This window comes from Phodopus roborovskii, unplaced genomic scaffold (assembly GCF_943737965.1).
Source record: "Phodopus roborovskii unplaced genomic scaffold, PHOROB, whole genome shotgun sequence".
NCBI classification, from domain to species: domain Eukaryota; kingdom Metazoa; phylum Chordata; class Mammalia; order Rodentia; family Cricetidae; genus Phodopus; species Phodopus roborovskii.
Window position 1 is genome coordinate 24,589,067 of NW_026126416.1, and position 281,031 is coordinate 24,870,097.

Consider the following 281,031-nt stretch of genomic DNA (forward strand, 5'->3'; position numbering starts at 1 on the left):
CGAAGTGAAGGGGGTGGAACAATGGAGGGCAGCAACTTGAAGACCAGATGTTACCTCTGTTTCTACACCAAAACTTTTCCAGACTTACTTCAATAACGGTTGTGATTAAGATGCAGGACACAATGAGCCCAGTGGTCTGATAAGAATTATCTGTATTTAGATTTTCTTCCTATGTCTTGTTTAGCTAGACCCAGTGTTGACCTCTGGCTACCAGGCTCAGCTCAGTCCTTTGCAACACGAAGCTGTTCTTGCTTTCCCTTTTCATTTTCTGTTTTCCCTGCTGAGCCCCAGCACAGCTGGGAGGAAGGGCATAGGAAGACAAAGTGTTTTCTGCCAGCGCTTCCCCTGACACACCTGGGGTTGCAGACAGGTTGGCTGCAGAAAAACGCAGGATGGAGAACTTTGATTTCCTGCTTTGCAAACAGGGTGTGGCCTGTCTTCCTACATCTGCTTCTTAGCACTGACATTAGAGAGGAAAGAATAAAAACAACCAAAGGAGCAGCATATTCTCTCTCTCATAGGCAAAAACCTGTTTTCGACTATACATACATACATACAGAATGTTGTGTGTCTGCCTTTTCCTAGGTAGTTGCTGAGCCAGTCATTGGAAGGGGGCAAAGCAAATATCCATTACCAAGATGTAGTTACCAAAGGGTAACATCCGGAGACAAGAACTCCACAACTGTACTCCAGCCTCTCGTGGAGACTGGGAATTTTAAGAGGCCATTGGAAACATACATACATACATACACACACACACACACACACACACACACACACACATATATATATATATATACATACATACACTCTTCACTCTGTACCCCTCTACCCAAGCTCCCTTCTTGCTCTTAGTGAGTTCTGCTGTTTGGATTTCCCTCATCTATTTTTTTTTTCCCCCTCTACTTGTCTGAATCCTACTAACAAGGATTACCTGAAACCCCTTATCTTTCAGGAGGCCAACCCACAAAGAGCTCTCGGAATTGACAAAATCCTTATAGCACTGAAGTATTTATGGGCAATAAAAGGCATCATTCGTCCCCTTCTGTGTGCCCTCATAATGTTCTATGTTTGTCACGGAGCTCATGGATTCCTGGAATCTGGGGGACACTTAAGTTAGCCTCTGTGCCTGCTCCAGATGAGTATATAATAGGGTTTCAGAGCTGAGTCCTGACTGACAGAACACCTGGGCTCAGTTGTTGGGGACCTTTAGAAGGCTTTTAAATCACCACCATCCATCCCTGCCCTTGTCAAAGCACCAGTCCCTGAAGGAGATGACAGAGATTAATGAATTGTTTAATCGATTGTTTCATGCATAATAAAAGTTTAGTTATACTATAAAGTGATAAAATGGAGGTCAAAGGATGTTATTTTTTAAAATTTACTTCTGTTCTTTGATTTTAGGGCTCTCTGTCTCCTTCCAAATTTTGTTTCGTTTAAATTTTAATTTTGCAATGGCTCCTACAGTAGGTTAGAACAAAAGGCCCTGTTTACAGAAGTCCTGTTCCTGCTTCATCCGCTTTATCCTTTCCATCCTGTCGCTGCCATGTCCTGCAGGGTAGCTAATCTCATTAGTCTCCTTCCTCCTTCTTTCTATTTCTGTTCCTTCTTCCTTGAACGTAGGTACACGCTCTTGCTTCATCCTCTAGGAGGTATTCTTCAGGTAATTTCTTTCAAGGTGAGTTTTTCAGGACAACCGCACCACCACCACCACCACCACCACCACCACCACCACCACCACCACCCCTATGACCACATCCTGTGTCTGCTGGCTGGGCGGAGCTGGACGAGTAAGAGCCCATGGCAAAAAGTTTGTTATGTGTTAATCCCCACTGGAGTTAGTTAGTCATAGTGACAAGGAAATAACATTCTTCCCAGAGCCAGCTTTATTCCAAATACAGGCCCGAGACCTCGATCAGTCATGCCACCAGAGCCCAATCTTGGCTACTCAGGAGGCGAAGGCTAAGTAAGGAGACTGTTGTAATTTTAAAAAGTGGCCTTCCAACTCCAGGGTTGTTTGGAAACTCGGTGTGAGATTCCCTTCCCTGCCAAAACCATGCTGAGGTAGCCATGCTTTCTTCCTCTGGCCTAAATGGAACCAGGCAGCATCACAGTAAGCTCTGGGGACCATGTGGTCAGCTGCCATCCTGTTTGATTCCTTCCCATAGCCTCACAGGTGTTCTGGACATCCAGCCGTTCTCAGCTCAGAGCAGTTTTGAGATGTAATCTGGGAAATGGAGACCGGAACAGGAATATGTGAGAACTGAAATCAAGGAGAACAGAAATTTAAATTTCAGCTAACAGGTCATTTGAACCTGCAGAAGTTTCCTTTGAGAAACAGGGTATGAAGGAGAGGCCAAGAAGACACACACAGTGCAGGAAGCAGCCAGCCCTCCCTTGTCATTGCTCCAGACAGCAGTGAGCTCCTGGTGAGAACCGGCTTTTTCCTGTTTCTCTTCCTCTGGAGCCTAGCCCTGTTGTATTTGTATTAAAGATTTGTACACACTTGTATAAAAATCTGTAACTTGTGGTATTTGGTACTATTAGAGGAAGAACTTTGGATTCAGGCCTTCTTGTTGTGTTTAGATCATTGTTTTATTTTGTTTTTTAAACAAATCCTAGTGGTTTGATCCAAATCCTATTATAGTTGTATAAAAAACCAAAAATTTTGTACTTATATTAAAGATCTCATTTTTAATATTTGTAAAAAAAAAAAAAATAATGGCCTTCAAGAAAAAGTCACCATTCAACAGAATTTGGATGGAAGGGTTTTTTATTGGGGGGAAGTGAGCGGGAAAGTGGGGAAGGGGAGAGGGGAGAACTGTCTGGATGCAGGAGCAGCAGAAGAGAAGAGAGAGGGGGAGAAAAAGGAACAGGCAGACATAGAAACAGGCAGAGACACACAGAGAGAAATGGGAGGTGGGCAGGGCCCTTTTACAAGAGAATGTAGTGAATGTGCACAGGTGGTGCTCTTAGTGGCTGCAGCTGAGGGTATATCCTATCAGAACCCCAAGGACAGGGCAGTACAGACGCCTGAATTCTAAGGGAAACATCCACAGCCAGGCTCTGGCCTGCTCATTCTCCTGGAGGTGGACACAATGTCAATACACCCTGCTTTCTGAAAAACCACTTGTAAGACCTCCGCCAGCACATGCAGCATCCACGAGACCTGTGCACATGGCAGGAAAACCACTCTCTGTGCCTGTGCTGGATAGTTTTATGTCAGCTTGACACAAGCTAAAGTCATCTGAGAGGAGGAAACTTCAATTAAGAAAATGCCTCCACAAGTTCAGGCTGTAGGCCAGCCTGTGGGTCATTTTCTTAATTAGTGACTGATGGGGGAGGACCCAGTCTATTGTGGGTGGTGCCATCCCTGGGCTGGTGGTCCTGGGTTCTGTGAGAAAGCAGGCTGAGCAAGTCATGAGGAGCAAGCCAAAGCGGCACTCCTCCATGGCCCCCAGGTCCCTGCCGTGTGTGTGTGTGTGTGTGTGTGTGTGTGTGTGTGTGTGTGTGTGTGTGCGCGCGCGCGTGCGTGCGTGCGTGCGTGTGTGTGTGTGTGTGTGTGTGTGTGTGTGTGTTCCTGCTCTTGCTGCTTTTGATGATGAACTGTTCTATGGAACTGTGAGTGAAATAAAGCATTTCCTCCCCAAACTGCTTTGGTCATGGTGTTTCATCAGAGCAGTAGTAACCCTAAGACAGTGCCTCTACCCATTTTCCCTATGAGCTGCAGATGGGCAGTCCTCTGGATCCTTATGATCCCATTTCAAGGAGTATATGTAACATATCTAGGGAAGCTAGTTTGAATTATAGGATGTTGGCCAAAGGAGTGGAGTGCCACTGATGGAGGTGTCTGTGGAAAAAGCAGGAGCCAGAAGGATTCTTGCCTTGGAGTCATGCTGTCCACAGTGGATTCAGAGGTTGTGACTCACTAAGGAAAAGGAGTGCCCCGTGTCCTAGGAGAGGCTTCTTTCTCCAAATAAGAGTCCTTTGGCTGAGGAAGGAAATGAGGCAATCTAAGATTAATAATCAGCAGCCACCAAACAGACAGAGCTAGAAGTCCAAGCCATAGCCAGCTATTTCTGGTTACTATTCATCCTTTACCCCCAAGTCAGCAGGACACCAACATGCTGGGTTCTAGTGAGAAAGGGAATGAGCCCCTCTTGAGTAAGTGGCCCCTCTCTGGACCTTACGTTTCTCTTCTATTAAATAAGGAGATAATTAGTAACCAGTGATGCAACTCAGCCATTGCCACATTTCTTTCTTTTTTAAATTAAAAATTGTTGACACAATATATTTTGATTATATTCTTTCCCTCCACACTCTTCCAAATCTTCCCCAGTTTTTAAAAGTAGTTTTATAGTGTTTTTTTTTTTTTTTTTTTTTTTTTTTTTTTTTTGGGGGGGGTGTTGTTGTTTTGCCTATATGCATGTCTATGTACCTTATGTGTGCCTAGTATCCCAGTGGCCAGAAGAGGGCATCAGATCCCCGGCGCTAGAGTTATAGATGGTTGTGAGCTACCATGTGGGTGCTGGAAGTCAAACCTGGGTCCTCTGGAACAGCAGTCAGTGCTTTTAATCACTGATCCATCTATCCAGCAACTACCGAAGCCACTACCACCCCCCCACAGCCACATTTCTTGTCACTCAGAGTTAGAAGAACAATAGGGTTGAGATTATTTTTTTCACAAGACTCACCTCCCTCATTCAACATAGCTGCCACCATCGTACTCTAAGACAGCTTCACAATTTATGCCCCCTCACCTGCCCTTTGCAGTTATCTGAAAAGCCAGCTTGTAGACGGACAGCACCGGAGCCCCTCCCACCTCTGAGGCTCTAGGAGTCTATGCTGCGGAGAAACAGATGCTGAATTGTGAATGGAAACAGTGAGCAGCCTGCACTGGGATGAGGGGGAGATGAGCCTTCACTCCCAGATCCTAGATGGGAGAGTGTGGAGGGATGCCAGGGCCGGGCATCTGCCGGGCTCACGGAGAACTCAAAACAATCTTTTTACACAGCCTCCGTGTGCATCCTGTTTCTCTGGTGCTGCTGCTGCCAGCAAGTGGGCACCATACCGAAGTTTCAGTGGGCAGTGAGGGGACTAGGTGCCCATCTGCCCTGTTGACTAAACCAGTGGCCAGGGAAAATGGTACCTGAGCTCAGACTGCCCTCTGCTGGGGAGTTCTAAAATGAGGCACGGATGGAGCCTAGATGTGGAGCCCAGATGTGGGCTTCTGCTCTCATGCCACCTCCCAAGGAAGACAGCTCCTTGTGGTGTCAGATCCAGGCCCACAGGCCATGTGATAGGATGCGTAGTCAACACAGAGCCTCCCCCAAGTCTGTCTCAGGTGTCCCATGTCATTATACAACCGTTGATTTTTTTTTCCCTGTTTCTCTTCTTACGTCGTGTGTTGGTTAGCTTGTCAACTTGACCAATGCTTTAGTCATCTGGCATAAGGGAGGTCCAGTTGAGAGAAATGCCTTCATTCAGGTTGATGTGAAGGTGCCCCACTCGTGGGGGACGGTGCTAATCCTGGGCAGACGATCTTGAGGTATATCAGAAGGTAGGCTGAACAAGGCATGAGGAGTACACAGGCAAGCAGCATACCCCATGGCCTCTGCTTCAGTTCCTATCTCCAGGCTCCTGCCCTGACTTTCCTCAGTGGTAAAAGTGTGACCTGAGAGCTGTACCATGAAATTAACCATTTCTCCTCTGAGTTGATTTTGATCACGATGCGATAGGAATCCTAAGGCATGAGCTTTCCTAGTCAGTAGTGAGTGTGAGTGCTGTTTTTCATCATCAAATCCTGTAAATTTAGACTCACATGGAATCACACCTTTGGATGTATGTCTTACGAGGGTGTTTCCAGAAAAATTAAGCTGAGTGGGGAAGACTTGCACTGAAAGCGAGTTGCACCATCCCATGATCTGGGGTCCTGGACTGAGTAAAACAGAGAAAAACGATGACGCAAGCTTAGCGCCGGCTTCCCACCTGTGGCTGCATGAGCAGCTTCAGGTATGAGACTTAAAATCACAGCCAGGACACAACCATGAAGGGCTTTTATCACCTACAGGCAGGAGAGCATAGTGCTCACCTCAGACCAAGAAAGGGTGAAGAATTGTTAGAGAGGCACATATTCATATGTGGGAAGCATTTGGGAAGGGCATGTTCAGTTTACGATACATACATTTGAGCATGCTTAGTTAGGGCCGTAGTTCAAGAAGAACATATAGCAGAAAGGTACTCCCCTGTAATGTTAGAACAGTGTTGTAGAGGCATTTGTGGAGATGCTCAGCAGGACCTGGAACTTTCTGGTCACTTCCAGCTTCAAGCATCACTTATCAACAGCCATGGTGTGCTAGAAGAGAGAAGGCAAAACCAGAACTGTTTATTTTCTTCATCTAACTTATTCCTTACTGCACTCTACAATCACAGCTCCTGCTTCCCATCTGACTCCTATGTTCTACCTCCTTTTCCCTATTCTTTCCACTACTCTTCATTTCTTGGCTTTTTTTGTTTGTTGTTTTAGACAGGATCTCAGTTAGTAGCCCCAAATTCAATACGTAGAACAGGGTGGGAGGCTCACAGAGATCCACCTGCCTCTGCCTCTGCCTCTGCCTCCTGAGGGAATAAAAGATGTGTACTACTATGCTCAGCCTCTTTTTACTTCTTTTTAAAAACAATTTGTTAAATGGTTTCTTTAGTTCATGTTCATTAGTGTTTTGCCTGCATATATGTCTATGTGAGGGTCCTGGAGCCCCTGGAACTGGAGTTATAGACAGTATGAGCTGCCATGTGGGTGCTGAGAACCGCACCCAGGTCCTCTGGAAGAGTGGCCAGTGCTCTTAACTGCTGAGCCACATCTCCAGTCCTCCTCTTTTTACTTCTTAATGATAATCTTCCACCGCTTTAATAATCACCAAAATCTGTGGACCTGAACAGTATCCCAACCAATTTCCCTTCTCAGCTACTTTACCCACCTCAATACATTTTACTTATTTATCTCTATCCTCACCTACATTATTTTCTTCTCCATCCTAATCTTATTAACTAAAATCTGAGTATACACCATGCTATCCTTGGTTATTTCAATAGCTATTGAAGCTGCTGCTAATTGGCTAGTGTGACATTTGCATGATAGTAATACTGAGCATCTGTGGTGGCTCTCCTATTTAATGCCCTATTCAAGTAATAATGTAGAGCTTGCAGCAAGAACCCTGAATTCCTGGACTGAGGAACTGTTTTCTGAGCTATACATGTACTCAACTCTACCACATCCAAACTCCACATGAACATTGTAAATACTTCAACTGAAAAGAGTAGAGCTGATTAAAAATTGAACCAAAAAGAAAAGAAAAGAAAAGAAAAATAACACCAGATGCATAAATCTCAACCCAGTAACTTAAGAAACACACAGAAACCAAGACAGCATAACTCCTCAAATAATTACTACCCTTATAGTAATAGCACCTAGCAAGAATGAATTAGATGAAATCCCAGAGTACTCAATATTATAAGTATGTTCAAAGAACATAAGCTCTTGACTGAGAACACAAACAACTGAGAAAAGTGATTCAAAATGGAAGAGAACTTCAACAGAGAGATAGAAACACTGAGGGAAAACCAATCTGATATACTAGAAATAGAGAGCATAATAAATGAAACAAAAACAAAACAAAACAAACAAACAAACCCAAAAACCTCTGGGAAAGTCTCACCAAAAGAACCAAGGAGAGAACAGAACCCTGGAGTCTTTAAGCCTGGTAAAGAGACTGGTACAGTCAAACAAGGACAATGATAAACTAATGAGAATGTGAGTGAGAATTCCAAGTCACGTGCCTGCCGCACCATGGGGGGAAAAACAACAACAATGGCAAAAACAAAAACAAAAAAAAAAGTCTACTGATAAGGGGTAGAAAAAGGGAAACAGTGTATTTTCAAAGGCATAGAAAATGTTTTTAAAAAGAGAATCATTGCAGAGGCTAGAAAGATGGCTCAGTGGTTAAGAGCATTTATTGCTCTTGCAAAAGACCAGAGTTCAGGTCCCAGCACACACATAATCCTCATAACCATCTATAACTCTAGTTCAAGGGAATTTTCAATATCCTATTTGATTTCTGTGGGCTTCTGCACATGATTTTAACAATAACAGAAAATGTCCCAGAGTTGGTAAAGAAGATGGCAATCTAGATACAGGGGCATTTGAGTCACCAAATGAACAAGACCAAAACAGAATGTCCCATTTCATGTTGTAACTATTATTAAAACACTAAATATACAGAGCAAAGAAACCATATTGAAAGTAATAAGGTAGAAACATGAAGTCACATATAAAAGGAGACCCATCAAAACAGTAGCAGATTTGTCAACTCAGGACTTTAAAAACCAGGATGGCCTGGAAATATATATATTTCAAGATATATTTCTGAAAAGCAAAAACTGCCAACACGAGTCTATTATATCCAGTAAAACTAGCTGTTCAATATAGTTTCCATGATAAAAAAATTGGCCAAGGAATTTACTAAGACAGCATTATAGAAATATTTGAATGAACCCTTTGGACTGAAGAGAAATATCCATCCATGAGGTCACAGGAAAAAATAAACCACATCAGAATAATAGTTAAGTAAAAGAGGAAGAGGGGAAAAAACACTACTGTGGTGGTTTGAAAGGAAATGACCCCCAAAGGAGGTGACACTATTAGGAGGTGTGACCTTGTGGAGTAGGTGTGGTCTTCTTGGAGGAAGTGTCACTGTGAAGGTGGGCTTGAGAGCTCATATATGCTCAAGATACCACCCAGTGTCTCAGACTACTTCCTGTTGTAGCGGCTCCTTTTCCAGCATCATGTCTGTTTGCGTGCCTCCATGCTCCCTGCCATGATGATAATGGACTGTGAAGCCACTACCTCAATTAAATGTTTTCCTTTATAAGAATTGCTGTGGTTATGCATTAGAAACCCTAAGACAACTACCAAATAAACAAAATGAAAGGAATCCATATGCACCTTTCAATAATAAGACTATTAATGGTCCCAACTTCCCAATCAAAAGGCAGACTAACAGAGTGGATAAAAACACAAGAAGCGTTTATTTACTATCTCCAAGAAACACACCTCACCACAGAAGACAGCTACAACCCTAGCATCAAACCATGGGAAAAAAATGTAAGCCAATGCACCTAGGAAATAAGCAGGTGTCACTGTTCTAATAGCTGAAAAAGTAGACTTCAGACTGAAATAGCGAGGAAACAAAAAGTCACTTCATACTGAATAAGGGAATGACCTATCAGGGGGACATTACAAGGGCTAAGCATATGTGCTCCAGACACAGGCGCACCCAGTCTCAAACAGTAGATGCTATTAGTAAAGCCCAGACTGATTCTAGCACAAGGAAGTGTGTGATTCTGTGGAAAATGTAAACAAAATGTAACATATTTTCTATCAAAAGGCTAAATAGGTCAAAACCTCATTAAAATGTGTTGTAATGAAGCAGCTTGGCAGAAACACAAATTCCTTTGGGGACAGCACTTCCTGAAACCAGAAGATGTGCTCAGGGTAGCACTTTCTACTCGGGATCACATTCTGCTTGTCAGCTGCTTGTTGCTTTAAAGCAGACAAATCTAGGAATGTGAGGCCAAGCTCTGAACACTCAGAGTGGGGGACAGGGCTCCTTTGCTCCATTTGGCTATGCACCCTTTAAAAGAAATAAAACTTTTTGCCTTGCTGAAATGCTTTGGACTGTGTCATCACTCTCTTGAGACCCCAGACCCATTTCTTATGACTTCAAAATTCCATGGAACTTTCTCCAAAATAATCATGTATTTCCACTTATAGCAAGTCTCAACAAATATAGGAAAGTTAAAATAGCCCCTTGTGTTCTATCTGGCCACAGTGGGCTAGGACTGCAAGTCCACCACAACAGAAACCCTAGGACAGATGCAAGCTCATGGAGAGTGAACAGCATACTACTGAATGATAGATGAAGGGATTCACAAAGAAACCAAGAAGAAAAAAGAATCCTAAAATGAAATGTGTGGTGATATATTATTTATGATTTATTAAAGCTTGCCTGAGGATTCAGAAAGCAAAGCCAGCCTCAAGTTATACAGATCAAGCAGTGGTGACGTACATCTTTAATCCCAAGATTCAGGATTAAGGAGTAGACAGATCTCTGTTAGTTCAACTACACGAACTACACCAACTACACAAAATTGATCTACTCTTAAAAGAAACATCTCATGCATAGGTGATCTCAGCACTTGGCATCACATACATTTGATCTCGGCACTAGGGAGGTGGAGACAGAAGTGATATGGCTAGGCCAAGAGAGGAATAAAAGGCAGGAGGAGACAGGAACTGAGAGCATTTTGCCTCTGAGGATTTGTGGAGACAGGATTGCCATTTCAGCTGGGTGAGGTAAGATCTACTGGCTTGGCTTGCTTTGCGTTAATGACCTTCAGCTTGAAGTTTAAACCCCAATTATCAGTCTCTGGGTCTTTTATTTCTCAGGATACAGAAATGAAAATGAAAACAGAACAAACCCAAACCTATGAAGTACTATGAAGACAATAAAATGCCATGCTGATGGCTGGAGGTGCAGCTTGGTGACAGAGTGCTTACCTGTTATCTTTAAGACTCTGCATGAAGGAAGGAAGTGAAGAAAGGAAGGAAGGAAGGAAGGAAGGAAGGGAAAAAGGAAGGAATGAAGAGAAAGAAGGAAGAAAAAAGGAAGGAAGGGGGAAAGGAAGGAAAAGAAGGAAGGAAGGAAAGAAGGAAGGGAAGTAGAAACAAAGAGAAAAAGAAGAGAAAGAACCCTAGTATGGTGGCAGCGCCCCCCCCCCCCCATTTCCCTTAGCCACGGAAAACCTGCAGCAATTTTCTTAAGGCTCTTTCTAAGAAACAGTATTAGGAACTTGCAGACATATGATCACAGTGATCTTCTTCTCCTTCTCCTCCATCTCTTCCTCCTCCTCTTCCTCCTTCTTCTCCTTCTTTTCTGAGACAGGGTTTCTCTGTAGCTTTGGAGCCTGTCCCAGAAATCACTCTGTAGACCAAGCTGGCCTCAGACTCACAAAGATCCTCCTGTCTCTGCTTCTCAAGTGCTAGGAGTAAAGGCCAGTGGAGCTCCACCAATGCCTGGCTTACAGTGATACATTCTAACAGTACCTCTTGAGTACCATCTCTGATCCAAGCACTGTCCTTACAAACAACATAAAAAACCTTGCTGTAGATGTTTATGTGTAAGGAAATCAGATTGACCTAATTCTGAATTCTATGCTATTTTAAAAAAAATAATATGGCTGGACTGATACCTCGGCGTTCAAGAATTTAGTTGGCATCTAGGAGGCCCTGGGGTGGATCCCTGCACTGTCAATAATAAGAATGACAAAAAATGGAAATAAATGAAAGTAACTAAAAGTATACAATTGCAAATTACTAAGGAATGAATGATATTGTACTAATTTCTTTTCTTTTCTCTGAGTCAAAATACCTGAAGGGATCAACCTCAGAGGAAGAAAGGTTAATTTCAGCTCAGTTTGATGGGGGTTGGGATGGATAGGGCTCCATCTGTGGTGGTCAGAGCTGGTGTTACCTGCTCTGTTTTGTTTTGCTTTATTCTTCTCCATATCCCAGGAAGCAAGGAGATAAAGTCAGAAAGGTGAAGGTGGCTATAACCCTCCATGCCTTCCCCACAGCAACCCACTTCCTCTGCTTAGACTCCAACTCCTAAAGGCTCCTCAGCCTCTTGGAACAGCCCCCATCTGGAGACCAATTGAACACATACATGAGCCTATGGAGGATATTTTACGTTCAAACCATCACAAAAAGTAGTAGGTGTCTGTTCCTTTTTATCGTTTCCTGAAGATGCATCAGGTGGTCCTGTGGCCCTTGGGCTTAATCCCAGACAACTTACAACAGCCTGGATACATGTGCTCTGACTGTGTCAGCATGAATCACGATTCAAACAATATATTTGGTTTCAACTTGCAGATAAGCAAACAAGCTCTCACCTAGAGGATCTTTAATGCCTGTATGGGCTCATTTTACTGGAAATTGCATTTTAGATAATGGGGCTTCTCTGAGGCTAATCCCAGGAGTATCTGTTATCCAAAGGAGAGACTTAGGAGGCAAGATAAGACTTGGCCAGAGACCACCTTGCAGTGAAACCCATGGCTCTCTTTGTACTCTAGAAAAAGCAGGTCATGCTAAGGAACAGTGGTACCAAGCCTAGAACTTGCATCTCTCTCCTCCCAAGCAACCCCTGCCTGTGTCTTTGCCCAGGTTGAGCCTTCCCGGGAAAGGGGAGAATTTTTCTCAGAATCCCATTTTACTTAGAAGTCAGTTTCATAAGTAAACGTGCAAGCACAGGAAGATGTATGAAATTTTAAGTTCCCCTGAAGTTGGAAGGTTTTACTGGGGAAAGGGTGACAGCATTTTCTGTACATGCCCCTCTGGCTGAGAGTCCCCTGGAGCTAGTTTAAGTTGTTCCAGCTAGAGCTGTCCACTCCCACCTATTATTTGTGATGCCCTTAGTCACACACATATAGGGGCTACCAACACTGTCTCTATGACTCAGCTGGAGTTGAGCACAGTTAATTATTGTGCTCCGTGTCCTATTTTTTGAGGTACGTTAGTCCCTACCAGAGCTAACTTTCTGTCTAACAGTGTCAGCATGGGCTTGAATCTCTGACATTAGGGTACAAAGTGTACCTGTCCTACCCCCTAGAGTATTCCACCAGGACCAACACAGTTATTTTGTGAGCTGTTGGAGCATTGACTGCTAGTGACTCATAGTGAATCCCTTTCCAGAATGACTGTGTCCTAGGGAACAGTCATATCCAGAGTCATATGGGGATACACAGCCTGTCTTGAGCATGTGAGGTCCTACTTTTACCATAAGAAATATTCCTATTAGTAATGGGATCCACGTGTATCTGATGACCCACCCCACACTTGAAACGGTGCTATGTGGTATGGGTGGAGTAGTATTGTTTAGTGTGTGGGGGGGAGGTGTCATTTCACATGGATAAAAGGGCTAGCAGAAGCATCTTAAGAACACTGTCCAGAAGACTATAAGAAATGCCTTCCTTCTCAGCCCAGGTAACTGTAGTAAGTCTTTTAAGGTTCCAGTACCCTGGCTACCATGCAGAATGAAGTCAACAAGTGTTCAAGAAGTGTTACTGCATGAAAGGGTCATTTCCAGATCTCAGAGGAAAGTGTGCAAACACCTCCAGCTTCGTGGGACTTTTTCACAGAAATTCCACTCAGTAGACACGAATTGAGAACTGTGCTATTTTCTCTGAAAAGCTGCAAGATCCCTTCAAGATTCACCAATTATATTTCTGTTGATCTGTGGACATCGGCCAATAGGTCCTGTGGCCTGGCAACAAGACAAGCAGATAATCGAGTGGTAGAGAACACTGTAATATTAGGTTCACAAAACCCTCATCTTCTGCTTGTAACTAATGTGGACACCCTTAAACATAAACACGAGTGGAACTAAACACCTGATCAGACCTGTGCCACCTGGGTAAAAGTAACAGGATCCACCCTCATGACAATACAGAACTGGGATCCAAAGCAAGGCCTAAGCATCTCAGCATGAGAAGCTACAAACGCTGAGGGCGTGCAGCAGCACACACCTTTAATCCCAGCACTCAGGAGGCAGAGGCAGGTGGATCTCTATGAGTTCCAGGCCAGCCAGAGCTATATAGTGAGATTCTGTCCCAATAAACAAAGCAGGAGGAGGAAGAAGAGAATTAAAGAAGCCACAGCCAATGTCCCCACAAATTTAGGTCATTATGCCTGTCATTGGAGTGCCCAAAAAACACTGTATGTGTAAATCTGGAAAGGCAGACTCTGTGTAGTTCTGGGTAACAGATAATACTCCCATAGCATCCTCCTATGCTCCTCTGTAGCATCTGCTGAGGGTATCTGCTGGGACATCACCTGTAGCAGGTGTGTTTCCAGACATGACAGAGCAAACACATCCCATAAGCTGTGAGCATCTGCTGCAGGACACACAGAGGAGCTGTTCTGTATTCAGGTTCCCTGCACATATCCAATCAAGCAACAGTGCTGTATGTAGACAAGAAGACCCAGCAGTGAGCTCCACCCTGTCATGCCTGGGATATCATGGGCCACTATTACCCACATGTAGGTGGGAGATGCCTTTGAAAAAGAGAATGGATGCTAAAAATTTAGAGAAAAACTTTAAAAGATACACACACAACCAAACCTCACATTCCCAGTACACCTCTTAGGTATGACTAGATGTGAGAACTGTTCCACAAAAGGAAATTTGAGCCAAGTTTTATAAATATAGTCAAAACCCATGGCTGTGGAAGCCATGGGCCCCAGGGGAAAACCTAAAGCTGTAGTTTGCTAGATGGCCATGATGTCAAACTGTTTCTAAGTATTTATTTTATCACCATAGACTTGAGCTGAGTAGCTTCTTATTAAAGAGGGTGATAAGGATAAGCAACTGTGCATGCCCAGCTATAGATAATAGGACATCTGTGTCTTCAACCCAATGTGACCACAATGAGTAGGTCCCTTTTCCTACCTTTTCACTATTTTCTTGCTTTGATTGACCAGTTGGGGACAGATGGCCAGCGCTGGCTTTTTAGGACTACAAAGGCACAGGCTCAGACTCCAACACCTCCAGTAACCACCACCTACTTGCTACATCCAAGCTCACAGCATAACTGCCAGCCATAGAGACACTCAGCTACAGCAAGGCGTATCACACATGTTCTCATCTGGTCCATTTTGCTTTTTGTCACCCTGTGAAAAGGCCACGGTGATTGGACACAGACACGGCTATTCAAGATGGATCTGCCTATATGAAAACAGGGCTCAGCATCTCTTTCCTGGCCAAATGTATCAGCCAAGCATTTAGTAGCTGTCATACTTCTATCTGGACACTTACAAGATTCTCTATTTGCTAAGGAGAGAAATGGGGAAATCATACAGGAAAGGGACAGTGGGACATGGGCCGTGTTTCCAGTAGGCTCTGGGAGAGCCCAAAGTGTAAAGTTAGATAAAGGAGCATTTACCAGCACAAAGCATTGCCATGCTGCACAGGATTAACTCTGCAAGGACCTGAAGATGATGCCCACACTTGGTTGGCTCATAGAAGCTTGGAGAAGGCAGTGGCCAATACTAAGCTGCAGAAGTACCAGAACTGTCATAGACGGTTCAAGACACTGCCTTGGACAGAAACCCCTCAAGGTGATAGTGGTCCATGGGAACATTTAGGGAGCTTCTATTTACCCACGAAATAAAGAACCAGTGCTCTCTGCTATGGAACGCTACTCCTAACTCTAATGGGGTGACAGAACCTTGTGACACAGAGGCCACAGCACAGCATTCTCTCGACAGGAGCAAGGAAGATGAGGTTATCATAGTGAAAGACCATGCACAATCAGCCAGAGGAGTCTGTCCCCACACAGCATCACAGCCGCTAGCAGAAGAGAATATTCCTAGGGACAAATTGTGACTTGCTTTACACAGCCACAGGAAGCCAGCAAGGATGACAAAGGCTTATGGTAGTCACCACCAATGAAAAACTCCCACCCTTGCCCGCTTTATAGACCTGTGCCAGTGCTCTTGGCTTACAAGTGGGTAAGATCTCATAAAGAAAGATCCTGGGGCACCATGGCAAGCATGGACAGTCAGAATTTTTCTTTATGCTTTTCCAGAAGGCCTTGCAGTCAAATACTCAGGTAACTATATCCTGGGGGGGAAAGAAAATAGTGAGAACCTTCCAGGACTATTGGACACAGAGACTAATTAAGCTTGGAAATGAGAGTCTCAAACATTATAGGGGTTAGACAATAACTGGAGCCCTGGGCAGGACAGACTCATAACAAGTCCACTGTGCCCATGGATCCACCTGAAGGTGGCTGACTAATCTATGACCGTGCAATGGGAATGGCTGTGCTTGACACAAATGTGTGGTTCCATCCTGAAGTTTAGTATGTGATTTTTTTTTAAATGGACAGAACTACAAGGTGTGTGTGTGGGGGGAACCACAACACAGCTATTGTGGGGTCATTTCTACATTTTCTGTAGTGTTTTGCTCAAGTTGCCATTATGTTAATTGAACTCTGCAGCCTGTCAGCTTACCCTATAGGCAGTTACAGATCAGACATGGGAGCCTAATGTCCACATTGTTTTGAATTTCACATGACATATGTGAAGAAGAGTTTCAAAGAATATTTCACCCAAGTACTGATGTCATTCTCTGTAATTTAATTAAGTTAGACTATATCAGCCAAGAAAAATAGAAATTGCTATATTTGGAAAGCCATGACCTTCCTTCTAAATAACCCTATCAAAGATCCACAATGGAGCTCATTTAATATGCAAAAATAAAAACAATGACAAGTGATGGGAGATGTCATTCTGTAAATATGTTCCTCTTATTGGTTAATGAATAAAGCACTGTTGGCCAATAGGAAAGCAAGATTGGCGGGACTAGGAGACAAGGAGGTGAGAGGAAGATTCAAGATGGAGGACAGAGAGAGCACAATGCCAGTCTCTCTCTCCGGTAAGAGAAGACCACGTGGAAGTACTTAGATTAATAGAAAAGGGTTAATATTTCAGACAGAGCTAGCCAATAAGAAACACTAGTAACTGGCCAACAGAATTATATCAAATACAGAGTCTTTGTGTGTTATTTGGGGCTGGCGTGGCGGTGGGCCCGGGCCAGCAGGGAAAAACCTACTTGTAACAGACAAGAGTCACAAATACTCTCTGGATATTAATAATCTTAAATGCACATGTTGACAGAAAAAAATAAAATCTATAAATTCAATATTCATGTTAACATACAATTTAAGAAATTTTAAAAAATAAGGTCAACATAAATCCAAATAAATCTTTTAAAAGATGTTTTGGTTTGCTTTAAGACAGGGTTTCACTGTGAAGTCCACACTGGTCTCAAATCTCCTGCTTTAGCATTCCAAGGGCTGGGATTTACAGAAATGTACTACCACATATGGTTTAGAAAAAGATCTTATTTCTTTCATAGGTTCAAACATCATTTCTCTGCAAACCCAGACCTCAGATCTAGCAGAGCCTCAAATTACAAGGATGTGAAAATTAACATGGTCATGGTTTGCGAAAATGCACAAATACCTAATCCTTCCACTTTAGTTTGTGACGTGTGCACTCGACTGTTGGCGGAAGGCATAGATTGCAGCCCTGGAAGGAGAATATCCAAAATGTATTGTCCAGGGTGGTGCAAAAGTTTATGCAATTGGTCATTCCAAAGTTTGATCTGGATAGCTGCTCCAGCTAGTGTGACAGATGAGGTAGAACCAGAGACTCTGTTTCTAGGTACCCACTATTAAAGCTCATTCATACTCAAATAACCCTTATTGGCTGGGCAGTGGTGGTACACACCTTTAATCCCAGCTCTTGAGAGGCAGAGACAGGCAGATCTCTGTGAGTTTGAGGCCAGCCTGGTCTACAGAGTGAGTTTCAGGACAGGATCCAAAGATACACATAACCCTTATTTTGAGTTGATATAAGGACCCATGTTAGAAACCACACTGGATAAATCAAGCATTCTGTAAGCCTTCACAGGGGAGCCAGAAGAGACATTACAGGCAATGAAGTACATCTACTATGGAAAAGATGTCAATTTTGCTATGAAACATGTCCTTCCCTTGATAGAAGAGGCCAATATAATCAATTTGCCACCAAAAGACTGACTGGAAGCCTCATAGGAGTTCTAAAAGACAGAAGCCAACTGGTGTCTGTCAAGGAGTTCTCCTGTCCACAAGGCTGTTTACTGCATCTTCTAAGGTGAATGCCCTCTGGCAGGCAATGACTTGAGACACAAAGGTAATCACATCTTGTGCCAAGGCACGTAAGTTCATCCAAGTGCTTCTGACTCGGGCCTCTTTGTGCCCAGATTCCCTATGCTGCTCTTTGCACGTGGTTTTGATGTGTTATAACTAGAGATAGAATCATCCAAAAGTCCAGATGAGAAAGGCAGCATCCCTGGGGTGGTGCTATCAGGAGTAATGGGATCTATAAAAGCAGGTGCCTAGTTGGTGGCCATTGGGTCACTATGGCCATAATATTCAGGTTCTCTGAAGTTCCTGAGAAAGAGTTGCCATGAAAGAATCAAGTGTGCTCTCCCCCATCCCCTCCCCCACTGATGGCACAAGATGCAATTGCTTGTTCCTTTATATTCTCCACTAACTACCACTCCTCAGAAAAAACACTATGAAAGCCTTGAACCTCCAAGACATAAGCTGAAAACCTCTTTGCCTTTCTTTTTGTTTTTGTTGTTTGTTTGTTTTCAAGACAGCCCTGGCTGTCCTGGAACTCCCTCTGTAGATCAGTCTGGCCTCAAACCCAGAGATCTGCTGCTTCTGCCTCCCAAGTGCTAGAATTAAAGGCATGTGCCACCATCTAAGTAGCTCATCGAGTACTTCATTATGGCAATGAAAAGCTAACATAGCTACATCTTGCCCCTTCCTCTGTCGTATTGTTTTTCTCATCTCTGTGAACAAAGACCTGATGAGAAGCAACTAGAGGGAAGAAGTATTTATCATGACTCATAGTTCCATAGATAACAAGATGTGGTGGGTGGGGTTGTGTCCTGGCCAAAGCTTCAGCAACCTCTCTGTCTTGGAGGATCAAAAAGCAGAGATCTTAGTCTGGAATCAAGGTTGGCTGTAACCCCTACAGCTGTGTGACTTCCAATTAGACCCCACATCTAAAAGGTTCCACAACCTTGATACAGAGCCAAGAGTTGAAGCAGATGAACCTTTGGGTGGCATTTCACTCTCAAGCCACAACACCTATTCACAGATCTGGTCACTGACAAGATTTTCCCATACTACTGTTTGAGAGCCCATTCTGATGTAACTGTGGTTCCTTCTAGCTCACCCCAAGGCACAAGATTTCCCCCCTATCAGTTTATCATACAAAGGTAATGGCATGAGCTGAGAAACTGACTCTAATGCAGCAGAGGAGGAAGACACTGGGATCCTGGCCATGTGTTCACTTAATCGCCTTGTGTTCTTTGGACCTACTCCCAGTGACCACTTCCATCATACTTGTAAAGCAGCTCCAGCTTCAAAGTCATTTGCTGCCTCATGATCAATTCCACAATGTCCTTTAAATGACTTTTCTTTGAATGAATAGCTAATAGTAATTTGTTACAAAAGGATTACCCTTTGTACCAGGTTTCCATGGTTCTGTCCTGCAATTCTAATAACAAACATTCTGGAGACTCCACATGGCAGGCATCTTTATCTACCATGAATAATCTTTCTGCACACAGTGCACTTTGACCCACAGAATCGATCTGCTACAAAGCCTCTCCTCACTATGTATTATTGAACCACAAAATAGATGAATCAATGCTGTACAATGTGATGTGTTTTTCTCAGAAAAAAAATTGGGGTAGTTGGGATACAGCATCCTTCTTCAGACCAAAGGATTCCCCACAATATTTCCACCAATATGACAGAGCTCTAAATTTTAGGGGAAGGGAGCTTTATCTCTTATCTACCTTACTGGCTATATTTGTCCATATCCAATTAGAATCATGCACTGTAGAATGACAATGTGTTTAAGGACCCTGGACTGTATTGTGATAGAATTAGCACAATTCTGGGTAAGGCAAGAAATCTACATTGCAGTTTTCCCCATTTTTGAACAAAATAACTTTGAATTTCCTTACTGATAAGGAATTAATTTGGGAGTGGGGGACGTTGACACAAGGTCTCTCTATATAACCTTGCTGGTCTGGAACTGCCTATGTAGACTAGGCTGGCCTTGAACTCACAGAGATCCACCGGCCTCTGCATCCCAAGTACTAGAATTGAAGGTATTTGCCACATGAGCTAGGTAGTGGTGGTGGAGGCAGAGGCAGCAACACATGCCTTTAACCCTGACACTCAAGAGGCAGAGGCAGGTGGATTTCTGTGAGTTTAAGGCCAGCCTGGTCTACAGAGCAAGCTCCAGGACAGCTAGGGCTGTTACACAGAGAAACCCTGTCTCAAAACACCATAAAAAAGTGTGTGTCACCATACCTAGCCTGATTTAAAAGACTACTCACTAGTGCAATGCTGTACACCAAGTGTCAAAGGCTGTAATGTATTGGTCTGCTTTGGTAGAGACGGGCCCAGGTGCATTTGGAGCCATGGCTTAGCTAAACTGATGGAAAGCCACTGCCATCCATCTGTAGTTCCTTGTACCAATGAACCCAGTGGGCATGTAATAAGAAATGCCATTGTTGTGCCTTTAGTCTTTGGTGGAGGGGCTAATCTCTGCAATTCTTCACCCAACGTGGTTTTGCTTTTCATTTATTGTCTTAACTTCCATACTAGAACCTTCCTAGCATAATTGGTGGGATATCTGGCATGCCATTCTGCTAGCTGTCAGATATATTCATCCCAAATAGAAAACCCAGAAATAACTGCAAAATGAATCTGTGGGCCCATTAGACCCACTGTGAAAGAAATGTGAGGTGAGACTCTTCACCTTGTCTGTACTGGCCTGTTCTGGGCAGGGAGTCATGACAGTGTTTCAGATCCTCTGCCACGGGTTTCAGGTCAGAAGCCAGGAAACATCTATGGCCCTTGGAAGATCCAGACAATCCTTTCTCTGTGGTGAACACCTACTCTATAACATAGCCATGAGTCCCTAAAGGAAGATCCAGAAGGCTACGTGCATGTGTAAGCACACACTCTACACACACACACACATACCACACTCACCAGACACACACATACCACATACACACCACACACACACACATACTCACACACTACACACACATATATACACACCACACACACACACACACCACACATACACACACACTCAAGCACTGCATGCACACTAAACACCACACACACTCACACACACCACATACATACCACACACATTCACACACTACACACACATATACACACACCACACACACATACCACACATACATACACACTCAAGCACTGCATGCACACTAAACACCACACACACACATGCACACACACACCACACACACACACACACCACACACTCACACACACTGAGATGCCTCCCTCTTCACGGGATCCCAGAACTGACACAGATGTAGAAAGCACATGAGGACTTACGATTCTCACTGTGGTGGATGCCATCTGGCTTTGTTCTTCAGTTTTCCAGTTATACAATCAAATGCTACTTAGGCAGCTTCCTTCTTGCCTCTCCCCACAATGCTGTCTGTCACAACAGACAGCTCCGTGTCAGGGCACTGTGGCTTCCACTGCGGGAAGTATGACCCCTTAGCTCTGAGAAAGTGTCCCCACCCACCTCTGCAGTTCTGGAATCTTCATCCCCATTTCCAGTAGCAGGTCCTGTTCAATGGCATTCAGTGGCAGCATGCCTACTGTCACCCTCGGGCCATGTTAACCTCACCTCTCCCTTCTCAGTGACATCAGACTCCCTCACGAGGGCACTCTGCATTGCCTCCAGAGCAAAGGGTCACGATGCCCTCTACTTATTCTCAGGTAAAACAGAGGGGGAAAGCAGAGAGAGACAAAATGTCAAAAGTAGGAAAATCTGAAGCAAGTGTCTTTATCTGGTGAGCTATCTGCTACTTCAAATACTTTACTTTCTAATAATATTTTCTGCTGTCACTTTAGATGGAAAAATTTTAAGAGACATATTATTTATTTGTATTTGTATGTGTGTTTCTGTGTACACATGCTTCGAGTTTGCCGAGGCCAGAAGAAGGGCTTCAGGTTGCCTGGGCTGGAGTTCCAGGTGATTGCGAGCTACCTACCATGGGTGCCAGAAACACCCTCCTTAGGACTATGAGGGAGCACACTTCCAGACATGGCCTAACAGGTTTCACCACAGAAAACACAGGAGCCACACTACTATGGTTTGTTTCTTTAACATCAAATGTGAATTTACTAATTCTTTTTTTGTTGTTGTTGTTGCTTTTGTCTTTGGTTCTTTGAGATAGGATCTCCAAGTCTAGCAGCCCAGGATGATGGAAAACTCAAGATCCTCCTGCCTCAGCTGCCTGAATGCTGTGATCACAGGTGTGTGCCATCTGATTCTTTTCTATTGCACATTGTCCAGCACGGGCCCAGACTTGGGCCAGTCACAAGAAATTTTCTGCAATACATTTTGATTGTTATTTGCAGATCATATATATATATATATATATATATATATATATATATATATATATATATATCAATTAAACACTTGTGTAGTTACTGTCCAGTGTCTGGACTAGAAACAACAAAAATGTCTGGACCTTTAAAATCAAGGAATACTGACTTATCTGTTCCTTATGATATGCAGTTATACAACTCTTCTCAGTGTAACAACTTTGACTCAAACAAATAAAGAAGCAAACATATTTAGCCTTGGCTACATTTATACCTGGTAGAAGCATCCAATTTGTTTCCTTACAAAGGGTCTTTGCAATTTCACCTCTTTCCTTGTTCTGGGAGATCCTGCATTTAGCCTCAGTTCAGCTCTCCGGAGTTTGGGTTCTATGTGTTCACTTCATACAAATGTCATATAAATATAGTTGCTGCACTGCTATTTAGGGATTAATGACAAGAAAAAGACATCTGCATATGCTCAATAAACATTCCGAGTTTTTCTAAATATTTTTGCTTTATGACTGACGGAGTCCATGGATGTATAAGACCTATAAATATGTGGAACCAGCTGTAATATAGTTACTATCTTCCCACTGTCATGATTGTACTGTAGTCTACAGAGATGTATCCACACCTATTGAGCAAGTCCTATGTTTTAAAATAAAGCCATCGAGTCCTTTCTCTGCTGTTAACAGACCACAGTGCGCCAAAGCCTTTGTAGTAACATCTTTGCTGACTTAAAGGTAAGTGGTGGTACATGTCTGTAATCCTAGCATTTGTGAAGCTGAAGCAAGGGGACCATGAGTAGAAGGTGAGTCTGGGCCTATCAAGAAAGGGAAGAAGGGAAGGGGGAGGGGAGGGAGGATAGGGAAAGGAAGGAGAAGAGAAGGAAGTTTATTTCCTGATTGTGATTTTCTAGAATGAATAGCTGAGTTAAGATGCTAATATTTTCCCAGGTCTTTTAAACTTTACTGTTTCTTTCTACAGAATTGCTATTGTCTACACCTGCACAAATACTGAAACATAGTAATTTGCTAAATTAAGCACTACAGCATTATGTTCAAAATACAAGTTTATTTCTGCTGATCATCATTTGAAAATAAGGGGCAAGAAATTTATAGTCTCTGAGCTTTAGTATAAATAACCTCAGCCTACTTCCAAGAAATATTATGAATAATTTAATGATGTTGAACACTTGAAAGTATTTTTAGGAAAGTAAAGAGCAGTGCAGAATGCAAGTTCTTAAAATATTGATGAAGGGGTGGCAATTGCTAAGGTTTGTGATCCCTTTCCAAAAGAAAATAGATGGCTTGGATGGCTACTAGGTCATGTACCAGGCAGTGTGTGAAATGCTTGAGGTAGTCTAATAGCCCCACGATGGTCACATGAGTGTTTTAGCTTCGTTTGACAAATGAACAACCAGGCTTTGTGATATTAAAGAACCTCCCTCCTTTCAAAGGGGGGGAACCTCTTGAAAAAAATAGTAACAGGAATCAGGGGTCGTATTTTAAATTGTTGTTTTTTTTTTTTTTTTTTTTTTTGAGACTGGGGAGATGGCTCAGCAGGTAGGATCACACACTGCTCTTCCGGATGATCCAAGTCAAGTTCCTGAACTCAGAGGAGTCACTCAACACCCATTGTCTTAGTTAGGGTCTCTGTTGCTGTGATAAAACACCACGAGCAAAAAGCAAGTTGGGAAGGAAAGGGTTTATTCAGTTTACACTTCCATATCACTGTTCATCACTGAAGGAAGTCAGGATAGGAACCCAAACAGAGCCGGAACCTGGAGACAGGAGCTGATGCAGAGGCCATGAAGGAGTGCTGCTTACTGGCTTGTTCCCCATGGCTTGCTTAGCCTGATCACCCCCTTTTAAATTTAAGTTAGAAGCAAGCTTGTCAATCCCAGTTTCCTCTCCCTCCCCTCCTCCCCTGCCCCCCCCCAACTCTCTATCCCATCCCTTTTTGCTCCCCAGGGAGGGTGAGGCCTTCCATGGAGGATCTTCAAAGTCTGTCATATCGTTTGGAGGGCCCAGGACCTCCCCCATGTATCTGGGCTGAGAGAGTATCCCTCTATGTGGGATGGGCTCCCAAAGTCCATTCGTATACCAGGGATAAATACTGATCCATTACCAGAGGCCCCACAGACTGCCCAGTCCTCCTACTGGGCACATTCAAGGGTTCTGGGTGGGTCCTATGCTGGTTTCCCAGCTATCAGTCTGGGGTCCATGAGCTCCCCCTTGTTCAGGTCAGCTATTTCTATGGGTTTCTCCAGCATGGTCTTGACCCCTTTGCTCATCACTCCTCCCTCTCTGCAACTGGATTCCAGGAGTTCAGCTCAGTGTTTAGCTGTGGGTGTCTGCTTCTGCTTCCATCAGCTACTGAATGAAGGCTCTAAGATAGCATATAAAGTAGTCATTAATCTCATTATTGAGGAAGGGCATTTAAGGTAGCCTCTCTGCTATTGCTTAGATTGTTAGTTGGGTCATCCTTTTAGATCTCTGGACAATGTCTTAGTGCCAGATTTCTCTTTAAACCTATAATGGCTCCCTCTATTATGGTATCTCTTTTCTTTCTCTCCTCTATTCTTCCCCCAACTCAATCTTCCTGCTCCCTCAGGTCCTCCTCTCCCCTTCTCTTTCTCCTAACTCCCTCTCCCCTCCCCAATGCTCCCAATTTGCTCAGGAGATCTTGTCCCTTTCCCCTTTTCTGGGGAATCATGTATGTCTCTCTTAGGGTCCTCCTTGTTTCCTAGCTTCTCTGGTGGTGTGGATTGTAGGCTGGTGATCCTTTGCTCTATGTCTAAAATCAATATGTGAGTGAGTACATACTATGTTCCTCTTTTTGTGACTGGATATTACCTCCCTCAGGATGGTTTCTTCTAGTTCTATCCATGTGCCTGTGAATATCAAGATTCCATTGTTTTTTTTTTTCTACTGAGTAGTACTCCATTGTGTAAATGTACTGCATTTTCTTTTTCCATTCTTCAGTTCAGCCTGATTTCTTACAGAACCTAGGACTATCAACCCAGGGATGGCACCACCCACAATGGGCTGGGCTCTCCCCATCTATCACTAATTAAGCAATGCTTTATAGATGGATCTTCTGGGGGGGCATTTATCAATTGAGGTTCCCTCCTTTCAAATAATTCTGAAAATTTGTGACAAGTTGACCTCAGAGTAGCCAGCATACTCACATCAGGTGGCTCATAGTTCTATATCTCTAGCTCAGAGGAATCTGATGCCCTCTTGTGGCAATCCTAGGTACATGCATTCACATGCATATACCACACACAGATACAAGTACATACCCATTACTAAAAATAAATAAATAAATGAATGAATCAATAAATCTTAAAAACTCTTATTACATTTATTTATGTGTGTATGTGTTCAGGAGTCAGTTCTATCCATCCTCTAGGGCTCAGGGATTGAACTCAGGTTGTCAGGCTTGGCAGCAGGTACCCCAGTTGAACTGGTGGAGGTGAATAGACCTCAAAGTGGGTCGAGGGACCCCAGACTAGACCTGTGGGCATGTTGCAGCCACATCTTGAGACTGAAAATACGCCAAAACATTGCCTGGCTGGAAGACTCCTCCCACATCGTCTCTGTCCATGAATAAAAGCTGTTACGATGTGACAGGCCACATGTTCTGCCTGTTCCACTGAGACGCCAACACACAGTTATCCCTGTCCCTTTGGTGCTGCCATAGAAGATTTTAAAGATCCAGAGGTAAGATTCCAATCACATTGCTACTTAACTCTCACGCATGAACAAATACAAGGAGCCGTGGTTCAGTCAGAGGGTGATGGCAATGCTCACAAGTGGATAGAACATGTATGGAAAGGCCGTGTTAGAGATGACCTAGCCGTGGAGAAGCAATGGAATCTGTGCATGAGTTCAGGCAGATGACCTTCCTCCGGGCATGGTCCTGATGAATGTCCAACCTACTGACAACAGAGGCCAGTGACGAGCAATGGAATTCTCGGAAGTGCAGTTCAGTCCAGCCAAGACAAATGGCCAAGAGCAGAACTGATACCCTAAAAGATCAGCGGAGCATGTTTGTGCGTGCGCGGGCGCGCGCGCGCGCGCGCGTGTGTGTGTGTGTGTGTGTGTGTGTGTGTGTGTGAGTGTGCGTGTGTCGTGCTCATGCTCATGCTCTGTAGCCCCAACTGAGCACAAACTAAGTAGACCACTCTAGCCTCAAACTTGCAGTGATCCTCCTGCCTCTGCCTACGAGTGCGGGGATTACAGGTGTGTTAGATATCTCAACTCTCAGTGTATTGCTGGGCAGCCTCTGAGGCTTTATCACAAAAAATATACCACTGCAAAACTAGTGATGGTCCAGTAAGCAAGCATGTGATAGTTTAGTTGCAAGGGCCACAGTTGTGTGCTCAGAGTGGGTTGATAAGAACACGATAGCAACACTAGAACATGGAGAGAGGATGGCAAAGGTGAGGTACCATGGATGCCAACAAAGGGTGGCCAATGTGGCGAGTATGCCTGGAACTGATAGACAGTGCCCAAGTAGTGAGGCTCTCCCTTCCCTGCATGACACAGAGGAACTAGGTCTTGGCAGAAGTCAGAAGCCTGGCACTCAGTAGAGTCCTCTGCAACAGGGTCATACATTTTGTGCTCGGTGTGTGACGGGAGAGGCAGTGTCTGGCTCAGCAGGATGACAGACAGCGCAGCCTGCTCAGGGCTCGACTCCTGCCAGTCCTCGCTTTATCTTCCAACCCTTTGCCTCCACCAGGGTGGAGATTTTGTCTGTTTATGTAATTCCCAAACTTAAAATGGAAGAGCGTATGCTTTTGTTCATTTTCTTGTTTAACTTTATTTTTTAACTAACACACAAAAACATAAAATTTGTACATACTAAAGTTTTTATGCACGCGTACATTGCAGAATATTTTTAAAAGGTTAAAATATCTGTATCCCCAATGATTTTTGTATTGCTTTATTACAAAAACTCCTAAAATCCTCTGTCTGGCCTTTTGAAATATAGTACATTGTATTACCACACACGAGCACACCATTATGTCTTCTCCTGTCTAACTGGAGTTTAATATCCATTGATCAGCCTTTCCTCATCAGTCAGCTTGGTTTCCAAAGCAGCAGCACCATCTCCCATCCCCAACAGACAGATACATCACAAAGGCCATGGACTCTGCTATTTCCCAGTTCCCAACACTGCCAAACACCCACTTTCTGTTTCTTCACAAATTACATGAAGGTCGTGTAACTTAACTTTCTAAAAAGTTAAGTGGTTTTGTTGAAATGAAAGCAAAAACCCCTAATGAGATAAAGATCCATTGTAACTTCTATTATGTCTATTTTATTACTCGTTCAACCATCGCAAACCTCACAGATCTGAACAGCAAATGTTAAATGGAAACATTTTAATAAGTTGCCAATTTTCATCATATAAAAGCTGTAGCTGTATACATTTTTCAATTTCTTTCATGTGAAATTATATTTACCACGGCAGGAGGCTAGCACACATTTCACTTGGCAGCTTGTTAATGTATTACTTTTGAATATTGGATATGTTGATGTGAGGCCTCTGTTTGCACTGAGGAGTTGGATGCAAATGATGGGGCCCAGCTGGGAGCTTCTGTCTCTAGACAGTTAATCTCATATTTTCTTCCTTGCCAATATCCTGATAGATATTGAAAAGAATGTGCATGTGATAGAAAGATGAGGAACTAAAGTTAATATGGGCAAGGAGAGAGCAACTCTCCCAAAGGAAGCTAGTGGGACCAAGCCAGTATTTGACTGCCATGGGCTTTTGTTCTCTCCAGGGCTATTGGATAGTGCCAGGACAATGGCTTTAATGTGTTTTAAAGCAATAAGCCAGGGCTGGGGCTGAAGTTCAGTAGTGTGCTTGCCTAGATGCACAAAGCCTGTTTGATCCCCAGCACTGCATGAAACCAGGTGCTAACTAACATGTCAGCATTTCCAGACACTTGGGAGGTGGAGGTTGGATGATCAGAAGTTCAAGGTCATCCTAAGAATCATACTGTGTTGGAGGCCAGGCTAGGATTCATGAGACTCTCAAATCAAAAACAAAAGGCAGGCTTATGTAAGAAGTACGGTTTTTCCACCCGCCACCCGGTCTTGTCCCGCCGTCGCGCCAGCCCCAAACAATACACTGAGACTCTGTATTAGATATAATTCTGTTGGCCCGGTTACTTGTTTCTTATCGGCTAGCTCTGTCTTAAGTATTAACCCATTTCTGTTGATCTATGTATTTCTCTTACCGGGGAGCTGGCTGGCATACTGCTTTCTCCAGACTCTCCATCTTGGCTCCTCCTTACTACTTCCTATTTCCTCCTTGTCTCCTAGTCCCTCCTATCTTCCTTTCCTATTGGCCAACAGTGCTTTATTATTAACCAGTATGAGAAACATATATACATAATGGCATCTCCCATCATCTCCTCTTTTCTGTTTAAATAAAAAGAAGGGTTTTAACCTTAACATAGCAAAATATATAACACAACAGTTATCAAATAAGAATCACAGTTAACAATATTTAGTCCATTAACATTTAGTAAGATTTAAGAAAAGATTCCATCATCTATTCTATCTTTGTGAGTTTAAAGCCCTATATATAACTTATCTTTAATCCTAACTAAGGAAAACTATAACCATAACTATTTGTCTTCAACTCCTTCAAAGACCACAGAAGGATAATATATAAACTCTAGAAATGACAGAGACAACTCACTGCCTGGTCACCTGAAGTTCTTTTGTAATCTTCCATCTTCAGCCCATAGGCCATAGTGTGTCTGGCAGACTCTTCAGCAAAGCAGGAAACTTTAAACTGTCTTCTTGTATTGGCAGTTTGTCAGTCATTTTTCTCTGTGTCCTGTAGACTGTCTGGCAGATTCTTCCATGAAGCAGGAATTCTATAACAATGTCTATCTTGAATCCGCAGTCACTTTCCTGTGGGTCCTGCATGTCCAGTTTTTACAGCACAAAGTCAAACAGTCCAGACATGAGCAGTATCTTGTCCAAATGGCTAGTCTTGCCATATTGGAAGTAACTTCATAACACATTTCTTCGGTGTCCATCTTCCATCTTCCTTTCTGGTTCAGGTGGTGTTGCCAGGAGCATTTATGTCTCACTATCAAGAAAAACCCTAAACCATTTTAAATGCCATATTCTGTAGGTCTTTGAAAGGTTTGAAGAATGCCTATCTATCTCAAATACATCTCTGCATATCTAGAAAACCTAACTAACTTAAATATAAGTTTTGACTATTATAGGTTTTATAATCTGCACAAAATTATACATTACATTTCTAACTGAGCTATAAAAACACAATACCTAAACAAGAGAAATATAAATATCACAAAATTGACCTTAAATTGTATCAATAAATGAAAATCCATTTTCCAAAACAAAGTATTCATATCTATCCCATAATCCCCTTTTTACCTTTAAAAGGAGATTGGTTGTTGTCATTAACCATTTATAACCAAGACCATTTAAATAAAAACAAACACTTATAGACAATATTTGGGAATTTGGGCGTCGTTCTTTCCAAACTACTTCCTGCTGATAGGGGGCGCTGTCATGGGGATCCTAAGAAGATGCAGAAATCCTGGCTGTAGTCTGCAAGTCTGTCTTGTTCAAGCTGTTTTGAATGTTGGATCACCAGCGACTCTGTTTCAGGGGGGTCTGGCTTGATCAAACCACATTAGACTGCAAGGAATCCACAGCTTTTCATTTTCTGTGGGAACAAATTAGAAATCCTTTTCCCCAGTAACTTGTCCTTGAACTTAAATTTTTGAGTCAAAGCATTTTTAAAATATATAAATTGAATTAATTTAGCAGCATTTGTTTTAACAGTTGTTTCCTCAGCAGTCAAACAATACAAAGACAATATAATACCATACAGTAACTAGATTCTCTCTGAGCTTTTTATCTTTACATGGCTTTATTATTACTCCATTCTATTTTTTCATTTTTTGAGACAGGGTTTCACTGTGTAACTCTTATCTGTCTTGGAATTCACTCTGCATACCAGGTTTACTTGGAATCACAGAGATCTGCTTGCCTCTGTTTCCCGAGTGCTGGGATTAAAGGTATGTGCTACCACACCCAGCTGTTTTCTTTGTCATTTTAAAACCATTTTTTTTCTCTCCCAAGCCTATGTATTTTTTAAAACACACTGTAAACTTTTTATTAACCAGTATGAGAAACATATATACATAATGGCATCTCCCATCAGGCTTACTCTTGTGGGGATTTGTCATGTTGTAGAAACAGCACAAATCTTGTTTGGGGGTGATTTCATTTGGTGTCATTTATTAATACTTCCAAGAACAAACATTAAGAGAAAGTGTCCCCTCTATGAACCAAGAGTCCCTCAAGGATTCTGATCATAGGAAGAAGTGTATGGTGAAAAAGGGTCTGTCTGGAGTGCTGGGAACCATTCGAGAGGAACAGCAAGCAGCTCTGGAACTCACGGAATACAGCCCAGCACAAACAGGCTGGGTGAGAGGCAGAGCCCCAGAGGAATAGTATCCTGACGACCTCATACTGTTACTGAGCATAGCTCACTTATCCTCACAGTCACCATGTCCCTCATAACCTATGAGTTGTGTTGTATGAAAACTCTCAGAGGGGTTCTAGCCCCTCACTGGGCAATGTTATTGGTACTTAAAATAATAGTGATTGACTTTTCCCAAGCGTTGCTGCTGGAGCAGATTAATGATTCAACCACTACCCTTTGAAAGAATTTAGACATGTAGAATAGTTAGCAAGGTTAGGGTAAGGTGTTTTTGTTAATAGCTTTGAAGTAGAAAATCTTGGGGAACAGTTTGAAGTTTAGAAAGGCATACTTTTAATAGCTGAGCGAAGGACATGTTCAGGTCAAGAAACAAGAACAAAGATAGCCTAGTTATTACTAGCTGACAAGCCTTTCTTGCTAGGATGGGTTGGTGATCAAAGGTGCTGATTAATTCCTTGTACACATTTCTGCCCTCAGCTTCCTGATATGATTTAACAAAAAACTGTTGATGAATGGATATGCACACTGAGTTTTTAAGTAGAGATGACTGACTGTTTTTCATATACAAAAGTTTATATTTGTGATTCTTTTATGATTTTTTATGATTACCTTTTGAGATAAAATTTTTAAAAATCATTGATCCTTTTTTTGTAACCAAAAAATGCAAACTGCCAGTAAAATAACTGGCTGAGAAAATACCTTGCTTGCTTATACTTTGTTAATCTCTAACAAGCTGTTTAGATATGAATGTATGTGGGTCTTTGGGAATAATTTGGCTTTCACCTGTAATACATAAAATGCTTAATTGTGTAAGGGAAATGAGAACCACACTGGTTTTTATTTGTATACATTATAATTGTTCTCTTGAAAAATAGAATGTAACCACATTGTAATTTTAAATTTCCTGGAAGATTTTGCTGGGATATATGATCTGTAAGGAAAAAAAAAATAAAGTTTGTTAAAAGGAAGACATCAGAAAAGTGTCAGAGACCCTGGCATAGTGAAGGTGTGTGTGTATGTCTGTGTGTGTGTTTCCCTTTTTCCACCAGCCCAAGAGAATTAGTTTTACCCTCTAATAAAAAAAAAGTCAATTGAGTGATGAGATCACTAGCTCCATGACTCTCCTCCAGCTCCTGAGCTGCCGGAAGCTAGTCTTTCCAGCAGCACCAAGGCTCCCACTGCTGACATCTTCCCAGTGGTAGCCTTCGCGCCTAAGAAAGCCCAAGAAAATGCAGCTTGCTCTGGGAGGAGAGAGCAAGTCCAGAAAAGTCTGCTCTCTCCCAGGAAGGATAGCCACACAATTTTCTCCTGTGCCCAATACAGATTCATGCATCATTAAAGGAGGGGACACACCCTGAAGAAGGAGTCTTGACTTGCAGGACAATAACAGAAACAAGCAAAATGCATTGATAGTCTCCAGTTTCTCGAGGGAAATGTAAAAACCAAAATGCACATGCTCACTATTGAGTAGAAGACGAATGATCAGAAAAGTCAAAAGATGAGAAATTTTGTTTAGTAGGTAGAAAACCTTGACTTTGGTTTTCTCTTTTCATCACATCTTGCCTCAGTTCCTATCTGGTGGAAGCGAGTATCAAGCTCAGGGACTGCATAACTTAAGAGGTAAGAAGTAATTCTTTCAAAATAAAGATAACAGTGAAGAAAACTACAGGGCCAGCTGGTGTGTCCTGAGATGCACACTCGGAGGGCTTCCATTCATACAGGGTATGGGATGCAAGCTACAGGGGTCACCTGAGCAAATGGCTCAATCTATGGAATACAGGACTGGCATAAAGGAGATGGAAAGTGAAGATGACTTCACCAAGTCAGACGGACAGAAAGATTGACTGAGACCATCTCACTTCTGCTATAAAATGACAGGGTAACGTTATAGAGGGCCAGGCTCCAGATATGAATCAGAGAGCTTTAGGGGGGAAAAACTGCAACAACAATAATAATGACAAACCTTATTTTTATTTCATTTTTTTTTTTTTTTTTTGCATTCCATGGCTGACTCTGGGGTGTTTTCCCCCCTTAAAAGCACATGCTTTCGGTGGTGGCTCACGCCTTTAATTCCAACATTCAGGAGACAGAGACAGTCAGATCACTGTGAGTCTGAGCCCAGCCTGTTCCAGAACAGGCACCAAAGCTACAGAGAAACCCTGTCAAAAAAAAAAAAAAAAAAAAAAAAAAAAAAAAAAAACACAAACAAACAAAAAACAAGCTCTCTGGGAGCAGTATTATCCTCACACTCTGTTCAAACTCCTTCCCAAAGGAAAAGAATCATATACTTTTAATTAACTTACGGGTTTCCAAAAGGTTTTCCATGTGTCCTACACAGGGCTTTTCATACATCCTTAGTTTTTGTTAAGCCTCTCTCTGTCCCTTCCTTTCCTCCATCCCCTTTTGCCGTCCTTTCCACCCCAGCATTCGAAGCCTCTGGTTTCATGTGCTCACATTCTTGTGAGCAGAGCGACAATGGAAAAGGCTGGGCAAGTCTCTGCAGTAGGGAACAGACCCATTTGGACTATGCCCAATAGTGATATAGCTGTATCACATGGTCATTCTATTTTTAGATTTTCAAGAAATCGCCACATAGATATTCACAGTGGCTGTATCAGTTTGCACTCCCACCAGCAGTACATTAGGGTACCCCTTCCCCACATCCTTGCCAACATCCGTTGCCATTTGTTGTCTTGACAGCCATCCTGACTGGCATGAGATGGGGTCTCAAAGTCATTTTAACTTGCATTTCCTTGATGGCTAAGGATGTTGAACATTTTAAAAAAATGTTTATTGGCCAATTATGTTTTTTTCTTTGGGGAACTTTATTCAGTGTTGTCTTAGTCATTGTTCTATTGCTGCAGAAAGACACCATGCCCATGACAACTATTATAAGATAAAACATTTCATTGGGGCTGGCTTTCTGGTTAAGAGGTTTAGTTCATTATAATCATGGTGGGAACCCATAGTGGCATGCAGGCAGCCATGGTGCTGGAGAAGTAGCTGAGAGTTCTATACATCTGAATCGGCAGGCAGCAGGAAGAGAGGGTGACACAATGGGCCTGGCTTGAGCTTTTGAAACCTCAAAGCCCATCTCTAGAGACCACTTCCTCGGACAAGGACATACTACTTCAACAAGGACGCACCTGTAATGATGCCACTCCCTGTGAGCCTATGGGGGCCACTTTCATTCAAGCCACCACAAATGTCATATCTCATTCTTTCATTGAGTAGTTTTCTTCATGTGTAGTTTCTGAGTTCTTTCTGTATTCTAGGTACTGATCCTCTGCCAGATGTTTTCTTCCCCATTCTGTAGGCTGTCTCTTCAATTAACTGACAGGTCCTATTTGTCAATTACTGGCCTTATTCTGTGAGTGAGCAAGGAATCCTATTCAGAATGTCTTTACCTATGCCTAGATCTTAAAGTGGGCCCCTTTCCTCTAGCAGTTTCAGAGTTTCAGGACTTATGTTGATGTCCTTGATCCATGTGGAGTTGATTTTGTGCAGGGTAGGAAGGAAATAGTGAGTTGGAGTCATTCCTGTACATGTAGCCTTCCACTTTTCCCAGCATCATTTGTTGAAGATGCTTTTCTCTAATGTGTATCTTTGTCATCTTTGTTAAAAAAGAGAGGTTTGTGTTTGACCATCATGTACATGTACATACTGTGTTCATATAATGAATGCTAAGTATGGATGTCGTCCTCTCCACATCTCTTTTGTGTCTGTGTCCTTTCCTCTTGGTACAGAACTCTACAGACATAAGTACGCATTTTTCTTCTCTAAACTGTTTAAAAATAAATTACATTTTCTTATGAGGCTTTATTCCTAAACACTTCTATGTTGCTATGTAACATGAATAATAAAAACCTAGAGACAGATATTGGGGTTCAAGCTGAAGATCAGAAAAGCAAAGTAGCCAGCCAGTAGCTCTTACCTCTACCAATCTGAAATGGAGATCCTGTCTCTCCTGTGACTGGAAACTAAATCTCTTAAGAACCTTTGCTTACCTCTCTAGTTCTGGGATTAAAGGTGTGGGCTCAGTTACTCTTTTTTAAATTTATTTATTATTTGTGTTTTATGTACACTGGTGTTTTGTTCACATGTATGTCTGTGTGATGGTATTGGATCCCTTGGAACAGGAGTCACAGACAGTTGTGAGCTGTCATATGGGTGCTGGGAATTGAACCCAGGTCCTCTGGAAAAGCAGCAATTGCTTTTAACCCCTGAGCCATCTCTCCAGTCCCACTCTGTTACTCTTTTAGACTAATTCACTCTCATGTAGCCCAGGGTGATCTTGAACTCACAGAGATCCATCTGCCTCTGTCTCCTGAGTCCTGTCCAGCTTCTATAGCTTACTAGTGTGGCTGGCTTTGCATTCTTATCCCCAGGAAAGCTTTATTAAATAATAAACAATATATCACCACTGTTCCTCATTTTTGTCTAATACAAAAAGGAAGGATACAACAAACATAATAAAAACTACATACAGTAAATACAATAAGTATATAGAATATATACAAGCAATAAATACATCAGCAATGTCTAGTCCATTTGCATTTGACAAATTCAGAGAAAATACTCCATTATCTATCCTATCTTGATGAGTTCAAAGCCTTGTACCTAATTGATTTCCTAGTCTAATTATCTTTTAATGTCTCTCAAATGTTTATTCTTGACATTTCCTTTTTAGTGAGTTTTTTTTCTGATTATGGTAAACAAGGAAAACTAAATACACTATCTAGTCTTTGACTCCCTCAGAGACACAAGAAGGAAATATTAACTGGGAAAGCAGGGAGTGTAAACAAGTGACTACTAAAAAATATGAGATATGATAGAAATAGCTAGATGCCTAGACAGTCATCCAATGGTCTTCTGCAATGTTGAAGCATCCATCTTCAGCCTAGCATATCTGACAGACTTTCCTGTAAAGCAGGATTTTTGAAGGACTGTCCCATCTTGTCTTGGCAAGGTTTTGCAGTCACTCTCTTTTGTGTCCTACTTGTCCGATTTGGACAGCATACCATCAGCAGTTGAGGCAAGGGTAGTTTCTTGCCCAGTGGCTTATTTTTGCCACAAAGAAAGTAAACTTCATGTAGAGTTTCTTCAACGCCCACCATCTTCTCTGTAATAGATTGGTGCTGCCAGGAGCAGACATGTCTCATTGTCATTAAAAAAAAAAAAAAAAAAAAAAAAAAAAAAAAGAACCTATATTATTAAAACATCTTAAATGCCATATTCTGTAGATCTCTGAAGTATCTTTCTAAAATATATCTGTTTGACTAATTACTCACCTACATTTCCTTGTCTTATATAGTTAGTAACAAAAACTATCAAGGACTAGAAATTCGCATTACATTGTTAAATGAGTTGTATAGGTACAGTACCTAGAACAAGATTTAAAAATGTATATACAATTTGTTTTAACAAAATTAATCTAAAATTTTTATCAATATACAATATTGATATACAATACACAATACAATATACAAAAGTCCAATCTAATGTAAAATATTTAAAACTAGTAGTTCTTTTTCAAAAGTAGAGTTAATAATCTACCTTTTTACCTTACCATATCTATATCCTCCCTTTTTTCTTTTCAGAGTAGATTTAATAATCTACCCTTTTATCATATCCTATCTGTATCTGTTGTTCTTCGCTGCAGTTACTTCCTGTTGTCTGTGGGTGATGACATCTTTAAGGGATTCTGAAAAGAACAATTTTGGCTAACTGTCGAGTCCTGAGAGTGGTAGCTGTGTCTTGCTGTAGTTAATATTGACTGTCAGCTTGACAGGGTCTAGAATCATCTCAGAGATGAGGCTCTGCCTTTGTCTGTGAGGATTTGCTAGACTGGGTTGCGATGGGAAGACCTGCCCTAGGTGTGAATGGCAGCACTTGGAGGGCTGGTGTCTTTGTTGAGAGGGGAAACAGAGATGAGCACCAGTACTCTTCACTCAACAGAGATGAGCACCAGTACTCTTCACTCAACAGAGATGAGCACCAGTACTCTTCACTCAACAGAGATGAGCACCAGTACTCTTCACTCAACAGAGATGAGCACCAGTACTCTTCACTCAACAGAGATGAGCACCAGTACTCTTCACTCAACAGAGATGAGCACCAGTACTCTTCACTCTCTGCTTCCTGACTGCAAGTGCACTGTGTCCAGCCACCTCACACCCCAGCCACTGTGCCTTTCCCTCCATGAAGAAGAAAACCCCCAAACTGCGAGCCAAAATAAGCCTTTCATTCTTGTCAAATATTTTGTCAGAGCAACAAGAAAAGCAGCAAATGCAAACGTGAATCTCTTAAGAACAAAGGCATGCATTTAGATGAACAGAACAGCATTCTCAAACTGAAAACATTTAACACTGATACATGACTACTGTCTAACATACAGTCCATGCTATATATCTCCAGGAATCCTGGAACAGCCTGAGAGCCTCCTAGTGTCTCTTTTAATTGAGTACTTTTCCCTGAAGTTTTTCTGTCTTTCAAGACACCGACATTTTTTCAAGGACCCAGAACAGTCATTCGTAGCTGGTCTCAGTTTCCACATGGCGTTTCCTCATTCAAGTGGGGCGCAGTGAAGAGTTTACAACACTGTCATGAAATCGTGGAAGTGGAAGCTTGACCCCTGAGGTGGTCAGGACAGGGAAGGCTCTCAAGTGAGCTCTTGACTGATCTTGGGACTGAGAAATGAGTAGGACTTACCTGAGTACACTGTGTCATTGAGGGAAGGAGCATTGCAGGCAAAGATGCAGTGGTGAGAGACAACATAGCAGACAGAGAGGATGGTAGGATAGGAAGACAATGGCTTCCATTCTGCAAACTGTAGTGGGAATCTAGTAGAGTCACTGTATCTAGTGTAAACATTAGAATGTAACAGCTGTTTCTCACTGTATCTAGGGTAACAGTTGCATGTATTAGTGTTTGTTGAAGGTACCTGGACCTTGGAGAAATCATGTAGAGAACAGTGACTGTTTTCTATGGCTTACAGAGTGTCTTCCTGAAAGGGTTACCCATTCTGTTTCATATCTTGTGACTATCCAGACACACTTGGAAGCCTTGTATTATTGGGTACTGCAAACAGTATGCAATAGGATTCAAGGTTACAAGGGTGTGATGGTTCTCTCCAGACAACATACAGGATAAATCAAAGGGGCTTTGTTATATCCCAAACACAACCTTTGTGTACAGTCAATAAATACAGAGGTTTGAAGTTTAATTCTCAGAGACTGTCCCTCCCTGCTACCAAAGAGCCTGAATTACATTTTGTTTTGGGGTGACACTCTTTTGCCTTTTTTTTTTTTTTTTTTTTGAGACAGGGTTTCTCTGTGTAGTCCTAGCTTGTCCTGAAACTCTCTTGACCAGGCTGGCCTCTGCTGAAGGAGAGCACCACCACACTTGGCCTATTTATTTTATTTTATTTATTTATTTATTTTTGATGGAAGGGCCTTAGGTATCCCAGGCTGGTCTCCAACTCAGTCTGTGTCTCTGTATCTGTGATCTTGGTCTTTGTGTGGTGCTGGGGATTGAACCCAGGGACTCGTGCATCTTAGAAAATCTCTCTACCACCTGAGCCACAGTCTTAAGTGACACTCTTTCTTTAAATGGCCCATGCAATGCAGAACACCCAACAGAAAACTTCATTGCTCACTTCATACAGGTAACCTCATAGGCAAGTGGAGCACAAGACAGAGGCCCCGGGCTAGGGATGACCAGCCATGGGCCAATGATCAGTTGGAGAATTCTCCACGACAAGGACCACTACCCAGAGAAGGGTAAAAGAAAAGACTTCACTAAAGCCTTGGAAAAAATCTGCCACGTAATGTCGGGGTGGGAGGCAGTGGATGGAGGGGCCTAATGTGTAAGAAGACGTCTTCAGAGTGTATGTAAAAATAAGACTGGGGCAAGAAGAGTTTCAGGGAGCTAGAAGAGGTGTTAAAGACTGATTGCTCTGAAATAGTGAAGAAGACTATGCAGGATGATTGCAGTAGGGATATCATAGGAGGAGAAAGATGGGACTCAATTACAACAACCAATGGGCAGGGTGAAGGGTCAGCGAGTGGGAAAATCCTAAGAGGGCTTCAAAGGTAGGGTGATCCTAGCAAACTGACCTAGCAAGGCAGGTCAAGGCTGTAAACGTCAAAGGCAGGGGACGAGGAAGTTGATCAGATAGCTAGGGTTGGGGGTCACACTTAGCTAAGCCTGAGATGGGTGACCAAAGAATGCAGGCTATCTCAGAAGAAGGCACATGGCAGAAGTTTGGTCTATGGAGCGAGTGAGTCTTAGGCTGGTGAAGAGCTACAAAGATGAGAAAAGAAAAAAAAAATTCAGCCACATGGAGGTCACTGGTGATCTGAACAAAGCTCAGCATTTGAGGACAGTTTCCATACAGAACTGTGAATATACCAAAAGTACTCATTTTAAATATAACTCCTTTCCTGTAACTACATAAGGAAATATTATGTAGCCATAAAAAGAATTAGTAATTTATATATAATATGGAGTGATTGCAAGTTAAACATCTAGGTGAAGAAAAGGAGAGGACAGAACACTATATATAGTAAGGTAGCATTTTTGTAAAAAGGAGATTAAAAATATATATGTAGGAGTGTGTCTGTAAATGCATGCGTTTGCTGATATATGCATAAAGTGTTTCTAAAAGGATGCAAAAGCAACTGGTAACCTTGGTTACCCATGAGGAGAGGAACACAGACCCAGAGTAGTGGTGGAAGCATTCTTTTCAACACAAACTCTCAGCACCTTTTAAGTCTGTATTATGTGCAACTATTATTTTTTAAGTTAAAATACATATTTGACTCTTTCTGAGACCACACACTTATAATTTACATCTTATTGGACATCTATTCAAATGGTAATATAAGAGTTCTCATACTCTTTCAAATAGCCATATGCATCTCATTTTATAGACCAAACTTTATTTGTCCAGCATTCCCAGTTATTCATTCTTACAAACAATACTGCAAGACATGCTCTTGGACATTCCAGTTTGTGCCCAGTTAAATTTCTGTAGCATAACTTCCTACAAATTGGGCAAGATGCTCCTCACTGCTTTCCACAAAACGCTGTCCCGGGACACATAGCGTTGCCTCCCTCACACTAGAGCTCAAGGCATCCCTAACAGTCAGTCTCCTGCCCAGTTTGTGTAGGTGTTCTAGTTTCCTTTCTGTTGTGATAAAATACTCTAACCAAAAACAACCTGGGGCCAGGCGGTGGTGGTGCACACTTGTAATCCCACATTGGGGAGGCAGAGGCAGATGGATCTTTGTGAGTTCTAGGTCAGCCTGATCTACAGAGAGAGTTCCAGGACAGCCAGGACTACACAGAGAAACCCTGTCTCAAAAAACAAAATCAACAAAAGACCTGGGGAGAAAAGTGTTTATTTGACTTGTCCTCCCAGGTCACAGTGCATCACTGAGGGAAGACGGGGCAGGAACTACGGGGCTGCTGTTTGCTGGCCCATCCTCTTCCTGGTCACTCATTCTTGCTGAGCTAGCTTTTTAAAACACAGTCCAGGACGACCTGCCGAGGGGTGGTGATGCTCACAATGAGCTGGGCCCTCCTATATAATGAAGAACCATGGCAATCCCTCACAGATATGCCCACAGACCAACCTGATCTAGGCAATTCCGCAGTGCTATTTCTCCTTGATTGTCAGTTTGAAAATTAAAGTTAACCAGGACAGTGGGATATCTGTGATGACAAGAATGGTACCGAGTGCTCACCTGCTTTCCCTCCAAAAGATATTGGTAGCCTACATTTCCCAGCAAGATTAGCAATGGGGTAGGCCTGAGCTCTAATGAGAGCAACAATGATGGGCTTCTAGAAGCACATGTAGAATTATCCCCACTAAATGTCTCCCTGACCCTACAGCCTTACCCTTCCCTTTATCTGCTTGATGTTGAAGAAGGGGTGGTGGAGGACTCCAAACCCTCCAGTATTTCTGGGCAGAGTAAGAAGTGGTGAGATCCCCTCTGAAGCACATGGCTGGCTTATGCTTGGCAGAAACTCCCACTTCCTTTGAACCTTCCTGCCCCAGGCAATGAGTCCATCCTTGATGAACCTGCTGGTACCACTTACGACAGGAAGTGAGAGAAAGCAGCAGCTGACCACTAGGCCCCAGGCCCTCTGCCTACCACACCATCACTATCCCCGTGTTTTCTTGCCCTATCCCAAAGCAGACCATGTTCCATGTCGGGACCTGGAGAGGTCATAGTGATCACATCCTTCACTCTTTCAAAGTGTATTTTCTGTCAGTAGGCATGATGGCACACACCCGTAATCCAAGCACTCAGGAAAACAAAGCTGGAGAATGCAGAGCTCAAGGTCAACCTGGGTTACTTGACAATACATTATCTCCAAAAGCTAAAAGAAAAAATTCCAGACACTTACTGTGTGACATACACTATTTTAACTGCCTTTAAGACACCAGCAAACAAACCAACAAGAAAAAGATTCCTGCCCTTGTGTCTCCTGCTAGTAGGAAAGATGGGTATCTTAAAAGGCATGAGGCAGGTCAGCACCCAATGTGTTCTAAGAGTAGAAAAGGGTCACACGCCTAGGAGCTTGGGAGAACATGAGTAATGAGAAGTAATGAGAAGGAGGGCCCCCGTTGGGTTGGTCTGCTATAAGAACTTTTGGGTTCTGCTTTGAGATTTAAAGAAAGTTTTATTATTGTTATCATCATCGTCATTGTTGTTGTTAGTGTGTGGGGCAGAGGAGAGAGCTATTATCATCACTGTTGTTGTTAGTGTGTATGTGTGTGGAGGGGAGGAGGGAACTGTTATGGTCATCATTATTGTTGTTGTTAATGTGTATATGTATGTTGGGGGGAGAAGGGAGATTAAAGGACACCTTCTGGAGTCAGTTCTCTTCTTCCACAGTGGCTTCCAGGGATCTGGCTGAGGTTGTCAGGCTTGTGTCACAAGCTTTCACTCTCTGAGCCATGTCACTGACCCAACCAGTACAGGAGGTATTTGCCTTTGTGCACTATTAGAAAAGTAGTGCATAGTTCAACTGCTTTCTTTACCAAGCAGGCCTCTGGCTGCTACATCAAAGGCGTCTAGACAGGATGAAGCAAAGTAGAAACTGGGCAACCAGTATCTCGGCTGCTGCCGAAGCCACGAGACAATGGTGGTGGCTCATCTGGATCTGGTGACAAGGAAGTAGAGAGGAGTATGTAGATGACAGGTTTATTTTGTAGGTGGAACATTGCTGGTTAGTGAAAGAGGGAAAGGGGTCAGAGGACCCTGAGGTATTGGATCTGAGAAGCTGCCTCAAGGGAGGGTGAACATGGAGCCAGTTCAAGATCAAGGTCAAGAGGTCAGCCCTGGACACAAGACACTTTAAGACATCAGAAGGAATAGCATGATTGGCAGTTGCTATACAAGTTTGAGTGGAGGCTAAGTTCCAGAAAGTCACTACCTTCCATAAGTCACCACTGTGTATTTCTCTGTAGTCTACAATATTGAATCATTCATTGCTGTGCCATTTTGAATGCTGTGACACACTGTATGACTTACTACCTTTAAGTTCTGTGTCAACAGATCATCTCTGACTATGGGTAACTATTGCATTCTGTGTTGAGACAATGATGGCTCAATTGTTCAACACTGCAAATGTCATGACTTAAATAGTGAATTGAGAATGCTAACGAGACTGTGTCAGCATGACCCAGATACTACTGAAAACAAAGACTAAATGATGTTGTTTGTTTGACAAGTGGAAAGATTTATACAAAAGGAGAAAGACAGAGTAAATAAAGAACTCATTCGATTCAACATACAGAAAAACATGGAGTATGTACTCAAAATACTTAGAGCAGTGTGAATGGACGGAATTTCACAAATGCAAGACTTCTAAATCAATTGAAGTGGCATTTGAGCAAGTGTGGTGGTACATGCCTATGATCCCAGCCTGCTGATTTTACATCTTTAGGGACCTCAGACTCAGCCGACCCTCCTTTAGGACTATATTTCAAGGCAAGAGGGAAAATGCATATATAGAAATGAGAATGCGGTTTGGGTAAAGGCCCAAGATGGCTTCCCTTGCTGTCAGGCCCACGTGAGACCCGACTGAGATAAATTTCCTTTGTCTAGTCTTTGAAGTCCATGCCTGGCCCCCATTTTCCTGCTGGTTTGGTGCCCTGTTGAGGTGGACAGGCACTAGAATAATGGCAGGGAGTCTCCCTTGGGTGGCAAGTAGGAGACTATGGGGCTTGATGCCCTTGGCGTGCAGAAGCTTCTCTCGTGTTTCACTGCTGGCCTGTGTAAGACTTACTCTCCCACCCCCGAGAGAAGTTGATCCCTGTCACGAGAAGAGGGCTCTGTTTGATGTATATGACAACATCAGGATCCTGGGGAATTTCGAAAAGCACCCGAAAGAACCAATCAAGGCCCAGTATGGCTTCGAGGCTGGAGAGAAAATGAATTACAGTGTTGTATCTAAAGGAGAAAATGGTTGGAAGCAGAATGTTCCCAGAGGATCTGCACAACCTTAACAAACGGATCAACTCTCTACAAATACTTTAACTGTCACGGAAAGTACCGCTAGGACAGAGAACTGGGGACTCCAGAAGAGACACACTTGTCACCCTGGGGAAGGGGAACAGGCAGGACTTATCCTTTTGAGGAAAGAGCTCAGTGTAATAAAATGGGCTTTTTTGGAATGTGATATGCATAGTGTCTTCCTCACAATGCCACTTCTACTCATTCGTGAAGACTGAAGTCTGTCTCGTGCCTAAGTTGTATGGTCTTCTATTAGTACCTTGCTTATATACAGTTCAATTATACTTTTGCTCTTTAGAAGTACAACAATTAGAGATTCTGCCACCCCAAAATGAAATGGGAAAGTGAAATTACACTTTTGTACTGCTCTCATCAAGTTAGGGTAACTTCTCTGAGTGTAAAGTGTTTCAGAGGATAACCTTAAACCACATCCAGTTTTATGGAATGTTAGAGACCACACCAAGATGTAAGGAGTACAGTTTTTCCGCCTGCCGCTGGTCTTGTCCCGCCACTGCGCCAACCACAATTAACACACTGAGACTCTGTATTTGATATAATGCTGTTGGCCAGGTACTTGTTTCTTATCGGCTAGCTCTGTCTTAATTATTAACCCAATTCTTTTAATCTACATATTTCCACGTAGTCTTATCTTACGGGGGAGAGAGAACCCGCCGATGTTCTGCTCTCTCCATCTTCCATCTTGACTCCTCCTCTCTACTTCCTCTTTCCTCCCTGTCTCCTAGTCCCACCTGTCTTGCTTTCCTAGTGGCCAACAGTGCTTTATTCATTAACCAGTATGAGAAACATATTTACAGAATGACATCTCTCATCATCTCCCCTTTTCTGTCTAAAATAAAAAGGGTTTTAACCTTAACATAGCAAAATATATTACACAACAGTTATCAAATAAGATTCACAGTTAACAATATTTAGTCCATTAACATTTAGCAAGATTAAAAGAAACTATTCTATCATCTATCCTATATTTGTGAGTCTAAAGTCCTATATGTAACTTATCTTTAAGCTTAACTAAGGAAAACTATAACCATAACTGTCTTCAACTCCTTTAAAGACCACAGAAGGATAGTATATAAACTCTAGAAATAACAGAGACATCTTGCCTTGTCAGTCACCTGAAGTTCTTCTGTAATCTTCCATCTTCAGCCCATAGGCCATAGTGTGTCTGGCAGACTCTTCAGCAAAGCAGGAAACTTTAAATTGTCTTCTTATATTGGCAGTTTGTCAGTCACTTTCCTCTGTGTCCTGCAGACTGTCTGGCAGACTCTTCCATGAAGCAGGAATTCTGTAGCAATGTCCATTTTGAATCAGCAGTCACTTTTTTGTGGGTCCTGCATGTCCATTTTATACAGCATAAAGTCAAGCAATCCAGACAAGAGCAGTATCTTGCCCAAATGGCTAGTCTTGCCATATTGAAAGTAAACTTCATAATGACTTTTTTTCAATGTCCATCTTCCTTTCTGGTTCAGGTGGTGTTGCCAGGAGCAGTTATGTCTCACTGTCACGAAAAACCCTAAACCATTTTAAATGCCATATTCTGTAGGTCTTTGAAAGGTTTGAAGAATGCCTATCCATCTCAATTACATCTTGAAAACCTAAGTAACTTAACTCTAAGTTTTAACTACCATACGTAACTATCTAATATCTGTACTAATTTATACATTGCATTTATAAATGAGCTTTATAAACACAATACCTAAACAAGAGAAGAAATATACATGTTCCAGGCAAGCACTAGTTTCCTCCTCCCTCAAAACCAAGGTTTTTGGGTGGGAACAGGGTTTCACTAATTCTGGCCTGGATCTCACTATATATACCAGGCTGCCCTCTTGTAAATGGACTTTTGTCTGCCGCCCATCAGTTCCTCCTGCCTCTGCCTCTGAGTGCTGAGGTAGCTGTGTGTGCCACCACACCTGGCATTTCTCACCTTTTTAATGGATATCAAGTGCCATGTGTGAACACACAAGGAATGTGAGCCTGAATTACTCATCAAAAGCCTCATCCCAAGCTGCAAAACTCATCAGTAAATGTGAAATGAATCTTGTACTTCCATATTTGGTTTTAGTCTGGTATAAGGTCTCATATTGCTTAGGTTGGCCTGGAACTTACTGTGTAGCTGAGGCTAGTCTTGCATTCTAGGTCCTCCTGTCTCTACCTCCCAATGCTGGGCTGTGCTACCATGCTTTTTTGGGGAGAGCATTTAATAAAGATATTTTAATATAAAAAAAGAAATGAGAATGCTAAGGAATCTCTCTCTCTGTGTGTGTGTGTGTGTGTGTGTGTGTGTGTGTGTGTGTGTGTGTGTATTTCCAAAAATGAGGAATTTTATCAGTGTGGTAGTTCTCAGACTTGGCTGCATATTGAATCGATGTTTAAGCTTTTTAAAGTGTGGGTCTCATCCCAAGAGATTATGGCTTAATTGGCAAGAATATAGCCCCACTTTTAAAAAGCATCATACTGTGTGATAAAATCCAGCATACTTTCCTTCAAGATTGATTTTCCTTAGAGAATCTAGCTTCAATTTGCACACATTCCCTCCAAATGGCTTTTTGTTATTGCTTTGTTTTTGAGAAAAAGGTCTTGCTATGTTATCTCTGCTGGCCTGTCAGGTAGATCAGGCTGGTTTCAAATTTACTGTAATTCTCCTACCTTAGTCTGTCAAGTGCTGGCATTACAAGTGTGTATCACCTGCCTTCCCAAAAGTTTTGATGGAGCTAATTGGCTTATCCATTGGAGATGGATCATTATTATAATGATATTATCATTATTATATTGATTATGTTTTTCAACAAGATACATTCAGTAGCAGCACAAAATTCCATCTTGAAAGCCACCAAAAGTAAAATAAAGGATTTTGAAGACATACATTGCTTCCTGGTTGATATCTCCCACCTTTTAACAACCACAGCCCATTGACTGGCACATCTTGCCTCTTTAGAATTCTGAACAACCATCAGGTGTCTTAAAAAAACCACATCAGCTCCAGCATAACTCCCTCAACATTGTTACCTGTCTCCACCAATGTTTCCAATAATTCCCTCCCCATCCTTCATGACCAGCATATCTACTTGGCATTCTTGGTTAACTGTAGCCATTCTTTGTGAAGCAAGTCAGGTATTTTGTAAGATTTATCAAAATACTTTCACCAGTGGTGGCCATCGTTGGATAGGACAATTGGTGACAGCAATGATAGGCAGGAAGGGTAAGATGATGGTGGCCACCACTGTGGCAGCTATGACAGGCTAAGGCAATGGCAGTTGAAGTAATGCACAGTAGCCATAATGGTGGCTATCAAGAAAATAAATTTAGTGGATGATAGCAACTGAGAGAGTCGCATTTGACTGACAGCCTTCTCTCTCTGCCTACATGAATGTAGGCAGGAGATAGAAGGCAACAAAAACCAAAGCCCTCAAATAATTAGTTCCCAATGAAAGGGATGATGGAAGTCCGTGTCTCTCACCCCTTAAGTGTGAGTGTTCTGTCTCCCAGAGTTTGCCAGAGAACTAAGCTATTGCCCACTGTGACAGTTTGACGGGTGAGATCCTTCCTGTTGTGATCACACTCATTGTTCTACTACCATGACTTTCTGGGATCATCTCCTGATTCCATCTCACATCCCTAAGCTAAGACAGTGCATCATGAGGGAGATTATGACTCAAGAACATATGGCACATTAACAGAACGGAGTCTCTGCCAAGCCATAAAGCTGTGACAAATTTTAAAATACTGAAATGTAAAAGATGTTACCAAACCAATTTAATTAGGCAAGAAAACTAGAAAAATTCCCATATGGTTAGAAATTAAGAAATATAGCTCTAAATTTTTAAATAATGCAATACCAATAAAGAAACAATATTAGAATGAAATTGTAAAAATCAAATTTGTAAGCATATATTATCTCTTAGTAAAGGAGAAGCCTGAAACTTTCACCTCAAAAAGGTACAAGTTTTGTGTGGTGTGGTGGCACACACCTGTAATCCCAAGCCAAGAACATCAGGAGCTCAAGACCATTTTTTTTGCTACACAACAAATTCAGGTCATCCTGGCCTATGAGAGATCCTATCCCAAAACAAACAAACAAACAAACAAACACAAAACCAAAATAAAGACCAACAAGCTAAATGTAAGTTATGGGAAAAGATTAATAAACTTGATATACCCTTGTCCATTCTTATAAAGAAAGAAGGAAACAGATACAAGTACAGCATCTGAAGCTGGAGAGGCAATACTACAGATGCCACAGGCCTTGGGATAACATGGATATTGTGACCAGATTAATATAACCCCAAATCATAGACAATGTGATAAATTACCAGAAAAAAATACAACTAGACACACCCAGAGAAATAAAACACCATAAATTTGTTCTGTTAGCTTACACATAGGCACAGATTCTTTGCAGCCAAATGTCATTGGGAAGTGAAGTCTCCATTCTTGTAATGTGTGTGACCTCAAGAATGTTTGGGCCAATAGAAAGTAGTAACATGATGCCTTTAAGGATTCCTGTTTGACTCTGTTGGATCCTTTAGACCATACTAAAATGTTCTAAAATGTAGTCTGGATCTCACTCCATTTTTGTCTATTCTCATCACACTCTTAGGAGAAAGGAGCAGAATCCCACTCAAACAAAACAAGCTGCCTGAAAACACCCTCCAGAGTCTGAGTACTCAAACCAAAACCCTGGAAAAATGAGCTGGGAGTAGAAAGCTCCCAGAACCTAGGCATCACCCTCGTCTCACCACCTGTTTCCTCCAGTCTTGCAACTCACATAGCACCTGCTAGCTCCTCCAATTTTGACTATATAGGACTTTAACCTTGACTCCTGGAATTTTTTTTTTTAAACCAAAAAATTTCTTTTGTTTTGGAGGCAAATATTGAGAGGAAAGTCCCAATGGGTCAGGTTCAGTTTTCAAGTGGCTGACTACTTTTGGAGTAGCTTCAAGGGAAAAGAGACTTGTCTCAATGGTTAATCTGTATGAAGGTAATGTGCATTGTTGAACCAAAAATCCTAGAGATCAAGAGGGTTTAGCGAGCCATTACAAACACTAGCTAGAAAAGCAAAGGTTCAGGTCTAAAGACAAGCTTTCAGTATGGCCAACAGTGGGCTAGATAGCAGTTCAAAACTGCTTGCTGGACCAGAGCTAAACCTATTTTGTTGTTGTTGTTGTTGTATGTTTTGAGTCTTTTCAATAGCAGTGGCTGACTTCAAACCTGGCAAATTTTTAAGTTCCTCTAGAGATTACAGGTGGGACTCACTATGCTAGGTTAAGTACATTTTGAAAAAAAAAATTGGGGGAGAAGAGAGCAACAAAACCCATTTTGCCAGGGTAGGATAATGCAAAAAGCCTTGGGCTGTGAGGAAAGCCCACAGGAGTAGATGTTACTGATCTGGGGATATAGCTAGTTGGTAGTGTTCGCTTACTGTGCACAAAGCTCTGGGTTGGATCTTCAGTACCAAACATGGGGACACACGCTTCTATAATCCCAGCCCTTGGGAGGTAGAAACAGGAGGGACAAAAGTACAACGTCTTCCTTGGTTACATAAAAAATTCAAGGCCAGCCTGGGATACAAGACCCTGTCTCAGAATAACATTTTTAGAGATTGGCTGGTATTAATAATCTAGAAAATTCATGCATAAATAACAATTAGAATTAAGATTCTAATATCATTTTATCAACATAAAATGGCCTTTTCCTTCCATTTTATAACTTGTTCCTGATCAAGCTGCTCTCACTTACTCTGGCCTCCATTCCTTAACAATTAAGTTTAGGATAGATCATTTTTATCAGAATGCCACCCCTGGGCTTTCTTCCCTCTGGGTCCTGGACTGTTTCTTTATGACCTGATCATACTGAAGAGTCAGTAAACAACCAAACAGCTGTGCTGAGAACTAGGAAGGCAGTACTAATTCAGATCTACATGGGCCAGATCTCTACGATGCAGGCTTCTTGCTTGACCATCACTTTCTGTGTGCTGTCCTTGTCCTCTTTGGATGAGGAGCTGATTCACATGGATAGAGGTACAAAGAAGGTCAATGCCTGTGACAATGCCTCTCTTTGACAGACAGGGAGTTGGTAAATACACTAATTTTCTAGACACTGTAACTAAGTCCTATGCCATTCACAGAGGTCTCATTTCCCAAGGTGGTAACCAGCTTGATAGTGTACTTTTTAAAATTACATTTTGTTCATTTGCTTTACTGGGGTGGAAAGCAGGGGAATGTTATGGGACACTGTGGAGGTCAGAAGAAACAGAACTACTTGTATGAGTTAGTTCTACCATAACAGGTGGGTCTTGGGGATCAAACTCAAGCCATCAGGTTTGATGGCAAGCACCCTTACCCACGGATCCATCTTGCTACCCAGATAATGCACCTTTTATTGGCTGTCTTCTTGTCTCCCTTTTCCACTCCTTACCACTATTTCTGGATTCAGGTATTCTGAGAATACCCTACCAGTGCCCCATTCTCAGACCTGCCTTCTGGGAAATTGTCAATCAAGAAAAATCAGTGAAGGATGCTTCCAAGCCATATCCTCTCACGGTTTTCAATTTTTAAAATTTAACAAGACAGGGTCTCCGGTGACCCAGTTTGGCCTCAAACTATATATGATCTTGAACTTCTGATTCTCATGCCTTGCTTCTGCCTCCACACAACTGTTTTCAATAATAAGGACAATTTTTTTTTTGTTTGTTTGATTTGTTTTACTTTTTGAGACAGGCTTTCTCTGTGTAACAGTCCTGGCTGTCCTGGAACTTGCTTGGTAGATCGGGCCAGCCTCGAATTCACAGACACTCCCGAGTGCTGGGATTAAAGGCTTGTGCCACCACCTCCTGAAGGCCAGTATTTTTACATCCAGTGTCCAAGGCCTGTGTCTACTGCTCATTTGGCTCTGATTCGGCAGTGGAAAAGATGTGCTATTCATTGCTACTTGCACAAGCCTCAAGAAAACTGTAGAGAGGTAATGAATGCAGGCGAGGGCACAATGATAGGTAGAGCATATTGACTGGCATGTGTGAGGTCATGGGTTGTCTCTATTTCCAGAGGGAAGAAAGCTGGGCATGGTGGCTCACACCTGTAACCCTAGCTGTGAGTCTGAATCCAGTTTGGTATCCATAATGAGCTCCATGACTGCTTAGACTTTAAAAAAAAAAAAAAAAAAAAACAAAAACCAACCTGGTGAGAGTGAGTGGGAGGACAGCAGGGACAGGGAATGGCTGTTTGAGTCATCTTAAACTAAGCCTACAATAGGCACACCTTGGGCCTTCCCCAGCTCTTCTCCAGCTCTCCTAGTGCTTGCCCCCTTCAATGCTACAGGCTCGAACCAAAGCCCAGAACTCAGTCTTTATTTATTTAGAGTCCCAAAGTCCAGGAAAGCCAGACCCACACCAGAGCCCTCAAGACTCCAAAATGGTCACTCTTCTAGATGAGGACACCAAGTGGGTTAGTCAATCATGTCTAGTTTTCTCCAAGTCCAAGGGAATCTTCAGGAGGCAGGAAGTGGCTGTGCCTGTGGAGAAAACACACCAGCATTTACTTGAGACCAAGGTTGGGGTGATGATAGGTGATGAGGCTCCCCTCACATAGTCCAGTCTAGAGTGGAAAGGTGACAAGTGGCATGGCCATTTGCCACAAGAACAAGTTGTCCACAGGAAGCTAAAATCTGGAGCTGGGGGCACTATTCTCTTTGTTTGTTCATTTATTTCTGGAAGACAGACAGAGATAGGTTGGCTTGAGACTCACCAGCAGCCCAGGCTGGTCTAGAGCTCACTTATGGAAGTCAAACTGCTTTGAACTCATGGCAATCTTCCTACCTCGGCCTCCCTAGTACTAGAATTATAAGCACGTGCTAGCATTGTTACAAGTGCTGGGGACCCAGGAGACAAAAAATCTCTCATTCTAGGAAACTTCTTTCAAAATGGGAGGGAGATACACTCAAAGAATAAAACTAGTCACCTAGTAAGTAAAGAGCAAAAACTGTTGTGAGCAGGAACAGGGAGGCTTTTGGACTACCAGCAACATAAATATGAGCTCTCCCACTAAAGCCTTTCTATCACAGGGTATCATCATGCCTTTAATGTGAAGTTCAGAGAACAGAGGAGGCCCAAATCTCACCACCCCAGTGAGGAGAAGCTAAAGCTGTGATGCCATCACAAAGGAGCAGGACAGTGAAAGGAACCGGGTGTTACTCATTCCTAGGGCATTGGAGAGCCTTGAGCCATGAGGGGAGACAGGAGACTTAATTCTCACATTGTTTTCATTCTTACATTTATTAATTTGTCTAAGCAGTGTTTGTGTGTAGATGTGCGTGTATGTCAGAGGACAATCTGCAGGAGTCAGTGATAGAGCTCAAGTTATTAGGCCTGGCAGCAAATGCCTTAACCTGCTAAGCCACCTCCCTGCCCTAATTTCCATTTTTAAAAGCTCTTGTAGGGAAGAGGTCATAGCAGGAATGGCCAGAGAAGAGGATGGCTGCTTGTCCAGGAAGAACACCAACCAACCTTAAAGAGAGAGGGGCTGAAGAGATGGCTCAGCACTTGTTCCTCTTGCAGAGAACCTGGGCTCAGCTTCCAGCACCCACATGGTGGCTCACAACCACCCATAGCAACTCCAGCTCCAGAGGATTCCAGGAGATCTGACACCCTCTCTTGACTTCCATGGGCACTAGGCACACACATGGTCCACACACATTCAGGCATAACACCAATACACAGAAAATGAAAAATAAAAACTAAAAAGGAATGAAAGGGCGTCATTGTCCAGATGCCAGAGAAAGAAACATTCCTATGAGATATTAGAGTAACTGGTATGGACAATCTGTAATCATTCCTGAACATTCCCTGTGGAGAATTAAAGTCCTTCTGGGCAGTTTCTGCGTTTATAACCTAATTCTTTCAACTATCCCTGTCCTATTCAAAGAACCAGTGACTATCAGGCATAATTAGAGGGTAACCTTTAGCCAAGAACTCTCCTGAAGCACAGGATACAAGGGAAACAGTGGGGGTATGACCCACGATTGAGGGAGCTTACGAGCCAGGGAACAGGGAACAGGCACAGAGGACCCTGGGAGAAGGACCAAGTAAAGAGGGTAGGAATTAGACAGAGGGTGGACTGGGGAGGGTAGTCCAGGCAGAGCAAAAGAACAAGGAGCAAGGCAGAAGGCCCTTGAGTAAGTACACTGCTCACTGGGGATGGAGGTGAAGAGCAGAAGAGGTGAGACCAGAGTCAGCCAAGACCAGTCTGGGAAGGGAACCACGCAGAGAGCAAGGCTTCCTCTGAGACCACTCTGGGACCATCACAGGAGAAGGATTGGAAAGGACAAAATGGACCAACACAGAAGCCCAGAAGACGGTAAGAAAGAAAAAGCAGAGTTGCAGGGACAGAGGACCCCCACGAGGGATGTTCGGAGGAGGGTGGTTAAAGGTGTGAACTGTCTCTTTGCAGTGGTCCGGCAAGAGACATCCAAAGAGGTGCTTCTCACTCTGCCATTTCTGCCAAGCCCAGGGCATGTTAAGACTTTTCCTAATTGCCCCTTCAGTATCATTATGTATTGGGTACATTAAGATCTTTTTTTTTTTTTTTTTTTTTTTTTGTGAACCCCTCCACTCCACCCCTCACCCCAACTGGTACAGCTGAGAGCAATGAAAAGGACAAAATGGGCAAGAAAGGGAAGAATACAAGAGATCTAGTAGGAATTGGGGACCTTGTTCCCAGTGTGAATAGAAAGCCACTGGAGTTTTAAGCAAGGGCAATGCGACCCAGAATTTAGTTCATTATATGGAAACAAGAGTGAGTTCAGGCAAGCCAGGGAGAAGGCTGAACAGGTGCCTGGCAGGGGAAGTGTGTGAAAGATAGACTAAAGCAGAGGCTGCCTGCCACTTGAGGCAGAGAACCACGTTTTGGATTCTGGATTCATAGCCAAGGCACGTGTGAGAATCAGGTGAGGCTAGAACTTAAAAGAAAATGGAGGGCGTTGTGAGGGGAAAAGAGATGATCTAGCGAGCCTCCTTTACCTCTCCAGCTGTGGGTGAACTTGGCGGCTGCACCTGCTCAGCACACTGCAGGAAGCGGCGCATGTGTTCCGCACAATTGCCAACTGCTGCCTCATTCAAGCGAAGACACTCCTCAAAGGCTTCAAAAGGCTCAGCACAGGCCTGGCGGATCTGGCGGATGATGGGGCTGTGGGAGTAGGGCATTTCAGACCCGCAGCACTCACACCCCACTTCCGAGCACCCTCCAGCCCGTTTTACACTCACTGGGAGGATGTGCAGCGAGCAATGCTCATCTTAAGGTGGTGACAATCCCGATGCCAGGACTCAGGCTTGGCTGCCACACATTGGCCATACTGTTCCAGCTCCCGGCTGCAGTATCGAGCTGTGACTTCCAGGGCTGCCTGCCTGTGGGACAGGGAAAGCTGAAGACAATCTCAAGAGTAGACAAGGAAAAGTTCTGATTTGGGTCTGTGATTGGCCTAGGGATCCAGAATAGATTTGGAATTTTTAAGGATCCTATGATAGGGACAACCAACGAGGGGCAGAAGTAAGAGCTGAGCCCTGAGCGTTGTGGTACGGGGCGGGAGTGTTTGGAAAGACAGTGGAAGACATAAAACAAAGTCTGGTTATTGTGAGGACAGTCTTGAATGCAGTCGTTTCCCATTGAGGTTCATGCAGCCTGACAAGCATGATCTAGAGCTGTAGGGAGTTATAACTCACATCTCCAGGCGAGTTCAGGCGCCGATCAGTCAGGGAAAAGAGACCCGCCTTTTCCGGTATCAGGTTGACATGGCGCCGCCCAACCCATACCTCCCGGCCTCACTCTTCCGGTCGCCGAGGGTCCAGCCGCTCATCCCATCCAGGTTCAATCATCATGGCTGCGCTCTGCCTCCCCTTCCGGCTCACTGCTTGTCCGGGCCGGACCCAACGTAACTACTTCCGGTCCTCCAGCTATTTTGTTTCAGTTTAGTCTTTTTACTTCCGGATCGTAGTGCGGTCGCTTAGAGCTCACCGGAAGTGTGGGATCGGAAGTGCTGCTGCACCTCGGCACCAGAGCGAGTCGGGGCCCAAGTAGGTATCTGCAGTGTGCAGTCGCTGCCACTGTCCTGGCTGGAGTTAGAAGCCGAGCCCGCGTGGCTGGGGATGAGTCGGCAGCTGTGCCCGCCGCTGCTGGGCTCAGCAACAGGGGACTCGACTCTCAGCCGAGCTGCCACCATTGGCTAGACTTCGGTACACACTCCCCTCCTAATAGCCATATTGGGGCTCCCGCACAGTTATTGAGTTATGCGTGTCCTTTTCCTGGCATAGGTGGGCAAGACAGGATGAAAGTGGATTTTACTGCTTGCTCCTTGCAATCGTGGACAAATGACTTCCTTTGTGATTGCCCCTGGTGTGGTTTCCACCCTCCACGTATGCCTTCAGATTATAAGGCTAGACCTGGGAGACCGTGTCCTATTTAAAAGGCTAAATCCTCCTGGTCACCTAGCATGGACAGGTCTTCTAAGGCTAGACAAAATGTGCCCTGACCACGTCAGTATGCAGCTGTAAAATGGGGGATTGGTGACTACGGTGGTCTCCTTCATACCAATTGCAAGGGCAAGGCTGGGCGCCTGAACACAGCAGTTCCGGGTAAGCTAGGTGTTAGCTGGAGGTTGTGACTGAGTTCTACAACTGCTTCACTTGGCAAATGTAAGGCTAGCCACACCACACACGACACTTTCATTTTTGGGAAACAGGACACTCACCTCCACATTTGCCTTTTGTCTAGTGGCTCTGTCAAGAGTGTGGCTAAGAATCAAATGTAGAGAACCATTTTTGAAGTGAAGCAGATCTGAGAAACGAAGACCTCAGGATTGCTTGTTACTGGGGCTCCCTTTTGGAGAGCTCATTCATGGAAGACTTAATGTTTTAGGAAGCTTAAGGACAATTTTATTAGTCTGAGAGGAAACACCAGGGCAGGTGAGCTGTGAATGGTGGCAGCCGAGGAGAGCGAGCTGGGGAAAGGATGCTAGCCAGTCCGAGCATGGCAAACATGGCCTTGCACTTCTCCACCATTCTCCCCACCTTGCTAAGAACTGTCATATGACATTCCTAAAGCTAGGCACCAAGGTCTTTCCCCTCATGGCCACTTCCTCCCCCCTGAGGCTGACACAAGGTCCAACTTTCAAAGTATTGAAGTATTTGGCTCAAGGTCCAACTTTCAAAGTATTGAAGTATTTGGCTCAAGGTCCAACTTTCAAAGTATTGAAGTATTTGGCTCACCTAGTTAACATGCCCAACCAAAATTAAAGCACCTCACCCTAACTCAGGTTTCCCCTTTCCCTTTATAAACTGCCATTTGCCTATGGGCCACATCTGTCTCCTCTATCCAGAGGCAGTCCTCTGTCCCTCCAGAACAAATATCCCTTCCCTTTCTGTTGCTGACTGATGTTCCTTCCCCTTTGTCCTCTATCTCCTGTCTTTGTCTCTTATTCCCTGCTCTTTGTCCCTCTGGGACAAATAAATCTTTGTGCTGTGAACGTGGTCTTTGAGAGTCTTGTGCCAAATACCATTCAGTGTATACAGTGTATCTATGTGTGCAGGTGCATGACTGTGTGTGCAGGGTCAGTGGCAGGTGTATGTGTGCAGGTGCATGACTGTGTGTGCAGGGTCAGTGGCAGGTGTATGTGTGCAGGTGCATGACTGTGTGTGCAGGGTCAGTGGCAGGTGTGTGTGTGTATGCAGGCCAGAGGTCAGTGGCAGGTGTATATGTGTGCAGGTGCACAACTGTGTGTGCAGGCCAGAGGTCAGTGGCAGGTGCTCCATTGCTTTGCACTAAAGTGTTTGGAGACAGGGTATGTTACTGAACCTGGAGCCCAACAATGAGCTTGACTGGCAGGCCAGTGAACACCTGGGATCCTGACCCCACATCCCAGCACTGGTGTGTTCTGCTGTGGGTGATGGAGAGGCAAACCCAGGCCCTCAAGCTTGCGTAGCAAGCACTTTCCCCAGTCCCATGGCTATTTCTTATAAAACTATGATTCAGTAATTGTTCTCTTGAGCATTTGTCCCAGATAAAAAATTGTATCAACACACAAACATGTATGTGGCTTCCCACAGCAGCTTTACCTGCTAATGCCCCAACCAGAAACAATCAAATGTCCTTCACAGTGCAGTTTAACTAGTCCACCCATACTCTGAGTACTATATAACAATACAATGAATTAATACATACAACTTAGATGAATTTAAGGGGGATTCTGTTAAAAAAAAAAGTCTGAAACCATTTTATGATTCTATTTACATGTATTTCTTGAAATTATAGAGAAGGGTTGAAGGGTTAGAATTACTAACAGAAGGCACAAGTGTCCTATGTGTAACACCAGTCTACACAAAGGATAACATGCCATGCAAATATACGTAAGTACACACAAAATTGTAAAAATTTGAGTAAGCTCTTGGGCTGTTTTAGTGTCATCTCAGTTTACTGGTCAAGAATCTTCAATTTAAGATCAAAAGTTAATTTAAAAAAAAAAGTTAGCTGGTGCTGGGCAGTAGTGTCTCATGCCTTTAATCGTAACACTCGAGAGGCAGAGACAGGCAATCCCTGAGTTCAAAACCAGCCTGGTCTATAGAATGAGAACAGCCAGGATTGCAGAAAAACCTTATATCAAAACAAAACAAATTTAGCTGGGTATTGTGGTTATCTGTTGATATTTTAACTCTGGAGGCTTCATAGTGAATCCTATCCTCAGCAACAAGACCCTCAAAACCACGACTATTTGTGACAGTAGAGATTTGGAAAGTACCCCCAGCCACAGGACTGAGGCAGAGAATGGGGTAGCTGGGTCCAAAGCTGAGCTTCTTTTAATAGCAGGGGGAAGTATCAACCACTTCAAGGTGTTTTCCATGGAAGAAGTCAAACACCCATTGACAGGAAATATAGCCTTATAAGATATTATACACAAGCACACACACAAAAAGCACTCAAGAAACTCAAAGGTTAAAATAGAAAAAGGCAAAGGAGTATAGCTACTCACTAATCAGATACATCCAGCCTTAGAGGAGGAAGTCCTGCCACATTTGAGGACACCAAGGACAGGTGCTACATGATCCCACTGAGTTACCGAAAAAGGCGAACTCACAGATTCATAGGAGAATGGCTTTTGCTGGAGGCCAGGGAAACGCAGAGCTGCTTGTAGCTGACAACTGTGCTGTACTTGGAACTGTGAAAAGGACAGATCTCAAACACGCAAGTACACACACCACCCAAGGTGCACAGGAAACGTTGGAGATGACGTGTTTATTTACTTTGACCATGATGACATCATAGACTATATAATTCATTAAATTATATACATGAAATAGCTTTAGTTTACATGTATATAAAAATAAAAATACATTTATGGCTTTCATTTTCTGTCTATTTTCCTGCCCTTCTCTTGACAGATGACAACTCTGCCACTGAAAGCAGGGAAAGTGAACCTGGGCCTGGAAAGGAGATATCCCTGCATGATCTACTGTCAATAAATCATTTTTTAAAGAAGACACTTAAGAACTTTTTCTTTTTAAACTATTTATGCATGTACTCCAGAAGAGGGCACCAGATCTCATTTCACATGGTTGTGAACCACCATGTGGCTGCTGGGAATTGAACTCAGAATCTCTAGAAGAGCAGCCAGTGTTCTTAATTGCTGAGCCACCTCCCCAGCCTTAAGAACATTTTAAAACAAATATACCAAAACCAACTTCAGCAGCTCTGAGAGGCACAGAAGCCCTGAATTCTCAGCTGCCAGTTGTTGGCTTCAGTGAACCCATCACTGGATTAAAGTCATGTTTTGTTCTAATCGCCCTAACTCAGATGGCTAGGATCAAGTTAAATGACATCCAGTTTTACTTTGATGTTCATAGCCGCCAGCTCAGCTACAAAATACCGAAAAACATACGGCACAGAGACAGTGTCAATGGTATCACTGCGACCACAGACAGTGCAGTTGTATTTTCTGTTGCGCATAGCTGACCAAGAAGGAGGAGGCTTTTCAAGTAGCGGGGACAGCAAACTGCCACATTTCACACATACGTGGGCGACCGAGCGGTCTGAGCAGTTGAAGAGCCGATCATGAAGGAGAAAGGATGTACCGTGTGCCAATAGAGCATCCCGCTCCATTTCGCCAAAGCGGATTCCACCCTGGACATTCCTTCCCCCGATAGGCTGGTTGGTGACTTTGTCCCTGGCTCCAGTGGTTCTAACTTGAAACTTGTCTGACACCATGTGGCGTAAACGCTGGTAATAAACCACACCAATGAAAATATCTGCTTCCAACTCCATCCCGCTGATGCCACTGTATAATCTCTCGGTGCCATAGAAGTTGTAGCCGGCAGCCTTTAACATCTCCCCAAAGTGCCCTAAGGCCGAGTGCTCCTCGGAGAAGATGAAGGGTGTAGCGTCATGGCAGAGACCATGCAAAGCTGCAGACTTTCCAGCCATGCTTTCAATTAACATACCGATGGTCATACGGGAGGGAAATCCATGAGGATTAAACAGAATGTCTGGCACCATCCCACTCTCTGTAAAAGGCATGTCCTCAGCTGGCCACAGTCTGCTCAAAATGCCCTTCTGTCCGTGACGGCTGGCAAATTTATCTCCAATAGTTGGATTCCGAGGAACTCGTATTGTGATGCAGATACATTTGAATTTCCCACTGCCCGTGTCATTACTACACACTTTGATGTTGTCCACAATACAATTTTCTTTACTCCTGGTGGGGGAATCAAATAGAAAGTCAAGCTGTTAGTTCAGTTTGTTGAGTCTGCCTAGGCTAGCCCTGGCTGGCCTGTAACACAATGACCTAGAACTTGCAACGATCCTCTCACCTCTGTTTCCACTTGCTAGAATCAATCACAGGTATAGGACACAAAACCTACCCCAGCTTTGTTTAAACTTAAAAATATTTATGTTTTGTTGACATGACCAATGTTCCATAAAGTGTGCTCACCAATATAAATAGATGTTAGATAGTATTCATGACTGGGATTATTAGTTATCTTTATGTGAGAGGGTATCAGCAATGGGAAAAACTGCTAGGCAAGCCCACTGAAGCCATTTTTAATCACTGTAAAAACAGCTAAGATAATCACTGTTTTTAGAAAGAGGCATATTTTGGGTAGGAAACATCCTTAATGCAGTTCATGAAGACAACGATGACAGAAAACTACCACAAAGGCAAGGTGACAGACACAGATGGTGCTCACGTTGGCAAACTCATGGATGACATCATCTGATGTGTTTACCCCATCTCCTACTGTTATGGTATAAGGAGTCTGGCCTTTAGAAGGGGTTAGGTCCTGAGGATGAAGCCTCACCAACAGACAGTGGCTTACAGAAGGGGGCTGCGCTGTTCACTGCTGTTTGCCTTTCCTATTCCCCTCGTTGGGACACTGAAGCAGTACCTCCTCAAGCCCACCTCCATCCTGAATGGCCTAGCCCCCAGAACAGAGACTTTCTGCTCTGTTTCCCAGTCATACCTATTTTGTTTGAGCAGCAGAGATTTAAAAAGGCAGGGTTTCTCTGTATAACAGCTCTTGCTGTCCTGGAAGTAGCTCTTGTAGACCAGGCTGGCCTCAGACTCACTAAGATCCACCTGTATCTGCTTCCTGAGTGCTGGGACTAAAGGCGTATGCCACCACTGCCTGGCACGTCATTGACCTCCAGTAATTTCACCACAAAACAGCCTGTAAAAACCAGCTCAGGGGCCAGGTGTGGCAGCATAGACCTATAATCCCAGCATTTAAGAGGCAGGGGCAGGGGGATCACCTGTTACATTACAGCCAGGCTGATCTATGAAGTGCGCTTCAGATCTGTCAGGACTCCTGGCGACAAACTTCCCACTAACAAACCAACCAGCAGTTTACCATGTCCCCAAACTTACTTATAGTAAACCACGAAACCTTCCCCAGTGTTAAGGTTTAGGTAGCTGTAGTAGGGGTCACCAAATTGCAGCTTTGCTCCTATGAAAGGCAATCCATCATCATCCAACTTCTGCATAACCCTAGGGTCACCAGGTTTGACTCCGAAAACAAGGTTATTGTCCCCTTGCTTAAATTTTTCAGAGAGGTCTATGAACTCAGACTTGTAGACACTTCCATGAGCAAAGCCTCGCTCCCAAGAAGCCTTATTCACAATCTGTGGAGTCAAAGATTCAAATCAACTTATAAGACTGAGACAGGAAATTTCAAAATAGAACCAGTTAAGATTATACTAATACTTGGCTTAGGGTAACTGACATTTGATTTTGAAACTGCATTTCCAAATTACCAATGCTACCAAGACCCAGACTCATAAATGGCTTAAGACATAATCAAAGACAAGCCTAAAAGGCAGATATACCAAGAATTCACATTAACCTTTCCCCACAGTATGTACCCCTCAGACCAGAAATTAACTATCTAAAGAACAAATGTATTTGCTATTATGCCCTTGAGGACAGATTCCTTCAGTGCTCTCACAGTAAGAGTTCACAAACAGCAATGAAAAAAGATTAGAGTTACAGCTAGCAACACTTACCATAGCATCTTCCATATCATAGCCAGTGTAGGAGATTACAGCTACAATGGCATTTGTCCCAATCGGATAGTTGTCCATGTTGTAATAGTCATACATGCATGGCCTCACTAGAGGGCTTTGGGGTGTCTGAAGGCGGTAGAGTTTATTATCTGATCGCTCTTGATAAGTGAGCAGTGGGAAGCCCATGGTCTGCTTACCTATGGAGGAAAAAATTGTCTTTGCATCTTGTTTTCAATCCTCGATTCTCAATGTGCTTCATAAAACTGGAAACAACTAAACACACAGCACAGAGATGAACACACACCACCATGAAGCAAGAGTAACAGAGGACACCAGCTATCTTCCTTCCTCAGTTCTCACATGCACACGCATGTACATATAAACACCACACACACACACACACACAGGCACACTTAGTTACAGTTTCTTAGTTACAGTTTCTATTATTAAGAGACACCATGACTATGGCAACTCTTTTTTTTTCTTCTTCTCTTAATTCATTTATTTTATGTATTCATGAATGCTCTATCTGCATGTATGCCTTTACACCAGAAGAGGACATCAGATCTCATTATAGATGGTTGTGAGCCACCATGTGGTTGCTGGGAATTGAACTCAAGACCCCTGGAAGAGCAGTCAATGTTCTTAACTGCTGCACCATCCCTCTGGCCCTGCAGGAGGATACTGAATGCAAGACCAGCTCAAGGAAGGTTGTGGGTATAAAGAGCACATCAAATGCCAAAAGCTTTAATTTCAGACAGAAATCAAGAGCACTGGAAGTGATAACAAGTGAGTGATTGTGACGGCTTAAACCCTTCAAAAGTGAAGGCATAAGATCTCAGACAAACCCAAGACATTTTCCTGGAAAATGTAAAGGTCAAGAACGACACAAACAAGCTAAAGGGTTCTTCTGCATCAGAGACAAATGTACGCTCTAGCAGAACACAAGTCATCCTGGACCAGGCCTTTGATTCTCCACCTCCCTCCAAATGGAATAAGGACTAAAATATGGAGCGTGTGCTGCTCTTACAGAGGAACTAAATTCAGTTCCCAGCATCCATGTCACATGGCTAACAACTGACTATAACTCCAGGGGGTCTGAATGCCACTGGCTTCTGCAGACACCTGCACATACATGCAGTACTCACATTTCTGCTGAACTTCCTGACTTTGATAAAGACCCTGACCGAGAAGGCTCTTATGGTTGGGAATATGCACTCAAGTGTGGAGGGGGCACTGTGTCTATAATCTTCACGTGAAAAAGCAAAGTATGAACCTGGCAGAATGTTAACAGAACAGAGGACTGGTCTGTAGGCATTCTTTCTGCTGTTCTTGAAACTTCTCAAGTCTGAGTTGACTTGAGCTTAACTTACACAAGGTTTTTGTGTGTGCATGAACCAACCACCTCCTCCACACCCACCTTACCCATCTGGCACTGGTACATGTTCCGAGGACTCTGGTTATGATCAGAGAAGGGGATGAAGTTGGCGATCACGCTCAGCAGGCTGTGAGGGAACAGCTCCTGGTGTGTGGAAATCCCGGAAAAAACCTCATCCTCAAAAATGGCAACGTTCATGAAGAGCTGGAGCAGAACAAGGGTAGGGAAGGCAGAGGCATAAAATAACTGTGGCTGCCTTGCTGCTTCCTCACCCCAATCATGAATGCTGGCTGCTGCTGTGATGGAACTACTGCTGGGACTCAGGGTCTGCGTGTGCTAAACGCTCCAACACTTTTTCCCCTTAGACATTTCATCCTGTACCTACCCTCTCCAATTGTGAAGGGCCAAAGAAGAAGACAAATATTTATTTTGGACAGAGTTTCTCTGTATAGCCCTGGCTATCCCATAACTCACTCTGTAGACAAGTCTGTCCGGGAACTCAAGAGATCCACCTGCCTCTGCCTCGAGAGCACTGGGATTAAAATGCATCACCACATCCAGCTTCATTTTTTTTCCTTTTTGTTTGGCCATGGCAAAGTGTAGGTGACAACTGTGATGCCTCAGTCTTCACCAGCTAGGGCAGAGCCAGGTGCGAAGCAACCATGAATACTGGATGGGCAGTTACGTGAGCACCAAACCTCCCTCAGGGTCCCAACACATCAAAACTACTTAGTCCTGGGCAAAGGGGGTCAGAAAAATGAGCTGGATTTTCTGTCACATGCTTTTAAAAGTGAAAGCCAAGACCCTGTAAACTTGTGCATAAGCACAGGCTACAGTGGGGGCCCACCTGCTCCATAGTGCCAATGAGTTCTTCTTTGCCCAGTTCCAAGTTCTGCACAGGCCTCACCAGCCGGCAGGGAGTCGTGAAAAGGAACAACCCTGGGTAGAGGCTTGGTTTTCCTGTCATGGGAACCAGGGCCACCTCCATCCAGGGAGGAATTCTTTTTTCTCTCAACACCTGTTTCAACAGAACAGAGTTTAATGAAGAACAAATGCATGCTTTACCCCACCCTCCCTGCCACCAGAGCCAGGTAGAATGCGAAAGGAAAAGCACCTAAGAAATTGCATCATCCTAGTAATAAACCCAGAGCCCCAAGCCACAGCTGTCCATCCCAATCTCAGCCCGCGCACAAGGCCACTCAGCCCACCTGAGAAATGGCAAGAAAAAAAAAAGGACAAGTTTATTCTCTGATGTCTGAAATATGGATTAATGAATTCCTTTTCAAACGACTACATGAAGGGTCTCACATGTGAGTATTAAAAAACAAACAGAATGGGGTTGCTGTGATGACTGCATACTAAGAGGACATACAGCAGGCACAGTACTCACACGTGCATCCCCAAATACAGACATGAACGCATACACATAATCTTTTTTAAAAAATCATAAAACACAAAAAAAGAAACAGGATTGGAGAAATGGCTTGGTGGTCAAGAGCACTTCCTGCTCTCATAGAAGCCGGGGTTCAGTTCCCAGCACCCATGTCAGGTGGCTTATATTTGGGGAGAACTTGACTCCCAGGGATCCAGTGCCCTCCTCTGGCCTTCACAGGTACTACATGCATGCATGAAAATAAATCTTTAACACATTATAAGTAAAGATGGAAAGGGTGGGGAGGAACCAGAAAATGACAGAAGGGACAGCATTGCAGTCACAGCAGCACTGAGTCCTGACACCAGCTATGCAAGTTTTTAACCTCAGTTTACCCAACTATACCATGATATGTGTGAAGTGGGGGAAACTCACCACAGATACACCAAAAGATGGCCCAAAAAAAGGGAGAAAAGAATGAAAACCAAATTGATGATTATGGCTATTTTCCTGTCGATACCCCTCATTTGCTTGGGATTATAGGTGTAAGCCACCACGCCTGAATTCTTTGTTTGCTTAATTTGTTTTAGATTTATTTAATTTTATGTGTGTGTGTTTTGCCTGCATGTATGCATATGTACTCCATATGTGCCAGGCGCCCAGAGTTCAGAAGAAGGAATCCTATCCCCTGGAACTGGGGTTACAGATAGTTATGATACCATCATAGTGCTGGGAATTGAACCTAGGTCCTTTCAAAGAGCAGCAAGTGCTCTTAACCACTGAGCCATCCCCTTGGCTCTTGAATTAGTTGTTAATTGATTTATGCATGTGTACAGATCTGTAAGTGCAGAGTGTGGAGCAAAGGACAAGCCTCAGAAGTTAGCTCTTTCCTGTGACTTGAGCAATCTGGGGATTGAACAAGTCGCTAGGCCAGCAAGTGTCATACCTGACGAACCATCTCACCAGCCCCCAAATCAAATTAACATTCATACTGATGAAAGAAAACCAAAATAGAGGAAGAAAAATTTAAAGATCACTGGTTCATAAAACTAAGATAAAAACACTCAGCTCACCAAAAGAGACCCAAATAGAGGCAGCAAGCTTAGGAAGAGTAAGTAGAACAGAATTTTGACAGGGGCTGGAGAGATGGCTCAGAGGTTAAGAGTGCTGGCTGTTCTCTTCCAGAGGTCCTGAGTTCAATTCCCAGAAATCATCTATAATGAGATCTGGTGCCCTCTCCTGGCCTGTAGGCACATATGCAGGCAGAACACTGCATTAAAAAAAAAAAAAAAAAAAAAAAAAGAATTCTGACTGGGATAAGGTATAGGGTCCATAATCCTAGCTAAGCTGGGAAACTGATGCAGGAGGATGGTGGAGGCCTGTATGGACTGCAGAGTGAGTATAGGATAGCCACCATAGTCACAATCAACTTAGCAAAGCCAAGGGAACAGTAATAACTCAGCAAAGAATGATCAATCAGTGGGTGAAGTTAGTTTACAATTACCCCTAAAAACTGTAACTATGCAGTGACCAACCTAAGAGAGTCAGGTTAGCACCTCCCCAGGTGGCACTCCTAGAAAGTCAAACTGGATAGATGGACAAACAGGGACCTCAAAGAAAGGACTGATAAATGCTTATAGGCCACGAGTCTGCCACTGCCCCCATGTACCGGCACTTCTGCAATTAGCATCAACCCCGACTGCCTGACCACTCCAGACCATCCCCAGGACACCTCATCAACTAGGAAAGGACTGAAAAGCAAAGGTGAATGGATAAATAAGCAAGACAACCCACGGGGACTGAAGATCACCTTAAAGCGACGGAGAGTGTCTGCAACGTCAGGAGCAAGCTCCTTGTCCACCCAGCCCACCATGACACCGTCCAGCAGGACAGGGTAGCAGTCACTGTACGGTCGGCAAGGTGTGGCGTCAACAGGAGTGACTCCTGGGGAGGGGGAGGGGAGAAGCAGAATAATGACATCAGAAGGTTTCATCCAACACCTCCAGCTCCTGGGGACATCCAAGGACAGCTTTCTCAGTTCAGCTATCCAACTGATGTATCTGTACAACACAAATGCTTTCATATTGCTTGTGCTTCATCAAGGGAACACGAGAGTTTATCTCCTGTGAGAGGATGAGGGTCCCCAGGGAGGTTTAGCACAGAATACCTTTTCATGTGCTGACTCCTAAATCCTGTACCCTGAATACCCTTCCCAAGAAAAATCTAATTACCGCTGACCCTCCTCATCTGCAGATTTCACACTTGGACATTCGCTTGCTTGACAAAAATCATACCACGGGCACTTTCAAGGTCACAACAAAAAATGTGAGTTTCCTGGTGCACACACACTCTGCCTCTTGTAACTCCAACTGCAAGCAAACCTTTCAATGTCTGTTCAAAGCCATGCAAACACTTACTTAGTACTGAGTGCTGCCCAGTGTCCCTAAGCACAGAGTGGCAGCTGAGGCTGCTGGCACATAGTTCAAGGTTAGACCTAAGCAAGGGCTCAGTATGTGCTACCAGCACCGCAAGTTAATACAGGGCTAAAAACAATGAGAACCAACTCATTAAGTGAAAAACAACATGTACACACATCATAACTGCCATGTAAAACAGCCAGCATTTCCCCAAGTGTCAAAGGGTACCACTCAGGGCCCCACCTGTCACCCACCCACCCCGCTTCCTCAGAGCCATCTCTTCCTCCACAGGGGGATGATGTAATGTCTACCCTGCTAACGTTTTCTCTGTTTCCTACTGGACTTTGGCTCCAGTTCCAGGGTCTCCAGTGACCCAGGCTGATCTCAAACTTCCTATGTAGCTGAGGCTCATCTTGAACTCCTGATCCTCCTGCCTCCACCACCCAAGTGCTAGGGTTACGGGTGAATGCCACTAATGCTTGGCTTGACTTTAATTAATGACGGAACAAAAATATCCTTTGCCTGGCTGTCAGCAGATGGACAGATGGCTTGTATCTCCTAAATCTTGACTATTTCGTTATTGCTTTCTCTAATGGTCCCTTCTTCATGGTTCCTTTTCAGCTGGGTGAAACATTTTACATAACAGGTCAATGTCCTTCTGGTTGCTTGAAGCACCTATTATCTACCACATGACCCTTGGGAATCCTAAGTTGTATTTCATAAACCTCAGTCCACTGGTGACCTCACTCACACAAAAACAACGACACATACTGTTGTTTTAAAATCACAACTGGAAAAAGCCCAAGACTAAACCATTTGAAAATACTCAGACAAAAAGATGACATCCTAGCTGGGCGTTGGGGGCACACACCTTTAGCCTCAGCACTCGGGTGGCCGAGGAAGGTGGATCTCTGTGAGTGTGAGGCCAGCCTGGTCTACAGAGTGAGTTCCAGGACAGCCTCCAAAACAACATTGTGAAAATAAACTGAAACTAACTACCAAGCCTAGAAGGACAGTGACTGAGTTTCCCTCAAGCAGACACAGTGGCTGCAAGCTACCAGGAACAAAAGTCACTGATCTATGTACCAGCTATGCTGTGCGAGCTACTTTTTAACTGAAGTCCCCCAAACCAACAGTTTTCTCCTTAGAAATGCAAAGATCTACCAGGGGCATAGGAGAGTGACCCGGAAATTCACACAACAGCACCTAACTTTGAATACTAAGGCTGTTCTATCTCGCATCTTTCTCTTTTTGTTTTACAAAAGGGGACAACACCAATGACATTTAACTTATTTGAGCTCCAAAGAGCGCATGAGAAAGAAGCCAAGAAAGCCACCCAACTCATGCTTGGAGGACTGAAAGAATTCTCTGCTGAGTCCCAGAGAGTGACGCCACTGTCTGATGCTGCTCAGAGTCCTACCTAAGCCACAGAGCAAGGCTGGAACAGACGCTGTGTACACAAACTTCGTGACGACCTCGCATATGGCAGTCAGGTGGTTCAGCAGCCCACACGGTGCCCCGTCTGGGGTGTGCACAGGGCAGAGGAAGCCCCAGGACTCTGGCAGCAGCCTGCGCACTGTGGTGGTCCTCATCTTGGCAAAGTCGGCCCCTCTGTGCACACAGCGGAAATGGGAGAGATAGCGAATGAAGTTCAACTTGTCAGCCACAACACACAGGCCAGAATCTTGTAGGAAGCCGAGACCTTAATTAAAAAAAAAAAAAAAAAAAAAAAGTCACTCAAAACAAGTAAAGTCTTTTTTAAACCCCCAACTGTCTGTTTCTGATGTTTTGATAAAACAACAAAACTTCAGGGCTGGGGGTACAGCTTCGAGGTGAGAGTATTTGCCTAATACATGAGTGGACCCCAGGCTCAATTTCCCAGTACCAACACAAACACACAGGCTTGTAACACAGTATTAGTTCTGATAAATGGAAAAAACTGAAGTAGATTGGTCTGAGAGCTCTGCAGTTATGCAAGCACGTGCTGGCATGCTAACAAGAGAAATCAGGGGCATCTGCCCAAAAATGAAAGCAGACTCCTGGAACCCAGTTGTCCTTTTGTATTTGCCCAGTTGATTCCAATACAAGCGGTTTAGGGAGAGGCACTAATCCACACCCTTCCAGAGTGTAACTGTAACCTGGCCCAGACAGATGTGCTCATCTGCTTTCTAGGAGTCACAGAATGTATTTGTTCACTAGCACTGGATTTACAAAAACAAAACACATTGCCAAAAACTTCAGGTTGACAGACAGTCGAAATTTACGATAACATAAAATCTGACTTCAGTGAGGGTGAGCTTACTCTGGAATTCTGCAGCAACATATTTTTATTGTATTAGCACATAACCTAAAAAATATAAATATGGCCTATTTATTTAATTTTACCTGTTTTCGAACGCAGATTCCCAGTAGCAAGAAGATATTCAAATGGTCTTGTTAGCTCTGTTCCCATACTAAATATCTTCAGCAAATTTTCATTGTTTATCGATACATTGGTCTTCTGAGCTCTCTTGTCTAAAGCTATTTTAATAGACACTAGCCAATTTTCCATTTTTTCCTAAAAGAAGACAATGTTAAATTTAAAGAAGTGCATGCTTTAATTATGTCAAGTGCTGTATCTACCCCCACACAATCTACACAATCCAGAATCAAGGCAAATTGTTTATAAATGCAACAAAGGATGCATCCTTAACACAACCAGGATACTAAGACACAACTGAAGGTCAGGCATTGCTAAAGACAGACACAGGAAGTCTAGATCAGGGGCTTGTTGCAAGGTATTTGATTACTCTGTGTAAAGATATGCCACTGCAATTGGTTTAATAAAAAGCTAAACAGCCAATATCTAGGCAGGACTTCCAGCCAGAGAGCTCTGGGAGGAAAAGGGGAGTCACCAGCCAGACGTAGAGGGGGCAGGATATGCAGGAGGTGAGGTCAAAGTCATGAACCACATGACAGCATGTAGATTAATAGAAACAGATTAATTCAAGTTATGAGTTAATTAGAAACAAGCCTAAGCTAAAGCCAAGCTTTCATGATTAATAAGAAGTTTCTGCGTCATTATTTGGGGACTGGCTGGCAGGACAGAGGGAGACTCATTACTGGGGCTAGAGAGATTGCTCAGGGGTTAAGAGTGTACACTGCTCTTGCAGAAGCCACAAAATCCGTTCCCAACATCCATGTCCTTCCGCTGGGACATGGGATCTGGATAGTGGACCTGGCCCACCAGGAGCCAGCCTCACTCCCCATTTCACATTCCTGTACTACATCCAGAGACCTTTTCTCCACTGTGACAGATTATATCCCCAAAAGTATGAGCCCCAATAAATCCTCCCTGCCTTAAGTTAGCTTCTGTCAGGCATTTTGCCAAAGCAAAAAAAAAAAAAAAAAAAAAAAAAAAAAAAGTAACTAAAAGTATTACAAACTGATTTTAGCAAGTAGTTGAACTTGAAGACATGGAACAAAAAACCACAGATTAATTGTTATCAAAGGATGTACTTTTAGGCTTAGTCATCAGTGCTATGACCTAGATTTAATGTTACCTTGAGACTATATAAAAATATTAACAAGAACCACACAGGGGGATTTAAATTAGAGGCCAGCCTGAGCTGATAGAGGGAGACCCTGTCAAAACACTGAATAACAAGAAGTCAAACATTGGCCAAAGACTCGGTGAGTGACGTACTTGGCACCCATACAGAAAGCAGGGCATGGCAGCACCCTTCTGTAATCCCAGTGCTAATGAGGCAGAAACAGTCAGTGTCACCAGTCATTGGGGAAATGCACTAGAAACAACAGTGAGATTCTACTGCAACCCATCAGAATGGCAGTCATCAAGAAGATAGATAACATGATGGCGAGGACACAGACAGAAGGGCCCCCGGATGGACACACTGCTCGTGGGGATGTGAATTCGTTTGGCCACTGTGAAGGTCAGTATGATGGTTCCTCAAATATTAAAAACAGGCCCACCACTTCTGGGTGGTCCCAAAGGATTAAGACAATGTATCACAAAGATTCTCGCACACCAGTGTTAACACACCAACGCAGTACTGCTTACAACAGCTAAGCTATGAACCAGCCCAGGTGTTCAAGAACAGAGGAATGGATGAGGAAAATATGGTGCACATTGTTTGGAGGACAATGGATTCAACAGAAGAAATCCATTAACTGAAAGCATACTAAGAAAACTGAGTCAGCTGGGTGGTAGTAGTGCACACCATTAATCCCAGCACTCAGGAGGAAGAGGCAGGTGGGGTCAAGGCCAGCCTGGTCTACAGAGTGAGTTCCAGGACAGCCAGGGCTACACAGAGAAACCCTGTCTCAGAAAGAAAAAGAAAGGAAGGAAGGAAGGGAGGAAGGAAGAAAACTAAGTCCCAGAAAAACAAAAACAAAACACCCACTATCTTCTTTTATTTGGGAACCTTGGGTTTTAAATGGAAACATAAAATCACAGACATACAGGAAACATACAGAAATTTGGACCTGGTGTAAGCTAGAGTTTTGTCCCTTACTGCTAAACAAAAAGGAGATGATACAAAATGCCCAATCTAGGAATTATCAACATGCAGAAAACATGTGTGCCCAATCACACCACACAAGTGGCCCAATGACTGTAGTACACACTTACCTTCAGAAACATCAGGAAGAGCTGACCAGGGGTAAGGACTTCTTGGTTCACTAGACTATCAGGGTTGTCCTCCATGCACTCTCCTCTGGCTAAAGCAAAGAGCTTCCGGGTCATGAGGCAAAGCAGGTAAAACTTCTCAGTATCAGATTTCAAGTGGATACAGATGCACTCACTGCAAAAGAAACAACCTTAAAGTGACTCTGCCCCTTCTCCTATTTAGGTCCCCACTGACCAAAGTGCCTATCTAGTGTCTACTTAACATTTCTCACTCCCCAAACTGCTTTTCACCTTTACTGGCAACGTTAAGAGTATCGCCACCAAGTCTGGAGCTGTGTCCAACAATATGGTAGCAAATCTGTGGCTATTCCAGTTCAGTTCAAACAAACACTTCATTTTCTCAGCTGCACTGGCCATATTTCAAGTGCTCCGCTCCTGACAGGGTGGTCAGGAACCAAGTTCCTTTAATACAGTGGTTATGTAAGACAAAATTACTGCTCCAGGGAAACACAGCCTCATGTTGCCTGCAACTTTCAAAGATACAGAATGAAAATGTGTATCTATATCGTGATCACAGTGACTAACAAAATGTCAACATTAGTGACTCCCAGTGTCTACTCTCTTACTTGGACACTGTAGCAAATTTGAAATTAATGCAGAATAAAAGAAGCACAGCGACCCTTCTGGCTAGGACCAGCATCCTACCCAAACTCAAATCCTAGACATGAACTCACACCCACCCACCCCCTGCAACTCCCAAAGCATACATACGTGAACAGGAACTTGGCAGCTTCCTCATTCGGGTACCAGTCAGGAAGACTGAGCTTTACTCTGAAGCGTTCACCCAGATAGTTAAGGACCTGCTTCTGGGTAGAGCAACCCTCTTCCATCACAGACCTCAACATCTGAGAAACAGAATTCTTAAAAAAAGAGTCCTCCTCTTTGCCTTTGGTAAGTTCCTGGAAAATCTGATAATCTGAAAAGCTCACAAGTGCCTAGAATAGAAAACATATATAATATATGTATATGTACTTACATATTTAAAGCTTTCTTTTAAAAAAGTTAAAGGTGAAATTCACTTAGTCACAATCCTCCCTTCTAGTAATTTTCAATGCCCAAGAAAAACTAGCCCTTTAAAACAAAACATTCTTTTTACATCAACCAAATGTCAAAGTTCCAATGATTCTACCTCTGGGTATTCAAAAAATAGAATCGTCTCTTCCTGTTCTGAACTGTCATATATAGCAAAATGGAGAGGCCAAATTCCCAAGGCTAGGTCATAAACAGACAGCCCTCTATGTCATTCTCTGGGCTAACTCCCAAGGGGAAGAGGAATTGAGACCTCCTACCAAAAGCCACCAAGTGAGCCAGCAATTCAGCACTGGGCCCTGGAAGCCTGGTCAATTCAAGTGACCTTAACACTTTATTTAATTTAAACTTTTAAATTGTTTATTTGGGAGAGAGGGGTGTGTGTGTGTGTGTGAGAGAGAGAGAGAGAGAGAGAGAGAGAGAGCACAGGTATACAACCCACCGCACATATATAGAGGTAGAAGGACAAGTTTTGGGAAAACAGGTCTCCCTTCTGCTGGGGGTTCTGGGGGCTCTTTCAGGTTGTCAGTTTTGCATGGCAGGAGCTTTGCCCGTGGAGCCACCTCATCAGCCTAGGAGCATCTCCAAACCCTTCACTGTGACCTATCCAGGCAAGCTACTCTCAAATTTTACACCTGAAGACACTCTGAGAAAATGTTTATTGATACTGAAGCAACTATTTTAAGAATGGAGCAGGGACTAATAGCAAGTATGGTTTGGTTTTGTTTATGGTGAGGTTGGGGGAGGAGACAGGGTCTTCGTATGTTGCCCTAGCTGGCTTAGAACTTGCAACCTCTAGCCTCAGACTCCCCAAAAGCTTGGGTAATATGCATGCTCACGTACTTTAACAAAAAAAAAAAAAAAAAAACATCTACTTGGACACAGCTTCCATCTCATCTCACCTTAAGGGCAAATCCCAAAGGAAGGAAAAAGAGCTCTTTCCGGTAAATAAAGTTCAGCATAACTGTGCCGTTCTCCACATAGTGAAGGTTCATATTGACAGCGGAGTGTTCTTCTTTCACACAGTGCATTGAAACCCCTAGTCAAAGGAACAGCAAGGAGTCATGGCCTAGTTATTTCATTCTTCTGATCATTTTACTATCATAATCAAAACCAAATCTCTTGTAAAGATTAGCCAAGGCCCAGCATGATGGCACAGCCTTTAATCCCAGCACTTGGGAGGCAGAGGCAGATCAAGTTCTATGAGTTCTTAGACAGCCAGGGCTACACAGAGACCCTGTCTCAAATGAAACAAAACAACAAAAACCAAACCGAACAATCAAACAAATAAACAAAAAGATTAACCAAGGCTGACAATCAAAAATGTCTATAGACCTTGCCAAATGTTTTCTGGGGTACACTGTGAAATAGGTGAAGCTATGAATTTGGCCAAGTTTTCTATCAGCTCGGTCCTGTAACATCTTATACTTGGACCACCTTGCAGGGCGCACGTCCTATGCACACTGCCCTATGGGACTGGTCAAAGGATGGTCACTTACCTAACATCCCAGAGAATGGCAGAACTCGGACTTCACATCAACAAAGCAAAAGAACCAAAGACTACATGTTCTGACATTCTGAGATACCATTCTCCTAGGTGCTGTATCCATGGCAACTATTAAAAGTCTGATTTTATCTCAATTATATATGATACATTATATAATATTGCAGAAGTTAACAGAGAAGTCGTATGCTATCTCACAATGCCAGGCACTATCACAGGCAGTGGACACAGGCCAGTCCCCTGAGCCTGTGCCAAGGCAGTCTACACCAAGGGACCTTGCATGTCTTTGGACACAGATGCTAGGTCAAGCCATTCTTCATCCTCAAAAGCAATACCATAAACTCATGGAGTCATCCAGACTAAAACTAGACAAGGTTCTCACTATGAAATCGCTTTCTGGGTATATTCCCTTTCTTAGTTAATGAACTACACATATTAAAGTAACTCAGTACACACAAACAATGGCACCGACTTTCCCATGAACCCACTGGCAGTTTTTCGGCTTCACCATGGTGCACAAGCCATGTCCGTTCACTAGAAATTGTATGTCACTTTTTAAATTGAGACCTTTTCCTAGGCTAACAATGGTGTGTATTTTCTCATGATGGTGGGTAGCAGCAGTGAGCCACAGCTCCCAACCAGCGAGGAGATAAAAAGAAAACAAACAATAATCTTCAACGTCCTGGGATATTAATGTTTGTGAATAGTGTTTTCGTAGCTCATTATGTGTACAAAAAGTCAATCCCTGTATGAGCAGCATAAGATGATCAACACTTGCTTATAAAACAGGCTTTGTTTTAGGTGATTTTTCCAAAGTGCATGCTAATGTATTAAGTATTCTTTGTTTTGGGTTTGAGACAGGGTTTCTCTGTATTGCTTTGGAGCCTGTCCTGGAACTAGCTCTGTAGGCCAGGTTGGCCTTGAACTCATAAAGATCCACCTGCCTCTGCCTCCCGAGTGCTGGGATTAAAAGCATGCTCCAAGTGCTGAGATTAAAGGCGTGCGCCACCAACGCCTGGCTGTATTAAGTATTCTAAGCACATTTAGGCTTGCCAAACAAGGCTATTGTGTTCCCAGGTTAGCTCACTGAGTCCACTGTTACTTCTGTGGGTTCAAGCAGTGGCCCCAGAAACGTGTGCAGATTAGACAAGCACTGCTGCGGAGCAATCTTTGTACATTGTAAATAAGTAATGCTCTCATTGTCAGTAAGAAGCTGATTGGCCAATAGATGGACTGGAAGAGACTGGGCGAGTGAGCCTGAGACAGAGAGAATGCTGGGAGGAAGAAGGATGGAGTGAGAGGAGTCACCAGCCAGACACTGAGTCAGACACACAAAATGGGATAGAGGTAAAAGCCACGTGGCACAATGTAGATTAATAACAGAATGGGTTAATTTAAGTTCTAAGAGCTGGTTAGTAGTTATGGGCCCAGCAGTTATAATTAACATAAGCCTCAGTGTGTTTGAGAGTGGCTGCAAGACAGGAAAATCTACCTACAAATCACTCTACCACTAAAGCAGTCCCTGCCTCTAAGTAATTTTTCTTTTTTCTTTTTCTTTTCTTTTTTTGAGATAGGGTTTATTATGTCTTATACTGGAATTCACATGTAGAAAAGGCTGGCCTCAATCTCAAGAGATCCACCTGTCTCTGCTTCCTGAGTGGTGGGATTAAAGATGTGAAGCTTTATACCTGGCTTTAAGTGCATTTAAAAAAAAAAAAGTATTTATTTATTTTAAATTGTGTATACTTGTGTGTGTCCATGTGTTCCTATGTATTCAGATGAACCACAGAGGCCAGAGATCATATCCTCTGGAGCTGGAGCTACAGGCAGTTGGGGACTGAACTCAGGTTCTCTGGAAGACAAGTCTGTGCTTTTAAACTGCTGAACCATCTCTCCAGCTCCTCTAAGTGTATTTTTAATGTACAATACTCTCTATTTACTACAGGTTTATTAGGAAACATCTATGAATTGCATAACAATTATAATCAAATTGATTAAAACATCAGTTACCACATATAGTTTATCAACTGTGTATTCATGTGTGTGTGGGATCAAGACACTCCATTTTCAAATTTCAAATAAGCAACACAGTATTAATGATATCAGTGCTGTACACCAACATTAGATTGCATACATGTATGTGTGTTCACGCATGTGTGGTGGGAGTACTCTCTCCTTTGCAGGCACAGGTAGAATGGGCATGTGTGTGTGGGTGTCTAGGGGGGTTAGTCTCCCATGCAGGCACAGGTAGAGTGGGCATGTGCGCAACTCTCCCGTGTGTGTGTGCATGAGCATTTGTGTGCCGGTGCGTGTGTGTGTGACCCTTCCCATGCAGGCACAAGTAGAGGCCAGAGACTGGCATCCAACTATCTTACTCAATTGCTTCTCCACTTTGCTTCTTTTGAGACAGGGTCTCTCACTGAACCTTCAACTTCCTTCTTGGCTAAACTGGCTGGAACCCCTGTCTATCCAACCCCTCCCCTCCAGTGCTAGGAGAAAGAAAAGAAAAAAGATTGTGTGTAATTGTATCTACTTTAAAAAACAACATTCAGTGTTCACTAAAGCTTACCGAAATGAGTGTAGCCAAGCCCTCTGCTTTTCCACTTTGGTCTTATCATCGCAATTGGGAAATTTCTCCGAGGCATTATCAACATTCGGATGACTTTTTCAATGCCGTTGATTATAAAATAACCTCCCATTTCCTGCCAAAGACAGGGGTTAACATCTGTTAAACAAAGTATTCGACTAAGTAAACACAAAGCTATTTCTAGCCACATGAAGCGGTACACACTGGTGAAAGGGACACCTGGTCTCTAGAAACAGTACAGGTTCCAGAAAGTCTTGTCAGATACACAACTGGGGTACAAAAGACACAGAAGAGGACAGGGAAACAGGGGCATCCCTTCCAACTAGCCAGGCTCAGTCAAACTAGTCTTTCTGTCCCAAATTATTTCAATTAAACAAAACTTATTCCAAAATCTAAAGATAAAAAACGGTAAGCCTAAATAAATAAATAAATAAAAACAGTTTGCTGCATAGAAGCTTTGCTAACTAGGAATCTGGACTAGATAAATACAGGAAAATATGTTTAATAATAAAGAGTATATTGCTAACTGCCTGATATCAAATAGGCACATCCTCCCGGATGCTCTGCTAAGGGAGCACTTACTCCTAACCATGGGTCTGCCTGTTTTCACCAGAGCAAACCGAGGCTTGGGGTGACTGAAGACCCCAGAACTGATAAATGGAATGGCTGGGGTGTTACATCCTGATCTGACACCAAAACTCTCTTCCCAAGGCACAATGGTCTCTAAAAACAGGCCAGATCTGCACACCCTCACCACTTCAGCTCAGTAGCCCAGAGCCGCCTCACAGTGAAAAGGGGGACATGGGTCAGTCATTCAATAAGCTCACGGAATTTTACTGTGAGTAAAAACAGATAGTGCCTACCATATGTTAGTGAATAAGTATGCCTCTGAACATGCATAATCCAGAAAAATAGGGCCAGAAAGATCACTCAGTAGGGAAAGGTATTTGCTGTAGGACCTGAAGCTCTGAGTTCAAATCCCGACACCCACATGATAGAAGAAAACCAACTCCTCAGAAGTTGCCTGCTGAAAGAGTATACACCTTTAATCCCAGCACTGTGCGTGTGTGGGGGAGTGGGGGGAGCAGATTAAGATGGGTCTCTGGGAGTTGAAGGTCAGCCTGATTGATCTACACAATGAGTTACAGGCCAGCCAAGGCTACATAGGAAGATCCACCCTACCCCAACACCCAAAAAGAAAAGAAGGAAGGTAATAAAAGAGAAAAGGAAATTTGGATTGGGAGTGTAGCCTGGTGGCACACTTATGTTTCATATGAGCAAAGGCCCTAGGTTCAATGCTCAGGAAGAGGAAGTAGAAAGACGGAAAGGGGAAGAGGAAGAGGAGGGAAGGAAAGGGAAAAGAAAATGACTTCTAGGGGAAAAAACCCTCCCAGTACACTGCCCAAAACAACATTTAATGTATGGCTGCTTTCCACACTGCCCCAACAGACAGGAGGAAGAGTCACACACAGCACTCAGACACAGTATCAACGCTCCATGTGACATAGCCATAAATCAGAAGTCAGAAAAACTGATTTCCACCAGCAAGCTTCCTGTCTCCCCACGGCCTAGATCCCTGTACTTACCTCTGCCTCCTCATGGTGTTCAATGAGGGCTTGAGGAGGAAGGTTGTATAAGTTGCAAAGTTTAGACTTTACCATGATGGGAACATAGCCAAGAAACTGTTTAATGACACCTTTGGAGACTCCATTCACTGCCCAGCTGATGTCAGCCTACATGAAAACAAAAGAAAAAATAAACTGGACCTGTAAGAACAAATGAATTATTTTTTTTTAAATTTTCAGATGTATTTACTTTTATTTTATGTATATAAATGTTTGGCCTGCATGCATAGCTGTGTACCAGATGTGTGGAAACCAAACCCCAGTCCTCTGGAAAAAGTTAGTGCTTTTAACCACTGAGCCATTCTCCAGACCCACAATTGAGTGTTTTAAGAGAAGAAAGTGGGCCAGAGTGAATTGATTTTACATGTTAAGATTCAGAAGATACAATTTCTTAAGTTGCAACACTAAGAAAGCAGACTCAGGCATAGCCTGAGTCTCAAAATTGTGCAGGGACAACCACCTCAATCACTAATGCTCACCGTCAGCTTCCCACGGTAGGTGCTCCTTCGGCCCCGGCATTCCGCTGGATAGACATTGAGCTCTTTGCAGATGGTCCCTTTGGGCACTGAGGGTGGACTGATGACAGCATCCACAATAGTAAGAGATATGCGCTCATCTTTGAAAGCAAATTCAAAGGGAGGTATGGCCTGAAATACAATTCATGCTGCTAAATCACTTGCATTTTTTTCGCTAAGACTCTTCAAAATCACACATTTCTACACTCACTGATGTCTATTATGCCAATGTAGCACATCTAAAAGAGACAACTAAAGCTACAACTAACCAGTTACTTCGTCAACCACTTAACCATAACGCATTCACTAGGGGTCTTTTTGATGGTGTGCTATGCATTTGATATTGTGGCAGGTTCTACAGATTCAGAAAAAGGCTGTGCCAAGTCTACCTTCTCCGCACAGCAAGACAGAGATAACTGTTGCTCATGGGCAAAGGGTCTGCTCTTAGCGCCATTCTTCATGCTAAGCTTTTACATTTTACTCCCTCAGACTGAAGCCTGGCAATTCAAAGAATTCTAAATGGCTCCCATACTTTCAGCCTGGCAGTCAAAGCTCTCCAATGCATCTCCATCCCCATCTCTCACAACACAATTGCTCAAAACCTCAGGGTAGTGTCTACTACATACACGCTCTCCCTGTACCTAACCTCCCCCTTTAGGGAAGGGACCATCCTCTTCCCTTGAACTTGTCTAATGGTGAGCTTTCTAAACACCTGAATTAGTAGCACTCCCCCCCCCTGCCCCCCCCCCGACTCAGGAAACTACATTTTAGGGCAGTTCTCAAGAGTATTGACATTGATTGCCTGCTAGTATCTGCTACCTCTACACAATCAACAACCAAGGGGAGCACTCAAATCTGAGAGGTCTCTAACTGGGGAACTGGCATGATCTCAACTCTCAGAGACCAGTGGCAGGGGAGACTATGGACTAAGGATGATAACAAAAAGAGACACACACACCCCCAACCCCCAGTCGCCCTCACCTGAATTCTGCTATCATTGTTCGACTGATCCCTAGGACTTCTAATGTTCCTCGACATGCCTAACTCAGGGCTAACTCACTTTAAAACTCTAAAGGAAGGAAGCTGGGCACACGCCTTTGATCCCAACACTCCGGAAGCAGAGACAGCAGATCTGTGAGTTCGAAGCCAGCCAGCCTGATCTACAGAGTGAGTTCCAGGACAGGGGGGCTACACAGAGAAACCCGATCTCGGACAGCCCCACCCCCAACCCCCAAGAAAGCTTTAAGGAAAAGAAACTGAAGATGACCTTGCTGCAGTTTGCAGTCTGTCTGATGCAGCTTGGAACCTTCTCTGGTGGTTTTAGAACGCAAGAGTCCAGGTGAGAAAAAAGTGTGAGCGCTGTGAATGGGCGGAAAACACAGCTCTAAATAGATCACTTCCTCACTCATCTCACAGTACTCAGAAACAGTCCACACAAAACCAGGGTTCCTACTCACATATAAATCCAGCAATCACAAATACATCTTTTCCTACACTACTCGGCTACAAGTCGTAAAGAAGCGCTTTTCTCTCTGAGCTACCCAAAGCATGGCACGGTGAGTGAACCTCACTATTTAAAGCCGTACTGTGGCCTCCCAGCCACCTCCTCAACCGCTGGGTCCCCCCACCCCCGACCCCACTCAGGCCGCCGGGAGGGCTCAGGAGCCGAGGGCGCGCCGCTCACCTGCACCGCGTGGCTCAGCCCCTCCAGCACCGCGTAGTTGAAAGAGTCCACGTGCGCCCGCGTCAAGTCTTGCAACGCCGCCTTTTGCTGCTCCGGGAGAATTGCATACGAGGGGTCGGTCAAGTGCTTTAGGCTGGGCCCGCTGGGCAGGTTCCGCCACCGGCCTTCGAGATCCATGCTTCTGCCAACCACTCGCGGCCGGGACCCGAGACCAGAGCCGCAACTCCGCTCTCAGCCCCCAGGAATGGCCGGAATCCCAGACCCTACGGCCTGCTGGGAAATGTAGTTCCTCTTGTTCGGCCCGCCCCACCCTGGTCCCTCCTTTTTGCAGGGTCGACTAGGAACCAAAACCGTGGCGTGATTGGGCCGGTGAGAACTACACAAAAAGGCAGATTAGATTCTTCTCTCGACTGTATCCGGCTAACAGCGCTAAAACCCACTCCACTTTAGTGTGTGACCTCTGTGGCTCAATCACTCAATTAGGACGGATCGAACTGTCTTCAAAGAATCTCTTCCGTTCCTTTGGGCAGTTTTCCGATTACATCCCGATGCTAATGCTAAGAGACTCTGGAGGCTTGGCTTCAACCGAAATGTAGATTGGACACCAGCCTCTGTCCTCTCTACCCAACTCTTTGTTCTATCCTTCCATCCATCTGTCTGTCCGTCCGTCCGTCTATCCATCCATCCAATTATTGATCTTTTGATTCTGGGGCTCTTATGCCATCGGTTCTCTAGGGGTCCAGTGTGAAGAGCTGTAGCAATCCAGTCACAGCTATCCTACCCAACTCACTACACCAAAAGAAAAGAAGCCACCCCAAACCACTTGTAGAAATCCCAGGGTGAGAGGTGGGAAGGTGGTTGGGTGGTGTCAGGCCGCATTTTTCCTGTTCCCACTGTTTGACTTTTATGAATAATGCTGCTATGAACACCAGTTTTTGTATGGACATGTTTTCAATTCACTTAAGTATTGGAGCTAAGAACAGAATTTCTATGTCATTTACTCTATCCTTAACTTTGTTAAGTTCTGTGATACCATTCAAGTCAACTGTACAATTCACTGTACAATAACAATATCATTACTATCTTCTGATTATAATCGATCTTATCACTTGTACGATTGCATCTGTTTGTAGGTTTTTATTAGCATTTCCCTCGAGGCTAATAGTGTCAACATCATTTCATATATGTATTGGTTGATGGCATTCTGGAAGAAATGTCTGCTTAAATACATTGCTCATTTTAAAATCACTTGTCTTTCTACCATTGAGTTGTAACATACTGGCCATTCTTGGGCTTGTGATTTCAAAATATGTTTCCCTTTTTATAGGTTGTCTATTTCCTTTTTAAATATATTTGTGTAACTGGATGTGGTGACACACGCCTTTAATCCCAGCACTCAAAAGGCAGAAGCAGGCAGAACTCTGAGTTGCAGGCCAGTCTGGTCTGCATATTGAGTTCTAGGACAGCTAGGACCACATGGAAAGACATTGTTTTAAAGAAAAAAAAGAAAAGAAATTGTTTTGTACAAACGAATGTGTGCCAGGTGTGGTGGTGCACACCTTTAATCTCAGCACTGGGAGGCAGAGGCTGGTGGATCTCTTTAAGTTCTAGGATAGCCTTATCTAAATAGAGAGTTCCTAGACAGCCAGGACTATATAATAGAGAGACCCTGTCTCAAAACAACAACAAAGAGATCTATGTTCATTTCTAAGCCATTGTTTTTGCTATTGATAAAAGGAGAATTGCTTTCTGACTTCATTTTTTAATTGTTCATTTGTAGTGTTCAGAAATGCAATTGAGTTTTATATGTTGATATTGTACCTAGGAGTCTTGCTAACGGCTTTCTCTATGTAAGATATTGTCATCTGCAAAGAGACATACTTACACTTCTTTCCTTTCCAATCTGGATGTCCTTTCTTTCTTTTGGCTAATTGCCATGTCTAGGACCTTTAGTGCCTTTATTTTTATTTTTACTTACTTACTTATTTATTTATTTATTTATTTATTTATTTATTTTCGCAAAGAGCATGGCTGATACAAGGACTCTATATGAAGTTCAGGTTGGATTCACGTTTGTGATTCTCCTGCTTTAGCCTCAAAAATTCTGGGATTACAGGCTTACACAACCATATCAGCTTTACCTTTAAAGTGCTTTTGAAATAATTTTTATATGTATTCATTTACTTGTGGCAGAGACAAATGTATGTGCGAGGGTTCACACTTGCCACCATGAACATGTGGACGTCAGAGTCACTTTCGGGAATGGGGTCTAACAAGTTATCCATCGGATTTAGACAGTCTCTCTTTACACTCGGCATACTCTGCAATATCTGGCCCATGTGCTTCCAGATGATTCTCCTGTCTCTGCTTGACATCTCACTATGGAAGTGCTAGAACTGCATATGCAAGCCACCACATCTGTAGGTTCCTGGAATCAAACTCAGGGTTGTTGTGTTTGTGAGGCAAGCATTCTTACCTGCAGGAGAATAAACAAAGTTGTTAATTGGTTTCTAAGTTTACTCCATTGTGGTCGTAGAGCACATGTGTTTTGATTCCCTTACATCTACTGTGGCTTATTTGATAACTCAGCATATGAGCTATAGCACAGAACGATTCTTGTGCACTTTGGAAGAATTGGATGAGATGTATCACAAATATTTGTCCGTTCCAGTCACTTTAGTGTTGTTTCCTTGATGCTCTTCTCTATAGCTGTTCTAACCACCACTGAAAGTTCTATTCCAAAGTGTAATGTCCCAAGTCTTATTTCTGATTTGTCAAGTACATCTGGGTTTTGCTTTATGGACATTGGGCTCTCTAACTAGATGCTTACTGATTGCAGGACTTCAATACTTTGACAAATGGATCTTGCTAGTCAGCCCCAGAAGGAGGAAGAGGCCAATTAAGAGACCTTGGTGGCTAGCTTTAGGAAAGTAATCTAATAGGCAAGGCAGAGGGAATGGGAGAGAAGAAAAGGCCTGCCAGAGCCACGCTTGCCATGCTCAGGCTGGTTAGAGTCCCTTCAAAAAGTATGCACCACCAGGCTTGATTTCTTCCTTTTCTTTTCTCTTCTTTTCTTTCTTTCTTTTTAAAAGTGAATCCTGGGGATTAAATATGCCCCATGCTTGCAAGGCAAGTGCCTGATATACCCTCTTAGAAATGTTTTAATGGTGTTTGTTCATTTTAATAAAGCAAGATAGTTCTTGGTTGCTTTTTAAAAAGAAAATATTTTATTTTTTATTTATGGGTATGTGTGAGTACTTTTGTTTTGTTTTTCTAGAAAGGGTTTCTCTTGTAGCTTTGGAGGCTGTCCTGGAACTTGCTCTATAGACCAGGCCAGTCTTGAACTCACAGAGATTCACCTGCCTCTGCCTCCCAATTGCTGAGATTAAAGGCATGTGCCACCACCACCCGGCTATGTGTGAGTTTAAAGAGGCAGAAGAAGGTCTTAGATTCCTTAGAAACCAGAGTCACAAGCATTTTCAAACTATATAGCATGGGTACTGGGATGTGAGCTCCAGACCTCATAACTAAACAGCCAACACCTTTAACCACTGAATCCTCTCTCCAGCACCTTGGCCACTGTATCTTCCAATGTATGTCCTATCCCTTTGCTTCCCTCTCTCTTCAGCCATTCCTACTATGTGCCTCTTCTCTCTCAGCTATCCCTACCATACGCATTGGTATACTTCATTGTCTATGAAACAATGCTCATTTTTTAAAAAATGATTTTTCTGTTCCTCGGCAGACTGTAGAATCTTTGAGTTGACATTCACCAATTCCCTCCGTGGCCAGTTTGAACATGCCTGATAACCTGCAGCGAGTTTTTCACCGTGTTAGTGAACTTTTCAGCTCCAACATTTCCACTTGATTTTATTCCAAACGCGATCTGTCTCCGAAGTTGCTATTCTCGGGTCTCACATCATTCCCAGCCTCCTCCAGTTCTCTACACACACCAGACAAGGTGAATTAAAGTCTGTGTTTAGTGGGTCCAAAGCTGGGTTTCTTCAGGATAGCATCCATGTTCTACCCATCTCCCATCTAGGTCCATCTTGGCCAATCCCATAATTAGTATCAAAAATTAGGAAATCTTAACTTTGGAAACTGGATACTTGCTCTCTCTAGGATTTGTTGCTTGATGATTGCTCCGAAGCATATGCCATGTGTGTTTCTGCTCAATTAGCTAAATGCTCAACTAATGATTGAGCCGAGACTTCCTTGAGTACCTACACTCACACCTTTGCTGAGTGAGGGCACTGTTCCTGTTTGGTGGTGGTGGTGTCTTCAATATTTGTGCAGTTTACAATTCTGCCTTGATATCCATTTCCTACGATACAGAGCCTGAACATCAGAGATAAAAACAGGGCCTTTAAAGGGGTTCGCTGGTCATTCCCACAGCTCTATCCATGTACATGACCTTCTATGGTCTCATGAATATATTGGAGTCTTTAAAAGCCTCCTGTGGATATCTCATGCCTCAGCTTGTCCACCTGCAATTTTTTTTTTTTTTTTTTTTTTTTTTTGGTCAGTTGGTTCCAAGAGGTATTATTACCTTAGGAAGTTGAGATATATAATAATGGTTGCTATCACTTTTGACAAGTACATTGGGAGAAAAGGTTGTTCACACTGGGCAAACTCTATGTCATATTAAATAAATATAATCCCTGGGAGCATTGGCTTAACAGAAACACCAGGAGGTCTAATGAGCTAGATATGGTGGTGCATGCCTTTAATTCCAGCATATGGGAGGCAGAGATGGGCGGATTTCTTTAAGTTCAAGGACAGCCAGGGCTACACAAAGAGACACTTGCCAAAAAGAAGAGGAAGAGGCAGAGGAAGAAGAGAGAGGGAAAGGAAGGAAAGAGGGAATGAAGTAAGGAAGGAAGGAAAGAAAAAAACCAAACCAGAAAGTCAAATAACAACAACACACAGAGCCCATAGCAAAGGTGTCAGCACACAGGGTTCCACACAGATAGCTACTTAGCAGCTTCCCCTCCCCCAGGGGCATTGTTAAGGACACTGGAGACTTCTCTCACAAGCTGGGCTCATCTGCCACTAGCTCTCCTTTCCCCTGATGAAGTTTGAGGTTCATGCAGGGCATGTCAGGACACACCTGTACCCTACATACTCTCTTCTCTCTCTGAAGGACAGAGGTGACCCTCTGAAAACCCTCTGTGCCACAAAATCACCCAAGGACACCAGGAACATGGTCCAGATGTTAACCCTAGCCTTGCAGCAACCGAGAAAGTGCTAGCATCATTAACAATGGTAAGCTTTCTGACATTGTCCTGCTTCCATCCCTGCCTACCCAGCTCCATGTTAGTCCTAGAAACCAACAGCCATGAAACCATGGTAAAGTCTAGCAGCCATTGTAAGATACAGAAATGGGGTGAAAGCAGTCCCTGAAGGCAAGCCAGTTGTGCAGAGCAGTTCAAAGCAAATAGTCTCACAGCCCAAGAAATGACAAGTTTGCATCCACTCCAGCCAGGACTTCAGATAAGCTCTATGCTTTCCCATTACTCAGAGACTGGCAACAAATGATATAGCTAGCTCTCCCAGGACTTAACCATTGTTTTTGCGGGTCCCCTAGAGATGCCATTGCCCCCAGACAGCAGGAAGTAATTTTAAGAACATGACTCCACTTTATCAAGAGGTGGGGTGGATGGCTTTGGGCCTTTCTCAAGGTTATGGATAGTTGTTATCATGCAGGGGGGGGGGTTGGTTACACATTGTTATAGGGTAGGGGCTGAACAAAAGAGATTAGACTCAGGGATTTTGTTTGGAAAAGTAAAAGGGGGATATGTTACGATAAATCATGTAAGAAAATCATGATAAGATAAATCATAAATCTACTTTCAAACTAAAAAAGCAATTATCAGTTTTAAATAATTTACATTGGTATGGAGTCTTGTTATTGATATAAACTTAAGGTTTTTGCTATGCTGTATACATGTTTCTACTTCTATTCAAAATATTTTTGTATATTGATACAAGTTTTAGGTTACTTTTGTTACACTGCATATGTTTCTACTTCTGTTTAAGATATTTTTATACCTTGTTACAATTTTGAGGTTATTGTCCTTGTACTGTCCATCTGTTTCTAATTTTGCTTAAGGTATTACTTATACAGCTTGTTTATTTATATAATGTGAAGCCCTAATATAGGATAATAAAGAGATACAGGTTTATAGTCACCCATAAATATCAAACACATAGTCATGATAGTTAGATTTTTGTAGGTATTCCAAGATGTTTCAAACAGGTAGTCTTCAAACACTTGAAAGACCTGCAGAACATGGCATTTAGGATATTTTAATAACAGGATTTTTTTTTTTTGATATGAGACATGTGTGCTCCTGGCACCACCAATCTACTTCTAAATAAGATGATGGACACCACAGACACTCTATATGGAGTTTGCTTTCTTTGTGGCACAAACAGCCCTTTAGGGGAAGAAACTACCCTTGCCTCAACTGCTGACAGTAAGTACACTGTCTAATGTCCAATCTGGACAAGCAGGACACAAAGAAAAGTGACCACCAAACTTTGCCAAGACATGATTGGACAGTCCTTCATAATTTTCTGCTTTGGAAAAGTGTTTGTCAGATATATTAAGCCTGTAGGCTGAAGATGGATGCCCAACATTACGAACCTTGGGTGACTGTCCAGGCAGCCAGCTGTTTCTGTCATTTCTTACATTTTTTGGAAGTTGCTTTGCTTGCTTGCACTTCCTACTCAAGTGATATTATTTTCTTTCTCAGGTGTTTGGTGGGGGTTGAAGAATAGATTGTTAACAGTTGCAATCCTCCTAAATCTTAGCTAAACACATATTAGGCACAAGACTTTGGATTCGTCAGGAGAGGACTGCTATTGGAATAATCTCTATATATCCATCAAATACTTATGGTCTGGACATTTAGAATTATTAAATAATAAGTATTTCTTACTTAATAATTGTTTTGTTGTATGTATCTTCACTTTTGTTAAGGTTATTACCTTTTCTTCTGAACAATACTTGATAGAAGTTCTTATTGTATATAATTTTGTTATGTTAGGGTTGGAACCTTCCTTCTTAAGAAAGGGGGAAATGTTGCAAGGATTCTATAACTGTTCTGTGGGCCAACTGTGAGGAGAAGTTTGGCCCAAAGGGCAGAGTTGCATTGAGGCGTATGTGAACCGAATAAAGGGCATAGGCCCAAGGGTCATGTGTTCTCTTGAAAGGTAGATGAACTGGCAGCAAGCCACTCACAGCTTGCTTGAGGTTCCCCATCCCCCTTGAGAATGAGGAGGCAGCAGAGGTGTAGAAGCTTTGTTCTGTCTTAAGTACAGTGCACCAATTTCGCCTTTAAATAAATTGCTAACATGACCCCATTGGATTCCTTCAGTACTAAGTGCTATAGTGTCCAGACATCCTCCTGAGATTTACAGGTATCCAAAAGCCCAGCCTGAGCCAGATGATTGGCAAGGAGTTCTCAGCAAATAACATCATCTCAGAGGCTCCATCCAACTCTGCCCTGTACTGGAAACACACACGGCTATTCTTCACAATCACTGGCCTACTTGACCACAGTACCATAATTCAGATGATGCACAAGACACTGGAGAGGAGAGACTGGAGTCTGGCAGCTGGCTGTTGCCTGCTGACTTCTGTAATAAACAACATTTGTTTCGGAAACTATGGTCATATCTGGCCTGGCTCTGTATGGTAGGTGAGCTTAGAGTTATGTTCATCCATTTTCAGAGTTGAGGAAAGAACATAGACGATGTAACAGAGACCCCAGATGGCTCACAGGGGCCAGTCTATTTGCTGTCTTGCTGTTTACAGGAAAATCCTGCCTTCTTCTGGTGGTCATAGACTGAAATAATCAGTGATAGCCAAGACTAGTCAACACCCACAGTAAAATGATCAAACCCAAGGACACAAAAACACTTGAAATATCTATACTTTAATGCTCCAGGCATTTAAAACATTCATATATAGTTGCCTTATTTCAAAAATCATTTCCTCTTAGGTGCAATTCTATGTCCAGGATTGGATGCACATCCACCAACACTGAATCCTTATGAGAGCATCCACATGCCACATGCAACCTACTTTGGCACCTTGTCATTTTTGTTCATAGATCTCCTTTTGCCACATCCATGAACACAACCACAACTGTTCATAGAAACACTTTATAGCATCATTGACATTGGCTGGTTCTGTGGCTCACAGCCCATTTCCAGTGCTCCCCAATGTCCTGTGCATGTGAGTGTCATCCCAAAGAGCTACAGAAACCCCTGTCAGCTGGTGTGTACACCAGCTGCTGCTCTACTATAGCTCACAACACAGAGGCACTTAAATATCCTTGGCAAAATGGACTTTATAATTGCCATTGAAGTCAAGTGTCAGGGGAGGGGCTTTTCTCCCATAATTAATGAATAACTCTGATATAGATTTATAGGTTCATGTCTGTATACAGCTGCTATCAAAGACTTACTAAACTGCTTGTGTAAATTAAAGCATGTTTGATTTTCCAGGTGCTTGGATGAGATGCAAACTGAGAAACTGCTTGGCCAATACTTATACTACGAGTATTTATATTGATATTTGATTGTTCTTATAGAATTGCTTGCTTCAAAGAGTTTTTTTTTTTTTTCTTTTTGAGCCTTAATCCTTAAGTAATTCTTCCTAGGTAATAATGTGTTTGTCCTGCTTCCCAAAGTAATGGTTCAAGGCAACTCAAGACATATGGTTACCTGAGGTTCTGATTCAGTCGGCCACAGGTGGGAAGGGCCATCAACTTCTTTCGAACTTCATGGAGACTATAGCATGTAGTCAGCATTGAGAACCTTGGGACTAAAGGCTCTTGAGTCTTCTTCCTGTTCTCCTTTGTTCTCACAAAAAGCCCTTGAGGTAGTCCCTGGGCCAGCAGACATCTCCATGAGATAAGATGCTAAGGCACAACGAGATTATCTGGCTCGTGTGACATTGTGCAGTCAGATGACAGAGCCAGGAATGGAATCAATATCCAAATAAATAACCCCCCCCCCAGTGATGGGCAGCACTTACACCAGCTAACCGCGAAGACTGGCTGGGGAGCCAGGCATGACCATCTGTGCCAATGACATCATGGAACGGTACGAAATGGTACAGAACCAACCTTCCTACTCGGTGGGAAGTAAATGCATAAAATGGTTGAAGCTGTCTGAGGAATGAACCCAACCCTTCCCATTTCCCCTTATACAGATGTTATGGGTTTGTTCTAGTTTATTACAAAAACCTGTCAGGATTCATAAAGACTTATTAACATCTGCTTTGTCAACTCTGTCACCACAACAGCCAAACACTTTTGAATGCCCCTAGGATTTGGGTCCAAGAACATACATAGACCTTGCTGTCTCCATTACTGGCCCTCCTAAACTAACCAAGAATCCAGCACTTTCCACTGTCCTAGTGAGTACATCTTCCCAGGATGTGGCTCATCTCTCTGCCCCCTCAGACATTTCTCAGCACTAACCCATCAGCTGTGCTGGATCTCAAAGACTGACTTAATATCAAATGTTTTACTTTGCTCTGGTTGCCAACTTTGTTACCCATATTCTAGGCAATCATGGCACCTTTACCCTTTAATTCCAGATTCCCGTGAGTTGGGACAGTCTTTAATTCAGTGTAACACATTTGGTCACCCATGGACGAATGTAATAAATAATTTCATCATTCCATGCCTTGCTGCAAGTTCCCACCTCTCATTCTATCTTCTCTACCTCTTTTGAGAAAGCCCCATTTGACTGCAGAACATACCAAGTAGATGAGCATAAAGAAGCACTTGTACTCACCAGAAAGCACACACTATGATCTGGGAAGAAGGGCAGCTCTCCCTGTGGCTTCCAGGACACTCTAGAGAAGAGCCTATTTACTCAGCTCTTACTGAATACACACATCTTCTTCCCACTGCTTCAGGAGTGGGCTCCTGAGAAGCCCATAAAATACGAATGGACCCATGACATGGAAACCACATTTCATAGTGCACTTTTGTTGACATGGGAAGCTGTGCAAAGCTCCAAAAAATGCTTCTTTTTCACTCAGGCAGGACACACCCTCATTCTGAGGGTATCCCTCCTGTTACCTACATGCTTAATCAGACAGGGCCCTTTCTGGAATGAAACCAGTCTCTCCAGGCCCTTGGAGTCAAGGAGGACAGATATGGGGAGAGCTATGAGGTGAGGAAGAGGATGGGGAATGGCATTCTACCTTCCATGACTCCCAGAGAGGGTTATAACGAAGGTTTACGGGTGAGGAAGGGAAGAGGAACTGCCAAGCTGCATTCAGAACTCTGATTAAGTCAAAGATAACTGAGGCTCATGAGACTTCAGAGACTCCCGCCCACCCATACCGTTAAGTAAAGTGAGATACCACGTTTTAGTTTTTTCTTTCTTTCTCTCTCATGCTTATTTGATGCTTGCAGATTCATCAGGCTTGCTGCTTTTGTTTCTAAAACATGCAGTGAGCAAAATACACTGTTTGGTGCCCACAGGACCCCTGGCAAGTGTCTGCTCGCACACCACCAGGAAGGTGACAAGCAAGAAGCCTTCACTGACAGGCCAGTGCACAGCACGGGCTGTCCTGCAAGCTTGTCCAGAGTTTAGTGGGACATAGTGTCGCAGAGGGGATGTGCGGGGAACATGTGGCAACCTCCAAAATGCTCTAAGGTCCAATCTGTCCAGCGAGGCTGCACTGGACACAGAGCTAAGGCACTAACGCTGCAGCAGGTGGGGTAACGCCCCTCAGAGGTTTCTGGGCTACATCCTGGGAAGGAGGGAGCTCTGCTCCCTGTACCACCCAGGGCCAGAGACTGCTCAAGGGCTGAGATCCACCACAACCACACCCCTGGTTCCGGCCCTTTAGAAAAATGTTGGCTTCTCCCTCTCGGTGCCTTGCATCAGTCTCCTAAGGTCTCTGCAATACTGAAGGCAGCACCTCTTGCTCCCCCCCCGCAGCTGCCTTCTCTTCACACACTCTTCCCGCACATCCGTTCCCAGCATACCCCGATGGGGAGCAGTCCAGTCTTCTCATGCTCCTCTGGAGCAGGGTTCCATACATTTCCCAAGGTGGTTCTGCACCTTCCCACCCTTCACAGCTTGATGAACGCAGCTGGCTGCGGCACCTGCTCCACGTCCGGGGGTGGGAAGACGCTGGATATGGCTATGTCCACGATTCCTTGGCACAGTTCTGCATAGAGCTTCCTGAAATAAGTTTTGAAAGATATCACTGAGGGTATTCATCAAAGTGCAAGAGAAAAATCAAAGCTGGGTGTGTGTTGGGGGGAGTGAATTTCAGTGAGGATCTGCCCTAGAAATGTCATCATGTCCACCTCTGTAAAGCTTGTCTCTGAAGATAAAGTACCAACAAGAGGCTCTGCACCCAGATAAAATAGGTAAGGCAGTATTTGAGTTATTTTAAAGCAGCGTTGATGGGAACAAAACAAGCAATTCTGGTGACTAGCAGACAAGGTAATTTCAGTAGGAGTCTTGAGCCTGTGAGGGACTGCATGGAGGGGCAGGCATCACCCAGGAAAATCCCCACCTTCTAAGGGAGAAGGGGCACTAGTGAAGACTGTGGAACTGACAGTTAAGATGGGACCAAAGAGAAGAGAGCAAGAGAGTAGTCAGACAAAGAATGGATGACAACTCAGAAAAGCAGGGAAAGACAGAAATGAGGTAGCGTGTCTGGGAAGGACAAGATACTGAGTGAGTGTGCGTGCTGGGTGTGAGAGAAGGCACAGAGCCTAGACCAGCCAGACAGAAGAACTCAGGGTAATCGGGAGAAGGGGACGTGGAAAGCTGAGCAGTGTGCTCTAGTCTCTCCGAGGCGCCACCGCAGGGAGATTTAACCTTCTCCAATTTGCTGTGGTTCCAATCAGCACACTGGAGTCCCCCCCACGCCCTGTGCTGAGGACCAGTAACAACTACAACTACAAAGCAGGAGTATGAGGGAACCCCCCACCACCACATCCCTTCAGAACAGCAGGGGGCGCTCTGCCTGATCCCCTTCTGGGACTCTATGGGCAGCACCAGTCACCGGAGCCTGCTGCTTTGGATTGAAGCTTGGAGCAGGCAGAAGCCAGAGATGTGTGGTCCAAAGAGGAAACATGAAATGAGGCTTTGGCTACTGGGGCCCCCTACCCCAACTTGCTCAGGAAGTGTTGGGAATCCTAGTGGCCAAATCCAAGGACAGGAGTCCAGACCAGCCTGCTCTGGACAAAGTCTTAACCATTCTACTTCCCAGAAGATGCTGTGACCCACCAGCTAGGAGGAGGTCCTCTTATGCCATTCCCATCCCTGTTGCCCAATGACATGTCCACCCAGCAGCCTCCCCATCACAGAACTTGTCTCCCATCCCTATCCCCTAGGCTGCTAGATCTGCATTTCACCCTGTTATAAGACCTCTGGGAAGCCATGCTTCCTTCCATTTTCTCTTAGAAAACCCTTCATCTGTCCTTCTCTTTCCATTCCCAATCCCCAGTCCCCTCCCCTCTGTTAATACAATCAAGCCCCCATTTTCAACAATTTGGTGGCCAAATTATTCAAGCTTCCATTTCCGAAGGGATAGAGACATGGAAGCCCTACAGTGAACAGGTTAGTTTGCCAAGAACCACAAGGTATAAAAATATGCCATGCTGGAGCCAATAAATGATACACAGACCAGTTTCAAGGTGGCCAGACCAACTTGTAGATACATTGGTGACAAGGAAGATTTAGTGTGGCATGGGTATCTCACAGTCACCAGGCCCGCATCACTGGAAGCCCAACTCTAGGGGATCCACACATAAAATCATGTCCCTAGAAGAATTTGGGTTGGTATGTAAGGTTGAACATATTATAAAGAAATCGTTTGCATTTAAGCTTGCAGTTGTTAGCTAGTAGAAAGGCAATAGAAAGACATTTCTATTTTTTATATAAATCCAAGCAATTGTAAATCAGGTGAGGCCGGTGAGACACTCGGTTGGAAAAGACACAGGAGTGACAACCTGAGCTCAGTCCCCAGAACTCACGTAAAGGTGGAAGAGAGAACTGACTCTGCATGGTTGCCCTCTGACCTTCACACACACTCTGTGGCACATGTGTCCCTCACCCACTCTCACACACACACACACAATAATAATAAATAATAATATAATAATAATAATAATAAAGAAAGAGAAAAAATGGCAAGCGAGTGAAAAACACTATTAACCAGGAAGTATGGTTTGCTCATTCAAAGAATATAGACAGAGACCCATGTAGCAGGCACAGGGTCAGGCTCACAAACTCAAAAGCGACCAAGAGAAACAAGGCTGGAGACATCATAATGTGAACATTCCATAAAGAAAACAAAAACAAACAAACAACTAGGTGTTTGACAGCAATTAATGCAATAGAAGAAATACCGAGGCTCTGGAGAGAGCAAAGGGGAGCCTTGGTGAGGGAGAGCAGAGACTCCACAGAAAGCAAAGATCGCACACAGAGCTGGCAAGAGCTGTCACAGGGACTGGTATCTTTGGTTGAGCTGCAGAGGCAGGCGAGACAGAAGCCTCATGGGTGGAATCAGGAGTATGGCTTCTCCCTTCTCACTCAGGCTGCTCTGGGAAGGAAGGATTTTATGGGGGCAGTGCAGAAATAGAAATTCTGGTAAGGAGGCTCTTGGCAAAACATCCCCCCAGTGATGGGAGATGACTGAGGAACAGGAGGCTGGAGGCAGAGTCCACAGGATTCGTGGACTGAGGGGATGGCCAGAAAGCAAGCTCTCTGCCAGTTCCCAAGGAGGGAGATGGCAGCTCCTCCATTCCCTTAGCCATGGAAAAGTCTGGAGAGGAGGACAAGGGATGGGGCTGGCTTCCTAGTAGACCCACAGACATCCTCACAGGATCTAGGGAAGGCAGGTAAAGACATGGGTCCAGAAGTCAGGAGCTACATTAACTTGGTGGCTTAACCAAGTTTAACAAGAACAGGTACAGGGGAGGTGGAGCAGAGGGCCAAAGGCCACTCAGTGCCAGAACCTGATCCTTGGTGAGGAAGAGAGTCCAGCTTGCTTGCAGCCTCCCTACTCAGCCCCATCCGGCATAGAGGGACCAGAAGCCACAGAGAAGAAAGATTCGGCAAGAGGGATGCAGCTGCCATAGGGAAATGAGGACATAAAGGAACTGCCGGGTCTAAAGATAGGTTTGTCATTTCAAAGGATGCTTCCCGGAGGAAGATCAGGCAGCTCCTGAAAATGCTGTAGTCCAAAGACCGGTCCATGAAGAGGGCAGGCTGGGGGAGTGTGTGTACTTACTGGAGTAGGCTTCACGGAGAGGCAGCTGGAAAATGGATGCAGGCATGTGGTAATGGGAGCCCATAGGCACGAGAGAGAGGTAGCATGGGAAATGAAGAAGGTGGGAAGACATCAGGAGGGAGGAGTGGGCCTTTGATAGAGGGGGCAGGAGGAAACGCTGCACACAGGCTGTCCATGCTGACGGGAGACTTAAGAAGCACCTGCTCTCCTCCACCCTTAGCATCTCTTGCTGGTACTCCTGGCATCAGCTCCATCACCCCGAGAGGCCTTGTGTTAAGTCATAGCCCCTTTGACACTCTTCTCTACTACAACACTTGTCTCCGTCTGTAACCATATTCGCCCAGTCCTTTTCCTTCCCCACACCCACTGTGGGACCTGGACGCTTAGGCAGAGCCTAACAGGCACCTGTTGGCTGTGGGGACTGAAAAATGCAAGTGCATGATCTACTCCATCCCCCAAATGCTGGCCTTTAAATTATCATGTGTTCACACTGTCCCCTGTGGATAGAGCTTTCTCCCAAACCACAGGACAATCACGCCAGCTTCTCCAAGAGGCAGACATGAGATCCATGGTAGGCTCTGACATGATGAACACGCATCTTCAGAACATCAAACAACGAACGAAGAAGGTTATCCCCTCGTAGTTTGCCTGTACAAAAGATCCTCCACAAAAGTCCAGCTCCCTCTCCTACCACCCTTTCGTACTCTCTAATACACTATCACCAGGCAGGATAAGGATGATGTCACCCTGCTTCCTAGGTCAGGCTCTCCTCAGCTGAGCATCTAAACTTGCATACAGCCCAGCACAAAGCAAGGTCCCAGTGTCCCTCTGAACAGTCTCCCACTGTGCAGCTGAGCCCTGTTGCCTTACATCCTAGCTCAGGGATGCCCTGGGAAGCCCTTGAATTTCACTGTCTCTCTTATTCACAGGGTCCAGCTTATTCATCTTGTCACATGAACATCCCAGTGGCAGGTTTCTCTCACAGTTTGGGGTGGGGGGTTGTTTTTGCTGTTACTTGGAAGCAGGGTCTCACTCTATAGCTCAGGGCATCCTGGAATTTACTGTGTAACCCAGGTTGGCCTTGATCCCACAGCCTCTCTAGTGCTGAGGTTACAGGTCTAACCCAGCATAGCTAGCTTTGTCTTGTTTGAAACCCTGGTGGCATAAACACACAGGGAAATGGCTCAGCTAAGCCCTCCCGCCACCCAGGGTCTCCAAAGGACTCGCCTCACTGTGACAGCTATCCTGACAGCAGTCAAAGGGTCCATGCTTGAACCTGTCACACTACCCAAGGTGCACATGCAACTTCCAGTTGTTCAACACAGGTGGGTTCAGGCTTACTGAGCACATGCAGGGGCGCCGTTGACTTCAATGAGCCAGACCTTCAGCCCCTCGTCCACCATGAAGTCGAAGCCAAAGAGCTGGAAGCTCTGGTAAGGGAGGTACTTGGTGCTGATGGCAGGCTCCACACTCATGAGGCAGCTCCTGCGAGGTAAAAAGGGAGAGCTAACTGAGAATGGAGTGGTGGGGGCAGAAGGAACACACAGACCATACTTGGAAGATCTTATACCAAGTGTGCATAAAAGTCGGTTTCTACTTACTTATCTTTTTCAATGGATAAATTCACAAACCGATTACTCAAGAGAAGGCTACCTGTCAGACAACTTGTGAGGCACGAATGCATTGATCCTGTTCTTCCAGATCAAAGCTACTAGTTCAGAGCCCACCACAAGCAGCTCTTCAGCACCAAGTCACCACGCATCTCCATCAATGCAGATGTCACTAGCTGTTGCCATAGTTGTTTATGAGAATCGCCAGCTGGCCAGTGAGCCCCAGACACTTGCCTGCCTCCCCTGTGCTGGAGTTTCAAGTCACTATACCAGGCTTTAAACATAGGTGCCGGGATGGACCTCAGGTCCTCATGCTCGCACAGGGATGACATGGCCAACTGAGCCAGCTCCCCAGACCACATCCCTGGATTCTGCCTTGTGAAAAGTGGACTGATACTTGGTAAAGCAGGATGCAGAGGATCCAGGAAGCACTGATTCCTCTTGCTAGCTCTAGATTTACTGCCAACTACTGCTAATGGAACATCTAAGATTACAAGTATTCAAACTAGGCATTAAAATCTATCACAAAATTCTTATTAGCACCGACAGCTTTTTTGGAACTCACTCCGTAGACCAGGCTGGCCTCGAACTCACAAAGATCCACATTCCTCTTCCTCCTGAGTGCTGGTATTAAAGGTGTGCACCACCATGCCTGGCTAATGCCTGTGATCCTTCTGCCTTCACCTCTTTCGGCAAATCCTACCAGCATGCACCACCACAGCTGGCTCCAGGCATCCATTAATAAACACTGCTCTCACGAACCAGCATGCCTGGATTCTTTACCATTGATGCCAATAAACACACATATATTACTCAGGAATTAAAAAACAACATGACAAAAACTTTGGAAGACTAATAAGATAGGATAATGGAGACGGGTGAGTATGACCAAATTATGTTAAAAGCAGGCATGAAAGTGTCAATGTACAGGATGTGTGCCACCACCACCTAATGGAACACAGTGTAATCCTGCACGCAAGAGGCTGAGGCAGGGGGTTCTTGAATTCAAAAACAGTCTGGATTACATAAACTTTGTCTCAAAACAAACAATGGGCTGGAGAGTTGGCTTGGCAGGTAAGAGCACTGGCTTCTCCTCCACAGAACTCAGGTACAGTCCCAGCACCCACACTGGGGCAGCTTACAACCACCTATAACTCCAGATCCAAGAGACCTGATGCCCTATCCTGGCCTTAGCCAGCAACTGCACACACATGGCATACACATAAAGATAAAAGGATAGACACATTAAAAAAAAATCTTAAAACAGACAAGATAAAAACCCTGACAAACAAAACCAGGGAGGGAGGAGTGAAGAAAAAAGAAAAGAAAAAGGCACTCTATTAACATTTTAAAGCATTTTCTCTATGAAAGAATATCTTTGAGTGATTTTTTTTTTTTTTTTTTTTTGTCCTTGTTTTGGACACAGGATATCATTGTGTCTCCCTGATTGCCTGGAACTCTATGCAGACCAGCCTGGCTTCAAACTCATAGATATCTACCTGCCTCTGCTGGGATTAAAGACGTGCATCACTGTCAGAACACTATCCAAGAATGAAGTCATGTGAGAATTCTGAGTGCTTGTACGAAAACTCCAAAAAAACAAGAGTCCATGTCCTCAGTTTATTCGAAACACAGAATTATTCTTGGAATGTGTTTTCATGCTCCTCCCAGTTGTAACAGGTAGAGGTTAGTTTATTTCAGATTACTCGATTATAGCTGGCTCTTGTTATTTGTTTATATACCTTATGAAAAAGCATGTTTTTGCCACTTGTGGCTTGTCCTGTGAATGTACACTTTACTCAGGTGACTTGTCTTCACCCTCAGAATATAAATTGTCTGAATAAAGTTGGCTACTGTACGCGACATTTGTCTAGCTCCTCCCAAGCTCCACTGCCTCAAGAGTGGCAAACACACCACCATGCCTGGCTCACTTAAAAAGTGTTTTAATTACAGTGGAACCAGGATGTATCCCTGGTTCATGAAAGGACTTCGGGAGCCCATTCCCCATAGAGGGATACATACTCCCTTAGCATACAGACATGAGGGAGGGCCTAGGCCCTACTCCAAATGACTTGACAGATTTTGATGATCCTCCTGGAAGGCCTCACCCTCTCTGGGGAGTGGATAGGGGGATGGGACAGGGTGTGTGGGGGGGGTGGGCATGGGAGGCTGGAAGGGAGAGGGAACTGGGATCGATATGTAAAATAAGAAGAAAATATATAAAAATGTAAAAAAAGTGTTTTAATTAAAATATATTTAAAATATAATTAAGCAAAGGTTAGCAGTTTAATGAAAGAGGGGCAACAACAGAAAAGGATAAAAACACAGGCATTGCAATCAGACACACAAAACTGAACCTTTTATCTGCTGGGAGGTTAGGATGAATAATCCACAGGAAAGGGTTTTTCATCATTAGAGGCTGCAGGCAGTACACCTTTTTTTAGCTGGAGTAGGAGTCAACATGGGGGCTGGCTAGGGAAAGAAAAGCTGAGAGCCTTGAGCAGCATTCAGGAACAGCACCCCTGCAGGGCAGGGAAGACTGCAGGCAGTGGGGAAGCACCCAATAAACAGCGCCTGAAGTTGGGGTTCCTCCTCCGTGTAAAAATCCAGAGAACGTGACATGTAACAATTCCAGACAAAGGATAGGTCTAAAACATAAGAACTAAGAAAAAACAAAACTAACATATAAGGAATAAAACCCAGACGTCTGTCAACTGCTGAAGGGATAAACTTTGGAATATCACACAATGGAATAATACACAGTGACAAAAAAAAAAAAAAAAAAAAAAAAAAATACTACTGCTGTGTAGATAAATACAGTGTCGTGATGGGGACAGGAACCATTTCACTGTTTAAGACAAGCAGACATGACTCTGTAGCGATAAAGATGGAAAAGGAAGGCTACCTTGGTGGAGGACTCTTATTCTAAAGGAGTTAAAAGGAATCCCTGGGGATGCGAAATCTATTTTATTTCTTTTTATGTCTTTATTTGTTTATTTATTTTGGAGGCAGGGCCTCATTATATAGCCCAGACTAGCCTGGAGCCCCCAATCCCGCTGCCTCAGTCTGGCAGGTGCCAGGATCAAAGGAGTGTGCCCACTATCGATATTTTATATCATGATAGTATGGCCATGATTAGGTGACTATGAACTCACTGAACCACATCTTGGGGTACTATACTTCACTTTTTAAAATTACTAGGTTTTGTAACCTATAATAAAAAGTACTGACACTAAGAAAAAACACCTTCTAGGTGTACAAAGAAATGAATCGAGAGGGGAGAAAAGACATTAAAATAAATCAGGAGCAGTAAATACAGATACAATGTATACTATTAAATAAAAGATATGCAGACAGGATCCCTACAGCTAGCTAGAGCAGATGAAATCAGTGAGCTCTGAGTTCAATTGGGAGACCCTGCCTTCAATATGCCTCTACCTACACAAGCACACATGTGAACCCACACATGGACACAGGCACCTACACATATACATGTGAACACACATACAGACACACAAACCACACATATCTACACCTGCAAAAATAAAAATAGATAAAAAGTGAAACCACACAATGTCCCTATGGCTATTATAATGGGATTATGAAAAATCCACAAACAACAGGATAATAAGAAAAACTGCTGATATCACACAAGGCAGGGTGTAAGCAACAGGGAAAATAAAAAATTTTGATATGATAAAAATAAAAACACAACCTCATATAATTTCCGGAATGTAGAAGAAATAGAGACATTGAATAATTTATTGTTACAAATGTTTGTCTTTTTTAACAGAAACATCTCAAATCAATTATCTAGCCTTTTACCTTGAATAAAGAGTAAACAACAACAACAACAAAAATTAAATTTCCCAAAGAGCAGACAAGAGACAATAATAAAAATCATAAAAAAAAACCAGTTAATACGGCCTAAAATTGATTAAAAAAAGATTTAATCCAGCCAAGTAAAAAAAATTATCAATACCTTGAACAAAAGAAGTATCATCATCATAGAGTCTACAGATGATAAAAGGAAAATTATAAATGGTTTCTGCCCATCAATTAGACGGTGTGACAGAATCTCTTAAAAGGCATAAACACCCAATGTTCTGGCAAGAAGAAACAGATAAATCAAAAAGGGTCAGTGAACTTACCTTATTATGTGTTTGATTTGCGTCAAAATGCCACTTTCTAAGGTGATATTCAGAGCGCTGCTTAGGTACTGGTTGAACTCCTCGAAGAACATTTCATTCCCTTCTTCGTATTTCCCATAGTTCTTTGAGAACTCTTTCTGAATGCAGTGGTTGGTCAAATGGCAGGTCTTATCTTGGAAATTATCTACATGATATGGTTCTGAAGCTGTTCGGAGCACACCCTCTCTATAGAGGTAGATGTTATACTGATGGTCAACCAGGACCCAGCTTCTGCAAGCCAACAAACACACAGTTTTATTCAATCCCCACATCTTGATTTATTATTATTTTATTATTTATTTATTTATGTTTGAAACAGGGTCCTCTGTGAAGTCCTGGCTGGCCTGGAAACCTCCTTTTACGATATCTGCTTGCCTCCTTGCTGGGATTAAATGTGTATACAACCACCTGGCACACAGCTTGCATTTTTACAGGAATGGGACAGTGAAGAAAAGGAAAAGGTTCTAGAGTTATGTAAGGCAAATCGTGAGTTAGCCAAAATAGTGGATTAGCACCATAATGAGGCAAATGAAGTATGTCACCACAAGTAATGAGAGGATTGAGTTCCTTTTAGAAATAGACAATCTTGAAGGCTATGCATGTGTTTGAGGTTAACCAATACACATTTGCCTTTCTACATCTTGACTGGTACTACAATCTCAATAACATTTTCTACACAGAAGAACTCAAACAGAAGTAGCAACAAAGATGAGAGGCTCAGCTGTGCTGTGTGGCAACGCGCTGGATACAATGTTCCACTGAAGTCACATCACCTTCTCGACTGGCCCTAACACATTCTGAAAAGATGGCTGAGGCCAAGGCTGTGGGCAGCAAACATTACCGAATGTCAAACTTGCGGTGACCAGGCTCAAGGAGCAGAGGGCGCTCGAGGTATTTCTGGATCACGTGCACTTGACCCTGGTTGTCTATGAAATCCAGAAGTTCTGACGCCTCCGAGGAGATGAGGATGCCTTCACCTAACGAACAAAAGTGGCACAGACACCAGCTCATTCCAGAGGGAACCAAAAGATCCATAGAAGGGATTCACTGGCCTGCCTGATCCTGGATCACTCTCCTTACCTCTCCACTGTCCCTCACACTTTCCTCTCTCCCTGCCAAAAGCATCCAGGGTCATCCCATTAACTTTCTCTATATAGTGCTCTCAATACTAACTTGGCAGGCCATGAAATTTCAAGTTTTAAAACATATTACAGTTATTTATTTTTTTGTGCGTATATGTACATGCCATACTGCTTTTGTGGAGGTCAAAAGAATTGGCTTTTTCCTTCCACCTTGGGGGTTCTGGGGATTGAACTCAGGTTGTCAAGTTCGGCTAACCGTCTCTCTGACTCGAAATTTCAGTTTTATATAAACTGTCTCTGAGTCATTTAAGATATCACTGTCACCGGTTACTGGTTATAATAAGGATTATGGTCTGTGATCATCAGATTCACTTTGAAGATGATGCCCTATAGAAATGCCAAGAAGGCGAGGATACCAGAGCACAAAGGTTAGGGCACAGATGTAAGGCAGTGTGCCCTGCAGCACAATAGAGAAGATCAAGGGCATGGGAACCGTCTATCAATGGGAACAAGAGACACAGCCTTAAACAATTTACCGAAATACAATTCCCTAGAAAAGCCAACTTTGTAATTCAATGGTTTCTAGTATATCTAAGAGTTCAACAGTCATTAGAATCTATTTTTAGAACATTTTCATCATCTCTCCCTAGCCCCTCACCACTAGTAACCCACTGTCTCTATGGACCTGCATCCCTGCACATTCAGTATGAACTTCATCACACAGGACAAGGCCACTTGTGTGTTCTCAGTATAACAAGTTTTCAAAAAAAAAAAAATTTCACAGAGAAAGATTTATTTTGATGAGGTTTAATTTCTCAGTTCTTGACCTTATGGGTTAACACTATTGGTATCATGTTTAAAGATTCGTTGCCACTCTCTCACCCAATTTTAGTTTTACCTTTTACATGAACTATGAATTAGGTTTGACTTGATGGATTATGATGTTGAATGGTTTTTTTCCTGTGAATATGCACTGTATATAGCACCTCTTGTTGAAATGTTTATCCTTTTTTTTTTTTTTGCATGTTTATGAGTGTACATAATGCATGTGTGTGTTAACATTTCCATACATGGGGGTGCACATGTGCATGCCACTACACACACTATGTGCATGTGTGCAGGGACCCCAGGCTGATGCCAGTTATCTTTCTTAAACTGCTCTTTTCAACCTTAAATATTGAGACAGGATCTCTCGCTGAAAGCAGAGCTTGCCATTTCGGCTAGGCTGGCTAGCCAGCTTGCTCTGGTTCCCATTTCCATCTACACAGTCCAGAATCCCTGACCAGGGAGTGGGCCCACTCACAAGTGAGATGAGTCTTCTCACTTCAGATACCGTAGTCATGATAACCCCCCTGCACAGGGTGCCCAGAGGCTCCCAGGTGATTCTAGAGTTCATCAAATTGACAACAACTGTCAATAAAAGAAAGGTAGGACTGGGGATAGCACATGGTTTGCAAATATGAAGCCAGAGTGCAGATCCCTGGAATTCATGTAAAAAGCCAGGCAGGCATTGGCTGTTCTGTTGTAATCTTGGTACCTGGGAGGCAGCAGCATGGCTCCTCCCCGGGGAAAGCTCTCTTTTTCAGATTGCAGAGACAATATGACCAGCTGCTTCAAGCTCCTGTGCCCTCACTCCCTGGCCACAACGGATGGTGCCTTGGACTGGCTAAAACGGGCCCTTCCTCCCTCCCTCCCTTCCTTCCTTCCTTCTTTCCTTCCTTCCTTCCTTCCTTCCTTCCTTCCTTCCTTCCTTCCTTCCTTCCTTCCTTCAGGTGCACTGCTGGGATGTTTTCTCACAGCAACAGGAGAAGAAAGACAAATGCCTTTTGCATCTGTCAGAAATCGGGTGGACATATATGTTTGGGTCTACTTTCGAGTAACCAGTCCTGTTTTGTAGTTCAGGCTTCTGTCCCTCTGACACACTGCGGTCTCCTGGGCACTACAGGGATACAGTATGCCTTAATCTTACCTGCTGAGTAGAGTGAATGGCTCTACTTTATCTTTTTAGAGATCATTGAACATACTATATAGCCTGTGCCTTTTCTATGTGAATTTCAGACGCTATAGGAAAACCTTGCTGAGTTCTTAACTGGAGTCACAGTAACCCTGCAGACCAGGAACTGACACACTTCCTCCACTGAGTTCTATGGTTTCGGTCACAGCCTGTCTCCACTCTGCAGGTTTTTAAGCCTGAGATGATACTATGAGCCTTATCCCTTTCTAGGCATCCACTCCACACAGGTATTGAGTGCCTGTGTGGAGGGTACAGAAGCAAACAAGACATAAATCTGTGTCTACTGAGGCTTATAAAGTGTCAAGGAAATGGCTAGATGTGATACAGTCCCTAGAAGACATTAGTACATGCAGGCTAAAGACACAGAAAGCAGTGGGTGTAGAGGCCATTGCAGACCAGAAGAGCCTTCTCTGACAAGGCAATGTCTGAGCTGATGGAGACATATTCCAGGTGTAGAGGAAAAATTTATCTGTGTATTTGAGGGATCCAAGTCTTTGTGTCTACAGCACAGTGAGCAAGGCCAAGAATAGAGAATGACATCAGAGACACCAGGAAGTATCTGATGGGGTGGGCTCCCACCAGGACTCTGGAGCCATCCTAAATGCATTAGGAAGTAACATGATCAGATTTACATTTTTAAATCATCACTCTGTCTGGCAAGATAAGAGCTGGCTGAGGGTCACATTGCAGCAATTGGCTAGAGAACTTGGTGGCTTTGATTTTGAGTGGTAGTGGTAGATATTATAAGAACCTAATCCTGGATGTATTTTGAAGGTAGCCCCGGTGTGGCATTACTGCACTTGGTAGAGACTATCAAGAAAAGGAGGGATCTGGGATTTGGGACTTCAGAGACTGGGTGGGCAATGGAATCACACACTAAATAGGATGTGATGCAGCAGGCTAAGATGGACAAGCTGGGAAGGATATGAAAAGTTCTGTGTGTCAGTTTAAAAGGCTTCCTAAAGACATGAGGGAATGAGGGACGGTACCACTGAACCCAGAGCTTAAAGTGAGGACTCAGGCCGTCAGCATTCAGGAGGCTACAGAAATCTTTAAAGGGCTCTGGCCAAAGTTTGGAAGGTAGAGTATTTGCCCAGCATACATAAAGCTCCAGGTTCTACCCCCAGGACCCAATAAAACCAAGCATGAGAGTGCATGCCTATAATCCTAGCACTCAGAGTCAGGAGTTTCTGGTCATTTTTGGTCACTTTCAGAGTTTGAGGCCAGCCTAGGCTACATGAGGCCCTATCTCAAAAAAAATTTTTTTTCCAGAAACAAACTGGACACAGTCTTCTGATTGTGATGACTCTGAGTGGAGTCATTCATCTCAATATATCAATTAGGGCCTGTGGAATAGCCCAGTGGGTAAGGGTACTTCCTGTCAACCCTAACAATCCAAATTCAGTCCCTGGGACCCATATAGTAGAAGCAAAACCAGCTCCTGAAAGATCTGCTCTGACCTTCACATGTACACACTGGCATCCATGCCACTCTCAAAACAACAAAATGAATGCATCACTAATAGCCAGTGTGCCACTGAATGATGCTGAAGAGGATCCCACAAGTGACAGAAGGTGGCAATGTAACTTACCCTTGGCACCGGCTGATGACTTTGCAATCCAAACATTGCCTTCCCCATCCTCTTTCTTTCTGTTGTAAGAAGCCAGGAAGAATTCTCTCTCATCTGTCCTGGTGTTACTGACTGGAAGCTGGATGCCATTCTGGGCTGGAGCGACTGGCGTCTTGAGGTTAGTTGGATAAATCACATATGACTCTGGGAACCATGTGCTGGATTCAGACAGCTCAGGACTGGTCTTGACTAGCCTGGCAAATGACAGAGGGTCAGTCTCTGTTCCCAGGGAGTGGTCACCTTGCTCAGAAGGGCTGCTGCTTTCCTCCAAAGTTTTCCCAGAAGCCAACACCCAGTCTGGTTTCTTCTCTATTCACTCTTAGGCTGGAAGGACAGATTTCTAAGGACACACCTCCAATAATGCATCACACTATCTTGTGTGACTCCAAAGCCACATCCTGGCTAAAGTCTCATGGTGGCCTGGGAATGTGGGGCCCTCTGCACCACACACACCAGACTTAGTGGTGCTTGCCTATAATTATAGTATTTGAGGGGTGCAAAAAGGAAGGTCAGGCATTCAAGGTCTGAGACCATCATGAATTACAAGAGACCCTGGCTTGAGACAAATAAACAATAAAACCCCACAAGGCTCAGAAATGTATCTCTATAAAAGCTCAGTGCAATCCTAAACTGACACCTTTCAACCAATATGTTGTACTAGATAGATCCAAGTAAAAATGTAGGTCTTCAATCCTGGCATTCCAGGAAGATCTCTAGAACACAAGGCCAACCTCGTCTACATCGGGGAAAAAAAAAAAAAAGTGAGACAAGAGAAAAATGTTTGAATAACTAGCAAAAATACTATCTTGGTGCAGCTGGAGAAAAATCGAGGGGAGAAAAACTACACTATCTGCTTGATTACTCAGTCTAAATCATCCAAACACTATTTTTAAGTCCTTTATTTCTTGCCTTTAGCTTCGGCTGTTATCCTGACAGAATAAAGATGGAACCCTTCTGATGGGACACAGGTCAGGCGCAGGCGCAGACCTAAGGAAATGCCTTCTGCTTCCAGAACGACATCATACCACAGAAAATAGAGTCAGGCCCTGGGCGAGGCACATACGTGTGAGGGTTTCTCACCACACCAGCTCTCCTGTTGCTCGCAGAGCTGGGGCTTCAAGAACCTGCTTCACAAATGAAGAACGGAGTCACAGAGATGTAAAGTTCCTACATCACACTCGTGTGAGGTCCACCCAGGATGCACTAACTCTCTTGTTAAGCCTATCTCCAGGACCTGGAGTCACCAAGGTCTAGCCAGAACAAGCACGGGCCTCTCTGAAGCTACACACACTCTTGTGTCTAGAAAACTGCTCATGTGAGTTCTATATCAAGATTCGCCTACAAAACTCAGTCTGAGCAAACACCAAAAACACCATTTTAAATTAAGACTTAAAATGGAATGGCTGGGGAGATAGATAGCTCTGTGGGTAAAATGTTTGCTGTGTAGGCATGAAGACCTGACTTGATCTCCAGCCCCCGCAGAGAAGGCAGTGTGCTGTGACGTGCTCTTGTAATCCCTGGGAGTGGGAGACACACAGATCCCTGCGGCCTCTTGGCCGCCAGCTTATCCTACTGTCGCAAGACATTTTTTCCTGACAGGTTTTCTCTGTGTAGCCCGGACTATCTTGGAACTTGCTCTGTAGAGCAGGCTGGCCTTGAACACACAGAGATCTGCCTGCCTCTACCCCTCAAGTGCTGGGATTAAAGGCCTTTGCCACCTTGCCAGGCCAAAAACAAACAAATGAATAAGGTGGAAAGTATTTAGGAATGACACCTGAGGCCTGAGATTATTCTCTGGCCTCCATGGTTATTTAAACATTCCCCAAAACATGTGTGTACACACTCATACATACCACACCACACCCAGATTTTAAATAAAGCCACTTTAACAACAAACAGGATTTGAAAGTGTCTTCAACCCAAAGAGACTAAGAAATATAAACCAACAAACCTCTAGCTGCCCAGATGTTCAGCTCTGACCACTGTCCTAAACGGTCATCATGGGTCACATGCAAGCCGCAAGCATTTGAATGATGGCCAGTACGACTCAGGAAGTAAACCATAAACAATATATCAGAAGACTGATGCACTGTACTAGTATTTTTCCAGTAAGCATAACCTGATTGATTTAACAGGATGCATTTCCTTTATCACCCTGTTGCAGCGCTCGGGTCACACGTGGGTCACACGTGGGTGCTGTTTTTACCAGCGTACACAAAAGCATCGCTGTCCTATCCAGGGACAGCAGATTAATTCAGCTCAAGCAATGCTTATTTTCTGTTCTTGGATGAGATGTTACGTGTTTATTATACAGTAAGGGAAGCTAGCTATGCACACCATGAGTGGCATCTAAGGTGGAATGTGACTATTTTTCTGGTTTAAAAAAATAAATATTGGTGTTAAGAGATGCTTCAGTGGATAAGAGCACTGCTGCTCTTGCAGAAGACCTGGGTTTGGTTCTCAGCACTCACATGGTGGCTCACAACAGTTTCAGTGAAGGATATTTGATGAGCAATTTTCTCTCCACAGTCAAGAAAGAATCAATACTATTAGTGGTTGAGATCATATACCTAACCAAAACATTATTTTTTAAAAGACTTACTTTATTACATTTAAGTGTGTGTGTATGTGTATCTGTGTGTAAGTGCACTTGTGAGTGCGTGTGTCAGGAGCAAGCATAGGATCCCCTGGAGCTGTAGGGTAGACATGATTGTGAACTGCCCTATGGGTGCTGGCAACCAAACGTATATCCCCTGCAAGGCACTCTTAACCACTGAGCCGTCTCACCAATCCTTGAACAAAATCATTCTTAAACATTTCTTTGCCCCTTGCAGTGCTGAGGACAGAACCTAGGGGCTCCCACATCTAGGAAAGCCCTCTATAACTCTATAACACACACCCTGACCTGCCAATAACTTTTTAACAGGACCTAAACTTGGAACTTCAGTTGGCCACAAAATAGCTTCCTTTCTTACGCAAAAAGAAAACCATTGTATATGGACAGATGAAAAACATAAATTCTTTTAAGAAAAAAGCTCGAAAAGTATTATGCTGGCCAGTTTTAAGTCAACTGACACAAGCTAGAGTCATCTGAGAGGGAGCCTCACATGAAAAAACATACCCATGGTAAGACCTGGCTATAAAGCATTTTCTTAATTAGTGATTGATGGGGGAGAGCCCAGCCCATTGCAGGTTGGACTACTGGTCCTGAGTTCTATAAGAAAGCAGACTGAGCAAGCCATAAGGAGTAAGTCAGCAAGCAGCACTCTTCCATAGTCTCTGCCTTCAGGTCCCTGCCCTGTCCTGATTTCTTTCCGTGATGGACTACAAATGTGGGAGTGTAAGCCAAATAAACCCTTTCCTCCCAAGTTGCTTTATGTCATGGTGTTTCATCACAGCAATAGTAACCCTAACTAAGACAGATATTTCTCAAGTTGTATAGTTAATCCCCAAGTAGTCATTGGCTACAAACTCTAATATCAAAAATTAATTGAAAAATTTGAAAATATTGACGTTTTCCTTAGCCTTAAGAAGTTATGATATAAGCAGATGCTGCCCAATTAATGCTTTGGGTATGCTTATATGGAAAAATATTGTTGAAGTTCAGCCTAAATAAACAATGTTGAACTCATGATGTAGGCATCTTTTAATATTTTGTATCTGTCAAAGAATATCATCCACATGTAAAAAATTAGTTTGTCATGACAGACAGAACGGTTTACTGGGATGGTGATACATGTTTCCTTTTCTACTGCATTCCACCATATGGTACATATTGGAAGCACTTGCTTCTCTGCAACTGACTACACAAACTAGAAACATTTGCTTTCTCAGGCGTACTCTATAAAAAGTATCATGGCCACAGCTGCCCAAATGGCTCAGTATACACTTGTAAACATCATGTCACATGAATCACCAGTTCATGAAACTATTAAAAAATGCAACAGAAGACCAAGTCCTTGGGTTTTCTGCCAATACTCTGATAGAGAGGTAAAAACATCTTAACTTCAGTGCTTATGTTCTTGAAGTAGAAATACTTGCCAGGTCATCATTTTCACCCAGCAAGCCATCAGTTCATTCAAAATTTATAGATTTTTAAATGGCAGTGTTATACACAATCTCACATATATTCATATTACACACACATGAGCTAAATGTATACACCAAGGAAGAAACTGTACACATAACTTGTGCTCCAATTTCATATCATGTTAATAATAATGATTTTACATATTGTATTTGTGTTTTGAATGTTGGCTGAAAAACTAAAAAACTGAAAATATGTCAAAATTATACTAAAGTTACTTTTCAATATGTTCACTACCCCTTTAAATCTAATATTAACAAAATCTGCTGACATATAATTGGGATACAGTTAATGTGAACTTTTTTCAAATGTATGCTTTTACTTCGAACTCAAGTCAATCTTTCTTAAAATGAATCCATTTTGCCAATATATATATGAATATTAAAGGAAAGGTTTGCCTGATGATCCAGTTTCCAGTTACTTAAAACTTTTTTTTTTTTTTTTTTTGAAAGGGAAGGAACAATTTGTTGGAACAGAAAGTTCCAACCAAAAGTTGGAATAGTTTGGGTACAGAAATCTACTTTTTTGTTTGATGTGTGTGTGTATGTGTGTGTGTGTGGAGTCTCATGTAACCCAGGCTGACCTCCTTGGGACTTTGTTGTGTCTACTAAGTGAACACTCTACCAACAGAGCCACATCCTAACCCTAAATCTACTTTTTCTTTTTTTTTTTTTTCTAGAAAAGGGTTTCTCTGTTTAGCTTCGGAGCCTTTCCTGGAGCTTGCTCAGTAGACCAGGCCAGCCTTGAATTTACAGAGATCCACTTGCCTCTTCCTCCCAAGTGATAGTATCAAAGGCATGCGTCATCACTGCCCGGTTCTAAATCTACTTTTTCAACCATAGTTTAAGAAATTTAAATTTAGCTAAAGGGTTTCTAGTGAAAATGTGACCTCTGAACCAGGACATGCTACAAATTTAAAATATGTATCAGATTTCAAAGACAGAATGAAAAAAGTATAATTCATTTTTTATATTAATAACATCTTTAAAAGAATATAATTTAGGGTGTGGGTTTTTGTGGGGGCTAATTTTCATAAAGCTGGGGATCAAACCCAAAGCATTGCACATTAAAAGGAAGTGTTTCACCAATAAGCTACACTCTTACCCTCACTGACTTAGTTGAGGTTACTGTTGCTGTGATGAAACACCATGAACAAAATCAACTTGGGGATGAAAGGGCTTATTTCATTCACAGTTCCAAAGAACAGTTTATCAAAAGCAGTGAGGGCAGAATCCTGGAGGTGAGAGCTAATGCATTGGCCATGGAGGTGTGCTGCTTACTAGCTTGCTCCTCCTGGCTTGCTCAGCCTGCTTTCTTATAGCACCCAGTACCACCAGTCCTAGGATGGCCCCACCCACTATGGGCTGGGCCCTCCTCTATCAATTACTAATTAAGAAAATGCCTTACAGCCAGATCTTATGGGGGCATTTTCTCAGTTGAGGCTCCCTCCTCTTAGATGACTTTAGCTATGTTAAGTTGACATAAAACTATCCAGCACCTCCATAATCTGGATTTATTCACTTAAATAAAATAGATTGACTTGATGGCAAAGCCTTGCTGTTTTAGGTCTAAAATTGCACGTGACTAGCATCCTGTTTCTGTTGGGCAGTGCTGTTTTGTAAGGTGGTCTTGGTTTGGAATCCCTAACTTCCAGTACAGAGCCACGGCTAAGCTCTGCATGAAGACCTTTGCATTCTTCCCTTCCTTCAGCAGCCAGGTTAGAAAGCAATTGTGCAACTGCAAGTTAATCCACACCTACACAGGAGTAACACTCAAGAGAAAAAGCCTGCCACCCTGCCAGGAGATAAAAAAAAAAAAAAAAAGTCCTTCAAGGGCTCTAGGCTGTGGCCATAGGTTCTTCATGAATTTCTGATACTCCCTGAAGTGACAGGAAGAAGGAACAGGTAGTCTAAGATGCAGCATAGAACCCTATCAAGGCTCTGGGAAGCCCTCTCAGGCAAGCCTGGCCATACTGCCCTATTTGTACAGATTAGAACCCTCCTGGCTCAGTATAAACTGCTGTGGCCTCAAACCCACAGTTGATGCCCCCACTCCTCAGGTGCCATTCTATCCCACAAAATGAGAGATCACCTTCTAAGTGTCTAGTATCCCTTCAATCCATACAGTCACAACAGACACACTGCAAAAGGGAGCCAGTGTCTCCTGGAATTGCTATAGCCCCTGGCAGAAAAACTTAGATAACAAAGTAAGTTGATGATAATGGTGATTACAGATGACATATTATGTTACTCTGGGTCAGAGAATCGGTACTGCCACAGCCTTCTAAGACCATTTTGCATATAGGACACTGGGAGTCAGAGTGGTGCTGTCCAAGGTCATGAATTCTCTCTGCCTCATTACAGCTTTGAATATGCAAATATGCAAAGCACTATTATTTTTATAGCATCCTCTGCTTCCTACTTATGAAAGCAAAACTCTACTTTTGTCTTTATTTCTCTGTGTGGGTATGTTCACATTCCAAAGAGTGTAGGTGCCCGCAGTGGCCAGATGAGCTGGTCAGAGGCAGTTGTGAGCTGTGTATCGTGAGTGCCGGGATCTGAACACAAGTCCTCAGGAAGAGCGGTATGTGTGCTCTTAACTCCTGAGCCATCTCTCCAGTCCTGGTCTTTTACATTCTAAACACAAAAAGAATGTGTTGGCCGGGCAGTACTGGCCCACACCTTTAATCCCAGCATTTGAGAGGCAGAGGCAGGCAGAATCTCTGTGAATTCAAAGCTAGCTTGGTTTACAAAGCCAGTTGCAGGACAGTCAGAAATGCTGTCTGGAAAAACAAACAAACAAGCAAACAAATGAACAAACAAAATAAAATACAACATACAAAGACTTTAGGAAGCCTCACTCTTTTAGGAGTTGCTGCTAAATCAAGAAAATCCATTCCAGAGAAGAAAAATGGGAAACCAGAAGAACCACCACATCCAAAGAAAAATAGAGATGCTACCATATGCACCCAAGCTCTTAAGTTCAAAAGAAACAGCAGCAAGGAAAAAGACCATTTTGTATTGACTCCCATCTCCTAGTGTCTCTATGTGAATGCTATCTGACTATTCATATATGTTTATGAATTGCAGAGAAAGAGTTCAGGAGACCTACTATAGCCCTGATCTTAGGGACCAGACTGAGCTTCCATATGAAAATGACATTAATGATGAGGATGATGACAAGAGTCATTATTACCATCACACTTATAGAGAAGAAAGTTAAAGCCCAAATACCCTTGTGCTGCATCCACTCCCCTAGTTTAACCCTCATAATTGCTTTGTGAGGGAGCCACTCAGGCTTAGAGGGATGAGAAGATTTGCCCATTAATTAGATTCTTCAAAGAGCTGAGGTTAATCCCAAGCTGTCGACCCTGGATCTCAGTCACCATATACTGCTGAATTCCTCTACCTTATAATAGCATCCTTGTGATATCTGGCTACACTCCAATGGCTCAGAGATGGACAGTTGTTGCTCTCTGTCTGAATGTCTTCTGAGGTGCCTCTAGCTACTTGAGAGTCTTCTGAGGATGTCTGTGCACCCTTCTTCAGGGACCAGAAATGCTTTGCAACCAATCGCCACCCCACCCTTCCCCCTGCCCTTTCCCCACAAGAAGAGAGTATGGGAAAGTTTCTAGGTGAGCAAATGCCAAGAGAAAGTGGAACTGCTCCTGACTGACATGACAGCAGATGCTCAATCTCTCTTCAAGTGTGACGACTCTGAGATGTCATCCATGTCAGGACATTGGAGTAAGACTTCAGCTAAAATGACTCCCAACTCACCCTGCCCTACCCTGCCCCCTCGCCTGGAGATGGGTTTGCCTTGTATAACTTCCAAGAAATCACTTACACTAGAACACCCCCTTCCAGAGGCTCAGGCTCTGCTTCAAGAGCCTCACCTAGGAGACAGGCAGGGTTTAGTAAGGGATATACCGCAAGGCCTTAAACTGTAGTCAAAGCAACCTAGAGGAGGCCACAGCCCCAGTATCTGTTGACTTTTAAATCAGTGGTGGCTCACACCTTTAATCCCAGCACTTGAGAGACAAAAGCAGGTGGATCTCTTTGAGTTCAAGGCCTGCCTGATTTACAGAGATAGTTCCAGGCCAGCCAAAGCTATTACACAGAGAAACCTTGTCTTGGGGGAAAAAAAAAAGCGAAGTTTTTTTTTCCCACTCCTTAAAATAATCTCTTACATTGGCCTAACTGCTTCAGGATGAAAGCTAACACCATTTATATAAAACCCCGAAAATGGAGGTCTTCAGGAACACTTACTTCACTAAGGAAGCTTTTCGGCACAGTTTGTCCGCCCCCCTGTAGTAATTCACCAGCTGTACCAGCCCAGGCTCGTGACCTATAAGGAAAGAAGAGGCTCAGAATGGAAACAGAACAGGTGTGGAGTGACAATGTCAGCAGTAGCATGCAGAACAGATGTGTCAGACCCAGCTTTCCTGTGTCTGTTTCAGGCTGGTTGTCAAATGTGGGATACTTTTGCTTCTCTGTCCTCTCATTATCCCATTCTCAATACTGCAACACTGATACTGGCATGCAGGTCATCTGTGATGTGGCTGACTTCTGTCTTACTAGGAAAGTATTGGGTATTTTCTATTTCACTTCTCCTTGGTCCTGACATAGCCCTCTCTTAGCTCAACAAGCATAGGCGTGTAAATCTGCTGAGCAAGGTTACTTGCATACAGTCACACAGCCATCCCCAACCTCACTTTCCCCAAACATCACAGAAGGCAGCAGAGTATGGCACATGGACCTCAGGGAGCTTCTAGAAGCCACCAAATGAAAGAAGGTAATAGAAAGGCCCTGTGACAATATTTCCCACAAGGAAACATTTCAACAGTTCATATTACAAAAGCTTCCTAAAACCACAACAGTGGGCTTGGAGTGTGGCTCAGTGGGACAGTGCATCATCACATCAACACATATGAGGCCATGGGTTCAACCCCCAGCACCACAAAAGATGAAATGAAATAAATGAAAATAAAACTTGGAAATAAAATAACAAAAATACATTTTATTTACAAAATTTAACTCCTAAAAAAATGCTTTGCATTTCCGGTAACAAAAGGTAAAAACTTAAAAAGAGACTTTGAGTTGGTGTCAGGGGTTAACAATAATTAATCCAACAGATTACAGACCAGAGCTTTCAGGCAATATCTGAATTTCATGGCCTCCCTGGAGAGGACAGGTCCAGTTCACCGTCTTCCTGGCTCCATCTCACCCCATTGGCCCTGGCCTACCAGTGCCTGAACTGCTTTTTCCCTGGGTTTTATGCAGCCCACTTTAGACAAAATGTTGAGTACTCCCAACAGCGAGGGTGCAAAACCATAAAAATACATAAAAATAAGATGTCTGCTGGTCATCTGCAAAAGGTGCGGTGGCAGCTCAGCTACCCCACCCCAGCCTGAGTAGAGCCTTTTGGTGTGTTCTCAATACCAAGCTTCTACCTAGGCTCTTACCATCAGGCATTGTCACGTGCCAAGAGGAAGGGATGTGGTAAAGTGAGGAGGGCTGGTATTTGCTCCTGCACTCCTCAGGGAAGTTGGTTTTGTAAAACTTTCTTTGCTGAGCCCTTCCGGAGAAATCTGGTTACAAGCACATTTCTATTCTGAGATTCCTGAGACTTCCAACTGGCCACTCTACGGAGTCCCCCGACTATTTCAGTAAGGTTAAGCCATCACATCTTGATAGGGCTGTAATGTTACCCAAATGTCTTACGCAAGCTTGCCAAGTAGCTAGTTAATTCCGATCGACCTGCTTTCAATCTAGTCTCATCCATCAGTGGCCACACCTATTTCTGAAACACTCCTCTTTCCAAGCCATGGGACACTACTCTTCTGTCCTTGGAATACAACCAACCCCACACTCCCCAAGTAAATTTTTGCAAGGACCAGCTATCCAGAGAGAGGCAGGCCTTCCACGGACGACTGTGCAGTGAAGAGACAGTGAGACCAGGCTCAAGTCTGTGGGATGCTAGTTGAACCCATCTGGACAACTTCTAGATTACATCATTTAAAAGGAAGTTGTTGCCCCTTCCTACAGGAAAGTATGTGAATAAAGTGGTACCAAGCCAGCTTCCCCCATGTGGATGAGGATACCAAAGGGCAGTCAAACCCCTGTAAAAGCCATCATTAGACGCACAGTTGCGAAAGCACACTTGGTGCAGCTAAAAGGTCTGAAATGGGACACACACACACACACACACACACACACACACACACACACACACACACACACACACACACACACCACTCCCACCCACCGGCTTCCCTGGAAGCTCCCGCTTTGGGTAATTTAGTGAAATTTAGTGAATCCTTTCCAAATTCCCTGAGCCTACCGGTAGCACAAGCTTCTGGGGTTACAGCAACTCCCCCTCCACACCCACACCACACAATCCTCGGTAGCGGAAAGCTGCAAGATGACTGCAGCGGGCTCAGGGAAGCTCACGGACGAGGCCAACACTCCGGGTGCAGGGAGGGCTAGGTCACTGTCAGCAGACAGTGCAATCGCACCCAGGCTCCGTTCCGAATCCAGCTATGGGTTTAGATCTTGCTGGATCCATTTTAGATCTTCCCGAGCGAGCTACCGCCAGGAGAAGATTAATGACCTTAAAAACAAAAGCGCTGGCTCTCCGGGGCCGTTGCGAGCAGCGGCCACGAGGGGAAAGGCTCACCCAGTCTCCCAAAGGGCAGCCGGTTCCTCTCGCCCAGCATCAAGTTGAACCTGGGGTTGTCTCGCCGCAGCTTCTTCCAGTGGCCGGTGGCCAGCAGCAGTCGGGAGACCTCGGCGTAGACGCTGCTATTCTCGTCGCGCACCACGAAGGTGTACATGGCGAACGGCCGCGCGCCCCGCAGCAGCCTCACGAGTCCAAAGCACGGCTTCACCGGGTGGTCGCTGCCCCAGCCCCGCCGTCCGCCTAGCTTCGGGGCCGCGCCTCCAGGTCCCTTCAGTGCCCGCCCCGGGCGCCCGCGCCACAGCCCGAGTGGCGAGCGCCACCCGGACGCCGCGCCCACCGCCGGCGCCCCGCCCACGACCGTGATTACGCGCGTCGCTCGGGGCAGGTCTGCCGGCTGCTGCGGCTGGAGTTCTGGTGCAGGACCCGCCCTGGGCGGCCGCCCCTCCGGGAGGGACCAGTGGCACGGGGCGCAGATGTAGTCTCAGTACCCGCAAAGTGCGGTGGAGAGACAGAGTGAGATGATTCCAGCTGTGCCCAGCTAACAGCCCGCAAATACCCCTTTCTGCAGTCTGTGTGGGTCTCCCACCTAGTTCAAAATCAGATTTGATGGGTGAAAACAAAAGCTCCAAGCAGGGGTTGTCGCTCAGTTGATAGAGTGCTTGTTTAGCCAGCACCAGGCCCTGGTTCAATCTCCAGCCTTGTAAAATCGGGCACTCCTCTAAGGAGGTAGGGGAAGAAAGATCAGGTATTCAAGGTCATCCTCAGCTACTTAGGGAATTTGAGGCCAGCTGGGCACCATGCGACCCTGTCTCAAAATAAACGAACACTAAAATTCTAAGGTCCCATCCTGTATCCAAGTGTAGCTGTGTTTCCCTTCCGATCTGCTCGCTGTTGAGGAGGGCTCCTCTGGACTTTGCCTGTGGGTGAGTTCCAAACAGAACCGGGAAGCCCTGGACTCCTCACAGGTCCTGCAATTCACCAACGTTGAACCACTCTCCCTCCTCTGGACTCCAGCTTCCCCTTTTGAGTGGTGGCAGATTTGTCCTTGAAAGGATTCTTGTCCCTTGCCTGATAGCTGAGGAAACCAGCTTTGGTACTAGGAGCATCTCTATACTCACTCCTAAATGCCTCAGCAGACCGAAGCTTCACATTTTTAATTAGATTTCTGGGCGGGGGAGGGGGTTAGGGAAGAACACCACAAGGCCTCTCTCCACCCTGTTTTCCCTATCTACTGAGTACAATGTGTTCTTAGCATGATGTGCTGCTCTGCCACAGGCCCAAGAGCAACAGGGCCAATCAGTCACGGCCCCAAACTGAGACGCAGTTTGACTCGGTATGAGTTTATTATCTTGGCCATTTGTTATAAGGACAGAAAGCTGGCTAATTGCCAGTTTGTCAACTTGACATAAGCTAAAGTCATCTGGGAAGAGGGAACTTCAAGAGAGAAAATGCCTCCATCCGATTGTTCTGTGGGCAAGTCTGGGAGGGCATTCTTGATTTCTGATTGATGTAGGATGCCCCAGTCCACTGTGGGCGGTGCCGGCCCCAGGAAGGTGATCCTATGTTGTACTAAAAGCAAACCCAGCAAACCATGTGTCTTAGTTAGGATTTTATTGCTGTGAATAGACACCATGACCATGGCAACTCTTATAAAGGAAATATTTAATTGTGGCTTGGCTTACCGTTTCAGAGGTTTAGTCTGTTATCAGCATGCAGGGAGCATGGCCACACACAGAAGACATGGTGCTGGAGAAAGAGCTGAGTGTTCTACATCTGGATGGCAGAGAGCAAGAAGAGAGAGTGACACTGGGCCTGGCTTAGCTTCTGAAGCTTGAAAGCACACCTCCTTGTGACACTCTTTCACCAACAAGGCCTGACCTCCAATAATGCCAGCCCCTGTGAGTCAATGGGGGCCACTTTCATTCAAACCATCACACCATGAGGAGCAAGGCCTCTGCTTCTGTTCCTCCCTCCAGGTTCCTGCCCTGACCTCCTGGACCATGATTGGGATGTGTAGCAGAATAAACTCTTTTCTCCCCAAGTTGTTCTTAGTCAGAACCTTTTATCACAGCAACAGAAAGCATACTAAGCACATGTGGATGGTATGTTTTCTCTGTCCAGTTCACTCCGAGCTCTGGCTGTTGCCCCACAGAGGGTCTTAGCCCCTTAGTAATAACAACTTGAAATTGTTCAGCAGTGCAAAGACCCTTGAGGACACACCATGTCCACAGCAACTGTTATAGAGGAAAACATTTAATTGGGACTGGCTTACAGTTTCAGAGGTTCAATTCATTATCATCGTGGTAGGTAGCATGGCATCATGCAGGCAGACATGGTGCTGGAGAGGCAGCTGGGAGTTCTACATCCAAAACAGCAGGCAGCAGGAAGATGGAGTGACACTGGGCCTGGCTTGAACGTTTGAAACCACAGAGCCCACCCCAGGTGACACATGTTCTCCAATAAGACCACCTTCTAATCCCCACCAAGCATTGCCACTCCCTAGGGACCAAGCATTCAAATCTATAAGCCTATGGGGGGCCATTACTATTCAAACCACCATAGACTTCCAGTAAAATGTCAGCGAAGAAACACAACTGGGTGTTTGACAGTGGTTGTATAGAGTGTAAGTACACAGGAACACACACATCCAGAAAGAGGAACTGGTAACCTTGGATCCTCCATAAACACCAACAAGCACCTCTCCAAAGGCCCAGCATCATGGCAGATAGTACTCTAGCTCAAGATCTTGTCTCTTTCTTTATTCTCACTTAAAGTTAAATAGAATTCCTAGTGAATCCTCCAGGTCACCCAGAACTCAGCATACAGAAGGGCTTTGTGCTACAAAACCAGGATCTGGATTTTTGAATGACCCTATTTGAAAGTCTCGAGGACATTTTTATAAGGATGACAGAACTTGGAGCCACTCTCATCTGAAGGTAATAGCATCTGGTCTTGTGGTGCTACATAAATACTATCATAGAAAAATCTAAGACTCTGGGAGTTCCAAGGTCAGCCAGGGCTGAGCTAGTGTCCCAGCTCTAGAAATTATCCCCTATAACTCAACACAAGAATATGGATCAGTAACGTGTTAGTTGTGTGGGTCAAATGGCACATAAAACACAGCACATGCCTGGCATGTCATAAACCCCCCATAAATGGGAAATTATCACAGTTAGATGGTGCACTTACATAATTGACTAAAAATAATATTTTTGTTAGAGAGAAAGTAGTCTGTAAAGCAAAACTATCTTGTTGGTGAAAATGAACACATTTACTCCCTGCTCAAGGTCAGCCATCTCCAGACACATAGTTCAAGTTTGCAAATTTTATAATACACACATACTTACTAACATAGGGAAATGCCTATGTTGCTTCCTCCATGACCATGGGCTACTATTTACTTATAATGTATGAATTAGTTACTTTCCTGTTGCTGTGGTAAATCGCCTTGAGGGGGCAACCTATAGAAGGAATAGTTTATCTTAACTTATGGTCTCCAAAGCATAAGAGTCCACCATGGCTGGGAGGCATTGCAGCAATCAGCAGGCATAGTGGAAGAAAAGACCTGAGAGAGAAATCACATCTCCACCTGCAAGCAAGAAGCAAAGAGCAAACAGGAAATTCAAGACACTATGAGCACTTGAAGCCCACCCCTCCACCCCGCCATCCATCCCACCCCATCCACCCCCACCCACCCTCACACCCCCCACCCACCCCACTCCATCCACCCCCACTCACCCTCACACTCCCCCCCACATACTTCCTCCAATGAGACTCCACTTCCTAAAGTTTACACAACCTCCCTAAATAGCGCCACCTACTGGGGACTGAGTGTTCAAAAGCATGTGCTTCATTCAAACCATTTCAAGGTGTTAATTTTCAAGTGTTTAAGGCTTTGCAAACTTTCTTTTTGTTGTTTGTCCATAATTAAATTGATTGTGGTCTTAGAAAATACTTCATTCACATGCTTCCAGTCTTTTTATTTGTTGAGATTTGATGTGCAGCATAGCCTGTAGTCTATGGAGACATTTCAAGTGCTCTTAATGAGAATTCTATTCTCTACCTACTAGGTGAGGTGTTCTGTATATGCTAAGTGGAGTGCCTTTTTGGACAGTCAGTTCAGATTTTGTTAGTTTTATGACTAATAATTCTACTAATTATTTACACAAGCTTTTGAAGCCTGCAACGGCAGTTATTGAACTGTAAGGCTGCTCTGTAAGATGTATCTTCATTTATAGTTGTTGCATCTTTCTGGTGTGTTGGCCCTTTCCATCATTACAAAATTAACTATTTTTGGTTATAAAAATAGTTTTGTAGTAGAGTCTATTTTGTGTTATGATAACATAGATGTTAGGGACCTTAGTGATATCAAATAAATAATAATTGATTGATTGACTTAAAACAATAGAAATGGTCTCACAGTTCTGACAGCTAGAGCCTTAGAACAATGGTTCTCAGCCTATGGTTTGCAACCACTTTGGGAATCTAAGACCTTCAGAAAACACAGATATTTACATTATGATTCAAAACAGTAGCAAAATTATAGTTATGAATTAGCAATGAAAACAATTTTATAGTTGAGGGGGTCACCACAACTCAAAGAATTGTATTAAAGGGTTGCAGCATTGAGAAGGGTGAGAACCACTGGCTTAGAATATGTTACCAGCAGCGCCAGGCTTCCTCCCAAGCTGCTAGAAAAGAATTGTTCTCTGCCTCTTCCAACACCCAGTGGCTCCAGTAGCCCATGAGTAGCCCACTGGTCTCTGTATCCATCATTCCTTCTGTGTCTCTGTGTCCAAATTTCCCTCTTCTTATGGGGTTATCAGTCACTGGATGGGGTCCACTCTGATAGGACCACCTATTAATTTGCTTATATCACCAGAAAAGATAAATCAATTGCCATCTTGAAATAAGATTGTATGCACAGGTTCCTGGTTGACATAACTTTGAGAAAAACATCATTCTAACCAGTACAACACCCTACCACTGATTACTTCTCATCAAGAATATCTTTTCTCATCAATTATCATTCAACTATTTTACCACGTGTCTGTTTTGTTTATATGTGTTCATAGGGGGACATATATGCATACATTCAAATATGGAGGGCAGAGGTCTGCATCGGGTGTTTTCAAACACTTGCCATCTAATGTTTTTTTGTTAGTCAGGGACTCTCACTGAACCTGGAGCTCATTGATTTGGCTGGCCAGTGAACACCAAGAATCCATTTAACTCCATCTTCCCAGGGCTGAGGTTACAAATGAACTCACCACTGCATTCAGATTTTTCTATTTTTATTTTTTAAATTTACTTTATGTGTATAAGTGTTTTATTGCAGACTAAACTATGATTGTTTAATAAAGAGCTGAGTGGCCAATAGCTAGACAGGAAGAAGTTAGGCAGGACTTCTGAGGACAGAGACGTATCAGGGAAGAAAAAAGGCATCATTAACAGCCTGGTGGACATGCAGGAGAAGAGGTAAAAAGCCATGAGTTACATGGCAAGACATAGATGAATAGAAATGGATTAATTTAAGCTATAAGAATTAGTGGGTCAAGTCTGAGCTATAGGCTAAGCTTTCACAATTAATAAGTTGTTTTGTGTGTGTGTGTAAGAGACAGAGACAAGAGACAGAGAGAGAGAGAGAGAGAGAGAGAGAGCGCTGATGGCCCAAAGAAAAATCTGCATAATATTTTGTCTGCATGTGTGTATGTACAGCACATGAGTGCACTTCCATGGGGAGGCCAGAAGAGGGCATCAGATCCTCTAGAATGGATGTTACAAAGGATAGGAATTGACATTAGATCATCAAGAGCAACAAATGCTCTTAACTACTGAGCTATTTTTTCAGCCCCATCCTTGGCTTTTTATGAGGGTTGAAGATCCTAACTAAGGTCCCCATGCTGGGACAGCAAGCACTTTATTAACTGGAGTTATAGATGGTTGTGAGCTACCATGTGGGTGCTGGAAACTGAACTTGGGTCTTGTACCAGAGCAACAGGTGTTCTTAACTGCTGAGCCAGCCCTGCTATTGTATTTTTAGATCAACATCCTGTCTCTTTAAGACAAGACTGGAGGCTAAGTATGGTAGCACATGCTTGTAATTCTAGCACTGTACCTAAGGACAACCCTGGATCCATAGTGAGACAGAGAGAAAATTAAAATTGCAAAATTGCTTTGTGAGATTATGTATAGGACACACATACACACACACGCCTAACACACATTTCAATGTATTCTTTCTTCAGTTTAAGCCTCAGCTTCTTTTTAGCTCTCACGAAACTGTTCACCAACCAAATTTATATGAACGTCCACCTAAGGGCTAGAAATAAGCCATATGAAACAGCTCAGCAATTCACTCTCTGACTATCAGGAGTCTGGAGCATAATTTCTTTTCAGTTGCACATGGCACAACTGTTTTAGACCTGTAGTCGAGCCCTATTGTTATTTAGATAGCTGTCTGGCAGGCTCTCCTGCAGTTCTTATCTCTGAAACAGAGCAGCAGCCCTGCCACAATGCCATGCATAAGTTATGTTGCGGCTTGTTCATGATACTGTCTATGATGTCAGGGGCAAGGTCGGGTAACAGGCTGGGAGATCCTATAGTTTGGAGCTGTGTGCAAACCTTGGTGGCTTCCTGTGGCTATTACTGAAGGAAAGGTGAAACTGGTTATCTCATTTGTGTGGAGAGTGCAGTCTTCCCACTAAGGTAAGGAAAAGTTCCTACCTTCTAGACCCTTGCTAGTTCTCTGTGGATGGTTATGCTAGCTGGCCCCAGGCATTTCCCTCATTGTCTCCTCTTTTCTTTTTCTCTTGTTCTTCCTTAGGCTAGATTTCTCCTCCTACTTATTCTCTCTGCTCACCAGCCCAGCTTACCCTCTCCTATTTAGCTACTGGCCATTCAGCTTTTTATTAGACCTTTCAGGTGCTGCAGGCAGGTAAGGAGAAACAAATGCAGCACATCTTTACATAACTAAACAAATGTAACATATCTTTACATTGTTAACAAAGGCAACAGAAACAAATGTAACACACCTTTGCCCAGTTAAAACACTATTCCACAACAAACCCCAGCATTTGGTTGCCACTGATCACTTCTTAAATTGTGTCTCTTTTGTGTCTTGCTCTGTTGTGTTCTTCAGGACCTGACTTGTGTGTTTGCCCCCTCCCCCCTTCATATGTTTCTGCTAAGCCACAACCTATCTTGTATGAGTAAGGTCTTTAGTATAAACCTTAAGTATCCCTTTAATATTTTATAGATTTTCCACTTTATAGATGCAAAACTAGGTGAACATTGAATCAAGAGAATATTTTCATATGTCAACAAGCCTGAGCTTATGGTGTTGTGATTTCTGTTCACAGACCCTGGAGATGGAGTCTTTCCTCTGGGATGACTTTGGCCCTTTGATACAGAATAGGGCCATGGAGCAAATCATTACACCAATGACTATCCAGCTTTGTCATCTGCTCATCTCGGTGGAGAGGAAAGATGTACAGAAAGAAGCACTTGCCTCCGTGCAAAAGGCGGCAGAGGACCTGGCCAATGCTAGTGCGGAGTTTGTGCATGTTGCCAGCAGGTAATATTTTCATGGAACTTAAGCCCATTACCCTGACAGATTGGCAGACGATGAAACACATATGTCAAATCTGATTATAGTCTTTAAAGCTTTGGGGGCTTGTGGATGTAGTTTAGTACCTGATAGCATACGAGAAGTTCTGGGTTTCAGCCCTAGCACTGCATAAACTGGATGTGGTGGTGTGCACCTATAATCCTGGAACTCAGAAGGTAAAGTGTGGAGGGCCAGAAGTTTACGGTTTTCCTTGGCTACTGATGTAGTCGCTATTCTATAGCTGTAAAGAGACACCATGACCAAGATGACTCTTATAAAAGAAGGAATTTAATTGTGGGCTTGCATACAGTTTCAAAGGTTTAGTTGGGAAGTATGGCAACATGCAGGCAGACATGATGCTGGAGAAGTAGCTGAAAGTTCTGCACCCTAATCCACATACAGAGAGAGAGAGACAGAAACAGAGAAACGGAGAGAGACTCTGAGCTTGGAATGGGTTTTTTGAAACCTCAGAGCCTACTCCCAGTGACTCTTTCTCCAACAAGTCCATTAACTCCTAATCCTTCTAATCTCTTCAAATAGTGTCACTCTCCAGTGACTATGATTTCAAATGCATGAGCCTGTGGGGGTCATTCTTATTCAAGCCACTACAACTACATAGCCAATTTGACTCCAGGCTGAGAGCTATATGAGACTAGGTCTCATAAAATAAATGTTTTCTGGGGAAAAAAAAAGGCGTGTGAGAAGTAAACTAGTATAAGAATAGATGTAGATTGTTTAGTTTGCTTCTCTGTTGCTGTGATAAAACCCTGGCCAGTAGAAACTTGGCAGAGGAAAGTGTTGACTTGGATTAACAAATTTTATAGTTCATCATCAAGGGAGACACTCAAGGAAGGAATTTGGAGACAGGAGCTAAAGCAGAAACCATGGAGTGACATTGCTTCTTGGGTTGCTCCCTTGACTTGCTCAGCTACATTTCTTAGACTGCCCAGGTCCCCCTGCCCATGAGTGGCACCACCCACAGTAGGCTGGGCCCAACTGTATCAATTATCAATAAAGAAAATTCTTCAGTCCAGGTCCCTCTTCTCAGGTGTGTTGTTGACAACCAAGATTAGCCACCTCCGCTATGGAACTGGGGCAGGGCCTTAACATCATGTGACTCCAGTTAGGTAAAAAGAAAAACTATAGTGAGAAATAATGTAAAGCATTTGTTATAAATTATGTATAGGAGCTGGAGAGATGGCTTAGCACTTAAGAGTGCTTGCTGCTCAATCATGACCCTAAGTTCAGATCTCAGAACCCATGTAATAACATTCACACACAAACATAAAATAAGTTATGTAGAAATTTGTTAACAGAGTGATTTTGTACTGATTTAAACTTTCCAATAAATTCTGGATTTCCGATAATGCATTTTTTAATCACAAAAAGTGCAGTAAGTTTTGAGAGAGACTAAATGTTGTTTGTGTTCACTGCAATATAAATGCCTTTGCTTATTGTCTGTTCCTGACAAGATAAATTATTTATACAGAGAATTATCAGTGTTCATTGCCATGGGAAACAGTCCAGCCCTCTTTATCCTAGAAGAAAAGTCATAATAATGAGCACTTGGACTTGAGTCTGGCTCCAGCATCCCTGAGCAGTTCCCAGAGAAAGCCAAATGGAGGCAAGAAGCACACCCCACTAAGTGTTGGGCTGGCAAGTTCCTGTCTTCCTCTTCTGGACAAGCTCTCAGGGGGCCAGAACCTGCCCATCAGCTGCTGTCAGTGTGTGCCAGTGAGAAGAGCCCAGCACAGGGATATGTTTCCTCTTGCTTAGAAACATAGCTTACGGCGAACATTTAGGAAATATGTGTGAGCAAATAAAGAAAAAATATTACCTGTAACCTAGAGACAGTCATTCTGAGTATTCAAACACATACTTATCCCAGATATTTTTCTTTCTCTTTCTAATTTTTCCCTCCCCATCACTCCACTTTTCATTTTTTAGAAACTCTTATAAAAATATCCCTGTAGAGGGCTGGAGAGATGGCTTGGCAGTTAAGCGTGTGTTCTGCTCTTGCAGATGACTGAGTTTGATTTCCAGCACCCATGTCAGGTACTCCACAACCACCTGTAAGTCTAGTTCCAGGGAATCCAGTACCTTAGTCTCTATATACACTGCACTCACTAGCACACACACACACACACATACACACACACACACAATATATATATATATGTATGTATATATATATGTCTTTAAATAATATAATAAGATGAATGAAGAAAATGTGATAAATATACATATGCATACAAGAAAATATGAAACATATAGACAATAAAATTACATTTTATTCAGCATAAAGAAATTGTAACATTTACATGACAATGGAATACACTAGTAATTGTTATTTGAAAAGAAATAAGCCAGACTCAGAAAGATAAATGCCATGTTTTCTTTCACTTAGATCTAAAATTGTGTGTGTGTGTATGCTGTATATACACATATGTATGCACGCCTGTAAGCTGTGAAACTAGAAAGGGAATCTTGAGAGGGAAGGAGGAGAGAAAGAAAGAAGGTAGTGAAATATATATGACATGAAGACAGAATGGAGGAGTGTTTGGAGGATCCAAAGAACAGGGAGGAGAAGGGAGCATCATGACAGCAGAGAGAGAAGAAATGAGTTACAATGACACCAATACTTTGTACAGTAGCTTGAGTTAATTTAAGATGTTTTTAAAGCCTGTGTGGGTGTTCCTATCCATATACATGGTATACCTGTACGGACACATGCATGTTTGCGCAGGTGCATGGCATAAAGCTGTCTACACTGATAAGCCGCATTCATCCTGGCTCAAAGCCTGCTCCCAGTGACACACTTCCTCCAACAAGGCCACACCTACTCCAAGAAGGTTACACTTTCCCTTACCATGGTGACTAAACATTCCAACATATGTGCCTATGGAGGTCAATCTCATTCAAACCTCTGCAAAGCCTAAAGAAGAAAACCAAAACTGGCACACATATGCAAAACTCACCCTGGACTCTCGCTAACACATGGCATTAAGTGTCAATGATCTTGCTTGCGTTTCTTGAAGATGGTTCGGTTTTTACTGTAAGCTTGTGCAAAAATCAGAGCTACATTTATTTTCATAATAAATAAATAAATGTTAGTATTAATATTTTTCTGTTGTAAAACACCTGTCCCCTCTAATGCCGAGAGTCAGTGAAACTAAAAACTACACACTGTGCTTCATTTTTTAAGCATTGTCTATCTTACACAGTCACTTGGTGGCTGTGATTTCTGAAACCTAAGTACTTTGGTGGCACAGTGAAAATAGTGTTTATATTTCTATATATAGTATAGCTGAATAGTAGTAACTAGCACGCTGCATAAACTTTCTGGAAAATAATTTTTTTTTTAACTTTTGAGAAAGTGTTGCTATATAGTGTGGTTGGCCTACACTGTATAAACCAGGCTGGCCTGGAACTTTCAGAGACCTGTCTGTCTTGGCCTCCCCAGTGTTGAGATTTAAAGCATATGACACAATGCCTGCCCTGAAATTACTCCTTTTAAACATATGTAGAAATAATCTTATAGAGTAGGCTGGGATTTCTTTTTCATTATTTTAAGGGGTGCGTGACAATTTTTGTCACAATTGTTTAAGTGTTTAATCATTGACTGAGTAGATTGCTAGTGAAGATTTATCTAGAATTACATGGATATATCTCCACTGAGAAGCATCATCCATACATCCCATACAGCTAATGACAGATACACAGTGGACATTTTGTTTAAAGGACACAAAGTAGCAACAGTCGGGGGAGTGAATCCAAAACCATTTACAACAACACAGAGTGAGTTAATAGTAATAGCTGATCATTGACAGAGTGAAAGTCTGTATTAGTTGCTTTGCTGCAACTTAGGGAAAAAATGATATATTTCAGCTGTGGCTCTAGAGAAAGAGTCTGAACAACAGAACTAGGAAATCATGTTAGCAGGCAGCTGGAGCTGGAAGCTGAGAGCTCCCATCTTCAACAACAAATACCAAGTAGAGATCACACTGTGCTGGAATGAGGCTATAAACCCTCAAAGCCAGCCTCCAGTGATATGCTACTCTAGCAAGGCTGCCCCTACCCTAACAGGGCCACCAAAGAGGGACTAGGTTTGCAAATACCTGAGCTTATGGGAGACACCTCATTCAAACCACCACAAAGCAATGAACATAGCATTAAATTAGACTTGGGGCTGGAGAAATGGCTTCAGTTTGATGTTGTAGAAATGCTGTGTGATCTTGGTGGAAGTCTGCATTAGGAAGGGCAGTATAAACAGCATTTGGCTTGCCTGGTGAGAGCTATCATGTGACCAGCCTTGTAAAGAAATCCTGTAGCTTCCAAATGTTTCCACATTTTCTCCCTGCTCCCCCACCCCTTTTTGCATGTTTATGTGCGTGGAGCATGCATGCATCCATGCACATTTGCATGTGTGTGGGTTGCAGGTATGTGTGCATGTGTGTGGACATGTGTATGGAAAGCAGATCCTGACTTGAGTGTCTTCATCCATCACTCTCTACTTTATAAACTGAGGCAGGGGCTCTCACTTGAATGAAGACCTTGCTCATTCATCTACTCTAGCCAGCCAGCTTGTTCCAGGAAAGCACTGTCTCTGTCTCCTAGGCCCTGGGACTACTGGTAGGCTGCCACACCCAATCAACATTTGTGTGGGTACTGAGATCTGAACTCGGGTTCTTATGCTTTAACAGCAAGCACTATTACCCAGGGAGCCACCTCCTCAGCCCCTGGTCTTTACATTTCCTGTGTACTTGGAAGTCTAGATCAACAAAAGATGACTTTCAGAGAGCAATGAATTCTTCCGCTAGCTTAATGTTCTCCTGTCCATTGTCAGCTGCAAGACAGCGCTCTTCAGGTTAAGAAGGATGCTAATCTGGACTGTTCTCCATCCCTTATATCGATCATCCTTACAGGCAGGTTCATCTTCAAAGGGAAGGGACTGGTGTATGATGCCAAGGATCAAAACTTGCCTCCAAGCACTCTGCAGAAGGATCATTTGATCTTCACAGGAAGTCAATGACCAACTCTTGGCATGTTTAAAATGAAGAGCTATTTCAAGTGTTTGTGAGAATGTGTGGGAACTTGAACTCTCTCATTGCTGATTAGAACACAGTATGTTGCAACTACTTTAGAAATTATTCTCTAAAAGTTAAATGTATACCTGTTGTTATTAGGTATGCTGATATATTGGGTGTGGTATCACCACAATTGGGCATTTCTCCAAGAGAAATGGAATTCCATGTCTGCACAAAGACCAGGGCATGAATATCCACAGCAGTGTTCTTTCTTTATAGGTTCATGCCCCCCAGTCCTGGGGATTGAACTTAGAACCTGGCACCTCTGGGCAAATGCTGCATTACTGAGTTAGATCACCAGACTTTTTATCTCAAGTTTTAAAGCAAGTTCTCTGTAAGGTATCTAGGCTGGTCCACACATGCTGTGATCCTCCTGCCTCCACCTCTCAAATAGCTGGGAATACAGGCATGCACCACCACACCAAGCATGGTGGCTTTATCTTATTTCTAATAGCAAAGACAGAGTGGCCTCAGAATTCTTACCTGAAACTCTGGAGACCAGAAGACGCCAGGACCATTGTATTCAGGTTTTTTAGAAGAAAAGCCTGAGAACCAGAATTCTCTACCCAGATGCCTGTCATTAACCTGTTTAGCCTAACCGTGTGCCATTTGTAAAGGAAGTATAGTGAGGCAACAACTCTAATTCACAAACTAAAACACTTGAAGAAAGTATGAAGTGAAATTTTTTTAACACTTTTTAAAAGAGAACTTATTTATTTATTGTGTATAGTGTTCTGCCTGCAGACCAGAAGAGGGCACCAGATCTCATTGTAGATGGTTGTGGGCCACTATATGATTGTTGGGAATAGAACTCAAGACCTCTGGAACTCAGGACCTCTGGAAGATCAGAAATGGCTCTTAACCTCTGAGCCATTTTTCCAGCCTGGTTTTTTTCTTAATTCAACATTGTGTCCTGGGGAGAAGTCTATGGCCATGAGCACAGTTGTCAAGGTTCACTTCAATGGTTTTGTACCTTCTCTGTACCCTTGTCTCCGGTGGTTCTTTGGTGTTAATGCTATAACATTGCAAGTACAATGTGTCTGTCTATTCAGGCTGGCGGGAGACTCTGAGGAGGAGTGGCTTAGGGAGGAAATGCAGCCAGTGGCTGAGTCTTTGATGCTCTCTGGAAGGAACATCCTGATGGTAATCCAGAAGCTCCCCCTGCAGCCGGAATGTCAGCGCCACTGGGAGGAGCTAGTGATCGCTGCTCAGCAGATCCTCGTGGACACTACCAAGGTGAGGCTCCCTCAGAGCTGCCTGGCTGTTTGTCTGCTGGAGAATACACATTGCCACGCAGTTCCCAAGGAACTCCTGAGTATCTCTTAATTTGAAACCTGCCCAAGTGCTTGCCAAGATCCCAGAGTTCATGACCGATTTAATTAGAGCTAAATTGAAGCTGTAATAGGAGCCAGTACAACCCCTTGGTTTCCAAATACTCTCAAATTTTTACCCTGACACACATTCCTTGCTAAATACATCTTAAATTTATTTTGGAGATTTTATTTATTTGTATTTTATGTGTATGAGTGTTTGCCTGAATGTGTGTCTATGCACTGCATCTGTTAAATGCCCGAGGGAGGTAGATTGGGGTAGAGAAGGTCATAGGATACCCTAGCATTGCAATTACAGACAAGTGTGTCCTCCTGTGGATGCTGGGAATCAAACCCAGGGCCTCTGGTAGAGCCATCTCTCCAGCTCCAGATTGGGGTATTGCTACTGGTTCAAATGCATATTCCCGGAATATTTTGCTGTTGTTTGTTGTGTGGTTTATTGACAGATATTTGCACAGGCGGTATTGGAGCGTAGTTGCAATGGAGTAGAGGAGGGTGAGAGGCAGAACCAGAGGGGTTTGGGCACCTGCTGGTGGTGAATGAAAGGGAGGCTTTTGGCTTGGGTACCAGCCCTAGGGTTAAGGAATGGATGGAACTGTCCCAGAGAGGCGGGGTCAGGCTAGAAAAGCTGTCTCAGAGAAGCCCTCCAGCCTATCATTGTCATCTAAATAACACTCCATCTTTGAACAGTTCAGGGTAGACCCCACAGTAAATATGGAGAGAAGGCAGCTGCTTCAGACCTCTGCTTTACAAAGAAATGCACACACTGCAAACTTCCAGTACTGGCGTGTGCATAATGCCTGTATTTGGTTACAGTCAGGTTAACTGACAATGTAAGGTCTCCTAGGCTTAAGCTACATGGCTCCAAGAATCTTTGGTCATCTTCAAGTCTCTTTCCTGTGACCGCTCCCAGCAGGTCTTGCTCCTTGAAGACAGAGCAATGGCGAGGAAAACCGTGCTAGCGGCTGGTTGGTGCCTGACATTCCTGGAGGCTCTGGAGGCGGTGGAGGACGCCCCTTCGCTGCGCGCCTCCATCGCTGACCTGGCGTCTGCACTGCTGCGACTGGGCGGCCTGACTACACGCTGGGCCCGGGACGAACGCCTGGGTCGAGTTCGCCACCGGCTAGGGTGCTGCATCCCAGCGCTGCTCGCGGCCGCCCGGGGCCACCTCCGGCATCCTACTGATCCGCAGGTGGTGGCCTCTCGGCGACGCGTCATTACTCTGACCAGACAGAGTCTCGGAGAGCTCCTGGCTGTGCTGCAGCCCAGAGTCTCAGAGCACGGTGCTCGCTCTCAGAATGGTGCACTGGCACGTTGTCTGCAGAAGCTGCGACAGGTCCTGGAGGAGCCCGGGCCAAGCCACCTGCGTGGTGGGCTGCTGGATGCGCCACTGGCCACCGTGGTATGGCACTGCCTGCGCCTCGCCGCCTGCTCCGCGCCACAGGAGAGGATGCACTTAGTGTACCATTGCCGCCAGCTGTTGCAGCTCCGTTCCCGGGTGCACCGGCCTCCCCAGCCCATCCCAGGAACAGAATGCATAGCTCTGAGGGCTGCGACGGACACGCTCTGTCGGGAAGTCCGCGCTGGATTACTGCGCCAGATTCTGGATACTTTCACAGATACCCAAAGTCCTCTAGAGAGGCTGGTCCAGGCCGCCTTGGCGACTTCCACCATCAGGTCCAGGTGCAATAGCGAATCCTTGGCCGAGACTCTCCAGCTTCTCCTTGATGCTTTCCACAACCAAGCCAAGCAAATGATCCGAGTGGCACACTTGGTCTGGGTCTTCTGCCCCCAACAGCAAACTGGCAGAGATGTGGAGGCTGCTGTGGCAGGTCTTTGGGGGCTTGTGGTCAAAGCCAAGGAACTCTTTTCACAGAGTCCCCAAACACATGGCCTGGATTGGAGCCCTGTCACCCTGCAGACTCTGCTGGAGGCCTGGGCCAGGGAATCCCAACACCTCTTGGCATGCTTTGATGTCGTTCTGGATATTCCTGAATTCCTGAGTTTGTCCATCCAGGAAATGACTAACCACTTGGACTTGTACACAAGTGGAGCATCCAGAGAGTTTTCCGAATCTGTGGCATTCCTGTGTGGAAGAGCCACACACGTGGTGCAGGTGATGAGCAGGTATGTGGGTCAAGACCCAGATCCCATTTTCCGAAACGGGATGAGAGTCGTGGTTCACCAGCTGGCACAGTCTTCCTTGACGCTGGCTGCGGCCACTGAAGGTGGGGACAGCACTCAGGACACCGGTACCTTTGTAACCATGGCAAAACATCTCATCTATTCAGCTCAGCAAGTCCACGAGGGGCTTGATGGGACCAACCACCCGGACATTCTCAGCCCGCTCCGATTCCAAGTCCAAAGGTTTGACATTGCTAAGGGATGGCCTTATTTTATACTCCCCAGCTTCCAGCATCCCACAATGAAATCCCAGCTGGTACCTGAGTTAGGGGAAAGTGGCACGAATACCTCTTTCCTAGCAGTAGAACAACTTTACTACACAGTGGTCCCCAGCACCTGCAAACGGGGGTGTGGCTCTCCATCCCTTGCTGTCAGCGAAATCATCAGTGCTGCGGAGAGCCGGGATCATCAGGTAGTGACCTCATCCGGCACCAACAGGCCAGAGCAGGAGTCCACTATGAATACAGCCCAAGAAATCCAGGCTGGGGAAGAACCCCTGTGGCCAGGGAGGATGACAAGACTACATGAATTCTCAACAGTAGTACCATTGATTACTGACCTAGCCAGGGAGGAAGTCCATAGCACAAATACTAGACGAGACAGTCTCCTGGAAATGGCTTTTCAGCAATCTGGGAGGACCAGGGAAGCCAGGCAGGCTTTGGTAGCCAGGGCTGGTGACTGGTACCCTCTGTGTCAACAACTATTTTACCATAACCTAACGGCTGAGTTACCAGGGAGCATGGCAGCGTTTGTGGAGCTTCAGCAGAATTTGGCCTCCATGGTTCAAGTAGCAGCCAAAAGTGGCCCTGTGAATTTGAAAGAGAAGAGCCCTGATCCAATAGGGCACCCAGGAATGCTTTTCGAGCTGCAAGGCATGTTGGAAAAAGCAGAGATCCATGCTAAACAGCTGTTGGACCAAGCTGTGTCCTCTGATAGTCTCCAAGCCCCCTGGTCAAGGGAGGAGAATGTTGACAATGAGTGTCTCCTATGGGCAGTGGCTGTCCAGGACCTGATGCAGTGTATGGGAAGACTCAGTAGGAGACAAGGGCTGTTCCTACTTCCCCTGAAACAAGCAGTAAAGAACCAGCAGGGGTTGCAGGAAGGATTAGATCAGGCAACAGATGTTTCTCAAAGGCTACAAGACGCTGCAGCACTGTCTAGTGCTCTGTGTGCAGATGAGCAGGTAAAGGGCGAGGTCTCCTTTTTGTGTGGGGAAGTTCATGTACTCACAGATGCCTTGTTGGAGGTGGCACACATCTTGGTCTCCTCCTCCAAGCCTTGCCCCAGCCTCTCCACACGCTTTGAGCTTCTCTGCTTGGAGCTCAGCCTCCAAGCCAAGGCCCTGACTAGCTACCTGAGCAGCATCAACACTGTCTATGAGGACATGTTCCAAGATGTTGACAAGAGCTCTCCGGCAAGGATGCTGTCTGTTATCCAAACTGTGCAGGGAATCATAGCAGGAGGCCAAGAGTCTGCATCCTTCCAGGAAGACCTTCTTGTGTCTTTAGAGAGCATCCTCATGCTCACTAAGGAGGTGGCCGAGAGAGTCCCTGTGCAACAAGAACACCCAGAGAATCAAGAGTTGCATATGCTGGACTGGCTTCGGTGGGAATGGGCAGCCAAGGCCCATCATGCAGTGACTCAGCTCCAGGCCTTGGAAGGTGGTCACACTGAGGCCTGGAGACTCCTGGTCCAATGCTTGAAACCCAGGGAGGAGCCAGCAAAGGCCCTAGAAGAGGATCCCGTCCAGCTACAGCCTCACTGTAAAGAGGGTGCAGCAGGTACCACTGCAGGAGACAGTATAGATTCTCAGGATGCTGTTCCCAAAGGCACCCTCGAAGGCCCAATGGGGACCTGTGCTGATGAGCAAGCCACCACCAGGACCACCACAGTAGACATGAGCATGGTAGGCTACTTGGCATCTTTCATCTATCTCACCTGGACCTGTTTCCTAGCAACTAAAGAACTTTGCACATTCCAGAGACTCAATGCCTATTACCACATATATAATTCACACAGGGCAGATAGCACGGGCAGCCTCTAAAAGCCTAAACTTGGAGTTCAGATACCCTAGCCTGCAGCTAACCCTGCCTTGCCCTTAGCAAAATCACAGAGAATCCTCAGCACCATTTAGACTCCAGCATTCTAGTCCTATAGAGGACTAGTGAGTGAGTCCCTGCAAACACATTTCCCTTCCCTTAGCACCAGAACTAGTGCCGGTGCTTTCACTGGCTTCCGTGGAGCCTTTTCTTTTCACTTTAATTGACCTTTTCTATGACTGCCAGTACTCAGGCTGCTTCAGCCACTCTGACCTCCTCAGATGTCACCTGCTCCAAAGTGACAAGGACACAACTAGAATCCTTTTATTAGGGAGGAAAGGGGTTTATTAGAAAGATGCTAGGTGTTAAATACCTGCCCCCCCCCATATCTGTTTCCTTCTAGGGCAAGACAGGGCACTTAGGCATTAAGGATCTGAAAGATTGTATATTTCTACTGACCATAGCCAAAGCCAGTAGGAAATAGAACATCTTAGCAGGACTGCAGTGGTCTCCCTACAGATACACTTCATCCAGTGTTTGTAGCTCTAGAGGTGGCTGGATCTGGGTGAGTGGGGGCCGACTAAAGTCTCCTGCCTTAGTCCACTTTACTTAGAGCCTCAGACAATTTATACTCTGAGGGTTAAGGAAGGTCACCTGAGTGAAGTGCTCATGAGTCCAAGCTGTACACAATCACCAGGGGAAGCTGAACGAGGGGATACACATTTTTCCTCAGAAGCTGTAATGAATAATCGGAAGTAAACTCACTCCCGTGTGCTATGCCCGGGAGGAGCACAACAGCACACCCCAAAAACAAGTCTGCGATTTTGAAGAAACTGAGGTCACAAGACTCTTGCTCTGTTTTCTTGGAGTTCTCCCCCGAGCACTCAGGATGCCCCTTGCGTGGCCGCACTCTTGGCCATGTTCTGACAATCGCTTCATCTATGCCTTGGTGACCTTATGGATGGATGAGCAGACTCTCCCAAAACTCCATCCAGCTTTTCCCAAGATAAAACTGACCACACCACACCATGCTTTCAGCCCTGCCCTTATTGGCCTTACTTCTTTTTTCTCATCAAAGTGTCACTTCTACAAAAGCGGACCCTGTGCCCGAACCAACGGGGAGAATAACAGACACCATTCCCCTGTGCTCCAGGCTCCTCTGCTCATCTCTCAGTTTTATAAATCCAAATGGCTTTCGGACTCTCTCTCCTCTTCTGGGGCTCTCCGCAGTCATCAGCACACACCTAATGCCACTCACCCACTGACTTGCCTTCTGTTCCTGTCAATGCAGCAGAAGCTTCCCCCATAGCTGCAAGGGCAGTGTCAGGGCCACTCAAGTCAGAAGACTCTGAGGACAAGACAACAACACACTCTGTAAGGCCTGTCTCACTCTCTGTGAGAAGACACCTGTGGGAAGTGCTTTACTGCAGTCTCCAATGCGCAGTCCCCGGCCCACTCGAAAAGCTAGGAGTCATGCCTAGATTTGAACGATTAAAGTCTCTGGTAGGTGTTACAAAGGCCACATCCTAACTTTCCTCACCATAACAGTTGGGGTTTCTATTGCTGTGATAAAATATGACAAGTCAACATCAAACAGCAGGTGTTCAATTGGCCTTATGGTGTCAGAGTGTTAAGGTCCAAGATGGGGTTGTAAAGACAAGGTGGCCGGAAGCTGAGTTCCCATCTTGATCTGCAAATAGCAGGCAGAGAGCTCATTGTCTTAAACCTCCTCGACCTTCCCGAAAGTTCCACTAACTGGGTCCATTCTCACTCACACCGCCACATCCACTCTTAGCTCCAGACCATTACACCCCTCCTCCATGGTCGTTAGTCACTGCTGTTGAATTCCTGATCAGTGAGTTATTAATAATTCCCTTCTTTTCACCTACTCCTGCCTTCCCAACTCCCAAGAGGCTGGCCAGTGGCCCTCTCTAAAAAAGGCCTCTGCCTTCTTCTCCTTGCACATAGGGACATCCTGATTAGTCAGGCCATTGGTGGAGCAGATGACATCATACATTTTCAGAAGGTGGGGATGCTTTCATTGAAAAAGTCAAAGATAGGTGTTTTATCAGTCCTCGCTAGCTTAGTGTCCTAGCCCACTCCATAGGGCTACTACAGAGTACCACAGATGAGGTGATTTGTAAAGAAAAGACATTTAATTGGCTCACAGCTCTGGAGGTGAAGTGAGGCAAAGAGATAACCTAGAGTATATATATATCCTTAACTCTTTGTTACTGGGGTCACTTCCAGGGCATGGCAACTTATCTTGATTTGGGGATCAGAAAGAACATAGGAAAGGCTCCCCTAAAGATCCACCAGAAAAACCACATAGTCTCCTGTCAGGTCCAGTGGACCTTTCAGCTGCTTCCACAGGAGGAAGCAAAATCAAGTTATCAAGAAAAAACATAGTTATTCACAGCAAAACTGTGAAGGCCTTTGGTATAGAAGGATGGGTGTGAGTGTGTTCAAGTTGAAACATTCACAGATTCCTGAATTTCCTTTTTTTCAAAAGAACTATATTCTTTTTGTTCTTTGACGATTTACATGTGTAAATAATATATCTTCCTCATACCCTTCCCAACCTTGACTCTATTTGCCCCAGGTTCCCCGTCCATCTCCCACTTCATGTCTTCTCCCCATCTCCCCCTTTCCTTTGAGACAAGGTCCCACTGTGTAATCCTGGCTGGACTGGGACCCTAAGTAGCTCAGGTTAGCTTTGATCTGCCTATATCAGCTCCTACGGCTGAGGTTAAAGGTGTACACCACTATGTCCTGATTTCTATCCTTATTTTATGTGTATGAGGGTTTTTTTCCATCTGTATTTCTGTGCACCACATGTATACAGTGCCCTGGGGCCAGAAAGGGGCAACTGATCTCCTGGAACTGAAATTACAGATGGTTGTAATCTACCAAAGGGGTGCTAGGATTTGAACCTGTGTCCCCTGGAAGAAGAGCCAGTGCTCTTAACTTCTGAGCCACCTCACCAGCCCCTTCTAACAAACAAACAATAAACCAACAGCAACAACAACAACAAAACATGGGCTGTCAGCACCTTTAACGCTGTCTCTAAGTCCCCTGCAAAAGGCCACATGTTCTTTCTTCTTCCTTGTAAAGCCTGAGCACTCGAAGAAAGGACATACACTAGTTTGCCTAGGTTGAGATTTGAGGATGGCATGTTTAAGTCTCTGGATAAATAGAGCATGAACTCACAGAAGATCATCGTGTCTCTCCTTGCTGTTTCTCTATAGTACATTTGGAAGGTTGCCAAGGGCTTTGAGAACCCAGGAAATCTGCCTGATTCTCTTGTGCCTTCTTTAAAAATGATTTAAAAGCTATTAAGGGAATGAGGGGAGGGCTCAGTTGATAAAGCACTTACTGCATGTGGTGGTTTGAGAGAAAATGGCCCCCATAGGGAGTGGCACTGTTAGGAGGTGTGGCTTTGTTGGAGTAGGTGTGGCCTTGTTGGAGGAAGTATGTCACTATGGAGGCAGGCTTTGAGGTCTCATATATGCTCAAGCCACACCCAGTACCTCAGACTACTTCCTGTTGCTTGCACAAGATGTAGAAATCTCAGCTATCTCTCCAGCGCCATGTTTGCCAGCATGCCACGATACTCCCAGCCACCTTGCTCTCCACCATGATGATCCTGGACTGAATCTCTGAAAATGTAAGCTGCCACCTCAAGTGTTTTCCTTTATAAGAGTTGTCCTGGTCATGGTGTCTCTTCCCAGCAATGAAACCCCAACTAAAACACTGCACAAGCATGAGGACTTAAACTCTATTCCCTGATTAAAAACCTGTGTGGGCAGATGTGTTACACACTTGTAATCCCAGCACAGAGAAGGCAGAAATGGACAAATCCCTAATCAGCCAGCACAGCCTGACCAGGGGCTCCAGCCCAATGGCAGATCCCATCTCAAAAAAAAAGTATATAGCTCCTGAGGAACACTGGCCTCCACATGTTCATGAACACACACATCCTTGAACACACGCGAACACGAGAAAACACACACACACACACACACACACACACGAGAAAACACACACAAACATACCATCCTCACTGAAGTTTAGAGGCCCGAATGTCAGGAACTGTGTTGTTCTAACCATCTAACCAGATGTCTCCTTTCATACCAGAGCGGCATCCCCTCTCTGCCTCCTGCTCAGATGGACCAGACCGTTCCAGAGGACGGCTGTACAGATGGCGAGAACAGAATCACCCAGATCACACAAAAGATGGCCAAGGAGGTGCTCCTGATGGCTCAGAGCTTGAGGAAGAGAGGGCGAATCCTGGTACTTGGTCCTCAGCAGGTCATGGTGGTGGGTGATGGGCACCATGTCAGGAAGCGGTGCGTTGGCATCCCTAGACGGTGCTGGAGGGAAAGGCCACACTGCAGATGCAATCAGCACCCCATCTCTGTAAAATTCACTTCTCTCCTCACCTCCTCTCTCTGGCTCGGCTACTATGGTTTTAGCAATTATATCAGGGATAATGATTTTGTCAAATCTGCAATGTAGTAAAATTAGTAAAAATCAAGGAGTCGTTCATCCCCCAGAACAATGAGTCAAAGGTGTTCGTTATACCTTTTAAACTTTGCTTTTAAATTTCGTTATCCCTCTATGTGTGTGCATAGCCCAGGGAGGGGTATGCCATGGCCTGTGCCTGGAGGTCAGAGGACAGCTTTGTGGCATCCGTTCCTTCTGCTCTTGTGGGTTTCAAGCTCAGATTAAAAAGCTTTCATAGCAAGTGCCTTTTCCCCTGGAGCCACCTCAACAGCCCATTATTTACACATTTTAAAGTTGATTTCTGGGATGCTGTCTCAATACCTATCAGGCCTTTAACTCAGGATCCTTCTACATCAGTTTCTCAAGTGCCAGGGCTACAGGTCCATGTGTTAACACACCTTGTTGCTTTTTAACATCCCTCAGAGTTAATAGAGAGGGCTGAGACCTCTTGAAAGCTCGCCCTTTATGCTGGCACAGCCTGGTGGGGTGGGGAAGGGCCCATTTCCCACTGGCTTCTAGAAGCTGACTTCTACTGTGAGCCTATCCTCACTCTCTGTAACCCTCTTCTTGATGTAGCTGAGGCAAATATTGTTTGCTGTCAACACGCTAATATGAAAAAAAACCTTAAATCCACTTACTTTTTGTATGCACCAAAAGGTAGACACAAAATGACAGGTAAAACAACTGTGGGTCTACCGGGTACAGATGGCTCTAAAATGAAAGACTGAGCCACAAAGGACCTGACTTTCCTATCCTGGGGCAGACAGAGGGACATCCCCTGGCAATATGGCTGACAAGGACAAACCCAGAGCTTCATCACACCAAGACTTAGACCTTTCATTGTTGGGTCGCACCTCCCAGCTTCCCCAGCCAGTCAACATCTGGCTGAACCAGTGACCCCCCAAGGTCACCAAAACAAGTGTGGCTTTCCAGAATGTATTTCCAAATCAGGTGTTTTGGTTTAAATAGAACTCAGCTGTGTGCGGTGGTGTATGGCTAAGGGCCTAGGGATGTGCAAACCCTGCACCTCGTGTGTATCTGGAGAGATGTACATTTGAGAGGAAAATCCAGGGACCATTTTAAGAGTGGGGTTTGCTTCTGGTAGGAAGTGGCTATGCCCAATTCACCCCTGAGTTCCCCAACCACACATACTGATCGTAATGCCAATTGTAATCAGACATTTCCTTTCCAACTGCCCACTCCCAAATAACTGACTCAGAGGCTGAATATGAGTTATAAATGCTTGGTCAATAGTTTTAGCTAACTCTTCATTTTCTTTATTTACACTCTTCCACGTGGTGGTACCTTATTTGGCATGGTCTGTTCATCTCCTGCTCCCTCTGCATCTGCCCGGTGATCCCTGACTCCCCCCTTCCCCTTCCCATCATCCTACTCTGGTAGCCCCACCTACACTTCCTGCCTGGCTACTGGCCAATCAGCATTTTATTAAACCAATTCGAATGATAGATATTTATAGTGTACAAGAGGATTATTCCACAACAGCCAGTGATTTTTGTTTTTTTAAAGAACTGAAGTATGAGTGAAATAGAAAAGACAGAAAATATCTAGTTAGGACTGGGTTATTTGGTAGAGCTCATCTGGTAGAGCCCTTACCTAGTACGCACAAGGCCTAGATTTTTTGTTTTGTTTTTCGAAACAGGGTTTCTCTGTGGCTTTGGAAACTGTCCTAGAACTAGCTATTGTAGATCAGGCTGGTCTCAAATTCACAGAGATCCACCTGCCTTTGCCTCCTGAGTGCTGGGACTAAAGGCGTGCACCACCCAGCGGAAAGGCCTAGACTTATCCCCAAACACCACATGAGCCAAGCACACTGGTACATGCTTGTACTCTCAAGCTGGAGATGGAACAATCAGGAATCCAAAGCTATCTTCAGCTATATACTGTTTGGGGTCAGCCTGGGATATGTGATTCTAGGAAGCTAGATTTTCTGGCCTTCTGCAGCCCCCACATGGGGGAAGGAGATAGTTCTTTATCTGTCAAGTTCTTTCTAACCCAAGAGAAAGCCCTCAAAGTTGGCTCATGGGATGGTGGCTAAAGCTAAAATATACTCATTTCCAGGGGCAGAAGTAAGTTGAGCCAAGAAAGCTTGGGGCAAGCATTGCGATTTGTCCCTGCTGTCTCAGGGGAAACCTAGGAAGGCAGCGTTTGCCTACATCTAACATTTCCATCTCTGATGTAGACCAAAGATCAGCTCATTGCCTCAGCCAGAAGAATCTCAGCTTCCGGAAAGGACATCGCCAGACTCATTCAGATCATTGCTAAGAACTGCATAGACCAGAGATGCTCCCAGGAACTTTTGTGTATGGTGGAGCAGATTCAAACCCTCAGCAGCCAGCTCAGCATCATCTCCAGGTAGGAAGCAGCTTGTGGGAGAATGGCTAAGCCTTTATGAGACCCTGTGGGGATGGAAAGCACGTTATTTGTATATGTTTAATGGTTTACCCTCCTAGAGTTTACACTGGCCCCTCCCCCATTCAGAACACAGGCCCTTACCTTACTCCGTGGCATTGCTGGGCTCACAACACTTCAGGGGTAGTTAGCCTTTGACACATGTGACTGACACCCATTCTGAAGGGGAGGGAGATTTCACCACATAAGCCGCAGCCAGGCTGAATCTCTGGCAGGGGCAGGGGTGTGTGGTGCCAATACCCACTTTGATGTAAACCACTTCCTCAGGAGTGATCCTACACCAGGAAGTCTGTAAGCAAGGGACTCAGTAGCAGCTACATTCTTACATTTCATGGTGAGAATTAAAAATAACATTGCTCAAACTAGAGTGGCTTTACATTTGTTTGTTTATTCATTTATTTAGCGTATACACATGCACGCCCATGCTAGGGAACACGTGGGAGTTAAGAGATCAACTTGTAGGATGGCTCAGTGGTTAAGAGAACTGGCTGCTCTTCCAGAGAACTGAGGTTTGATTCCCACTGCCCATATGGCGGCTCACAACATTTCCTGGTGATTGGCTCCCTCTTCTGACCTTCGTGAACACCAGGCACACATGTGACACATGTGTGTACATGCAGGCAAAACACTCATACATATGAAAATCAATCTTTAAAAAATAACAATAAGACTTGGCAACCGTTCCCTGGGAAATACCATTCCAGATGCATGAGATGTGTCTGGAGATTAGCTGCCATCTCAAGATTAGCTGACAATACTTTTTTCCCATTTAAGACGTAGACATAAATGACCACCACAAACAAATCAGTTTCATAATCAAAATGCGACCCCCTAGACACAAGAGGCATGGTGCCAAGCAGGGGGTGGGCACACAAAATAACTAACCTGTGCCAGCTGGCAAAAGGAGCTTGGGGGAAACAGGCAAAAGCATTCACTGTGGTTCTCATGGGAATGAATGGGCACGGCCAAATAAGCTGACTAAGCAGTGTGAGATTGAGTATTCTGAGTTTGGAAGGTGTGCTTGCAGGTAAGTCATTGCTCTTTCTGGTAAGTGGTAGGCCCTAGAAGAGGCAGTCCCTTCACATTAGCCATGTCCTGCATACAGTTCTGTACAGAATTTATTCTTTCATGTTTAATGACAGTTGGCATCTGTTCCGTGACTTCTATCCAGTTATTTCCATTAACAACATACTCCTCTTTTTTTTGTTTTCTTTATAGATGCTATATGACTCACACGTTCTTGACATTAAAATACTAAAATGCTAAATTAAGCCCTTAGAATAGTCTTCCCCTGGGGCTGTGGTGACAGTTCAGTTGGCAAAGTGCTTGCCTGGCAGTGCATGAGAAGGACCTGAGTTTGATTCCCATCTAAGAGCTGAGTGTGGTGGTGTATAGGTCTAACCCCAGGGCTAAGCAGGTGAAGACGGGCTTCTCCAGGGCTTGCTGCTATAGCCCAAGCCCTAAGCTCCTGGCTCAGCAAGAGACACTGTCTCAAAAAAAAAGGGGGGAGGATGGGGTGATGGTTGAGGAAAACACTTTACATTGCTCTCTGGCACACACACACACACACACACACACACACACACACACACACACACACACACCCTTCCTCTGACTATTCCCACCAAAGTGTCTCAGCTTCCTATATGAGAGTTCTGTTGTAAATGCTGCTATTCATTGGCAATTGCCTCCTAACGTGGGATAAAGACTTCTTTCTTCCCCAATGCTCCCAGTGTGAAGGCCTCCCTCGAAAGAAGCAAGGCCTCTGAAGAGCTTCTTGTGGACAACGCACAGCGGCTCCTCCAGGCAGTCTCCAAGACTGTGCAGGCTGCGGAAGCCGCCTGTCTTCGGGTGAGTGCCACAGGGACCTGGCAAAAGTCGTCACCAGAATACCTTCTCTTAGCTGTTCAGCTCCGTCCCTTCCCTAAGCCAGTGACCTCACTTCCTGTGTGTTTGATTAGAATGATTTCCATTAGCCTGGCTTTAATCTTACCACTTCTTTAGCCGTAAATCTGCAGGTGAGCTGACCATAGCTCTGCACACCTTTTGCTATGTTTCCTTCTGTTTCTAGGATTTCCTTTTGTCTAATTACCTGTATAAAGTTTTTGTTTTTGAGATAAGATCGTAGATAGCCCATGCTGGCTTCAAATCCAGTATATAGCTCAGTCTGACCTTTAACTCAGAATCATTTTGCCTCGGCTTCTCAAGTGCTGAGGTTGTTAAGTGTATACTACCATGCCTGTATCTCTTTTTTCTCTTTTGTAGGATTTATTATTTACCTGTGCATTTTTGCCCACTTTTCAATTAAAGGCATGAATATATTTATTATTTTTTCTTATTTTACATAATGATCCCAGTTCCCTTTCCCTCCCTCCCATGCTATCCCCTCACCCCACATGTAGGGTGATGCCTTCCAGGAGGGATTATCAAAATCTGTCAAGTTGTTTGGAGTAGGGACTAGGCCCTCTCTCCTGTAAAGGCGTGAATATATTAACTGTAGGTATATTTGCTTTCTTCTCTGATAACACAGATCAGATCTGACTCTAGCTGATTTAGGAGATTTTTGTTGTTTCTTGATAATGGGTTGGGAGTGTCTTGTTTTCATGTCTCATAATTTTCCTTTGGAAACTTGACATTACATGTAGATCTGTAAACACTAATAATATTTACATATAGTCTTGTCTTCCAGGCACCTAGTATGGGAGATGAGACAGTATTGTCAGGCATTGACCTGAGTTGGGGTTTTATTGTTGCAATCACTATGAGGGTTTCAGGCTTGCTAGCCTTAATTTGTGTTTGGTTTACTGTCCTTTCCTCAATGGCTGAAGGCTTTTATTCGATAAAAAGGACAGATTCCAGCAGTGATTCATGTCTATGTGACGTGAATCTCCAAAGCCTGCATCTCAGAGAGGTGTTTTCAGTTCCCTATGCCAACCTGAGCCTTTCTCAGGAGCACCAGGTGAGATCTTAGAGAACTCTGAGTACACGTGGCCCTTTGTTGTGGATGGGCACTGTATCACGCTAATCTAATTTGGGCATTAACAATTGTTCATTTTATTTTTCAGTCCTGGAGGTCAAACTATACCCTGAAGATGCTAGGCAGGTTACTGAGCCACATCCATGACCCTGTTAAAACTTTCCCCCACACCTTATATTCAATTACATGGCTGCCCCATCTCCCTCCAGGCTGAGTCTTGTGCAAACCAGTCCTATTCCCATCTCTCCTCAGAGATGTCTGTTTTCCAGTACATCTGAGGCTGGAGAACTTCAAACTCAGCTCTCCAATAGAGTCCAGAAAAGCACAGTCTTGTGCATTGACTGGCTGTCTCATAGGGGTGAAAGCAATATTTTCTGGTTTCCCCTATCTTAAACACCAGCTCTAAATGGACACTGTTGGCATGGTTAAAAGAGCACCTCCCCTAGGTGTGATGTAGGACAGTGGAGGCAGATGCGGGAGGATGTGGAGTTTATGATGATCCTTAGATACACAGCAAACTAGAGACCAGCCTGGGCTACCTGAGAGCCTGTCTCAGAGAAAAACAAAAGCCAAAGCAACAATAGATAAATTAATAAACAAGAGTTTGCTTAGGGCCTTTCTGTGTGTGGCCTGCCTCTGTCCTCCTCACTTCTTCCCAGGAGCTGCTTCTCCTTCAGACCTGACCTAAATGCTACCTCGTCTGAAGGGATGATACATCTCTTGACTCCTGATGGAGCTATGCCCCTATAAACCCATCGTAAATTGAAACTATGGTTAAGTCATAAAGGCATTCAAGGCTGGACATGGTAACTCACACCTGTAATCCCAGCAGTCAGGAGGCTGAGGCAGGAAGATTAGAGGCTAGACTGGGTTACACAGTGATGAGACCTTGTCTCAAAAAGGGGAAAGGTTGTGGGATAAAGGTCTTGTACTCTGCCAAGATTTGTCGCTCTAATTGGTTTAATAAAACTCTGATTGGCTAGTAGCATAGGCAGGAAGTATAGACAGGGCAGCCAGACTAGGAGAATTCTGGGAAGAGAAAGGGTGGAGTCAGGAGTCACCAGCCGAACGTAGAGGAAGCAAGATGAGAACGCTGCACTGAGAAAAGGTGCCAAGTCGCATGGCTAAGCACAGAAAGGAATTATGGGCTACTTTAAGCATAAGAGCTAGTTGGTAATAAACCTGAGCTACCAGCCAAACATTTATAATTATGGTACTATGGGAAACAGCTGTGGAATTGGGCAGGACAGAAACTCACCTCTGGCTACAGGAAAAGAAGGAAAAAAGATAAACAAAAATAGAAGGCACTACTAGTTTAATCTAATTCTTAAAAATTACTTATTTTTTTTATTTTATGTGTGTGAATGCTTTGCCTGCATGTGTATCTGTGTACCACAGTTGTGCAATGCCCTCAAAGGCCAGAAGGGGGTGTCAGATACTCCTGGGAATGGAGCTACTGTGAGCCAGTATGTGGAATTGAACCCAGGCACTCTAGAAGAGCAGCCAGTGCTCTTAACTGCTAAACCATGTCTTCAAGCCCTCACACCTAATAGTAATACATTAAAACTAATGTATTGCTGAAACACTAAATTTGTAATCTAAGTCGGGGACCATCTGTAATGTAGACTAAATCATATCCAGTTTCCTTTGTTTTAGATCTTTATGTGCAAGTTACAAACAGAGGAAGGATTTGGGTGGAGAGGTAAAATAGTTTTTAATGTGAGTGCGTATTTTGACCTGCATATATGTCTGTGTACACCTGTGTGCTTCATGCCTGAAGAGAACCCTGGATCCTCTGGAACAGGAGTTATAAGTGGCTGTGAGCTGCCATGTGGGTGCTGGGAACTGGACCTGCGTCCTCAGGTAGAGCAGCCAATGTTCTTAACTGCTGAGAGAGAATTTAAAAGAACTGGCTTTGTTCTCAGGTCATTTCACTGGGATCAATATTCAGCCCTTTGTTCTATTTTTCATCTCCTTTCTGGGTGGGTGGTTACTACCCTCTTCACACATGATGCTTTGATGCTGTAAAATGAGAGCTGTGACACCAGAAAGGCAGCCCTAACCCTCTAGAAGGAACCCACAAGAGCAAGCTCTAAAGTGATGACCCTGGAAACATGGCAGTGCCCCCAGAATTGAGCTTGATTATCCCTTTTGCTCCTGCAGGGTTTGAGATGGCTTTCCTCAGATCCAGAGGAGCTGGAGGTTGCTACCCTCTGCACACAGTGGAAGAGGAAACTACTACAACACCGACTTCAAGAAGCCTCAAACGAAGACTGTGATGAGCTGGGCTTACGAAAAACTAGCACAAGGAACCTCCCAGCGTTGGCAGCATTATAAAAGCTGAGACATATTCTCAAGTCACCCTGTGTTGACCAGTACTTTGGCAGCTTAGCATGCCTCTTGGGCTGAGTCTGAGACACGGGTATATGTGGCCATGGCTTGTTCTTTACAGAACTCCCCTGACAGCACTCCTGGTTAAGAACACGGGACACTAATAGGAATTTAACAGGGGATGCTCCTATCTGTATGTGACACAGAGGGGTTTTAAAAAGAGCAGCACAGACAGAAGAGGAATGTGAATGCATTTTGAAGAGAATCATGCCCTTTTTTGTTTCTTGTTTGTCCCATCCATTCTTTCACTCTGTTCTGCTTGTTCTATTTTTTAAACCACTTTATTATTTCACACATCATAGCATTCATACATTTAAAATATCCCGTGCTCACAAATTTATGGAAGCATCAACACAGCCCGTTTAGAATCTTTAGTCATCCCTGAGAGAATCCCTTCAGTAGTCTCCTTTTGCCCTAGCCTTGTAGATGTTAATTAGTTTCTGTATTTTATGGATTTTCCTTTAGATAGAATAATATAAGTGGTTTTTGTGACTGGCTTACATTGCCTAGCATAGCTTTTGGAAGTCCATTTATGGGGAGAGGGGAAGAAGGAGAGGGAGTGGGGAAAATGTATAGCTCAATTTAAAAAAAAGGAAAAACATAAAACCATTTATATTGGTACTTCATTTCTTCCTACCAAATATTTTCATTGTATGGGAATACCACCTATTCACCAATGGCTGGACATTTGAGCTCTTTCCAATTTCAACTATTCGAATAAAACTTATTGGGCTTATTGGAATGGTATTGTGGATTATATTTCTGTATTATCTTTTTCTGTCAAATATATAATTATGTCACATCTTTCAGTCCCTTTCCCCATGACTATGGCTAGTGATTAATTAATTATATTAAATTTCTCAAACATTTTGGTTTTGTGGATCTTCTTGTATTGGAGCAAGTGGGCATGGTTGCAGAAGCCAGAGACTGAGAGCTCACCTCTTCAAAGACAAGCATAAATGGGCAACCTGGAAGTAGGTGAGTCGTTTTTACTCTCAAAGCTGACCACAAGAGACAAATTTCCTCCAACAAGGCCACATCACCTACACCTCCCCAAACAGCGGTTCCAACTAACTCCAAGTAGTCAAGTATCTAAACCTATGGGGAAAGTTCATATTAAATCCCTAAGCAACCCACATTAAAGAAGGGCTTATTGGGCGAAGTAGGTATTTGTTTTTTTGGGTTTTTTTTTTTTTTTTTTTTTTTGTGTGTGTGTGTGTGTGAGAGAAAATAAGAAAGGAGCATTAAACAATTCTATGTTAACAGGTTCTGAACAATATACCCTAAGTGACTATCTCAATCCCAAAGAATTCTGTAAGTTAAAAGAACTATTTTAAGCATAAAATACTTTAATATAAACTGTATTGTTAAACTTGAAACTAAGATCAAATTTGCTTATAAAATAGCCTTTAGAGCACTGGTTAATATAATAGACATCCAAGAATAAGTGTGATGGTTTGAATAATAACAGCCCCGGTAGGCTCATATATTTAAATACGTAATCATCAGGGAGTGGCACTATTTGAGAAGGATTAAGAGGTGTGGCCTTGTTAAAGGAGGCGTGTCACTGGGAGTGGGCTTTGAGGTTTCAAAAGCGTGTGCCAGGCCCACTTTCTCTCTCTTGGCCTGCAGATCACAATGTCTCTCTCAGCTTTTGTCCCATCGCCTTGAGCCTATGCTGCCATGCTCCCAGCATACTTACCACCATGCTGATAATGGACTAAACCTCTGAAACTGCAAGCAAGCCCCCAATTAAATGTATTTTGTAAGAGTGGCCTTGGTCATGGTGTCTCTTTACAACAATGGAACAATGACTAAGAACACGAAATGAGTAAACAAATATTCCATCATTGGACTTAATAACTTTTAAATCCTACTTTTAAATTACTCATCTAACTTCCCTTTCAGTAATTTAAAAACCAGAGCTTGCATTAAGAATTTCATATTTAACAAGTCAAATTAACTTTCTTGTAAATTTAGAATTATTACTAATTGAACAATAAGGATAAATGCATGAGTGGAGCTAAAGAGTTGTTACAATTTTTGATTAACTAAAATTTACATATTTTATTGGCTTTTTAAAAAATCTGATAAAAGAGGAAATTGTACTACTTTAGGATACATTTTTTTGGCAGTTTTGTCAATTTTATTCACTTTTCAATTAACAGAAAAGTTCATTTGAACAGTAAGTCAGAAAATACTTTCTATGGTAGCTTTAAACAGTACCTTTAATGCTACCCTGTTACCCAGAGCCATTTTATACAACAAATAGGAACAAAAACATTTGTTGTGGACTGTGGAAATTGCTTCTGTGGGAGCTGTCTTTAACTAAGAACTGGAGTTATTACCTCCTTTGTCTCACAAATAAGTGTCCTTTTCAAGAGATGTACTGGAGTCATCCCAACAAACCAGCAGTTCAAGAGGTCATACCAGTGTAACACTGTGAGTTATGAGTTATATCATAAAACACAGGTGCCATTGCCTATACATGTCAATGAATACACAAGAATGAATACAAGTTACTTTTCATAAAATACAATTTCTAATTAATTTAGAGTTCTAAGCTATGAGGACATTAAATAATTAAAACACAGGTGATCTCTGTTATAAAACCAATCATATGAGATCTAAAAGATTGTTTATTGGTATCATATACAGTGGAATATGCCTACCATCTCAGTGGGAGTTTTTGCTATGCAAGAAAAAATATAGAATCTAGACATTTAAAACATTATCAGCCTAATAATTACTACAGTCTCACTTTGAAAAGTCTGTTAAAAATTGCCAGTCATGATGAGCACAATTATTGCAGTTACATCATTTGAAAGAGATAAAAATTATGCTGCTAAAGACAAAACACTGGAATACATAAATATCACAATGTGACAGAGAAATAAAATCATAACTACTTAATATGAAAAATTAAATTTAAAAGTTCTGCTAGAGAACCTGGAATTTGTTTTACTGTAGCAAAACATTGTATTTATATTCCTTCAGCTTCTATGATACAGTGTTCAGTAAAATACTTCTAAAAGATACAACATTCAAGTGCTTCATGTACAGAGACAGTGTTGCCAATGCTAACAAAGTGATGCTCTTAAACATGAGTTGAGCTAATTATGGTTTTCAATGTTTTCACCTTGCATTTTACTTAGCAGTTGGCGTGACAACTAATCAGTTTTGTGCTGGCAGAGAGGATCCTAGTTAAAATACTGATTCTCAAAATTAATGTATATCATATTGCTTGAAACTAAACAACCATACAAAAGTGGCAAATGTTAACCTAAACATTGATTATGAAAGACAACTGTCACACACACACACACTCACACTCAGGGTGAGTGTTGAGTTCATGATGTGTTCTCTTACAATAAAAGTACTTTTACTAACGCTCACATGATATGTATTTCTATACTACAGTCTCTTGAAGTTATAAAAATATTATATAAAATACCACAGACTTTAGAGGATGTAAGTTCATGTGGTTCTGATACTAGCAGCTGAAAAATGTTTATAATTTAAAAAATAAATAAACTATAGAGGTAAACCAGTTACAAAACAGCAGAGAATCGTGACAGCGTGAGAATAGCTTAATTACACAACAGCTAACAAAATGGTGACGCAGTTGGATCAAATGTCTTAAAAACCTCTTTTAGAGATTTGTCATCCGTTTCTCTACTTGGATCATCACCTGGGGTAGGGCTTGCCTGTTCTGGCTCTCTTGCCTGCCTTGGATCACTGTATGGAGATCTAATTAAGCCTGTTAAGGCCTGAATAGGAAGACTGTGCACAGCAGAGACCTGAACCTTATCAGCACTCCTCAGAGTATCTGCCTGCATGTCGGCTGGCCCCACACCAGGGATGTCCATGTCTGCAGGGGTTTTCTGTAGGATCACTTCTCCAGGGGAAGGCTCATTTTTATCACTACTTTTTGAACCACTTTTTTCCTGGTTCTCTGCATTTTCTTCTGAAGAAATGATAGCTAGCTCCGATGAAGACAAGGAGCCCTTCTCCCTAGGATCATACAAACTAATGCTACTGAGAACTGAACTTGAAGTTCCCAGTGGGAGGCCAGCTGAAGAAGAGAGTTTGGGGGCATACGCAGGAAGAGCCACAGGACCAGCACTGATAGGTGATGCTGTTGAGGGCTGTGACAAAGCAGGGTTTGATCTGGCTAGGTTTGGGGCACTCTTTGATACATGTGAGTCCTTTATAGCCGATTGATGCGACTCTGTATTGGGTGGTCTGTGAAGCCTAGGATCAAAACTCTTTTGCAGCCTAGGGTCTCCTAATTTACCCCCTGAACTATGTAAGTCTCCACACTGTTCTAAGTAGCCCTCTCTCTGTGTTATATTTATTTTGGTTGCTGATTTTGGATCAAGGGACAGGGCACTTTGATGATCACTTTTTGTATTCCATAGCCTACTGAGCCTCTGGTCAGCTATAAGTGGAGGAAGAGGTAAATTGATTGAAGATACTGGATCAGGTTTAGGTAAAGGAACCGGAAGTAAGTCCTCTGGAGCCCACACGATGTGCTTTGCAAAGTTGGGTTTGGTTAGGATAATGTCCATTTTAATGTGACTGAATTGTCGTAACTGTGACCTTGGATCCTGGAGTACTACTCCAGGCAATGAATCCAAAGGTATTAAGAAGGCTTTCTCTCTCAGTTCTCTTTCTGTGTCTTCTTCATCATCATCTCTTCTTTTGGGTTTACGATTCGCAGCAGCATTTGTATGATGCAAATCAAACTTTGCTCCACTAGAAGTGCCTCCAGGAGCACTTCCATTCCCTCTTAATTTCCTGGGATCCCATGCAAGTCTAAGGTCCACTGGGACAGACTCATGAGGCTTCCTAATGTCTTGCCTTGGGACAGTCCGAAGCCTTGGGTCCACCACCTGACTCCCTTTCCTCTTCTCTTTAGCAAGCCGTGGATCAGTAGGAATGCCGAGCTCTGTGGGAGGGTGCTGCTGACTTCTTAGAGTCCCTGTTTGTTTCTGTAATGTTCTCAGTATTGACTTGACACCACTTCCTTCGTCTTCTTCACTACTGGAGTACCAGTTAACTGTATCATCTGAAAAGAGACAGACGGTTATGGTTAAAAACAAAGTTTCATATGTGACCTTAAGTAAGACTAAAAGCAGTACTATTTCCAAACTTAGTATATATAAACACTATAAGGGATCCCCACCTACTTTGCTACGTGGACTCTCCCCTCTGAACAATAGTACTGATTTCTCTACTTGTAACAATCATTTATAGACATTTTATAGTGTGTTCTCAATGTTCAATATGAAAAAAAAGAAGAGCTGGTCTTGCACCAACTGGTTTTAGGTACATGCACAGTAAGGCAATTGTGATTTAGGAAGACTACTTTATCTGCTATTGTAGGAATCTGGCTGTCTGAACTAATGACCAATTTCTAAAGAAGAAAGGGGGATATGATATAGAAGTGATGGGGAGAGGGGTAGATTATTGAATCTACTTTTATCCAACTGTTAATCTCAAAATACAATGATATGGATTTTGGTTTATTGATACAACTTTAAGGTCAATTTTTTTTTACAGTCTATGTATGTATATTTCTACTCTTGTTTAAGGTATTATGGCTATGTAGCTCATTTTAAAATGTAATGTATAGTTAAGAAATACAAATTAATAGTCATCCATACAGTCAAACTTATAGACATGTTAGGTTCTCTAGATGTGCAGAGATCTATTTCAGATCTTCAAACACTTCAAAGACCTATAAAATATGGCATTTATATGTTTAAGAACTTGGACTTTTCTCAACAGTGAGATACATCTGTTCCTGGCAGCACCAATCACTTCAAAAGGATGATGGGAATTGAAGAGGCTCCTTATGGAGTTTGCTTTCAATGTGGCAAGGCCAGCAATTTGGGCAAGAAGCTGTTCTTGCCTGTACTGTTTGCAGCATATTGAATAAACTGGACATGCAGGACCCACAGGAAAATGACTGCTGAACTCTGTCAAACAAGGCAGGTCCTTCAGGGCTCCTACTTTACAGAAGAAACTGCCAGATACTCTGCAGCACATAGAGGAAACTGACTGAGAAATTGCCAACATAGGCATGACAGTCTTTCAAATTTCCTGCTTCAATGAAAAGTCTGCCAGATACTACAAGCCTGTGGGCTGAAGATGGAAACCCCAATATTACAGAAGAAATTTGGTTGACTGTCTAGGCCGTCAGATGTCTCTGCCATTTCTAGAGTTTTGGAAGTTGCTTGCAATGCACTTCCTGTTTAGTCAGGTAATATATCCTTTTGGGGTCTTTAATGGAGTTGAAGACTAGATAGTCATAATTATAGTTTTCTTTAGTTACGACAAAAGGTAAGTTAGATATGAAACTTTGGACTCACAAAGATAAGATAGATGATATAGTATTTTCATTAATTTTTTACAAATACAAATAGACTAAATATTATAACTATAATCCCTGCTTGATAACCTGTTTTATTATATATAATTTTTACTATATTAAGTTAAAACCTTCCTTTTTGAGCAGATAGAAGGGAGAAATGATGTAGGATGTCTTTCTGTACACCGTTAATATGTGTTGCTCTCATTGGTTGATAAATAAAGATATTTTGGCCTATGACAAAGCAGGATAGAGCCAGGCAGGAAATCCAAACAGAGATACAGAAGAAGGACAGAGTCTGAGAGTTGTTACCCAGGCACCCAAGGAGCAACATGCCAGAGCACCACCAGTAAGCTACAGGCCACAGGCAATATGCAGATTAATAGAAATGGGTTAATTTAAATGTAAGAGTTGGCTAGTAATAAACCTGAGCCATCAACCAAACATTTATAATTAATATTAAGTCTCCGAATGATTACTTAGAAATGGCTGTGGGGCTGGGAGGGACAGAAAAAGCCTCCAGTTACAATCCACCATCTTTTTTATGCTTGTGTATAAATATGACTGCTGCAACTGTTATTTAAAACCTGTCACTGAAGCCAGAAACACTTCTAAGACAAAGGCTCCAAGGTAAACTGGAAGGGGACAGTTCAGAGGAACTCATTTTCACATCTAAACCTATTTCAAAAGGTAAGAAGTTAGTAAACCTTCTTCCTTGCTTGATGCTCTATGAGACTGGGTACCAGCTGGTTCTTCATCTTCTTGGTATCTCTGAGTCAATCGGATGAAAAGAGCTCTCTGCACTGCAGGAGGGAGCCCTGAAGCAGGTAGAGGGCAGTGACCTGTCATATTGCTGCTAATGTCAGGCCCACTCCCAAGGTTAGGTGAATCATGAGCAATGGGAGGCTGCTGCTGTGCAAATTCTTCATGCCACATCTCATCTACAGAAACACAGAAGAGAGACACTGGGAGCTCAAATTCCACCAAAGTGTAAGAGACTGAATCTCTCCTAATCACCACATTGTATACCTAAGTTGCTGTATAATTAAATATTTTAAAATTTTAAATTTTGTGTTTTTAAATATCAAAAAGTTTATTGCATCAAAAATTAGCTGAAGTTTTGTTTCTATAGTTTTGAGAAATTAAAAACATTTCAAGGTTTCAATTTTATCAATTTTACTTAACTTAAAAATTCATGTTTTTAGTTGAAAGCAAGTCTAAATATTTTACAGTAGAACCTGTTGTTTCCAACTTACCAGCACAGTTATCAGGTGGCTGAAAATTATGTGCAGCATGCTGTGAGTAGTAATCATCATAAAACTCAGCGGGGACTTGCAGAGACTCGGAGTCTGTGGAAAGCTGCATTTCTCCAGGCATTTGCTGGTACAATGAAGCTGGGGAGCAGTGATTCTCTCTAGGGACTTTCATCATGTGTCCTGAAAAGCTTGGGGAATGATAAGCTCCACCCATAGCTGGTAGTGTGTCCAGCTGAGCAAGCCCTCCAGCTTGACTATGAGGGCCTACAATTTCAGGTGGACCAGGTGGCAAAGGTGGGCTCTCTTGCATTGTTGGACCAGGAGGTCCCACACATGGGTGATGTCCAGGGGAGCCTGGGTGCCTCACAGGACTATCACACCCTTGAGGAACATTAGGTCCTGGACCTGGACTTGACTCAGAGTTGTACATATGCTGTGAACGGGGACTGCTTTCCAGAAACTGTGGTCCTGGTGGTGAGGCACTGTTGTAAAATGCTGGTGGTCTATAAATAAAATAAAAAAAATAAGAACAAAAACAGTATTTCTCAGTTCAAAGTAAAGAGAGAAACAACAAAAGTGTTATACTCCTAAATAGATACTAGCTAAGAATTTTTGTTTTAGCTAAGAATTTTTGTTTTGTTTTGTTTTTTGAGACAGGGTTTCTCTGTGTAGCTTTGGAGCCTGTCCTGGAACTGGCTCTTATAGACCAAGCTGGTTTCCAACTCACAGAGATCCACCTGCCTCTGCCTCCCAAGTGCTGGGACTAAAGGCATGAGCCACCACTGCCTGTCAAGAAAGATGTTTTATGTTCAAATAGAATCCTATGTATTTAAGACATTACTTATTCCACATCATTGACAGGTTAAAAACGTGTCTCTTGCTTTCATTTCAGTTACGGTTTTCCTGATTAATGTTCACTACAAGCTGTTTGGAAAATACAAAAAAACTGTAAAGATAAATAAAAGTCACCTTGAAATCTAGCACTAGGAGACTCTTCTGTTTTTCTGGGTATATACAGACTTGTCTACAGCCAAATTAAATCCTACTATCTAAATATATAGCTCTGATCATGATTTCCAATGGAAGCTTAATGTGTTGATTGCATACAAAAGATTTCATTTTTAATGCTGACCTTATTTATCATTTCTAATAGTTTTGTCAGTACATTTTCTTAGTTTTACTGAAACTGCCCAGAGTCTCCCATTACACTTCTAATCTTGATATATTTATATCTTTCCTTTCCTTTGTTATAATATAAAACACTGATGTTCATTCCTATCCTTTTGTAATTTGAAGTGAAGTATCACTATATGGCCCATAGCAACCTAAACTCTTAACCTGCCTACTTCAGTCTCCTATCCGAGTTTGCTTTCTATCACTGTGATAAACACTGCAACCAAATGCAGCCTGGGGGAGAAAGGGTTTACTTCATCTTACAGCTCAGTCCATCATGAAGGGAAGCTGGGGCAGGAACTGAAACAGACCATGGAGGAACACTGCCCCGATAGCTTCCTCAGCCTGCTTTCTTTCTACAACCCAGACCCACCTGCCCAAAAGTGGTGTCACCCTCAGTGGGCAGTATCCTCCCACATAAGTAAGAAAATGTCCCTGCAGTCTTGCCCACAGGCCAGTGTGATGAAGACATCTTCTCTGAGGTCCCTGTTCCAGATGACTCCAGCTGTGCCAAGGTGACCTCACAACTCCCAAGCTCTGGCACTAAAGCACATTCACCACCACATCTGGTTTTCTTCTTAACTTTAACTAAAATACTCTCACTGGCTCACAGCAGTTGTGATGTTTACTCTAGTATCTTGTGCCTCGTGTGCTGAGATATGGTTGCCTCCCTGGGCATTCAGAATTGAAGAACAATAAATAGCAGGGCCTAGAGGATGGGAATCAGGGCTGCAATGACCTTGCTAGAAAATGAAAATGGGATATGGCCTATTCAGAGTCTTTCCTCTAAAACCAAGGAAATGCTTTAAGAAAGAACCCAGTGTACAGGAGACTCAGCATCAGCCATTGGAAAATGCAATAACTGGGAAGAAGGATGCCAAATCCGCCCTGGAGTGCCCTTCAGTACTATACAGCAAAAATTCTGCAGAGAAAATCACTGGGGGCAGGAAAGAACGGTAAGGGCAAAGAGAAAGGGGAAGCAGCAGCCCCAAGCCAGGCCAGGTAACTGCTCTCTGCCTAAGTTTAACCATGCGAGTGACCTGGAATGCTCTTAGTGTCTGAATGGTAAGCTTCAGGGGAATGTTGCCATAATGATGGGTTTAACTTACTTCTTCCCAATTTTATGTGCTAAATCCACAGTAGGTTTTACAACTATTTCAAAAAGAGATGGAATTTTCTTCAAATCATCAGAAAGATCTGTTTCAAAATCGTCTTCGTGATCAGAAAAGGGAACGTGCTCTGATGGGGTTGGCAGAAGCCCGACTCCTGGGGGTGGTTTGGGGAGAGGAGTTATGCCACGCTTTCTAAGTTCCTCTAATTCTCTCTCGTCTTCATGTATAAGTTCTTCATCGGCATTCAACACCTGGACAATTGTAAAGGTTAGTACTTCAGAACAAGCTGTCTTCCTCACATTTAAAACTAAAGACCTCAATAAGCTACTTTTGTTAAACAAATAAAATGAAGATTAACATTAAAGTTTAACTGGATCAGAGATGAGTAACTATTTTCAATATGCAGAATGAAGTTCAAAGTGGTTTACAGCGGTCAAACATAGATGGTAATTCAGTCTGGAACCCTCCTTAGTTTTGGTACACACCAAAGGCACAGACATAGACAAACAGAAACACACACACACACACACACACACACACACACACACACACACACACCTCATAAACTTTAGGAATAACTGTCTATTTACTGTCTTATTTATGATTATGTAAAACTAGGCATATCTATTAATAAAATCAGATGTATTATGGGAAGAGACATGAACAATAAAAAATTATTATATGATCTAAAGTACCTATCAAAATAGAAAACTAGGGGCTGGAGCAATTTAGCCCTGTAGTTAAGAGCACTGACTGCTCTTTCTAAGAATCCAGGTTCCCTGCATCCACAGGGCAGCTCACAACTGTCTATAGCTCTAGTTTCAGGGGATCTGACACAATATTCTGGTCTTCAATGACACCATACATGTACTGTGCACATACATGCATGTATGCAAAACACTCATACAATAAGATGATAATAATAATAAAAAAATAGAGAACCATCCATACTAAATTCCTCTTTCTCTTGAACCCCACTCATGTGTGGTCCACTATCAATCCTGACAAATACTCTCTTAGTTTAACTTTGCTCCAAAGAAAGTTATCTTGCTACTCTGGCAACTTTGTATAAGCCCTCATTTTATTTTTCTCTTGTTTTTATTGCTTGTTTGTTTGTTTGTTCTTCTCATATATTATAACCCAACTGCAGTTTCCCCTCCCTTCCCTCCTACCCTCCCTCTCCTCCTGCTCTTCAGAAAAGAGCAGGCCTAGCAGGGATATTAACCAAGCATGACATAACAAGTTACCATAAGACTAGAGTCCTTATTCTCAATCTTAGGTAAAAGGCCAAGAATCTAGAAAAATCTGATCCCTACTAATAGTTTGGAGTATTTCTCAAAGCAAATTATTTCTTTTAGTATCAGAATATAGATGATATTAAAATATTCTCAGATTTATAGACCAATAATTGTATTTTCCAACAATCTATATTAATAGAACAAAACCTACAACAGTTCCTCAATTTCTTAGTAAATTTATAGAATACTCTCTATAAGATATGATTAAGTAAACTATGAGGAAAGAGCAAGCAAATAATCAATGATGCAAAAGCACTACTTACTTTGTCCAAAAGTTTCTTAGTCTCTTTAGTCAGATCATCGTGGGAAAACTTACAGTTGTCTCCCTGGTAGCACTTTGCTCCACTATGATAGAACTTGCAAGGAAATTCACGTAAGCAAAAATATTAAGGAACAGATCAAATAAAATCAGTATAATTGTGTGTGTGTGTGTGTGTGTGTGTGTGTGTGTGTGTGTGTGTGTGTGTGTATCTATGTGTCTCTCTTCTCATGGCCTTGCAAGTAACAAATGGTTTTTGTATATTTGATGCTTGTTATCTTGGTATTGCTTTAATTATATTCCTCTTACTATGAGCATGTAAAGCATTTTTTTTCATTAGATTTTGTACCATTTATGTTTCTCTTCTTGTGAATTATCTTTCTCTCCTGCTCCCAATTTTCTCAATTTTTAGGAAACTCTTACAGAATTTACAGAACTCTTATGTATTTATATATGTTACATAAATAAATAATTTCTCATGTTTTAATGTGTTTACTTAACTTGTAGGTTTTTGTTGTAAAAATTTAAATGTTTCCAGTCAAATTTTTAGTTTTTTCCCTTATTGATTCTGGTTTTGAGTCACAATAAGGTTTTCAATTTTCCTGGGTTGTAAAGAAATTTATTCCTATATTCCTGAGCACTTTTTGCCTGTTTGAAGTACAGAGGCCGACAAGACAATGTTTACTAGGTTTATATAATGTGTCATTTTAAGTATAAAACCAAGCTAGGATTTCTAGATTGTATTTATGACTTTTTAAAAACAATGATGAAATATCAATGTGTTGGTTGATACACAATCTCTATAAAGGATATCATGCATATAAATGCAGTTCTCTCCTTTGGTACAATATCCCTGTAAATAGTATTTGCAGATCTCCTTCTTCTTTTCCAATTCTGCATCATGATCAAATTTACAGTGATCTCCCTGTTTATACAAAAGAAAGCAGAAAGAAAGAATTCAGTTCTATTCTCTGCATATATCCATGGTGGATTCTAGTCAGCATCTTTAGTGGTAGATACAGAGCTACTAAAGATGCAGGTAATCCCGCTCAAGTCCTGCCCAAGCAATGTCTGTGGCCTTGGAATTCTCCCAGTGTCCTACCAACACCCACCATTTCTAGAGGTAGCATGGGAACTTAATTATCTATAGATAAAACCACCATGCATCAGCTAGACCATGAATGCTTTCTGTCACACTGTCAGATAGGCACAACTGTATTTGTCACAAACATTAACACATCTTCCAACTAAAATCTGTTTTCTACCCATTATTGGCTGTCCCAGAATATAATTAAATGTGTTTGTATATATAGTAATTTCATACATATAGTAATTTAAAAGTCTTGCATTATTGCAATTATATGAGCAATGAAAGAAAATAACCACTCCCCAAAGAACTAAATTCTAAAGATTACTTTGAAAGTTAGAGAATAATCTATCATACCCTTTATGATAATATTTACCTTGATGCACCTCCCTTCCAGGAAGTATTTGCAGATCTGTTTTCCTTTGTGTTCCACTGTGTGCTGGTTAATAAACTCCTGAGTCATAACTCTCCACTTTTTCCCCGGTTTACTGTACTGCAAGAAAACATTCATTTGAATGTAAGATAGGAAATGGATCTGGAAAGCAGCATAAATTGGCTATTAATAGCAATCAAGATAAGACACTCTGATTCTATCCACTTAACTGGAGAGAAATGCTTCTGGTAGTCTTGTTCATTGCTACTACTGGTTGCAAGGGAGCCTTTTAAAAATATATTTTAAAAATAAAATCATAAAAGCCTTGAAATTTCATAACAATATTCATGTTGGGTAAAGGTGCTATAAAATATAGACTCTTGTGTATTGCTGACAGATACATTATAAGTAAATTTAAAATTTCCACCCCGATGCCAAGGCTGCAGCTCAGCATGTCAGTACCTGCCTAGCATTGTATAAGTTCCAGGTTAAAACCAAGCATTTTCAAACTACAGCCATGTAGTGTTTAGAAGTCTACTCTGGGGCCTGAGAGACAACCTGCAGGTGGAGGCATGTGCACCAAGCCCTTTGGAATCCACACGGTGGAAGGAGAGAACCAGCAGCTTGTCTTCTGACCTCCATGTGTGTAGTCCCTAAATATTCACACATGAGCATAAAATACATAAAATGTAACAAGAATATTTAAAAGTGCACCCTTGCCTCCATCTAACTGAATCAAAGCTAGAACCGTGATAGAATACAGGAAGTGGATAACTCCAAGTCAGTGTCACTGAAATGACCACATTCAGAAGTCAGCTCAATTTAACATGTATTTGTTGAATAACTGTCACATAGCAAGTATTTAAGTTCATCTTTCTGACCATTTGTATGCCCTTTCCCTCTTTTCAGTGCCTTTAGCTCTGATAAATAAAGTTACCAGCACCTTCCTTCTTGACCCACTGAGCCTGTTACTGCTATTTGCACTGGGGAGAATGCCCTCTAGGAAAGGACACCACAATGAAGGGGATATGTTTTTGCTTGGAAACAACAGTTTTATTTTGAGGCTTTTCACATACACTCATTTTATTTCTAGGTCTCATAAATGGATACCAATATACTAAACCATGACTAATTTAAAAATTCTTTCAGGAGGAATTTTTTATATTCATTATATTTTAGCTGAATTTTTTCATTTATTCAGATAGTAGCATTACAATTACAATGCATTCTTTGCAATCAAATGACTTATAAATAGGAAAAGGTCTTCTCCTTCTTACACATAAGTTCTCAGTACCTCTTGAAAGTCATCCATTCCTGAAAAGACATTAGGCCCTTTTGTGACTCTTGCCCCATGGTGTTCTTTTCTTTTGATTTTCTTCGGCAAAACACGTCCATGACTAGTATTAAAACTTTTAATCCGATAATCAGAACCTAAAAAAGTTAAAATGTACTTCAAATATCACAGAAAAGCAGTGTAACTAACATCAATTAGCTTACAAGTAGCAATATATTTTTAACAGTCTACAGTGAATCATCCTTCTTTCCCCTGAGAGCCAATGAGAAAGTTAACCAACCATCTCTACCTTTTGAGTACTGCTCCCTGCTCAGAAGATGGCGGTGTTAGCTACACAGGATGCAAGGCTTAAGGATATCTTAAGGCTTGTGTATCTAGAGAAGCCATTCTTGTCTCTCCCCTCTTCGTCTTGGGATAAGATGATTAACAATTTATTTGTTTTGAGGCAGGGTCTTATTTTGTAGCCCAGACTGGCTTAGAACTCCCAGTGATCTTCCCATCTCAGTTTCTCAAGGACTGGGATTACAAGCATGAGCCACCACATCTGGTTAATAATTCATTCTGTTTATTTTGTTTTGACACTGGGTCTCTATGTAGTTCTGGCTGATCTAGGGCTCACTATGTAGACCAAACTGGCATCAAATTCACATATATTCTCCTGCCTTTGCCTCCCTGGAGCTGGGATTAAAGACGTATACAACTACAGTCCTTTTAAAAGCTACCCCCCCCTTTAAAATAGTTTTATTCTTGAAAAGGAACTAAGAAATGTGTTATTGTAAACCTCTTATAGTCTAAGACAGACTAGCTTTCAACTCACCTGGTGGGCTTCCTTTAGTTCTCTGTTTTCTCCCTGATTCCTTAGAAAACGATGACCCTGAGGATTCCTGAGATTGTCTATAGTATTTCAGCTGACTGGAAAAGTCATCTTCTTCCTCGTGGTTATAATTACCAAAGTTGTCATCACTGTAGAAACTAGATTCAGCATATTCTTTACTGCTGAATTTTTTGCTGTGTTGACTCTTCTTTGATGTCATGTAACTTCCTGATATATGTCCATGCTAGGTAAAAATGGACAGTCATTTTCAGAAATGTTTAACCAACATAGCAACTGATAGCAAGAGTAGCTTTTCTCCAGAAAGTTGGGAGGACAAAGGATAGAAGACAGTTACTAGTTCTGACTACATTAGTATTTAACACTAAATTCAGTATACTAAATGCCACTTATATTATTAAATGTTGTACTTTTATTCTTTAGCTTTTTATTTTCCATGTTCTGTGTCTCAATAGTCATAGGCATGCAGACATTTTTAAGTCCATGGCATCACATGTAAATTTCTTTTCCAAAGAAAAAGGTGTAAGCCTCTCAAGTCACCAACTGTCAGGCTCCACCCACAGAACCTGCCCCTCCAGACACAGGCAGCCAAGCGCTGACCTTTTCGAACAAATTAAAAAGCCTGAGCTCATTTTGGGGGCTTGAAATCCCACCAATCCCTGAGTTCAAAAACCCATCAATCCTTGAGCTTGCCTCAAGATCAAGATGTGAAATCCCACCCATCCCCATCCTTCAAATCACAGTCCCAGAAAGCTCCACTCCAAGAACCCGACATAAAACCTGCCTCCTGCCCAGTTCTTTGCTGCTTTTCATCCAAGCAGAAGCAGCCGTCCTTGTGTGTCTTTCTCAGCAAATGTCTTGTGTGACGTTTATTGTGCAGTGTGACTTTGTGGTCTTTCTTGGCTCCAGACTACCAGGGTGTTTTATTGTAATGTTATATGCTTTTAAAAATATTAGAATTACCTTTCTAGTTGAAATATTAAGATATACAGATTGAAACAGAGCTGTAAAACTTACGTTGGGGAACCCCTTCCCCTCATAGCTGTAAAACTTACAAAAGGTCTTTCTAAAATTAAAGAATACAGTAAAGCAGCTTGGGGATAATGTAGAAAATATGCATATATCAAACACTGAAGATTACATAGAATAGGACTGAACTTCGGGTGATTGGGGACAGAATGGGTGGATCAGGTGGGGACAGGGAGGGGAGACAGAGTTGAGGGAGAGATTGCAGGAAGAAACAGCTGGAATTGAGAGACATTTGAGGGATGGTATGGAAACAGTGCAGTAGAAACTTCCTAAAATATATGAAGATGATCATAATGAGGAATCCTAATAATGAGGGGATCCCAACTGGCAATCTCTTGTCACCAAATGAGGCTTTCAGTACCGGGACTGAGTTGTATTCAATTGAGTTTTTGGCCAACAGGGTTCAATGGAAATCAGCAAACAATCCAGGCTGTTGTTCTCTGCAACCAGCAGGGCCCTGTTAAAGGATATTACTTTAAGGTGTGTGACTTTTGTTTATGCTGTATTTGTGTAACTCTGTGAAGCTCTGATTCTTTGCCTGTCTAAAACACCTGGTAGTCCCAATCATCAGCTAAATGGCTAACAGCGAGGCAGAAGCAAGGATAGGTGGGGCTGGCAGGCAGAGAGGATACATAGAAGGAGACAGGACGAGAGAATCATCAAGAGAACAAGGAGAGGAGAATATCAGGGGTCAGCCACCCAGACAGCCACAGAATAAGATGAAAAATAAGATCTACAGAAGTAAGAAGATAAAAGCCCAGAGGGAAAATGTAGATGGGATAATTATAGTTAAGAAAAGTTGGCAAGAAACAAGTCAAGCTACAGCCAGGCACTCACAACTAAAAATAAGCCTCCATGAATGACTTACTTGGGAGCTGGGTGGTGAGTCCCTCAAAAAGCAAAAAGAGTAAAAAACATTTAATGCTACAGGCCCCATTGCCAGGACAGCACACACACAATTCATTGAACATGGAGACGTCAAACTGGTGCCAACATGAAGCCTTCAACTCTATGTTCTAGTGTCTTTGGTGCAGGAAGGTACTCTGCAGGTTACCAAAAGGAAGCATATACACCAACCCAGCCACAAAACATTTGACTTATGAGCTGTCCTGTCTGCAAGATACACTCGAATAACAGTGGCACTGAATTGGTGGGAATAGTTAACCAATGTCTGACTTAAAAGGCCCACATCCAACAGGGCTTGGGTGACCAAGAACCAGACACTAGATAGCCCAGAGACCCAGGGTAGAATCAAACACTACTGGCCTAAAAAACAAACAAAGAAACTTATCAATAAAATGACTCCTAATGATATAACTTATTCAGTCATCATCAGAGAAATTTCGTTCTACAGTATACAGCAACAGACGCAGACACTCACAGGCAGACATTACATGGAGAGAGAGAGTCCTTGGAACACAAAGCTCTAAATGGGATGTCTTCTCCAAATCCCTCCTATCAGGGATTAGGGAACCCCATGGAAGAGGAGGTAAAATGAGTATAACAGCCAGAGGTGGGGGCTGGAGAGATGGCTCAGTAGATAGAACACTGACTGCTTTTCCGGATGACCTGGGTTCAATTCTCAGCACCTACATCTCAGCTTCACAACTGTCTGTCACTCCAGTTCCAGGAGATCTAACACCTTCATACAGATAGATATACATGCATGTAAAATACTAATGCAGAGGGGATAGCTCTGAGGACACCAGGAGAATAAGACCATCTGAATCAACTGAGCAAGGCCTATATGAACTCACAGAGATTGAAGCAACAAGCACAGATCCTCCAAGCAACAATACTAGATCCTCCAAGTATACAGTGCGGCTTTCAGCTTAGTGTTCTTACAGGACTCCTTAGTGTGTGAACAAGTGGGTCTCTGATGCCTGTGCCTCCTCCTGAGGCTCCTTTCCTTCTGTTGTTGGGTTGCCTTGACCAGACTCAATGTGATGGTTTCTGTTTTATCTTATTGTATTTTATGTTGTCATGTTTGGTTGTTATCTCCTAGAAGCCTGTTATTTTCTAATAAGAGATAGAAAGGGAGTTGATGTGGAAGGGAGGAGAGGTGGGAAAGAACTGGGAGGGGTAGAGAGAAGAGAAAGGATAATCAGGATATACTGTACGAGAAAAGAATCTATTTTCTTTTTTGTTTTGCTTTGTTTTGTTTGGCACAGATTACTAGGCTGGCCTTGAACTTACAGAGACCCACCTGTCTCTGCTTCCCTCTTCTGAGTGCTGGGATTAAAGGTATGTGTCATCATGCCCTGCCCAAGAATCCATTTTAAATAAAAGGAAAAATGGGGAAAAATTAAAAACATTTTTTAAAAAGTCAAAAAACATACACAATCTTAGAGTAAAAGGATTAAAAAAGGTTTTCCAAGAAAATAGAAATTGTAAATACACAGGCAACACTGTTCTAGTATCTGATCAAATAGACTTCACACAAAATAAGAGATAGAGAAGGCCATTTCTTATCCATTAAGGGACAACCCATCAAGAGGATATTACAATTCTAAAGGCATACACACCAAACACAGATGAACTTAATATCATAAAACAAGTGTTTCTAGATATAAAGTTGTAATATTAATCTCAACACGTAATTGTGGTGACTTCAATACCCTACTATCATCAGTAAACAGGTCATTGTGACAAGAAAAAGAGAAACATTTGAGTTAAATTACATCGCTAATGAAATGAACCTAAAAGAAAGACAATTACAGTACACTCCATCCAAACATTGCAAAATACACATTTTCAGCAACTCATGAATTTTTTTCTAAAATAAATCATACACTGTTCTTTTCTTTCTTTTTTTTTTTTTTTTTTTTTTTTTTAGGAGACAGGGTTTCTTTGTGTAACTTTGTAGACCAGGCTGGCCTTGAACTCACTGAGATCTGCCTGCTTTTGCCTCCCAAGTGCTGGGATTAAAGGTGAGTGCCACCACCGCCTGGCTTTGACTGCTGTTTATATAAAGAGGAATAATCTGCGCATTCAGCGACACCAGGGGTTGTGATACACAGCAGCATGGCCATGTAAGGGCAAAGCTGTGAGAAAGCACCCATTTATGAACCAAAGGGGGGCGCTACAAGACACTTCCATATAGCTTTGGTTGGAAACAAACTCTTGCTAGCATCAAGAGGGACTTCTAGCCTTCAGACTCAGAAAAAAATGTCTAATATGCAATCCAGACAAACACCAGTGCCAGTATGTATCTAACAAATATATGCTAGCATGACAAACAGATTTTCAGTATTTCCAAAAAGAAATGTGCAAATTAAACTTGTATTTTACACTTTTAAAAGGCAATACAAAAAAACAACAAACAAAAAAACCAATGTGAATGCCACTTGAACACCCTTTTCTTCTCCCCAAAGCCAATGAAAATAGAAAAGGACAAGCACTGGTGAAGATGCAGGGAACATGCCTCAAGCCTTCCTAATCGAATGTAAAACTGTAAAATCTGTGAAAACTGCTTGGGGTAGTTCCTCAGAAAGTTAAAAGGAACCATCAATAATTTCTCCATTAGGCATATGCTTCAAGGAAATGAATGAAAGGCTTTAAAGACTTCTTTTTTTACTCATTTTAATAAACTGGATTATCCACAACAGCCAAAAAGTGTAAACAAACCAAGGGTCCCTCAACAGATGACTGGATAAACAAAATTGTAGCATATGCAACAGTGGAGTGTTGTTCAGTGTTCAAAAGAATGAAATTTTAATATATGCTGAACATGAATGAATCTTGAAAACATGCTGAGTGATATAGGCCAGATCCAAAAGGACAAAGCATATGATACAGGGCTCTAGAAGAGGCAAATTCATGAACAGAAAGTGAGGGCAATAGATAGAGGAGTGAGGAGTAGGGATGCTTCCTCAGGACAGAATTTCTGTTTCAAAAGAGTATGACAAGGTCGGCAGTGACTAAATTCTGCAGATATATTTAATCATACTCTGAAATGCAGTTACATGGTGTATTTTACGTTAAACGTTTTATCGTAACAAAAAAAAAAAAAAAGAAAAGAAAAAGAAAGAAAAAAAGAAAAAGAAAAAGAATACCTGAGAAAACGGAATGTCATAATCCCTGTAGAAGCTACATCTTTTCTTATAGGAACTTTCCATATGTTCAACATCTGAATCCAGGCTGTAGTCAGAACTATCATCACCAGATGGAGAGGTGTGCTGAAAGGAACAAAGACCCATGTTACAATCACAAGAAGGAATCTAGTTCATAACCACATAAGCTTGTTTCAGCCAGTGGTAGCAATCAGTAGGGTTGAGAAATTCTTGCTCTAGGCTGGAGAGATGGCTTAGCCATAAAGGCTAGGTTCACAACCTAAAGGATAAAGTCCTGCCCCAAAAGCCACCACCATTTACTGGCTGAAGTTTTTTCCCTTTTGTCCAGGTACTTTTATGGATTTGTGTTTCTCATCAACTGCAAGCTAAGAACCTAAAACAGAAATCACTTGGCTCTAAAATGATCTGACATTTATACATTTATGCCTCTCTGCCTGGAATTACAGGTGTGTGCCACCATGCTCAGTTTAAGCTAATATTTAAGAAAATAAAATTGGCTCTTCATCACCAAAATGTTCCAAAACATGAGTAGGCTACTTATTCATTTATGCTTTGGAGTTATTTATTGGCATGAAAATACTAAAACTACTTCAAATTACCTACCTGAAATGAATCCAGCCCACAAAAGTAAAATGAAAACCCCAAATGGCTGATAATAGTTGGCAAATAATGAGAGACAGTTTGTTTACATTGTAATGTAATTCCAAATATAAAAATCAACAAGTATTTTTGTTTTTTTGTTTTGTTTTGTTTTGTTTTGTTTTTTGAGACAAGGCCTCATTAACCCTGGCAAGACTAGCACTCTTTGTGTATACCAGACTACCAGACTAGTCTCAAACTCACAGATTTCTATCTGCCTCTGCCTCCCTAGCCTTTTTTTCTGGCCAAAATAACCTCTTGAACTTGAATTCTTGAAGCAGTTCTTAATATTCTTCACAACAAAAACAATAGCTCTACATGTTTTTAATCTGTGAATTCCCAATATAAGTATGGCACAAGATAAATAAAATTCTATTTAATTGGGGGGTGGAGAGATGGCTCAGAGGTTAAGAGCACTGACTGCTCTTCCAAAGGCCCTGAGTTCATTTCCCAGCAACAACATGGAGGCTCACAATCATCTGTAATTAGATCAGGTACCCTCTTCTGGCCTGCAGGCAGAATACTGTATACTAAATAAATAAATCTTTAAAAAAAATAAAAAAATTCTATTTAATTGAACTGAACTCTAAGATTCTTAAGGAGGCAGGGTCTGTTTTCCTCCACTCTGTTAAGTGTTCCTGGCCAAACATATAAGTCTTGTACTTGGGGGAAGGAAGCAGAAGGATCAGGAGTTCAATATCATATTCAGCTATAGAATGAGTTCAAACTCAGTCCAGGTTATATGAGATACTGTCTCAAACAAGCCAGCAAGCAAATAACAAAAAGAAATAGAAAGTTCTGATGTTAGCTTAACTAACCTTGTGTTTCTCATGTTTTCTCCTTTTGGATTTTTTCTTTTCTCTTTCTTTCTTGTGTTTTTTTCTTGATTTTCTGTAGGTTTTCTCACTGTTCTGCTTTTCATTCTCTTTTGCTTCCTGATCTTGTGTTTCTTCAAATCCTGCATCATCTATTTCACCATCTTCTAATTCACCATCTTCCCTGTAGAAAATAATGAAAATTTTATACTTCAAATGTCAATTCTAAAATAAATTCTAAAATGTTTTGAAAAGTAAAAAATACATGTGACAAGAAAAATGACATTCATACAGGTAAGAGACTGCAAATTTTTCTCAACAAACAACCAATAAGTAAATATTTTACTTTTTTAAGAGTATCTTTAGTTTCTGTTACAAAATCTTCCCTTAAAAAATATTAAAATGGTCCTGGTGGTGGTGGTGCACGCCTTTAATCCCAGCACTCGGGAATCAGAGTCAGCCAGATCTCTATGAGTTCTAGGCCAGCCTTGTCAACAGACAAGGCTACACAGAAAAGCCATCTCAAAAAACCAAAAAATCAGAAATTAAAATTATTCTTAGCAACCAAAGTTTATCAATCTCTAATTTATATTCAGATCACTGGTTCTCCTAAAATGAATGAATATAATATTATCACCAACTATTATAATTACCAGTAATTAAACTACTTTCAATGAAAACTAAATTATTTAAGGAAATACTATAATTACAAGATAGACTATCTTTTTTCAAGATAGGGTGTCTCTGTGTAGCTATGGCTGTCATGGAACTCGCTCTGTAGACCAGGCTGGCCTTGAACTCACAGAGATCTGCCTACCTCTGCCTCTGAGTGCACGAACTAAAGGCATGAGCTAACACCACTCTGCAAGAAAGACTAATTTGTGGCCAGTAGGTAGTTTTAATTAGCTTTAAAATAAGGGCAATCTAGTTGGGCTGTGGTGGCACACACCTTTAATCCCAGCACTTGGGAGGCAGAGTCAGGCAGATCTTTGTGAGCTTCCAGGCCAGCCTGGTCGATAAGAGATGTTCCAGGACAGCCTGGGTTACACATAGAAACCCTGTCTCAAATAAATAAAAAATAAATAAATAAATAAATAAATAAATGCAATCTATAGTATTTTTTTTTTACCATTAGAGTAAACTTCAGTAAGTAGATATACTGTATGCAAAAATTTAATAAAATCCAAGCCACAAAAGATACACAAATTCCTCAACTTTCACTTATAAAATATGTTAAATTATACATCTAATCCCACTTTCCAGGACTAGCGTCTTTGCTATTATCAAAGCTAAATACTAGAAACTAACTTTTAATGCTGTCACACTTTTTAATTATAGAATCCAAAGTGTAAAAATCAATTTTAAAATTCAAGCCAAATGATAAACACCAAATTATGATGTGGACATTTTAAAAGTAAATTGGAATTACTAGGAATGTTTGATGTATAAAATATAAATGGTTCCTGACAGTCTCCTGTTAAAAATCTTCAATAATAATACAAAAATCCAAAGTTGCCTCAAGTTTATCTACTTATGAGAGAGGGAGTGGTCTCAAGAAGACTGTGAACTGGTAGTTAGTGAAACAGGTTTGTGTGGGTAAGATTCTACTTTATGCATTCAAAGTCTTTAATAAACAGTCTACAGTGGCTCCCTTCTGGCCCGAGGCTGATATTAAATCTCCTTAATATTTATTATTCAAAGGGCCTTAATAATTGAGCCCCCACTTAGTCAGATAATTTTAGTATCTCAAGTCTCTAAGACTTAAAACATCATCTACAATTTCTCACTAACCTACTCACCTGAATGAAATTAGATGTTATTTCCTCCAAGATGCCTCCTCTTACTGACACTAGTTTAGAGGAGACATTCCAAGTACTGCCATGTTTGTCCTATTATTGCACTTTTAACATTGTTTTCTGATCATTTGTTTATTTCTTGGTAAATGAATGGGTTTGGCTGTCTTTCATATATGTATCTTTAGTGTCTAGACAGTACCTACTATACTATTCAATCACTGAACAAGTGATATAGAACAAGTTTAGGATACCATCCTAAACAGTCATTGCTATCCCCACTCCCTGTGTTATAAAATTGCAATAGTGTAGTGATTGAATGAGAATGCTTCCATCCTGTAGACAAATATATTTTAATGCTTGTTCAACAGTTGGTAGAATTGTTTGGGAAAGATTAAGAAGTGTGGCCCTGTTGGAGGAAGTGTGTCATGGGGGTGGGCTTTGAGTTTTAAAGGCCCATGCCATTCTCAATGACTCCTCTGTCTCTCCCTCCTTTTCTACCCCTCCTGTCTCCCTCCTTTCCCTCCTCTCTCACTCTGTCATTCTGCCATACAACCCATCATAATAGCTATGGACTCACCACCTGAAACTGTAGGCAAGCCCCCAATTAAATGCTTTCTTTTATAAGTTGCTTTTATAAGTTGAGTGTCTACTCACAGCAATAGGAAGGTAACTAAGATAGTGGTGTGTTTCCACTTAAATGGTCTTAAAATTTTCTGTGAGACAGGCTTTGCATTCTGCTATCTTAATGATAATGATTACAATGATAATGTATTTTTTATTATTGTTATGTGTGTACTTGATGAATAGGGAAGAACATGATGCTGTAGCATGTATGTAGAGATCAGAGTGATGGGGGATGTTCTTTTGTATGCTGTGACTATGTTTCTCTTATTAGTTGATGAATAAAGCTATTTCTGCCAATGGATAGGCAGGATGTAGTCAGGCAGTAAGTTTAGGTGGGGCTTCCAGACTAGGAGAATTCTGGGATGGTAGGACAACTGGGCATTCTCCAGTAAGCCAAGACCACATGGAGATACATAGATTAATAGAAATGGGTTAATAACTTAGAGAGAGATAGCCAATAAAAGCCTGAGCCAATGGCCAAAGTTTATGATTAAAAAATAAAATAAAAAGAAATAGAGTAATAAAAAATGTCATGTAAAGATGGAAAATACCCTGAGAGCCTGAATACTGTATATTGTCTTTGAATTGTTTGACTGCTGAGGAAGGAGCAACAGCTGCGAAAAGACATCTGATTATAAATGCTGTTGAATTAATCCAATTTAGATACTTTGAAAATGCCTTGACTTCAAAATTTAAGTCTAAGGACATGTTACTTTGGAAAAAAGGTTCTGCTCTTGTTTCCACAGAAGATGAAAAGCTCTGGTTTCCTTCCAGACTAATATGATTTGATTAAACAAGACCCCCCCCCAAGCAGCGACCCAGATGATCCAACATCTAAGATGATGCCACCTCACAGACCACTACAGCCAGGATTTGGCCATGGTTCTGGGTTGTCTCAGGATCCCCTTAGATTGATAGCATCCCCAAACAGCAGGAAGCAGTTTGAAGAGAATTATGCCCACATTCTCAAATACTGTATATAAATGTTTGTTTTCATTTAAACGGGGTTGGTTATAAATGGTTAATGATCATAGTCCATCTCTTTCTAAAGGAAAAAAAGGGAATATAATATAAAAATGAATACTTTGCATTAGTATGGATTTTGGTTTATTGATACAAGTTTAAGGTCAATTTTGTTATATGTATATTTCTACTCTTGTTTAGGTATTGTGTTTATATAGCTCTTAAAACGTAATTTATAATTAAATGCAGATTATAGATAGCCATCTATAATAGTCAAAACTTATGTTAGGTTTTCTAGATATACAGAGATACATTTCAAATGGATAGGTATTCTTCAAAACCTTTCAAGTATGTACAGAATATAGCATTTAAAGTAGTTTATTAGTGTTTTTAATGACAATGAGACACAACTGCTCCTAGCAACACCAATTATGTCAGAGAGAAACCGGGGCATTAAAGAAACTCATTATGGAGGTTGCCTTCAACATGGCAGGATAGACATTTGGACAAGAAGAAACTGCTCTTGCCTGGACTGCTTTACAGCATGCTGTCCAAACTGGACAAGCAGGTTATAAAGAAAAGTGACTGCTGAATTTGCCTAGAGACAGGATGATCTTTCAAGGTTTCTGCTTCATCAAAATGTCTGCCAGACATTCTGTGTCTATAGGCTTACGAGGGATGGCCCAAAGTTACAAAGGAAATTTGGGTGACTGTCCAGGCAGTGAGATGTCTCTGTCAATTCTAAAGTTTATATATTATCCTTCTGCAGTCTTTGATGGAGACAGGCTTTGCATTCTTTGCATAGTTATGGTTATGGTTTTCCTTAGTTATGATAAAGGATGTTACATATAAAACTTTAGACTCACAAAAATAGGATAGATGATAGAATATATTTTTTAAATTTTGCCAAATGTAAATGGACTAAATAATGTAACTATAATTCTTACTTGATAACTTTTGTTATATATAATCTTACTAGGTTAAAGTTAAAACCTCCCTTTTTATTTTGACAGAAAAGAGGAGAGGATGGGGGATGTTCTGTATATTGTGAATATATGTTTCTCTTATTAGTGGATGAATAAAGTTGTTTTGACCAGTGGACAGGCAGGATGTAGTAAGGCTGGAAGTATAGGTGTGGCTTCTAGACAGGGAGAATTCTGGGAAGAGGAATGCAGAGAAGGAGTTGTGAGGGAGATACCATGTAGCTACCAGGAAGGATGGATACCTGGGAATTCTCCATTAAGCTAAGACCCCATGGAGTTACATAGATTAATAGAAATGGGTTAATAATTTAGAGAGAGCTAGCCAATAAGAAGCCAGAGCCATCAGCCAAACAGTTTATAATTAATATTAGTTTCTGTGTGCTTATTTGAGATTAAACAACTGCAGGACTGGGCAGAACAGAAACTTCCATCTACATCAGAGGACCACTTTGTAGAGTCAATTTTGATCTACTTTTAAGTGGGTTCCAGTATCAAGCTTATGTTGTAGTATTCACAGCAACCACCTTCACCTGCTGAGCCATCTCACTGGCCACATTCTGTTCAAATTATTTTTTTGTACCTGAAAACAATTATAGAATTCTTTAGCCCAACAAATATATTAACTAAAATACAAGTACAAAAATGTTTTTAATCACTTTAGTCATAAAAATAAAAACCAAAAACACAAATCTCTATCAACACGTGAACAGATATAAAAATTGATTTATGTAATACAGTAAAGAGAACCTTGTTGATAGAAAATAACATGGCTCAATCTTATAGACATGATTAATTCTTTTTTTTTTAAAAAAAAAAGCCTGACATAACCCTACTATGTCATTCCATTTATATGCACTTCTAAAGCAGCAAAAATTTATAGTGACAGAAGCCAGAATAGTTCTTTTGAAGAAGTATAAATGACAAAGGGGGCTACTTCAGGGTACTGAAATAGTTGGCATACTGATCTGTTCTGCGATCACTACATATAAGTGTAAATATATGTGTGTATAAATATATGTGTAAAATTACCACATTGTGTACTTAACAATTATGTACTTTATTTTAAAATAATTCCCCAACTCTATGGGTATGTGTCCCCCCCTTTTTTTTTTTTTTTTTTTTTTTTTTTTTGCTAATTTCTATCTCAATTTGAGCTCTTTAAAGTTTTAAAGTTTGTATACATGGAATACAGTAACTCATATGTGGGCATTTTGACTACAGTTATTTAAAGCATAAAGTAAACAAGCTGAAAATGCTGTATGAGTATGTTTTCTGTTTTTACACAAATTCTGTACCTGTACAATATGGGATATTGAAGTCACTGCAAGTTTTTCCTTTCTACTCTTTTAGCCTATTTATGATTTCAGCTTTCACATAAGAACAGATAAAAATTTGGACAGTTACATTTATCTCAAAAGATTAAAGGAAGAGGAAATAATTCATATTCTTATGAACTGCTTCCAAATACTTTTAAAAAGTCATCATTAGGCACATATGAAAAATGTGTGGCATAATGTAAAAAGGAGAGATTTAATGGAAGGAAAGCTAGACTCTAATTCCTCCTCTGTGATAGAAATAAAGCCTTCTTGGCTGATGACCTAATGATATATCAGACACTATCCTGTTTCCATGGTCTCGAGAAAACCAGTTGAAAACAGAAGTGATTAAGAATGTGTGATATTCTGTAGATCTTGAACTATGTCAACACTTGTATCAGAGGTGGGTTGTTTTCTAAATTTAAGATTGCTTTTCAATCTTGAATTTAGAATAATAACCCTAAGGAGCTGTAGTGGCATGAATACCTTAGTGGTAAACAACAACTCTCAAACTGGACTTAAGACCTGTCCAACAAGAGGGAAACATGCTCAGTACCAAAAATCTAGTCAACTATTCAGTACTAGTAAAGTCATGGATCTTAGAAAAGGATCAACAACTAGCATTTCACTAAACCAGCGTAATCCCTAAATACATCTAAATATTTGTCCTTATACTGAAAGATATACTACAAAGGCTAAACTACTCAAAGATAAGTGTAGTCCTCTCCACTCATTAAGAAAAGTTCTCTTTGCAACAAATGGAGACCATTACAGAAAACCACAACCAATCAAAGTACCAAATTTTGGAGCCCCATTCCAATGGATACATCTACAAAACAACTTGGGGACACTGCCGGAGAGGGAGAAGAAAGATTATTATAAAAGCTAGAGAATCTGGGAGTTTGCTGTGAGGTTGTGTCTACTACTGTCAGAAGCTACACCATAATGTCTGACCAACATGATTACCTAAAAATGAGCTTAACAAGGGCAACAACAACAGACCTGCCAAAGTGGATGGAAGAAAACCAATGAGGCCTCAACCCTGCAAAAAAGAACTACAGCAACTAAAAAATGCTAACAGTAGGAGCTAGTCTTCCTCAGGGATAAGCATACCAACTGGTTATCCAATACCAAATGGTCAGCCCTGAACACACACACACACACACACACACACACACACACACACACACACATATCATTATACAGACTGAGCAGTATATATATATGCATATATATACACACACACACACATACACACACACACACACATATACATGAAACAACAACTAATGAGAAAAAAAGATGTAAACTTGACAGAGTAAAAAGAGGGAGGTATGAAGGGAGGTGATGGAGGGAGGAAAGGTAAGAGAAAAATAATGTAAATACATTATAATCTCAAAAATAAAAAAGATTTTTAAAACTTAATATATAGGTGACTTCTTATTAACATAGAAGCATTAACATGATAATGTTACTTTTAGCAAAATGGCATATTCATGTGCAAAAGCTTGGTAAATAGCTGTCCAGTCTTTAAGAGTGTATCTCAACCAGGCGTTGGTGGTGCACACTAATCCCAGCTCTTGGGAGGCAGAGGCAGGAAGATCTCTGTGAGTTCGAGTCTAGCCTGGTCTATAAGAGGTAGGTCCAGGAAAGTCTCCAAAGCTACACAGAGAAACTCTGTCTCGAAAAACCAAAAAGAAAAAAAAAAAAGAGATCTCTTAGACAAATCCACAAAGACACAAAAAATAGGGGTTGCCAGGTGGATTAGAGGGGAAAATAAAGAGTAATTATCAATGGGCCTCAAGCTTCTCTGTGGGATGATGAAAATGTTCTGAAATTACACGGCAGTGCTGATTATACATCCCTGAATACATTTAAAATTCAATATATATAGTTAATACATTGAACTGTATCTCAATAAAGTTGTCTTTAAAAGACTAAAGTATTTTGTTGTTCTGGCTTACCATACACCATTCCTGGATAAGTGTAGCTTCCACCCCTCATCAAAGAAACTTCTCCTTACAGCTGATGAAGGCCATCACAAAAAACAAACAAACAAACAAAAAAAAAACTACATCTTGACATAATCCAGAGATCATAGGAACCCTAGGCAAACAGGAAATATCCTGGAAGAGCAGATGGAAAGGGGATGGAATGATTCTAAGAGCCCAGAATCTGGATGTGAAAAAGTCTCTTCTAGAAATGGCTTTGTAAACATTTGTGCATACATGCGTGCGCACATGTATGCGTACGTGCGTGCGTTTTGTAGAACAATCTTTTTGTACACTGTAAAGATGTGTCTCTTCTTAAAGTGCCTTCTGATTGGTTTAATAAGAGCTGAATAGCCAAAAACTAGGCAGGAGAGAAAAGGCAGAGAGAGAGGAGCTCTGGGAAGAAGAAAGGTGGGAGATGTGGAGCAAATCAGGTATACAGAATGGGAGGGAGGTGAAAGCCATATAGCAGAATGTAGATTAATAGCAACAGGTTAATTTAAGTTATAAGAGTTAGTGGGACAAGCCTAATCTAAGCCAAGTTTTTATGATTAATAAGCCTTTGTCATTATTTGTGAACTGGCAGCCCAAAGGAAAGTCCAACTACATATGTTTGTGTAACAATAATCAAAGAAAAAAAGGCTAACAATTTGAGAGTAGGGGGCATGAAAGCGGTTGAGGGAGAGTCCCTGGGAGGAGCTGGAGGAAATGGAAGGAAGAAGGGGATGGAATTCTATTTTAATTAAGGCCACATTAAGACTAAAACATTTTTTTCTTTAGATTTAAATGTTTAAGATCTGGGAACATATCTGTAACAGAACTTCCCTAGCATGTGCAAAGTACTGGCTTCGATTTCCAATACCACCAATGTAGAATGTTTAAGTATCTAAATTGTAAACAAGTGGAGAGAATCATAATAATCTGTTTTGTAAATTAAAGACTCAGATGTCCCTATGTCCTCATTCTGAAGGTGACTGTTTAGGAACTGGATATGGCGATGCATGCTGATAATCCTGACACTTGGGCAGCTAAGGCAAATTAATCACATATTTAATGCCAGTCTGGGTTATATATCTGTATTCAAAAAAAAATAGTATTGGCCTGGCAGCAGTGGTGTACGCCTCTAATCCCAGCATTTGGGAGGCAGAGGCAGGTCAATTTCTTGAGTTCGAGGCTAACCTGGTTTACAGAACTAGTTCCAGGACAGTCAAGACTACACAAACCCTGTCTCAAAAAACTAGGTATGTCTCATATGGTGATATATTGGTTATGATTTATTAAAACAAATGGAGATCAAAACAGCAAAGCAGCTATATTAGTTAGTTATAGAAGCTAGGCAGGATTCAGGATTAAGAGGTAAACATATCTCTGCTAGTTCAAGGCCATACTGACTACATGAAATTGATCCAGTCTTAAAAGAAACAGTTCACACAAAGGTGATACCTAGGATCACACACCTTTAATCCCAGCACTACAAAAGTGGAGACAGGAGGATATGGTTGGGTGGAGAAAGGAATATAAGGAGGAGACAGGAATTCAGAACCTTTGCCTCTGAGGATTTGTGGAGGCAGGATTGCCAGCCATTTCAACTGGGTAGAGCAAAGATCTATGGGTTTGGCTGCTTTGCTTCTCTGATCTTCAGCTTGAAGCTTGAATCCCAACCTCTGTCTCTTGATCTTTTATTTATCATATTACAGTCTCAAGCCTCAGTAATTCTACCTTCTTCCATTCTACCGTTTTCTTTTACTACTAGGATAAAGTAATCTGAATCCATCAGTCTTGACTCTAGACAGTTTCTGTCTTTATGATGACTTGTTAAAGGCTCATTCATTACAAGGTCATAAAAACAAAATCCTCAAAAAAAGACTAGCTAAGCACTCCTAAGAGACATTACCAGCATTACTCATGAATACACACATTGCTGACATAAATACCAAAATAGACAGTCTTTAAATGTACTAAGTGACTGCCATGATTTCTTCACTGCACATGCACAGATGGAGGCTAGATCCCCCCCCCCAACAATGTGAATCTTCTCAATACTCGAAACTTCTACTTTCTTTCACACTTTGTATTAATTCATGCTGTCATTTCTCTCTACCCTGGATGACAAGGTAGGACTCTGTACTGGTGTCTATGACCTTCCATGCCTTCACAGGACACTTAAGAAAGGCTAAACCACAGGCAGCCTGAACCTCAACAGCATGCCCTATGGTCCCTACAGTATGGAAAGTTAGGCAGTGCTGGAAGATGATGCAAGAGAGCTATTTCTCACTCACCTCTTGATTTTGAGGGAGGTTCCTGTGAGACAGTTTCTTATCCACCTTCCAAGGTATGTTAGGTCTAACTGATTACCTTCCCTGCTCCTTAGAGTGTAGCTTCGGGTTAAAGAAAAATTACTAGTACAGTATTCCAACAGTTCCTCAACTACAAAATGCTTGCCCCACCACCAGTACTGTTTACCACCAGGCTCCTTCTGTTTCAGTGCTATCCTGGGGATAAGGGGCATGAGCAGATTAAACTAAGTTGCTCTCTGTGTAATAAACTGATTCTACCAATGGAATCTGTCCACAGACTTGGCAGATTCTACGGGCTTTTCTCAGGATTACTCTCGCCTTTTTGTCTCATCCTAGAAAAACTCTGGATCAAGCTGTCAGTAGCTCTCTGAATTATACACGTAGACCAGTTATTTCCACTTAAGCAAAACCACTACCTGGCTATGCTATCTGACATTATATTATCCTCAGATTTGGACGTTACAAGTCTATATCCTGGATAGTTCATCTTTTAAGCTACATTTTAAAATATGTATTTCTGTATTATTCACTATGTATCCTTGGTTGGCATGGCTGCACTCAGTAGAAGAGGCTAGAACTGAAGTCACAGAGATTGGCCTGCCTGACTCCTGAATGCTTAAAGGTACATGCTGCCATGCCTTTTTTTTTTTTTTTTTTAATTATGTGTGTCTGTATGGGGATAAATGCAGGTGCTGTGAGTCCAGAGAGGATGCCAGGCCAAACTTGGGTCCTCTACAAGAGCAGTATATACTCTGAACTGCTGAGCCATCTCTCTAGCTCTTATTTTCTTAAAAACAAACAACAAAAAAGCAGTAATAAAAACAACCTTGTCGACGGGTGTTGGTGGTGCACGCCTTTAGTCCCAGCACTAGGGAGGCAGAGGCAGTTGAATCTCTGTGAGTTCGAGGCCAACCTGGTCTACTGAGCTAGTTCCAGGACAGGCTCCAAAGCAATACAGAGAAACCCTGTCTGGAAAAACCAACCTCCCCCCCAAAAAAAACAACCTTGTGTGTGTGCTAGTGCAAGGTGAAAAGTCCCCCTTCTACCACATGGTTGCAAGTATAAAATCTCCTTTACAAATTACCAGAGGTAAGATCTGATGAACACCTACAACCTTTCCATCTTTGTCCTTTATCCAATATATTCTTTTGCCTTTCTTTTTTTCCAAGACAGGGTTTACTTGGAATGAGCTCTTGTAGACCAGGCTGTTCTTGAACTGCCCGTCTCTGCCTCCCAACTACTGGGATTAAAGACATGAGCCACCACCCTGCTTCTTTTTCCTTTTCAGCGTCATTTAGTTTGCAGGAACTCCCTTTACCATATTTCTTACTTGTTTTTGCTTTTTTTTTTTTTTTTTTTTTTTTTTGAGACAGGTTTTCTCTATGTAGTGCTGGCTGTCCTGGAACTCACAGAGATCCACCTGTCTCTACCTCCTGGGTACTGAGATTAAAGGCATATGTCACAAACACCTGGCTTGATGTATGTATGTATGTATGTAAATGAGCTACCATGTGGTTGCTGGGAACTGAACTCAGGACTTCTGGAAGAGCCAACAGTGCTTGTAACCACTGAGCAGTCTCACCAGCACCCCTTTACCACTTTTAAAGCTATGTCTATGGGTTTTTTTTCATTTAATCCTTTTTATTTAAGTTTTAATTTTATTAAACATGTATAGGTGTTTTGCCTGCATGTATATACGTGCACATGTAGGGTCTGGTGCCCATAGGGAGAAAAGAGGGTGTTTGATCCCGTAGAACTATAGTTACAGACAGTTGTGATCTGTTATATGAGTACTGCCATCTCTACAGTCCCCTATGGCAATTTTTATTTATTTTTACTTTTGTTTATTTTACTCCTGAAGCTAATCTCGAATCTGTTAAAGTCTAAACCAATCCAAATAAAGATTATTTTATAAGTGGAACTTAGTAGAAATACATGGACTATATAATGAATTTTCAATAATCCTAACCATAGTCGTATGGCAACCTTTGAAAATTTCACTTAACTCTATGCAAAAGTATTTCTACAGCGTAGATAACTGAAAATTCCTTTGTTGTGTTACAAATGATAACTTTTATATGTTCAGTCAGTAATGTACTTACTCAACACTTAGCTTGCACAGTAATTGTTAAATAAAACCACTACATAACAATTCATTAATTGTTCTCCATCTGTGGATCCCCACCCCTTTGGGGGCATATATCATCTATCCTGTGCATAAGATATTTACAATTCCTAACAGCAGCAAAATTACAGTTATGAAGTAGTAACAAAATAATTTTATGGTTGGAGTCACCACAACATGAGGAACTGTATTAAAGGGTCACAGCATTAGGAAAGTTGAGAACCACTGAATTAGACCATTTTAAATATTTCCATCTCAATTCAGAAAGCCATGTCTTTCTAGAAGTATCTGAAAGAACATATATCTTTTTGGATGGGATCGTGTAACTTGAAAAACTTTATTAACTAAAAATGTAAACAGAAACTGTGTGGTCCTAGAAACACAACAAGCCCATATGAAATAATTGATCTATTACTTACAGAAAATAGTGCAGCCCTAGGGCTCTTGCTGCCAGCAAGGGTGAAATCTGCAATGCAGCTAGTGCTTTCTGCTGTGCAGATTAACAACACAGGAAAGGTTACCAGTCAATAACCAAACCAGAAGAAAAGACAACATGCCTTTCAAAAGCAGACAGAATTCTAACATCTGACTTATACTCAAGATGGGAAATCTTTTGGTCATCCATCTAAATGCCTTCCACTGTCTACATGATAGTCATGGCTATTTTTTGGTATTTATTTTTATTTTCTCTCTCTCTCTCTCTCTCTGTGAGTGTGTGTGTGTGTGTGTGTGTGTGTGTGTGTGTGTGTGTGTGTATGAGCGCGCATGTAAAAGTATGTGGGGGATGCCTGTGGAAATCAGAAGAGGGTGACAGACCCCAGTTGGTATCCAATCTCTAGTCCTCTGCAAGAGCAGCAAGCACTCTTAACTGCTGAGCCATCTCTCCAAGCTCCACTCATGATTATTTTTGTCTTATAGTTTGGTTCTCCTGAATCACATATGCTACTGAAAGCTGTTATTTAATTTGTGATACAAAAATTTGTTATGCAGAAGATATGTCTCATCAGTTAAGAGCACTGACTGCTCTTCCAGAGGAATGTGATTCAATCCCCAGCTCTCAGAGGGTAGCTTACAACCATCTGTAATTCCAGTTCCAAGGTGATCAGGCACCTTTTTTTTTTTTTTTTTTGACTGAGAATACTGCACACATATGGTAGGTACACAGACACATGTACCAACAAAACACAAAATGAAAATGATAAGTTTTGTAATCGAAGAAAACAAAGGGGTTGCTGCTTACCAGCCAGATTCTAAAAGCAAGGCTTGTAAGTCAGAATCCCTTCAATGTAGGTCCTCCTAAGTCATAAGACAGCAGGTGTGTAACATTCTCTTCTTTAGCTGTATGACTGAGGATCAAAGGGGTTGAAACTATTCAAACCAAGTTCTAATACATATATATCCCTCAGCTCTCCTTGTTAAGTCAATCCTGTGATTTTTCAAAATAAACAAAAAAAGGGGGGGCAATTTCATAATCCCTAAGTGAACCAATTTGAACTTTAATACCTACACTCCAAGTAGATTTCCTGCCTTTTATTAAAGCTCTAGTGACATTTGTATTACTGCCAGAAGTGGATTTATAAAATCTTATTGAACAAACCATAAAATATGCAAATAAATTAGTTAAAATTCCAAAGTTTAAGGTAAGGCTAACCATGCTTACTTTATACTAAGTTAAGGGGTAAGATTAATTATCTGGGCCTGGTAGCATAGACCTGTAATCCTGGGTACTTGGGAAGCAGAGGCAATTTTACAAATTCAATGTCTGCCAGAACTAAAGTTAAGTCTTGGTCTAGTTAGCAAAACACTGCCTTAATAAATTTTTTGTTGTTTTTAAGAGACATGGTTTCTCTGTCTAAGTTCCCTGCCTGTCTGACTTTGTAGACCAGGCTGGCCTCAAACTCACAAAGATTTGCCTGCCTGTTTCCTGAATGCTCAGATTAAAGGCATGCACCACCATGCCCAACAACAACAACAAAAGCTTTTAAATTATGTCACAGTTTTCATTTTAGAGTAATTTTTGAAAGATTTTCTATTATTTTTGAGAGACAGTGTGTGCTTATTTGTGCACATGAGTGTAGGTGCTCAAAGAGCCCAGAGGTGTCAGATCCCCTCAATCTGGAATTAGAGGTTGTTGTGAGCTGCCATGAAGTACTGGGTGTCAAATTTGAGTCTTCTTTCCATCTTTGTCCTTTATCCAATATATTCTTTTGCCTTCTCTTATCTTTTTTTTTTTTTTTTTCCTCCCAGAGACAGGGTTTCCTTGTGTAGCCCTGTCTGTACTAGAACTCGCTCTTGTAGACCAGGCTGTTTTTGAACTCACAGAGATCTGCCTGCCTCTGTCTCTGCCTCCCAACTACTGGGATTAAAGACATGAGCCACCACCCGGCTTCTTTTTCCTTTTCAAAGTTATTTAGCTTGTAGGAATTCCCTTTACCATCTTTCTTACTTGTTTTTTGTTTGTTTGTTGTTTTGTTTTTGGAAATGGGGTTTTACTGTTTAGCTCTGACTGTCCTGGAACTCAAAGAGATTCACCTGTCTCTGCCTCCTGAGTACTGAGATTAAAGACATGTGCCACAAACATGTGGCTTTTTTATTTTATTTTATTTTTTTAAAGTATGAGTGCTCTATTTGTGAGCCACCATGTGGTTGCTGGGAACTAAACTCAGGACCTCTGGAAGAGCAAACAGTGCTTGTAACCACTGAGCAGTCTCACTAGCACACCCTTACCACTTTTAAAGCTATGTCTATGGGTTTATTTAATTTAAAAAAAAATTTTTTTTTAAGATTTTATTAAAAATGTATAGGTGTTTCGCTTGCATGTATATATGTACACATTTAGGGTCTGGTGTTCTTAGCTGTTGAATCATCTATCTAGCCCAGTATTTCTCAAACTGTGTCACAACCCCTTTGTGGGTAGCACAATCCTTTCACAGTGGTCACCTAAGACCATCAGAAAACACAGATATATATTACAACTCATAACAGTAGAAAATTTATGTTAGGAAGTAGCAACAAAAATAATTTTATAGTTTGGGGTCATCACAACTTGAGGAACCATATTAAAGGGTCACAGCACTGGGAAAGTTGAGAACCATTGCTCTTCTCATTTTAAAACTTTTTTTTTAATAGCTGGAGACTTAGCTCAGTTGTAGAACACTTGCCTAACATTACAGGTTCAATCTCCAGTATCACAGGAGATAAATTTACAAGTATACGAGAAAAACAAAAGAAAAACTTAAGTTTTAGCAGCAAATTCAGCCCTGAGCTTCAGAAAACAAGATCAAGCATAAGATTGTAATGCTTCGAGAGCCAAGAAAGAAAGAATTCACTCCTTTCTTTTTCTAAGAATAAAATCAATGAGAAATTTCTCCTCTGAGTCCTCATAAGTATTACCTGAGATAATGGACAATACTTAATACAATGGATACTATCTTCAAGGTTATCCATAAAATAAATATGATAGCTTATTGCTTGCAGCATCATATTACAATTTGAACAAGAACAAGCTGCCAAAATTCAATTAAGAAAAAAGCAATTACACTGAGAAAGTAAAACTGTCTAAGTATACAACTCTGTGTGTGTCTCTGTGTGTGTGTAGATCAAAGCTTGGCATCGTGTCTTCCTCCATGACTTTTTTTCCTTAAACATTGAGGCAAGGTCTGACCTGAATCCAGACTCAGCTTGACAGATTCAGCTAGCCAAAAGCTCTGAGGGTCCCATCTCTGCCTCTGAAGGGCAGGAACTATTTGTAGGTGTTTAGGCCCACTGGGCATGTTCTTGGATGCTGGGCATCCCAAGTATGGTTCTCATACTTACATGGCAGCAAGCACTTTATCCAGCCTCATGAAGTTTTTAGTCTAGTGATGGGTGAGATGGGCAATTAAAAAAAAAACAACACAATAAATAAAACTATCCAAGGATATGGAGGTAAACAATGCTGTGAGAGTGTGGTCTCATACAGTAACACCAGCTGTCTGGGCAGTCTGGATGACACTGTAGGAAATTGTGAATTGAGTTAGCCTGAGAGATGAGCATAGTAAGAGATCTCTGCAGACAGAATAAAATTTCTGTGTAGAGAATGAAACACACTGTAGAACTGAAGCCATCTTAGTGTCATTGGGTCGCATATATACATTCCTCAAGTTTGGATATTTCAGGAAATGGGGGTCTCCAAGGCAGACTATTTGAGCTGACAATAAAGGACTGAGTTAAAAGAATCTATGGAATTTTCTTTTTATTTATTTTGATTTGTTGTGATTTCTGAGATATACATATCTGAAAAGAAGATATTGTTAGACCACATGTATTTTCACAAGAAATTAAGAGAAGTTATAAATCCAAGCAGCAAAGAGTCTAACAAATTGCCCTCATTTTCCTTCTGGGAATGATGAAAAGTTATTTGGACAGATAAAGCAGCAATGAAGCTGTGACCACCAAGCTCAGAGATGGTTCCTGAGGGTACTTCTGTTTCATTCTATACAACTGCAGCAGCAGTCTGTCTGAATGATTATCTACCCAGAGTCTCCTCAAATAAACCAAACAGAAGATGGAGTGTTCATCAGGATTATAAGTGTGTTTACAAAGACCCAACGTAGCCAAAAGGGATAAAAGTAACTTCAGTAAAACAGGAAGGGAAGGTACACACTTTATTTGGAATTCTTTCTATGTGTCCAAAAATAGGCTTCTGGATGACAAAGTATCTGTTAATGCCAAATTCTCTGACCCATTTCATTTTCCAAGAAAGTAGAGGGAAATTCTGCTGTGCTTTTATTCTAGAAATTTTTATTTTTATTCTAAGAAGTTTTATTTTTATTTACTTTGGGATTTTCTGTGTGCTATGTCAGGGTGGGTTATACATGGACAAGTGTCACATGAGTGTGAAGGTCACTGAACAACCTCAAGTGTTGTTCCTCTATCTTTTCTTTTGGAGACAGGTGTCACTGGTCTAGAACTCACCAATTAGGCAGGCTGACAAGCAAGCCATCCCCACCTCTGCCTCCCTAGAACTAGGATTACAAATATGCTATTATGTCCATTATGTCCCCAGACCCCCTCCCCCGCCCCTATCTTCTGTGCTTTTTATTTGTTATTGTGTTTGTTAAAGCATATGTACCTTTAGCTGGTCTGGACTCCACTATGTTGTTCAGACTAGCCCCAAATAGTAAACCTTGTGCCTCAGCTGGTGCTGGGATTACAGTTTTATGCCACCATACCTAACAAGACTTTAAATAGATACCTAAGCTTAAATCTTTAACATCATGAAAGAATACAGTTACACTCCTCAAATATTTTTGAAATAAGCAGAAACAGGGTAGTATATGAATAAATAAAAATGTTTAATTACCTTGCTAAGTTCTTTTGAGACTTAATAGTTTTTTGTTTGTGTTTTGTTTTGAAACAGGGCTTCTCTGTGCAACTACCCTCACTGTCCTAGAACTAGTTCTGTAGACCAGGCTGACCTCAAACTCAAAGATCTGCCTGCCTCTGCCTCCCAAGTGCTGGGATCAAAGGCGTGAGCCACCACAACCCAGCAAGACTTAATAAAAAAAAAAAAATATATATATATATATATACATATATACATGTATATATATACATTTATATATGCACACATGTGTGTATATCATAGAATATCTACAAAAATGTATATATTTGTATTTTTATGCTTAACTATTAGATAACCATTTAAACTATTTTCTTTATTTTCATTCATTTTTATCCTTTTCATTTAGACTCGCTATCACAAACTAAAAAATGTAGAAATCCACAGAAAATATTCATCAAATAATACTCCCCATTTTCACACAGCAATTCTCTAGAAATTCATCAAATAATACTCCCCATTTTCACACAGCAATTCTCTAGAAATCTTTTTTTGGGTGGTTCTACTAATGAACCAGGGTGAACTACCTGTCATCTAGTAACACCCAAATAGCATTAGTCTGTAAGTACCCAACACCCCAATCCACCATCTGATATTAGATTAATTGTAAATTTGAAGTGATGAGACTATAGGGTTTGAAGGAATACCTTTTTTGTTTGTTGACTGAAATTTTCTACTTTATACTTCTTCAGTCTAAGTTTTCAACTAAAATGTACTTTTTTTTTTCTTTCTAATTTTGCTTTGGTCAAGTCATTTCTGATATTCCTAGATGTCACATTATCAGAAACTGCCTGATCATTTAACCATTTTAAAGATTTAAAATGTCTGCCTTTTAAATGTTTCTGTCTGCATGTCTGCCTTTTGCCTGCATGCCAGAAGAGGGAATCAGATCTCATTATAGATGGTTGTGAGCCACCATATTGCTGGGACTTGAACTTGGGACCTCTTGAAAAGCAGTCAATGCTCTTAACCTCTGAGTCATCTCCCCAGCCCCCATTTTTCCATTTTAACTAATAGGTATAGTAAGGCAAATCTATGCATATCCATGACATTTAGATTGCTGTAAATATCTGAATATTTCAAATTAAGAAGGTGTTTTAGGTACAATTTGGAATGAAAATATTAAATTTTTACCAATTAAAGTATAAAGGTACATTAATGAATGTGGAAAAAGTAATATTTGTGAAAGCTATTTTGTATAAAAAGAAACTAACTACTAAATAATGACTTTTCACCTCAAAATTTCATAAGGAAAACTTGCAAAGTTGTATTTAACTCAGTAGTTTTTGTTCTGTATCTGTGGATATATACATATAGATGACTAGGTACAAGAAACAAGTTCTTCCAACTGTCTGATGTCCTACTACCTCAAGTAACCTTAGTATGAATTAAAGTAACAATGAGCTAATCATTACTGTACTATAATGACTTACTTTTAAATGACACCACTAAAACTTGTAACAAGGACTTCAAGTGTAACAGTTGTTCCTTACTTTTTCACATATGCTGGAGATTTGTTTATATAATGATGAAGACACTGGGTTTTGCTCCTGCTTTGGTTGGCTACTGTTTTTCACACTTGGCCATTTGACATTCAGAAAAAAGTAAAGAGGCATTTGGTACAACATATGCACAACCAAACAATGAAAGTATTTCTTATGACAATGAATTATTAATTTGCACTTGATTTGCTTATGCAAAATAAAATTTTAATATAGAACTGTGTATTTCAAGGACAGAGCAATCAAGTCACAAACTAGACCTCAATACCCCATGAAAGTCCAGTGTTCCAAGTCATTTCTCAACTGCCTGTAGACATTAAAAACTTAAGCAAGAGGAGAATTAGGTGTGTTTTTTTTTTTTTGCATCAACTACTTCCCTTAAGAAACTGAAATGTATATGCAATAGCAGAATTTCTATTTTTCTATAGCTAAATATGCAGCTTTGTTGGCTGTCTTTCTTTAACATGCAATACGAAAATAACTAGCCCATTGGAAGTTTTGATATTTTAAGATTTAGAAGAAGGTAGGATTCAGACAAAGGTATGACAAAGGATGAATTTATAAATAAAACAGAATTATCTATAATTCAGTAATTTCCATACATGATACGAGTAATCAGAATTTCAAAGCAATGGAGAAGGTAGTGTCATTGAATGCCACGGAGAGGTAATCCTTCCCACTCAGCCATACAGAATCTGCTCCTAAATTATGAAATGGAGTGAAGTACAAATTATTAACTGTGATACATGTAAAATTTTGAGGATCTTAGAATTCCAAATATTAGTTGTTTTGTATCAACTTTGTGGAGGGGGGAGCTGTGCTCTAGTTTTGTTTGGCTTTTAATGATAATTAACTTAAGACTCTTTAAAAGCTACTTGGGGCTGGCTTTAGTCAATTATTTTCCAGTCAAAAATATACATATGATGAATCAAAGTTTAAGCATTAAAACAGTATCAGTATCTCAAGTATTAATGTTAAATCTGAAAATTAAAAACAAAGCACATATAAAATATTATAGTAGAAAAAGCCTACTTTGCCAACAGTAAGTAAACCTGTTAAAACCATCTTTGTTAAAGTCATGTAATTACTATAATCTTGGTTGGTATGTGTTCACACCAGTCAAGTAATACCTCCCAGAACCCAACCATCACACACTGTACTTATGTGCATAAGTGTGTGTGTATTTAGAGTAAGAATGCTCTAAAGAAATAAAAAAGAATGAAGGAAACAACCATAAAACCAAAAGGTTAAACCATACCAGATTAAAAAGGACAAAGTGGGGGGAAAAAGAGAACTAAATTTAAGAGATTAGTATGCAATAGAAAGAACTGTTCTTCACAGAAAGAGGGGCTGTTACAATAGAAACAATGAAAGAGAAATGCAATGATGAATATGGACAGTGCCATATGTTCAAGAGAAAAGGTAACATTTAAGAGAGATGCAAGTGTGTACTTGACAGGTATATTATGGAGATGTGAGTATCACTTCATTGGAGCTTAATGCCATTAAACTACCAGTCATTAACACCTAACACCCTTGTCCTAATACCATGCTCTTGTCCATTGGGTGTTGACATGTATGGACAACACACTCTCTGATACATACATCTAATCTTCATTTCACGGGAATAAACTGATACTCTTATGTATATACATTCTCTTGATTATGGGGATAAGTGTAGACTCTGTATTAGATTACTGGGAATTTACTTAGGGTCTTTGGGAACAATTACATCTTCATCTTTGTTTTCTCACTTTTAAAAGGGAAGACCAATGTCTACCTGGATTTCTGTGAGGATTAAATGATTCATATGAAGCAATTAAGACACTAGCTTTCACACAGAAAGTGATCAATGTTACTAGTTTTGAGCATGAGTTGGCATGTCTGAATCTAAACATGTCTGAGGTAAGTCCACTTCTGAACCTGAAAAACTGACAATGCAGGGTCACTCTGGAAGATGATGCTGGAAAAATCACAAAGCAATGTCCTGACAGCCCTGCCATGAAGGCTTGTGTTGGTGAATTCAAAGTCAGCCATCCCTGTGAAATAGGCATCCCATCTGTTCAGGAGGAAACCTTGGTTTAACACATAGCAAAGGGTTACAACCTCCAGTTGTCAGCCCACACCTAATATCACCTAATACGGGAGGGCAGAGGCAGGCTGATCTCTGAGTTTGAAGTCAACCTGGTCTACAAGTGAGTTCCAGATCATATAGTGAAACCCTGTCTCTAAATAAATAAATAAATAAATAAATAAATAAATAAATAAATAAATAGACAAGCTCCAGTTGTAAGGATAGTAACTGTATCACCTACACGAATGAGGCACACATTGGGTGGTGAATTCACAGATGCAGACGTCATAATGGACTTACAGGGTAGAAAATATTAAGTCAAATCTTAAGTGCATTCAAACAAGCCTATTTTGAAACAAGCTGGGCTTAACTCTGTAGTAGAGGGCATAGCAAACAATGTGAAAGGCTGTTGCTTCACTCTCCAATACAGAAGGAAAAAACCATCTAATCAGACAATAGGTGTGTGTGGACTTTTCAGGCTGAAGGGCATCACTTTACAGCACCTTTGAATTCAGTACTAAAATGTTGTAATTTAGAACAATGTATATCAAAGAACTTTTCTTTTAAACATCTTTCCTTCACATCCTTGAAAGGGTTTCTTCCCCCCCCCCCTTGGTTTTTAAAACAGTGTGTTCTTTTCTCCATGGCCTACTATAACACATAATTCAGCTGATCTCAATAATTTCAACTAACACCTCAGACACCTCTAATTCTACCAAGAATTAACTAAGAAATAACTCATGAATCTTGCTTTGTGTCTGCATCATTGCCGGTGATCAAGTCTTCCTGAACAATTACTGTGTGTCTGTCCTGGCTCTGCTTCATTCTTCCTCACACTCGATTTTCAAACACAGCTATCATTGCCTGGTACCTAGATTGCTGCAGGAACTGCTTTTCCTTCCTCCCAGTGCTCCCCACATCACTCAAGAGTAAAAATCAAGACCCTTTACAATGACTTGAGGGCTCTAGACAGCACACAAGTGTCCTCTAATTCTACTTCTACTACTGTTTCTCTTGCTCACTTCTCCCTACCAAGCTCATTCCTGAGTCCTGACATTTTTTATCTCCCATTTCCCCCCCTGGAATGCTTTTTTTCCCCCCCCCCAGATGTCTTGTCTGGACTGCTTTCCCATTCCACAGTTCTAACAAATACTCTTTCAGAAAATGGTTACCTAATAACACTACTGAAAGCAGAAACATCTCACAGAACTCATCTCACTTTCTGCTTAATCTAATATGTAAATTTTTATGCTATTTCTCTCCCAAGAAAATATAAGTAATGGCTTATTGTTTTATATATATATATACTCAATGTCTAGAATAATATTAAATATTACATGATTAGTGTTTACCAAAAATGACTCCATAGCCTCCTCACTGTTCTACAGCTTGCTTTTTTCTAGCCCTGAGGTAACATACCAACAATATGTAGCTTATTATTGTCATACTTAAAAATGTTGATGTGATTTCCCATATTCCATGCAGGATGGTTTTGGTCTCAAGTTTATTCAAGCCTTTTCCTCACTTTTCAAAATAAGTCCACAATCATGTCTAAACCTATTGTTTCCCTTCATTTTGCTGTGCTTTCTACACATACACCTTAGTCTGTACTTGGTCTAACTCTGGTGCAGTCTCTTGGCCAATTTTCCAATCCATTGGGGGACTATGAGAAGTTGTTAAACCACTACTACACTTCTGACAAGCTGGAGTTTTGTTGTTATTGCTTTAGAGGAAGGAATGCAGAAGGGGAGGGAAACAAAAGGTGAAATTGTTCATATAGAAAACCTCCAACCCAAGGAAAATATCCATACCTCCTATGAAGGAACACTAATTATTAAATAAAATAAATGAATAAACTTTAGGGATCACAAGGTCTTATACTAGGTTCATGCTAAAAATCATCCTTTCTTCCAGTGCCGGCCCTGAGTAACTTTTTACCACTAGCATATTTTAGAAAACTCTGCAATAGTTATTAGGGTTCTAATTATCCTTTTCTATTCTGCTGTATTAGTATCTGAGGCAGAACTGGCATTTAACCTTCAGCTTGTGGGTTGGGAGTGTAGCTCAATGGATTAGCTCTTACCTAGCATGTATGAAGCCATAGATCTGATACCAAGCATCATACAGAGTTGTTTTACTTGGGTTAATATCCAGCAGAAGGCTAAAGTTAGGAGGGTGAAGTTGTGCCTGAAAGAAGTGAATGAAAGAACTGAGTGAAAGGGGGACATACCTTTCTTTAATTTCCTCAATTCCTTCCTCTTTATCTCTAATTTATATTTAGAACTAGGCTCCCAGCTCCCAACTTAATGCACAAGAACGCAAACATTCTACACATCTGCAAGTTTTAAGTATTATATTAACAAATCCTTATAAAAATATACTTTTTGCTCCAGGCATGAAAATATTAAAGTAAAGTATTCCAATTGGATAGTTTTGTTTGTTTCAGGGGATTGTTTGTTGTTTTGAGACAGGGTGTCACTACACATCTCAGATTGGTATTAAATTCATGCCAATGTTCCTGCTTCAGTGTCCAGAGTGCTGGAATTATACGTGTACATCAACAACACCTGACTTCCAAATGGATATTCTCAAAAGGTTATTTTTTTCAAATATATATATATTTCAAAATATAGCAAACAAATGTACACAAAGCACTCACCATATAAAACATGTACAAGAAAATAATTTTAAAGCAGAAAATTATACATTTCACAGATTTCACTTACATTTTCTTCTCCTGAAAATTATATCTTAATTTATATAGTCAAAGCAGTTATGAGATTTCACTATTTTCCTGAGTATATATTTTAGTTTTCAAAAGTGATAGAAAAATACCTAGTTCTATGCCAAATTTTACATATCCTCCACATAATTCATATAAATTTGTATTATAGTAAAAACAGCTATAATATAGAGGCAGAGGAATCCATAGATGATTTTCTCCCAAGATCAACGAGAAACCTATAAAAATATAGATAACTACAAACCTATCTGGGTATTTCTACACAAGTTGTTCTGGGCAGTATACAAATCTTTATTTTGTATCAAAGCGAGTCTGATTAGATAAGACTGAGAAACATTTACTTGATGATTTGTAATTACATGGGGTGCTTCTAAAACTTAAACTTGGGATCAGGTCATATCTGTGGAAACACCGTGCACTCAGAACTCTCCAAACAACTGAAACAAATAAACAAACAAACGAAAACTGCTTTGGTAAAGTTTCAAAATTCCTGAGAGGATTCTGTTATCAACTAAGAAATTCAGTTGTTCAAGTTCATAAAGCTAAATAAATGGCTGCAGAGCTGGAGCAAGGGGCCTTCCTTTAGATCTGTTTTGTTGGTTTTCTTCCTTCTTTAGCCCAGGCTGGTCTCAAATGCTAATCCTCCTTGGCATCCAGGGAGTTAGAATTCCAAGTATATCCCACCACATACTGATAGTGAAATTTCTTCATGTAGTTCTTTTCACATAAGTGGTTTTTTTTTTTTTTTTTTTAAAGTATTTGTTTTATAGCACCACAACACTGAGCTAACTGGAAATACTTTTGGGGTCCTAATGTGAAACAAAACTATTGCTATTAATCATTCATTCTTACTACTAAGCTCTTAATCTGACGTTTCATTTTAACTTCTGAGTTGGTATTTTAAAACTTTAAATTCTACTTTTTTTAAAAAAAGCAGGGTCTTGATGTTTAGAGCGGTCTGACATGAACACACATCTCCCTGACAGCAACCAGACATGGTAGTGCACACCTTTGGGCCAGCTCTACAGAGCACAGCCATCAGATCTATTGGAGATCCAGGTTTACATATCAAGTTCCAGGCCAGCAAAGGCTAGTAATACTGTCAGAAAAAGAAAAGAAAGGCCTGATGTCATCATTCTTTAGTAGAGCATTATTTTAATTTCTAAATTTGGTGATCTTTTTTCATTATGTAAAATATGTAATCCTACATATGCAAATGACTGTCCACAAATGAGAACAAATTTCCTTTCATATAAATGAATTTTAAGTCCATTAACAAAACCCTGTCATTAGTTTATCAATAGACTTTTCAACATTATTAGTTAATTTTAGGGACTTCCTTTAAATGGGTAATGGATGTAGCTGAGTGTTTGCCTATGGTACAAGAGTTCCTAGATCCATTTGCTAGCACCAAAACCAGAGGTATTAATTTTAAAAATTATAAAAAAAATGTGTCAAGGGCAAGCTTTTGCACTTAGTTTTAAGGGTGTATTTTATTATCTAACAACTGCTACATGCTTGAGGTCTTTCTGGAGAATTTTTATTACATTATTCAAGTTGTTATGCTTTTTTTTTAATCCCTTTGTATTTTTTGTTTTGCTTCTGGATTTGGTAAAGTGTGTACTTTATCAAAAGCAGATCATATTACTCAGCAATTCTTAAGTCTTATGGACCACACAACAATACAATGTATACTTCTGACTACATCTATACACAAATAATGTGAGCATGTAGATTTTCAAGATAACATTCTAAGTAAAAACCAGGTGCATATGATTTTGCGCCAGGAATTTTAATAAAAGTCCCTTTAAAAATGATTTGGGGCTATGAACGCAAATCTGAAGTCTAACTAAAATTTAGGTATGCTATAGTCTGTAAATGTCACCAAATCATTGAATGACACCAAGAACGTGCCTCTGGGAGCACAGCAAAATTTATAAAAATACATAATCAGAATCTCAGCTAAATGATCGAATGGTATTTAGCACCTAGGAAATCAGGTTAAGCTAAAATCTGTAGTCTGTGTTAACATACTCCATTTGAAAACTGCCATTTCACATTCCTGGGGATGAGGATATACGACTGCGGGAGCAGACACATGGCCTGGGGGTGGGGGATGGGAAAAGGCTTTTTTTTTTGTTTGTTTTTGTTTTTTCTTTCCTCCTAAAAACTAAACATGTTTATTTTCAGAGGTGGACTCGGGTAGGAGGCAAACATCCAAAAGGCCTACTACTACTGAGCCTTCGGGGCCGTCCCCAATGGCGCTGCCGACGCCGGTTACTGGGCCGGCGAGCGGACTCCACGGCCGCAGACGACTGAGCCGGGCCGGGGGCGGGGGGCTCGCACGTGCCCGGCGGGGGCGGGGCGGCGAGGCGAGCGGCGACCCCGGCTCCGGGAGGCGGGCGCGGCCGGGGTCGGCCTCCCCCGCGGCCGGCCGGCAGCCAGCTGCGGTGGACGGAGGTGCGCGTCACGGAACCGATGGAGCCACACAGAGACGTCTAAGTCATGCAGGAGGCGCCCGGCCCCGGCCCGCTCCCGCCGCCCCGACCCCTCCTCTCATCCGACAGAAAGACAGACAAGAAGGGTTCCCGACCTGTCGTGCCCTGCATGTTCAGAGTCTGTCATGTTTGGTCAAGAACGGGGCGGGGCTGGAGGGCAGGTCTGGAGGCCGGCGGCGGCGGGGCGCGGGGAGGACCCCTGCGCCGCCTGCGGGCACCTGTTCCCGGCCGCCGCCGACAGGTGACGAGGTGGTAAAAACTCACGGTTACTAGTGAGCGACACAGACACAGACTTTCCAGTCTATTAACAACCACGCCAGAGAGATGGGGCTCTAACTGCAAAGACTGGGCAACGGCCCCGCGCTGCCGGCGCTGCCGCTCTAGTCTGTATTCGCCGCCGGAGGCTGAGGCGTGGGAGCCGGCGGGTGGCGTGCAGCGAAGCGGGGATTTGGACAGTGGCCGTAACGGTGATTTCTCCTCACCAACATGGCGGCACCCGAGACAGGCGGCTCAGAAAATGGCGCCGGCCGCAACACCTTGCCCGGGACTAAAGGGCAAGTGAGATTCCTCCGCCAGACGCAGCCCGATCCCTGCCCGCCGGGGCTGAGCGCATTGGCCATTGGAGGAAACTACCCGTCAATCACTTCCAGGGGCGGGATTTTAGTGCCTTAGCGGCAGCGGCGGAGGCAGCAACCTGATGGCTGGGCAGGGAAGATGGAGATGCGGCCGGGTGGCGCTGGGAGTCACATCGGGAGGGGCAGGCTATCCCGCAGTGCTTGCTGTGTCCACCAGGTCCTTTGTGCCGGTTTCTCGGTGTTCCTGCGATTTTCGCCGTCCTCCAAGGGCTTGGGCTTCGGAGTTCCGGATGCATCATACAACCCTCTGCTCCTGTGCCACCGTTAGCTGCGCAAGATAAAAAGGAACTGCCAGTTATTTTTGTGGGGGAGGAAAAAAACCTTTATCGCCGAAATCATGCTTAGGCCCTCAAACTCGTTGCTGTTATCCATCTCCGTATTAGTGCGCATTGGCACTGTAAGCAAGATTAAGTTGGCTTGCAACTTTTCTGATAATACTAAGTTCACTCAATCATTACAGATTTAAAAAAAATAACTGTTGAGGTCATTAAAGTATGATCTTATGTCTTGATATTATGAAATGTTGGGGGATATTTCGTAAATATCAGTGGCTTTCAGAAATACCTTTTTTGTTTGTTGTTTTTCAAGACAGGGTTTTTCTGTGCTGTTCTGGAATAGCTCTGTAGACCAGGCTGGCCTCGAACTCACAGAGATTAACCTGCCTCTGCCTCCCAAGTGCTGGGATCAAAGGCGTGTGCCACCACTGCCAGACCCAGAAATAATCTTTTGAGAGCTTGTTTGGAGGTTCTAGCACGGGAGCACAGCTACTTGTATACCCTTGACCGAAGACCTGTCCTCTTCTATTCGGGGAAGGTCGGCCTCTTCCACGGAGCGCGCATGGAGCGGTGAGGGAGGAAGGGGACACCCACCTAGCCAGTCAGATCAGCGGAATCAACCCTGGCGATCAATGGGATGGCAGATGTAGCAGCCAGGTCGCCCTCACATCCCATCAATAATCTTGAAATGAGTAGTGTATACTTAATTTTGAAGGAAAGTTATGTTTTATTAGAATGAGCTTAAATAGGCTTGTAGTTGACACTTTTACATCTTTTCCTCTGTTTTTTGTCATGTTCCTATTACCTGGAATTGGTCTTATCTCCTTGGCTGGTCATTTCTGTTTAGCCATAGAACACAAGAGTGTTTATCTTCTACCCAGACTAAGAAATCATCCTTCATTCTGGTCACATTTTCCTTGACCTCATTCTGTGGCTGGAATGACTAGTGGGTACACGTCATTGCACCAGTGGGAGTCTTTCCTTTTTACCTATGGATTCCTGGGCCTGATGAGCCCTGCATGGACAAAAGGGAGTCTTGAAGCTGTGGAAAACTGACATATCCTTTAATAGACACCTTCCTGCTTTGGGAATTGATTAACCTAGAACCAGTGCCTTTGGGATCATTCTCCTTCAACAAGTTGGTATTTGTTTGTTTAGACCTGTAAGTTGATGTTTCATTAATTCTAGCAACGTTTTAGGCTTTTCAAAAGATTTTCCCTTTCGACAGTCTTTCTCTTCTAAGCCTGTGAATTTTGACGTCAGGAGCAAGTACTACTGACATCTAGTGGTAGAAGCAGCTTAATCTCCTTCAATGCACAACTGTCCTCCAAAGCAAAGAATTGTCAAACCCCAAATGATAGTTGTGCTGAGTGAGGTTGAAAGATGACTCTAAAATCTTCACCTATGAGAAGGAAAGCAAACTCTTTCCTGGAGAAATACGAGGTACCATGCAGAGTATCAATCCCCACTTGTACCCTAGGTCCCAGAACAGTGAGAAATGCAGCAGCCTTTGTTGGTGATTACATCCAGCCTCAAGGCAGTATATACCTAGCAAATGCTGGAACAAGGTCTTCAAGAAGTCATTGCGCCCTCTCATCATGTCAGATACTTCCTTTTCTCTTCTCTTTTTGTGAAATGTCATAAAACTTGCCCTTCCATTCATTTTGAACTACACAATTTAGTGTAATTAGTTATATTCAGGCTATTGTGCACCAATCACTACTGTTTCCAGACTTTTCCATCACCTCAAACAGAAACTAACCACTCTTCAGCAGTTGGTACCCCCATTTTGCTATAAATTAGAATATTCTATAAATACTCTACGAATTAGAATGTTCTAGATATTTGTCCTCATGAGTTTTGTTTATTTCATTTAGCATACTGGTTTATTTGGGTGTGTGTGAAGGGTCTCATGTAGTTCAGGCTGGCCTCAAACTTCCTATGTAGCCAAGACTGATCTTCAATGCTCTCTCATTTTTAGATATATTAATTGTATGTGTGTGGATTCTTGCTTGAATGCACACCTGTGTCCTCAGAAGTCAGAAAAGGGCACCGGCTCCCTTGAAAGCCACCATGTGGGTACTGGGAGAGCACCCAGTGCTCTTCGACTGAGCCATTTTGGATTGATCTGCCGCACATGGGTATAAGCTTTTCTAATGGTTATTTGGGAATACGAATATCTGATGTTTTCCATGTAAATTGTATGCCCCCCCCATTTAATCTCCTTTGTTTCTATTTTTCATTCTATTATGGACTTTCAATTTTTTTAAAAAAGTTTTTTTGAGACAAGGTCTCTCTGCATAGCCCTGGATGTCCTGAAACTCACCAAGACCAGGCAGGGCATTTCATTTCTTAAAATCACATTTATTTTATTTATGGCAAGTGTGGTGGTCAGATGACTGCTTTTTGGGAGTTGGTTCTCTTTCAATCTTGTGGGTTCCAGAGATCAAACTCAGACTATCAGGTAGGCTGGGCAGCAAATGCCTTTACCCACTGAGCCCTCTTACTAGCCCAAAATCTGAAATACAAATATATATGTCTATATGAAAATAATGATTGTATGAGCTAGTATTCTCCTCTAATTTCTCTCTTAATTTTCTCTCATAATTTTTAGTAACCATTGAAGTGCAAAAAAAGGTAACTGTCCATATAACTGGGGAGGAAGAATTGTCCTTTGGAAGAGGTCAGACCTAAAATCATTTTCTTCCTTTGTCTGTGGACTGGACCATGGTTCATGCTAGGAATCAAATAATCTTTTCAGTTATAACAGAGTCAGATATTCTGTCCTGGCCCAGAATATAGTTGAGTTTTTCTTCTATTTTCATGCATTGAACAATTTCCTGTTTTCTAAACATGATCTGTTTTCCTGCATTTACATTTCTCCTTGGGACACACATATAACTCCAATTTCATCCCTTCCTCTAGAAATTATCTCTAGATTGAACTCACCCCTTTCAAGCTTTCCCAGCCAGTTTGTGGTCCCCTCCACCTTCTGAATAGTCTTTACACTTAGTGCTTTCTAATGAACTTGCCTGCTTTAAATATATTTGTGTTTACTCTTCTGTTGTAGAAACCGGGAAGTTTCTTCGTGTGCAATTCATTTTGTTTATTCACCTGTCAAATGTGCATTTGAAAATACAAGAAACAGTGTGATTGCAGCCTGTGGGTTTTCACCAAATAGAAAGAAAAATGTAGAGGGCTGGAGAGATAGATGGCTATGCGGCTAAGAGAACTTAACTGCTATTGCAGAGTTCGTTCCTAGAACTCACTGGCTTCTGCGATCACTGACCTTCGCGGGCACCTACAGTCATGTACACACACGCAAACGCATCGTACACATAAAAATAATACATCTTCTTAAAAAGGAATCGATAGTCTTTTTTTTTTTTTTTTTTTTTTTAATGCTGCTAATGTACTAAGAGGTAAGCAAACCCGCAAGGTCATAAAGAACCGCGCATGCGCAGTGCAGGCACTAACCGTGCCCTACTGAGGACTGTGCATGCGTAGTACCGGCGCGAGCTGGTGCCCGGGGATCGCGCGGAGTCGCGCCCCAGTGGCGCGTGCGCGGGGCGGAGCCTGCGGCCCTTGGCGCGACACTAGGTTCCTTCGGCTGTGGTGGTTGCTCAGTAGCTGCTCGGCGTGGAGGGTGTCGGTCCCCGTCTGAGTTATGGATTTTGAAAATCTTTTCTCAAAACCCCCCAATCCGGCCCTCGGTAAAAAACGTGTCGCCGACTCTGACGAAAGGTGATCCACATGTTTTCGTCCTTTGCAGGGCACCGCCCGGGCTCCGCCCCCTCGCTCCTTCTGGAAGCCCGGAGCCTGGGCTAGAGCGTGGGTAGAGGCCGGAGCGGAGAGGTGGCGAGGGGAAGCGGGATGGAAGTCGGAGTGGGGGTCGGGGGCGAGGACAGTGGCCGGGCGGCGGGAGGAGGCTCCGGCCTCTGCGAACCTGTCCCCAAGGGCCGACTGCTCCGCTTGCACGTGCGCTTATCCTGTTTCCTGTCACTCCTCAGCTCAGAGGCGGCTTTGCCGGTCTCCTGGTTCTTGAGAGTTTGAAGGATATAGAAACACTGCCTGCCAGTGTTCTGAGCCAAAGATCCCAGAATAAAGCAGCAAACACCATTTCGACTTAATATTTCCGTTAAATTGGAAAAGCATGTTGTTAATCAGAATGCAGAATTTCTGTACAAGTACCTATTCACTTTCCAGTCTTCTGAGTTGAAAGCGCCCCCACATCCCATCTTCTCTCCTAAACCCTTGTCTTTTATGTTCCTACCTTGCCTCAGTGGGAACCTTGACACACATCCTTCACGAAGTTTTTTCCCATCCTCATTACAGATACATTTCCAGTGCTGGGTCGGAGATGGTGGCACACATTCAATCCTAGCACTTGAGAGGCCGAGGCAGGCAGATCTTGTGAGTCTGAGACCAGTCTGGTCCACAGAGCAAGTTCCAAGCCATCCTGGGCTGCTACACAAGGAAACCCTATCTCAAGGGGGAAGAGAATATGTTCACTGCTCTGTCTCTAGTGGGAACTATTAACCCTAATTGGGCTACCATCGAGCGCTTTGCTGTGTGCTGCATGTGGAATTTAGTCCCCATGTCAACCTTAAGGAGAAAGTGATGCTCTTGTTTTACAGATGAGAATATCGAGGCATAGAGAGTGTAAGTCACCTGTCAAGACTGTGCAGTGGGGGTGGCAGATCTAAGATTAAGGTGCTGGAATAGTGTGACCTCAGTACATATGATTTCATCACCCAGCTTCTAAAGCAGAATTATTCATGTAAATCAAGTCCTATAGATACTGTAAAGAAATGGACAGAGATTACTTGCAGCCGTTAAGAACAACAGAAACGAATTGGTAGTTTTAACTTGTGTGAGAATTGAGCAAGATTTTAAAAATAGCTAATAGTTTGAAAATATATTAGGCACAATACCTGTTCACTAAAATTTGGCTGAAATATGTAAGAGACACTGGATTTGCCAAAAGACAGTTGAAGAATGGCTTGGAATATGTTGCTTTTTACTTTGACTTTAGGTATTTTTCAAGATTTTAGATTTCTGTATTTTTCTCTCAGTTTATTTTTTTTATTTTTGCCTGTAGTTTTTGTTTTTTTTTCCAGTGCGTTGAAACTTTTTGTTTTGTTTTAATTTATTTTATGTGTGAATGTTTTGCCTGCATCTGTCTCTGCACCTCATATGTGCCTTGCCCTTGGAGGCCTGAAGAGAGCATTGAATCCTATGATGCAGGTGTTAGCGATGTTTGTTAACCACCATGTAGGTCCTCTGGAAGAGCAGCTAGTGCTCTTAACTAAGCCACTTCTTCAGCCTGATGAGAGTATGTGTGTACGATCTTGCAAGTGAGTCAGTCTTGAGGTTTCTGACTTTTTGCTCATAATGGGAATGCTCATTCATCTAAAACAATTTTTATTGAGTTCCCGCTACATAAGACACATCATTGTAGGTCATGGTGATAGAACAATAAATGAAATGCAGAAAAATATTAATGTTCATGAATTGTGTATTATTGAGGTGGATGACAGATACATGGTTATTTTAGATGATAATGAAAGCCATGGGGTAAATGAAAACTGAGTGATGAATTAAGAGGTGCTGTGGAATAATGAGGATAGTGTAGATAGTATATAAAGAAGACAGTTAAGGAAAAGCCTTTATGAAAGTTGCGTGTTTGGTTAAGGGCAGCAAGTTGGAGACTAAGGTGTTGGAATCAGCTATATAAAGATGATGTTAGAAGCCAGGAGACTGAAAGACATTACCAAGAATGAAAGTATAGAGAAAGAGCGGTGAGGACTGGCTTTGTTAAGAGTTGCAAAGATGAGGAGCCAACCGAGGAGATGAAGAAATAGTAACTGGGCATGGTGTCACACTTTTAATCCCAGTCCAAGGGAGGCAGAAGCAGATAGATTGGGGCCAGCCTGGTCTACATAGTGACATTGGTAGTATGAATGTAATTTGCCCCCATAAGCTCATAGGGAGTGGCACTATTAGGAGGTGTGGATTTGTTGGAGTAGTTATGGCCTTGTTGGAGGAAGTGTCACTGCAGGGGCAGGTTTTGAGGTGTCCTTTGCTCAATCTACACCCAGTGGCAGTTCACTTCCTGTTGCCTGCTGATCAAGATGTAGAATTCAGCTCCTTCTTCAACACCATGTCTGCCTGCATGCTGCCATGTCCCGCCATAATAATAATGGACAAAACTTGTGAAACTGTAAGCCACCCCAATTAAATACTTTCCTTTATAAGAGTTGCTGTGGCCATGGTGTCTCTTCACAGCAATAGAAACCCTAACTAAGACAGATCCTATCTTTTAAAAAAGTAGCAGCAGCAATAGGGGGTGAAAAGGACAGCTCAGTACCACTGGGGCTGGCTTACTAGCTTATGGGTGGGTCAAGAAATAAGAGTGAGAGTCATGGTCCCTAATGGAGCAGTGAAGTTCAGAGGGAAATACAGAATGGTGGTGTGGTTTAAGACACACAGCTCTCCAGTTTCTGATGTTCTCGGCGTGCTAGAGTATGCTCACACAATGTCTGTGCATGGTCAGTTTCTCATGCCTGAGTCTGAAAAGAGTTTTCATTTTCATGTTTGGGTGTTTGTCTCCTAACCTCCAAAGGCCTCCCGCATTGTACCTGGCATATCCTTCTTTTTTACACTCCTTTTTGATAATTCTTCCATATCTTTTCTGTTTAGAAAACCCCGAATCTAACATAAGAACAAAATGTTGTTTATATGTGTACCTGTATTTTTTTCTCATGAGTAGATAAAAGCTCTCAGGAGGCAGGGATAACTTGTCTGTTTCATTGTTGTACCTCATGACATGAGGCCACAGCCTGACATGTGGTGGATACTTAATATGTACTGAATGACTGGAATGATGAGTGCATGGTGATTGAGATACATATATATAATATGTATATGCAAAAGTTTCTTTTTCTATCAAATTAGATGCAAAATACATATATGTGCAAATTCTCAAGCATTAAGATTATGTATAAAGTTTCAGTTTTACAGGTTATTTATGCATACTAACATTTATTAGTCATCGTCATCATTGCATTATTGTTATTCTGAGACAGAGTCTCACTATGTAGCCCTGGCTAGCCTAGAACTTGCTGTGTAAACCATACTGGCCTCCCCAAGCAGAAATCCACCTCCTGAGTGCTGAGATTAAAGGGCTGCACCACTAGAGTATTTTGAATAGACTTTGAATTTGCAATTTACCTTAAGATAAACCCAAGCAATGAGTTTTAATACCATGCAATAAAACTAATGTGTTATTTTTAATTTTTATTGCAGAATTGATGAAGTAGATGGTACTGAAGTTGAAGAAACACAGACAGAGAAAGTAAAATGGAAAGCAAAGCGGGACTGTGAACAAATTCCCAAGAAAGTAGGTTCAGCTTGCGTGTTAGACAGACAGCTCTGGATGGATGTGAGAACATGAGGGATCCTGTTTGTGTCGTTGTGTTCAGCATTTAGGGCCCAGTTTCTTTGGTCAAGGAAACTCAGAATCATCTTCTAGTAACTTTCTTGCTTTGTAGCTTGAACTCCCCCACCATCAGGTGGAGAATGTGCCAGTATTGTAAAAGATTGGTTTCCCATTTCTGAAATGGACTGTAAACTATTTTTGAAAAGTTTCTTTTCTATCAAATTAGATGTAAAATCTACAGGTTTGACTCACTTAAAATGCAGATTAGTGTGTAACAGGATACAAACATGGCAGCCTGAACAAACAAATGCATTATCCTGTAGTACTTGGGCTGAGCAAGGTGTTGGCAAGGTAGTTCCTTCTGGGATGTGTAAGGTGAGATCTGTTCCAGACCCCTCTGGTGCTTTTTGGTTTTCCATGATTCTAGGAAGCATCCTGACCTCGTATGCAATGGCCTGACTTCCAAATAGGCCCCATTCTGAAGGACTGAAGATCAAGGCTTGTACATAAGAATTTAGAGTTGGGGGAGACTCCAGTTCAGTCCATCACAAAGTCAATCTCAGCTCCTCTCTTTTTGAAGTTGTTTTGGGGGGGAGGCAGTAAATGTTAACACATTACCAAGAATATGTTCATGTTGGCAATGTAAGGCACAGATGGGCTTTATGAAAAGATCCAGGGGAGATGATACAGCTGGCATGGCATCTTCATCTCCTGGGGAAGGCTCTAAGCTACCACATAAATACTATCTCTGCATGTGTAGCTGCCATGGATAAGAACCTAGGGAAGCCGGGCGGTGTTGTCCCACGCCTTTAATCCCAGCATTCGGGAGGCAGAAGCAGGCGGGTCTCTGTGAGTTCGAGGCCGGCCTAGTCTACAAAGCTACACAGAGAAACCCTATCTCGAAAAACCAGAGGGGGGTTGGGGAAGAACCCAGGCTGACATCCAGAAACTGAAGTTTTATTATCCTACAGGGGTAGTTACACAGGCCTCATTCAATGCCCACAGTTCACAATCTGTAGAGAGGCAGATAGCATATTGTATCTTAACTAATTTCCAAGAAAGTTGTAGGGAATGATAGACACCCAGGTTATCCTCAGGAAGAGTTCCTTCAGCCCAGGATTTTCAGTCACTAATACAAATATATGTAGGGTGTTGGCTAACTTAGTAGGGTACTCAGGTAAGTACTGCAGGTCTAGAAAAAAGTATTGCTGCCTCCTTCCTCCATGTTAGCCCCTGAGATGAGAGGTTCTAACTTGTATACTGATCGCTTCTGTGTTCTTTACAGTTTTATTGCTTATGTGGTCATCCATAAGAATACAGTTTAAAATCAATAAATCTAGTGTGTGCTTGTTCATCTTTATCGAAGCACAGTAGTACATTTGAATGTAGGACACCCTATTATAGATAGGCCCTGGGCTTGTTTTTATTAGCGCTGCTATGCCATTCTTTCACTTGTATCATGCATGTGCACTCTGCATTGTCCTGGGAGAGATGCTGCTGGATACTCACATATGAGCAGCATCGCTGTTGAATTGATAACCTAATTGTGTCAGAAAATGGTTGCTCCAGGTTTTATTACAACGCTGTGGATGAGAAAGACTATGTGGCTCTGTCCCAGGATGCCATGACATCCCAGTCTTGTTCTGTTTGCAGCTGCATTTCCAGAGAATTATTGACTCTTTCCCCATGTGAATTTTCTGTTTACTTGCACCTGTTCTAGTCTTTCCCCCTTGCCTTCATTGAGAGTACCTATTTTGTTGTTGTTTTCTTGACCTACAGTTCTTTGCAATTAGTTTTTGTTTGTCATTCTTGTGTATTATGTGTTATAGATAGCTGCTCGTTTTAGTTTTAGTTTTTCCATCCAGTAATAAGTGCTTTTAAGAATATGTTCTTGTATATTTAGTCCTTTGTGTATTGATGGACATATTTTCTTATATTACCTTCTAAAGCTTTGTTTTGCCTTTCATATTGAAGTTTATAATCACGATGGGGTGCAGGCAACCCATTTCTTTATTTGTTATCGTACCTACTTGTTCCAGGACTATACATTATCAGTGCTGGTTTCTTAAGTGTGTGGAAGTATGTGTGTGTACACATATGTGAGTGCATGTATAGGCCAATAGTTGATGTTTGATGTCTTTCTTTCTCAAATTTTTTTTTTTTTTTTTTTTTGAGATGGGTCTATGAACCTTGAATTCATTGATGTAATTGGATTGGCTGTCCAGTGAACTCCTGGGACCTGCCTATCTCTATTCACTAGCTCTATCTCCTAGGGTTACATATGAGGTGACCACACCAGCTTTTATATGGATGCTAGACATCTGAACTTGAATTTTTATGCCTACATTAGCAGGAACTTTACTGACTGAGCCATTTCCATAGTCCTCCTTGTGGTGTTTGTTTGGGGCTTGTGTACATGTGTGTGTGCATGTGTGCATGTTTGTGTTCCTGCATGCATGCGTGCAGTGTGTCCTTCAAAGCTAGAAGCATCAGATTCCTCTGGAGCTGGAGTTACAGGTGTAAGCTCCTGGACATGGTGCTAGAAACCAAACTTGGGTCTTGTAGAAGATTGCTGTGTGCTCCTAACCACTGAGCCATTTCTCCAGCCCATTTTTAATTCTGCAAAATTTTCAGATGTTTGTAAAAGAGTGTAGGTCCAGTGTTGGTGGCACACGCCTTTAATCCCAGCACTTGGGAGGCAGAGGCAGGCGGATCTCTGTGATCTACAGAGCTAGTTCCAGGACAGGCTCCAAAACAATACAGAGAAACCCTGTCCTGAAAAATCAAAAAAAAAAAAAAAAAAAAAAAAAAAAAAGTGTAGAGAACGCTTTATGAAACCCATGTACCCATCGTACAAATGCAATAATAGTCAACTAATAGCCAGTATTTCACTATACATATATATATATATATATATATATACATATACACGCACATGTGGATGTATGTCTTGTTTTGAATCTTAAGTTGTAAAAATTTCAATTTTGTTGTATGATATTTTGATTGGGCTCTGTCTGACGTTCCTAGGACTGACAGTAAGATTTGTTTTGAATCAAAGGGTGGAGCTAGCTACTAGTTGACCAAAATTAACTATAGAGTTTTGGAGGTCTGAGGGCAGATAGACACAGGAAGTAGTAGGAGAGGGCTCAGAGAGGGTCTTGGCCCCTTTGGGTGGAGGAACGAGACAGGCAGGAGGTCACTGGTCGCTTCACTACTGCTTCTCTGATTATTCGATTCTTACCCCTCTATCTCATTCCCGAGTTTTTATTGATAAAGAATAATTAAATAAACACATCATCTTTTCATCTTTACTTAGTTTAAGCACCTTGGAAACTCTACAGCATCACCAAAGAGTTTGCCTCGTAGAAAATCAAGAAGTAAGGACTATGACCCATACAGTGATGGTGAGACCTGCAGTCAGGAATCAGAAGATAATTTTGACAAAGAGCTTCAGCAATACATACAAGCCAAAGAAATGGCAAACACTGCTCAACCATCACTACTTCCTGAAGAATCTGTGAAGAAAGAGGGAGCAGAAGGCACCCAGCAGAGTAAGTGCTAAACTGCTTTATCACTTAGAATTTGTATGCAGAAGTTGTCATGTTGTCTGTATTTGGGCAAGTGCTTTTTTACCTGTACTTATGGTGAGAAGGTGACTTTTGTTATCTTTATGCCAGATACGAACTTGTTTGATGTGAGACATAACTTGAGACTTGGTTGCCTGATACATAAGCTCTCAGTTTGTAGGAGACAGTGGCAGCTGATAGTGGGTTATCAAAGGCTGTGTCTATCTCAGAAGTCTGAATCCCTTGCTTCTGCATGTATGAATGTTGGGCTGTGCCTGCTTATATGACCCTTGTTTAAAGAATTGACTAGCTGGATGGTTGTGGATGTGTGTGTCTATATATTTTTAAGACCTGGGGATTGATCACCCAGGACTCATTCGTATTAAGGAGACATTCTACCACAGAACCGTATCCCCAATATAGAAATGTATTTCTTTTTAAAATTGAAACCCATTGCTTTAAATTACTAAAATACAATTTGGCCATAGATATTTTTCTTTTCTTTTTTTCTCTCTCTTTTCTTTTTCTTTTCTTTTTTCTTTCTTTCTTTCTTTCTTTCTTTCTTTTTTTTTCTGAGACAGGGTTTCTCTGTGTAACTCTGACTCCTGGCTGTCCTGGAACTTGCTCTGTAAGACCAGGCTGGCTCAAACCCAGAGATCCTCCTGCCTCTGCCTCCCAAGTACTGGGATTAAAGATGTGCCACAACTGCCCAGCGTAAATTAAATTCTTAATGCTTTCCATTTACTGTGATTTCCTCCAAGTATTTACTCCGTTCAAGTACATCTATAGGTAAATTTAGTATATATGGCATGTTTTCTTTTTTGGCACGCGTGTGTGTGTGCATGCATGTATGAGATATTTTGAGATGGGATCTCATGTAGCCCAGGTAGTCTGCAACTTGCTATGTAGCTGAAGATAGCCTTGAACTTCTCATTCTCTAAACCTAGTTTCCTCAGTATGAGGCTTACAGTTGCCTTAGTTGACTGTATATTGCTGTGATAAAACACCATGGCAGCACCTTGTGGAGGGAAGGGTTTATTTCATGTTATACTTCCAGGTAACAAACAGTCCATTACTGAAAGGAGCCACTGCAGGGACACAGAGGCAGGAAATGAAGCAGAGACCATGGAAGGGTGCTGTTTACTGGCTTGCTCCCCATGACTTGTTCAGCCTGCTTTCTTATACCATCCAGGTCCACCTGTCCAGGGTAGTGTGAGCTGGGCCCTCACAATAATTATTAATCAAGGACATGCCCTGGAGACCTGTCTGCAGGCCATCTGATGGGGTCATCAGTTGAGAGGTCCCTTCCCGGATAACAAACAAAATTAGCTTGTATCCACATATATGCTGCCTATCCTCGGCTTTATGACACATTTTCAAAAGAAAATCTATAATATATGAGATAATTTTAAACTGCTGTAGTTTTCTTCTATAGATATGGCAGTTTTAATTAGATCAGTCAATTGCTGATGTCTTCAAAATGTTCTGGCCTGTGGTGTGCAAGATTGATTTAATTAATTTTCTTGCTTTCCCCTCCCATCCATCACTTCTTTTCAAAACAATGCATTTGGAATTAGGATGTTAGAATTCTCTGTTTGCTTCTTAATAGCAAAGCTTCTAGAGAGTCAGGTCACTGTCCTACCAATTTTCCTTCACTGAGGTGCAGGTTCCCTGAATTATCATAAGGCATATTTCTGAAGGTTAAACCGATGTCATATGTTTTTTTAAAAATTCAACTTGTTTGAATTTTAGCTGCCAAACAGAAAAATAAAAAAATTAAAGCTGGTCACAAGAAAGTTAAACAGAAGAAGATGAAGCGAAAGTGTCCTGGCACTGGAAACAAAGGGTCGAATGTCTTCCCAAAGAACACTGGCTCCCAAGAAAAGGTACAAGAGTTGTGCTTATAGGAGGATGGCTGCATGCTTCCTGGTTTTTATCTTTCACCTCAGTTTCAAGAAGTGCTCAGTGGTGTAGGGGGGCAGGAGCATCCCACTAATAAGGCTTATACCAAGACCTCTCTACCTGCTGTTGACTCCATGGTCTTCTGCTTAACCACTGCTTCCTTCCCTCTCAGCATGAGCTGCCAGCACCCATCTTCAGCCTCAGGGTACAGAATACAGGTGTGCCAGCCCTTTGTCCCTGTGTGTTGGACTATCACTAACTGTAGAAAACTTGGGGCGGGGCAGAAGGAAAGACCTTGGAGACAGTGCAAAGACCACATAGTCCTGCACAGTTGATACACTGTAGTCCCTCAGGCTTTGGGTTGATTCCTTCTGGAAATTAAAAACAGCTATTTCTGAGCGCTGGCCTTACCAGATCTTCCAGTCCTGCTCCTGTTACTTTGATTGTGCTTTGAAAATATTCTTCCTTGATATGCATATGTACTCAGCATAGGATAATAAATTACTTCTCTGCTCTTCCGAAGTCTTAAACCGAATGGCAAGCTTTTTACTAAGCTTAGTCATGGGGTCAAGAGTTTGGGGAGATTAAAATATTAGGAATACCAAGTATTACCTAACCATGGTTGTGGATGCCTTCTTGTCCCAACTGCTTTGGAGTAGTAGCAGGAGTTCAAGACCATCCTGGGTAACAGACAATAAGATTCCATATCCAAAAAAAAAAAAAAAGGAGGAAGAATGTCAAATATTGAAGATAGAAATAAATTTATATAAGAGCTATCTCTTTTTTCATATTTTGCAAATGGGGAATCTAAACTCAGTTCAGATCACTGCTTATTCCACACAGGGCCAAGCCAAGGCTGAACTTTGTCCTCTCCCTCTTCTTTGTCTTAACATTGGCTCTGATGAGTCTTCACCCAGAACTGTCAGCCCTTCTACATGAAGAGCAAGTTCTAGGCATATGTTAGGCTCTCGTCGCATAATTATCTAAAACCAAAGAGTTGAACTGAGATTTACGTATGATTTTTATGGTCTTATATAACTTGGTACTCTTGCAAAGCAGGTCACTTAGGAGATGGGTTAGCTCCTTAATTGCATATACCATATTTCTAAAACTGTATTTGCTACTTAGGCATACAGAAACGGTATGCTCTGTCACAAATTAACACATTAAAAATAGTTTTTGTTTCTAAAGAGCTAAAGTAGATTTTAAGGTTCTCATTTCTTTTTAAACATTAAGCTGGAAAGCTATCATTGGAACTAGAGTCCTTTTGCTGCTTCTTGTCTATCGTGAGTCCCAGCTTTGTTTCCATAATCCTAAAGCAGAGTTTTAGATTTCTTTTCATTACAAGTAATATATTTCCTTTTTAAGGTTTTTATTCATTTTTATAAAATAAGGATAAAGTATAATAAGATACTCAAATTTTACCAACTAGTACTCAATGGTTGAATGCTGTTGAAACTGATAAGCACTTATTTTATAACTGATATACTACAGTCCAACTTTGAAAGCTCTTTTAGGAGGGATACTTTTTTGAGCCAGGGTCTTGTTGTATAGCCTAGGCTGGTCTTGAACTTGTAATCCTGCTTCATCCTTGGAATGCTAAGATGACACATTGTGTTACCATGCCAAGCTAAAAGGGGCGCATTCTAATGTATTAAAAAATAGTTTAAAGCAGTTTTGCAAAACAAAATGAAATATTTTATTTTTTTCCTTTTTTTAATTTTCTTTTGTATTAAAGGCTGATAAACCTGAAGAGAAGCAGCCACGTATAAGGATGAGTCAAGGCTTCATCAATCAGCACACAGTGGAACGTAAGGGGAAGCAAGTTTGCAAATACTTTCTTGAAAGAAAATGTATTAAGGTATGAGAGTGTGTAAACAAAAACATACTACACTGTGATTATGGCATAAGTCTACAAGAACAGCTATCTGTGTTTGAGTCTTTTAAAAACATAAAGTTTTTAGAAACTTTAGAAACTCTTGTTCTTGGAAAAAGTTTAATTAGGAAATTCGTGATGTGTCACTTTATGTTTTTAAAGGTAATTTATTAAAGATGTTTAAGAATTTTTAAAAGTTCAGCATGCTGTCATGTGCTTAGTCACTAGCTTGTTAGGATTCTTTCTGGACTTGTTTGCTCATTTGAAGTTAAGTTGCAAAAGTGTAACTATGATTAGTAACTTGTGCTTATTCTTACATCCAGGGAGACCAGTGTAAGTTTGATCATGATGCAGAGATAGAGAAGAAAAAAGAGATGTGTAAGTATTATGTACAAGGGTATTGCACCAAAGGAGAGAACTGCCTGTATTTGCATAATATCCTTTATCACAAGATTCCCTTTATTCTTCTTATAACATGAACATTTAAATAAACCACAGCTGTTGTTATAACAAAGTGTTCTAAGCCCAAGTTGATATCAAAGTGATTGCAATTGTATACACTTTTACATAAGAAAAGGACCCTAAAAAAAAAACCCTAAATTATTTAAGTGCATTTGGCTCAGCCTAGGTGGTAGAAGGTTCATGAGACCAGGTTAGACCCAGGAAGATGTTAGTTTCTGTTGTGATCATGTCTAATTATTGAGTCTGTATTCATATAGAAAAAGAGATATTTTATACAGGTTCCCTAAACTTGAAAGGTAGCTTTATTTCTAATAGCCCAAACTTGTTAAAAAAAAAAAAAACATGAAATACAGGCATTTAGGGTAATAGCATCATTGGTCACACAAAAGCTGTTTCTTTATAGTCTTATACCATAGAAGTCTCAGATTCTAACTTTATTTTTTGTTTTTTTTAAATTTGGTTTTTCGAGACAGGATTTCTCTATATTGCTTTGGAGCCTGTCCTGGAACAAGCTCTGTAGATCAGGCTGGCCTTGAACACAACAGAAATCTACTTGCCTCCACCTCCTGAGTACTGGAATTAAAGGTGTACACCACCAACGCCCACCTCTAACTTGATATTTTCTAGATAATAATGTTATATAAATTAGTTCTACTTTAACAAACCTAATACATTTTTTTAAAAGTACAGATTTGTAGAACATACTGACTGCTGTCATTGACTTTAATTTACCCAATCCTCAAAGAACATTTTAAAATAATCACATCTCTCAAGGTAATTAAAACACATTTCTTTCATCTGTGACTGAAACTTACCTGTGGCCCATTATGAGAATATATATGAGGGAGCAAAAATTGTCTTTCTAGAATGAGACTTTTATTGTCTCATACTTTACATAGGAAACAGTGATTTTATTGGTAGGAAAGATTTTAAGAGTCAAAATAGTTAATTAATATTGAATTATTCAGTTGAATTGAAATTGTTCTTTCCCTTAACACTGTGCTACATGAATACCCTTGCAAGTTTTATCACACAGGAACAAAATGTTATCAGGGCGATCACTGTAATTTTTCTCATGCCCCGCTGACTGCAGAAACACAAGAACTGTTGGCTAGAGTAAGTACTGTGGTAATCTTGTTTCTATTTTTAAAAAGAGCATGTTTGGACCAAAGATGACATTTGAAAAGAGAGAGAGCTTCATGGGCTAGTATATGATACTGAAAGAAAGATTAATATCCATTGATAATATGAATTAGAATGTTCTTAAGTTCAGTATTGTTCTAGATCTATAACTTTTATGATTTACCATGTGTGTGTGCAGACTTGTGGCAGTCAGAAAAGACTGAGGAGTTGGTTCTCTTCATGTGGATCCCTAGCATCAAACTCAGGTTGTTGCACTTGGCAGCAACAACTTTTACTCACTGTGCCATCACTCTACCCTAGTTAGCAACTTTTAGTAGTTGTTTTAGATCAAGACAAGCAAAGGAAATAGAGGCATATCACAGTCCTCTTGTTATAAGCTCAGAAGGAAATCAGAGTCATTGCTGACAAACATTTTAGTTATGTCAACAACTAGTCAGGTATCAGGTAGTTTGTCTTCCGATATTCCTACTCTCCGAGAAAAGGCTATTGTGAAGTTGCGGTCATTGACATTCTTTTCCCATAGATTAGGTGAGGATAGTGTCTTCAAAATCAACTTTAAATAAATGTGGAAATTAAAAAATAACCCTAAAACTGCCGGCGGCAAAAACTCCCTGAGCAGAAGTCAATATGAGAAAGTCAGGTACTTATGGTAGACACTTTTATGTCTAAAATAGAGAAGGTATCTGTGGAACTAGAAATCATACCAAATACTTATGTGAAATTAGTTTTTTATTTCTTGTTGTAGTACCACATGTTAGATTTAATGTTATTAGAACCAATGAGAAGTATAAAATAGGACTTACATAGTAGGTAATAATGACTTTTTTTAAAAATCACATTTTCTTTTTTGTTTAGGTTTTGAATACTGAAAAGAAGTCATGTAAATAGACTAAAAAGGTAAAAATGACTCTGCTAATGTTCTTATTCTCTGAATCATCTCTTGAAATTGAGATAACAGCCTTAATAAGGTTTCTCTGTCTTTTTCAATAAAAGCATCTTTTTCTTCCTTTCTCAATAAAAATATGTACATGCCTGCTTCTCTGTCTGGGTTTGCCTGCCATGAGTTCTGTCTGTCCTTCTGTTTCATTTTTGAGATAGGGTCTCTCTATGTAACCCTGGCTGTCCTGGAACTTGCTAGCCTCAAACTCACAGAGATCCAACTACCTCTGCCTTTCGAGTGCCAGGATTAAACAAGTGCACTACCACATGAGGCCCTGTATAACATTTTGTTCTATGACTGTGTTATGATTAGGTATTATAATAGAGCTTTAGACTATTGTCAGTTTTTGGAATGCACATTGTTACTGTAACTCTTTATAAATAAATATCTCTTGCTATAATTTGCAGCAGTTACTCAGGGTCTATAAAGGAATAGAATTAATGGATTGGTTTAAGGTAACACACTTTAGAGTCTCTAAAGTGTTTAGTTTACACTCCTGTAAGTTATAGAATTTCTGTTCCACACTTGTTAATACTTTGTATTTTAATTTTTCCCTGACAGTGGATGAAAATGGTGTACCGTAGCTTATTTGCATGAAATACAGCATCTTCAGCCTACTGGCCAAAGGGTTCTGTTTGTTCTTTTACATTGCTTTTATATGTCCATCATCCTTTGTGAAGAGTGTCAGGTTGTTTCCCATTTTGTAGGTTGTCTTTCTTTTCATCTTTTGTTTGGTTTTGATTTTGGTTTTGGTTTTTCAAGACAAGGTTTCTCTGTATAACAGCCTTGACTGCCCAGTAACTAGCTCTATAGACCAGGCTGGCCTCTAATATATAGAGTTCTGCCTGCCTCTGGGATTAAAGGTGTGTGCCACAGTGCCTGGCTTTTTATTTTATTTCATTTTATTTTCATTTATTTATTTATTTATTTTATTTATTTATTTTGAGGTAGGGTCTTGCCATGTGTTATTTCTTTTAGATTCACGTTCTATATAAATGTTTTTTTTTTTTTTTTTTTTTTTTTTTTTTTTGAGCCTGTCCTGGAACTAGCTCTTAAAGGCATGCACCACCACCTCCAGGCCTATATATGAATTTTTAAGAAATTTATTTCAGTGGGCAGTGGCAATTCACATTTTTAATCCCAGCACCTAGGAGACAGAGGCAGGTGGATCTCTGTGAGTTAAAGGACAGCCTGATCTACAGAGCTAGTTCTAGGACAGCCAGGGCTACAGTTTCAAAAAAAAAGAAAAGAAAGAAATTTCTTTCTTCCTTTTTTTCTTCTTCTTTATTTATTTCTTTTTCTTTTTGTTCCGCTTTTTTTCAAGTATCTAATTGTGACTTGATTTAGTTGAACATGAGGATTGCTTTGGGTAATAGTAACAACTGTATCTCTTCCTATTTGTGAGCCTTTTGTTGTTGTTTTTAACGTGCATAAGTCTTTTGCTGGATATGCCTGTGTCCTGCACTCATGCCTGGTACCCACAGAGATCAGAAGAGGATGTTGCATCCTCTGAAACTGGAGTTACATAGTGAGCTGCTGTGTGACTGGTGGAACCAAATCTGGGTCCTCTGTCAAGAACAAGTGTGCTTCACCATTGAGCCAACCCTCCAGATTCCATATTGTGACATTTTTGATGTAATCATAATTTAATTCTTCATCTCCATTCAACTCTGTTATTGTTATTATGTTTTGTTTGTTTGTTTGTTTTGGTTGAGATGGTGTCTTTCTATGTAGTCCTGGCTGTCCTAGAGCTCTCCAGGTTGGTCTTGAACTCACAGCTTTGGCTGCCTCTGCCTCCTAAATGCTGGATTAGAGGCTCGATGCAGCTTTTTTTAAAAAATGTGGTTTTTATCTTTTTCCATGTTTTCTGGATTTTGGTTCAGTTCTAGCCTTAGATTTTGCATTTAAATTCAGAGTGTTCCTTCCATTTTCCCCAAGAAGAGTATCTAACTCAAGTTGGATTTTATTCTTTCTTTGGTGCATGGATGGTTTTTGGGGGATGGTGATTAAGTTGATAATTTTTACAAGCCGATGTGCTTATTCTCTTCTGCAGCTTGTGTAGAAGACAAATCTACTCCTGGTCAAGACTTTTGAAGACTGGTGACTTGGAATAGTTCGAAGGTTCCTCTGTTAACGCACCTTCCTGTGTGGTTGTGATCCTGTGCACCTCCCAGATCTAGCACTCAGGAGAAGGGTGACTGCACTGGGAAGCTCCGGCTACTGGGACACGAGAGGAGCACGTGCATGCTGGCTTGTGGTGAATGCTGCGCTGTGCTAGGTTGCAGAAGTCTCTCCCGATTGAGATTTCTGTACAGTTGTAGAAGCACAAAAGAGGCAGAGAGAGGGTCAATGAGGATGGCAGAGGAATAGGAAGGATGGCAGTAGACTTCCAGGGGACACGAGGTGATACAATAAGTTACATCTCTACGTGTCATTAAATACTTTGCACAACGTTTTGAACAATAATTCAAAGTTCCACTTTGTGGTTTAGCATAGAATGTGGTTTTGTGGTCTTTTTAAAAAACAATTTTCTGCTGGATATCTATTTCTAATTATCCCTGTTACAAATAAAGTGGGATAATATCTCTTGCTATGGTGTTTTCATATTTGATGCTCTTAACCTTTGTGTCGTTAAAATATAAGAGTATTTACCTTGGGCCAGTGAGTGAGTGCTCTTCAGGTAAATATACTTGCTGTGCAAGTTTAATAACCAGTTTGACCCTCGAATTCCATGGTGGAAAGCAGAAACCAGCTGCAGAAAGTTGTCCTCTGACCTCCGTGTGTATGTCTTGGCACATCTATGCCTATACTCACATTTATCATGCATGTGTGTAAACAACACACAAATAGTATCTTTTAAGAAAATCTTGGCTCAAACAGTGTTCAAATTATATACTTGTATAAAATATAAATGTGAGTTTCAGGATATTTTAAACACAGGATACAAAATTTTCCAAGTATAGATGAAATTCTAAATATGTATTTTATACAGTGGAATGCATACTGTCAGACAAATACCCTAAGACTTACTGTTTAGCACCCCTCTGATATACAGAATTCATCATTCTATCAACTCTACTTAGATACCTGTTGAAAATATCAGCTAAGATTATTTCGGTTGTAATGGGAAACTACCAAATCAAGAAAGTAATTGCTCATGCTACAAAGATCAGATAAGCTTAAGAAGGGAGGATACTAGAATAGTATCAGGAGGCCCTGGAAGCTCAGGAGGATGTCTGAGAGTGAGCCTCTTCCTCAGTGACCTGTAGCCACATGCTGTGTGGACTGGTCCCCTCCCAAGCTGTGGCTAAAGAGCAGGACAGGACAGTGCACTGGACTCTGCTAGATAAAAATTACATAGGACGCCTTGAGGTAGTGGTGCATGCCTTAAATCCCTGAATTCAAGAGGCAGAGGCAGGGGATCTCTGAGTTTGAGGTCAGCCTGGTCTACAAGAACTAGTTCCAGGACAGCTTCCAAAGCCACAGAGAAACCCTGTCTTGAAAAACCAAAAAAAAAAAATTTTTTTTTTTTTTTAGTCTAGCTAGGCAGAGTGAGTTTGAGGCCAGTCCTGGTCTGCAGTCCAGCACAGCCAGAAATCCTTTTAAAAAAAAAAAAAAAAATCGTAGTCTAAGGGTAAAGAGAGATGGCTTAGTAGTTAAAAATTTGAGTCCTAGCACCCACATGGTGACTCTGCCATCAGGGACTCCACTTCCAAGGTATCCAATGCCCTCTTCTAGACACATGGTACGCTAATATACATGCAGGCAAAATGCTATATACATGTGATGAAACAGCTAGACGATTTTTTTATTGTTTTTTGGGGGAGAACTATATTTTTCTAAACAATAGTCTAAAATGTGTATTTATCTTTATTGGTCTATTTGATGTAATAAAGCCTGAAGCTATTTACCTTCCCAATTCACAGTGTAGGTGGCAGTGGTGGTTTTAATGAAAATGGCCCCCAAATATTCATAGGGAGTAGCATTATTGGAGGTGGGTGTGGCCTTGTAGGAAGTGTGTCATGGGAAGTTTCAGAAGATCAAGCCAGGCCTCGTGGCTTGTTCTCCCTGCGGCCTGCCAATCCAGATGTAGAACTCTTCTCCAGGTGTGGAACTGTGGGTTTCAGCATTCTGTGTCTTAGCACTTGGGAAACACAGGCAAGCTGGTCCCTGTGAGTGCCAGGCCAGCCAGGGCTATGTAGTGAAACTGTCTCAAACAATGCACCCTGACCCCCAAAACCAGGCTCTTTTGGTATAGTTAGCAGCTACTTTTGTCCAGATTTACAATGAGAAATGAAATTTTTTTGAAGCAAAACTGAAGGTGGTAAGAAGTCTGCTATTTGGTAAAGAAAGGATTTCAAACTCTTTTAAGGTTTTAGACAAGGCAACTGCAGTGACTACAGAGAAGCAGTACGCTTTTTATTGACACAACAGAAAAGGTGCCTTAAGGGGAGATGTCTGTGTTTCTGCTACTTCCTATCTGCTGCCATATGAATGAGCCTCTTTGCCATGTACTCCTATCACTGTGGATGGAACTGCTTGCTGAAATAACCTTTCTTACCATAATGGACTGAGACCCTCTGAAATTGTCAGCCAAAAAAAGCCTTCCTCCCTTAAATTGTTTCAATAGGATGTTTTGTTACACCAATGAGTAAAGCAATATACTTTCCAATTCCTCTAAAAGCACTGAGTATGAGTCATAAATAAATGTGATGGTTAATAACTTTTGAGATCAAGAGGCTAAAGCAGGAGCATAACAAGTTCAAAACCAGCCTGACCTATATCTGAATCTTGTCTCAGATGTAGGGTGCACAGGGAGGAAGAGAGAACAGAAGAGCTTGGGGTGGGCTGTGGCTGTCCCTCAGGGAGCTAAGCACTTGCCTGGTATACACAACGCCTTTGTGAATTAGTTCCCGTAACTACTGACACCATTAGATTTGTACTTTAAAAGATTCCATCAGCATCTCCGTGTGAACATACTGTCACTTAAAAATCTTAAGGAGCAACTCCAGTGCTATGATCTCGATATTGTGCAGCTGCTGTTTTGCTCCAGATTGATCTGGACTTTACCCTGCTCCAATAGAAATCCTAGTAGAATTCTTTGTAGATGGAGACCAGCTTATTCTAAAATTTGTATGATAGGACTGTGGAAATAGAATAACCAAAAAAAAAAAAAATGAACAACAATACATTTGGGGTCAAAGATACATGCAATGGTAGAGAGCATGCATGAGACCCAGGACTTCATCCCCACTACTACACACATTACAAAAACTGCAAAAAAAAAAAAAAAAAAAAAAAAAAAAATTCTACTCAAAGGACTCTGTCAGTTACAGCAACCACAACTGATAGGCAGGTTGGTGATGTGTATATACTAGGGAGGCCTTAACTGTCAACTCGATACAGATTAGAGTCATCAGAGAGGAAATCCTCAGTTGAGGAATTACCTGAATAAGGCTGGGGTGAGGACATACTTGAGGAGGGATTGTCTTGACTGTTAATGCAGGAGGGCTCAGGCCACTGTGGGTGGCACCATCTCTAGGCAGATTATCCTGGACTCTATAAGAAAGCTAACTAGAGCCAAGCAGTGGTGGTGCACACCTTTGGTTGATAGGCAGAGGCAGGGGGATCTCTGAGTTTGGGGCCAGCCTGGTCTACAAAGCGAGTTCCAGGACACCCAGGGCTGTTATACAGAGAAACTCTGACTCAAAAACAAAGCAAAACAAAACAAAATGCTAGCCAGATATGAGCCTGCCAGCAAGCAACATTCCTTCATTCTTTCTGCTTCCAGTTCCTTTCTGAGTTTCTACCTGACTCTCCTCATTTGTGGACTGTGACCAAATAAACCATTCCCTCCCTGTGTTACTTTTGATCTGTGTTTATCACAGCAAAAGAATGAGACTAGAACACTGGGGTCTTTATTCCTTCTTTGGGGTTCACTAAGCTAGTCCTTTTGTATGTGCTTGAAGGGATCCCTTTGATATTTCCTATAGGGTAGAAATGCTGAGTTGTTCCTTCATGGAATGCTCCCATTGTTCTTGAATAGTTCTGCTTAGTTGGCAGCTATCTTTTCTTTGATATCTGGCTCTGTCAACCAACTGTCACTTGGCCTTCTGGTATAAAGTGATCTGTCATTTTTACTGAGGCTTCCTTGAACTTGAAGACCATTTACCAGTTTAAACTTGTTTGATTCTGCGTTTACTGTGTCCAGGTGTGAGTCTCTGAATTTAGCCTATTGGTAGTTCTTTTAGCTTCTTAGGTGTACAGATTCGCGTGTGTTATCACATTTGGGAACTTTCAGTCATTTCTTTGAGTATCTTTTCTACCCTTCCTCTTTCCCCTCCTTTCTGAGTCCTTATTGTCAGCCATCAGCTGGAATCCTCTGGCTCTACCGGGATAGGCAAGAAGCTCTTCCAGTGCTAACAGTCCCGGGCATTTGGGTGCAAGATGTTGGAGTTGAACCTGTGGACACAGAAGCTTACAGCTCCAATTCCTGAGAACTAGGACCTATTGCTTCAGTTTTAGAAATTGAGACTAAAAGCTTTGGGCACTCATGGTGGAGGGTCTGGGCCTCAACAGCCAGTGGTCCTTTCCTGTGTCCGCTACCATGATCCTCAACCTTGGGCGGCAGCAGCTGGCAGCAATTCCAGTGTGAAAGCTCTCATACAGGCCTCAGTATGGCACCGGTAGGCCTACAGCAAAGTGTTACAGCTCGTGGGCCTCAGCCCTTGACAGATAGCTAGAATTACAGATCTCTGGCCCAAGGTGTGGGAGACCCTTGGCATCAGGCTTGGCAGCTGTCTTGCAGCAGCAAGGACTCCCAGTTTCCAAGCCCGTGCCTTTTTCGTTTCTGCTCCCCGGTTCTGTGCTCAGAAACTCTTTAGCTCCCCTCCCCCGTTCTCTGCCACTGTGGCAACCGCTCTGCCACCACTTCTGCCATGCCATAATGCTGACAGCCACCCCAGTATTGATGAAGATCAAAAGTACGTGAGTACATGTGCTCATTATCGAATCCCTGTGCTGTGTGTTTGTTTACAGGGAGGCTGGAGAGAGCTTTTCCTTTTTGTTTTTTGAGACAGGGTTTCTCTGTGTAACTTTGGAGCCTGTCCTGGAACTCACTCTGTAAACCAGGCTGGCCTTGAGCTCATAGAGATCCGCCTGCCTCTGCCTCCTGAGTGCTGGGATTAGAGGCCTGTGCCGCCACTGCCCAGCTTGGAGAGATGTTCTTAACAGTCAGTTAAGAGCACTGACTGCAGAGAATCCAGAGTCGATTCCCAGTACCCAGAGGTGGTTAACAATCACCTCTTACTCCAATCCCAGGGGACCCAACATCTTCTGTACTCCACAGGCACCAGGCACACATGCAGACAAAACACCCATACATATAAAAAAAAATTAACAATATATTTTTGGCTGGGGAGATGGCTCATCCCTTAAAGACTAGGCTCACAGCCAAAGAGATTTTTCTTTTAAATGTATATCTTAAAAAAGAAAAAGGTTTTCCCAGGAAGGTGAGGTCTTGCAATACAAAGACTTAATAAGTAACTTATGTAGCAGTGATCACACTTCCCCGAGGTGTTGCAGCCAGTTAATGTGAGCCATGGAACGTGACAGAGATGGGGAGCAGGGCACATATGACTTCAGCTTTGTGGCAGGAGTCATTCTTTTCCCCGGTAGGGGTGTGGAGCTCCCTCAGTATTCCACAGGGAGATCTGATGTCATCGGGCTGCCTATAAACCCTGGGATGGTAGGGAGGCTGTACATGTTGTCGTCAGCCCTCTCTGTTTAGGGAGGTCCTAGTTATCTGGAAGGCTGGTTTCTCTGCCTGTGTGACGTGAAAGAAACATCACATTCAATATTCTTAGGGGCAGTTACATCTCTGTCTTTACTTCTTAAGCAGAATCTCTTAAGCTGGCCAAAGGTAAGATCTCAGGGCCTTCTAGACTCTTCCTCTTTCCTATCCTCTCCTTCCCTTTCCTTTTCTTCCCTTTTCTCTTTTTCATTTTTTCAGGAGAGGGTTTCTCTGTGTAGTCCTGGCTGTCCTGTAACTAGCTCTGTAGACCAGACTGACCTAAAACTCACAGAGCTCTGCCTGCCACTGCCTCCTGAATATCAGGATTAAAGTTGTGCACCACCACTTCCTAGCTAGGCTGGTACTCTTAATTCTCAAGAATGTCATAATTTTTTAAAGGTCTGAATGGAAATCTTGTCCAATCTTTCAAGTTTTTTTTTTAGTTTTTAAAAGGTTTATTTATTTTATGTGTATGAATGTTTTGCTTGCATTTATGTGTGTGCATCACATTTGTGCCTGTAGGAGGAAGTTTCTGTCCTGCCCACCAGCTCCCAAATAACCACACAGAGACTTGATATTAATTATAAATGCTCAGCCAATAGTTTAGGCTTATTATTAATGGCTTTTACAACTTTAATTAACCCATATTTATTAATTCACTTGCTGCCATGTGGCTCATGGCTTAGTGCCTCATTTTCTACACATCCTTCTCCCTCTGCCTCTGGCTGATGACTTTACCCTTCTTTCCAGCATTCTTCCAGTTTGGCCCTCCCACCTAACCTTTTCCTGCCCAGCTATTGGCCAGTTGACTCTTTATTAAACCAATGAGAGCAACACATCTTCACAGCGTACAGAAGGGTTATTCCACAGCATGTGCTTGGTGCCCACAGGGGCCAGACAAGTGCACCAGATCCCCTAGAACTGAAGTACAGATAGTTGTTAGCTCTTATGTGGGTGCTTGGAATTGACGCTGGGTATTCTGCAAGAGCAGCCAATGCTGTTCACCACTGAATCATCTCTTTGACCCCTTTATTACTTTGTTCTGAAGTCAAGAGGCCTCTCCTTGATTCCCACTCCTAACATCAGCACAGGCAGTTAACAATGTTAAACCATTGCTGCTGGTTGTTTTTGACCAAATAACCTGCCAGTAAATCTGTTTGCACAACATTGTGTTTGTGTTTCAGTGTTGGTATGTAATCCAGGGACTTGTGCATGTTAGGCAAGTTACATTCCCAGCTTCCAGGGCTGTTCACACAGAGTTTAAGCTCAACACTGGTCACATGAAGGCAGTTACTAAGTGTACAGCTTTTCCAGGAAGACACCAACAGACCAAGTCATGATGATTGGAGAGTGACAGACCCTCAAAGTGTGATCTATCCATTCCAGCAATGGTTATTAGGTATTTTTCACAACGGCAAGGTGTGTGATTTGAGGGCAAGAGAAGGGAGAGTAGAAGCATTTCACCCAGAGTCATCTGTTTCGCTTGAATACATTCTCTTCAAATTCTTATGAGCCATTAGTTCATTCTCAGAATTCTGGAAAACTTTATTTTGATCATTTTACCAGTTCTCAAGCATTTCATAAAGAGTTTTATAAGCCCCCCCCTTTTGCCATTCCATAATTAGAAAGCTTCATTCATTTTTAAGTATTGTTGGCCTTACCAGAAAATTCAGATGTGTGTGGTGACTTCTAATTTATAAATATGTTTCTAAATATATTTCATATAGACAAATATGTAGAAATAAGTAAATAGAATAAATAAACAGAAAAGGAAATAGTTGTATGTATGTGTGTGTTTATGTATGTGTGTATTGCTGGATAAAGGCTGATTGTGTGCTGCACTCTATAATCCCCCTTTTCATCCCAGAATCCCCTTCCCTGCCTGTCGTGCCCAGGCTCATCTTCTGGGAATGCAATTCCACACAGAAGGATGAGACAGCAAACAGTCACCAGAGTGCATGTGACTGTTGGCAGGAAGCTCCTGTTTCCTGTGTCTTTCAGACCTTTATACTGTGCTCCAAGATTTTTAAACCCTTTAAAGAATATTATTCACTTATTTATCTTTATTTTATGTGTATTGTGGGTTTTTTTTCCTTGCCTGCATATATGTCTTTGTGAGGGTGCCAGATTCTCTGGAAGTAGAGTTACCAACAGTTGTGAATGCCATGCGGGTGCTGGGAGTCAAACCCTGGTCCTCCGGAAGAGCAACAGCGTTGTTAACCACTAAGACATCTCTGTAGCCCCCTAAACTACCTTTTTAAGGGACTCCATAAATAAATGAGACTATGGTCCCCATGAGTCTTAATAAATTCATGCTTTATATATCCTAGGTACATGGTATGAAAAAATATTCTACATGTGTTTCTTGGGACGTGTTACTTGGCAGATAGATTTTTTCCCCTATAGTCTAATCTTGGACTTCTTGAAGGAATCTCTGATTGCAGACCTGTGTCTGCGGACATACCAGCTCTTGCCAGTCTTCCAGATGCCTCCGGATTGCAAGCCAATTTAAACTTCCTCATGTAGCCAAACTCAGTTAGGTAAACCTAGAATCAACAAAAATGATCCTAATCCTAGCCAAATGTACATTCAAACAGTCATTGCAGTTCATGAAGAAGGAAAGCCTGGTCCTTGTGAATTCCTCATTGTTGCTGAGACTGAATGCCTGTCCTTATGTGGCTGTGAAGGGTTCTGTGTTCGTGAATGTTGGAGAGATGATGTGAGCAACCCCTCAGGAAATAGAAGCTCACCCAACCTCTCTGGCCCCCACCAATTATTGGCTCCAGGAGTTCTAGAGAACTATGTTCCTTAGGATGCACCCCCACAGCTCAGTCTGAAGCAAGAAACAGAAAGACGAGGGAAAAGCATCCCATTTTAATATGATCTGCAGACCTACACAGGAGGCCAAAGCCATAGAGTTCCCTGGAGCAGTTGGAGAGGCCTGGGAGATACTTAGCTGGGAAGATAATTCAGGGGTATGGCCTTGTTAAATCTCAGGAAGAACATCCCTAGCTGTGGGGACTAGGGAGATGTTTCAGTGATTAAGAATAGCACTGACTGCCATTCCAAAGGACCTGGGTTAGATTCCCAGCACCTACCTGGCACTAACAACTATCTGTAACTCTAGTTCCATGGGATCCAATAGCAGTCATACATGCAGACAAAACAACTATACACATAAAAAATAATAATAAAGAATAGCATGCCTGTGGCGAAGCCCTGAAAATAGGACCCTTACGTCTAGGAATTAGGGTTTGGTGTTGACAGACCTTGTTAGTGGGCCACACCTGTAGTCCCTGAGGCTTCACTCACCTTTGCTGTGTTACTGAATAACTCAGTTGTCTGTAGAACAGGCAGAGCCACTTCTCACCCTCTACCCCCACCGGCCCCTTGTGCTAAATTGCCCTGTTTGATATCCTGGAATATGAAGGACGACCAAGCTGTGTGCTCTGCTCAAGGCTGTATTTCCTGCAGAATCTGGTCAAGAAAAGGTACTCCTTCAGTAGTCACCGAACCAATAAAATGTAAGATATTTTAAAATATTTTTCTTTCCTCCATAAGAAAAAAAATAGTTTTTTTTAGATATGAAAGAATACAAAGAATTTTTTTTGTAATGTTCAAATATTGCCATGGCAAGGTCAATTCATAAAGTATCACGAATAGAATGATGTATGCTTATATCCATCCAGGCAATTCAAGAATCCCCCAGAGGCATAAATGAAGAGTACCCAAGAATACAGTTTAGTGGTTCCTTATTCATGAGCCACACATATCATATGACAGTCACATGGACATGCAAGGTGTCTCCCATGACATTGTACAGTTCCTGAGTGAGCTATGTTCTTTTCTCATTTCCAAGTTTGAGGATCTTAATTTGTGCTAGCCACCAACTACCTAGCGCACACTTTACAATTGCTCACTACATACTGGTGGACCTAGGGACCATCAGGCAGAGACTGTCTGTAGGGAAATATTCACTTTGTCTGCACCTGTGGCACAGACCACGCCCATTGGGGGTGGGGACGGGGCGGATGTTACCTGGGGGAACTAAGCCTGAGGAGGGGGCTCTGGGAGCTTTCTTGCTGGCAGCATGGGGACAGGAGAGCATCAGGAGGCATCCTTGGGACCAGTAACCTGCTGGTGTTCGTCTGTCTCTGTTGTGAGTTATTTCTCCCTGAATAAACATCTGTTCGGCCTATTTGCTTCTCCTGATCCTTATTAAACCTCAATAACCATCAGAAACCCAACTGTCAATGGAAACAAGGTTGTTTTTGCTACAAAAGAAAGATTGTGTATAGGGTGAAACTGGGACATCTCAAGAGCAGGAAGCTAAAGAGAGTAACAGGGTGTATGAGACCTTAGGATGATCCTGGCAGAAAAAGGCCAGAGTCCATAAGTAGAAAGTTGCTAGAGGAGTCTGTGACGTTTGGTTGGCGGTGGGCCAGCAGGATTAGGAGCATGGGTGCTTATACGGTTTGTTGTGCTCTTGCTCTGGGTGGGCACCGTTCTGGAGTGTTGTAAGCCCCAGAGCAGCATGCTTGGAAGAGCTGTGGTTTCTGTTCTATTTAGTTACTTATTTATAATAGACCTTTGTATCCAAGGCTGACTTTCAGTAAATCGCAGCGAGGGAGCTGCTCTGCTGCTTACAAAACCCCGACCCAGAAGCGGGTCGTCCACAAATGTTTTAGTGCCAGGTTCCTGCGCTCAACATTACAGGCTAGAAGGTTTTTGGGGCGGGGACCTGTCACGTGTGGGAGCGGATGGACCGCTGGGTGTTTAAATTCTTACTTCTCCCCAGCTGCTTCATTCCAGTGATCAGTTTTCCTCTCCATCATGGGGAAAGTGTAGCAAATGAGAGAGATGAAGAGACTGAGTAATGGCCTTCCTGCCTCACATTGTCCCCTACAAGCATGATGTGTTGGAGGGGGCGGGAGCCACGTGCCCATCAGAGTGTGAGGATTGATCTGGGGAAAGTTGCTGTGGAATTCCCTCCCATTTGTCATTTGATTCTTTCATAGACAGCGCCTCACTTCACAAATTCCTGGCTGGCCTGGAATTTGCCACTTAGACCAAGCTGACCTCAAAATCACAGAACTCCACTTGCCTCTGCTTCCCCAGTGCTGGGGTGAAAAACGTGTGTCACCATGACCTGGTGTGATTCATTCCCACAGTCCTTCACTTACTCTGTCATCTGAAGACAATGAAAGCAGAGATTTTGCGGGGTGGTGGTGGTGGTGGGTGGGTGGGGATTAGGTGGGTCCTTTCCCTGGGAGACTCTAGAAGAGGCAGCTGCTGTGGCCTTCATAAGGGATCTCTAACTAGTTTAGATTGGATTAATTACAACAGAAATTTATATCTCATCATTTGGGAGCCTGGGAAATGAAAGCACAAAGTACCCACAGATTCAGGGTCTGGTGAAGGCCCACTTGTGGGTTCATGGACTTTGCACTCTCACGCAGTGAGAGGAGCAAATGAATTCTCTGGGTCTCTTTCATAAGAACACTAATCTGATATGTGGAGGTGGCACACTCCTACCCCAATCACTCCCTGCAGTCAGCTTCCCTTCACTATGACGAGACCTTTGCTTCACAGTTCAGAGTGTTTGATCTGTTGCTGTTAAGGGTGTGGAAAGGTGGAAACATCATGGAGGAACTACGTGGTACAGGAAAGCTCTTCCCTCTGTGGCATCCAGGGAACTGAAAGGGTGGGAGCCTCAGAAAGGAAAACCTCTTCAATTACATCCTAACTTTTCATCACTTCCTAATAGCTCATTACACACCTCTCAGTGGAGCTGGGCGGTGGTGGCACATACCTGTAGTTCCAGCACTCCGAAGGCAGAGGCAGGCCGGTCTGTGAGTTCAAGGCCAGCATTGTCTACAGAGCGAGTTCCAAGACAGCCAGGGCTACAGAGAGAAACCCTGTCTCAAAACAACAAAACAAAATAAAGAACAAACAAGCAACAGCAACAACAACAAAATCTGCTAGTGGATACTCTAGGAGACAGACCTCTGAACTTGTCTGTGACAGTCCTAGTCCAGGTTAACAGTGGGAAGACCTCCCCATGGTCTCTGGTCCTGGACTTAGAATAAAAAGGAGGAAGTGAGCTGGGTACCATCTTTGTTTCCTTCCTAACTGTAGGCACAGTATGACAAGCTGCCTCACACTTCTGCTACCCTTGCTTTTCTGCCATGATGCATTGTCGCTTACAAAGAAATTAATTTTAAAACAATTCTTTGGCAGGCCTGGCTCAGTGATTCAGGGTGTGCTCTGCTCTAGCAGAGGATCCAGTTTCAGTTCCTGGCACCCATACCAGGTGGCTCACAACTACCTGTAATACCAGTTCTAATGAAACTGACACCCTCTTCTGGCCTGCATGGGTACTGTACTCTCTCTCTCTCTCTCTCTCTCTCTCTCTCTCTCTCTCTCTCTCTCTCTCTCTCATACACACATAAAATTAAAAATAAAACAAATCTTAAATTTGTCTTTGGTATATGTATACATTTACGATTTTTTAATGTGGGAAGTTTTAATAGGGTAAGGGAAGAGAGTGATGGGAGGGAAGGAAAAAAGGAAGAGAGAGAGGAGAAAAAGAGAGAGAGGCAAAGACCTGCCTGCCTCTTCAGAGGAACAGCTGGAAAGAGGGCCATTTACATTTTATTAAAGATGAAAGCAATTTTACATACAAATAAGGTGAACATGCATGTTTATTTTTACATAAAGAATTAAACATTGGGACTGGGGAGAAGGCTCAGTCAGTAAAGTGTTTGCCATGGAAGCATGAGGTTCTGAGTTTGAACTCCAGCACCCATGTAAAAGCCAGGTATAGTGGACTGCACCTGTGTACTCCCAGTGTTGGGCATAGAAGAGCATAGAATCCCTGGGGCTTGTTGACCATCTAGCTGCATTGCATTAGTCCATGAAAGACCCTGTCTCAACACAAAGTGGAGAGCATTGAGGAAGACAGTTAATGTTAACCTTTGACTTCCACACACATGAGCATATATGCTCATATATATGAACATGTGCATGCATATGTATAACAAGAATTAAGTGTCAGTTGACTACTTGACAGAGTAGGCCATAAATCATCTTTCACACTTTTCAGTGTCGATTGATACTTTGAGTCGATCGTTATACAAACTGAAATTGCTACCTCACTTCACATAAATATGTAGTATGGAGATTCAATATGGTAAAAGTATCTTACATTGTAAGAGACTGGAACTTTTGCTGGACCTCATAGCCAGAGTTAAAAAACACTTTGAAATCACTTAAGACTTAAGGCTGCCACCCTGTTTGTTTACCTTCATTTAAGAGAATGATATAGCAGTCAACCTTACTCACCTTGGATGTCATGAATATTTACAGCCATAGCTAATACATAGCAGTGATATTAAGTTATGCATTCTTCCATGCCCCTGACAGAGTAATGCACCCATACTCTAATACTCGTCTGCTGAAAGCAGCAAAATAGATGATAAAAACAACTTAAAAAATTGAATGTCCTTCATAAGTGTTGAACACAACATTTGGATATTGCTTGACAGACATGAAGTATTAACTGTTTGTTGTCTAGGTCAGTAGGAGCCAGTTGGTGTCAGTGACTTAATTCCTTATAAACCTTGGTTTAAGTTTTGGGTAAAGTGTCCCATTCCTTCCCCACATGACACAGACTATGCTGTTCAATAAATATGAAGTTCTTTATTGGGAACAGATACACATTCACACCCATATACACAAACAGACAGACTTACTCTCTCTCTCTTTCTCTCTTTCTCTCTCTCTCTCTCTCTCTCTCTCTCTCTCTCTCTCACACACACACACACACACACACACAGGGACAGATTGACAGGACTGCCTTCCAGCAGGTACAGATTCAGACCCATACAACAGACAGTCGGGGGCAGAAGACACAGCAAGCAAGAGTAGAGCATTCAAATCTGGCTTTGCTCTTTGTTAAATGACACCAAGAGGAAGTATTTTTTATTTCTTTTCTTTATGTAACACCAGCACATTGCTGTGTCTCAGAGTTCATCCCTAATGCATTTAATTCATGAGACATAATACAAAATAGCAGAAATACGCTTAGGAACATTTCAGAAATAACTGGAATTTCTTTTTACTAATCCCAAGTAATAATTAACTTATTATGGTTTAATAAGGATCAGGAGAAATAAATAGGCTGAATAGATGTTTATTCAGGGAGAAATAACTTACAACCTAGACAGGTGTGTGTGTGTGTGTGTGTGTGTGTGTGTGTGCACATGTGCATACATGCCTATGACCATCACCTTCAATTACCATCCCCTGTGCAGTTGCAACCTATAGTCCTACAGTTTGAGAAGATGGGTTGGGATTAAGAGTCCGGATTCCTTCCCATTCCTGAATTCAATGAATCTCTTTATGAAATTTGCTGATTGAGCCCCTTGTTTCTATTTTTTACTGCTGAAGTAAGCAGAATTATGTCATTATTAGATATAAAATCAGTCAATGTCCCTTTCAGAAAAAGAAAAAAGACCACAATGTTTGAGAACTGGTCTGCTGAATGTCCTGCTCTGTACTCGCTGCAAATGGCTTGCCTCTCCAACTACATTTAACAACATTACACCCATAAAATCACCATCTTGCTCCAAGTCTTGGCTAAGAGAAGGATGACTTAGCTGGAGGGGGCACTGGGAAGAAATGCATGTAGTTAGCAGGTGGCAGTATCCAGTACGCCCTAGGATGGCATTGACCCTACCCCGGCAAGGAGAAGTGGTAGGCTCAGCTGACATCTGGGGTCGGGGGGGGGGGGACCAGGGGCTAGCTCCTAGCACTGCCAGCACATACAGACATACAGACTGGGTGGCTCCTAACAGATGTGTTCTCTCATAGTCCTGAAGGCTGTAACCCTAAAAGGTTTCAGCAGGGACACTTCCAGCAGAGACTTCCCACTGAAGACTCTAGTGAAGAATTCTCTCTTGCCTCACTAGCTTCTGGATGTTTCCAGTCATCCTCATTATTACGTGGCTGTCCACAGCACAATTGCAGTCTAACCACCATCTTCCTCCCTGTTGTATCTGTTTTCTCCTAACACTAACCACTGAATTAAGGGCCTGCCACAGTCTGGAATGACTTCATTTGAACTGATTACATCTGCAGAAGCCGTGCTTCCAGTGAAGGTCCTCTTGAGAGGTGGCAGGCTAGGACCCAACATAGCATTATGTGTGTTATACTTCAGCCCTAAGTACAGGTTTATTATGCCCTCTGGGCAAGTGTTTAGGATAAAACAAGGGATTGCTCTTACCTTCTCAAATCCATTCTAGCTCCAGCTTTACAATGTAACCATATATATATATATATATATATATATATATATATATATATATATCTCAGGTGGAAGGAGTTGAATACACTCATACACTCAGTGGCTTCGTCCATGGTGTGATTGCATTGTCAGTGGTCCTATTTGTCTGAATAGCAATGCTTGAGTAACAACACTACGGCATTAACCAAGAGGACCACTTCCACCCATGCCTGTATGCATGTGCGACCACATCTCACTGTGATAACTGAGGCAGCTGAGCTGATGGAGCAATCTCCACCGGAGTGGGACCAGCTGCCATAGGAAAGAGGAGAGCACTCTGGGGATTCCAGCATCTTCAAGTCAGTGTACCTCTTCTTCACTCCCTACACCTAACTGCAAGAGGGCAGAAAGCCCAGCTTGCCACTAGGCTTGGAGGTGGCCAAGTTTATGACTGACAGCCTCGGGTGCCAACTTTTTATCTGTGGTCAGTCCAGCATCTTGTCCATGGTGTAGGCAGGTGCCGGGGCTGCTTCAAGATGCCTGCTCTGGTGCAGTTGGGATTCCAGTGGGTTCAATCTGTAAGGATGCTTTTGGCTTCTATGAGAACATCACCTGAGACCACATCCATACTATGTCATCTCACACAATTGGAAGTTCAGAAGCAGGAAAGATTCCAGTCCAGTCCTACTGGGCGCTAGCTCATCTCCATTTTCTTGGCTCTCCTCACCAGGACATTTTGTCCTTTCTTGGCTTCCTTTGTTGCCAAAAAGATGGCTTCCAGCAGCATCTGTGATAAGATATTTCCTCTCATTGGTGGAAAAGAAACAGACCAGTCAGAAATAAAATTGCTTCAGGGTCTGGAGAGGTGGCTCAGTGGGTAAGAGCACTGGCTGCTCTTCTAGAAGACCCAAGTTCATGTGAACCCACATGGCAGCTCACAACTGTCTGTAACTCCACTTGTGAGGAAACTGACACCTTCTTTGGACTGCTATGGGCACACACATGGTGTACAGACATACATGCAAGCAGAACATCCATACAGATACAGAAAATAATAAAACATTATTTAAGGATATTTATTTTAAGATTATTTTCTTCACTCTATCTAAGACTGACCCTGTAGAGATGTAGCAGTCATCTAGAAATGGCATTCATTCACAGCTGCTCTAGCCGAAGTTTCTGCTGATAATGACTCTCAGTATTTGCCCTTGGTGTCTGGAGGGTGGGAGGTGAGTTATCGTCCATTAGGACACACGCTGGAACAATAAGCATATGTTAGCTATAGCTGCCATCTTGAAGAACAATAGGCCTGATGAGATAAACAGTAGAAAGTTCAGGGCTGAAGAAATAGCACTTACTGATCTTTCAGAGGATTGGAATTCAGTTCCTAACACCCACATCAGGCAGCCCATGACTGCCTGTAACTCCACCGCCAGAGGATCTGATGACCTCTTTCGAATTTCACAGGCACACACACACACACACACACACACACACACACACACACACACACACCCTTGAAAACAAAAACTAAATCTGTCATGTAATGCACACCTTTAATCCTACTACTTGGGAGGCAGAGGAAGGTGGGTTTCTGTGGGTTTGAGGTCAACCTGCTCTACATAGTGAGTTCCAGGTCAACTAGGGCACACAGTGAGAAACCTGTCTCATAAATAATAAAAGTAATAATGATGATGATGATGATAAAGTGACCATGAAGATACTCTTTTTTCAAGACAGGGTTTCTCTGTATTGCTTTGGAGTCTGTCCTGGAACTTGCTCTGTAGAACAGGCTGGACTCGAACTCACAGAGATCCACCTGCCTCTGCCTCCTGAGTGCTGGGACTAAAGGCGTGTGCCACCAACACCCAGCAGGAAGATATTCTTTTATAGCTCTGGATTCTAGAAGTGTGAAATCAAGGTGTTGTCACGGGTGGTCTCTTGTGGGACCTCTCTTTGGATTATATCTGGCTGCCTGCTCACTAGATCTGCTTGTCATCTCCCCTGAGGGTGTGTTCATGTCCTATCTCTTACATGGACAGCAGCTATATTAGGTTATGGCTCTCTCCAATGACTTAAGACATGGTCTCTATTCTGGTGTAGTAAGGATTAAGACTTCAGCATATCAATTGGTGGAGGGAACACACAGATTAGCTCAGAAAAAGGACGATGGTATGAGCCAAATACTTCTGTACAGAATGTGGAAAAAGAAGACGATACCAACAGAATGGGCCCAGAATGTAGAGGAAGATTTGTTTATGGTAACTTCAAGTAGAGAAAAGTGCTTTGGGGTTTGGTTGATTGGTTGGGTTTTCTTGGAGATAAGGTCTCATTCTTTGGCCCAAGCTGACCTAAAACTCATTTTCTAATCCAAACTGGCTTGGAACTCATGGCAGTCCTGTGTCAACCTCCTAAATGCTGGGATTACAGATGTGAACTACCATGCATGCCCAGTTAAATTTCATCAACTCACCCTTTCTCCCCATATTGTGGGGTTTAAACCCTGGGCTCTCGAATGTTAGACGGTACTCTGCTACTGGACTACACCCTCCACCCTAAAGTTCTTAAAAGTCTGGGAAGGTGGGCAGCACTGGCAAGGATGGCTGGGAGGCTTCTCTGAGGAGACTTGGAGCCCTACTCAAGTGAGGAGCAGAGGGAAGAAGAAGCCAATACAAAGACCTAGCAATAGGAAGGTGCTTGGCAGAGTCAGGGGCACATAAACACCATCATGAACGATGGGTCCAATCTGGGGTCACTTATCAGTACAAGAATTTAGGGGCTCACTCCAATATCCTATGGCTTCGGAGAAAGTACAGCAATCCTGTTTGAAAATGGAGTGTGTGTAACAATTCAGTGGCCAAGTAACTTTACACAGTTATGTGTGTCCCACAGATAGAAAGACATAAAGGAAAGCTATTTATTATACAAGTGTACCCACAGTGGCTATGAGTCCTGCCATATGGTAGAGCCCACTTTCTCCCAACAAGGGATCTGAGAACTAGATGGCTAAGACCTTAGCTTTGGTTAGGAGAGGGTCAGACACATGAGCCCAGCCCACTTGGCATCAATCAGACACTCCTGTTTGTGAGTCAGCCTCCATTCCCATGGCTCCGCTAATGCTGGCTTTGTTGGAAATCCTTGTATCACAAGGAGGTGGCCTGTATTTCTCATTAAATTTACTCTAAAGAGAACCATTTCAAGTGCCAACTTCTCCATGAACTGTCTGTGACCCTTCCAGGAAATGTCCCTTCTCCTGGAAACTTGAGTCACGGTGTCAGAAGTCCAATTTTCAGAGGCCACCATGCTCTGAGAGGGATAAATCACATGGAGGCCCCAAGGGTAGGCATCCCAATTGTTGGCCCATCCTTGACTTAACCAGTCCCAAGCCAGCCACAAGGGTGACCAAATAACTGTTAGGTAACTAGGTCAGGCACAGAGTCTCCCCAGCTCAGAAAGTCTTATGGCTGGTAGACACCACACCCCCAGTGCTCAAGCTTCAGGCTTCTTCAACTAAGGTGATGACCTAACACGGAGTCACATAGCTAAAGGTAGGGGGTGCAAAATATTTGACAGCAGTGAAAGGTTTCTGAGGTGGTGATGAACAAAAATGAATTCAGAATCAAGCATGTAACAAATCTGAGGTGTTTTTGGCAGGGCTCACTTGTGCTGTATCACACATCAGTGTAGTGCAAATTCAAAGCTCCCAAGAGGTATGCTCTGTGCTACACACAGAGTCACACCACAAAACACCACAGAATGCTGCCTGAAGCACTATAGCACAATCTGAGACCATTGTGTGCTGAGAACCATTGTGTGCTGAGAATTGCAGTTATTTTATGGTGTTTTCTGCCCTTACAGAAACATAAAGGAAACAAAGTCTTTTAATATTCTCTTACTCTGATTTCTTAGCATAAAAAGTGTCAACTTAGTATATCTTTGGATTGGATTGTGTTAGAGTGCTTGATTTTGTCATTTTTTTCTTTCCCCTTTTTTATTTTTTGTGTGTGCATGGTATATGTCTGTGTACACATGTTTGCATGTGTGTGGCCATAGATATTTGTGGGTGCCCATGTATGTGCACATGTAGAGGTCCAAGTTTGATGTTGGGAATCATCTTTGATTGACTCTCCACCTTAATCATTGAAGCAGGGACTTTCAATCAAACTCACAGATTGCCAATGGGAGCAATTATTTGTTAACTCAACAGAGCCCAGAGTCAATCAAAGGACTGCCCACATCAAACTGGCCAGAGAGCAAAACTGTGTGGGATTGCCTTGATTGTTAATTGGTGCGGGAGGGCTTAGCCTACTGTGTATGGGACTTGGTCAGGTAGCCATGGGCTATAGAAGGGAGCCAGCTAAGCATGGGCCAAAACAAGCCAGCAAGCAGTGTTCCTTTGTGGTTCCTGCCCTGACTTCTTTCAAAGACAGTCTGCGCTAGAAGAGAAAGTCTAATAAATCCTTTCCTCCCCTCAATTGCTTTTGATCAGAGTGTTTTATCACAAGAATGAAACTAGAACACTAATTTTGCTAGCCAGCTTTCTTTTCCAAGTCTGCAAACAAAAATAGGTCTCCATGCTCAGCTGGCATTTATGTGGGTTTCTGGGGACCCAAACTCAGGTCACCTTGCCTGGGTGCAAGTGTTTAACTGCTGAATTGCCTCCTTAGCCCCAGAATTTTGCTTGGATTGCTAACTTGAATTTCATTTTTTAAAGATTTAAACAAAATCTGACTTGGGTTCGAATAGCATTGCCAGTAATTTCTGAAGTGGCCCTAAATATGCTTGTCTGCCATTTTGCACTATGTATTTGTGTAAAGTGACATTCTCAGCATTGATCCTTAGAAAAATTTAAAAATTAACTCTGAAAATATCAGGTATTTAGCACATCTATCTTGTTAATGTGAAAACTTGCTTTAGTTTTTAAAAGTTGCATTACATAAGTTTTTTATAACTTACTAGTATATGTTTGATCTGTATATCAATTTTATGAATCTATGTGTCCTAGTTATGGTTATTGTTGCTATGATGAAACACCATTATCAAAAGGAAATTGGGGAAGAAAGGATTTATTTGGCCTACACTTCCACATCATAGTCCATCATTGAAAGAAGCCAGGACAGGAACTCAAGCAGGGCAGGAACCTGGAGGCAGAGGCTGACGCAGAAGCCACAGAAGAGTGCTGCTTACTGGCTTGCTCAGCCTGATTTCTTATAGAATCTAGGACCACCAGCCCAGGGTGGCCCCACCCACAATGGACTGGACCCTCCCCCACTTATCACTAATTAAGAAAATGTTCTACAGGCTTGCCTATAGACTGATCTTATGGAGGGGTTATTGAGACAGGGTCTCTGCATAGCCTTGGCTGTCCCCAAACATTCTCTGTAGACCAGCCTGGCTTTGAACTCACAGAGGTCTACCTGCCTCTGCCTCCTGAGTGCTGGGATTAAAGGTGTGTGCCATCACCACCCAGGCTATTGTTGTTTTTGAAAAAGGTCCTCATATGTAGTCCAGGCTAGCCTAGCACTCACTATGTAAGCCAGGCTGGCCTTGAACTTCTCCTGCCTCAGCCTCCCAGGGAGCTGAGATTAAAGGTGTGAGTCACACCTGGCTTGTTTTTATTGTTGCAGCTCCCTCCCCCCTCCCTCTTTGATCGCATGCTTGTCTGCCTTGTCTCTACATACATTGTTATTTCCTCTGCTAAATATAAGCTGTAGTGGTTCAGGATCTAGTGTTCTTATCATCCATTGTACCTTCAGTAATCAGAGCAGAGACCAGTCCTTAGTGGATATGCAGGCTGTCTATGCAATTTTAGCTGACTGATGACACTTAGAAACACTCATATGAACAAGACCAGAGTCAGGAGGGTTCATCTTTCTAGGCCTGCAATGCTTGGCAAAGCTGGGACAGTGGCTGATGGAAAGAGACACATTCCAGTCTGGCCTCAGACTATAAACCAGTCAGGTTGACTGTGACCCTGGGATGGCATTTTGGGGTTTGGCGTATTTTCCATTTTGTTTGCTAGGGTTGGACATGTTACAATTTAAAAATAAAGTGATTTTTAAAAACGTATCCAAAATCCTACTTCACTTTCCATTGCTCAACAGCTCATGATCTCCTGGCTGGCTGTTCCTGTCTTCCTGGTGGCTATTGACTGCTCCTCAGAGGTCCAAGACAGACAGTTGGGCTGGCTGTAGATCAGCCCTGTACTGAGGCCTACCTTTCCTCCCAAAGCAGGGTCTGCTCAGTGAGCAGGGATGAGAACGCTGCTGCTGGGACCCGACTTGTTAGAAACAGGGCCTTTTTGCAGGTGGGAGGTTGTCTATGTCTTGTGGGGAAAGTATTGACATCTAAGACGTGAAGGCAAAACTATTAAAAGCTACACATACTGATGTAACACTTTCAATGTTACTGAAAATGGTCTAGCTGCCATGGTGAATTCTCAAAGTAGAGAATTGATATGGGGTATGGCTATGAGGAGTGAAAGCCAATGTTATTAATAACAATAAAAAGGTCAAAGGAGGCATTGAATATTGTGCTGCTGTCTATCAGTAATTTGTATTAGTTTACTTTTCATTTTATTGATATTAATAATATAGTATTGTTTCATTTTTGTGTGTATGTAGGTTGCACTTATTTATATGTGTGTACACCAGATAAAAGACTATTGGATCTCAGGGCTCTGCAGTTACAGACAGTTGTGAGCCACCATATGGGTGCTGCTGGGAATCTAACCCAGGAAGTATGGAGCTTTGGTGGGTCCTGGGTACACGCAGGTGGGACACAGATATGCATGCATGGATAATACCCACACATGTTAAATTAAGTTAAAAAAACAAACAAAACCACAGGCAATTCCTGAAAACATCAGAGCCAACAAGGAGGCTCAGTGGGTAAATGCACTTGCTGTCAAGGTTGATGACTTGAGTTTGATCCCTGGAATGGCTATAGTAGAAGGATCAAACTGACTCTCGAAAGTTGTCCTCCACAGGTGTGCTGTGACATGAGCACCACCTCTCTTACAAGCAAATAAACAGGTGAAAAGTAATTTAAAATTTTGGCAAAATGAAATGAGTCTGTTCTGATGGTAGTTTGAGCCAGAGCCACAGAAGAATAACTTTAAGTGATTTGAAAAAGCAAACCAACTATACAACATTAATGTTTGGTGACAACAAACTTGAGGGCAAAACAAACAAAAAACAAACCATGAAAGAATTATGGTAACTAGCAGTATTGCTGATTTTTGTCTGGGAGATGTTTTCCAAGATGTAAAATTATTACTGTTTTGTTTTTAGAGTCTTTCTGCGTATCTCTAGCTGGTCTGGAATTGCAATATGGGTTCTAGGAACCGAACCCAGGTCCTCTGCAAAAGAAACAAGTGTTCCTAATGGCTGAGCCATCTCTCCAGCTGCAAATAAAATACAATTTGTTTCTTAAAAGGAAGAGACAGATACTATGTGCCTTCTGCTTGAGGTACCAGCCACTACTGCTTGAGAGTTGTCTTCAGAATAAAGGCAATCCAAATCTCACTGAACATCTGACTAGAACCACAGGAGTATCCAGGTCAGTCAGAGGTACACAGTGAAACTCTGTCCCCCTAAAAAACAAAATGAAAGGAAGGAAGGAAGGAGGGAAAGAAGGAAGGAAGGAGGGAGGGAGGGAGGGAAGCAAGGAAGGAAGGAAAGAAAGAAGGAAGGAAGGAAGGAAAAAAGGAAGGAAGAGAAAAAAGAACAAACAATTCAGTATCGTGCCCTCCAACAAACCTCCAGGCCATCTGGTGTATGCTGAAATGTGAGGTTCCCTGCAACATATTAAAGCTTATCAATAAATCATACCACATGGGCCTAATTCAAACAAAGAAACAACCCAAATCACTCAGAGAAATGTAAACAATGATTAAATGCCCGGAGGTTTTGAGGAACCATTGTTAAATTTCCATTTTTTAATTATATTATTTACTTTGTGTGTGTGTGTGTGTGTGTGTGTGTGTGTGTGTGTGTGTGTGTGTGTGTGTGTGTATGTGAGTGTACCTAATGTAGGGTCAGAGGACAACTTATGGGAGTTGATTTTCTTTTTCTACCATGGAGGTCCTGGGGATTGAAGTCAAGCTCTCAGTCTCAGTAGCTAACACCTTTACCTGCTGAGCCATCCCACAGGCCCTGCTATTAAATTTCTAGATAATGCTGAATGTGAATAATGCTGAGGAAATGTTTTAGAAACACATGGTGGAATAGAGATGGAATGATATCATGTCTAGGACTGCCTTCAAAGTCATCATGCAGAGGAGGGGAGGAGGTGATTGGCAGGCGTTGATGGTCAGAGCTGGTGATTTTGCAGTACTTGGATCCGTATTACCCAGAAAAATGGGTAAACTAATACATGTTGACAACTAGTTACACTGACTTAACGTAGACAGCAGCATTAAGAAGATCTGGAAGCAGATTTCTGAGAGTAATGAGAGAGTGTTGCTGCAGTTTGGATCAGAATGTCTCCCCGAAAGCCCATATATTTGGAAGTCTTGGGGAGTGGCAGGTCCTAATGGGAGATCTTTGGTTCATGAGGGCATGTTGTTGGAGTAGATTCTGAGACGTGGTCTTCTGCTGTCTTTATTCCCAGCCATGAGGTGAACAGGTTTGCTCTGCCTCCTGCTATCGTCATTACATGCCATCTCATTGTGGCCCATAAACGAGAGAGCCAGAGGATCACAGACTGGTATCTGTGAGCCAAAATAACCCTTTGCTCCCTGAGAGGCTCGTCACATTGCTGCAGTGACAGAAAGCTAACACAGCAGAGAGAAGAGGAGGAAGGGCCTAAGTATAAGCCACACGATGGAGTCTGAGGCAGTCAGACACTCGGACTTGGGAGCCGTAGGGACTGAAGCAGAGTGATTTTGTAAGTGGGAGGCAGCTTTGATGATGACAGATCTCAATGGAGAAAAGTACCGCTTACCACCAGAGTCGCCATCACAACTCATCACATTACCATCTAGAAACACAAGGCTCTGGGTGATGTTTTAAATGAGTCATGTTATGACCAGGAAAAGCAGATCTTCAGGCCTTTGTCCTGTTTTGTCTCACAAAAGAGGCCAGGGACAACCTCTCCTAGGAGCTTCTTAACAGACTTATCACTAAACGAGGGATGCCTAGTTCAGCTTCCTAGCTGCTGTCAGGACAAATGCAAAGATTTAGATGGGAAGTGGAGAGCTGGCATTTTTTTTCTTTGTTGGATTTTATGTAGTCAGGCCTGCATCAAACTGGCTATGTAGCCAAGATATGTACAACCACACTCAGTTTTGTGCAGTCCAGGAAATGAACTTAGGGCTTCACGCCTGCTACACAATACATCTCTAGCTCTCTTCTTGTTTTGTTTTGAGACATAGTCTCACTATGTCACCCAGGCTGCCCTCAAACTCATGATCTGCCACTCCTACCCCCCTAGAAAGATTTTTTAAATAAAATGTGTACAAAGCAATATTACCAGTAGATTGATGTGTATTCGGACATTGAAATTCCTCTCAACCCATCTAGTTTTGAATTTTAATTGGAGTGGTTTCCCCTCATCCCACCCAGTTCTTGGTGCTAGAGAGAGTTTTCCTGTTTCATTTATCTGGAAGACACCACCTCTTGATTCTTGCAGCAGCAGCAGCAGCAGCAGCAGCAGCAGCAGCAGCAGCAGCAGCAGCAGCAGCAGCAGCAGCAGCAGCAGAAGAAGAAGAAGAAGAAGAAGAAGAAGAAGAAGAAGAAGAAGAAGAAGAAGAAGAAGAAGAAGAAAGCCATACAATGAAAGACAATTTGAGCATCCTAAACATCCCATGGCCAGATGGCCAGATGTTGTCCTTACCAGCCTCACATGTGACCAGCCCATATTAACACTAGCGGAGCAATCTGAAACATCACCTCTCTTGCTCCCTTCTTCCTCTATATCCAACCTGGGCAGAAAGGGAGCTATTCCTTCCAAGAAGGAACGCTCCAGCTCAGGGAGAGGTCAGGTGGCCAGAGAGGAGAAGCAGACTCTATTTCCACAGCCTTAATACCAGGTTTTGGAGACATGTTTTCTCTCAAGTGGAGAAACTCTGCCAGAACCCCTAATTTAATGTTGACTCCTTGGCCTAAAAGGATCCACTTGGGGTTGCCAGGCTCCTCTGCAGGCCCCTGGTAGAAAGGCTCACAGGGGTATTAGATCATTAATGGAACTAGAACACACTCACTCAGAACAGGCTTGACAACTTAATGCAGAACTGTCAGACATGCACCACAAGCTCCTCCCCCAACCTCAGCTCATCCAAACTTACAGGGTCATTCACATAGCATTTTGAGATTCTGTGCTGTCTCCAAAGAGGATAGCTACAGTGGGGCTTAAAGCAGAAAACAAACAAACAAATAAATAAATAAGTGTGATGGTGGTACAGCATTTGTATTCTGGCTTCCCTTCTGTGCCAGCCCATGGGACAGAACACAGCACATTGTTCTAGAAGCCTAGGTGAACAGGCAAAGTGGGTGGGGACATGACAGGAAAAATGACCATCACAGCTCTTGCCTTCAGTTGTGTCCTTGGGGAGGAGAAATCAGTCCAGATTCCAAACCTCAGTCTCCTGACTGCCATGGCATCCTTAGAAGGCATAGCCAGACACAAAGATGGTGATCTTGGACAAGTGGTTGGCCTGGAAGGAGCGTTCCAGGTATTCGGACATGTCAACGTCTACCTCCAGAGTCCGGGGTCCCTCCAGGGTCTGTGTCAGGATGAGCTCCCCTGTCTGGCGGTCTGAGCGCTGCATCACGAAGTGGCCACTGCTGTTCCCACCCACAATCCCAAAGCGCAGGCTGTTGGGCCCAGGGTGACCAGGAACTGAGGCTGTGGCCATGCGGAAGAGCGTGATGGGCGTCTTCAGGTTGGAAGGCAGAGAGAGGTAATGGAAGGTGATGGTCTTGGGCAGGTGGCGACATGGCCTGCTATCCATGGGACAGGGGTTTCGCTCGCACTGGCTGGAGCAGAGGTAAAATGGAGACAGTTAGATTTGGGAGAACTCAAAGGAGGCTGCCCCATCCACCCTCCTGAAGAGGACACACTCCTGTAGACTCCAGTATCTCTCTGAAAGAACAAAATGTCTGTGCTTCCCGTGAGCTGGTAATTATAGGGGAAATGGAAGCTCAGAGAAGCTTCTCTGTCTTTCACATTTCCTGGGCTCATTGAAAGTATCGTCCCTTCCCACGAACTGCATGCCCAGTCGTGGGCAGCCCCGGATCTACTCACAAGGGAGATGTCTTCACGTAGCTGACATTGCTGCTGCCCTCGGGGCACTCAGGATTGACGCACTGGAAACCTCCTCCAGTGTTGATACATGTAGTCCCCTGGGGGCACATGTTCTGTGGGCCAGCACACTCATCCACATCTGTTTTTCAGGAGACACAACGAAGGCTGTGACTCTTCCTGCCTTTCCTATATCATAAAGCCACTTGGAACCCCAGTAGGCGATGGAATGGGAAACTCCACAAGGGGTGAATTTACCAAATACCCGAATACTCTGTGTGTGTCGGGGGTTAGTACACATGCATGTGAGTGTGCATGTGTGTGGAGACCAGAGGTTGACAATTTGGGTATTTTCCTCAATCACTTCTCCACATTGTTTTTTGAAACAGGGTCTCTCACCGAACCTGGAGCTCACTGGTTCTGCTGGGCTGGCTGGTGAGTAAGCGCCAGGGAGCCAACCCCTTAGAGCAAGAACCTCGTCAGGTACTCTGATTTCTTTTAACATCTGGAATCAAGGTCCTTCAGAAATACTCTAGGACTGTGGTGGTGACCCTCCCTCCCTGGGACGCTGTCTTCTTTTCCTGGGGTGAGACAAGTCACCAAATGAGTGTTACCAGTCACCTGCCTCCTTCTCTGCCCCAAGTGCTTTTGAGTCTCCTTATTGCCCATGTTTGTCCTCACACTCAGACTCAAACCTTTAGGAATGCCTTAATCACATCCCACACTGAAAGCAGACATCTCCACTCGGTCATTGTTTATAAGGGTTGTCTGTGCCCTTTACAAACAGCCAGTGAATTCACCCATCAGGAGGCTGTCCCTTCCCAAGCCCAAGTAAACCTATGTGGGCTCATTGGAGCTCTGTGAGATGGATGACAGAGTGGATGGGTGGACGGATGGGTGGGCAGATGAATGGGTGGGCTGATGAGTGGAAGTGTAGGTGGGTGGATGTAAAAATGGCTATCTGGACATCCTCTATTCTAGCCCCCAGCTGCCCACTCCTCTGAGACTTACACTGGAGTCTAACAAGATGTCACCAGAGAGCCACTTCTCCCTTCATATTCCAAGTCAGCTTGGGACTTAGCCCCCTGCCCTGTCTCTTTGCCTTCTTCTCCAGTAGCTCAGAGCCATCTTCTGAAGCCTGCTGGGGTCCCTTCAGTGTCCTTAGTCCACAGAGGAGTCAGTCCTGGGCATCCTACCAATGTGATCCTGAAGCAGCTGCATTCCCTCCAGAAGTCCCCTGTAGCCTCAAATCCCAAGGCCTAGGATCATGCTGAGCATGAGGAGACCCTGCTCTGCCTTTGGGCCCATAGTGTATACAGCAGTCTTAATTTATTCATGGTTTGACTTACCCATGGCCAATTGTAGTTTGAAAATAATAAATAAAATTTCTGGAAACAAGCAGCTCATTAATCTTCAATAAATGTTATTATAGTATATTATAGTTATTTATCTTGCCGTTAGCTGTTGTTAATATTTTCTCTGCCTAATTTACAAGTTAATCTTCACGTTAGGTACATACTATAGAGCAGAAACATCATGCAGGTAGGGGTTGGTACTATTCAACTGATTTTGGGTATTGGCCCATGGTTGCATGGTTGAGGGAGGGGCTACTGTATTCTGATTGTGCTAGCATGGAGAACTGATTCATCTATGTCTTCAGGGGAGGTGTGGTAACAGGAGGCCTCCTATTGGTGAGCCCAGGCTCCCCTAGATTCATCTGGTGTCCATGATGGTGAGAGTAGCTCTCAGTCTCTTCTTTCTAACCTGCATCCCCACTTTACCTGCAGACATTCCTTGCTGACCACGGTGCTTATTTGCACCATGCCTGGAAACAGAAACCTGGGCCCTGACGTCCAGGGGTCACAATGGATGTGCGGCACTTAGGTAGACCCTGAGCCAGGTGTTTTGCATTTACAACCCACCCTTCAGTCTAATCTCTGATCCAGGGAGCCTGACTGGCCTGGACTGCCTACCTAGGCTCCCAGGCCCTCTTGTTTTCAGACCTTCTAGTGGTTAATGGAATTTGGCAAATGGAGGCCTGAGCAGCTGCGGTCTCTGTTTTCGGTCTGGGCTCAGTTCTGGTGACAGATGCATACTTCCAGCAATAATTGTCATCAGGCTCTTAAGAACCCTGTCCCTTGCTCTTGCCTGTCACTGGTGGCTCTGCCTCTCTGTTGTCCTCAGCTAGCCATCACACAAGGCCAGAGCTGTGGAGCCTGGCCATGCTGAAGTACAGCACCTGTAGTCAGAGGACTCTTGTAGACACACAGAGCCATGATGCCTCCAAGGCCCCTTCAGATTCTAACAGAGTGGACTCTGGCTGGCATCTGGGCCTTTGGGTCTGGCTGAAGACAGTTCTGGATAAGAAGACGTGACCTTACCTAGAAATGTCACTCACATGGGGTCAGAAGAGGCTGGGTGGTTAAACAGATAGTTTGTGTGGAATCTATAGCCTGATCTTTGGGAATTCTTTTTATTGATGTCTCTTCCAAGATTGAATGTGTGCCCAGATCTTTGGTTCTCTTAGCCTAATCGCTCCTGAATGGGGACAGAGGATGAGAGCAGAGGTCACAGTAGCAGCGGGTGGCCAGGTATAGAGGGTCACCTTGCTCTGCTACGGTCTCACTCACCCTCACAGCTCTTCCCATCAGCCATGATCCGGTATCCACTGGGGCAGGTACAGCGGTAGGAGCCAGGGGTATTCACGCAGGCATGCATGCAGAGCCGGGGGCGTCCTTCCTGCCCGTAGATCTTACACTCATTCACGTCTGGGGACAAAAAGTGTCCTTCGTTCCAGGAGGCTATGCCACCTCCATCAACTAGACTCTGGCAGCTGTGACTACATAGCTGGGTAAAGTGACAGCTATGCCTACAGAGGAGCATCTGGAATGCCCCTCCCCCACCCCCTCATCCCCCCTCACCCCTCCCCGCCCCAGGACCAAGAGGGCTGAAGGGAGGAGTGGAAGGGTGTGGGCCACCCTAGCAGAGCTTCTCAGTCTAACTCGGAAACTTTACAAAGCCTATCAAGTCAGGTACCCCACTTGAAGAGAACCAGACTGAGAAACCCATCTCAGCTCACCATCTTCAGCAAAGGAGACATGGAGTAAGAGAGCCCTGCAGCCTGTGTGGCGGGGCAGGCCTGTACTCTCAGCATTTGGGAGGCTGAAACACGGACCTCCCTTTGAGGCCAGCCTGGGCTGTATGTTGAGACTCCTCTTTAGAAGGGGGTGGGGAGTATTTCTGAGGCTTTGATCTCACGGTGGAACTGCTGTCTAGTTGTGGTTATCAAAAGCGGGCTCTAAAGTCAGCTAAATTGAGATGGTGACTAGGGAATGCATCTGGGTTCGTGTAACTCTCTTGCCACGCCCCCAGAGGTGGGGAAGAGGTTGTGGACAGTGAAGGTAAAAGGACCTTCTTTGGCACAGAAGTTCTAGCCTATCAACTCCCACCCCCACCCCACTTTCTTTCTCCCCCACCTGCCACATTACAGAAGATGGCCTTGGACTTCTCATTCTCCTGCCTCCATATAAAAGTGTTGAGATTACAAGCATGCCACTCTAAATTTAAGTGGTGATGAGATTGCAAGAAGGGCCTTGTGCTTGCTAGACAAGCACTCTAGAGACTGAATGCAAATCCCTTGCACTCGGTCTAATACTGTCTATATGTCTCAGAGATGGCCCTGGTGCATCCTACTGGAGCCCAGCGGTGGGAAGATAAGAAGGGTACACTAGGAGGAGAACCAAGATGGGCGCGCAGCCACTTCTTTTCCAGAATACCCCTGAAGTCTCGGTTTATTTCATTCATCCTAGCAGCCCTTAACTAAAAGGCAAATCACAGGCATTTCTGAGACCACGCCCAGGCAGATCCTTGCCCCACCCCGCACTCCATCCCAGGGCGGCAGATGGGACCCTTCCTTCCCAGGCTCACGGGCTCACATCCTCACGTCTCCTCCCACGCGGTGCCCGCTCCCCTGCGGAGCCCGAACCTACCCTGACAGATGCTGTCGCCGCCGCCGTCTGTGCTGCTCAAGTGGAATCCCGCCTCGCAGCTGCAAAGCTGCTCCCGCTCCATCTGCACGCATCGCGGCGCGCGGCTGAAGGCAGGGTCGCCGGCCACGTTGACCTCGGGGGCCGCTGCGGGAAGATGACACGCTCAGCACCTGGCCTTCCCCTAACCCTCACCCCGGCACCTATAGTGAGCCCCAGGTCGGAAAGATCCTATCTCTCAGAGCATACTCTACAACAGGGAAGGAATGACAAGCGATTGACCTAAACTGAGAGATTGCGACCCGGACAGGACCAGTGAGAGAGCGGAATGTAGTAGCCGGACAGCCAGGAATACTGCAGTGTGAACTCCGAGATTCATTTTGAGAGCCTTGTACGACGCCCACAATACAGGGGGCACTAGAGTTTAAAAATCTGAGCCTCTGCGTTTTCGCCCAGTTCAAGGCCAGCCAGGGTAGCAGAGCCAGATCCTGTCTCAAAATGATGGTATTAGGGACTAGAGAGATGGCGCAGTGGTTTAGAACCAAAACGTGGCTCCAGAAGATTGGAGTTTGATTCTCGGCACCAACATCGGGGTGCTTACAACTGCCTGGAACTCCACTTCCGGGGCTCAGAAGTCCTTTTCCGCTCTCCACTGATAATGCATTCAAGTGCACACACACATCCACACACATACAAGCACATATACACATACACATGCAGGCACAATTTAAAAATTAGAGAAATATTAGGGAGAGGCTTACAGGATACAGGAATAGTCCAAGAAGGCAGGTTCCAAGTAAGCCTGGTGGGTCATTTCTTACTTTCCATTCCTGGAGAAGACTCCAGTCATGGGGACACTTCATAAAATAACCTCTAGGCCTGAGGTTTGATGGCCCAAAGGTCCCACAGCAGAATACCCCTAAAGGAGGGCATTTAGTAGCTAGTATGGCTTCACTGGGGTGAAAGGCAATAGGCTTTTTTTCTGCTCTTCTTTGTAGATACAGACAGTGACCTTCCAAGAGAGCCCTGCCTCCCCACTGTTTCGACAGGAGGTGACTCCAGACATGAGAACGCAGGGCTAGGGGTAAGACTCTGGGGAGAGCTTCACTGTGAGAAAGGATCTGGCAGGCCAGTTCCACTGACTTGTCAGGGTGGTCAGCAGTAAGCTTGTAAGTGCATATTTAACCCTGACTTGGAGCTGGCTGCCACAGAGGGCATGAAGTTGTTTTGTCTTATTTTATTTGAGGCAGGGTCTCCTGCATTCCAGGCTGGACTTGGGCTCTGCTGTGAAGCCAAGGATAGCCTTAAAAATCTGGTCCTCCTGCTTCTTCCTCACTGGTGCTGGGATTACAGATGCCCACCATCATGCCCAGCGTTATATTATGCTAGTGATCAGATGCATGGCTTTCTGCTTGAGATGCAAGCATCCTACAAAGTAAGTTGTGTCTGCAGTACCAACAGTTTGTCAGCTCTTATTTTCTGGACCTTACACTATTCACCCAAAATGCCCTTTCCCCACAGGGAGTCTACGGAGAACTAAAGACAGCCAGGCCTGTCTGGCAAAGGAATAGGACATCTTTTGGTTACACCTCTCAGTTGCAGAATGGTGCGAAGCCCCTCACCCATCCTTCACAGATTCCCTATCAGGAGTTTTTCTTGCCATGTGCTGGTTTCTCAAGCTACCTTGGCCTGCTTACTTTGCAGGGTGTGATAGGAGCATTGGAAGGGAAAGTGATTCTGTAGAGGATGAAACCCTAACTAGGCAAAAGTGCCCCCGGGTCCCTAATCTGCATGCTGTTAGGTTGGAGTCTGACTCTCCAGCAGAAGGATCAAAACTCTGGTCATAAAAAACAGCTAAGCCCATCCAAACGAGTACTGCAGGGTACTAGCAGGATCAGCCAGTGGGTGGGAACCTCAGAGTTCCTGACACATTTGCCTTTGGTGACCGTGACCAGCATCCGTGCCAACCCCCAGGGAAGCATCCCCAGCAAGTCCTCTGGCTACATACCAGTTTGGGTCTGATTCTCACAACGGTTCCCAGTTTTTCCTGGAGGACAGATGCATCTGTACTGGTTGACTCCTTCCACACATGTTCCCCCATTGTGACAAGGCTGGCTGGAACACTCACTGATGTCTAGGAAAGGATGTTATATGGTTATATGGATTCTAGTGCCACATCAAGAAAAAACTGACAATGGCTTCCCCTTCCATTGTGGGACCACTTCAGCCTCCTGTCTGGCTTGGTTCTGTTTGTTTTTGAGATAAGTTCTCATTATGAAGCTCAAGTTGGCACCCTTGTTTGTGACCCTCCTGTCTCAGTCTCCTGGGGGGCAGACATGTGTCATTACACCACCACCACCCCGCAGCTTCCTACCTTCCCACGTTGTCCTTGCAGTCTCTCTACCTGTGGGAGCTGCAAGGCAACTGATGAGCTGAAATGCAGGCCATTGTTTCTGCAGTACCTGCCTCACACTGTGAACACAGCTCATGCTTGAGGGTGTAGTGTACACCGCTGTAGCCAGGTGTTGGCATCTGCTTGTGATATTCCCTTCTACTCTTCAACTCTGCTCCAAGGTAGATCCCAGGCCTTGAATTTCCTCTCTTTGTAGCCAAGGATGAAACTGAACCTAGGATCTTCCTGCTTTTGCCTCCTGGGTGCTAGGATTAACAGCTGTGTAGCACTATGCCCATTTTTATTCCATGCTGAGCATGGAACCTAGGATCTCATGCATGTTAGCCTTATTCTATCTCCATCCCTGGATCATCTTTCAAACAGGAGCTAAATTCCAAGAAATTAAAAAGGCATGTGTCTCCCAGGAAGAAGAAGCAGGGGCTCATCTGGTGAGAACTGTATCCTCATTCGGGTCAGTTGGAAGGGACCTTGGCTTCCCTCAAGACTCAGGCTTTCCAAACACTGTTTATCTGTAGGGAAGACACTATTTCCATTTTCCTGTAATGTCAGGCTGGTGACATGCTTCCCCGGTCAGCCTGCTTTCAGATGGTCCGAGAACACACACACAAACATGCCCCCGGCCCCATCAGTATTGCAAGGTCTCTCAAGGTCCAACCCTATCTTTGCTTACTGGCCCCCTATTAAAGTGGGCAGATCAATAAACCCTGAAGGTATGGGGAGGAAGCCAGACAGTGTGAGTGCTTATATCCCTCAGTTTGGTGTCAGCACAGCCACAGCCACCATCTATCCTCGGGGAAACTCCAGTGAAAGACAGTGAGATGCACTTGCCCCTGAACCCCTCAGGAGGGGCTGGGTTGACATCAGCTCGATAGAGATGTGAACAGGTGCCCCACCATGCTAATTTCTTTACAGGCTCCAGACAGACGTTCTGCATTACTTATCTTGATGAGCAGCCAGAGGTATTCAATGGCCTGGTGCCCAGACTGGCAAATGCTATGTCCCAATTGAAGGCTAGTTGTCATCACATTGAAGTGTGTCCCAGGCTGGGGCATTTAGTTATGACTTTAGAACAGTGACGAGGGCAATGGCAATGATGGTAAGAAAGGCCGGCAAGCCAAGGCCTGGGCACAATCATATTTCCATCTCCTGTTTCATAAATACTTATTCTTCAATGAAAGTGAATTGTCATGTGTATACTCTAACTTACTCTCTTTATAAAAACATTTATGTCTGCATGTACATATGCGTGTGAGACAGGGTCTCAATTAGCAGAGGCTGGCCTTGAACTTGATTATCTTTGATTTCCTGCCTCCTCATCTTGAGTTCTAGAGTTACAGGCACAAACCATCATGCCTAATTTACATGGTGCTGGGCATTGAACTCAGGGCCTCATGCACAGTAGGCAAGTATACTACCACATGAGCTACATTCTCATCCCCTCCTGCCCCCACTTTTTTTTTTTAAAATTCTATTTTGTTCCTGGGTTCTGCATTTTGTTTCAAATTTCCCATTATGCCAATGACTTTATTTCTAAGGTTTTCTCATTTTTAAATTTTTTTCTTTTACATTTCATTATTTTAATTTACTTTGGAGGGGTAGAACACATGCATGTCTTGAGGGGAGAGGTTAGAGAATAACTTTCTAGAGTCTGTTCTTTCCGTCTACCTCGTGGGTTCCGGGGATTGAATTCAGTTCATCTGGTCTGGAGGCAAGAGCCTTTCCCTACTGAACCATCTCTCAAGCATAGATGTTGTTTTTGCAGTCTTTATAGTTTAAAAACTTCTAACTTCTATTGGCTTGTTTTGAAATATTGTCTTATGCTTTCCTTTGGTTTTAAGGGTATATCTTTCTGGCAACTCTTTGTTGTCCATGGAAACTTTGTTCTCTTTTTTCTGACTTTTTATTTTTTTGTATACCAGCTTGCATGAGATTTAACAGGAGCCCTTCCCGGCCCCCCATACTTACATAAAGTAAGTTTCCCCATGTACCTTTAGCACCTTCATGCCTTCAAAATTTCCTTTCCTATTATGTTTCCATCATGACCAAAAGCAGAACCTCCTACCTCCTCAGTTCTGTCTTGATGGCGTTCAATTTTTTTAAGACTGATTTTATTATCTTATGTGTTTCAGTACTTTGCCTATATGTGTGTGTATGTGCATTCCTTGCATGCAGTTCCCAAGGAGGCCAGAAGAGGGCAAAAGATTCCAGGGATGACATACAGATGACTGTAAACGGCCATGTGTAAGCTGCGTATCAGACTCAGGTCCTCTGCAAGAGTGGTAAGTGCTTTTAACTGCTGAGCCAACTCTCTAACTTTCTTGATGGCTTTTTATGTGAACAACCATATCTTATTTGCTCTTGTTTTCTTTGTGTTCAACTTGGGTTCTCCCCAACATTTTGGCTAGAACTTTCGGGGACTCTTGTCCAGACACCCCTTTGGAACTAAGGTTTTCTATATGAAGTGTACTGGCTGGGGGTGTAGCCTAGTTGGCAGATCGCTTGCCATCAGGATCTGGGCTTGGTCTTCAGCATAAAACTGTAATCAGATGCATAGGATCAAAGAGAGTCAAGGGAGCTAAAGGTGATGTGTGTGGGTGGTTTTACATCCAATCAAGCTGACCACTAACAGATTGCCTCCAAAATGTGTGAGCTCAGAGACCTGGCCCTGAATTTTTCTTGAAGAATCAACCAATGAATCTCAGAAGAAGGACCCAAGTGGTACTTCCCAAGATATAAGAGACAGGGCAACCGGTGAGAAATATGGAGCTGATCTGGGCTCCAATTCAAAAAAAGTGTTAAAAATACAGGAAACAATAGGGAGGATTGTATTGATGACACTAAGGAGTTTATCTTGTAAAAATTACTGGAGTTTTGGTTTATATGATCTTCCTTCTGTACTTTTACAAAAGTTTTTCTTCTGTAATAAATAATTATTTATTATATGTCTATGAATGGTTTACCTGCATGTATGTGTGGCACCACATGTGTGCAGTGCCCGGGCCCCCTGAAACTGGAATTACAGATGGTTATGAGTAAAGCTGTGGGTGCTGGGAACTGAACCCAGGTCCTCTGTAGGAGCAGCTGGCGCTCTCTGAGCAATCTCTCCCTCACTGAATTTCTCCTCTCCTCTCCTCTCCTCCCCTTCTCTTTTCTTTTTCTATTTCTTTTGAGACAAGATCTCTCCATTATGTAGCTCTGACTGTCCTAGAACTCACTACATAGATCAGGCTGGCCTTGAACTCACAGAGATCAACCTGCCTTTGTCTCCCAAGTGATGGGACTAAAGGCATGTGCCACCACCACCAAGCTGAATTTTTTTTCTTAATGAAAGAAAAAAAATGTTTAAAATAATTGGCATTTTTAAGACTATGAAAACAGGAGAAAGATCACCTACCTAGTAAAGTATCGGATGACCCCAATGGGGAAGTGCTTCATAGTGATAGTAAACAAAGGGGTTTACTTCTCTCAAGTTTTTCCAAAATGAATGGCTATGGCCTCCCCAACTCAGAAAGCCTCACACCCTAAAAAACATGCCACTCAGCTGATGGAGTGCTTGCCACCACATACAAAGCTTTGGATTTAATCTCTGGCACCACAAAAACTCAGTGTAATTGCAGCAGCACTCAGGAGGTAGAGGCCAGAGGGTCAGAAGATCAAGATCATCCTTGGCTATATACTGAGTCCAAGGTCAGCCTGGGTTACTTGAGGCTCTGTCTCAAACTGAGCAACAACAACAACAACAACAAAAATGCCCTTCACAGAGAGAAAGAGAAGACTCAGGAAGCCAAATGGCTGCTTTCCACTATGGACTTCCAGAGCTCCTCTGCCCACTGCATCTTTAATGATGTAATTTTGTATAATTTCCTTCTATGCCAAGTAGGGTTCATCACCCTCTTCCCAATCAGTTTCCTGCAGGGCGGGCACTGGCCAGTTATTAAAGCGCTGCCAAGTGTTTCACTGGCACTGACATTTTGTGTCTTGAAGTGAAGGGCTGTAATTAAGATTTTTGTGCCCCGAGGTCACAACACACAATGACAACACTGCAGATGTGGAAATTGAAGTGGGCACACTCAGCAGCTGCTGCTCACCAGATTGCTGAGCTCCAGCCCAATGGAACTGTATTGGCAGGAGAGGAGGTGTTCTGAAGACACTTGGAATGGCCACTCCCACCCACTGGCTCTTTTAGTACTGAGACAAAGGACATCAAGCATTGGAATGTTTCTAGGAATTTCGTCCTGGGAATAGGAAAAGGCTAAAGCATGGTGCCAGCCAGAGGAGGAACTTGTCTCTCAAGAAAAGATTGCATACAGTTCTTTATTGTTCGTGTGTGTGTGTGTGTGTGTGTGTGTGTGTGTGTGTGTGTGTGGTGTTATACATGTGTATATGTTAATGTATGTGCATGGGGGGCGGGGGGACAGGTATTGCATGACAGAATGGGAACCATGGGTCAACTTTGAGTGTCTTTCCTGCTGTCCATGTTTAGTTTATTTTATGTGAATGTGTGTTTTGTCTGCATGTATGTCTGTACTCACAGAAGCCAGAAGAGAGCACTGAACCCCCTGAAACGGGAATTACAGACAGTTGTGACCACGTGGGCGCAATGCTCTTAACCAGTGAACCATCTTTCCAGTCCCTCCATCTTAGTTTTTGAGAGCTCAGAGCTCATCAGTTCAGCTAGACTAGCTGGCCAGCAGGCTCTGGTGACCTGACTGTCCCTCTGCCTCTGATGCTGGGGTTACAGGCATTCACCATCACACTGCTTTTCTGTGGGTGCTGGGGCCTAAGCTCAGGCCTTTTTCTGTTTGTTTTTCACTACCACTTGTCTGTTTAATTGGCCTATCGAGGATGGGGAGGTGGGGGTGGGGTGAGGTGTAGTTAAGGCTGCTGGGGCTGAGACTCTGACCCTAACAACACTGAGTCTCATCCACATAATCAAGATTGTCACAGTTCCCTGAGAAGATTTAATAGCAGCTCTCTGGCAGTGCTGTGAGGTTCTGGCTGAAGACAGCATCTGTGAGTGAAAAATGCAAGCACAGCATGCCAACTTGGGGGAGGCTGAGCCTAGTGGCTTGTTGATCCAGTTGGTTGTAACATACAAATATTTTGTTCCATCAGTACAGGGTAAACGTCCAGGCCCAGTTTACACTTAGTGAGATGAAAAGTATCCAAGATCCCATTTTGAAAAAAAAAAAAAAAGAAAGAAAGAAAGAAAGAAATATAATCACTTTCTTTTAACCAACTCACAAGCCAAGCATCACACAGCTAGTTTAAGGCTCCAGTCCTGCCTCTGTGTATCTCAGTGAACTTGTACACAGTTAGAATGACCACTCTGAAGCCAGGAAGCCTCACTTAGGCGTTTACACTTTCAGCATCAATTACTTTGCTTATTTATTTATTTAATGGTACTTCAATAGCAAAACCATTTGGATTTACGTCTCCACCATGAGTATATGTGTATACCTATGACAGAGCTGAAACCAGAAAGAGAAAGTGTCATAGTGCCTTTGTGGCTCACGTGTCTTTGCCTCCATTCTGTGTGTCTTTCTTTATCACCTACTATTGGGGGGAAATTTTGGAAATATTCATTTTATATTATATGTATGTGGGTGCCTGAGCATGTGCCCATGCACCACATGTGTGTAGTGTCCACAGAAAGGGTGTCGAATCCTGGAACTGTCCACTTTATTTCAAGAACTTGGAGTCCTCTAATTTAACTAGACTGGCTGCCCAGCGCTCTGGAAGCCGCCTGTCCCTTCTGTCCCCAGTGCTGGGGTTACTGGCACACAGTTCTGCACATAACTTTTAAGTGGGTGCTGGGGATCCAAACTTAGGGGCTAGAGGGTTCTGAGAACCGAATCCAGGTTCTCTGCAAGAGCAGTAAGAGCTCTTAACTGCTGCACTTTCTCTCCAGCCTCCTGGAAAAAGTTAGCGTTTATTTAGTGTGTGTGTATGTGTGTATGTATATGTGTATATGTGTGTGCATGCATATGTATGTATGTATCTGTGTGTATGTGTGTATGTATGTGTGTGCATGTATATGTGTGTGTATATGTATATGTGTGTATATATATGTTTGTGGGGGTGTGTGTATGTGTGTATATGTTTGTGTGTATGTATCTGTGTGTGTATGTATCTGTGTGTATGTATATGTGTGTGAATGGATGCGTGTATGTATATGTGTATATATGGATGTGTGTATGTATATGTGTGTGTGCATGTATATGTGTGTATGCATATGTGTGTATGTGTGTACATATGTGTATGTATGTGTGTGGGTGTGTATTGTATGTATGTATGTGTATATGTGTGTGCAGGTGTGTATGTGTGCATGTTTATGTGGGTGTGTATGTATGTGTGTATGGGTGTGTGAATGCCATAGTATGCTTGTAGACGTCAGAGGACAGCTTTTTTAGGAGTTGGCTCTCTCCTACTATGTAGGTCCCAGGGATTGAACTCAGGTCACCAGTCAAGAATTCTGTCTCCCATCACAGATACACAGACACTCACTCAGTCCAGGATGAGAGGGAGAAAGAAGATCATGTTAGCCCTGTCATGGTGGTCAGGTTGGACTACAAACAGATGTCCATTACAGGGCAAGAGACAGACAGATGCAGGGGACACACTAAACACAGGCAAATCAGGCCACAGGTGGCCAAGTGAATGGGACCTAAGGTGCCGAGTGGACATAGAAAGAACCCACCAGGGGTCTGCAACTCAGCCTGGAAATTAAAACTACAGATGCCCAGAGCAATGAAAAGCAATGCCTTGTGTTCGTACCTAGGATGACATTCTTATCATTCATGAGGTGTTTAATTGGATGGAATTCCTTCAGAGTCAGGGTGAATATGGGGCTTGGCATTTCTCCAGGTATGTTTGCATGGCTCATGGTTTATCATCGGCATGGTTCCCAGGGAGGTCTGAGGGCTGGAGCCTCGAATCAACCCTTGAGCCACTGTGCCTTCCAGGAGGCAGGAAAGGGCATTCTGGACCAATGGGTGCTGCTGTGTGTCTCAGCTCCTCCTGTCAGTCCCCACTCCTCCTGGGAGGTACTGTGTTTTCTGAGATCTCTTTGTTTTCAAGATTTTTAAGTATTCAGGGCTATCGATTGCAGCAGTGGCAGAGCTCTTGTCTAGCAGAATGAGGCCCTTAGTTAAATTCCTAGTACTCACCAAGGATTTGAGACCAGCCTGGAGAACATAAAGAGACCCTATCTCAAATGAACACCCCCCCACACACACACAAGTCCCCCGTCCACACTCACACACACACACACACACACACACACACACACACAAGCCCCCTGTCCACACTGCTCACACACACACAAGCCCCCTGTCCACACTGCTCACACACACACAAGCCCCCTGTCCACTCTCTCTCTCTCTCTCTCTCTCTCTCTCACACACACACACACACACACACACACACACACAAGTCCCCTGTCCACACTGCTCACACCTACCACAAGATGAGAAGCAAAGACAGGGTAATCCCTGCAAGTTTGCTGACCAGCCAGCTCGGTATACACAGCGGCAAACGAGAGAAATCGAGGGTGAGGACTGTCACCTAGGATTATCCTTGACCCCCATGGTATGCATGCACCTGAACACTCCTCTCTCTCTCTCTCTCTCTCTCTCTCTCTCTCTCTCTCTCTCTCTCTCTCTCACACACACACACACACACACACACACACACACACGAGAAACAAGAGAGAGGATCAGATGTGTCTCTGGGATGACCCTTTTTGGCCAGCACACCCATGCTACGTGTGATGTGATGTGGACAGGGCAGAATGGCCATACCTCTGCAGCAGGGCTTTTCTCCAGTCCAGGTGCCATTCGCAAGACACACCACACTGCTGGGACCAACCAGTTGGAACCCTGGGTTGCAGGTAAAATGGACTTCATGGTCCACTAAGTACTTGCTTCCAAACTTCCTGCCATCTGTAGGGGCGTCCAGAGCTGGGCAGGAAACTGTAAGGAAAAGAAAAGGGATTAGGAGCCCTCCCCTGGGCTGCAGCCATGGAGGTATGGATGTCACTCACAAGACCTCTCTCTCTCTCTCTCTCTCTCTCATGACTGCTGGGCATGGCGCTGAACCTTCTACAGGCCACCTCTCTCGAAACCCTCCCAGTGTTCTTTAGAGGAGGGGAACACACAGTTAGCCTAGTGAAAGCTGAGGAAACATGCTGAGGCACCCAAGGTTGTGTGTGCAGAGCCTCACAGAGTAGTGCTGAGTATCAGATTGATGAGACCAACACATACTGCCTCTGTTTTCTCTTGTCTCCAGCCTAATGGATGTCCCAGGCCTCCTGAGCAGGCTCAGCCTACCACCAGGCCAGCTCTTCCTTCCTTCAGGTCTCTATTCAAATGTCACCACTTCCCAGAGGGATCCCTCGCTACCACTCATCTCTGTCCCAATCCCCTTTACCTTCTTCTTAGCATTTGTGACTACTGTAGTGTGTCTTTATGCTTGCTGTCAGGTTCTCTGCCTCAATGCAATCTGGCCTGTGTGGTTTTTTTTTTTTTTTTTCTGTTAGTCCCAGCCCCAGCCAAGTGCTTGGCACACAGAGTATGTTCTATAAATGAGCCTTGAAAGAAATGTGATTTATTGAACCTCTGGTGAAAGCTTTCCCTGGGAAATGTTACTTCACACAGCAGAGAAGTCCCTAAGGAAACAAAGTCACCAGGGCCCATGGTGTTGGGTATCCCACACGCTCCATCGCCTATCCCTTAGCCCCCAGACCAGAAGAAGCCCAGTACTCGCCTCGGGGCCTAGAAAGTGTGAGAGATATCACCAGGAAAACATGACCCCGTGTTACAGCTCTCTCATTAGTGGAGGGAAATTGGGGTGTCCCATTGTGCCCCAGATAAGTGGGACTTATCCTGGAAGCCCCTCTTCCTACCCCAACTGGGTGGAGTCACCGCAGAATGTACTTTCAGGCATGAAAAGCCAGAGCCATGCTAATTCATGGAAAATAACACGTGCTGTAAATGGAATATTCTGGGCAGGTCAGAGTAGAAGGTATGCCTGTGTGGAGGGCAAATGTGGGAAGTAACAATAGACTGTTACACTGAAAGTAAAAAGAGGAACAAAAGCAAAGTCAGAGTTGACTGGGCTCTCTGGGGAGGACAGGGAGGTGAAATGCACCTATACTTGCAGAATGATGCTTTTGACAAATCTGTGGGATTATAGGTTGCTACCTATGTAGCTATTAAGCATAGAATAAAATTTATAAGAGGAAATGGTCTGGGTGTGGTGACAAATCAGCTCTTGGGAGGCAGAGGTAGGATTTTGAGTTTTGGGCCAGTCTGAACTATATATTGAGACTATTTAAAACAAAAACAAAAATAAAAACAAAACAAAAAACAAAAACAAACAAACAAACAAACAAACAAAAAACCAAAAAAACCAGGCCTGGAGATGACAGTCATAATCCCAGAACTTGGAAGGCAGAGGCAGAAGAATCAGGAGTTCAAGATTATTGTGGCTTACACAGCAAGTTTGAGGTTAACTTGAGCTACACAAGACAAAAACAAAACAAGGGGGCTGCAGAGATGGTTCAGTGGTTAAGAGGGTTCACTGCTCTCACAGAGGACCAGGGAGGAATCCAATATCCTTGACTGGCTACCTTGGGCACATGTGCATACTCACAGGCACACATAAGTAAATCATAAAAAAAAACCTGGAAATAAGTGACTGTCAAATATAGGGGATAGGAGTAACTTTAATATGTACAGGATAACAGACATAGTAATACACACACACAGAGTCACAGTCACACACACACATGCAGTCACACACACACAGTCTCTCACACACACAGAGTCACAGACACACAGTTACACACACATGCAGTCACACACACATAGTCTCTCTCTCTCTCTCTCTCTCTCTCATACACACAGAGTCATAGACACACACACACATACACATACACAGTCACACACAGGGTCTCTCTCTCATACACACATAGTCACAGACACACAGTCTCTCTCTCTCTCTCTCTCTCTCTCTCTCTCTCTCTCTCACACACACACACACACACACTCAAGGGACAAACTGGATGGAGAGGGCTGCAGGGATGACGGTTCCAGAGTACGGTTCTTGGTCCGGCCTGATGATTTGGGACCCACCTGGAGGTGCATCTGGGGCCACTTTGCTAACGGTGTTTTGCAGCACAGCCAGTCGGCTCTTCATGTTTCGGATGCCTTCAGCGAAGCGGGTCTCCTGGCCCTTCAACAGCTGCTGCAACTGACGGATGGTTGTTAGGAGCTGTTGTCTATTGAGACAACTCTGGGGAGAGAAGACACTGTTGGAGCGGGCTTCATCTTACCAGCATGCTCTGGTTCAAACTCCCTGGTGCCTCGTGAAAACACCTTGGTAGAGAAGACTCTCTAAGGTACCCCTCCCTGCCAGATACTGTACCTCATCTGTCCTCAACCTATGGGTTGTGACCCCTTTAGGGGTTGAATGACCCTGTCACAGGGCTTGCCTAAGACTGTCAGATATGTACGATTCATAACAGCAAAATTAAGGTTATGAAGTAACAAGGAAAATAATTTTATGGTTGTGGTCACTGCAACATGAGGAATTGAAGGGTAGCAACATTAGGAAGGTTGAGAGCCACTGCTCTACCTGAACAACAGCATCTGCTAGGTTAAGTTGCTAGGTGACAGCCCAAGTACATGTATCATACATAGTCCCACTTCACCCCTTGACACAACAAAACAAGAACAGAATTGGTGACTAAATGACTAGGTGCTTAAGCAACCATTTTAACCCAAATTTCCTTATAATCACTGGCCTGTCACTCCAAAAGATGCACACATTCCTCCTCACTCTAAGTGAAGGCTGAATTCTGAGCTGGGTGAAATTTTCCTTTCTTTCTCCATTGGAAACTTGGGAAAGCAAGAGAAAAGTGGGGAGGAAAAACTAGAATAAAGAAGTATTCAATACAGTCAATGTCCTCTTTTGATGATTTTTAATAGTTTTTTTGGGGGGGGGATGGTATTGTATTTAATGTTAACAAACGCTATCTGACTTAAAGCAACTTAAGCATTATACTGGATGATAGAAATTGCAAGGTTTCCATTCAGTTTCTACCGTGTTTGAGAGTCAGGACATTAGGGTGGGAGAGATTGCTCAGTGGTTAAGAGTGCTTCCTGCTCTTGCAGAGGACCCAAGTTTAGTTTCCAGCACCCACAGGAGCAGGAGCAACTTGCAAAGGCTTGTAAGCTCCAGGGGATCTGATGCCCTCTTCTGGACTCTGAGGCTATCTGCTGGTACACATTTACACACTGCTGCCCCGTCCCCACCACCAAACACACACACCCTTCACACACATATTCACAGAGATGAAACAGAACAGATCTTAAAAAGAAAAGAGCCATGGGCAGGGTCAAGAAAGGGAATATCCAGGGAAGAGAAAGGACCCTAGCCTTGGGCAATTGATTCTGGACTAAGGTCATTTTCATTTGTTTGGGAACTGTGTGCACAAAGCTTAATGTGTTTGACCTGGCTTGTATTACTTGCTGTGAAGATGTATCTTTAGGGATATGGAACATTGTTTACTTTGGGCTTTTTCACGGAGTATCAGTTGTGTATATTATAGTGTGCATGCTTTCATATGTGTGGCCACGTGTGTATAAGTGGACCTATGAGGAAGACGTCCCTCGCTGACCCCAGAGCTCACTGGTTCCAGGAGACCGGCTAGTAAGCAAACGCCAGGGATTCTTCTGCCTCTGCCTACCCAGCTCTGAGATTACAGGCTCACCCGGCCTCTGCCACGGCAGCTGGGGATCTGAAGGCAAGGTTTCATGCTTGCACTACAAGCACTTCGTCCATCTCCCCAGCCCCATTTATAAGTTTTATAATTAAAAGAAATGTGTGCAAGCCAGCGGGGCAGCGGGGCAGCTGAGGTATGTGGCCTTCGCAACCTGGGCAGTGTCCAACCTCTCAGTGGAGCCACTGTGGCCACAACGGGCCACTCTCCCGGAGAGACTGCCAGACCGCAGCACCTTGGAGTTTTCAGCAAATGCATGACTCATGGGTTATATTCAATGGACACTTTTGACAAAATTGAATTTCCCGTTGCCCCTGGAACTTGTTAACCCATAGGGGCTCCCTGGCCTGCACCGTAACCTGGGTCTGATGAAGCATGGCCCAGAAGGTAACAGCTGGAAAGAGAAGCTGTTTTTCCGCTTCCTCCTCCACACAAGTCCTGGGCACCTGGGCGATGACCAGTTCTTACCTGCCTGGCACGGCATAGCCAACTCCCCCAGACCTGAGCTCCCACACCTATCTTCCTGTGCCAAAAAGAAAACGGATATCTTTGTGTCAATTTGGCCTGTGTCAATTCCGTGTGGGATGCGCTTCTGCCTATAAGAAATGCTTCTCTTCCTCGGAGGCCGCCTCACAGCTGGTTGGTATGCACATGTGGAGAAGCAGCTTCTACTTGTGATTATTATTAGGCTTATGTTAGTTCCCATGTCATACAGAGGCTGGAAGTCAAGTGATTTGACCCAAATCATATAACCAGGTTGTGGTAGAGTCCCCGAGGACTCATTTGTTCTCATATAACCCTGTGTAGTGGGGTCTTTTTCTGGAATTTACACTAGGCATTAACAGCCCTAGAGTGGACTTTTTAATTCTTGTGCAAGTTGGAGATTTGACAATGGAGATGGGCAGTAGTAGCATGGGGAGGAACCTTCTACACACAGAGGTCGGGTCATGATATGTGGGAGCAGGCTCGCTAGGCCCAGGGATTTGCTCCATGCTGAAGCGAAGAGTTCTTAATGCCAAAGACTTCGCTGGCAATGGCAAACCCATGGGAACCCAGAGTGGAACCCTAGGGCCCCAGGGGGAGAGTACACATGTGGGGGGAAAATGGGCCTTGTTATCCTGTGGCCACTGGGCAGGCACATTTCTTTAGCCTCAGGGCTGCCCATAAGGACAACTACCACCAGATGCTTTATGCCTCCAACGGTCACTGGACTGAGACCTAGCAATGCTGATGCATGTGGAGAGGGAGCCAGCTTGAAGTCTGGTGATGATCCAGTGTGGAAGGTGGGAAGGCTCTCTCTGACCCACCTCCGTCTGACCTGTCTCGGGCAATGCAAGGAAGATCTCTGGTGCTCTTGGCAAACTATCTGCCAGATGAGAGGCTTGGGCCAAGGGAATGAGTGCTTTACACAGGTTATCTGAGGGTCCTTACTGTAGCTGCCACTAACCAGGCAGGTCTCTGATCCCAAAATGTTAGACCACATCCACCTAAGAACAGGGTGATGGGGCTGGAACCTCTACTCAGCCAGGGCAAGAGATCAGAGGCATGAGTGTTGGGGACAAGTGGGTCATGGAGGAAGATAAAGGGCCCAAATGGTTCCTGCTTTCAAACTGAGACAGTATTCATCATCTTTATTTGTTCAGAGAAAGCATCCACCTTGAAAAACAAACTGAAACACATAACTAATCCAAGGAAGGAGACACAAATGTTAATTTCCTACTCCATGTTATTTTCTGAGTCAGACCAAACACACACGTCCACAGTATCATCTGGTCACCTGGTCACCACAGGGCTGTCAGTTCCTTCTTATGTTGGACACAGGGCTACTTTCACATCAGTGGGCACAGCATGTCTAACTCCGGGTCTCAACTTCACTTGCATTCCTCTGTGGACTCTTTTAGTGTGGAGGGGGCTCCTTTTCCCTATCCCTCTGTCCACTGTGCTCTCCTACCGGCCACCATCACCTGCTCAGAGCTCCCAAGGCTTGGGAAAAACCATTCCCTCTTCTCAAACATAGCTTGTGCTGAGGTCGTTCAAGGAAGTGCAGAGGGTAAGAGGCAAGCCCACTGGGCAGCTAAAGGCTGACAGGGGCCAGGCCTTCTCATTAGAAGATCCCAGACTCAGCCTGTACAAGGTGACCCTAGGCTTCCCATAACCTTCTGCAACAGATTTCCCTTTCTGGAGGAAAAATTCAACAAGGCTATTGCCAGGGAAGGTCAACCCCAGTCAGGGTGCAGGAGGCTACACACCTCAGGAAGAAATAAGGGACCCACTCTGTCTGAGCCCTCAATCTCACAGGACCCTGGACACCTCGTTTTTCTGTTTTTTTTTTTTTTTTAAACTTTTTATTGAAGAGATTTCCCTCCATTGATGTGAGTACCTGTCCTTGCTGTCAGGCTGGAAGGACAGGGTAGTGGTCCAGCTCTAACCTAGCATTCGCAAGGTCATTCATTCAATGACCACAGAAACAAACATGAAAACCAAAACACAGCAAAAACCCCAGGCTCCACACCCAGTGCCACTGACAAGAACCGGTGGAAATATTGTCTTTTAACTTTTTAACAACATTTAAGGTGAAACCAAGATGGTCAGGGCAATTCTTCCATTTCTGAGGGAATAAAAAGATCAGCTCTGGCTGTCCTGGAATTTACTCTGTAGACCAGGTTGGTTATGAAATTACAAAGATTCCGATTCTGCTTCCCGATTAAAGGTGTGCGGCACCATCCAGGCTCAGGGTTTCTCATTGTTGTTTCACTACTCAAACCCAGACTCAGAGTCGACAGATAGGAAGGCTTCAGTGAGGAGTAGGGTCACACCAACAGTTCTTCCCAGGCATGGATGGTCCTAGAACATGACGTCAGTGCTGAGAGCCGGGCAGAGGAGCCAGAAGGGTCTAGAGAGTGGTGAGAATATTCTATCTGGGGCCTAGAGAGATGGCTTGGTAGGTAAGAATGCTTGCCCAACACTTAGGTAAAAGGCTGGGTATGTACATGCATGTCTAACCTCAGGGCTGTGGAAGTGGACAACAGGAGGGTCACTGGAGTGACCCCAACCCTGCTTCAGGTTCACTGAGGGAGTCTGCCTCAAGGGAGGATTGTATAAAGTGATGGAACAGGCCACCTGATGTCCTCTTCTGGCTTTCAGGAGCTAGTGTAAGCGCGAGCGTGTGAGCGCGAGCGCGCGCGCGTGCACACACACACTCCATCCCCCCTGCCATCCTCCTGGAAGTCCTTGTTCACCCTTTCATAGTTGTCTCTCTCACAGTATTTGCTCAAAGTCCCTTGGAGCTTTCCCTGTTCCTTTTTCTTTGAGAATCAGCCAGGAGAGATGAGCCTGCAGGGACTTCATACCCAGACCCCACCAGTTGATGGGGGGGGGCACAGAAAGAATTGTGTATGAACCCAAGTTTACCTGCTGTATCCCAGAATTTAGGAAGCCTAGCCCTTTCCATCCCATCCAGACCTCTTTGCTTTGGGCTCAATTTGTAAACAAAGTCAAGACCTGGTGTCTACTGTCAAGACTCCCACAGGCAGAGTGTATGGGGTGAGGGCTCTGGATGGTCCTTGAGACTTTTCTGTACCCAGCTGTGGGGTCTTCTTCAAGGTGCCATTGTGTGTTAGTGTGGTCACAACTTCAACAGTTACCTTGCTGATAGAGACTTGGGCTCTCAGGCGGCCACAAATGACCCCTCAGACTGGGAGGGGCTGTCTCTCATGCTCCTTTCTCCTAAGCCATAGTTATGTGTCTCGTCAGCATATTCTTAACAGAAACACAGATGTTTTGGTGCCTTTAGGTCTCAGAGAGGACAGAGCACACTTGCCAACTCGGGCTTGCTAAGCCAAGGCTCGAGGCCCTCACCACTGAGTCATGGTGAAATTCCTACATTGCTTTTCTCTAGAGCTTTGCTTTTAGACCAAGTCCAGGGCTGTAAGAGAGTGCACGCACACACACACACACACACACACGCACACGCACATGCACACGCACACACGCACACGCACACATGCACACGCACATGTGCGCACACACACGAGGGGGGAGATAGAGAAAGAGAGAGGGAAAGAAACAGAGGGAGAGAGAGAGAAAAGGAGGGAGGGAGAGGGATAAACAGAGAATTCAGAGCTGCCCACAGCTCTTACATTGGGTTCTCCAGAGAAACAGAGGTAAGAGGAAACCAATATGACCCACATAGTTAATATACTAGTATATGTTTAAGAACTAAGGTATATAATATATTTGATATATATTTTTTATTGTTAAGATAGATTTATTTCTAAATTTGATGTGTATAGGTATTTTGTTGGTATGTATGTTGTACACAAAAAAGCATTCAGTGCCTATGGAGGCCAGAAGAGAGAGCTGGATTTCCAGGAACTGGAGTTACAGATGGTTGTAAGCCACCATGTGGGTGCTGGGAACTGAACCCAGGTCCTCTGCAAGAGCAGAAAGTGGTCTTACACGGAGCCAACCCTCCAGCCCTTGATGTATAGTGTGTGTGTGTGTGTGTGTGTGTGTGTGTGCTACCTGCATTCCTACACACACTCATGAGGGAGGGACAGAGGAAGAGATGGAACCGTGGGAGATTGGGTGACTTCATTGGCTCTCGTAACAGTGGGGCAGAGTCTATGGTGCTGTCGGACCTCAAGTTCAAAGGCAGCCTGGAAGAACTCTCTCCTCCCTTGTTTGCATAAGACAAAAATTCCACATTAAGGAGAGTGATCTCTTTTATTAAGGCCCCTGATGTAAATGTTAACCACATCTAAATAACACTTTCCCAGCGACATATAGGGAAGCCACAAAACTAATCATTAAAGGCCTCCAGCTGGTCTCCCTTTCAGGACCAGAGCCCAGAGCATTTTGAGGTTCTCTGTGTTTGTGGTGCCAGGAATAGAACCCACACACAGGAGGCAGGTGTCTACCACTGCACCACACACACACACACACACACACACACACACACAGCCGCTGGCTGTTGGTGATTTTATATTCATACCACAACTGTCTTCTTTGTTTTCTCAGTCATGGGAACAGTGACAGTGTTCTTCCTGTGTCTCTCTCACCATTCAGCACCTGTGTGACAGCAGGAGCTGAGGCAGCTCGCCCTTCTCTCCTAACTTGTGCCAAACATGCAGGACACAACTTCTATGCATTTCCTCTTTACCATGCTTCACGGGACAGGAGCATCTATTGTCATCACTGAGTCTCAAGGGGCAGAAACCTGCTTCAGTTACCTAGTCAGGAAAAGGCTGAGGAGGACAGGATATGGGCTGACCACTGGGAGTCTATATCACCAGGGCCCTGCTGACTTTTGGGACAGTGCACGTCCTGGTGATAAGCTAAGCTCCCAGGCTGTGGTTAGTGACATGCGTTCTTTTCATGAAGTCAGGGACAGATGCTCTAGGGTGGTCATATGACACCAGCATATTAATATGTTTTTACACTGTTGTAAATGAATGACTGTACTCTTCTACAACAAATCTTCCATCTATCCTTCCTTCCTTCCTTCCTTCCTTCCTTCCTTCCTTCCTTCCTTCCTTCCTTCCTGCCTGCCTGCCTGTCTTGCTCACCCCCAGCTCAGGTCTGGCTCCTCAAGTCTCATACCCAGTAGCTCCCTCTGAATGCATATATTCCTACAAATGGTGACTCCCTAGGCATGTACATCTCACTTTTTGAAACTGGTGGCTTTGAGTGCTATCAAATTGTGGGTGCTATTTTTCCTTAATAAAAACAGTGCAGTTGTGCATACCTATAAAATCCTAGCAAGAGGCGAGGCAGGAGGATTGCTTCTGGTTAGAGGCTTGCTTGATCTACATAATGAGGCTCAGGTCTGCCAGGGGCTACATAATGAGATTCTATATTTTGTTTTATTTTATGCTTTTAGCTGTCATGTCCTTACAAGTCTTAGGAGGTTACTGAGAGCATAGAAGTTTCTGGATGGGAATGTGAAAGGATATAGAAGTTTTATCCACTCAGAGTGTCTGCCTGTGTCCTCAGAGCCCTGGGGCTGCACAAACTGCATCTTTCCACTTATAGATCATAATTCTAACATGCAGAAGTCTGAGGCAGGAGGGTTACAAGTTTAAGAGCAGCATAGGCCACAAAACCCAATCTCATAATTTAGAAATGTGTGTTGAGTGGTGACGTAATGATCAGGTCTCTATGAACATTTATGCCACAACAATGACATGCTCTGTGGGGCAAATGGCCAGCAGGTAAGTCAAGGCAAGCATGTTGGATAGAGACAGTGCCCGGATAGTGACAGAAGTGATATCACAGGTGGCTTGGCTTGGTCTTACTCAGAATTATAGCTGGTGTCAGATAGAACAGCACGGAGACATCAGTTCCTTACGGGTCTCCCTAGAAACCACTCAGATTGCTTCCTATATCTTCTCCTAGCTGCCCAGGGCTCAGATCAACACTTACTCCCATTTCTAGTCATGGGAACAAAGATGGCTTCTTCTTTCCATCAGTCAAGACTGTCCTTGATGGGCACAGGTCTATTTCAGAGTATGCATGTGAGGCTACTAGAGAAAACAAGAGGTGTGGTCTTCCTCAGCCTCAGCCTACCCTCCAGATACACAGGTGCTGTGGAAAGTAAACTCTGGGTCCCAGTGCTGGATCATCTGCAAGAATGACCACAGTCCACATACATCATTCTGAAGCTCCTCAAGAAGAGCAGAATCTGTTTCGTACATGTAAACCCACATAGTAGTGCACACTGTTGAGCATCATAGAAGGAACACACACACACATGCACGCATGCTCACGCGCATGCACACACAAACCTGGGCTAGCTTTGGGAGTGGCTTTGGCCAATGAAAGACAGTGAAAGCCATGTACCAGCTCACTTCCAAGGCTTGTATTCCAGGAGTCTTGCATTCTTTCACTCCACCTCTATGAGAGAAGGTCCAGATACCCTCAAGAAACAGACCCATGATATCCTAGATAATATCCATAGATCACTCCACTAGCTGACTTACAGCTAGTCTAGGGAATGAGCAAACCCTATTCGGAGGAGTGGAGTCAGACCAGAGTATCAGGGAAACCCACCTGAGCCCAACTCAGATTGCCACCCTGGTCTGCCCTTACTAGGTTCTAAGTGCCCTGCCCAAACTCAATATCCTTATTTGCTTCACTTCTACTGTAGGAGTTGTTGAAAGCATCAAATATTTGTTTTATGACATACCACATTTGGATCTAGATGGCCCATAAGACCCTGTTGTTTTCAATTAATTTCTATATATTTAGTATAAAACTTTGTACTGAAGGTCTGATAATTTCCTAGTGCTGTGACCATAGCAGATATAACTAATCAAGCAAAACCTCCCTCAATAGAGGAGGACCTGTTTTCACGCAAGGGTTCAAGAGTAGCTGTGCTCTTCTGCTAACCTCCAAACCTGCTCTTAAGAATGAGCTATGCCTGAAGAACTGAACAGTCTGACCAGCCCAGAAAGTAGTGGGCTGGGAATAATTTTCATACAGATAGCCTCAAAATGTAAGGGAGAAAACCAAAGAGGAGGATCAGAGCCTCAAAAAGTTCATGAGAACAGAGAGGCCCCTGGGTCGTTAAGCCCCTGGGTCAGCAGGCAAACTGAAGTAGAGGGGTGGAAAGCACAAGCCTCCAAAGAGATGTCCTGGCTGAATGGCTAATAGGAAAGAGTAATAAGAATAGTCATGGCAACTTCCATGACAAACAGACTCAGCTAGAGGAAACAAGCCAGGAAATACAAAAAGTTAGACAACAAAGGAAGTTAACCATGGTAGACCACCTGGCCCTGCGGTGACCCATGAAACAAAGTGTCCACCTATGGTGACAAACAAATCTGTTTTAGACATATGGAGTGACCTCCAGGGTATTTCAAGGGAGTGGAATTATGAATTCATTTCTTTCATCTTTTAATGAGGAGTCTTGCTGTTGAAACTAGGCTGGCTTTAAACTCAAGATTCCCCCCACCCCTCACCCCTATTTCAACCTCCCAACTGCTGGGAATACAGGTGTGTGTGCCATTGTGCCTAGTTACTTATTTCTTGAGAGAAACACACTCCCCAAAGGGAACATTTCCCCTCTGTGTAAGGAATTGAATTTTTAGTATGATCTTCCAGAAAAGAATCTCCAGGCCTCCAGGGTCTCTTCAGCAAATGCTATCATACGTTTCAAAAGCTGACACCATGGCTGGGTGTGGTGGTACATAGGCACTCAGGAGGCAGAGATGAAAGATCTCTGAGGGGGGTCTCTGAGTTCAGGGCCAGCCTGGTCTACAGAGCAAGCTACAAGACAGTCAGGGCTACATAGAGGAACCCTAACTGAGACAAACAAACAAACAAACAAACAAAAACTAATACAATTCTACCCAGTTTCTTCAAGGGACTGTAAAACCACAGGAGTGTACGAACTGAGGAAGAAAACAATATATTTCAAACTCAGCATCCATTGCTGGTAAATTCTCTGTAACATTGAGGCAGAATGAAGAGAAATCACTGATTACACACACAGCAACCACACACCTACAGCCAGCATCACACTTGACGCTGGGAAGCACAATGCTTTCCCGAGCCAGACTAAGATGTCCTCTCCCCTGTGAACTAGTGCTGTAAGTTCTATACACAAATGTCAAGCTACTACAATAATAATAATCTTTACAACAAACAAGATAGGGGGTCAAAACAAAAAGCCCATTGCATTATTATGTACTAGAAATACACCATTTGGATGGTTTTCCATGTGTATATGTGTGAGGTATGCTTGTGCATGTATGTGCTCTTGCATATGTGTGGAACGTGTGTGTGTGTGTGTGTGCACATTCATGTAGAGGTATGAGGTTGACATTGGGTGTCTGTTTTAGTTGCTCTCTGCCAGAGGCCCTAGGAGTATGCAGCAGGTGACAACTAGTATTTAGCAGGTCAATCTACCAGATAAATAACTCTCTGATCTCTCTGATGGAAAGCCCCAATTGTCAAAGATCCTGGGGGTCACTGGTTGTTTCTGTGTGTAATTTTTCTCATGTGCATAATTCCTTCCCTAAAAGCAGCTATGGGTATTTCCTCCACTGCCTATGTGTTTATCTTGTGTAAATATTCCAACTACTGGGCATACATATAGTTGTGGATAGTCAGGAAGATGACTGTTTAAGTGTGTAATTCTGATGAATAGAAATAATACTAGGATATTTTTCTTGACTCATACTGACATAGGAAAGTAATAATATTCTCAGTTACAAAGACAGCTAATTTTAAATTTCAGAACAAATTCAAAGCAAACTGGTTGCCCCTGGAGACGAAGACACAAGGACAAATTCCCAGGTGTTTATATGCTGGTTCAAAGGTAAGGCAGGAAGCAATTCTGGTAGACATAACCAACCCCTTGCAGTAATGGACCTTCTGCACTTACTCCTAGCTCAAGGATCAACCAACTGTTTATTATTTAAGTCCTGAATTTCAATGTCACTTTCTGTCTGGGAACCCTGACCACTTAGAGCTATGTGCACTGCCAAGCATTACTCACTAGCCGGTCAGTATGACATTCCTAGCCTGAGAGAAACTGTGTGATCAGTATGGCTCTTATTGTTTACTCAGGAAGTGCTGTGTGACCCTGACATTGTGATTCATATTTGTCCAGAGGCTTTTCTGTATGAGAGATAGAGAGAGAAATGTTATGTAGTTGTATGTGAAGAGATGTAACTTTGTGGAGATGCAGGGATTTTTAGAAAGATGAAGTAAAAGAGGTTACCACCAGAAAGTGTGTGTGTCCTTATTTACCCTGAGATAGAAAAGTCTAGCCTTCAGGTAGAGAAGAAATTTTTCTAAGTCCCACTGTTCTGAAGGCATTTTTTGGCCAAGTCAGAGGTGCAGACTTGGGAGCTGGCCTCTGGGTGCAGAAGCTCTCCATCCTAAATATTGAGACAGGGTTTCTTGATGAAACTGGAGCTTGCCATTTTGGATCATTTGGGGATTAGCTTGCCCTGGAGATTCCTATCCTCTACCTCCCATGTGTTGAGGACACCAGAAAGCTACCACATCTGCCCAGTATTTATATAGGCTCAGGGATCTGAATTTCTGTCACCACACTTGCAAAGCAAGCACTTTACCCACAGACCCATCTCTCCAAACCAATGAAGAGCATTTTAAATGACTCCAAATTAAAATAATGAGATACAATCCCAGCACTTCAGAGACAGAGGCTGGCAGATCTCTGTGAGTTCAAAGCCATTCTCCTTTACAAGAACTAGTTCCAGGACAGCCAGGGCTACACAGAGAAACCCTGCCTCAAAAAACAAAATAAGTAAATAAGTAACTAAAATAACTAGATACAAATCTAACAAAAATACATTTCTATTAAACTAGAAACACTGACAGAAAAAAAAAGTCAAATAGTATCTAAGCAAATGGGAAGACATACTGTATCTGCAAACTGGAAGGCTCATTGTCCCATGATTGATCTGTAAATGTAATACCAATCAAAAAATTGTGTAGGATTTTTTATATATAAAGGAAAGCTCATCTGGAGCTGGAGCAATGGCTCAGTGGCTAACAACACTAACTGGTCTTCCAGAGGTCCTGAAATATGTTCCAAGCAACCACATGATGGCTCACAACCATCTGTAATGAGATCTGGTGCTCTCTTCTGGCCTGCAGGGATACAGAAAACTTTATACATAATAAATAAATAAATAAATAGATAGATAGATAGATAAATAAATAAATAAATAAATATTGTTTAAAAAAGAAATGCTCATCCTAAATTTTTAAATTTTTGCTATATTTATATTCTCTCTCTCTCTCTCTCTGTGTGTGTGTGTGTGTTTGCACATGCATGCAATGTATGTGTAGCTGAGACCAGAGGCCAGTTTTTAGGAGTCTGTTATCTCCTTTCCCCCATATGGGTACCAGGAATCTCTGCCTGCCAAGCTATCTTATCAGCCCTCATAATTAAACCTTTACATGAAAACAAAACAAACAAACAAAAAAACAAAGAAACTAGAATAGTCAAAACAATTTTGAAAAGAAATAATAAAAATGAAGGACTCACTTTCCCCACTAATAAATTTCTAGGAGCACATGCCTTAGCATGTTTGTGAGCGCATACACGCAAGAAGTGAATAAATAACATACACTTTAACCCCAGCACTCAGGAGGCAGAGGGAGATGGATCTCTGTGAGTTTGAGGCCAATCCGGTCTACAGAGAAAGTTCCAAGACAGGCTCCAAAGCAATACAGAGAAACCCTGTCTCAAAAAACAAACAAACAAACAAACAAAAACCCAAAAACAAAAACCAAAAAAGAGGAAAGAAAAAAGATAGTATACTGTTGATGCAGAAATAATCCCATATTCATAACTGCTGTGGCTTTGAGTTAAAGCAACTCAATGATAATTTAATAGCATTTCCATAAATGCTAATGAAATATTGAATATTTATATACAAAAATGTGATTCCATATAAATCCTACACTATTAAAAGAAACTAAAAAATGAAGCTATGAACACTTCAGAGAAAAGCAGAAGATAAACGTTTTGGCTTTGGAATTAGGCCAAGGTTCTTAAATTAAATTACTAGAATTCTGGCCAATAAATAGGATTTTATTAAGATTTCTTTTTATAATAAAATTATGTATAGAAAATAATAAACTTTATTATTCTGTTCTACAGAAGACATTTGAACTGGGTGTGGCTGTGCACACCTGTGAGCTCAGCACCTGGGAGGTGGAGATAGATTAGGAGTTCAAGTCCAGCCTTAGCTGCATAGGTTATCTCAAAGCCAGCCTGGGCCTCAAGACCTCATCTTTGAAAGAAAAAGAAAAAAAGCAGTTTAAAGAAGCTACAAATGGTGAAACTATTTTTAGTTAGCTTGTATTTAGAATCTAGAAAAGAAAGCTCCAAACTGAACAAGAACACGAACAGTCCATCCTGAAATCAGGCAAGGTGGCATTGCAGCTCATGACTATAGCCCAGGCTACTGGCAAGTCTGAGGTGACAGGGTACCTTGAGCCCACAAAGTGGACATGTGATGACTTCCATCTCACAAACAAAACCAAATGGAAGGTAGCTTGAATTGCACTTGCTTCAGCCAATCACAGTGCAATTGGCATCCAATGTCAGTCATTAGGAAAATATAGACATAAATCATGCCGGGGGCTGAAACCCCTAGTAAATGTTCGCACTGGAAAGGGAGCAGCTGGGTCTTTCATAGGCAGCTGGTGGAATACATCAGCTATGAAACAGTTTTAAAATTTCTTGAAATGTTAAGCATTCATTTTCCATTTGATTCAGCAATCCCACTCCTACATATTCATACTGGAGAAAAGAAAATTTATATTGTACAAAATTCTGTGTGAAGCTTTTAAAAATGATTGTTATTTATTTATTTATTTGTGTTTTTGGAGATCACCCAAACAAACTTTTTGGTTGTTTAATTGGTGGGGGTTTTGTTGTTGTTGTTGTTTTTGTTTTGTTTTTTTTTTTTTTTTTTTTTTTTTTTTTGAGACAGGGTTTCTCTGTAACAGCCCTGATTATCCTGGAGTGTGCTTTGTAGATCAGGCTGGCCATGAACTCACAGAAATCCTCCTGAGTGCTGGATTAAAGGAGTGTGCCACCATGCAAGGCTGATCATCCAGCTTTAAATGGTAAAGCTTTTAGTGGCTGAGCCAGGTCCCTTCCCTGACCCATGATCCTCTGCTCATGATAGCAAAATCTAGAAAAGACACCATGGATGTTGTTCTATAGGTGAACTGATAAAGTGTGTTCATTCTTAGACTGGACAGTATTTGCCAATACAAGGACACTAAGCTGGTTTTGGTCAGTGTTTTATCACAGCAAAAGATGGCAAACTAGAATACCACCATTTCATACACCCATGCTTTCACTGAATGCACACATGATAACACACACAGTTCTGTACTTTGACATATATACACACATTCATACACACACTGTAACACTGAAATACCTCAACACATGCACACACACACCTACCACCATACACACAACCATGCATTCGTATATACACAGAATAAGACACACATGCTAATACACACACACACTCGCATATTCTGAAATATGCAAACACCCATTCACCTTCATCACATAGAAGACAATTGTGAACTCACAGACACACGCATGCATTCCTGCACTCACACAGATATACCCCTATAATGTCAATCTTAGATGTCATAAAAGTCAGCAAAGTGAGAACATTTACAAAGAGGAATCTAGACAGGGCTCCTCCACAGGAGCCCATACTGGTTCCACTTGGTGGCGCTCTGGCTTCTGCTGGTGAAGACCCTTGCCTATCCTAACCAAGCCCCACCATGAAAAGAGGTGATCCTGTGGGTAGGTCCCATTCTTTCCACTTGCCTGAAGGGTCTCATTGCTGGATCTGAGAGCCTTGGGGTTTATACTGTCATGAAGACTCCAGGCACATCATGGCACTTGACTCCTCACAAGTCTCATACTGAGTCCACTGTGAATTCTCCTGACCTCAATCCTCTCCTGAGTTGTAAATGACTCCATGTTGTGAATCTGAGAGGTGGGATTGCTCTGGGTCTCAGGCATCTTCTCCATAAGAATCACTAGGGATGTCTTTAAAAACAGCCCTACTTGGCATGCAACCTAGAATAACCAAGCTTTGGAGCTGCCTTCAGAGCTAAGACTGCCATCAGGACTTCCAGAAGTACCTTGTTCTACACAGCCAAGATCTGCTCAGAGACTGCCTGGCACTGGCCAGTGTTGAGCTACCCTTCAGGAGACCACAGCAGTAAAAATCAGAGGCAGAGAGGAATCTGTGTAGAGCAGGGGTCCAGGAAGCCTCTGTGAAGAGGTGCTTCTCAGAGCAGAGAGGAGAAGGAACCAGGCAACATGGGGATTCCTACCGTACATTCTTTGGGCTTACCCAGCCTGGAACTGGGAGGACAGGGGAGCTCTAACCACTCACTTTGGGTGAAGGTCAATTTCACTAGAACTTCCCCCTCCCTACAACAGGGCTTCTCTGTGTAACAGCTCTGGCTGTCCTGGAACTCACTCTGTAGACCAGGCTGTTCTTGAACTCACAGAGATCTGCCTGCTTCTGTCTCCAGAGTGTTGGGATTAAAGGTCTGCGCCGCCACCACCCACCCATCTTAATTTCACTAGAACTTTGAAACAAACGTCTATGGTGGATCCTTTTTGCTTCCTTTGGCTTCGACAGACAAAGAAGGCAATACTGAGCAGTAAGGGGGGGGGGGGGAGAGGGTGAGAAAAGCTGGCCAGAGCAGGACAGGGATTAGATCTCAGTAACTCAGGAACATGTTCAAGCCGAGGCAAGCTCAGTGCGGCCTCTGCACCCGATTCACCCATTGCCATGATCTCACTATTTCCCATGCAAGCCCCATGTGACTGATGATGCCCACCCAATTATAAATCCTGCCGAGAACAGATGGTTTAGCTCATCTCATGTCCTGCCCCTTTGCAGCCTGGGATGGAGGAGCCCATTGAAGATGTATCTTCTGTGCTTCTGGCGTTGGGCATGGGATGAAGGTTTAGTTTGGGTTTGTAATCTGCCAAACTGGGGCGATCCCATTGCTTTAGCCCCAGGCTGGACCTCTGCCATTTGGCTGTTCAGCTACTTCCTGTGACGCCCACTCATTACCTTCTGCATGAACATGAACAGGTCTGATCTAAACCAAATTCTCCAGGCCTGGAAACTCTTGCTGTACCCCAAGGGGCTTCTCAGTGACCCTGGGGCAAGCTTGCCTTTGCCCAGTGATTAGCTCCAGGACATGCTGTGTGGAGAAGGATCAGGAGGTCAGAGTCCCCCCACAGACGGAATTTATACTGGCTGGCCTTATAGAAAGGAGGCTTAGGAGACCAGCAAGGATCTTGACATTCAGCAGGCACCCAGTGTCCCTCTACATCCTGCAGCTGTTTATGAGGCTCCTGGCATGGTTGTAGAAGCTGGCGGGCTGCTCCTCCGCCAGGGCTCTCACAGGGGTAAAGGGACTTTCTATGGCTGTTGGAACCCATAACCTGGCAATTCCAAGTCCCTAAAATAAATTTTTATTTACATTTTTTAAAAATTTTACAAATCAGCTTTCAATGGTTAATATGAAAAGAAAATAATCTTGTCAAATAAATAAATCCAGTGGGATTCAGACACATAAATGAAAAAAATAAAATAAAAAAGAAAGGAAGGAAGAAAGGAAGAAAAGAAAAAAGAAAGAAAGAAAAGAAAAAATGAAAAAGAAAATTTAATTGCAACTCTTAAGACCCCAGGTGCTCAGAATAGGGCCACTTGAGGGTTTTCCAGGCCAATGCTAAGTAGTCCTAAGAATGGTTATGGTGTGACAGCGGCAAAGGTATTTCAGTTAGAAATGTAAATGCTGGATTTGGAGGGCGAGAACGTTTTCTGACAGAATTGAGCAGCCAGGTGTTCTCACCACGTCCCACAAAACACCAAAGTCTCTGAAGTCCCGGGCAACTTTCCTCTACTGGCGATTCCCACGCGGAGCCGCCTTCCCCTGCTGGGCTGCAGCAACCCAGGTCCTCCCAGGTCTCCTGGCCCCGCGGTGCATCTGCGATGACAGATGGGGGACCCCACTCTCTCCAACAACCGAACCCTAGCCCGAGATTCCTCTCCAAGCTCTCAACTCCAGCACACGATTGGAACTTGGCATGTCCCAACCTCGGCGTTACTTCCTCGGAAAGAAGGACCCTGGAAAGGGTTGCGGGGACACTGACCTGGGAAGCCCGCGCTCCAGGGCGGGCGAGAAGCAGCAGGAGAAGAATGAGCGCGCGCGGAGATCCCGGCCCCATCTTGCCCAGCACAACCTGGCTGCTGGGGAAGGCAGGTCGCTGCTCCCTGGCTGATACTGAGTCCCTGCAATGCGCAGAGTCCCTTGCAGCTCCCACGGCCACCAGCGTCCTCAGCTGCCTGCACGAGACTGTCCGGGCGACGCCGAGAGGCGCCAGTCCCGTGGTGGAGGCCGAGAGAGGAGGGGCTGCAGAGCCTGGAATGCGACTGGGAGCACGCCCAAGCCACGACTCCTGGGAGGAGGCTGGGCGCGACCAAGGGTGGCCGATGCCCACCCTGGACTGCCCTATTGCCCACTGTCCCCACTTCCCCCCGCGGGAGCGACCCAGGATTCCGCCACCACACGTGGCTGATTAATGAGCCAAAGTTAAGTCTGTGCTACCTCAAAGCCCACACAAGGACACCTTCCTCCAGGACAGCGAAGAACAAGGCTAGTGTAGCCGGAAGAGGGACTTCATAAACTTGGCCTAGGTTAGACCACGTCTTCTTAAACTGTGGGCTGAAATACGGGAGTTGAGTTGCTGAATTTAGCAAATGGTAAAAGCACAAAACCACCAATTAATTCAGGATCAAATATAATGGATCCAAGGTGTTCTTGGTCTCCGTGACTGGCACTTGTCGTGAATGAGACACCTAGGACACTGGGCTCAGATCACAGAATATTTATGTTATGAAATGCAGTGTTTTTACTGTACACCCACAGTTTCCTGCCACTTTGTGCTACAGAGTTAATATGAAGTGGTGTTCTTTGTGTGACAATTATCAAACTACCAATCAATTTGGGGAAAAAAATGTTAGAAATGCTTCTTGTTCTTCAATATCAAATATTCAGACAAGATTTAGTTCTCCATGTAAAGCATATTCACACCAAATTCCCTTTTATCTTTAATAAATGGTAAGATTATATTTATAGCAAAGAATTACTTTAAATTAAGCTTACTTTTTTTTTAAAAAAAAAAAATAGTACTCCCCAGGGTTTTAGAATTACACACACCCAGTGACTTAAGAATCTACAGCCTTTTTTCTAGTTTGCAGTCTATTTCCCAAGAGTTTCAAGTAGGAGACTAGTTATAGAAACTCACTAAGGTCTGGTTAGGTAATAGCTCTTGGATGGACAGGCACAAAGTTAAACCCCAACACCCAGGCTATAGGCAAACCAGATGCTTCAGATCTCCAACCCTGGAAAATGTAACTTAGTTCTTCCTGGAAGAAGATCTTGTTTAGCTCACTCTGATTGTACAGATGGTTCTGAAGCCCACAGCCCCTGACCTGGAGCTGTTTTCAATGGAAGGCAGAAAGGCAAGCTGGGTGTCCTCCCTTGGCCTGTGAGAGCTGCTGTAACAAAGGTACCACAGACTATGCAGTGTCTAACAATACAAATGTGTGCCTAGACTCCGGGAGCTAGAAAGTCAAGATCAAGGTATTTATTGGAAGATTTGGTGTTAATGAGGGTTTAAGTCATCCTCACTTGCGGGGATAGGTAGAGGAGGGAGTTCTTTGAGGCCTCTTTTTTGAGGGAGGCATGGTGGGTGGGTTCTCAAAACAGAGTTTCTCCATGTAACCATGGCTGTTGTGGATCTTGTTCTGTAGACCAGACTGGCCTGGAACTCAGAGACCCACCTGACTCTACCTCCTGAGTCCTGGGATTAAAGATGTGTGCCACCCCTACCCTGCATAAGACCTCTTTTGTAATACTATAGTGATTTAATTCAGAAATATCCTAAGGCCACATCCCCTAATACTACCATACTGAATTGGGAGTTCAAAACATGACCATAGCCAGTTCCCTGGAAAGCATGGATCATGGGGCATTGGGCATGGGGCCTGGGGACCACCCAAGCTTGGCTATCCAACAGATCCCACTGAGCTGTTTCCTCTGGCTCCCTGAAGCAGAGCAAGGTCCGTGTCCTTGTGCTTTGAAAGTCTTGCAGAGAGACCTAGTCAGAACACTGCTTGTCACTGTCCAGGTGGAGGGGAAAGGACAGCAGCCAAACCAGGGTAGCCCGTAGAGATGATGGGCTTCCGTGTCAGTCCCAAATGTGTCTGCTGTCTGTGGGAGAGCCACCCGTTTCCTGGCTGCGCTCACCTCTTGTGAATGAAAGGTTCCATTCTACTTGGAGTGCCTATTTATTTTGAGTTTTATCCTGCCCCATATTTACATGGCAACCTCCAAGCACTCTTGGTTGGTTCTGATTGCATACTGGACACTAGGAACTGGGCAGATGTGAGCAAGCCCTCCTTTCTCACCTTTTACATTCTCCTCAGAGTCATAAAGCAGACCAGATCTCACAGAGGAAGAGAAGAAACAAAGTATGTGGTGGCTTATCTTCATCATCAGCTTTGCAGGGTTTGAAATCTCCTAGGAGACACACCTCCAGAGTGTGCTCCCAACGAGCTTAAATTAGGAGAGAAGACCTGCCCTGAATGTGGGGATGGTACCACCCCTGGCCCGGGGGTGGGGGACTGGACTGAGGGAGAGAGGGGAAAGAGGAAGCAGGGTAAACTGCATCCTTCTCCACTGTGCTCCACAGAATGGTTGGTGACCAGCCTGGGGTATGCAGCTCAATTCTAATGTCCCCTCTCAGAAAGGCCTTTCAGAACATTCCATCTTGACCTAATCCTCTCTTAACTTTTAGGACTGACTCTCAGGACTTCTGGTGATTTTACTTAAAGGGATGCCTCTTGGTTTTGTTGTTTTGCTTTTCTAATGTTTCTAAAAGTCAACAGAAATTTTTGCTTTTGAGTTGCCCTTGTTTGCTAACTTCCATTTGTGACCTCTGTCGTAAGGCTGACTCCCTTTAGTGCTCGCTTAGGCTTCATCTGAATTTTCTGAGGTCTGGCTGCCCTTCTCTCTCTGTCCTCAGCTACCCTGATCTGCAGGGACCACAGCGGATGCCCCACAAGCAGAACACGCCAAGGCTGCCTCAGAAGTGGCTCGAGGCTGGCACGATGCTCAGTGGTTTAGAGCACTGACTGCAATACAGAGCACCCAGGTTCAGTTCCCACTACCTGTGTGGTAGCTCACAACCATCCCTCCTTCCAGTCCCAGGAGATTCAATATCCTCTTCTGGCCTTCGTGGCCACCTGGCATATCTGCGGTGCACATCCATACATTCAGGCAAAACACTCATAAAATAAAATAAATCTGAAAAGGAGGTAGCTCTGAAGACAAGCTCTACAGTTAGGGATTCCCTCTGGCTTAACACAATGGGCCTGTTTTGCTAGTTTGCTCCCTCTATTTCCCCTCTTCAGGAGACTATCTGGGGGCACTGGTAGGCTGTTTTGGAGCCAGTGAGGTGACTTGGCTAATAAAGGTTCTTGTCACCTGAGGCTGATGACCTGAGTTTGATCCTTTGGGTCTACACAGTAAGATAGAACCAAAATTCCACAGGTCGTTCCCCACCCTCCACATGAACAACATCATGTGTGCATGATGACACCGCACAAGCCAGGCTTGGAAGCACATACTTATAAAACCTGCACTTAGGAGGTGAAAGCAAGAAGATTCAAGGTCATCTTCAGCCACATAGTGAGTTTGAGGCCAGCCTGGGATACGTGAGAATTGCTGTGTCGTCCCCAGCTCCCTGTAAGATATGAAAATGCAAAGAGAAGTTGGATTTTAATATTGATTAATATTTTCTCCCTTTCTAGATCAAAGACAACCTCCTATGTCATTCTTCGGGCACTTATACCTTTCTCTTTGGACAGAATCTCTCAATGACCTGGAATTTGCCAAATAGGCTAGGCTGGCTGGCTCCAGGATTGCCTGTCTCTGCCTCCTCAACACTGGAATTGTGCCCTACCATATCCTGGCTTTATATATGTGGCTTCTGGGGCTCAAGCTCAGGTCCACAGGCTTATAAGGTAGGCATTTTACTGCATGAACAATCTCAGCATTTAAAATTCTACTCATTCATTCATTCATATCTGATGGGCTCTTTCTAGGTAGCCCAGACTATGGTTATAGAAACCACACTATTCCTGCCTGAAAGAGAAAGATTTGTAGTAGATACCTATGTGAAGACCTAGCCACTGGCAGTATACAATGGAAAACAGTGATTCTAGGGCTGTCAAGTGAGGCCCCCATGGTCTCTCAGGGTGCCAACATCATGTTGCCTCCTTCATAATCCATCTGTGTCCCAGTCCGTCAACACAGTCACAGCTCCACATCTATCTGTGGCTCTAAGTGTTATCAAGCCTCTAAGAAGCTTCTCCGAATGGTTGAAGGAACAAAGGCTGGCATGTTAGTCGACCAGGGATAACAGGGCTAGAAGAGGGAGGGGATCACTCAGCAGGAGAGCCATGACTTCATCCAATTCCTTCATTATACAAATATTTATCAAGTGCCAACTCCAGGCCTGGCCCTGAGCCAGGCGCTACATTATGCTCACACATTATATCCAGAGCGTTGGCCAGCAAGCCATACATGTAGGACATTGAAGACATTGTCTGCCTGTGTACAACATCAGGACAGACAGTGGAAGCTGCTGCCTATGCCCTGAAGACCATTTCCAATCTTACAAGATGAATGCCTGCTACAAAATAAAAAGGCCAGACTTCATTGTGTCATAATTATAGACCAAGCATCATTCAGTGTCTGCCAAGGCGAATGAGACTTTGAAAATCCACAGATGCCATTCCACAATGAAGTCCAAATGTCTGTGGAAGGGGCAGAGTAGTGGTCTCGGTTGGTGGATGATGTCGTTCATGGAGCCAGGCATGCCTGAGCCAAACCTCATCATCTGGAGATACCAGGGGGGACTTGGAACTCTCCATTTCTTTGCAGGAATCTTTTTCTTCATTTATATGAGAATAAAATCATTTATCAGAATCAATAAGTTTTCCTAAATAATAAAGAGTCGGACATGATGGAGTTGGGAAAAATAACACTATGGATGGTTGAGGAAGCCATAGAAAATTATTATTATTATTATTATTATTATTATTATTATTATTATTATTATTATTAGTTTTGTTTTTTGAGGCAGGGTTTCTGTGTAACAGCCTTGGCTGTCCTGGAACTCTCTCTGTAGACCAAGTTGACTTCGAACTCATCAAGATCTGCCTGCCTCTGCCTCTCGAGTGCTGGGAATAAAGGTGTGCACATGGCTGCCCTGCTAGGAAATTAAATTATTTTATCTTTACTCAAAGTTATGTAATACCTCTCTCTCTCAATTGAAGTTACTCCACTTGGGGCAATAATGTTCCCTCCTCTAAAAGTCAGAGGACATCTAACAAAAATCCCCAGTGCCAGGCATGGGGTTCCTTTGGAGCTGCTGGTCATGAGAGTCTGAGAGACTCCCCAAATGACAGAGGCTGTTGCTATTGTCCATGGTGCCTTCCAGAAAAAGACCATGCTGCTGATGACACCACACACCGTGGACACAGAGCTTTAAGGAATGGAGCTGAAACTGACCTGGAAACCTCCTCCCTGGGGACTGGATAGCCTCTCATAGCACTGGATGGAGCCATCACACTGCCAAGGGAGAAAAGTAGTCAGTCATCCTCTCCAGCTGAAAGCACCTACAAACAGCAGCAATGATCATCGGCATCGCAATGTTCTGAGAGGTGTGATAGTGGCACTTATGTCCTGGGGGCACACGAAGAGCTGGCTCAATAGGGAGGAATCGGTGCCTGACACTGTAAACTAGATGACTACCTGTGTCTACAGAGGTCATCGGATCTGAGGAGAATCTGCTACTGCCAGCTTCCTAAACAAGCATAATTCCTAACCGCATTCTAAATACTAGTCCCTATACTAGCTAGATAAGTATAGCTCTAACCCCTCATCAAAAAACTTCTTTTTTGCAGCACGTGGAGATCATTACAGATAGCTACACATTGTCGGAATGCAACAATCAACTGACGGTAGGGTGTTTGTCCATAGTCAAGACTGTACAACACAACTCCATCATAGAAGAGGAGGTGAAAAGATTGTAAGAATCACAGGATCAGGACATCTGCTTTGAGATAGTCTCTTCTAAAAAGAAAGGAGACAGGAAGTATTAGAGGGGTAGGGAGGGTGTGGCGGGAGTGGGGAGGAGGGATAAACATGGGAGGAGTTGGGGAGGAGTGGGGGAAGAATGTGACCAAGACACACACAAAATTCTCAGCCAATTAGTAAAAATAACTATACATTTCAAAGAATAATATATAAAATAAAATAAATATATATTTAAAAAAAAACAAAACAAAACCAATTCTACCTTTGGAGTTGGAGAGTTTGGTCTGAAAGTAAGGGTGTATTTTGGACGCCCAGTCAGACAACATGAGTTTGGTCTCGGGAACTACATGGTAGAGAGAACTGTCTCCTACAAGTTGTCCTCTGATCTACACACACACACACACACACACACACACACACACACACACACACCCTCAACACACAACAAACAAAAAAATGAACAAAGACTAAGACAATTTAAAAATCTTACCTTTGTCTTTGCCACTTGATGTTGCTGTTTTTTGTATGAATTGCCCAGTTTATTTTATAGAAACTTATTAATCATCTGAACTGAGTGATTGCTATTGTTTTTTTTAAGCTATTGTTTCTTCAAATATTTTTCTGCCTCAGCCCTGTTCCGTCTCTGGTATGCTCATGGTGTGTATATTTGTAAGTGTGCTGCTGTCTCATAGGTCTCCAAGACCCTGTGTTTTTCTTCATTCTATTATTTTCTCTTTGTTTCCCAGACAGAGTAACCCAAACTGGCCAATGCTTGTTTCCTCTGTCCAGGCAAATCTGCTTGAGTGTTAATGAATTCATTCACTCCAGGTACTGCTCTCTCCAGCACTAACATTTCCATTTGGCTCGTTTTTGTAATCACCATCTTTTTACTAATACTTTCTGTTTAGACATCACCCTCACGCTTTAGTTTTAGCAAATGCTTTCTTCCAGTTTGTTCACTATATTTTAAATTGCTTCAGGTATT

At 42.9% G+C, this 281,031-nt stretch overlaps 7 protein-coding genes across 7 annotated transcripts; 2 read left to right on the forward strand and 5 right to left on the reverse strand.

The window, feature by feature from the left end:
- Positions 1 to 50,525: 50,525 nt before the first annotated feature.
- Chchd5 (coiled-coil-helix-coiled-coil-helix domain containing 5) lies at positions 50,526 to 54,093 on the reverse strand. Its single transcript, XM_051183417.1, has 4 exons — positions 53,908 to 54,093; positions 53,452 to 53,592; positions 53,209 to 53,374; positions 50,526 to 50,705 (listed from the first exon to the last, which is right to left on the reverse strand). Coding segments are annotated over exons 1-4 (333 nt in total). The 5' UTR covers positions 53,910 to 54,093; the 3' UTR covers positions 50,526 to 50,681.
- Positions 54,094 to 57,989: 3,896 nt separating this feature from the next.
- Positions 57,990 to 79,712, reverse strand: Polr1b (RNA polymerase I subunit B). Its single transcript, XM_051183407.1, has 15 exons — positions 79,529 to 79,712; positions 77,809 to 77,976; positions 77,291 to 77,437; positions 75,687 to 75,819; positions 72,516 to 72,652; positions 71,296 to 71,519; positions 70,528 to 70,699; positions 68,283 to 68,454; positions 67,318 to 67,599; positions 65,291 to 65,424; positions 62,956 to 63,126; positions 62,151 to 62,312; positions 60,731 to 60,922; positions 60,096 to 60,349; positions 57,990 to 58,925 (listed from the first exon to the last, which is right to left on the reverse strand). Exons 1-15 carry the CDS (start codon positions 79,703 to 79,705, stop codon positions 58,043 to 58,045), a joined length of 3,408 nt encoding a protein of 1,135 aa, XP_051039364.1. The 5' UTR covers positions 79,706 to 79,712; the 3' UTR covers positions 57,990 to 58,042.
- A 7,743-nt stretch (positions 79,713 to 87,455) lies between these two features.
- On the reverse strand, positions 87,456 to 115,379 carry Ttl (tubulin tyrosine ligase). Its single transcript, XM_051183412.1, has 7 exons — positions 115,110 to 115,379; positions 112,700 to 112,778; positions 104,306 to 104,538; positions 100,460 to 100,595; positions 99,580 to 99,849; positions 95,160 to 95,303; positions 87,456 to 90,751 (listed from the first exon to the last, which is right to left on the reverse strand). Exons 1-7 carry the CDS (start codon positions 115,264 to 115,266, stop codon positions 90,640 to 90,642), a joined length of 1,131 nt encoding a protein of 376 aa, XP_051039369.1. The 5' UTR covers positions 115,267 to 115,379; the 3' UTR covers positions 87,456 to 90,639.
- On the forward strand, positions 115,265 to 145,612 carry LOC127221273 (uncharacterized). Its single transcript, XM_051183159.1, has 9 exons — positions 115,265 to 115,587; positions 116,388 to 116,445; positions 122,474 to 122,688; positions 128,861 to 129,044; positions 130,056 to 133,229; positions 137,494 to 137,655; positions 140,069 to 140,241; positions 142,032 to 142,149; positions 145,439 to 145,612. Exons 1-9 carry the CDS (start codon positions 115,265 to 115,267, stop codon positions 145,610 to 145,612), a joined length of 4,581 nt encoding a protein of 1,526 aa, XP_051039116.1.
- Positions 145,613 to 148,287: 2,675 nt separating this feature from the next.
- On the reverse strand, positions 148,288 to 194,288 carry Zc3h6 (zinc finger CCCH-type containing 6). Its single transcript, XM_051183419.1, has 12 exons — positions 193,673 to 194,288; positions 167,286 to 167,466; positions 165,811 to 165,933; positions 160,712 to 160,952; positions 159,895 to 160,031; positions 158,604 to 158,720; positions 157,954 to 158,065; positions 157,145 to 157,254; positions 155,581 to 155,834; positions 153,299 to 153,801; positions 152,750 to 152,983; positions 148,288 to 150,737 (listed from the first exon to the last, which is right to left on the reverse strand). Exons 1-12 carry the CDS (start codon positions 193,702 to 193,704, stop codon positions 149,272 to 149,274), a joined length of 3,510 nt encoding a protein of 1,169 aa, XP_051039376.1. The 5' UTR covers positions 193,705 to 194,288; the 3' UTR covers positions 148,288 to 149,271.
- Positions 194,289 to 198,070: 3,782 nt separating this feature from the next.
- Positions 198,071 to 214,407, forward strand: Zc3h8 (zinc finger CCCH-type containing 8). The gene is made up of 9 exons (XM_051183421.1): positions 198,071 to 198,231; positions 201,796 to 201,889; positions 205,245 to 205,479; positions 207,247 to 207,380; positions 209,135 to 209,257; positions 209,596 to 209,707; positions 210,741 to 210,850; positions 211,733 to 211,774; positions 213,871 to 214,407. The coding sequence occupies exons 1-8, from the start codon at positions 198,155 to 198,157 to the stop codon at positions 211,763 to 211,765; spliced, it is 918 nt and encodes a 305-aa protein (XP_051039378.1). The 5' UTR covers positions 198,071 to 198,154; the 3' UTR covers positions 211,766 to 211,774; positions 213,871 to 214,407.
- A 24,879-nt stretch (positions 214,408 to 239,286) lies between these two features.
- Positions 239,287 to 274,343, reverse strand: Fbln7 (fibulin 7). Its single transcript, XM_051183411.1, has 8 exons — positions 274,030 to 274,343; positions 256,675 to 256,834; positions 254,341 to 254,511; positions 246,134 to 246,259; positions 244,129 to 244,272; positions 242,770 to 242,907; positions 240,143 to 240,281; positions 239,287 to 239,874 (listed from the first exon to the last, which is right to left on the reverse strand). The coding sequence occupies exons 1-8, from the start codon at positions 274,102 to 274,104 to the stop codon at positions 239,502 to 239,504; spliced, it is 1,326 nt and encodes a 441-aa protein (XP_051039368.1). The 5' UTR covers positions 274,105 to 274,343; the 3' UTR covers positions 239,287 to 239,501.
- Between the last annotated feature and the right edge of the window lie 6,688 nt (positions 274,344 to 281,031).

Coding starts and splice junctions, on each gene's coding strand:
- Zc3h8 (XM_051183421.1), top strand. CDS start 198,155: ATGGATTTTGAAAATCTTTTCTCAAAACCCCCCAATCCGGCCCTCGGT. Junction 198,232..201,795: donor GTCGCCGACTCTGACGAAAG/GTGATCCACATG, acceptor TTTTTATTGCAG/AATTGATGAAGTAGATGGTA. Junction 201,890..205,244: donor GTGAACAAATTCCCAAGAAA/GTAGGTTCAGCT, acceptor ATCTTTACTTAG/TTTAAGCACCTTGGAAACTC.
- Polr1b (XM_051183407.1), bottom strand. CDS start 79,705: ATGGATCTCGAAGGCCGGTGGCGGAACCTGCCCAGCGGGCCCAGCCTA. Junction 70,700..71,295: donor GCTGCCAAGTTCCTGTTCAC/GTATGTATGCTT, acceptor TTTCTTTTGCAG/TGAGTGCATCTGTATCCACT. Junction 65,425..67,317: donor AGCCTTGCTCTGTGGCTTAG/GTAGGACTCTGA, acceptor CCCCCTCCCCAG/GAGTCACTCCTGTTGACGCC.
- Chchd5 (XM_051183417.1), bottom strand. Junction 53,375..53,451: donor GCTCGCTGCACATCCTCCCA/GTGAGTGTAAAA, acceptor CTACTCCCACAG/CCCCATCATCCGCCAGATCC. Junction 50,706..53,208: donor GTTCACCCACAGCTGGAGAG/GTAAAGGAGGCT, acceptor TTTTCTCCACAG/GCACAGCCACTTCCTGCCTC.
- LOC127221273 (XM_051183159.1), top strand. CDS start 115,265: ATGGCGAACGGCCGCGCGCCCCGCAGCAGCCTCACGAGTCCAAAGCAC. Junction 122,689..128,860: donor TTTGTGCATGTTGCCAGCAG/GTAATATTTTCA, acceptor CTGTCTATTCAG/GCTGGCGGGAGACTCTGAGG. Junction 140,242..142,031: donor CAGCTCAGCATCATCTCCAG/GTAGGAAGCAGC, acceptor CAATGCTCCCAG/TGTGAAGGCCTCCCTCGAAA.
- Fbln7 (XM_051183411.1), bottom strand. CDS start 274,104: ATGGGGCCGGGATCTCCGCGCGCGCTCATTCTTCTCCTGCTGCTTCTC. Junction 256,835..274,029: donor CTGGAGCGCGGGCTTCCCAG/GTCAGTGTCCCC, acceptor TTCTCTCCCCAG/AGTTGTCTCAATAGACAACA. Junction 254,512..256,674: donor GGCCCCAGATGCACCTCCAG/GTGGGTCCCAAA, acceptor TTTTCCTTACAG/TTTCCTGCCCAGCTCTGGAC.
- Ttl (XM_051183412.1), bottom strand. CDS start 115,266: ATGTACACCTTCGTGGTGCGCGACGAGAATAGCAGCGTCTACGCCGAG. Junction 104,539..112,699: donor CGAAAAGCTTCCTTAGTGAA/GTAAGTGTTCCT, acceptor GTCATTTGCCAG/GCTAGTCAAGACCAGTCCTG. Junction 100,596..104,305: donor GTCATCAGCCGGTGCCAAGG/GTAAGTTACATT, acceptor TTTGTTCGTTAG/GTGAAGGCATCCTCATCTCC.
- Zc3h6 (XM_051183419.1), bottom strand. CDS start 193,704: ATGACAGACTCTGAACATGCAGGGCACGACAG. Junction 167,467..193,672: donor GAACATGCAGGGCACGACAG/GTCGGGAACCCT, acceptor TATTTTCTACAG/GGAAGATGGTGAATTAGAAG. Junction 155,835..157,144: donor CTAAGAAACTTTTGGACAAA/GTAAGTAGTGCT, acceptor ACAATTGTCCAG/GTGTTGAATGCCGATGAAGA.